At 39.1% G+C, this 288,358-nt stretch overlaps 1 protein-coding gene across 1 annotated transcript; it reads left to right on the top strand.

Moving 5' to 3' along the window:
• The first annotated feature begins 138,348 nt into the window (after positions 1 to 138,348).
• Positions 138,349 to 266,229, top strand: SEMA3C (semaphorin 3C). Its single transcript, XM_075081501.1, has 18 exons — positions 138,349 to 138,728; positions 141,795 to 141,935; positions 210,013 to 210,173; positions 212,621 to 212,683; positions 218,131 to 218,250; positions 222,039 to 222,129; positions 225,977 to 226,096; positions 227,337 to 227,479; positions 229,485 to 229,599; positions 232,416 to 232,485; positions 235,178 to 235,322; positions 240,373 to 240,595; positions 250,291 to 250,379; positions 252,548 to 252,589; positions 253,852 to 254,009; positions 256,951 to 257,018; positions 260,278 to 260,408; positions 262,330 to 266,229. The coding sequence occupies exons 2-18, from the start codon at positions 141,833 to 141,835 to the stop codon at positions 262,741 to 262,743; spliced, it is 2,256 nt and encodes a 751-aa protein (XP_074937602.1). The 5' UTR covers positions 138,349 to 138,728; positions 141,795 to 141,832; the 3' UTR covers positions 262,744 to 266,229.
• Positions 266,230 to 288,358: the final 22,129 nt, after the last annotated feature.

Below are 288,358 nucleotides of genomic sequence, written 5' to 3'. Positions count from 1 at the left end.
AACCCCCAAGAGTACGTTATATATTATATAACATCAAATAATATTGTATATTTAGTAATTTGTTGCCTTAAAAGATTCATATTGAGTAAAGATGTGCATATCATTCAACAAAACCTGGACCTAAGTAGCCGCTAGACAGCAGAGAATTTATTCCACTCTAATTTGCCTCAGCTTTTTCTTATCCTTGTTAGCATTGTATTAGGAATTCATTTCAGATGCAATGAGCTGTTTACTCTGACAAACTCTCTGCCAAAAAGTCTTAATCTAAAAATACAACTGGATCTATAGTGCCTATTAATAGGAAGCAAGTGTGATATGTAATGTAAAACATTTAGATTCTTCCTAATGCAACACAGATTTTAAACTTCATTGCCAGTACATTTTGGATGTACATGTGCCTAATCATGATAACCAAATATTTTTTAAAAGTCCATGGGCACTTGCCTTCAGTGAGGTTGCATGGGGCATAAGTTGGAACAGCACAGGCCCCAGGAGTCTTTATGAGGCATGACTTTCCATAAGTTGGACCTTTTTATATAATTCACTGTTTCTTACTAAGTGAAATAACAAAGAATTAGCTTCACAAGGGCCAATTCCCAGTTTTCAAGCAAAAATCTACAGTCAGAAATAAAATATTAGACTACTTTTTTCATGCTCACTCACCATGATTGATTTCTTCTGTACAAAATGGAGTTTAAAACACATTTTAGACATTAACAAAAGAAAAGATATAAAGATTTGAATGAATTTGTCATAAAAACATCCAGTTCTATAAAGCAATTACCAAGGCATTTTTTCCATGAATAACACATTTTTGGAAAATAGGAAATACTTCCATGCTTCTTGTTTGCATACCACTTATTTGTGGAAATTGGATTGGTATTTTTTGCTTATTTCAAATAAGCTTAGTTAGATTGATGGAAAAGATACAGAACTGAAAGAAATTGATTTCTATTCAAGCAATAATAGTCTTGACTACAGGGTTTTACACTGAAACCACTGTAGTTACACTGATTTACATCAGCCAGGGATCTTTATCTTATAAACAATTTGGGTCTTTTTCTTACTAATAGTATATATGTTCAGTTTCAAAAGGGACACTCATACACTTGACATGAAGCACATGTGGAAATATTTGAGATATAAAAATAGCAATAGAGAAAATCATTTTAGCATGTGATAGAAATGGTCAGATTCTGGAAGTGTGTTGGGATTCTTTGCATTTAATAAACAGAAAATAGACACTCTATGTTGTCACATAGGCTGTTTTATTCTCTTAAATTGGTAAACAAGAAATTGTTAGTCTTTCTGATGAAATAGGAGAATATCTCTGATGAGATAGAAGAAGTATTATAAAGGAGAGAATCTGAGAAGTGATAGCATTGCTGGAGTTGTGCTGGGAGATTCTACCCTGATTAAACAAACTGATGTTTTGAAGAATTATGTGCAAGCCTACGTAGAGTAACTGTGGTGGTCCTGAAAGATGAAACAATGATACAAACTTATATTTGAGTCTGTAGAAACCGGGAATGTGGGCTCTTAATACTTATCATATTGGTAATATCATATAATTGTATGTATAAACTAATATCAAACTTCAGCATAAACTTAATTACCTTATTTTGTCCACTGTAGAAATAATGTTCCTGGGTACATTCTTCTGACCTGTAGACTTTGTTTTCTGCTATTTAGCTAAATTTATTTACAGACAGGTTTTACTGAATTATACTCTTAGCCCTTTCATAAATCATGTCTTCACTCAGCTTTTGATTTTAGAAGGTGAATAGAATGTTTCAGCTTTACCTGACAGAACCAGATCTCCATTTCAAGACAGTAGTCTTTCCTGCATCTATTCCACTGTGAACTGCTTTCCTCCAGAGGGTGTCTTGCTAGCACTTTATGGAGTAGTCTATTCTGGATGCGACCTGGGGAGACCTCTGTAGAATGACTTCATGGGAATAGGGACACTGTAAGAAAGGATTCTTGTGGTCAGGTGGCAAGTTCCCTACTGTGGACAACCAGATGAACAGGACATCGGGTCCTACTTCACATCTTCCATGCAATTTAGATAGCACTTAAATCATGGGATTGTTTTTGTCCATGTGGCTATACTTACTTTAGTGAGTAGAGCAGTTCAACACAATAGTTTTACAGAGTATTGTCAGTGTTGATGATGCAGTGTCCGCACCACATGCAGCTGAAGGGTTATATTTCAGAATACCTCATCTGGTCTCAAGCACTCAACACACTGATTGGAGCACATTAGGCATCTTTAAGGAATTTCTCTTCTGGATTCATTTGCTCTGAAAGGAATCCAGTTTTCATGCTTTGAGGCCACTGTGTTGCCATCCACAGCACTGTGATTGAGACAGCCAGGAGATTTTCTTCAAAAATATGCTAGTGATTCTGATTAAAATGAGAGTAATAGATCCACCCTTTGTGTTCCTTTTCTACAGTAAACTATTGGAGTGCTGTTTATCCTGCCATTGATTCTTGGTAGTATCAGAATTTGTGTGACGGTATACAGTGTAGAATAAACCATATGGCACAATTCTGAAAAATAAAAGTCATGATGCTGAAACAGTAAGATATTGCTGATGGTTTGAATTAAAATGAGTAATGAATACTGTTTGAAGTAGAAGTATGTGAACAACAGTTTTTTCTTTGTTACTTACTAAGATGTGATACTTCCTTGATTTGCTTGTAAAAATAGCTCTTTGAATGTACTCTTTATTTCTCTCTTCATACTATCAACAGCTATTGGTCATCACAGCAGGGATGGAGGAATAGATAATAGAATGTTCTGTTCCAAAGGACATATGCAACTTCTTAAGAAATATTTAGGTTTACATTGTAGTATTTAGACACAACCCATATGTAGGGTGTGGTATGGATGTGGACAAGACTGAAACTTCTTGGCACCTAAAGTCCTTGGTTTACAGTGGCCCTATACAGCTTCCAGATTTCTTGGAATTTCTCCTGGAATTCATACTGATCTGGATGAGGGAGAACATATTGAGATTTTATTCCATGTCCTCCTATAAGCTTCATGACTGAAAATACAGCAACATGCCCACTTTCTCAGGGAAAAGTTGGTATATTTTGATGATTACTGGAAAGGCTAAAACCTGGTTCTTGATCTTTAATCATAAACTGTGTTGCTGGTCCTTTACAAATCTGCTGTGCAAGCACTGCTCTTCAGTGTTCCTTCTGACAGGGCACCATTAGGGCATACCTGTGTATTCAGTAGCCCACCAAGGTCATCCTTGCTCAAGAGAAGTCTTCAATGAAAAGCAGTGAAGCAGACAATACTGTGGGACCTTAAAACATTTTGTGTATTCATTTTCACACACTTTATTTCTCTTGTAGCTTCTGTTGAGGGAATTTTTAAAGTGCAGTAAGTACATTCAGCAAAATATCTTTATATGACACATGTATGCACTGTGTCTCACCTTGTTTAAATTTTTTAGCCTCTACTTTCAGCATGATACTGGAAATATCTGTAAAACATGGAGGGTAGTATGTGGCACTCTTTTACACATTCTGGGCTGGCATACAGTTTTCTTAGGAATGGGGAAACTCCTGCCAAATTATTTGGGAATTCCTAACTTATTTAACCTCAACATTTTATATCACTAATGAGGCCTTAAAAATAGCAATCAGTAAACAAGATTCTTCACTCAGTTACATTTATAATTAGGAGTAACTTCTTTAAAGTTAACTGATTAAAACCAATTACTTGAGCTGAACTCTGTGATCAATAGCCAGCATGCTCTGTATAAATCCAGAGCATATCTATCTAAATTTTTGCCTATATCTGTACATATATGCCCACCTGTCATGTATTATAATTAAATATTACCCTGTTATAGTCTATGACAGCAAAGGCTGTAAGTCCTACTGCAGTCCCAGCTAATGAAAATATTTTTGAGTACTGCTGATTTACAGGTTCTCTGATTTTGGTCTTGTGAGAGACACACAAAAGTATGACATTACCATTGCCTCAGGAATAAATGAAGGAGCCACCACGTTCCAGCTGAGGGGAGTCTGATTTGTGTGAAGATCTGCACCTACCTTCAAAAACTAAACACTGCAAATTGCAGCATCTTGGTTAATGAAGGGTCAATGTTAACCGTTTGAGCAATGATTGTGCCTAAATAAATGTGTAATTAACCATGGAACTCAGCGGAACAACATTATGTATAAAGTAGCTACAGTAGGTTTACTTATGCTAAGAGTTTTCCAGAACAAACAATGAAGTTAGTTATTACAATACTGTAAATGACAGAAGTCATCTTTCTTCACAAGAAATGAGAGCTAACTGTCATGCCTAAGAGGAATTTTCCAGCCAGCAGTGTTTTTTTGCCAGGAATTATGTATTGACTACTGTGCTAAATAGCTGAAACTTTAATTGATTTCTCCATATTTTATTTAATTAGACAACCTTCCAGTCAGCTATGACTCCACATCAACAAAATCAACTCTTGCCATTTACACACCCCTGGTGAATAAAAGTTTTAGAGAGAAAACCTATCATACACATCAGCCGGCTACCTTTTTTATGCATTACCCTTACTGCAAGATTTTTTCAAATTCCTTTTTAAGTACATCTATATATCAGTATTAATACAGCTCCATTTAAAAGATTCACGGAGTTTGAAGATGGGCTGCCTTCAGATCATCAAGTCTAAAAAAATCAATTAAAATTTTGTACATGATCTGTAAGTATACTCTGAGCTATTTATTAGGAAGACATCCAGTTTTAATCCTAGATGTTAAAGTGATGGAGAATCTTCAAAGTCCTGCAACACGCACTGTCAGTGGAAAACTGCCTTCACTGTTAAAAAATATTTTCCTTATTTTTAGTTCAGAATAGAATTTTTGATAAAGAGGAACTCCAGACATAATTTTCTGGATTAAAAAAAAAAAAACCAACCCACAAACACTTGTATTTCATTGCATAATACAGTTTTGGTTGCTTGATTTCCATCTTCTGTGACAAAATAAAAAGCATATGATACTGTCACAGCTCTCAGAACAGTATTTAACACAAAAAGATCATGCTTTTACCTCTGCTTCAATGCTTGAACCCACAGTTACTGGGCAAATGCACCTATGACATTTCCTTACTTCCTTGACTGCACCCCTCTCAAGTTTCCGGCCATTAGATATTACTTAGCTTAGTACAGAATCACACAATTCTTTGCTAAAGCTGGATCATGGTACTAAGGATCATTTTCTGAACAGATCTGGCTTAACTTCAAACCCTTCAGTCTTCTCCCTTTGGCCATACAGCTTCCTTTAAGTTAAATATCACATATTTAGAAGAAAGGCCTAACTCAAAACCCCGTAGGCAGACTGCACATTTTCAGACTGTATGATATTTACTGCCTTCCAAGGTGGTACCCAGTAAATCAGCTGCCTACAGGCTCTTCCAGTTTGTGCCGCTCTTTGAAAAAATGGTGTTTTCAACTACAAGGAAAAAGGAGGCAGAACCTGATTTGCTGCATTATCTTCTAAGTATGTTTTTGACAGGTCTTGGCAGTCAGTGGTATACCTTCCTTCCTTATGCTTTCATAAACTGTAGTTATAAAACAAATATTCTTCAACAATCATTATAAATTTGACTGTGAAGTCACACAGGAAAAACTAGCATGGTCTCATAACATTATGTTGCTGCCCTGGCCCATCTCACCTGCCATGCTCATAAAACTGTGCTTATCAATAGTCAGAATATTCTTCCAGCGTAGCTCCCACCTAATACTTGTTTGATACTAAGAAGCCTGTTGTTACCCTCATACCCAAAGCTGATGTGATCGTATTTTATGAAAAGGTTACCTTCCTAAAACTGTCAGGATCACGTAGCAATCTGTTCCTGCCTCAACTTGCTAGGGCAGGGATCTTGAGAAATTACAGTCTAAAGACTACTTCCAACATGCAAAGTTTTTGTTTTCTAATGGAACTTTAAAATCTTTCTGTTGAACATACAGGTATTCCGTTACATGTAAGTTTTGTGTAGTGGTCATAACCTGAAAGTTTGATCTTACTAAGTAGCTTGCAAAAGCAACTACTTTTGGAAAATGTGAAGACAATAATTCCCATGTAAAAAAAAAAAAATCTGTTTTAACATATGTAAAGAGGTAAATAACATGGTGTACATACAGGTTATACTGCAACAGTCACAGAAGCATAAGGGGGTAGAAGACCTAATTTCCAATATATAGGTACAAACAGCCTATACCAGCTGTGAAAAAAGGCTATTGTGTAGGCTGGAAGGAGGTCAGGATATTTGCTGCCAGATTAACTTATACAGAAAAACCTAGGGTCTAAACCAGAAACCAGACCAGTCTAGGAGAATACCTTCAGAAATAATGAAAGAATTTTTGGAGGTTGAATGCAGTGGACATGGTTATCTTAAAGAGCTGAAGTTTCTTGTTCTTGAAGTTGGATTATAGGTTGAGAAAGAAACACTCATAAAAGGTGTACCGAGGTTCTCAGTCATAAGTAAACTAATGTAATTTGTAATTTTTGCCTGGTGGTGACATATATATCATATATATATATATATGCGATCATAGTGGAAGTAATAGCTTGTGTTATTTGAAACTGGACTGTGTAACTTGCCATAAATATTCTCTAGCTTATTTGAACCTTACAAGTTTGGGATTTGGCTGGTTCATGAGCACTGCATATTTAGACTGTCCTATTCAGACTTGCCAAAATGTATGTTTATTTGCTGGCAATGCGTTTTACTTTCTGTCAAAATATGAGCTCTTCTAGAGGTAAGAAAGCACTTTCCTATCCGTTAGAAATCTCTTGCAGATTTTGAGAACTCCTGGGCCTGACTTCCCTTTTGCAAATAATGGAATAAAACAAGCAGAACTCCATGGTAACGGGTGGAGAAGAGGCGGCTCCATCTGGAGATCTGGAAACACGGATGTGATTGCAATAGCAAAGCAAAACTGCTGGACTTAACTAATGTCCAAAAGAAAGTGCTGCCAATAACATCTCAAAATTGATGACTCTCCATTACCATTCCTTCTCTTTCTATTTATTCTCTGCTATTCCTATCCCTGGAAAGGCTTGAGGGAGTACAAAATGGTCAAAATAATCCTAAGGCCAACAGTTCTTGTTCTGATGTACTCATAGAATAAAAAGCCGGCAGACAAATAATAAAACCCACCTCTGCAAGCACCTAAGTTCTACACCATTATGGTTTTATTGTACCTAACAACTTGTTAATGATGAATCTGTCATGATAATCACATCTATCTATAATTTGGGAGTCACTGCAACTCCAATAATGTGTGAGGTCGAGAGAGTGGCATAAGAGGCATTATCATATTGACTGCATTACAGTAATTCAGTCTCAAATGAAGGGAGTGGCTTCAAGATGCACCGAAACCACCAAAAGCTTTGAGCTTCTAGTTAAATGCAGATTATAAAAGGCATGCTTAATAACTGGAAATCCATGTGCTGCCATAGATCTGAAGGGGTATCAAAAATGCAAACAAGAATCCTTTTATGATAGTTTGTCACTTTCATAGAGGTGCTGTTAACACACAAATGTACACTGGCACTACAGCATTTTCTGTCTAAATGCAGTTACTACATTGCTACACTTCTTCAGCTGTTACTAAAGGTACCTTGTACAGCTTCCATAAAATTTCTTGTAAATGGTTTTTGTATGAGTGAATAATAATTATTTTAGCAAGTGTGAAACTGTAGTCTGTGAGATTTTCACTGATTGTGTACCTTCAACTGAATACGAAAAAGCTGATTTATGCTTGAGAATCAACATGCAAATAAAAAATAACATTTCACTACACACTTTCTATTGTGACAAGTATTGAAATTTATCAATCTGAAAATACCTCCGATTCCACTGCGTACCTCCTTCTTTCCAAGGGTTTGCATCCATAAATAAGAACCTTGGATTAACAAAATAAATAAATAAAAATGGTGATCGACCTCTTGTGTACTGTAAAATTTTTGAGAAGAAGGATTTTACATGGAAAGGTGACTATATATCTTAAGTGGCTGTTCATTAGCTAATCATTAAGGTAACTCTTAAGTATTTTATAAGATAAATCATTTGGCACTGCATTAAGTTCAATGGGTTTATTAAGTCAGTTGAGAAGACCATGTGAAGAGAAACCAGAAAGCAGAGTTTTAAAAGCCTGTCTTGAAAATTCATTATCATCAATGCTTGAGAAAAGAAGGGCGTCTGGAAAGACATCCCACAAAAATTATGTGGAAATTGCATTTCTGTAGGTCTGAATGATTTCTTCATCTAGTCTTATTTATCCTATTTACATCATGAGACAGAGATAAAACGTAGCGTTCAGTCCATCTAGCAGCACGTTCTGCGTAACAGGATCACTGCAGTTTCTTTCCAAATTAATGCTCTTGGACATCCTCCACTTCTTAACTAGCACTGAGGGTAGCCTGAAGACCAAAAGTATCAGGGCTATTATATGGAGTCATTAAAGGTGCTCGAAATGTCATTTAATAAAGTTATGGATTAAAGTTGTTAATCCAGTTATTAGTTGACAGTCTGGGCTTAACAGAGACGTAAATCTAATTTGAATATATTTACCTGATAATTAATTAGCTGAATTAGAGCATATTATATTTTAAAAATGCATAAACCTAGTCCAAACTGGGAGAAGCAATACTGAATTTCAAGCAGGTCCATGTTACAGCTATGCATGCTATAGCTGAGATCATAATAGGCCAAAGAAAAATAAGCAATAATATGCATATGAAGAATATTCCAACCATTTTTGAAAAATATTTTATGATACATGGCAGCATGTTAGTTGTTAGGGGACAGGGATTTCATTACTGTGACATCCATGTGTAGACCAGAAGGACAAAAAGCTGGGCATGAGCCTGCAATGTGCATGTGCAGCCCAGAAAGCCAACTGTACCCTGGAATGCATCACAAGCTGCATCACAAGAAATTTTTTACTATGAGGGGGGTGAAACACTGGCACAGGTTGCCCAGAGAGGTGGTAGATGCCCCGTGCCTGGAAACTTTCAAGGTGAGGCTGGACAGGGCTCTGAGCAACCTGATCTGGTTGAAGATGTCCCTGCTCACTCACTGCACAGGGGCTGGACTATTCTATGGTTCTATGATTCTATGGAAGACTGAAAAACAACACTACACACACATGCAAAATCAATGTGCTGTACACATGCAAAATCAATGATCTGCACAAAAGTGTGCTGCAATACCTATTAACAAGGCTTATTTAAAACAGTAATTGCTCAGTGTCACCTGTGAAGGACTATGATTCAATCCCAGGTGTCATCTCAGATGTCATTTATATTTGCATTCAGTTCATCTTTAGAAGATATTTTTTATTCCCAACAACTGCATTCACAGAATGTTTTGATAAAGCCTGATGTCTAGCCAGCAAATAATTTTTGCTGATCCTGTACATGGTGACTTGAAAAAGATGTTATTTTAAGCAAGTTCCGGAACACACATAATACTTCTGAGAAAATGGATTTTGCAGTCATCTCAGGGAATTGAGGTGCAGAAAATCTACTAAGCTGGATTTCACGCAAGGAGGAAAAATGTTTCTGAGGCACATACTATAATTCTGCTTTCTGTTTCCCCGCAGATACCTTTACAGATAAATAAAAACATATGCTACAGCTACAAGATAAATTCTTTGTTCACTAAATAAATGTAGTTTAATATACTTATTATATAAAGTATATGGTTTAGTATAGGAAATACAGGGTTTGTCACATAATTTATGGACACCTAAATTGCAAAGAATACTTTACACTGAATATGTTTCTAAATTAACTTCTTTGTCCTGGGACAGAATATTGGTCTACACACCAATGGCACTCTGATTGTTTTGATCCACCTTATCTTGTTAATTCCTTGTGCTCTGCAAACCAGATTCTGTCTTGGTATATGTCATAGCCCATAAATAAGGTAACAATTTTTCAGATTGCTTAACACTGTATATTAGGAAAGCAATTTTTAACGTCAACCACAGACCTGAAAAATGGGTCAAAAAGATCAGTACAATAAAATATGGAACTAAATATTTTGTTTTCATTCAATTAAACACTTCTTTCTTCCAGGTTTAAAAAAAAAAAAAAAGAAAAAAAACCCCAACCAAACACAAAAAACCCTTTTCAAAGAAAACCAGTAAAAATCAGAGAATTTCCTGTTATTCACGAAAATGGTGGGACTGTAATTGTCCTTTTCCTGTTTCCAGAGCAGCCCACCTGCAGAAAGTGTGAAAAGTAGAATTCAGTTCTCTTTCTTGGAAGAAGACATTCCACAGACATTCTCCAGACGCTATGAAAATGCAGTGAATCCTTCTTGCCACTGTTGCATCACATACTTAAATAGCTATTAACAGTTTGATTCAGATCCTTATTCTGAATCCAGCAGAGTATATTCCATTTGCTTGCCAAAAATGTGTTGGGTGTCAATACCAATAAGGAAGGAAAAATGCCCTTTTTTATATATGCATGTAAAATAATTACTTTGATATTTTAATCCAGAATCAGAAAGTAGGACTGATTTCCTTGCTCAGTGGTTAAGATATTCATGTGCAAAGTAGCATCCTGTCTTTTTCTGAGATAGCCTATCATGTAGAGCGTGAAGAACTTTTTTCCTGCACAGTGGAAGATAAATGGATATCACTTTCTTTAAACTAAGGAAAGAGTATGTATCTCCAACAGATGACGTACTGCTTTAATACAATGGTACAAGAACTCCTATTGAAGAATAGAGAAATGCTAATAGATAAATGCTAATGTTTTTTGCTCCTCCTGACAACAACAAAAAAAGTCCAACTACTGACAAATAAAGTGATCCCTGCCCTGTTATAAAGACAAAACCCCAGCATGCTTCTACTCAGAAACTGGCTCTGTAAAATCTGCATTATGCGGCTCTGCATTTATTGTCTCTCAGGATCTGCAGAGAAAGTTTTCTTAGGTATTTCCTAAGTGTGAGTTCTGGAAACTATGAGAGCTGCTTTGATTTCTTTCTGACTTATACATTAACACAAGTATTAAGGACTCTGTCAAACCAAGTCAACTGGGAATACCTTCTTGTCTTCAATTTCTGCCTCTAGTTTAATCTTCTCTAAGCAGAGAAAACTGAGGGCAGAATATAGTCCTGCCTATGGACTTTGTTCTGATCCACTGATGATGTGGGAGCTAAAACGAAATATGAGTCATTTTTCCATAGCCATTTGGCTCTGCAATGTTTCACCATGGACTAAAAGCTAATTTTGCCACTAGCATATTTAGCTGTAAATTTTTATAAACAGGTATATTAATTTTTAAAAGAAACATTATCTGATTGCTTCAGTGCGCAGATTGATAGATCAAATACTGACCTAAAAAAAAAAATTATCTGGAAACCTAGTGACACAAGAAGTAGAATATCAACACAAATATTTTTATTAATGTTTTATAGATCATAACTGCATCACATTTTTGAGTCATCTATGTATGCTATGATTTTATATTGAACTTTTCCCAGAAAACTCCAGTCCTTTAAGGCCCATTAGCTAGCCACAAGTACAATCTTAATCACAGTAGTGCTAAACAAAACATAGAGGCTACATCAGAGCACAGACATGACCCACGAGGAACATCTCATGTAAAGGATAATGCGGAGGCACCGAGGTGCCTGCCATGGTCTAGAACAGAAATGAGATGTTCTTCCTTCTACATCACACCACACAAAGAACTAAATCCTGAAACAAGAAAATGAGAAGGAGCTAAGGAAAGCAGAGAGGACAAGTGTGCAAGGGGATTACTGAGGTGACCAAAGGGTTGGAATGAAAATGAGAATTTTCCAATATGGAAGAGATATTATACCTGTACTGGAGAGGCAGAGCAAGCTATTGAAACTGAGGTGGAAAAAACACCCAACAAGTGTATAGTGGAAAAATGTGCTTTTACAACAAGAATATTTACATACCTCTATGCAGTAAGTATTCAAAAGTGGTCAGGCTTGAGGTTTAGCCAGACTGAAAAGCCCTGACATAAGTGGTTGAGCCGAAACTAAATATCACCATTAGAAGTGATACCTTGATAATGTCAGTTCAACTGAATAGTGATTTCCTTCTAAGTGATTTTATTATGGGAAAGAACATTGAATAACAGAAATGCCAGAGTCTAAGAAGTCTCATGTCATCCTACTTTTTTATATTTTAAGTCAACTGTACAGAATGTATGATGGACCCAGGGTCCACCGAAGTGTATGGTAAAATTTGCAAGCAGATTGACTTCTTTGAAGGGAATGTAAATACTCTCATGTTTGAATAAAAGCACCTGCTAAAGCACTCTGAGAAAAATCAGGTTTGCTTTTCTTTCTTTCTTTCTCCTCTGCATTTTCCAGTTTCCCAAAGTTATTACATTTGTTATCTGCATTCTCAACAGTTGTTAAAACAGACATAGAAGAATGGAATTTATCATGCTCTCTGTTCCCTACAAGAATTAAACAATGCATAATACTTTGCTTTATTCCAGGGACTTTGTCATTCTGATATCAACATTAAACCATCTGAATTAATAGATATCCAAGCTAAAACTAATTTGGATGATAAACACATCTTGTATGAAAGTTCAGATTTTGTATTAGGAACCCCTATATATAAATGATAAACAATTCTTTTGCATATGTTGGAAGTCAAAAGTGTAAACTTCATCTGTTTTCTTAAAGCATTCTGTGCTTTGACAAGGTCAAAGTAGAAAAAAACTGAGTATAGCAGATATTGGTATATATGATTTCTTCCATCTGTTTTTATGCAAATACCAACTCATCTTATAATTCTTTTCTTGTTTATGCCAGCTTCAGGAAAATGTGTTTCACAGAATTTAGTAAAACAAATTAATTGCATTGACATAAAGTCCTATAAATACAGTGAGCCATCTCTCTCTTTCCTGAGATCTTGATCATCCCCATTGGTCTAACTTCTTAAAACTTTCCTATTGCAGGTATTCCATAGCTTCCTAGAGAATATATTTCTATGCCTACCCATCTCACTACCAGAAAAGAAGTTTCATTAAGATACAGAATAATCACAGAATCACAGGATCACAGAATGGCAGGGGTTGGAAGAGATCATCTTGTCCAACCCCCCTGCTTGAGCAGGCACACCCAGAGCAGGGGGCACAGGACCACGTCCAGGCAGGGTTTGAATGTCTCCAGGGAAGGGACTCCACAGCCTCCCTGGGCAGCCTGTGCCACTGCTCTGGCACCCGCACAGGAAAGATGTTTTTTCTCATATTGAGGTGGAACTTCCTGTGTTCCACCTTGTGCCCATTGCCCCTTGGCCTGTCATTGGGCACCACTGAAAAGAGTCTGGCCCATCCTCTTGACACACACCCTTTAGATATTTATAAGCAATAAAACAAGCCCCCCTCAGTCTTCTCTTCTCCAGGCTGAACAAACCCAAGCCTCTCAGCCTTTCCTCCTAAGGGAGATGCTCCAGCCCCCTGATCATCTTGGTAGCTCTCCACTGGATTTGCTCAAGGAGTTCCACATCCTTCTTGAACTGGTGGACCCAGAACTGGACAGAGGACTCCAAATGTGTCTCACTAGGGCAGAGTAGAGGGAGAGGAAAACCTCCCTCGCCCTGCTGGCCACACTCCTTTTAATGCACCCCTCTATACCATTGGCCTTCTTGGCCACAAGGGCACATTGCTGGCTCATGGTCAGCCTGTTGTCCACCAGCACTCCCAGGTCCTTTCCAGTAGTTCAGGCCCCAGCCTGTCCTGGTGCATGGGGTTGTTCCTCCCCAGGCGCAGGACCTTGTACTTGCTTTTGTTGAATTTCATGAGGTTCCCCTCGGCCCAGCTCTCCAGCCCATCCAGGTCTCACTGGACGGCAGCACAGACTTCTGGCGTATCAGCCACTCCTCCCATGTTGGTATCATCAGCAAATTTGCTGAGGTTACACTCTATCCCATCATCCAGGTCATTGATGAATATGTTGAACAGGACTGGACCCAGCACAGACCCCTGGGGAACACCACTAGTGACAGGGTTGTAACATCCTTCCTTGTTATAGAATAAGTTATTATTTCTTGCCCTACTCAAAATTGGCATCGGGAATTACTGATGGTTGTCTTATTTGCTACTCTGGACTAAATAGTTTTCTATTCTTTCAGCTTTTTCTTATGAGTCAAGTTTCCATTTTTACTGCTCTTCTTGTCAATCTCCAATGGATTTTCTCCATTTATTGCAGACTAACCATGGTGTCTTCTGAGCTAAGGCTGGATGTCCCAGTGACAACTGGATGTGGCAAACCAGGAGGAGACAAGTAAGGTAGTTAGGAGGCGTGTGTCAAAAAACAGTTAAGGAGGGTCATAAACTGAGGGGTAACACGGGAGAAAGAAGGATGAAGATCATGAGTCTCTACAGCCAAGTATGCTCTTGGATCTTTAACCTGGGACTATGATCTGAATTATCATCTGAAGGTCTGGACTAATTTTCAGATTTTCTCATCTAATTCCTTGCTTTCAACATCCAAGAAAGGCAGGGCTTCTAGTGTGGGACATGGGTGAATCTCTCTGGGAGCAAATAGAAACTCAGGTCATCACCTGCTCAGGTTGACTTACCCACGATCATAAGAAATTTACTGATATTGATTCTGATATATGTATACAAATCTCAGAAAACAAAAACCAGAGTGTTATTTCTTAATATTATTATCACTTCCAAAGTTGCGTAGGTGCAGCCTTGTTACATAGTTGTAAGCCACTTTCACAGCCAATCAAGCAAAGACTTACAGTGCCCGGACACAAGACATCAAATAATTTATGTGAAGGCTAGCATAAGTGCAGAAATGAAAAACCACAGAGTCCTTCAAAGCAACTGGAAGCCAGGTTACTTTCAATATTTAATGTTTATTTTGGCACTGAAAAACTTTTCAAGTGAGGTTTTGAATTAAAACCAAACTAAATGACAAATAGAAAGCAGTTCTTTTCAGCTGAGGATGCCTGGGTTATGACTGAAATGATTTTTAATGTTCAGGTTTCAATTTTAGAAGATGGTATGGTAACAAAACTCCTGAAAGCCCTGATTCTGGTGTATGTGAGTTTCCACAATAGTAGAATTTCTAATAGTATTATATTACAAGTACCCAACTTTGCCTCTATAATAGAGTTCAGTTTTTATTTAGTATGGGGGTATTTTATCACAAGTAAAAGGGAAAATTGTTCTAATAATCAGAAGGCCAGGAATCAAAAAAAAAAAAAAAAAGAACCAGTTGTTTTAAGCTATGAAAGTTCCCTAGAAGTATGCTAATTCCAGAAAGTGTAACACCCTTTAAATCTTATGGGTACTATGAAAGTATACAGTCTGGCCTTACACATCATCAAATAGTACCTGAAGTTAATCTCATTTTGCATGTGTTGTACAGCTGGTTAAAAAAATAATTTAACAGTAATTAAGATTTTTTTTTAAAAAATTTCCTTGGGATTTTCTCAGAACTAGAATTCTAGAATAACCAAATAATAATTTTACATGGATATGCTTTTGTTGCTGGACATCGTGAATCTTTGTAGTATAGTCTCATGCATGGACTGTTTATGCTTATAGGCTTTCCAAATTGCCAAGTAAGACCCATTAACTTGAGCTAGTAATGAGCATAATTTAGATTAAATACACCTTATTTCAAACCTCAGGCAAGTGAAGTATATGCACAGTCAGCTCCTATTGCACAGCTGATGAGCGGTACTTCATTAAGATGCAATTACTTTTGACTGTGTGGCAAGACCTCAGGGACTTCTTTCAAGAGCTACCCAGAAGTAACCCTCTGCATACCTCTTTGGTTTCATAATAAGTTTGAAAGAAACTAAAAAGGTAGTACGACAAAGTTAAGTGTAAGGCAACTTGTAGGACCAATTCAGGAGTGGAAACAGAACATGACTATTTTTTCCAAAGAGAATGTATTTAGAGATTCATGAACTACAGCTGGTCTTTTCCCTTTTCCAGACAGCTCTCTACAAAAACATGCACTTGTTACAATATGTAGCATCGTACCACAGAGCTCAATGATCCACTAAGACTATCTCTTTGGAAGCAACAGAACACAACACTAGTACTGTATGTATTAATCTTTAAAGGGATTAATTTACAAAGCCATACCTTTATAATCTCAGTCTCTTACAATCCACATTAAATATTCTGTGGAATGCGGAGAGTGACTAGTACATTTATCTGTCCCTGACCCAAAGCTCAGATTGAAGCTTGTCAGATTGTCAGATTTTTCCAGTGAAATTCAGGTTTCTCATTTATGGTAAATGTGATGGTGTTTGAGGGTCTGATTGTTTCTTTAAGATTTCTGTGTTGCACCCTTACAAACTTACTTGTAATATGCTTTTTCTTGGCAGGATAACTCCCAGTTAAAAGGGTAAAATAGTCTTATATTAAGGAAAGCAAGAAGCTGAAAACAGCAGGGGCCATGATATCCACCTGGCAAAAAGCTGTGCCCTCAGTGTCTCTCACGGCCCCTGCAGCTGCAAGATCTGATGCAGCCATCTAAACAGAGCTTTCAAGGGAACACGCAGCCATCCAGGTCCCGGGCCACAGGGTGTGCTTGAGTTTTAGCTCAGTATCTGATGGCAGCAGTGGGCTCAACTCTGGGAGATGCACCCAAGTAAAGGAGCTGCTCAGCCTGGTGAAGAGCTTCAGGAGGAGATGTCCAGGCTGAGGAGTATCAGGGAGTCAGAAGAGATTGACTGGTGGAATAGTACTTTACCATCCCTGAGACAGATGTACCAGCCAGCCATTGCACAAGAGACAAAGGACCCCCTATCCCCTCACCACCAGGCAGAAGAAGGAGACCCAGGACATGGGGGAGAATGGAAGAATGTGGCTACTTGGGATGGCATGTGAATCCACTCTTAGCCTGCTTCACCTTCCCAGGTGCCCATACACAACAGGTATGAGACGCTGGAATTGAATGGGCAGACAACTGATGATGTGGATGTAGGTCCCCTTCTGAGGGGAATGGAGGGTCTAATATGATGACCAGAACCAACCAACAGGGAAGTCTGCTGCCTTCCTGGGGCCAGAGTAAGAGATGTCACTAGAAAACTCCCTAGTCTGGTAAGGTCATCAAACTATTATCCACTGTTCTTCATATCAGCAGAAAGGAGGTAGCAAAGAGAAGTCCAAAGGCAATCAAAAGGAATTTCAGAGCCTTCTGTTTCAACATGTGGGTTTCAACATAGCATCTGTGGGCTGCGTGCAAAGGATCCTCTAAACGTAACCTAGCAAAGGCGAGCCTGCCATCAGCAGGTTTTTAGTTTGCTGTGCAATAGTCTACAGCTCTCCATTGAATTTTTCAGGGTCCCGGGAGGCAGCAGATGAACCCAGCCACCGACACAGCACCCACAGAGCAAAATCCAGCCCTTCCAAGAAATATCAGCCTGCTGCCACGTGAGCTGGAGCAAAGTGAGGCAACATGGGAGGACTACAGAGGTGCTGCTTGCCACTGAAGGGAGGAAATTTGTGTGGCCAAAGCTCAATTAGAGTTGAAGTTGGCCAATACTGTGAGGGACAAAAAAGGGCTTTTTAAAATACATTAATGGAAAAAGGCAGGCCAGAAATAACATTGGCCCGTTCCTTGACAAGCATGGTCTCCTCACAAACAGGGACATAGACAAAGCAGAGACATTTAATGCTTTCTTTGCCTTGGTCTTCAACACTGATAATGGGCTCTGGGACCCCCAGAGCCCTGGGCTAGACAACCATGACTGTGGGAATGATAAACTCCCAATCAACTCCAAACTTGTGCAGAACTTGCTGCTTCAGCTGGATCACTGTAAGTTCATGCTGCCTGATGACATTCATCCAAGGGTACTTAAAGAGCTGGCTGATGTCATAGCAAGACCTCTCTCAATGACTTTTCAATGCTCGTGGGAATCTGGAGAGGTCCCAGTTGACTGGAAGCTGGCAAACATTGTCCCAGTCTTCAAGAAGGGCAACAGGGATGACCCCGGTAACTACAGGCTTGTCAATCTCACTTCTGTGCCGGGCAAAATTATGGAGATTATTATTCTGGGAGTTATTTAAAAACACCTGAAAGGCAGTGCAGTCATTGGTCCCAGCCAGAACGGGTTCGTGAGGGGAAAGTCCTACCTAACAAACTTAATTTCCTTCTATGTCAACGTTACCCACCTTGTTGACCAAGGGAAGCCAGTCAATGTAATCTTTTTTGGTTTTCAGTAAGGCTTTTGATACTGTCTCTCACAGTATCCTCCTGGACAAAATGTCCAGCACACAGCTGGATAAACACGTAATGCAGTGGGTGAGAAGCTGGGCTCATCGGGTCATAGTAAATGGGGTTACACTGGGCTGGCGGCCAGTCACTAGTGGGGTTCTGCAGCAATCCATCTTAGGGCCAGTACTCTTTAATGTCCTCATAAGTTATTTGGATGCAGGACTTGAATGAATACTAATTAAATTTGCTGATGACACAAGATTGGGAAGAGCTGTTGACACACTCAAAGGCAGCTAGGCCCTGCAGAGAGATCTAGACAAATTAGACAGCTAGGCAGTCACCAACCATATGAGGTTTAACAAGGGCAAGTGCCAGATTTTGCACCTGGAGCACGGGAACCCTGGATTGACATACAGACAGGGGAACAAGAGTCTGGAGAGTTGCCCTGTGGAGAGCGATCTGGGTGTTCTGGTTGATGGCAAGTTGAACATGAGCCAGCAGTGTGCCCTGGCAGCCAAGAGGGCCAACTGAGTCCTGGTTGCATCAAGTAGTACGTTGCAGACAGTCGAAGGAGGGGATTGTCCCGCTCTGCTCTGTGCTGGTTCGGCCTCACCTTGAGTGCTGTGTGCATTTTTGGGTGTCACAGTTCACTAAGGATATAAAGCTACTAGAGAGTGTCCAGAGTAGGACCATGAAGTTGGTGAAGGATCTAGAGGGGAAGCCATATGAGGAGAGAATAAAGTCACTTGGTTTGTTCAGCCTGGAAAAGAGGAGGCTGAGGGCAGACATCTTCACGGTCTGCAGCTTCCTCACAAGGTGAGGAGGAGGGGCAGGCACTGATCTCTTCTCTTTGGTGACCAATGACAGGACCCGAGGGAATGGCAGGAAGAAATGCCATTTTTGGTCATATGGAGGATGACCAGATGATTGATGGCAAGAACTAAGAAAATTCCCCATACTATTGACCTACTACATTGTATCTTGTGAGTTTAGTTTTGTTCTTATTGTGTAACTTAATTTTATGCAGCATTTCCTCACAATCCAAACAAAATGCAACAAGAATAAATTAAATATCATTTTTATTTACTAAGCTTCCTACAATAATATTAAAACAAGAGGTTGGATTTAGAATGAGAACTACAAGCATGTTTGATAATATTCAGGATTTAGAAAACAATGTCTTTCAAACTCCTTTTTTTGAATTAGTAACAAGAAAAAATAATACATTTTAGTAGAAGACAAATCCACTTTACTGAGCACAGATTATGTGAGCTTCCAGACCACACTCATACTTCAAATATCCTTTGCTATATGCATTGCACAAGTCCCATCGATATTATACATGAGGACCTCACATTCTTCCTGCTTACTTGACTTATTATCTAGATTACATGTAGGGTACTGACTTTCTAAAATATTACATTTTTCCATCCAGTTCACACTCTTCATATTATCATGCCAAATTTTATCTTTCATGCAGGTGAGTGATTTCAGCAGGAGATATCTGAATGACTTGAGGGATTTCCTCTCAAGCAAGCAAGTGCTTTTTTCTTAAACCTTCCCTCATGAAATAAATAATTAAATATAATTGACTTGTAGAACTGTCTTTATAAAATCATATTTGGAGACAAAAGTTTCTTCTAGCATAAGTTATCTTGAAGTGAAAATGCAATCATTTTATTTGATTCATTTTGATAAATCCTTCAGAACAGCCCTTTCCTGAAACCAAGTGCTCTGCTGAGACATACACATTTCAAAGCATGTCAGATAATGTTAGAAGTGTTACGACATGACACAAAAAAAAGACGACCTGATAAATTCATAGTTCTAAACAGACTCTCTGAGAGAGATTAAAATTAAGTCTACACATTCACAAAAATTTAGTTTCTCCATGTTTCCATTTAACAGCATTTCCCGTTAGTGAAGTCTTGTTTCTTCAGTAGGCAATCAAGACAAGAGAGTTCTCTTTCTCTAACTAATGAAAATGCACAGATGGGGAAAATACACAGTTGATGTATGCTCACCTGGTGTTTGAAATATGATAAAGTTTGTAACAGAAACCCTCAAACTTCCATCAAACAAGCTAAGGTAATAGATACACCAACTGTGTTGATACTAAAATGGCTGAAACATCATAATTCTTTTTATAGGCCTCATGGCTTGAAGTCTACCAAAAGTAAACACCACATCTATCCTGAGTAGATTACCTCAGCTGCCTTCCTGTAAAAGAGGAGCCATTAGATCTTCCTTTAATGTTTGCAGAACTTGAGAACATGTAACAGAATTCCCTCTTGTCTAACAACTAACCTCCACGATTTCTCCAATTTCTTCAAGAATTTTTAATAGGCTTTTTCTCTTCAGATGTTGAATGTGTTCACTGAGTTTGAAGGTTTGACCTATTCACCCTTGGCCATTTTAGGTGTAAGAAAACTTCTGTAGGCCAAACCTATAAAAGGATCTGAAGAAAAGTAACAGTTACATTTCTTTTGCAAACAACACTTTGCTGAAGATACTGGGCAAGAACTGTTGGAATTTTTCTTTCCAGTGTATGTCAAATTCAGATTATTAGAAACAAAAAAGCAATAGGGAAAAAAAAGAGAAACATCTGATTTTTTTGTTTGTTTTAGCTCATTGGTGTGTATACATATATATACAGTAAAAATGGCAAGATTTTAGTATTTGGACAGGGAAGGGCTGCAAGGCTTGCAGTGTTTAAATGTTTGTCGTCCTTCTTTTCCTATGTCTACATCAGTAATTAAATGTTTAGTTTATGTTAATTGGCAATAATTAACTTAAATTCTGCAAGTCGAGTCTCTTTTGCTTGTGATAGTAACTGGTGGATGGTTTCAGAGTCTTTATTTTGACCCACAAGTTTTCTCTCTATTGTTCTTATTTTCTCTCCCACACACTGAGGGGGTGGAGAGAGCAAGTGGCTCTGTGGGCACTCAGGTGCTTGCTGGGGCCATCTCACCACAGTCTTTTAAGTTATTTGGTTTTTTAACATTCAGGATCAATTTTCCATCTTAATTTGTATCAACCAGCTTGCTTTGTCTCCTCTGTCATAAAGCAGCATTCTTAGTGGACAAAAAGACAGAAAGGTTATTACTAGCTCTTATCAAAACTATTTTAAACTTTACTCATCCTTTGATCTATGGCCTTTTTTTGTTTGTTTTCTGGATCTAATTTAATATGACTAATATTAATGGAATAATAAGAAAAAGAAACACTTCCCATTAGTTTTTATTCCTCTGTAATGAATTGTTTCACTGCACTTCCTGATCTCTCATGTGTAGCATTTTTCACTCATTCCTGACATCCTTCTTGAGATGATTCATGGAGTTATGCCTGGAGCCCTCCCCTCAGTTCTGCCCAGCTTGTTTGCAGTGATAGCTCCACACCATTTGTGCAAGTTTACTTTAGAGAAATTGCAAACCTTCTCCACAGTTAATCTGTGAGCGTCTTCACCCAGTTTACTTACTTTACTGGCTTCCTAGTTTATTAGAGCTTTAAACTTTATCTGATAATCTTACCTTATTTTTTCTACTCTTTCCCTTACACTTAAGTTAGAATTACACCTGAAATACCTTATCAGTAAGTAAGGGGTTGATTATAAGCTATTATAACCGGAAATCAGTTTATGTTGTACATTATGTTTGGTTTTATTTTGAAAGACTCTCATGCTTCATGGAAAAAAAAAAAAAGAGAATCATTTGATGAAGCAATCTAAACGGTGAAATGAAGGGATACCAAGGAACACTGTATCAGTAACAGTTTCTTCTCCAACCCGTTTCTTGAATTAAGCCTCCATAATTAAGCAATTCCCTGTAGTACTAATTAATAATTGTATTGAAGAGCGTTCCACTAACCAGGCCATACTAGCAGTCAGCCCAGCAATCTCTCTCCCTGAAGTATCTACTTAAATATTGTGATTCAAATTCAGTGATCCAGATATCCTAGGTGACACTGAATTTTACATGGCTTTTTTAATTTTTTTTCATTTATCATTTTTCTATCTCTTCAGACACTTGAAGAAGTAAAATGTATAGAAAAATTGGAAAAGGTCTTCAAGGTTTGGGAAGTGTGCTCCTCCTCTATGTGAAAAGAACAACTGGAAGGTACCTTAGATTAAGTAAAAGAAGATGGAATTGATCAGTTATTTCCTTCTGATAAAGTGGTAACAAAAGTTTCACTTCTAGTAATCATTGTCTGAATTTTTCAGAAAGTTATTTTAGTGGGTAAAGAGCAAGAAACCTGCATTTTATTTCTTTGTGTCATCAGTTGAATTTCAGTTCTTATGAATATCAGATGTACCTTTTCATTCAGTTTTGGATGGTAATGCACTTAGACTGTCTGATTTTTTATATCTGCCCACAGTGTAGCTTAGTGCAGTGTACTATTGAACAGCAAGTAAGACAATTGTATCACAGTCTATACAACCTGTGGTAAAAGTAATGAGAGATACTGAATATACTAAATAGAATTTCTAGTCTTTTTTGTGGAAAAAAAAATCTGTAAATTATCAACATTTAATGTAAGAATTATTGCCCTGCTTGAATTGTCTACTCATTTTAACATCCTTGTCTCATGAAAAGAAGCAATACCCTACATCTGCAAAAAATAAAAGAGATTAATCAGTCACCACCTGAATATGTCTAATATGGAGCTTGGCAGTGATGTATATGAAAATCCAATGGCTGACTTCAAACAAGTATTCATTGAAACTTAACAGATACAGTTTTCCAAAAGAATCATCAAAATTCTGTAAACCATAGATGTTTTCAATAAACATTTGGAATGTAATTTTTCTACAATAAGTATCCTATTAGAGTTATACTTAATAATAGTTGCTGCATAGTTCATATAGACTAAAACAAATGGCTAGTATAAAAGATTTGCCAAAGATCAATGGCTATGAAGGAGATATGTATACTATATATATATAAATGCATATAATTACTTCATGTATGCATATATATATATATATATAGGCTGAATATTTCCCCCATGCTTTCATGCTTCCATCATTATATGTAAATATATTTACTTTATCATACATGCATACATTTAGATCATGCAATGTTTCAATAATTTTTTTTTAAATTACAGGATTTTTAAAATAAAATTTCTATATTGTCTTTAAAATCCAGATTTAATTCACTTTCAAGACATCATATCTTTAGTACAGATTCCACACTAAGACCAGTACATTAGAAACACAGGGTAAAATAATTTCCCTATAGACTGCAGAAGTTTATCTATAAACTACAGACATTACAGTTAAATTCATGTAAATGTCTGCTTTTGACCATAGTTTCCCTAAGATCTCTTTGAAGTCTGTGATGAAAAATAGATAACTTTAGGGCATTTCTGTTGAGCCATCTTAATATTCATCAGACTGCTTCCACAAACTTCCTATTGTTCTCCACTAACTAGAAAAGGAGCCTACAGTAATTAATTCAGATACAAATGTGTGCATTACAGGCCCGTGACTTAGGTTCTTTACTCCTACAGTCAGGAAATCATATATTTAATGTGCCTCTGTCTGCACTGCTAATCTATTTCTACAGAGTAGTCGTGAAATAAATTGAATTATTGAGTTCTGTAGGCAAAAAAAAATTGCTCTATACCAAAATATATACCAATCTATCTCTGAAATACACTCTGAAAACAGTGTATTTTGCATTCAGTTACAACATTTTTATAACCTGGACTATTTAATTCTGATAGTGAATTTACAGCAAATAGCTATATAGTAAAATATAAAAGAAATGTCAGTCATTTTGAAATAATGGGGAAAATAAATTGAAATATAAAGCAAATCATTATTAATCTTATTTTTTGTCAAGAGTATTTTTATCATATGGACATGCCTTGATAAGAGAAGGCATTACAAAAGCGGTTTTAGTTTTTTTCAATTAAAAAATCCTGGAAAATTTCCAGCCAGTGCTTTTCCAGAGTAAAACATTCCTTATTATTAAGGGGAAGATAGGTTAGACCTCATTTTGCATTACAAGGAATAGATTTATCATATTTTGAAATTTTATCACTTGAATAATGCAACTTTGATTTTATTTAATTTGTGCTCTAAATGCTGTATGCTGAACACTGGCGTGCTTAAATCTTACTTGATATGAAACTTTATTGTCATAATAGCCTCACTGTATTTAGTGACATTTCATGCAATGAGATGACAGGATTTGTCCACTAGAAAACACTGGGAGATGTCTTCATGTGGAATATTTATGCAACCACAGTGTGTTAAAAGTCTAGATGGAGTACCCTGGCTGAGACAGAATAATTTCCCTGAAGTGAACCCCGATCATAAATCTAGCAGACATACCAGTATCTTCTTACTCAACTCAAATTCCCAGCAGGACCTACGCTGAGTTTATCTGGCTCTACAGTTTCAGTCTGGCATGAAGTAGGCAGTGAAAGTCAGAAAGAATGCAAGAGCTGAATGCGATCTGACTGAATCAAGTTTAGAGCTACATATTACCAGCAGCCAAAAAAAAAAAAAAAAGACATTAATGACTGAAATCTGCTGTACAGCAGGGTCTACATGGAAGATTAATTAAGCCCCAGAACTTGGGAGAGTGTTACTGGAGGACCAAGATTCAGGACCAAGACAGGAACAAGATCAAAGGCAAAAAAAAAAAAAAATCTTGCTCAGGAAGAAAGGATTCTGATTTTTTTTCCCCCCACATTGAATCCAAAACTAGTTTCTCCTCAGTTTTAACCCTTTACCATTGCACAACTGCATACTTTAATGGGAAAAATGTAGAGAAACATAGAATCATAGCATGTCCTGAGTTGGAAGGGACCCACAAAGATTGAGTCCAACTCCTATCTCTACATAGGACAGCCTCAAAATTCACACCATGTCTCTGAGGGTGTTGTCCAAGTGCTTTTTGAATATCACCAGGCTTGGTGCCATGATGCCTCCCTGGGGAGCCTGTTCCAGTGCTCCACCATCCCCTGGGGGAAGAACCTTTCCTAATACCCAACCTAACCCTCCCCTGGCACATCTTCCTGCCATGCCCTCGGGTCCTGTCGTTGGTCACCAAAGAGAAGAGATCAGCTCCTGCCCCTCCTCCTCCCCTTGTGAAGAAGCTGCAGTCCGTGATGAGGTGACTTTACCTACTCATATGGCTTCCCCTCTAAATTCTTCACCAACTTCATGGCCCTCCTCTGGACACTCTCTAGTGAGACTAACAGGCCTGTAGTTGTTGGGGTCATCCCTGTTGCCCTTCTTGAAGACTGGGACAATGTTTGCCAGCTTCCAGTCAACTGGGACCTCTCCAGATTCCCACGAGCATTGAAAAGTCATTGAGAGAGGTCTTGCTATGACATCAGCCAGCTCTTTAAGTACCCTTGGATGAATGTCATCAGGCAGCATGAACTTACAGTGATCCAGCTGAAGCAGCAAGTTCTGCACAAGTTTGGAGTTGATTGGGAGTTTATCATTCCCACAGTCATGGTTGTCTAGCCCAGGGCTCTGGGGGTCCCAGAGCCCATTATCAGTGTTGAAGACCAAGGCAAAGAAAGCATTAAATGTCTCTGCTTTGTCTATGTCCCTGTTTGTGAGGAGACCATGCTTGTCAAGGAACAGGCCAATGTTATTTCTGGCCTGCCTTTTTCCATTAATGTATTTTAAAAAGCCCTTTTTTGTCCCTCACAGTATTGGCCAACTTCAACTCTAATTGAGCTTTGGCCACACAAATTTCCTCCCTTCAGTGGCAAGCAGCACCTCTGTAGTCCTCCCATGTTGCCTCACTTTGCTTCCACTGGCCATACACTTTCCTCTTTTTCCTTAATTCTAGGAAAAGATCCCTTCTCAGCAACTGGCTTTCTGCCTTACCTGCTTGACTTCCTACATTTTGGAATTGCCTGCTCCTGTGCTCTTAGAAGATGGTACTTCAAAAGTGACCAGCACTGATGGACCCCAACACTTTCAAAAGCTTTTCCCCAGGGGACCTTACTAAGTAGTTACCTGAGCAACTGTAAGTCTGCTCTCCTCATATTCAGAGCTGAGATCTTGCTGGCAGTTTTCCTCCTGTTACCATAGATTTTAAACTTGACTGCTTCATGGTCACTGCAGCCAAGGCCATCCCCGATCTCCGCTTCACCCACAAGACCCTCTTTGTTAATAAGCAACAACTCAAGGAAGGCACCTTTCCTGGTTAGTTCCCTTAGTATCTGTACCAAGAAGGAAACATCCATATGGTTTAGGAATCTTCTGAACCTTTTTGTCCCAGCTGTGTGGTATTCCCCATTGACATTTGGCAAGTTGAAGTCCCCTATAAGGACAAGGGCAGATGACTTAGAGGCATCCTTTAGTTCCTTAAAGAATAACTCATCAGTGTCATCATCCTTAGGCTTCTTCTGTTTGAATCTTTCTGCTCTCTTCCTTTTCCCTAATGCATCCAACATATACTGTAATGAACAATCAATCTTTGGCACATAGCTAGATTACCGGAGGCCTTCTCATTCTCTAATTATTGTCTCTGGTCCAGTAAATCTGTTAAAAACATCAGTTTCTGTGTCAAAACATTAGGCTATATTTTTAAATAGAAAATTAACTAATGATATCACATGTTTTGCAGTCCACCTGTTTACTTCAGAATGACAATAAAAACTGAGCTTCAAAGGAAGAGTAATTTTATTCATTGATCTTTCCTTTTATATTTACTACATATTGAGTCTATGAAATTTGGTATTTTGAAGTGCCTTTAAGGGAGTAAATACAAACAGAAGAAATTAATATTTCAATGCACAAGGGGTACAATTCTTTGCATGCTTTTCAGCAACTATTTCTTTTGAATTCATAAAATATTAATACAAAATTTGGTGAAGGCAAAGAAATCAAGCCAAGGACTGTTAATAATTGTGGAGTGAATTCTGTAATTTTTACTCATACAAAGTAAAATTTTTCTTAACTAATTAAATTGAAACTAAACATTGTTTCTACCTAGTTTGACCTCCACTTGAGGAAAGCAGGGCAAGTCCAGCCCTAGACAGAATGACTGTTCACTGCTCACATCAGTCTCTGGTACATCCCTTGAGACTTGGGTGGGATTACACAAGGGAAGGAGAGTTTCCCTTTGTGACTAACATTTATAATCTGGTCCAGTTCCACTTTGACTGAGCAAATGCAGTCACTGTATATTAATGAGGCCTAAAGGATCATTATTCAGGAAGTGTGTGCAAGCAGCATACAAATAGCTAATCCTGAATCATTTTCAGTGAATTGCTTAATGTGAGCTCAGTGACTCAATTTCTCCGCTCTTTATGTTCAGCCACATATGATTGACCTCAGATAAATTCCCTGCTCCTTCAATTATGCTATTACTACTGTTTACTTGCTGGTGTTGCCACAGACCTCTCTCCTAACATTTTTCCTTAGCATAAAGTAGTACTTTGAGAGTGGAACAAAGACATTGCCACTTCCATTTCTGGGCTTTGCTGGTTTGAGTGGAACATAGGTGACCTCACAGATCTAGCACAGAGATAGACCTTCTTTCTGGCCACTGCCAGATGCATCTGTGAACACCAAGCAAGTGAATCACAGGAGAGTCAGGAAAAAGTCAGAAGGTCAGTTCAATGCTATAGAAATGGTGGGAGTATGTTGACAAGAATAAAATAAAGCTTATTAGACTTAATTTAGTCAGCACAGACACCTGCAAAAATGTATACTTTAGTCTCATTTAAATCTCCAAAATAAAGCTTAAATAAGATTTGAATAACCCTTCTTTCTGGTAGTCGTTCTATGAATGGAGGAAAACTTTCTGCTGCATGAGGCACAGTAGTGTAAACTGTAATCCTGCATCTAAGCTGAGCTAAAAAACCTACATTCCTGTTATATATGTTATTGATGAAAAATAGAAGCTGTTTTTCTCTCAGTCTCTTGTAACAGTTACAGTTGTTTAAAGTGCAGCTTGTTAAAGTAAACATTTCCTAGCTGTTCTTTTATTTATAGAAGTTTCTCAGCCATTACTAATAATAAATAAAAAGGTGAATAGACCGAAAGTTGATCTACGCCCACCGGTTATGAATGCTGCTTTTAGGACCTTTTATTTTTTACACATTTGAAGAATGCCATTAAGGAAAACACATATGTCAGAGCTGAAAATGCTACATTTTGCAATTGTATTTCTACATATGCAGATAATAAAGCTGTTTTGTCAAGAACTGACAAAAAAATTTGGTTATGTAATCTTTTAAACCAAACATATTGAAACACAATTTGATGTGTTTCGATTCAGTCTCCGTGTCTTGTCTTGAATTCATGAGCAGGAGGCTGAATTAGGCTAGGTCTAATTCAGTTACAGACAAGTAAGCCAAGCCCCAAGTGACGTGCCACATTTACAATAATAAACGGATTTTGTGGAACTACAAAATATTTTCCAGACCTAGTTTTGGAGGTATTTATATTGCTTCCTCAGAAGGTCAACTCTGGAATGCCAATCTTATGGTCAGTGTTTTTGAAGTCATTGCTAATTATTTCAACATAATTTTCTCTTTTTGATTTTCTCCAGATTTTTTCATTCAAGATGAATTCTTATGGTATTTGGCTTCGTTCAGATTATTTCTTCACCTATCCCACTCATCTGTTTCAAGAAATATTCTGGATGATTTCTGCAATTTAATAATTAGAAGAAAAGCAGACCTATAGAGAATAGGTTGTAAAATGCTATGCAGTACCATAAAACCAGACAGTAGTATGTCTTTCAACTTCATAATTTTTTTTTGTATTTACAAGTGAAAAGGTTAAATATTTTATCTCCTATGAATAGATGACAGTCTGCAAACATTTAATAATATTTCTGGCTAACTGGCTTAGATAACTGAAGCCCATTAAAACTATTGCCAACAGTCCCATGCATGGTCAAGCTTTGTTGACGGGAGCAGATGAATCATTAATGATCTAAGGAATCCAACAAAAAACCAAAAGTGGAACCAGATGGTAAGTGATTCCTGTCTGATCTACAGTTTCTACTGAGTGGGCTTGATTTGCAGGTATAATCTACCTGCACCCTAACATATCGCAAGAATTAGGGGTATCGCTTGTACCTTGGTATCTCTGACCCAGACAGTATGCTTAAGGTCTGTGTTATGTACAACAAGTTATACTGAAAACTCACATTACTTTATACAAAGCCAACAATGTGGTTAACCTTACATAAAGTCCAGCTTTATATAACAGCACAGGTAATACATGCTATTTACTCTCTCAGTATATAATAGTACAATCTATGGAATCTGTAACATACATCTTCAAAGATCTGATGGTTCCTGACTTTTAGGGCATATCACATCATAATTCCTCCACAGGAAGTCCAGCTGCAACTAAAGCAACCCTTTACAGGATGTGTTGGAGACTTGGCCAAAGAGTAATGCTTGGAGCTAAAATAAACAAAGTTTTCACCTCTTTTAACAGAGTGAGTTTTTCTAGGTGTTTTTCATGATTTGTCCAGCTGCCAGATTCTGAGCCTTGGTCCCAGTCCAGTGTGATGGAGACCAAGGGAGGCACCTTTTCTCTCAGTCAGTAGAGATTCCTGTTGTTCTGTGAACTCACCAAAGCAAAGTAGTTACAAAATCAAAGTCAATGACAATCGTGACAAATACTGAATTTCCTGCTACTTGCTGTATACTCTAGTCTATGGCATCAGGATGGAGGTTTGTCCTTAAGAGATGCTGCTGAACTACTACAATAGCTACTTGTTCCTTCTCTTAACTTTTCTTATGAAAGTTTCATATCTAGTTCAGAGGTTATTCAATACGAGGATGCTATATGCAGTTCCCCCCCAAAATACCAAAATATCAATGCTGTATTCACTTTTGATCACCAGCATTTCATAAATGTTAGTTATTTGCTAAGGTATTTTTAGGGTAGACTAGCTAGCTCACTTTTTAACAAAATCAGGATACAGTTCTCAATGCAGTTCAGTCTCAGGTCTTCTTCCAATAGACTGCAACATTTAATCCTAGTCTCATGCAACAAAAACATAATCTGGGAAGATCTGATAGTATTTTTCATGATGTGGTTGGAACTAAATCAAACAAAAATTCCAAAATATACCTAAAAAGTAATAATATATAGGATAAATGGAGCAAATGGGATTGACACTGCCATTGTCTTTCTCTTATATGGCAAAGCTGCTTGTTAGAAAATTCACCAAGAAATGAGCAAACAAGAGTCTTGAGTTAAGGTCCCTGAATGAGTAATGGAAGGAAATGAAGAAGGAAAGGAATGCAAGATCCAATGGACCAAGAAGACAAGTTCAAAGATGACGTATGCTTGTCTAGCCTATTTACAATGTGATTTTGTAACTAACACACTGAGCCAAGTTCCATTACTGCTACTACAAACTGATTAGACAATAAAATGGAGTGGAAAGTGGAAATTGCCCTGGCTTTACTGTGATGGAACTCTTCCCCAGATCATATAATTTTTTCATCTTCATGGTCATTATCACCTTAACTATTCCATTCTCTTCCAGTTTCTGGAACTTGAATTTATTTCCATTCAAGGTAAAGTCTTAAAAGAAAGTAAGATAATGTCAACAGCTGTGATCCAAGAACAATGGCCACTGTTTGAAAAAAGATTTTTAGGCTCAGTAAAAAAAAAATATTTACTTGACTCTGATTATTTCATTTAAAAAATAACCCGGAACTTGGAATTAAGAAGAATCCTGGCTAATAAGTCTATGGCTATTTATAGACTATATTCCTCACATTTACCTGAATCTTGAGTCCAATTAATGTCAGTGATATAAAAAACAACTAACAAGTGGCATTTTCTGCTCTCTGGCTGCCCTATTTTCTTTTCATAGTGTGGTACACGTTCTGATACTTTAAAGCCAAAGCACAGTCTTTTTACTTAAGAAAATTAAGAAGTCAATAGTGTGAAGAGCTGTCCCTGAAGAATAACCATGAGCATGTTGAAAGATTATGGTAAGAACCAGAGACAGAGGCAACAAAGGGAACCTTGTGGTTGGTGGTTACTACAGGCCACCTGATCAAGGGGAGCATACAGACAAAGCCTCCTTCCTCTGACACCAGGAGGCTTAGCACTCGCAGGCTCTCGTCCTTCTGGGGGGCTTCAACCACCCTGACATCTGCTGGAAAAGTAGCACGGCAAGCTGAGGCAATCCAGGTGATTCCTAGAATGCACTGAGGATAACTTCTTGAGCCAGGTAACAGACAGCCCTACCCAAGGGGATGAAATACTGGACCTGATGGTCACCAGTGCAAGCAAGCTCACTGGTGACGTCAAGATTGGACGCAGCCTGGGCTGCAGTGACCACGCATTGGTGGAGTTCACATTCCTGAGGGGTGTTGGAAAAGCAAGGAGTATAGTCAGGACCCTGAATTTTAGGAAAGCAACTTCCAGCTCTTTAAGGAGTTAGTCAGCAGGACCCCCTGGTAAATGGTCCTCAGGGACAAGGGAACAGAAGAGAGCTGGCAGATCTTTAAGGAAGTGTTCCATACAGCACTAGAGCTCTCAGTCCCCAGGTGTAAGAAATTAGGCAAGGAAGGGAACAGACCGGCATGGCTGAGGCAAGACGTGCTGGTCAAACTAAAGAGCAAGAGGGAACTGCACAGGCATTGGAACCAGGGACAGGTATCCTAGAGAGAGTATAGGAACCCTGCCTGGTTGTGTAGGGATGGGGTCAGGAGGGCCTAGGTACAGCTGGAGCTGAATTTGTCAAGGGGTGCAAAGAATATTAAGAAGGGCTTCTACAGGTACGTCAACCAGAAAAGGAAGGTTAAAGAAAGCGTACGGCCCCCGATGAACAGGAATGGTGGCCTAGTATCAACAGACAAGGAGAAGACTGAGGTACTCAACAGCTTTTTTGCCTCAGTATTCACTGGTAACATCTCCTCACCCCTCCCAAGCTGATGGACCGCAGGATGGAGACCAGGGGGGTAAAGTCCCTCCCACCGTAAGAGAAGATCAGGTTCTTGACCATCTGAGGAACCTGGACATACACAAGTCTATGGAACCTGATGAGATGCATCACAGAGTCCTGAGGGAATTGGCTGATGTAGTTGCCAAGACACTCTCCAGGATATTTGAAAAGTCCTGGCAGTCAGGTGAAGTCTCTGGGGACTGGAAGAAGGCAAACATTGTGCCCATCTTTAAAAAGGGCAGATATAGGACCCGGGAACTACTGACCTGTCAGCCCCACCTCTGTGCCTGGGAAGATTATGGAACAGATCCTTTTAGAATCTATGCTAAGGCACATGGAGGACGGGGAGGTGATTTGGGACAGCCAGCATGGCTTCATGAAGGGAAAGTCCTGCCTGACCAACCTAGTGGCCTTCTATGATGGAGTGACTACATCAGTGGACAAGGGAAGGCCTCCGGATGTCATCTATCTGGACTTTTGTAAATCCTTCACCAAGTTTGTGGCCTTCAACACAGTCCACCACAGCATCCTGTCCAGAGGAGGGTCACATTTTTTACGATGAGGGTGGTGAATCACTGGTGCAGGTTGCCCAGAAAGGTTCTGGAGGCCCCATCTCTAGAAACACTCAAGGTCAGGCTGGAGAGGTCCCTAAGCAACCTGATCTAGTTGAAGATGTCCCTGCTCACTGCAGGGTGGTTGGACTAGATGACCTCTGAAGGTCTCTTTCTAACCTAAACTATTCTGTGATTCTATGATTCTATGAAAATGAGCAAAGGAAAGCCTAGTCTGAATATGAAGAAGCATTTTAGCAGTTAGGAGACCATGCTCTTCCCTGCCATATGGTGTACTTTTTAAGACCAGGCCTAAAAAGAATCCAGTATGTAAAGGCAAATAGAATATCAACCCCTGGGGGTGTTTCTTGTTCTAGGAATGTGTAATTGGTCAAGTGCTGCCCACTAACACACCATCACTTAGGGTTGAAAGATGTCAAGCATTTGGATGAACTTTGGAGAATATGCTCTCTATTCCCTGTTCCATATGCATATCTCTGGTGCAGTGCCACACAGCAGATACTGCTGGATGTTACCAAGCCTGAAATGTAGCCATTTCTTCTTGGAAAGTTAAGGAAACTACATGTGTTAGGTGTTGCACTTTATAAAAATGTCCAGCACTAGGAACTAAACAGCCCAATGTCCTACTTACAGGTGAGAGCTCTTGGTGAAGATGGTAGGAACCTAAGGGGCAGGACTAGGTGCCATAAGACAAGATCTGAAATAGTTTTGTTTCTGAGCTGGGAATACCCAAGGGAGCTGAAATATCCACTTTGTTTGAGCTTGAGATGCCTGATTAAAGTCTGCAGGAGCCAGTCCTTATCTATGCAGGATTATCATCTGCCAATCCTCCCCAAATGAATCAAGAATCTTCCCTTAAAAATATGGCTGATCAGAACTGTGTCACTTTCCAAATGTTATGTGCTACTTATGTCACTAACACTATCTAGAAATAGGAGACACATACCATCAACAAGCTAAAGGACTTCAAACACAGAGCACTCACTCACCCTCAAATTAAACCACACTGAGCTGAGCACCTACAATTACTCTAGTTCCACAGACAGCAAAAAAGGGTGTTGAATGACAAAAAAAAAAATATTGTATAATTTTATGCTCTACTGGAATCATAAACAGAGGATTTTTTCTGTAAAGAAAACATGTAGTCTATCAGAAGATCCACAAGGTGTCAATGCATTAATTTTAAGGATTTTGTTAACCAGATCATGTGCAAAGAAGAAAAAGGGATGCGGAGTCAGAGGTATATTTCTATATAGGATCTTTACAGTATTTTTTTCTAATGTTCAGATATTTCAACTTGCTAAGACTCAAACTGCCAATAATGTATTGATTCACTCAAATTATATTTAAAATCTTTTAGCAAAGCTTTGTGATTTGTGGTGGTTCTTTTTCTAAAGCAATTTCATTATAAAAGAAGTTCCCTGTTTGAGAATGGACCAGAAATTGTTTTGTTTTTCATTTGCTTTTATTTTGGCAGTCAGTGCATTTCAAAGTGTATCTCTACAGCCAAAAACTACAGCTGAGTATTTGTTACAACAAATTCTCATGCAAGAGGGTGACAAGCCTGTATGATATAAATCAAATTCCTCTTTCCTTCAAAGCCCAGGAAAACAACAAACAAACAAACAAACAAAATAGTTCTTTATTGTTCACATAGTTGTGAAATAGTCTTTATTAGAATATTTTAAATTTATCCAGATTCAAAACCATTGGCTTTAATGGTCTGATGATCAGTCTAGAAGACATAAATAATGAATGGCAATATCTTATGTATAAGAAATGGAATGTAATGGATACATGCTTCTGTACAAAAGAGGAATACAGTTATTTGGAGAAACCCTTCCATAAGACAATATTATGTCCTTGGTCTACCTGGCCACAGACAGTGATCAAAAAGTGTAAGTATTGTGCATGATCAGGCATATCAGGAAACAATCTTCTATTGAAAAAGATGTTTCTGTCCCCACCCCTGCCATACCAGACCATATCAGCTAAGCAAGCTGTGTTCAGTCATTTTGATGCTACATCACCACATAACTGTAAAATGCTATAGCAACATCTAACAACTCCAGTGCTCTATTAACATTTTTATAGTGGTATGGCACTAAATTTTATTTACCAATATAGCCTTGGAATATGTTGCAAGGTTTAGAGAGCTTGACATATAACAAGAGAAAGTGAGAAAGAAATGGCACTTTCCCAAGGATGCCAAGAGAACAAAGACAAATGTAAAGTGGCAGCAGAAGGTACAAAGTTAAGTTTATAGTATGGCTGCCTGCCTACTGCATGCTGTTATTTTTATTCTTAAGTACTTTGCCAGTACATAAACTTTTATGCATACTTTGACTCATTACAGCAGTGAAAACTGTGAACTAAACTGTTGCAACTGCAGGACTGGCACAGTGCTACCTACCAAGACACTCAAAACTCTGTGGTGAGAGAATTTGTAAGGTCATTGAAATACCAGAAACAACTCTAAGCCATAAAACAAGGGAATCACATGTTCTAGCACTGACACATCCAACATTTTTTCTTTCACATTGTTTTCTTATTTATAAGGAAGACCTATGATTTACCAGTGCAGTAATAGATCCTGAAGAAGCCAAATGTCTTATATAACTATCCAGTTTGGTGTCGCTGCTTGGGCAAGGCTGTGAGAAAGGGTTAAATAATTGAGAAACGAACAAAAATTCCTGCAAATTTACTCTTGGAGCAAGTATGGATTCAAATGCAAATTATCCTGCCCACAGACAGTTCTCATTTACCAGTGTAATCACAACACTTGTTTTTTTTCCCTATTGTAGGGATGGAAAGAGTTATTTCTTTCCAAGGGAGCTCAATGGAATTTTACCTTCAGGTCAGGAAATCAGCTGAAAGAATTATAAGGAAACAGAGCTGTCTGTCCCTACTTTTAAACATGCCCTGATTTTTATGAAGTACTAAATGCACTGAAATGGTTTACTTCATGGCCTGTATATGATGGCTCTATAACTTATTTCAAGGAGTCCTCTGTGTCACCAATTTCATACACTCACCTATACTCTACTATGCTTTTACATAGGAGCAGAACAGAAACTTCTGAAACGCAAACAAATGTCTGAAATTTTAAATATTGGAAAGATGTTAAATTGGAATATTATTTTTCCCTCTCACGGAGGTTCAGAAAAAAATAAGTGAGGTTTAGACTGTACAGTTAAGGAACAAAAATAGACACAGTAATTGATTTCGGTGGTAGGATGTGATTTCAGCTAGGGTGGATATCTTTCAAAATTTGTATTTCTTTTGAGGTTAGTGCCTGCTTTCTGCAACAACGGCTTTTCACCTGCCCCCATTCCTTTCCCACTGCTTTATCCATCGCACACTTTGTCCAATCAAGTTCCAATCCAAATACTCATTTTGCTGATATTCCGGTAAAAAATGGCTATGGATTTTGTTTCTAAAATCTCCCCCTTTTTTTTATTTTCTTGATTTTCCAGGGAGATTAGGCTAGAAAAGCACCCATTAAAATGAAGGGTATTTATATTCCCTGAACTGGAATGAATACAGCTCAGATTTGTCCTGATAGCTATAATCAGAATGTAGTCCAAATTCCATTGCTATCTGTAGTATTTTTGGCAGACCAAAGACTGAATCAGAGACAAAAAACAGGATGTCATCAAACACATAAATGTTTTTCTTTTTCTGAATGTGTTCATTTAGCCACAGATACCTAATCAGCACAATATAACTGGCTAAATGCAATGTTTACATAACAGAAATTACGAGAGTCACATTTTTTGTAGTGCATTTATGCAACAAAATGTATGCCCCCTGTATGAGCAATTCCAAGATGCTATTCCTGAATGTACCATTCACTGAGCACATTTTCTCTGGGCAAAAACTACATGTTTTTTCTGCCTACCCAGGAAAAGTACATTACATAAAAGTAGTTTGAATAAAAAATTCTACATGTTACAAATCTGCGTTTCTACAATGAGGGTTGAGATGGCACACCCATCTCAAAAAGTCTATCAGACTTGAACATTTGTTAAGGTACTTCATGTAAATCAGGGAAGTTTGTAAATTATTTTGGATTTTAAGTGTTATGCCATGTGAATAAATGCTGTTGAAATTAATAACCAAGCAAGATCACCGGCAGCTTTCAAGCAAAAATCTATAAATCTGTTATTTGAAAGAACACGTCATTTTTCTACACTTTGCATTTTCTGCACTAAATGTATTTGCTTCTAAGCATGGGTGAACAACAAATAAAGTCACACTCAAGATTGACTCATTCCAACAAAAACCTCATTGGCATCTGTAGCCAATGAAATTACTACTGTTATTACATTTGCATATGGCTTTAGAAAAAAAATCAAAATATGTATTCGCAAACAATTCTTGTGACAGAAGATACTTGTTTCACTATGGCTGCTCATCCTCTGAAACCTTAGTATGTGCAAAAGTCCTCAACTGATCAGTTGCACCCTCAGCACCTACAGGACTGAGGCAGACCACGCATACCTACAGGAGCCAGCCATACCCTTCTTTTGAGAAGCATTTTGTTATCAGAGAATATATCCATATCATATTGCTTGTTTATTCCAAATATGAATTAAAAACTCCAAAAACTAAATCAAATTGTTAGCTCTGGAGAGAAGACTTTAATTTTTCTTACTGTTTAAAGGGCAAACTTCCTTAAAATGTTTTGCAACACTAACAGGCAAACTGTAAATTGCTGTTCAGCATCTTCAATAACTGCTCGCTCCTTGACTTTTCCAATGGCATAACCGCCTTGGTGGCAATTGCCTCGATATTGATGGCAGCTTTGCAAAGTGTAAGGGAAAATTTTGTGCTACAGTGGGGACTGAAGCAGTCAACAGATTTCCAGTAAGTCTCCTGAACAGTCATTAGGGATTATTGAGTTTTTGGTTATTACCAACTTGGAACTGATTCAAACAAATAACCCATATTCAGTTAATAAACATCTGAAATATCCAGTGCTCAGACTCATTAATTTTTCCATGTGCAATCTAAAATATTGAGAACATATTTATAATTTAACACAGTTATTGTGATTCTGTGCCAACTATTAGCTCATGCATAAAACTTGAATGCAAGGTTATAGAACAACCAGAATCTACAGAAATGTAGATTTTTTTTTACCCACAAAATCTCTACAAATTACAACTTTGTGCTGTACTTTAAACAAATTAATTTCTGGTTTTACTCTTACTATAAAATGAGAGCAATAATATTTATGTTAAATTAGTACAAAATGCAAGAAACACTGCCATCATGTGAGTACATACAAACAAAATGTTTAGTGTAACATCAATCAACAGGCCTTTCCTGCCTGCAATGTAAAAAAAAAAAATACTAATCTATAAAGGACCTAAGGGGGTGGATGTGTTAGTTTGATAAAATGCACAGTGCACTTTGTGGATGTAATTAACAAAAACTAAAATGCTGAATCTAATGTGGATGTTCAAGTAAAACTGGATTCATTTTTTGCTCATCAGAGAAACCTGGGCCCATTTTAGGTCCATGGTAATTTTTATCTTTACTTGAATTTACTGAGGCCAAGATTTTATCCAATAGCTTTAAAAAGAAAACAAAGAATGTGGCCTGGCTTTCAGTACCATGGATTGTCATATAAGGATTATAGCAGCAGCAGTACCATTTTGTTGAGGACTATTCTAAAGAATCCCAACAATCTAGACATGCATAAAATGTCACAGCTGTTACATCTGTCTTTACCCAAATACTTTTTCACAACATAGAATACACACTGCATTGTGTGAATTGCCTTTAAATTAGCAGTTGGAAAAGGCACTGCAACTCATTTATAATGCATTTTTTGTTAAGTACAGATCTCACTAACACTTATTTTAGTTTCCATATCAACATAGTACTTGATCTAGCTTCAGCAAAACTACAGATTAGAAAGCTGGAGAAGGGAGCATTCACTCACTGGAATATTTTCTTTGTACTGTAAATGCAGTAGAGATTATAAAAAACCAGACAGATTTGTTTCAGTGTCTAATGTATTTAATTTAAAAAAATTTTTTGTACTTGCTTTTATTTCTAAATAAGGTCTTGCAATGTAGAAAGCAGCAGCTTCTCTGAAAACACATTTTTATACAGTAGAACAGAAGGGTCAAAAGTCATATTCATGTTTCAGAAGACAGTTTAACCTTGAATTGATGTTTTTTTTTCTAATAACACAGATAGTGCCTGCATTGCTGCTTTTTACTGTATATCATAATTTTTCATTTGTCAGCTAGAAACCACTGTCATATTCCATACAATCCAGTCATCACTCCCAAATTTACAGATTGCCCAAGTTTTGCTTCTGAGGAGAAATTACTTTCCTTATTTGAAATTGAATAGTAGATATACAGCAATTTCATTTATGTAGAACAGTAACTTTTTCTTAGTGCAGAGCTTTTTCCTCAATTCACCTCTTAGAAAGTCACTTTTAATAACATTTACAATTCAGCATAGGAGGTCGTGTGGCCTGATAGGAGAAAGGGATTTGCTGCCACTGAATACTTGAAAAGGATAATAAGCAGTAGTACGTGTAATTGGAATGGGTGATTTATTTTTCTCTTTTTTTGTGTGATTTTATTCAGGGATTATTGTAATCGTAAACCTTCTGATTATTGTGTTTTCATATGAAAAATAGTTGACAGCAGGCATCTCAAACCTTCCTGTCATGGCTTGAGTTTGGAGAACCTGTTTCTATTTCTAGAGTACTCATTTGCGAAGGAAAAGTAATGTCTCCTAGTCCACATTTGGAATCAGAGGGTTTTCTTTCCTCTTATATACAGCTGGTCTATAACATCTTTCCTGTCTTTCAGTGCTGAATTTTAAAAACAAAGCTTAATTTATTGACTTTTTTGGGGAAAAACTTGTGCTGTTGTACATCATGAGAGCATGTGATTTAGAAAAATTAATTATCATCTCAAACTCATACTGAAGGATGAAATCAGTGTAGCCTTTTAATTCCGCTTCTTTTTCCTGTCCTTAAAGAAAATAGTTTAATTTCATTTCAAGACCTCAACATGATCTGGAAGTGTATCATCTCATTAAACTTCACAGGTACTGCCATTTCAAATATCTCTTTAGGACTGAAGTAGTGCCTGGGCACTGGTAGCCAGTGAGCTTTTGCTCATTCTCAGCATCCAGTACAGCCGCAGAGGAGGGGCACACAGGAGCCCTACAGCAGCCCTTGCCTCTCTGCAGCAGCAACTGGAGGCCAGGCACAACAAGCCAGGCTTGGAGCATCTCTGCTAGCAGTAGCCATCTGTGCTCTGGCAACTGAGTCATCCCTGTAGCTATTCCTGCTATCTGTAATGGGAGCTGAGATGTCTAATTTCCATGAAAATACCTATACATAGGCATTTAAATTTAGGTATTTTTCTTTGCTTGGTGAATCCTGCCTGTGATGTTTCCCCTTTATTATTTGTCTGCATTGCAATTAAAGCTATCATGAAACCTGCTGTTAGCTAGGGTGAGCATAGGCTCCCACCAGGCTTCTTTTATTCTCTGTAGCTACTATCACCTGCTTGCATTGTGCTACCAGGGACTGCAATAACAGCAAGTATCATTTCAGATCCTCCTTAGAGGTAAACATAAAGAGTTCCCCTCTTGCTGAAAACTAGCTCTGACCCTGTGTACATTGGTGCCTGTTAGATGTAGGAAGGATAACACATCACAGCAGAGTATTGTGAAACAGAAAATGTCCGGTGTTGTTCATGTGTGGTTGCTCTTTTTCAATGAGTACAGTGCTATGTTCCTTTAAAAGTAATCTATACACTTATATGTACATCAGTGGGCAAATATATGTACAGAAATTTTAAAGAGCTTTACCTCCAGTTTGATTTATACTACTTTGAACTTCCACATTAATAGTTAGATTTGGATGTATAAGCTAAAAAAAAGTCTTCAAAAAATATTCAGATCTTGAGAAGCTGAACACTGTCATTGCTGCTTGTTCTTTTGTATAATATTCATAAGAAATTTTCACAAAGAGCTTTTTCTCCCTTTTGATACATGGAAAACTGGCATTTTTATTATTACAGAATCATAATTCTTGTGCGAAGAGGTAAATTGCTATGCATAACTAACACTGATTATTTTTGTTTAATAGACCAGGTTAAAAGATTTTAAAATGTTTCTGTTTCAGTGAAGGGAGAACTGAAGAGGTCACTGACTCCTTTTTTTTCTCCCCCCCATCCCCCAGCTATCAATTCTATTAATTATTCTTCGTTCAGAAAAAGCCTGGCAAGGAGAATAAGCAATGCCATGTGTCTTGGCTTGTCCTTTGCTGATGTCAACCCACATAATGAACTGTAACACTCTAAATAAATAGTTTGAAAACAACACTTCACCTCTGAAATATAAAACTCCTTTATGTATCATTAATTATTTGAGGGCTGCATTTACACTGAGGCCACCGAGGTGAAGGCCTCTGGAGCAGTGAATCACGCCAGGGGACACTTCCTAAAGCAGCAAAACCACAGCCAAACCATGAAGACAAAACCAGAGAGTCAGAGAGCAAAGACAGAAGGAGAGGGTGCACCAGCTCCCCCCAAGAGCGGGAAGGAGTTTCCTCCTGGCAAGCGGCAGCTCTGACTCAGCAACTCCCTCACATACAAGAGCAGTCCCCAGGGAGCGTGAGCAACCAGGAGCACGGCGAACAGGGCATGGGTGTTTTGCCAGTTTGCGTGGCAGTTTGTGCAGGCAGGGCATGCGGGCAGGGCGCACTCCCTTTCCTGGCTCTAAAGGGTAACTCTACTAGTGGTGATTGTCCCTCCAGGAGAGGCCCTAGCTGTGGTTTCCACTCACCACAAATCCATTGCCAGAAGAAAAGTGGTGACCCAGATGGAGACCCCACGCAAACGCGCTGCTGTCCAGGTCTCTGGCTGTAGGGAATGCCTGAGCCTGGCGCTCGTACCAGAGGGCAGCAGAGACAGCAGCTGCTTGCAGTGGGACCAGGTGGATGATCTGCTCTGCCTGGTGGCATAGCTGAGGGAGGAAGTGGGAAGGTTAAGGAGTATCAGGGAGTGTGAGAGGGAGACAGAGTGGTGGAGCTGCACCCTGCCGTCCCTGAGGTCAAGACAGTGGATGGAGGCTCCACAAGAAGCAGAGGGTTCCCTACCCTCTTGCCACCAAGCAGAAGGAGGGGACCTAAGAGACGGGGTGGAATGGAAACAGGTCCCTGCTTGGGGTGGCAGGTGAATCCCCTCCTGGCCTCCCTCACCTTCCCAGCTGCCCTTACACAACTGATATGGGGCTCTGGAACTTGAGGGCCAGGCAAAAGAGGATGTAGGTGAAGGTCTGTCCAGGGGGTTGCCTAGGGACAGTCAGTCAGCTCCATGCATTATGACAGCCTCAGTCAAGAAGAAAAGGAGGGTAACTGTAGGCGATTCCCTTCTGAGGGGGACAGAGGGGCCAATATGCCGTCCAGACCCATCCCACAGGGAAGTCTGCTGCCTCCCTGGGGCTCGGGTCAGAGATGTTACTAGGAAACTCCCTGGTCTGGCACGACCCTCTGATTACTACCTGCTACTGGTTGTGCAGGTGGGCAGTGTTGAGGTTGTGGAGAGAAGCCCAGGAGCGATCAGAAGGGACTTCAGGGCACTGGGCCGATTGGTTGAAGGATAGGGAGCGCAGGTAGGGTTTTCCTCAATCCCACCAGTGGCAGGGAAGAATAATACTGAAAGGAACAGGAAGTCTCATCTGATTAACACGTGGCTCAGAGGCAGGTGCCATTGGCAGAATTTTGGTGGTTTTGGTCACGGGGAGGTTTACATGGCACCCGGCCTGCTGGTGGCAGATGGAGTTCACCTACCTCAATGAGGCAAAAGGATTCTTGCATGAGTTGGAAGGGCTCATCATCAGGGCTTTAAACTAGGTTTAAAGGGGGAAGGGGATAAAGCCAGGCCCACTAGAGAGGAGACTAGGGGTAGGGTGCCAAGGTTGGGGGTGAAATCAATAGCCCAGCCCAAGTGTATCTACACCAATGCATGCAGCATGGGCAACAAACAGGAGGAGCTGGAAGCTATTGTGCAGTGGGATAACTATGACTTAGCTGCCATCACAGAGACATGGTGGGATGACTCTTATAACTGGAGTGCTGCAATGGATGGCTATAAGCTTTTCAGATGGGATAGGCAAGGAAGGAGAGGCAGTGGGGTAGCTCTGTATGTTAGGGAGTGTACTGATTGTACAGAGCTCAATGATTGTGATGATAGGGTAGAGTGCTTATGGGTAAGGATGAGCGGGAAGGCCAACAAGGCAGATATCTTGCTGGGGGTCTGTTATAGACCACCTAACCAGAATGAAGAGGTAGAGTTCTACAAGCAGCTGGCCGAGGTCTCACAATCAGAAGCCCTTGTCCTCATGGGGGACTTCAACTTATTGGACATCTGCTGGAAATACAACACGGCAGAGAACAGTCTAGGAGGTTCCTGGAGCGTATGAAACATAACTTCCTGACGCAGCTGGTGAGTGAGCCTACCAGGGGAGGTGCTTTTCTTGACGTCCTGTTTACAAACAGAGAAATAGTGGTGGGAGATGTGGTGGTCAGAGCTTTTGGGCTTAGTGACCATGAAATGATAGAGTTCCAGAGTCTTGGTGAAGTAAGGAGGGGAGTCAGCAAAACCACTACCATGGAACTTCAGAGAGCAGACTTTGGCCTGTTCAGGGCACTGGTTGGGAGAGTCCCTCAGGAGGCAGCCCTGAAGGGCAAAGGAGTCCAGGAAGGCTGGGCTTTCTTCAAGAAGGAAGTCTTGCACACGCAGGAGCAGGCTGTCCTCAAGTGCTGCAAGATGAACTGGTGGGAAAGACGACCAGCCTGGCTGAACAGGGAGCTTTTGCTGGGCCTCAGGAAAAAAAGAGAATTTACCACTCTTGGAAAAGGGGAAGCAACTCAGGAAGAGTACAAGGAACTCGTTAGGTCATGCAGAGAGAAAATTAGAAAGGCAAAAGCCCAGATAGAACTCAGTCTGGTCACTGTTGTAAGGGATAACAAAATATGTTTTTACAAATACATTAACAACAAAAAGAGATCCAAGGAGAATCTCCGTCCTCTGCTGGATGTTGTTGCATTAATGGTAGGAGTCTGAGGAGTGGCTAGGGGGAGACCCTACCATTGAGTCACAAGGTTCAGACAGGACCCCCTTGCTTTCTAAACTCTTCTACGAGAGGAGTCTAGGTGTGGCTAAGCCCAGTCTTAGTCTCAGGCTTGATCAGTGATTTATTTTCTAAGAGTTGTAGAAGTAACCACTTATCAGAGTATTTGTTGTTAGTAACCAGTTTGGCAGATGCCCAGGCCGGTCACGTTCAGTGAGAACGATCACAGCTAGATTAACGAATAGTGCAATTTATTAAAGCAACAGATACACAGGTTCTTTGGATTACCGGTGATAAGACTGCTGGTTACAAGACACACATAAATACCAAAGATATGAGTACACTGCTAGGCTACAAGTATGCTAAACAAATATGAAGAGACTCTAATATGAAGCAAAGCAACTCTGATACGTTAGGGATTTAAAGTAACTCTATAGAGGTTTCCAATCTTACCCAAAGGTGTCCCTGGTGGGGGGGATAGAGGCTCAGAAGTCAGAGTGGTACACGATGGTATCTTCCCTAACACCCTCTCTCTCTTCACACATTTTATACTGTTTTTTATCTTTCAGGTGGAGCTTGAGTGGCTCTAGTCATCCATACCTTTATTATGATTGGTGTAAAATTTCCTCGCTTTACTTTTAAAAGTGTTGACTAGAAGAAATTCAAAGCACACACCCAGTGAGGGGTGGTCGCACCTTAGAGGCGGGTAACTTTTGGGATGGAGGTGTGTTTTGGTATTATAATGATATTATAAAGAGCAAAGTTCACCAAAAGGACAGCATCTGGTCAAAAGTATGATGGACTGTTGGCCCAGGGTAGCAAATATGCAGCGCACCAGCTTCATGATACCTCGAGTTCCCATGTATCACAGAGCCTGGCCGCGATGCCTCCACACCACTCCACCCTCTGGACAACTCCTCTTAGAGTTCCTTGCCTCAGTCCTTAATAGCCAGACCAGTTATCCCCAGGGTATTTAGCACCCTGAGATGGAAGGCAGGGACGGATCACAGAATAAACCTCCCATAATCCAGGAGGAAGCAGTTTACAACACGCTGCTCCACCTGGACACTCACAAGTCTATGGGGCCGGATGGGATCCTCCCGAGAATACTGAGGGAACTGGCGTAGGAGCTTGCCAAGCCACTCTCCATCATTTATCACCAGTCCTGGTTAACAGGGTGTCGCAAATGCAGGTTTGTGGATACGGCCGACTACACCAAATTGTCACAAATAACACCTTGTGTATCCTGCCCACTGTACCAAATTGTCTGGAATATGATTTGTTACACAGCTTTAGTTAGCAATTTAAGATTTATTAATCTATTGGAGATAGATCACAATATTATGTTGTATAATTCTTAACAGCATTAGCCAATTTTAAATAGCAATGTGATGGAATTTTTCACAATCAACAGCACCATACTTAAAGTTTCGGGAATGGCAAGGTTCACTCTATTACTTACAAATAAGAAGTGCAGAAAGGAAAACTGAGGTATACTCAAGTTAGAATGGGATTTTGGATGCAGGGGATAAGGAGGACCCTCCTGTTGAGTCACAAGTTTCAGAATAGATCCCCTTGCTTTCTAAACTTCTTTCAGAGAGAAGTCTAGGTGCAGCTTAGTCAGTGGTTTATAAGAATAGGGATAATATATATATAGTCGACCTGCATATACACACATACACACCCCAAGATTAACCTGTGAATAAAATTTCCCTTTCTGTGAGTTTCACAAATTACTCACTTTTACATGCTGGCATTCGTCTGCGTATGGCCGGCAAACCTCGCGAAATCAGGCCTTTGAATCCTTGCAAAATCATCAGCAGATGATCTTTCAATCCTCACGAAACCTACCCTGAGAAGCATACCAGCTCAGGGGGAGATACAGGGCCACACAGTTCGCTGTGATCCCAGAAAGCTCAAAGCGTCTCCCTCTTGGATTGCTATTTATAGGACTGAGATGATTGGCTTTGGTCAATATTTTACATTCTGGCCCCAATTCTTGTACACAAGTAAGGGAGCAGATGGCCCAGGTATGCACAGAGATTCCCTGGCACCCAAGTCATTATGAACAAGAAAACAGCAAGATGGGTCTTATCCTGAGATCTCAGGGTGGTCCTGATGTGCCATTCAGGCAGGAGCAGGCCTAGGTGTGGACAGAGATTGCCTGGTGCCCAAGTCATTATGGCTAAAATAACAACACAATAGGGCACATTCTGGGATCCCAGAGAGGCCTAGGGGGCTGCACAACCACACAGGGGAGGTCCCAGACAGCTGGAGGCTTGTCAGTGTGACACCCACCTAAAAAAGGGCCAGAAGGAGGTTCCAGGGAACTACAGGCCAGTCAGCCTGACCTCAGTACCAAGGAAGATTATGGAGCGATTCATCTTGAGTGAGTTTACCAGGCATGTGCCGGACAACTAAGGGATCAGGCCCAGGCAGCATGGCTTCATGAAAGGCAGGTCCTGCCTGACCAAACTGATCTCCTTCTATGACCAGGTGACCCACTAGTGGATGAGGGAAAGACTCTGGATGTTGTCTACCTGGACTTTAGTAAAGCCTTTGACACTTTCTCCAAAGCATCCTCCTAGAGAAGCTGGTGGCTCACAGCTTAGACAGGTGTACTCTTTGCTGGGTATAAACTGGCTGTATGGCCAAGCCGAGAGAGTTGTGGTGAACAGAGCTAAATCCAGTTGGTGGCTGGTCACAAGCGGGGTTTGTCAGGGCTCTGTTTTGGGACCAGTCTTTTTTAATACCTTTATCAATGATCTAGATGAGGGTATTGAGTGTGCTTGCAGTAAGTTTGCAGATGACGCCAAGTTGAGTGGGAGTGTTGATCTGCTGGAGGGTAGGAAGGCTCTGCAGAGGGCCCTGGACAGGCTGGATCGATGGGCCAAGGCCAACTGTATGAGGTTTAACAAGGCCAAGTGCCAGTCCTGCACTTGGGTCACAACAACCCCATGCAACACTACAGGCTTGGGGAGCAGTGGCTGGAAAGCTGCCTGGTGGAGAAGGACCTGAGGGTGCTGGCTGACAGCTGCTGAACAGGAGCCAGCAGTGTGCCCGGGTGGCCAAGAAAGCCAACGGCATCCTGGCTTGTATCAGCAATAGTGTGACCAGCAGGAGCAGGGAGGTGATAGTGCCCTTGTACTCGGCACTGGTGAGGCCGCACCTCAAATACTGTGTTCAGTTTTGGGCCCCTCACTACAAAAAGGACATCAAGGTGCTGGAGCGTGTCCAGAGAAGGTCAACGAAGCTGGTGAAGGGTCTAGAGAGCAAGTCTTCTGAGGAGAGTTTGAGGGAACTGGGGTTGTTTAGCCTGGAGAAGAGGAGGCTGAGGGGAGACCTTATTGCTCTCTACAGCTACCTGAAAGAAGGTTGTAGTGAGGTGGATGTTGGCCTCTTCTCCCAAGTTACTAGTGATCGGATGAGAAGAAAGGACTTCAAGTTGCATCAGGGGAGGTTTAGATTGGATAGTAGGAAAAATTTCTTTACTGAAAGAGTGGTCAGGCATTGGAACAGGCTGCCCAGAGAGGTGGTAGAGTTGCCATCCCTGGACATGTTCAAAAAACTTGTAGATGTGGCACTTCAGGACATGGTTTAGGAGACATGGTGGTGTTGGGTGACGGTTGGACTTGAAGATCTTAAGGTTCTTTTCCAACCTTAATGATTCTAGATTCTATGAATAATAAAGTAAACACTGTAGGACTCTAGGTTCAAACACTGGTATGTGGTACTGTGTGCTGGTGAACATGCCCTCTGTCATTGTTTTGACTTCTGCCAACAGTTATTCTCCCAGCTAGTGCTGAGATCAAGGCTGCTCCCAACAGACAGCTTGTATAGGGGTGCTCTGTCTAGCAGAGGAAGAGAGTTTAGTGATACGAACATATAGTATGGATATTTGGTGCCTGAGGGCCAAAGAATTAACTCCAGACTATTTCATTTCCAAATACAGATGGAGTTTAAAGGAAAATCAGAGAGGCTAACTCAGGTTGCAAGTAATAAAAGTTTTACAAATAAAACTTTACAGAACCAATATTTGGATCTTTGTGTCAACTGCAAGTTTAAAAGAATTGTTTGAGGGAAACTCATGAACAAAGAGCTCCATTTATTCAGACAAACCTTTTCTGGTGCTAATTGAGCTAATTTTAAGTATGGTCTTTTTCTTCATTAGGAATTAGACTTGTTTATCTGAAGACAGAAAATTCTAAATGTTCTAAAGACTTTACTGAGGGAGAATTATACTGCAGAAATGTTAAACATTATATAATTCCATCATTATGACAAAGGAATGTTGTGTACAACAGTAAATTTTACATGAAAAAAGTGATTCTAGGGCTTAAAATGTCTTTTTCCTATAAAATCTAATATAAATACATAACTTACTTAAAGCAAGTTCTAGATAATTTGAGCATGATTTATTGTGGTATCTTCAAATATGTCAAATGCCTCAAGGACAAAAGGAAATGAAAATAAGAAATGTGTTTAAAAACTGAAACTCTTCAGCATATTTAAAATATTCATGGGTGGTGGATGCACTTTGGGCTGTAATAATCCTAACAGCTGGTTAAAACAGCTTCTTCCAAAACAGAGAATTTTTTTAGTCAGATGAGTTTTCTTTCAACTTTTAGCTGATAAAGTTCTTCCAAACTGCTGCCTAACCTTTAGGTAAATTGAATACATGCCAGTGGAATTAAAAAGAAAAAAAGGCTTAAATTTTATTCATGCTTCCTTGGAGCCTATTTATTATGATAACTGTGGTTAATCTTAATTGAAAGACAATTTTATGCATGGAAGTCAATGTTATGCATTTTTTTGAGTAACCACATATAGAACCAGAAAAATTTATTCCCTTTTTCTGAAAACATGACAGAAAGTGATAACAATAAAATTATCAGATGTCATAGTATCTCTTTAAAAGGTACATCTTACAAGAAAAGTAAATAAATCAGGCAGTTAACTGCCTTGGGTTATCATGAAGCGCAGATATATAGCTGGGTTCCAAGAGGTGTTAGACAAATTCACAGAGGAGCAAGGACTCTAGGGACTATTAGACATGGGGCAAATTTCATATGAGGAAGTGACCAAGCCAGCTCCTGTCAGAGGCTCCATGGCCAGGGGAAATGTCAGCCTATGCTTTCGCAGTTCTTTTATTCTTTCCATGAACACTGATAGTGGCACTGTTAAACACAATCCACTGGAAGAGGTGGGCCTTTCATTGAACAGAGTAAAGTTGATTTATGCTAGTGAAGACGCTCATTATCAATTCCTTGCATGCCATCTGTTAGAGGTTAAAATGTGTGTATGTATTCTTTTTGAGGGGTCAGAAAATATATACAAAATATGGTAGAGCAGGCTCATAAACCACTTCGTATTTGATATATCTCTGAGCTTATACATATATTTATAAATGAAAATTTAAAAATGAGATATTAAATTTAGAAAAGTAATATGTCTTACATTAGGATAATGCTGAAATGTATATCTACCTGACCACAAAAGGAAACAACAAGACATGGAAAAAATATTGAAGGAACACTAGCAAAAAAAAAAAAAATTGAAAACAAAAAATAAATCTTTTTTTCTAATTCATCAGAACCAGGAAGCCATCCAGAGAGTCTGTAGAGCCAGTGATGATTAGGCAAAATCACACAAGAAAAAAAATTGGGGATCACTGTGGAAGGAACTCGTTAAACCAGAACCTTTCATTGTGGGAGATTATTCATATTTATAAATAAATATAAATAAAATCAACAAGAAAATGCCAGAACCAGAGCTTGGTAATCACCCAAGAATTCTATGGGCGCTCTAAAAGATGACATAGCTGAAATGCTAATAGTAATGTGTAACCCTCTGTAAAAATTGCCATGATATATGATGACTGCAAAGCAGCAAAAACTTAAAGGGCTTCAGGGCACTTCTGAAGGATACAGTCCTCCAAGTCTGATATTTGCTCTTACCAAATTACTAGAAACACTAATAAAGAAAAGAATCTGTGGATACCTTTAAATATAGCCTGCTTAGGAAGTCTCAACATGGCTTCTACAGAAGGATGTACTGTCTTTAAAGCCTTATAGCGTACCTTAGAAGAGTCAACAAAAGCATGGGAACAAAGATGTGTTGCTGACACAGTTCTGCTTGGATTTCCAAAAGCTTTTGACAAAACCTCTCAGCATTAGCATCCCAAGAAACAAGAAGCAAAGCATAAGAAAGATCATCCCTGCATGGAGAAATCATTTGCTAAAAAGATAGAAAACATAAGGTTGAAATACACAGCCAGCTCTTGCAACAGAGGGACACCAGCATAGTTGTGGAGGGAGCTGTACTGATACCTGTGGTTTTTATCTTACAAATAACTGTCCTAAACTAGGGGGTGATCAGTAAGGTAGGAAAGTTTGCAAAGGTTGTTAAACTAATCACATAATAGAGATGAGCAATGGCTGTAAAGCCTTGCTAAAGGGCTTCATGAGACTAAGCTATAAGGTAATAAAATGAAAGATGGAATTCAAAATGGATAAAGATAAAATAATGCACCCAGGGATAAAGAATTCCAACATCACATATAAGAGGGTGGGCTCTGAGCTGATCATTGCAACACAGGTTATGAGAAGTTGGGGTTATGACCGATAGAGTCATGAAAACTTCAGCTTAATAGAAGTTAAAAAAAAAGAGCAGTATTAGGAATTATTGGGAAGGGACTAAAGAACAAAACAGAAAACACTGCACACATATCTAATCTCCATATCTCCAAAATGATTTTAATACAACTGGAGAAGGTGCAGAGAAGGGCAACAAGGGTGTTCAGCAGCGTGGAATGGTTCTTTAAGTATTCTAGGACCCTTGCTATCTGGAAAAGCAATGACTTGGAAGGTACAGCAGAAGTCTACTCAGTCATGAACGTGAGGGAAAAGGAGGTTAGGGCTAGACTGTTCATTCTCTTCCAGGATAAAAACAAGGCTGTACAGGCGAAGTCAGGAGGGATCAAGTGTAAAACAAACAAACAAAAAAGAAGGTGATACTTCATGCAGTGGATAGCAGATGTGTAGAACTCTAAGGATGGTGTGCATGCTAAAAATTTACAGGACTGACTGGAAAAGTTCATGGAAAAAACATTCACTGAAGATAACTAAACTACATCTATCTTAGAAGAAATCACTGAACTCAAAACAGCTACAAGCTGGGAGAGTACACAGAGAAGCTTTTATGTACGGTTGCCTTGCTCTTACTCTTGCCTAGGTTTCAGCTTATGTCCATCGCTGGAGGCAGAATAGACTAACAGTTCTGCTGACCTGATACCACCATTCTTATGTTTCCTTGCTCACACCTGTTTGCAAAAGGGAATAATATGGACCTAATCCATGAAGATGATGGGATACCCTCCATGAGAGGGTGATAGACAAAGATGCAGCCAAGCTATGAACGGAAGTGATGAGTATTCATGTTACTGCACAGAGAATAGTTTTTATGATGGGAGCTGCAGCCCTTTATCTCCCCCAGAAAGTTCTGCAGCTGAATGAGTTAAAATTTGGGACTTCCCTTCTGCAATTTTCTGACAGCTTTCTTTTAGTCATGTGACTTCTTAGAAGCAAATTCCTCAGTTGTCACTGTTGATATCTACTCATGACAAATTTCACATTAGGTCAGTTTAAACTGTGTTTTGCATGCACAAACCAAAGTTAAAATGATCGTTTTCTTTATTGCTTGTATATTGGATTTCATGTGTTTATTGGTTTAATGGTATTCTAATTCCATTAGCCAGCATTATAATTTTTGCTCTCTGATAAACAAACTATTTAGTAGCAGAGAACATAAAGAGACTTAATTGACTCAAACCTCACGAAGTTTTAATGTCTTGGATGGTTTTCTTCATTTTCCTTTCCTGACAATCTAGGCAGTCCAGCCACTTAAAATACAAGACAGCAAACAATAGATCAGACACTAAAACTTGACTAGTGCTTTGATAAGTTCAGAAAGAGCAGACATATAAGGTCTTACTTGAAAACCCTCCAAAATGTCGGGGGGGGAGAGACAAAAAGATTAAAAGGCAATGGAAATACATTTTTTTTTCATTATCTATTTTAATAAAAGCACAACAAACTTTAATTCTATACCAGAAATTGTTCCTATCTCTTTCAGAATGATACTTTACTTGTTTATTAAAAAGAAGTATGGAAGATGTTTATGTGCATGTATTCACACAAGTCACCTTTTTTAAAAAAAAATATGTGGGGGCCCTCGTCACCATTTTTATTACCTCTTCAGAAGTATATGGAAGTTGTAGGAAAAGGCAGGCTCAGTGATTTGTTGTTAACAAGGCATTACATTTGTGCTTTTCTTTTTCAACTTTATGTTACTTTTTTGGAGGTAGAGAACTACAAGAGGCAGTCTTACCAATGCCTTTTTAGTGGCCATAAAGTGTGCTTTTCTTGGCTACTTCATGTACTAGCAATATAAAGCTCTACCTATAGCCAAAGGTAACTCTAAATCTGATCAGAATTAACAGTTTATTTATTTCTTTGTTTGTTTATAACTGTGGTAATTGTACCTCTCCTATAAGAATTTGTTGTTATTTGACTCTAGTTTTGGATCACTTAGTGGATCCACTGGCCTAATGTTAACTGTCAGGAAACAGCTATGAAAGCTGTGGGGTGGATTTGATTTGTAACTACGTCTCTGGAGTATGAACCATTATGTCACATGAATGAGAAAAGAAATAACAGCAACCAAGACTCCCAAACAGCTGCTTTGTTACTCCCCTTGCTTCATCCATGAATTACAACCTGGACCATGTTATCAAGTCACTGAAGAGCATTTCTAAACCAGACTGTGTAACTTATCCTACTTCCACATGTGCGGCAAAAGGAGTAAAGGGTAGTGTTCCTTTACATTTTGTACCTCAGTGAATGATCATTATGGGTTCCTTCCAACTTGAGATATTCTATGATTCTATGTTTCTAATACTATCTTTTTCATTTGAAAAATTAATTTGAGAGTGGATCGTTTTCAAAAACATATACTTTGTTTCGGTAAAATATATATGAGTTTGATACAGAATTTGCAGGGAGAGATTCTGCAACCTGTATCATGCAAGATATGAGATTACAACGGTGTGAAAGGTACAGACCAACCAGTCAAGTTCTCCTGTCCCTGCTGTGATCACCTTCAGGCTGTATTGTGCAGCTAAAAAGCAGTGGGAGTTGAAAATACATCTTTTAAGATGGTGACATGTGATTATCTAATTTATGCAATTTAAGTCCTCTCAGCAGCACTGACTTTAAATAAAATTCAGAATTAATTGTAGCTACTAGCAAGGTAATCAAATGAGATAGCAATATATATGCTTGTAAGAATATACATTAATAGATTTTGTTTATTTATGAAATATTTCAGCTTTACTTTAAAGTGTCAAAGAATATCAATGAAGTTCAGTGTTTAAAACTAGCCTTTTTTCAGAAACTATTAATTGCATAAGGTCTGAGCAGTAAGGAAAGGAAAGGAAAACTGTTTAATAATAGAAGGCTTGTTATACTCGAAGCTATATGCAGACCTCCTTGGATTAAGTGCAGGGAGCTACTTAGAACAGGGTTCACAGCCATCAGCTCCTTCAGTCTCATCTGTTCTTCTCAGGTTATATAAAAATCAGAAACATTTAACTGTCTCATTCTTTTTATAGTTTTAGTTTTTTTATTATTATTTTGATTAAAAATAACCAGCTTTGTTTTTGAAGACCTGTTGGGATTACAACTGAGAAATCTGTTACACTTTTAAAGGTCTATCTGCATCTTGCTCTTGGTTTTTTGTACAAATTCTTCCTCATGAGGACAGCTTTTGAATTATTTGGTTGTACACACACACAGGGTTTTACAGTTTTTTCTGAATAATCTATTACATATTTACCTTTCTCCCATACACTGTCTCAAAGGATATCTGAGGATTTGAAAAAGTCTGTGTTTTGATTGATTCCTTGCAAATTTCATGTTATGTTACTTTTAGTTATAAGGAAAAAAAGCGCAAATAGAAAACCACTTGTCTACCGAAAAAAAACAACCCCAACAAATAAAACCAACAAATATTATATTAGGCTTAGGACTGAAACACAAAATCCATAAACTTTAACCTATTTATCAATACAAATATAGCAGAATATGTATTGGAGTCACAAGACAGACTGTCCTGTTCTAAAAGTTTGCAAGAAAAGCTCTATTACTAGAATCCAAGGACCTCTGGAAAACAGAAATCAATACCATTGAGTATGTATGGATTTAGATGCTTGCATTATTTCATAAAAAATGTGAATAAACATTGCAACAGTGTGCAACAGATGAGTTCTACACGTTACAGCTTTTTCTACACACTGTTAAACTGTGTCCATGCTTATTTGAATGGAACAGGTTCAAGAACGTAGTTATTAAACTCCATTATAAATTTCTCTAAAAAATGTAGGGTTTATTCTTTACCAGTTAGCTGGGTTCTTTCTATAGCAAATGATTAGAGAGACCGCAATGCGCTCCAGAAAGCAATTCACCCTCTCTCTAAAGCAAGGCGAATTTCTTTCTGGACGCAGTTGTCTTTTTCCATTGACTAAAGGAGGTCTACTCTGAAAATGCTAAAAAGTTCTACTGTTTTCTTTTTAAATGCCTCACTGCTACATTTTCCTTATTTTAATGATCATCCTGCACACAAAATGCAGCCAATCAGTATACATTAATATCTGCCTCTACTGTATTCACCATGCATAGCTTTTGTCAGCTAGTCTAATTATTGATTGGCATACGTTACCCTGAAAGACCTCACAAGCAGCTGAAATTAGAGTCTAAGTTTCCTTTCCTCATTTTGAATCCTTTTACTAAGCACACAGTATATGGCCAATTTACCAACTTCTCGGCAGCTATGTAAAGCTCAAGCACACACCAGTAATTCTTTGAAAATATGTTCACTGTTAAACAGATTAGTCTAATTTAGCTAACAGACCAATGTGATGTCTATAGTATTGCCTGTTTCTGAACTAAGCTACCTAAGCCTTGTGTCTTTTTGTGCTTGGAGCGTGCTTTTCACTCTGACTCAGCATGCCATTTTTTCTCCCTCTTTCAGCTCCCCCTTCCTGAAGCTATTGCTTCCCATTCACATTTTCAACAGTGCCTCTTTTTTTCCTGGGCCACCTATCTTAATTCATTCTACATAATAAGAAATGCACAGAAAGCAAATGTGTATTTTACAGAAACACGAATAATTACATCTTTACAGACTGCATCTTTCCTTCTTTTCTGGCATTTTTCTGTGTATACCTCGAAACACCTGAGTGAGTTCATAAAGGATTTTTGTGTGGAATGAGCATGTTAACTTTTTATTTATACTTGAGTTCAATACAGGATATGAAATAAAGGCTTTCAGGATGTATATTCGTATACTTACATTCGTATGCTCTCAGAGAGCTTCACTTTTTCTCTTCAGTACCTTTACCAATTCCAGCTTCATTTCATGCAGGCTTCCCTAAGTATCATAAAGAGAGTGGCTTTTTGGAGTTGGTTAGCTAAAACATATAAATCATACATGCTTCTGAGACTTCCCTCCAGACGTTCACCCAGGGAGCATTCAGTTTTGCCTGGGGAAGTAATTTGAATGGATAGCTGATCAGGTCAAAACGAGAGATCATTTCTGAGTGTGTGATGACATCATATTAAATCAGGAGACCTTGGAGAGATCCTGGCCTGAGTTTAAAGTCTGGGGGTCTTGTGAGGTTTTGGGGGAGAAGACAAGGATGAAGTCATCAGACAAGCTCTCATTTCAAACTTTTAGCCATGGAAAATTACTTTTAAAATACAGCTTATTTCTCAAGGTCTAATCCTGCTGCGGATGATGTTACAACTCTCAAAATGCAACAGCAAAACCAAAATTCACTAGAGAAATTATCCAGCATTACTGGCATTAAAGGACATACCTGAAGTGTCCGCTTTGGGCAAATTAGGTAGTTGCCCAAGATTTCAGAAAAAGAGGAAAGAAAAAGCCATCCATAGCCCCGACCTCTCTCCTGATATCCTCTGCCTCCTTCTGCCCTTTTCCCATCCCAAAGGAAGAGGACAGATTTGCCTCTATTGCTGAAAAGTTTCTAACCATGCTTCTCTGCCTTCAGCACGTAGCACGGTGCGTGTTGTGACCCTGAAGCCAGAGAGGAAATTCTGATCTGGCAACAGCACATTGATGTCGTGCAGCATCCTGACAGAGAAGACTGATACTAGCCTAGGGATAACAGTGTGGTATAGACACGCACATTTCCATATGTCTGACAGGAGCATGACTTTTTGTTTCGTTCTTGTATGAAATCATCTCTCTTCATAACCATTGAAATAAAATGCCAATATGTTTATAATTTTTAACTATTTTCCTCTTTTCATTGTATTAGGCAATGTCTAGACAAAAAAAAAAAAGACAAAAAAAAACCCACCCCACAACCCAACCAAACCCTGCTTTTTTACAGTGGTTAGTTTTGAAAGTTCAGTATTAGTTTCAGCAAAAGTATAAGATCTCATAGCTTTTTTTATGGGCAGCACTATAAACTTCCACTAACTGATAGCAAGTAAAGTCGTGCTATTGTAGCTTCTAAAGGCATTAATTTCTGAATCAATTTTAGTGATTTTCACTCAGCAAGTTTAAAATTAGGCACATAAATACACTTGCTACAACTGCTGTGTATTTAGATCTATAGGGCAGTTAAAAAAGCAGAGCAGCTGAGTGAAGCAATACTATAGGATCTTCTATATTGAGAGAGGGTGAAGAGATGGGATGATAAAAATGCATTTGAAATTTAATATTATATGGGAAATGTATATATAGCACATATTACTAATGCACACATACCAGTGCTGGAAAAACAAAACTTGAACTGAAAAGCAATCTCTGATAACTATGCTCTATTGGTGTTATGACTATGGGAAATTTGGGTTTCAAAGATGATGTAGACCAAGGAGGCAAATCCACTATATACTCAAAGCATATTGGCTCAGATGTTATTAATATTTAACTAGTGATGAGCCACTGGAAAAAAAAACCATAAAAATCTCAAATTTCTGATAGCCCAGGTTTCAACTTTTGATGCCTCTCTTCAAGAAAAGGGAAAATCTTTAGCAGAACAAGAGCATTAGCGAAATTAATCAGGCTTGTTTTAATGGAAGAGTGCTTCCATCTGCAACAGTGACATTTGTATCCATGCTACAAAGATTCAATATCTCATGGATTCACATTAAAGCCCAAACTAATGCAATGGAGGAAAGGAAAAAAAAAAAAAAAAAAAAAGAAAAGAATTTTTGGGTTTTCCCTGTGCAAAATTAAGTACCTGATGAAACATCTGATATTTGTTCATCAGTGAATGGTATGACAGAGAAGGAACAAATCCTTCATACCAAAATAAAAATGTTTGCTCTTTTTCTCCCTGAGCATCAAGATGTTTGAAAGAGGCTGGGATAAGTCAGGAGCTCCTTAGGGCCATCTGCTTTTCTGTTAGCACAGCCCAGAGGCTGCTCTTGCCCTACCCAGTCCTGTTCTCTAAGGAAGCATGCATCAGCTGTGAGATGACAAACAGGCCCATGTACACTCTCATCTATCCCAATATAGAGAATGAGGAATTGGCTGGCTGCCTAGGATATCTTCACAGAGAAAAGTACACAGAGAATTTTTGCTTGTAGATCTGGCCATGGTAAATAAACACTCTTTGAAAGAAGACAGTAGTAGAAGAAGACACCCTATGACACTGAGATTTAGACAGTACAGTCTGCACAATCTTCACTGGAATAGCATAAGACAGCCAAAATTCTTTACTTTCAACGACATGGAATAATAAAAAATGCATAGCCTACACCTTACTCAGTCAATACCACCCTCACTCTGTATTTGCTGATATTTGAAGAGATTTAGGATAAAACTGGAGATGTGTAAAAGCATCTTCAATTGGTTTTGAATGAGCATTTGGTTTAGATACCATTGAAAACTGGAAAGTTTTGTAGTGAGACAAAATCTTATAGATCAGGGATGGTATTGGTCCTCTTAATTTCTTCAAACTAAAGATGATTCTGAAACATTTACTTACGTTTATTACTGTTTTTCCCCATAAATGGTCCCTTTGAGCAATTACATTTCTTTAGCCTTTCCTGAGCACAGTATTACATGTGGCCATGTATAACGCAGCACTGTTTGCCTAACCTCTCCCTGTCTGCTTCTGTTGCATTTTTATTGGACAGCTTCCAAAAATCTTTGTTGAAAACCATTCGCAACAAGATCAACAGAACACTTGAGCTTTGTTGGAGTACTGGTTGGGAAACATGCATGAATAGCATTCCCTGTATAAAAACATGCTAAATCTGAAACTCAATAAAACAAAATTCATTATTATAGAAGAACGAAGTCACTCAGCTGCAATCTCAGAAGTTACAAAATCACAAAAGCAGTGAAGCTGCCTGTCCCCCAAATACAAAAGAAATTACAATGTGTTGTCAATGACTCTTGGGTCACAATTTTCCACAGAACATTCAGACAATAGATAGAAAATTGTGTATGGATTAAGATATTGAAGAAATGCAAGGAATAAGTCACTGATCATAGGAAAAACTGAAAATGAATATTGATTAATTATAATGTATGGCATGGATTCTGACTGATGACTCAATCAAATGCTGGAGAACAAAATATTGAGACAAAGGTTGGACTAGAATTATTGAATGTTATAATACATTTGATCAGGCTCAAACTGTAATTAAAAATAACAGATGATGGCTTATTAATCACTTAATGACCTGTTCAGCTACGGTAAAAATATCTATATTTACCATTCCACAGACAGTCACCACAGTTCTTGGACATCCTTGACAAGGTATCCAGCAGAGATAGGAAAGGTAGGATTCTTCCAATCTAATTTAGCTCTCTAAAAGTTAAGCATCTGATGTAGTCTTATTTAGGTTCAGAGGCCCTTCAGTACACTGAAGTTTCCTAAAAAGGCCATTTATGGTGTATTAAGGCAGGCATATGAGATAATTCAGATAAACAACTATCTGGAGATGCTGGCAGAGATGATATGGTAAATTTAGATGGGACAGTTAACCTTAACATGTTCAGAATAAAGTAGTGAATGAAACTCACCTGCGTATTTGACCTCTCAGTGTCTCTACTGAGTCACTGAATGGTGGGTGTTGTCAGCTTTCATCAGAGCGCAATAAATAGGATACTTCAGAGGCCACTGCTGTAAATTTGCCATTATCTAAAGGGGACTCTATTTTAGATTAACCCACAGAATCAGTTCCTGCCTGCTCATGTAAACACAATTCAAATGTAAATAAAGGATTGATTCTTCACCAGGGGTATAGTTCTCTAATACAACGAGCCAATAAAACCAGCCCATCATCTTCCTGAGAGCTTAGAAAAGTAAGAAACAAGCTATAGAGTTTTGTACATTTCATTTTGAAAACAACAATGGAAAAAGCAGGAAATATGTCCAAAAGACCAATATAGTAGTCTAGACAGGAAATATATAGGGCATGAACCATTATTTTGGCCCTTGATAAAGTAAGAAATCTGAATTGTTGCGATACTAAGGATATTTAATGTGAGCGATCTGGCAATTGTACCAGTAAGAGTAGCAACATTTAGACTAGTGTGAAATCACTGATTCTTAAAGATGAAACATGAACTAGGTGTGAAGAAATGAGTTCGAGAAACTCTCTTTGACGTTACTGGAGCCAGGATTTCCCCGGCGAGTGGAAGCCATACCACATTATAACAGAAGCATTATACATCTGCTTACACTCATTTCACGCAGGTGTGAACTGATTAGAGTCAGATGCATAAATCTTTTCTAGGAAGAAATGTAGACTCAGCATTATGGAACTGCTTTGTAAATATGTTCTCATCTTGTTATTGACATAAATTGATGTTTCAATATTTTAAAAATGGAACCATTTGAAATAATTTTCTATCTGAGAATTTCATTTTAGTTTCTTAGAAATTTTAGAACCTGGAAATTGAAAAAAAAAAATTTGGTTTTCACAAAGCAGAATGTTTTAACACATTTGAAGTTCAACTTTTACTCTTTTGCTTTGTTAGAAATCTCAAAAAAAGGGTTTTTTTCCAGAAAAAAAGTTTTAAAAGTTTGAAATTGATAATGAACCTCTCAAACTTTTTTTTCTTTTTTTTTTTCCTTTTTCCCAAAGTTATACCAGAAATAAAGAATGAAATTGCAGCTAGAAATATATAGATTCTTTTTTGTGGAAGTAGAAGTGGAACAGTAACCCTTTCAAAAATATTTTAGTTTAATATGGTGAGCATCATTATGCACTACTTATTTAACATTTAATGAATCCTACTTATATAGGACCAAAAAAAAACATTTTCTGATGAAAGGTCATGGTGAAAGAAGTTTCTAAATATAGATTTTGCAGTTAAGGATTAATTGGACATCGGCCAGAAAGTTCTAAGAAAACACCAGTGTCCTGTGTGCATGTGCATACATCTGTGCAAATAATAGCCTTGCAACAGCAACTGAAAGACCTCGCTTAACTGAAGGCCCAGAAAGTGGGTCTGCCTTTCATGGCAGCAGATGTGTAACCGTGACCACAGCTGAGCTGTCCCTTAGTTACGCGCTCCCTAACGCAGTGTGTCCCTCAGTGACTCTGCTACTCCTCCGCTCGCCAGCAGCTCGACAACCCCAGTTATATTAGATAGGAGAGGAGGACTCAGCATCTCCCAGCATTAAGCCCAATACTTGGTACTGATAGTGGGGTATTTCTTTTAAAACCATGGCAAATAATTAGTGGTTCCATATTCATTGATACTTGATCTATGCACTAAAAAGCAACAGAAATCTGATCTAGGTCTGGTGTGAGCGTGTGATCATGTTTCAGTTGTGGCATGCATGTGGTGCCAGAGCACACCATATGGTGCTTGGGCTGCTTTTGTGTAGCTGCAAAAGAACAGATGATACTTGATCTGATCCTGAGTCTGCCAGGACAAAATTACCCTATCAAAATATTTTGAACAAATTTGAAGCAGCAGTATGAACTCACACCAGTTCTGTACTTAGTGGTGTGTGGCTTCAGCTCTTTCAGTAGATTACTAGAAGCTTCGAAATGGTCTTAATCTTCTATGAGAGGCTATTTAATTCTTTGGAAGAGCAGATTTTCTGAATCTTAGTTTCATACAGCAAAAAGACAGAGTAATAAGATGTTTTCATTGTTGAAGTGGAAAAGGAGGGAGTACTTTTACTGATTCAGCTAAGCTACATTTTCATCCAAGGCAACAATCAAATGTAGGCTTCTGACTAGATCTATGTCCAAAATAAGAAATTCAGATTTGAAACATAGACCTCATTTCTTAAATGTAAAGCTTTCAGAACTATACTCAGATCTCCCAAATATTAAGGAGAAATTTAGATTTTTACTTGGGTTTATTTTCTTCTTGTAGACCTTTTAGCAATAAACCAGATTAGCCTTTTCTTCTTTGCCTGCTGTTTCTTCTTTTTTTTTCCACCTTTTTTTTTTTCTATGTCTTTGCATTTCTGTGTCTTTGCTTCAGTAAGGACTGGAGAACGAGAACATGGAGGGCTAGAATCACACCTGCAGCCTGCAGATGCAACGTCCTTCCCTGGGATTTCCAGACTAAAGAAAAATTCAGATTTCTTCTAACTGAGCCCTCAAACTCATTAAGCTTTTGCTTAATTTCAAAACATTTCAATCAGTGCTCAGAGGAGAATGAGAATTCATGTTGGATTTCAGATCTTGCATTGAGAAGCACTCAGGGACAGACCACACTGAGACAGAACCGGAAATTAAAGTAGATGAAAACTCTACTGAACACGTCTGTTTTAACCACAGCCCAAATCATTAAAGTTTTTTTATTTTCTAAGCATACATACTAATTCTTTTCACACCATTTCGTTCTTCTGCTGTTTGACTGTTTTATAGTAAAGCCATTTTTAAGAGATGGAAATATCCATATAATCAGTTTCTGAAGGGGATGTAGCTGCCGAGCCCAGCTTCTGTTGGCTGCTGCTTATTTGTCTCCACTTTTTCCTCGTCTTCTTTATTTAAATATTTTAATGAGCTTGGTTTTAGGATCTGTATATTGCTGTGTGTGACAGCAAGCTAGAATTACTCCTCAGGTCATGCAATGAAGAGTTTGGACCACTGAGCATGGGGGCTAATGTCTCTGAAATCTAATCCCACTTTTGTTCTGTCAAATCTTGCATGGCTGACAGCAATTCAGGAGTAACGAAAGGTCAACTTGGAAGTCAAAGACTTAAAACCTCTAAGTCTCATTTGTCTGGAGACCACAGAAGTCTTTTTTCTTTCCCCATATTTAAAAATCAGAAGGCTTATTCAAGAAACCACCTGCTTTACAAAAGACCCATATTCATTTCCCTGTAAAAATACAATTCTGGATTCAAATAGAAATAAATTAAATGGGCTCAAAACGTAAGTTATAACTAACAGCCAAAACTTTTGCCATTGGGAGCAGACACACTGTCTTCCAGGATAATGCTTAATGGAGTTAGGTCAGTGCTCAATAGTTTCCCCATGGCTTGAAGTAAAGTCCTTGACTCTGCACATATTGCACTGCACTAATGGTGGCCTGTGTGCTTATTTTGCCTTTGAGAAATAAACTTGCTGTATCATTCCTGAACTGCATTGACAGGAAATTACAGCACTTTTAGTCGTTGGCTCCATTTTGCCAGTGAGTGTCTTTTGAGATGGAGTTGAGAGTTGTCTTGTTCCCCATCTTTTTTGCCCATTGCTTGAAGAGAAATTGTAGGGTCAGAGAAACATGAAAAGCAATATCCTGGGATGGGTATGTGTGAGAAACAGGTGTAAAAGCTATTGTTCACATTATACCCATATAAGCACACACTTAATTCACTTCCCTATACAATTTAAGTCAATATTAGGTTCTCCAGGAACAAACCTGAAACCAGATGATATCCTAGTTTGCACCAGCAGGTATTCGGGGTGTTTTGACAGGTTTTAGACTTTGTTCTTTAATCCTGATAAGTTTTAAATCTATGTGGAGATCTGGTGAGATAAAAGAAGGGATGCACATGTTCCTTCTGCTGATTACCCTGGAAGTAGTATACACACCTGAGGACAGATATTGCACAGTGGTTGTTCCTATAAGTGTTTCACAACAGGTTTATTTTCTCTGCAGTATATGGAAGTTGCCTTTAATTCCCAAGATTTATTACAAAAGGTTTTTTACGTGCACTCCGGGTTTTGGCAGACCAACATATTTCTAAATAGCCTGAAATAAACAAATAGATAAAATAAATGGCCTTGTATTTTGCTGTTACTCTTTTGTTTGCACAGAATACTCAGAGCAATATATCCTTTCCCATTTTCTTTTCATTTCTATTTCTTCCACCTATATTTTAAACCATGAGGGAGGGAAAAAACTGAAGTTTGAAAACTGAAACAGCTGTACTAGAATCAGGATAATGCAATGGTTCATTTCAGTCTTCTTTCAGAAGAAAATGTAACACTATCTCCTCTTACGGCTGTTTAATTTGGAAATTATTTTATTTAATTATTATAAATGATCCTGACGAAGAGAGAAAATCACAGTGGCCCAAGAAAGTTATGACATTATTATGGCTTCTTAATTAGAACAAATCACTAATCTCAATTAAAAATTAATATCTGTATCAAGAATTAAACAAGGTTTTATTCCTCACTCATCTTTACATTTGGGAATACACCTGGTCTGTTTTTAATGCATTTTCAGTGCTAAAAAGGGTGGCATCGTGTTGCTAAGTTCTTACAGTTCTCAGTCTGACAGCCTTCTGCTACAAGGCTCTGAGACAAGCTATGATCCTTTAATGAACTTCATGTGGGGAGACTCCTACAGAGGTGCCATTGAAGGAATAGGCAAGAGGCAGATATCCACAGGGATGGTGCGAGGATATTACCAAAATAAGAACATGCTGTGTCCGTTACACTACTCTGCAATGAAGAGACTCTGCAGCTCTTCCTCACCTTACTAGACTTGGCTTCAGGTTTGCATGCTACAAGACCACGCACAAGGCAATTTGCTTCCAGTCAGTTCAGTGCAGAAGAGCCTTATGGTTTGCCAGGAGGGCACCTGAAGCAGATAGGATTTGGGTTTTTTTTCCCCACAGGACATAATTTGAATACAGGACTGAGGCAGAAGACTCTAAGGAAAATTAAAGCCTCAGAAAGACTCTTTTAACAGCTAAGAGACTTTAGGTAGTGAAGAGATGCAACACTATGGTATTAATAGGGATTTGGAGGCATCTGACAGGTGTGAACAATGAAGTTTTTTCCTGAAAAAGCAAGACTAAGCTGAAGAGAAGGTCACATGGAAAACAACCTGACATTGTGTGAAGTGTGTTTTATAAGGAGAATAAGAAAATTACTCTATGATAAAATATATTTATACCTCCTATAACAGTAAAAGAGTATTAAAAACTGAGGTAATTGGGACAGAGGAGTCCTGGCTGGGAATGAATAGCAACACACAGGGATGGTACATCTGTAGGAGAAAGAAAGAGTAGAAACAAGAAGAAGCAGCCAAAGTCATGTGGTGCAAGCTGACCAAATATAAAATTAAAGCAAAAGAAACCCAACCCAAACCGCCCACTTGGATGGGAAACTATTAGATAAAAGGCTTAAAAGTATGAGAACAGACAGGCTTGAAAGTGAGGATAGGAGGACACATATGTACATACATACACAGACATACAGGTAGGCAGATGGAATGACTCTGTTCTTTTTTTTTCAATCACTATGAATATTGCTTCAGTGACCAACTCATGGAGTCACATTTTCATGGAAAACTATATACATGTAAAATAGAACAGAATAATTTCATAGGATCACAGAATCATAGAATTGTTAAGGTTGGAAAGGACCCTTAAGGTCATTGAGTCCAATTGCTAAATTTAGATAAAAAAAGATCCAAGAATATGTATTTAACTAAAATAGATTAATCATGTCATTTTATTCCTTCTGCTAGTACTGAAATGTATGGACTTTCCTGAATAAAACTCCATGAAAACCTTCCCTTGGGGTAATCAGTGTCAACTATAAGTCCTCATATAAATACACAAATGTTTACCAGAAATTATTCTCCTTGAATATTTTAAACTAAATGGTTCTTCCACTAGAAACACTTATTCACCAATTCCTAGTTTGATCCTAAACTTCAGTAGTGAAGACTTTCTGGCTGAAAGCAAAGCTTGCTTAGTTAAATAGGAAAGAGGTATTACATCAATACCATATTCTGAGAAATCAGAAAAAATATTCTGTATAATGTAAACAACAGGCAAGAAATATGCAGGACCACACACATGAATAAAATGAACAGAATAATCCTTAATATTCTACATGGTATACCTTTGTTCTAGGCCACACAGCTTGATCATTCACCTTTTTATAGGTAGCTCTGATCACCCAAAGCAGCCTGGACCAAATACTTACAAGACTTATTGCAAGAAAGAAGGGAAGGTGGGAAGAAAGATATGCAAGGAATGCTGGTCCTGAAATATTATGTTACTCATTCAGAGCTTGCTTATACTCTTACAACCAAACATAATTCAAGAGTGAAAGCTATAGACTCTATCCAATTGAGTAACAAGATTGGATTGCGTCTTTTAGTGTTTTTTTTTTTAACGAGAGGTGAAAACTGGGAAGGCACCAGAAACTGGGGAAAAAAATTACAAAACTGCAAAATGAGAATTTAAAGTATTATGGGGGGTTTCTTACATTTTCCTGTATGTAAAGCTCTCCTGGAAAATAGAATCTCTAAAACTGTACTTTAACTAGTAGAAGTGCTATGTATCTATTGCATCTATAATTGTTATATTGATGGCTAAAATTTATCTTACCCTGAGGATAACAAGGTTTTGGGGAAGTTTTGAAAAGTGTATGACATTCAGTGGACCTCATTTGCCTTACCAAAGATGATGCGTGTATTTATAATTCTATTTACATTTCAGTGCAGAGCTATACTATGTCTATAAACCCCAAATGTTCAGTGACAAAGCAAATCACTGTATGTACTGCCTTCCTTATACAGACAATTTCGATCACTATTTTGTAGGCAACTGAGGACAATATATACCAGCTATGATAATTAAAAAAACATTTTTCTCATTGACTGACATATATTGGAAGTTATAATTTGATCCTGAATTAGAAATTATCAGCTTTGCTAAAGTCTGTAATTTTTTTTCTTACTGGAATACCTGGATCTTATTTTAACTAGTTTCCTTTCTGATATATTCTAGCATGAAAAATTAATCTCCTTTCAAATTATACACTCAGTCTCTACCATGAATAGGTCGATTTTCCTTAAACATTCAATGGGCTCATAGTTGAGGAAGGAACAAATTACTTTCTGTGCTTTGCTTCTCAACATGGAGGCTGAGAGAGACATACTCTGACCTCTTACTAAACTGTTAGTTAAGAAATGAATTAGCTGTTTTCCGGGGCTTTTGGGTCCAAGGTCCTTCTACCACGAAAGGAAGCTGAGTGGGGAGCTGTATTTGGACCGCAAACTGTCTGCGACTGAGCCCCCTCCATCTCCCAGAAGTTAGGCTCTGGAAGCCTTATGTAGCAGCTGATCTTAATCTGAAACACTCTCATATGCAGTGTCATTATATGTGAATATGACCCAAGGGACATTTAGCCTTGCATCTCACCTTTACAACCACTGCACACTAGAACACAGAGATTACCCTGGCAAATGTCTGCAGAACAGGCAGAAAACTGTGGGATAGGCATGACTGTGGGCAGAGCATCAGGCCCACTGGACAAGTTAAACCAGGCTGCACTGCATAAGGAAAGATGGCAGGAAAGTTCATGCAGTGGCCTTGAAACTGCAGGAGTTTCTTTGCCCTTTGACCGCTCACCGTGGTAAGTAATGATACCTGCTTTAATAAATGCCATGGCCAATTGCCACAACATCAAGCAGATCAAGTGGTACGTTGTAACTTTCTGTATCTTCTACAGATGTGCTCATAACCATTTGCAATACATTGCTTGCATTGTATCACAGATAATAATCAGCTGTTAACCCTTCATAAACAACACATGAAAATAATATAAAGCATGAGGGATTTTTTAATACTAAACATAATCTAAAACAGAACAAGATCAGAAGGCAACTGTGGAGATATGTGGTTTTTCCCATTCAGGGTAAGGATTCATGGGTATCTCTGAAGCTTTCAGATAGCTGAGCACTCCAATACGAACCACCAACAGAAGCAAACTAAGCACCATGGGTTTAGATGGTTGCTTTGATCCCATCAGCCTCTGTTATTTCACTGTCCTGAGCTTATCCCTCATCCTGAACTTCATTTGAAGTAACTGGTTGAGGCTTATTGATTTCTTGATATAAATACTTTAATTTAGGCAGATCGCAACATACCAATTTTCAGACACACTTAGATAAAATTCACATATCGTACTAAACCGGGGGTTGAGACCAGGGTTTGCTTTGGCACAACAATTCAGAGTCAGCGTTGCCATGTGCATGGTGAACCACAAAACTGAGCTGTGTTATGCTTGTCTTCTTTTCTCTGTTTGATTACACAGTGCAGGGCACATTGTGGTAGGCCTATGTGACAAAGACTGGCAATGTGGAAAGAATGAAAAAACCCCATCTTTACCCATGGTTTAGGATGTGTTCAGAAACCATTCCGAGGCATAACGGAGTGTAATCCAAAGGAATACAGCTACTATCAAGGAGGAAAAAAGGACATTTAAAAGTCAGTTAGAATCCTTAAACCCAGTGCATTCCAGTCCCTGGACCCCAGTCACATGGGTCAAGTCATGAGGACTTTTGGCCCTAGCCCAAGGGCTGAGGCTCCCAGAGTGGTGGTGCAGCACACAGAGTCCCTGCTGCCTTTGCAGCCCTGGAGCTCAGCTACAACTGTAAGGGAGACAGTTAAGTCTCATACATGGACTGTTTAAGCCTTTCCTCATGCTTCCTGGCAGTATAATACACTTTCATGGCAGGGTTAATCACTTTTCTGTCACTCATGAACCCACGTGTTATGTATGTTCGTGGTCTAACAACCACCCAGTCATACAGATGAGATACACAAGGTCAGGAAGTAAAATGGAGATGTAGCTTCCTCCAGCAAAGGCTCTGTATTTAGTTCCTCTGTGTATGGCTCCCAGCTGCATCCATCACATGAAGAGTCAAATTGCAAGTGTTGCCCAATTTATGGCCTTTTACTGGGAAAGTAGATACCTGTGAAAGACGTGTGTGCCTGAGTTGTTCCCAAAAGGCAGAAAGGCAAGAGGCAGACCTGCATCTGTCCTCTGGTGACTGCATAACCAGCTGAACTGGGGGGCACTGCTTTAGGAGTGGTGCCAGCATGTCCCAGGGCCACACACTCCCAAACATCATTGGCAGCTTTGAGGGGGAAGCTTTGCAGCAGCTTTGGAGAGGCACCCCCTGAAGTGAAGCCCAGAAGCTGAAGGCAGGTGTTTGGAAGCACAGCTTCTGGTAAACGAAATACCCACAGGTCTGGGGCTGGAGCGTGGAGGGGAAAAAGTTTCATTGAAGCTAAATCTCATTCTGGTTCTGGAAAGCAGTGAATTCTCTAGGGAATTTACACCTTTAAAGTCTGTTTTGAGGGAACAAGCAGAAAAAAATATTACACTGAAGATAATTTATCTGGAGGAAGAAAAGAACAATCAGTAGTGAAGAAATCCTTATGAAAGGTCATTTATTAGAGAGAGAGGGAAAGGCTGAGATCAGAATCATGATCTTAACAAGATGCAGTCCAGGGTGGTATTTCTTAATGGAAAACTTCTGACAGATCACAGGGGGAAACAATCTGAAAACTCTGCTTCCCAAAGGCCCTCATGTGATTTTGATTTCAGAGCATGAACAGTGCTGAACCCAAATGGCAGGACATCTGCTGACTAAAGCTTAAGAGAGTGCTTTCAGTTTCCAGTCATTTCTCAGTTGCAATTAATTTCTCCATAGTTTATAACATTTCTGTTAACTCCCTCTTCTCCATTATCTAAATATACATGTTAATGTAAAGTTTTAGGAAAAAGCTTCCTTTACTACAGGTGCCCATTTTTTTACTAAATAACTGAAGATTTTGCACCATCTCATATCCAGGTTAGCAGTGTTGTGAAGCAATGCTAGGTCCTGTTAACTTACACATAAAATTCTTCACATTTCTGTGACAAAATTTGATATTTCCTTACATTTTGTACAGCATAAAAATATCTGCTGACAGGTGACAAGGCAGTTAAATTTTATTCTGTATGGGGTTCCAAAAGTGATGAAATAAAGTGGACCTTCACATTCATTTCAGCATTTAACTTGTGCCGTAACCCAGGCATATGCATCTGCATACATTATATGTTAATATATTTATGCTGTAGATGACATGCATATGCCAAAGTTTGTAACAGGATTGTGAAGCATGCTGGCTATGTGTGCTAGCAGCATCTATGAGTTACTAGATGCATCTAATATCAGCTCAACAGTTGCTGTTTCATAGGATGTCGGTAGTAGCGACTTAAAGGAAAGAAACCCAGCATTAATCTCCACCTTTGGTAAATTCTGATAAGCTTAAAACTGAGCAACTGCAGCACTCCTGCTTGCTGCAAACTGGGACAGATCTGAGACTTCTACGAACAGGTGGCTTTGCTCTGCAAACCTGTGGTACTTTTACAGACCCCCTCTTCTGTTCCTATCCTGTCCCTCCCTGCCACTACACCCCCTGCTTTAATTATTTTGGGACCAGATGCCTACAGAAATGACAATTCACAAATGTATCATTTAACAAGAGAAACAACCAGTGTGTGTCTGTGAAGCCAACAGATGGATTTTATTTGCACTGTTATAAATCAGTGATATGCCACTAGGTGAGTGGAGAAAGTGGGAATATAGGAAGCGACAGGAGAATCCAGCTCGGTGTATCCATGGCTGTGTTTGCTTAACAGCCAACAACCAGCAGCTACCAGGGACTGTAAATCTTCTGAGACAATCTAATTAAGGCCAATAATAAGGTCCATGAAAAAACAAATCAAACAACAACTCCCCCACCCGCAGCCTCCTCCCCCTGCAAATAACAAGGTGTGAGGAGGCAGAAAGGGAATGAAAAAGAATAAGAATTGCTGCCCATCCATATCCATGTCCATACATGTACAGCTTCACCATCTTCCTGAAACAGTTTGGTACGTAGAGTTAAGCACCTGCTGAACTAAATGTTGAGATTCATTCTGAGTGATGAGGGCCCATTCTCTGTCTTTCCAGATGGGCAAAAGCAGCTTTTACAGCAGATATTGATATTTCCTTGCAAAAATTGCAAAAAATGTGTCTGTCTCGTAGTCAGAAACACATAAGCCCTGGTAGGAAGGAGTACCCCCAGGTCCTGCTTCATGCCTCAGGGAATTACTGCAACATAAATCAAAAAGGCCACTTTTCCCACAGGGTTGTTACAGAGACCCACAAAAATTACTACAGTAGTGATGATGAGGCGGTGTAGCACATTTTCAGTTACGATTTTATATGTTGTCACTTACTTATTAAGTATAATACTATATGTGTGCTGCCTAAAAGTTTCAAACACAAAAATAAAGAAAAGTACAAGGCTGTATTTATCAGATTTCTTGCATAAACCACAATCAAAGCATTTGGCCTAATTTATTCTAAACCATCAACTTATAAGAAAGCATCTGTTTACCAGCTGGCTCGGTAGCTGCCCAAACTAATCAGAATGACCTCAGCTGGAACAGGCTGACCTCCATCAAGTTGAAGAGTCGATTCCTCCCATGCATACAGATTCTGCAGTGGTTTTAAACTACAGCCTAGAAACCCATCTTCTGCCTCCTGTACCGTACTAGTTCCATACATTATTTAGGAACGTTGCTACTTTTCTTTCTTTTTAAACCTACCTTTTTAGGCAAAATAAAATTGGCCGATTTTCTTGTTGGGAAAGTCATGTTCCTATAACATGTTCCTCTGTGGAGGGAAAAAAATACCATCTAACCTTATCCTGCACTTACTATTGCCACAGTATATAGATCTTTTAATTATAGTAATAAATACGATACTAGTGGCAAGAGAGAGAGAAGCTTTCACAGCATCTGCCTTGGGATTTATAACAGTTGGTTTTTGTTCTGTCTAACTGCTCTTTGAGTAGCAGGGGAGGTTTGCATTCCAGGTGCAGGTTATTTCCTCCTTGACAGAGAAATGAATGGAAATGAAAACAGGACAATGTCCACCTTTGTGCTAATGTATAAATCCTTACATTCTTGTACAGCAATAATAAATGGGAAAGTAGTGACTGGTAAATTTAGAGTTTTAAGTATGTCTAAGACTCTAACTGCAGCTCCTATTTAGGCACCTTCTTCATGGTGGCTGCTTCCAGATACTAATCCAATTACTCACAGTTGTGAAAACTTTCAGTCTTAAAGACATATTAGCACAAGGCCCTTTATCCTGAAAACACTGCCCAAATATTTTATTAGGTTCTGGGGGCTGATCCAGTTATATAAGTAACCTCATAACTCCCTCTCTCTACCCCATTGCACATGCGATTGTAGGTTTTCCAGCGGTAAATGACCTCAAAAGTCACAGAGTCACAATTTCCCTTTATACACGTGAAGTACACATGAAGTTAAAGAATTGCAGATTTGCCTTCCAGTTGCTTTAGACACTTGTCTCAGTGGAAAAAATTGCAAAAGTGATTGCAAAAAAAGCTGGAAATCAGAATTACAACATTTCCAACCCATTTTAGACAGGCAACTCTTATTATACAAGGTGTAAAAGAGAGAAGAGGCCCACAGTGTGCTCATTTCAGTAACCACCATGATGTGGGAATTGCTGCAATATGTAAGACTGTCATATGCAGACTACTTGGGTTTGGTTTGGTTTTTTTCTTTTTTTTTTTTTTTTTGGTTGTTGTTTTTTTACATGGAAGAGTTAGAAGAAGGGAGGGAGGGAAAGAAGAGAGGAAAAGGAGGGAAGAAAGGAAGGGGGAGAGGGGCAAGGAAGGAGAGAGGAGAAAAGGAAAGGCAAGGCAAAGCTGGTTTCAAGGAATACGTCTTGTTTCTTAAAATTCCTACTTTTACAAACTGGAAACACACTACAGCAGTTAAAGTAACTCAAAATGCAGAAAATTAAAACCAGAAGAAAGTTCAACGTTAAAACCTTTGTTGGCTTTAGCTGGACATGAAGTGATCTCTTACATTTGTTCTTTCAGCTAATCCTGACTCCCCAAAGATTCAGTAGGCTTCACTGGATAGAGGTTCAGCCACTCAATGACTTTATACTGAATCCTGCAGTATGTTGTCATGGTTAGAAAATCTCCACTAGTGGAAAATGCTTCTAAACAAGGGCAACTCCTTTTTTATTTATTGTTTGAATCTAATCATATGGTTTCCTGCCTTGCACATCTGGTCTTAGATAGTCAGATCTGGAAACGATAGCTTTTTACATTGTTAACCCCACCCTGTAGTGTTAGTAAGGACTTGATCCAAATCCCAGTCAGAGTCTTTTCTACTGACTACAGTGGATCAGGCCCCCACTGAATTGCTGCCTCCAGTGAATTGGAGATTAAGAAGAAAAGATATGAAGAAAAAATATCCGTGCTTTCTTGTTCTGCTAAGAAACCAGGCATTCTTTAACTGAAACTCTAGTACTACTTCTGTGTCACAAAAATTTTCCCTTGGTATTCATTAACCTATCTTGGTATACTGAGGTTCTCAGATGCTGTTAAAATATTATTAATTTAGGATATAAAAAATAGACCTGATGCTTTTATTATGTGTCATTCCATGTTTAACTTGTCTCATGCACAGATTTATCTCATCAATTTATTCCCCTTTAAAAGACTCCCATGTGTCATTATAGTTAAGTAAAGCAAGTTTCTTGAAGGGAAAAAACCAAGAATCACGTTTCTTGATGCTACCAGATGTATAACATGACCGTAATAATACATTATTATTTCAGAATATATTTAGATTGAAACGCTAAGTCAGTCATGTTCACTCAGAAGAGTGAGAACTGGAGAGAGTGCTGCAGTTTTCACTTGTTCCTCTATCATAACATGACTTTTTGCAAGTAAGAGGTAGTCTACTTTTACAAACAAAATTTCAATATTATGCATACATAAAGAAGTACAAGCAGCATCCTGCTGTGGATAGCCAGGTTTGGCTGGCTTTCTGGGTAGTTTCTTTTCCTAGGACCAGTATTCAGGATTGAGGAAAGGAACAGGGAGAGAAAGTACTGCACCCCTCTGGAATTCGCCCATGAAGAACAGATACAGGCAATATCCCTGAATGAATATGCTGTGTGAAACAACAAGCATGGGGCTAGCACTATTCCCCAGTCACCTAAACAGAAAGAAAAAAAGAGGAAAAAAAACCTCAGATTTTCTTGTGCAAGAATTTGACCCAGTTTTAAAGAAAAATTCTGTGTGTCTATATTACATAGAACACATATGTCCCATTTGTAAACCATTCAGTATGGCAGTATCTGGTACTATGGAACAAAAATTATTTTTATGTTTACCTGGGCTGTAGTTCAACAAGACACAAAATATGGCTTTGGGGCTCTTTCTATCAGATCCAAAACTCCATGGCCACATGCCACGAAGCACTGATCCAGTATAAACCCATTCTGCTGGTTCAGATTTGTTCAAAACATTTTGAAGGATTAACCGTGGGGCTGTGCACTGGACCAGGGAGCATCTGTTCTCACACAGACAGTAAAAATCTGCCATAAAAGCACAAAATGCCAGCTAATGCAGTTCTAGCTAGTTTGGTTTGCACATGTTCTGTATTACATTTGTGTATGGAGTGCGCTGGTATTGTCCCACAGTGCAATCAGGGGCTGTGGCACTGTAATAGTGAACAGGCTGCTCACTATCACGGCACAGTTCTCTCTGAATATCTTTGCTTCTGCGCCACCACCACCAATTTATATTCTTTATTCCCTCCCTAATAAACACCCCATGCAGACAAAGTATATCAGAAGTGGGACAGCCAGCTCATAATGGCATTTGTCAAATGCTGTTTGGCTCCCCAAAGAGATATAGTGAGGGAAATGACAGCCCTAAGACTCCTGAGATTTGTGACTTCATAAATGTGTTTATTTTCAACCTGCAGGGTGTCTATCACTTGATCCCGATAACTGAATTGTAAATATTTGAAATAATTCATGTGCTTCTTTATCCTGCTCCATACTAAAAAGATCTAGTCTCATAATTTACCACGCATCCACCGTCCTATTATCTCTAGCTTGAATGAAGAGGTACAATTTTCTTCCACATTAAAAAGATCAGAAATATGGGATACTTTCCAAAACTCACTTAAATCATCAAACATCTTCCTACTCATGTCAGTGAGCCTATAGACTTTGGCAGCTAGTGAACAGAGTAGAGTACCCAATGCCTTCCACATACCTTAACAAACTCTGCCTGTGAGGGAGCAGTACAGGGAGAACTGGCTTTAATTTAATGAGATTAGTTTGTTTTGCTGAGCTTTTACTTTTTTCTTTTTTTTTCTTTTTTTTCTTTTTTTGAAAACTCTTCTGGATTATAAAGGGTTTGCTTGAAACTCCTTCTTGGGAACCCAGAAAGAACATTCAGCTGTTTTTGCAACAGTACTCAAGACTTCACAGAAACTACTGACTCACTTTTATACCCGTAAAATGTTTTTAAATATTTCACCAGGGGCTAAGTAGGAAAAATGTGTTGTAGTTCTGGTGATTCAACCTAGGATTTCATAGCTACACATCATTAACACCATAAAATGATCTGTTTCATTTATTTTTTTCATTTATTTTTCTCTCACGTCTCCTTTGTCAGGTCTCCAGAGATTTTTCTTACTATTCCCTTGTATTCTTAAAGCTGGAAAAAGATGATTTTGTAATTATTACTTATTCACCTGAATGTAAGTTTTAGTACTTTGAAAAGTGAAAAAGCTTAAGTGAGCTTTTCCCCCTCATGCTTATCTCGGTCTATTTTCTGGCAATTTTTTCACAGTTATTAAAAAAAAAAAAAAATCCTGTGCTGAAAACAAGATGGCTGCTGTGGAGGAAAACTAAGGAATTCTGAATCAACTAAGGAAAACATAAAACAGGTTGAAAATTATGTGGGTTGTTTAATATGCCAAAATTTAATTTCAGTACTCAAGTCTTGATAAATTACAGGATTTCCTTCATTCTCACAATTCATACATGTATTTGCAACATAAACTGGTGTGTTACAGAGAAAATAGTCCAGAAGTTCTTACAGCAGCTCTCAAATAAGGAGTAATATACATGTGACACTGTTTCTATGATAACAAGCGTCATTGTTTATTAACTCAGGAAAAGCATTGCTCTCATGTGGTACTACTGTTTTGGGACTAAGCTAACACTATTCTGGGATGCATAGTGTGGTGCTCTGTGCCTTCTGCCCTACTGCCTTGATTTGCTTGGGTGTTTCTGGAGCACACTACAGGTGTCCACAGCAGAAATTAGAAGTTATATTAGCAGGCAAACTGAAGTTCTTCAATATGCTTTACCCACAAGAAAAAACACTTGTGGTACGCAGAGCCCCTATGTAAACAATTGCCCCAGATTCCTATTCTCTTTCAAGAGAAAAAATTAGTTTTCCACATAATTTTTTCTGTGTAGGTCACACAGGTTCCTACTACCTCATCTGCTTTCATGCTCTGTTACAGTTCTCCCTTTACCATTTCCTTTGTGTTCTTCTCCAAGGAAATTATTGGAAACAGTGATTTCAGGTGATTCCTTTAGATTCACAGCTCTACTGATGATGCAGAAGTCTGTACTCTATTGAGTATCTGAAGTGTAAATAAAATCCATATAACACCACTGTCTTTGCAAAACAAAAAGTTTTACTGTTTTAATGTTAGCTACTACTGTCTTCTCTCTGAATATTTGTGCATTTGAGGATCGATCTTAAGGCAGCAAGCACCTCTGTGTGTGGAAGCTGCACTATGTAAATAGGAGTTGCAGGACAGTCCTATGACAAAATCATCCACTGTGGTCAATCTGCTCAAGAGTAATTTCCAAAAGACTGAACTATAACTGCTTTACAGTTTGGGAATGAGGCACTTCCTTTGAAGAGACTATTGAAGCTCTTTGTACTTAGTTGGAACACATCTGTCTTGCTCATTTTAGGTAAATAGAGATCCACTTAATAATCTGTGGGTTTTGGTCCATGATGGCTTTGGAGACAAAATCAATGTAAGCCCCTCTCTTTTCTACCTCCAGATGATTGTTCCCATTTTCATATCACGCCCTTCCAGTTGATCCAACTGGTGCAACTGTTTGTATGGCTGTGCTGTAATTTGGATTACTTAAATGATCCAGGTTAAAAATAACTCTAGCCTGAACAAAGAACTATTTTAAACTTGCTTGGTGGCTGAAGCCAGACTATTATGAAAATAAGTCTTTTGTGAGCAATAGCTTGACCTTCATGCTTTCCATAGAGGCCACATGAAGTCCTGCATGTTTCTGAATGACTTTTTTCTGCTTAGGGAAATACATTAATACCCACTTTTTTAAGATTCTGAACTTTAATATCCTCAGAGTCTTGGAAAGAAAAACAACAACCTTGTGGAGAAATAATTTGATTCACATTGATACACTGTAGACCAAATGAGAGTCAGAGGATCGTGAGGAATAAGCATATATCCAAAGTCCACCTTCCTTCAAAGGGTGGCTCATTGTCTACAAGCCCTCCATAAATCAGGATCAGAAAAAGACCCATTAGTGAATGGATTGCAAAACAAATATGCAGGGTAGGCTGCCTTTCATCATATGCCAGAGTGAACATGCCCTTTCGGGGACATACAGTGCTGAAGCTTCAATCTCTGCACGTGGTACTGTGAGGCTGGAAACCAGGATCTTGGTTAGCATGGCTGAGACTGCACAGGCCAAGAAGAGAGACCACAGACCTGTTACCCAGCTCCTAGGACAACAGAAGTATCATCAGGGATGTCATGCTGTTGTTCTGGCTGTTGAAAAGGTTAAAGTTGAAAAATCAGTGCTAGAAACCTTTAAGCACTGACTGACAAATGGAGACCAATGGGTCCTGATCACTGTGTTCCTCAAGTCTGCAATCTGCTGCTTGGATTCAGCCATATGACTGATTTTGTGCATGTTACATGCAGCACCTGCTGCTTTCTGTAGTGATTTGGAGAAAGCCAGGCAAACTGAATACACATTTTTTCCTCATGACTTCATATTAACTAAAAGCCTGTGACATACAAAACTTCATGTTGTTACAAGCGCTGCTTCTGAGTAATGACCTCTCCCTCTCTCTAGGGGGAATAAAATTTTGAGCTGGGAACCTGGGCTCGAAACATCTCCTAATCTGATTTTTTTTTCACAGACCCACGCAGAAAGTTATGTCTGTTTGCAATATATCAGAATTGCTACATTAACGTATGGGGATTTTTTTCATATCAGCAACTATATGTTGCTCAGCACTTAGGGTAAGATCTAGAAATAGTGGCTGGAAACACTCTTCATAACAGCAAACATTTTGACAATCCCTAAGCGTTTTGCAGATAATAATGATGTTTAATTTTTATTTTGTTTATATTGACAAAAATTGATAATAACAGGAAATAGATAAAGTAATAAACCATGCATTTGCTATATAGACAAGAAAGAACATTGTAGTTTTATTATCTGGTCTTTCAAAGACAAGCCTAATACTGTTTGCAATCAGAAACATGTGTCTCATCAGCATCTTTGCAATCAGATTAGAAAAATTGTGATGCCCAAATTGTAAGGCTACAAATCAGCATGCATAAAAATTCTAGTGCAAAAAAACAGCTGCAGTAGTAAAGCCTAAGGAAAAATTATCCTTTTGGATTCACAAAGCCTATGTGGACTTCTATTTTTCCTTTCTTTTTCTTATATGTACATAGGTTTCATCAGCAGAGGTTAAAGAAATCATCAGAAGGCTAAGCTGCTACAGTCTCATGGATAAAGAGAAAAAAGATTTTATTCCCATTCTCTCTCTTGCTGGCACGCATGTTTGGCTACTCCTGCTGAACTCTGCAGCTGTGTATGTACAGTTTTATATACATGCTCTCAAGTCTTGAAGTTGTGGAGTTTCAAATGAGTGTATGGGTATGAAGGGGGAGGAAGACAGATGATTAACTATCAAGTCACTACAAGTTCAATGTGAGAACTGGATGTAAAAGCATGCAGTAAACCTACTAAGTCAGAAACCAGAAAACACACAGTTTTTCCTTTTTGACAAAGACAAAAAGTAAATTTATTAAGTGACTAATTTATAGCTATGAGAAATGACGAAAACCCTGTTGTCTGTAAATGGGAATCAACACAGTAAACAACTTTCTAAAACAAACTCATATTGCGAAGAAAATAGGTTGGGTAAGGGTAATCCAGCTAGCCTTTTATATAACCTCATATGACTATGGAAGAGCAACTGTATAATATGGGGCCAAAGGTTTAACAAACAGTGGACACCTATAAACTTTTAAGAAAAAGGCATGCATGTAACAGTGCTCCAGTATACTGCCATGGACTGCATCTTTGTGTTTAATAATAAAAATATCACTGCATACCTAATCATTTTGAACTCATGTAGTTTTGTGTTCCTCTGCACTTTGCTTGCTAACATTAAACTATGTAAAATATGGAAAAGTAGCACTTACGGATTGCACCTCCATCAGCTTTCATAAGTTATGCCACTGATCAAGCTATGGGTTGAGTACCTTTCTCTCATGTGAAGTTTTGCTAAAATGTCCTTCCATCAGTGAGCTCAGAGCATGGCTGGAGCAGGGGTGCGATGGGGCCCCTGTCTAGCTAAAAGCAGTAGTCCACCCCCTCCCCTCCTTTGGGGCCAGGAGCCTGAGCTCCTCCAGTGCCAGGGCCCCAGGCAACCTGCATGCAGCATCATTGAAATGAGGCAGTATCCCTTCAGTCTGCATTAGTAACACTATTCCTTCTTGCATCAGATTTAGTAAGAAGTCTGAGTCTGGATTAACAGCAGGGTACATCACATAAATTGCAATATATGACTCCAAGAGATAACAGTCAAATGCATGATAAAATACAACAAAAGAGTACAACAGATGTTCAGGCATCACTAAGTAATTCCTCATGATAACGGATCTGGTGGCCAGAATGTCCTGCCTGGCTGTCAGCTGCTTCTCCCTCTTCTTAAATTCTGCACAGCATTTCTAATTGTACTGCACTACATCTCTGCATGCACAACAATCACCATTACAAAGTCAGCATTTCTCAGCAATGCCACCCAAGAATATCTGGTATACCATCTTCCTGTCTCTGAGAAGGATATAATTGCTGAATCTCTACACAAAAGGTTTTTTTATGGCAGCTACTGTAATTTGAGCTCTATTCTTGATGTGGTTTAAAAGGCCTAGTACAGACATATATTTTATTTGTTTAGCATGTTTTTTAATTTAGCAAGTTAATATTAAATCTGATTTATAGAAAAGATAAATGAAGTATTCCATCCAAGAGACTAATAAAATCTCTTAATTTTTTTTCTAACTCACAGTATTTTCTCCAAAATACCCTTCAATGGAAACAGACGACTAGATAAAAATGTGTTTCTGTGCTTATAGATGCCCAGCACCTCCCTTTGGAGTGCTGCTCCACACTGAACTGGCTGTAATGTAGGTTCTCTGAGCCTTCCACAGAAATATTTGTCTCATAAAGGATTTACCATACAGTTTTTTGCCTAGGCAGTTTTACTTTCAAAAAGGCAGTTCCTGTAACACAAAAATTTAATGCTTTTGAGTGAATAATCATGTCCAAAACTACATTCAAAGCTTATGTTTTATGAAAGACTCTGTGGAAAGATTGGAAATTCAGGTGTTATGTGCAACCACATTTTTCAAAAGTTTCTGTATTTTAATGATAGATTGGACTTCAAAATATTTAAGGAAGCAGTGTCTGATTGGTAAACCTTTTCTTTCTAGACGTTTCTGTCCTCCTCTGTTTATACAGTCTACATAAACAAGAAAACAACAGTTTTTTTAAAGTTCTTATTATATAGGCTGCAGTTTTGGTTTGTAGGAACAGATAACTTTAATGATATGGAAGCTGAAACCTTCAAGACATCCTTTGTCCACCTCTGTGTAATAAGCAAGACTTAGCTCTTAATGTGGTGTCAGCATCAGGAGAAGAAATCCAGGATAGTTACATGAAACCTACATAGAAAGCTCTATGCTTTCATGCAGAAAAGGCATCACAAATTGGTGCAGATGCCTCAGGATGAAATGATTAATTGCAGAATCACACACAAATATAGATTACAGGCAAATATCCTGATGGTTTACCCAAAACGGCCTGCTCCCCAGGGAAATAATTTTCTGTGTTCAGTGTCACTTTATATTACCCATCCATCATTTGGTCATAATTTCAGCTATTCAGTTGGTGCCAAGTCTATTTTCAAGTTTCCACATTCATTCTGTGTCACTGCATCTTCCCTTTCTTCTGTAACGTGCTGGGTCTCCATCTGCTGGCTTTCCAGGCTGGCTTGAATTTAAAGTGTGTTTGGCATCTTGAGAGGGTGTTTTGGTTTCTTGGGTTTTTCTTAATCCATATTTTTCTGCCTTTTGTGCTTGCATAGCTGCTCCATTAGTTCACCCAAGAGAAGCTGGTGTCATTGAACTGGGGGGTGGAGTAATAGCTGTGCAGACCTTGCGTTCTTGGATGAGATGGTACTAACTGATGTTACCTTCCTGGGGTGCTAATTTATCCCTATTTATTTCCTTACAGTAGGATACAAGGGTTGTTTCTTTTTTCTGTTAAAGGGGAATATTTTATCTCTTACACTGTCTGAGAACTTCGGGCCAAAATTGTGTTCCAGCTTACTGTCATATGAATCTGGAATTTTTCCACCAAGTTAAAATAAAATGTAACTTTCTTCTTTGCTTCCCTCAGGAAGCTCCTGTTCAAAATCCTGTGCAATATTATTATGGCTGGGGTGCTATTTGCTGGGAAAGTAATTTGTGTTGTGTTACGTGCAGTAGAAGTACAATGTAAAGTTACGTTTGAAAGATAACATTCAGAACTGAGTCTACATCTACTTCCCTGACCAATTATACCTATTTCACAGAGTTCTTCAAGGGCTTTTTCTTGTGAAACTGGGGAACACGCAGCACACTTTCTTTTCACTGAGTGCTGCTTTGACCATTTCTGTGCTCTTCTTTCTACTTTCTCGTGGTTTGGTATCCTAAGAAAACAAGTCTAGCCCAAACAGAAATGAAGCAGTATTGAAAATAATATCAAGATGTTGTCCCAGTCCAGTTGCCCTTGAAAACTGGACTGAGCTATGGAGGTTTTCCGTTGCTCAGATAAGTACCAGGGCATGCACCTAAATTTTGCATTCTTATCCCAGCTGAGGCTGCAGTAGATATCTTCATAGGTTCATCCATAAGTTTCAGTAATCTTGGTGGATAAAAGGTACATACGTAAATAAAACATGGATAAATAAAGACTGCTAGAGGGAAGAAAAGCTTTATTTTTATTTCATTTATTTGTTTGTTTCCTCTCTACTAAATCCAGCTCCTTATTAGCTTTATTCAGTGTACTGATCAATCTTTTAAAAATAGAATTATCCCCCATTAACTAATGTTCCCTTTAAAGAAGTATTATCAAACAGAACTGAGATGTAGAGACTGAGTAAGAAAACTGTGGTTGTGCCAAAAAAATAACTGTAAAAGTTAGAAAAAATTGAATCAATTGCTGCTTTATCACTTCTATGCCCATACACAAGTCATTGTCAGCAGGACAACCTCCAGCCACGGGAAAAGGCACCTTCTTTGCACTGCTCATCTAGTAGAACTATTTTAGCATGAAAGCACAGCTCAGTTGCATCATCATCTCTATTACTGACTTATTAGCATTATCCCTGACTTGGTTTTGGCCTGGACCAACTAGCATGATGACTGTAAGGGCAAGTTTTGGAGATTAATTATTACCAAAGACCATGCCTAAAAAGCAGTTTTGATGAAGCCACCATGGCTTTGGTAATAAGAGTTTAGCACATCAGCACAGCCTGTGTCATGACAATTGGAGCATGTCATTCATCCATTTAAGTTTTTAGTAGAGGAAGTGCCAAACCCAACTAGAACTTACCAGAAAACAACGAAGACTGCCCAATTTCTTGACACAGAATGTGGATATTTTTTCTTCATACTTTGATTACACAAAGAATACGCCACATCTTAGGAAAAGTTGTCTCTCAAACTCTGTTGGTGTCCTCCAAAAGTTCTGAAAATAAACACCAAGGTTCAAAACTCTTCTGGATGCCATCAGGCAGCAAACACGGACTGGGCGTCAGCCCTCCCTGGGAGGATAGTGCACCTTAGAGAAGTAAATTTGTCTGTGTGAATGCATGTAGCGCATGTGTGTATATGTGAGTATAGGTGGTTGGTGGAAGGTGGGCAAACTCTTTGATTTCTAGTTAAAAACATTATGACATCTGGGTCCTCAGTGTTATTTGCTGGCCAGGAAAGATATGTCCCTTTGCTTGATCATTGTTTTGCTAACTCATTTCTTCTAATGTCTTAGTTCTTCCATATTATCACATTTTTATAATATATAGCAAATATTCAGTAATAACACTTAAATGTTACTCTTTTAATAATATTATTGATACCCGTGTTTTAGTAAAACAGACTTCTCTTGGGTCAGAAAGAAGAAATCCTTTTAGTTTTAGTTGGCTAATTAGAATTTTTACTGGCTTTGTTCCCTGCAATGTTCCCTACAAACTCTGCTTCCAGATATAAACTCTTATCTTCCTTCTTTTAACTTGGATGAAAAAATAAATCAGACATAGCAAAGAACCAGCAATAGAAAAATATAAAGAAGGATCTCACAGAATTGGAAACACTGGAAGGCTTCATTGCTTCCCAGGCAAAGACCAGTCATCTTCACTTCTTGAAACTTGGATAATCGTCTTCCAGAGGTAGAGTCAATAAGAAGTGAAAGCAAATGCCTCCATTATCTAATTTCACTATATTTATATATAACAGAGAAGATCAGATATATACTGAATATCTCAAAAGGGTGGGTCTCTGCAATGGAATGCTGCTTCTTTACCCATCCAGGGGAAAAATGGATTCAGAACTTTTCCTCATGTGCCAAGACAGTCTTACACAGATCTTGACACACATTTTTTTGCTTTCTTCTGCACCAGCTGGATGGTTTGGTTTTTTGTTTGTTTTTTTTCTTAATCACATAGCAATTTATTTCTAAGCCCACTTTCTGGTGACTTTTAAAAGGATATACATTTGGGAATTGTGTTGACATTTTGTTATTATTAGCATTTGGAGGAAAAGAAACAAAATTCAAGTACTTCCCTCAATGAAACCAGCAATGATGATGTTTTCATTATTGTTTCCACTGACAGCAGTAACATAAAATTATAACTGTCGGATACAGTCCTGTCTCAGTGTTTCTCACCAGCATTGGTACAAATTTACTACTGTCACATAGGATTTTGTTTTAATCCTTAAGACATTCACATTCGATTTTGTGGCTTGGCAAAATGACCAAGAGAAGGTGTTGGCTGCAGAAACAAGCAGCTGAGATCATGTTGCCCATGTGCCTGGTTAAGCTCAGTGCTTGCCTTTGTCTCTTCCCTTCTTGCCAGAGCTGAAATGAAGCAACCAAATCTGTTATGATAACAGCCATAGGTATACCAGCATAGCTCTAGGTTCATTAGTCAGGAGAAAGGTGCTGAGAAGAAAACAGACAGCCTTCACTTTACCCACAAATTTTCCTTACACCTGGGATATTCCCAGATCACCTCTTCTCCCAGAAACAGGGAAACATAAAGCTTTGCTTTTCCCACCTCTACCTGTCTAAGGAACTGCCTTTCTTTTTGTCTGAAGGCTGCCCTGGAAATACATAACTCTCAGAATATGGAACCATAAAAACATGCAAACGTAACTGGTTTTGTTTTGTTTCTTTTTTATTTCCTTAAACTGAAGAAAAATAACATGGCTTCCTGTTAACCATGCCATTGATTTTTCTCCTGTGCCAATTATACTTTTGTAAATAAGTTGCGTTAATTGCTCTGTTACCAGCTTTCACACTTGCCCTTTTGACACGCCTTTTACCTTGTCTTAATTTAGGCCACAACCGGCTCTAGTCTCTGAGCTAAATCCTAACCTAGCTGATTTTAGTAAAAAAAAACTCATTCTGTTTTCAAAAGTAAATAATCAGAAGCAACCAACTTATAAATCCCATTGCTTGGGCTCATTCTCCCAATTCCAGTCATTGCTACCATCATCTGGTTCCTTTCACTTTTCTGACCTGTGTGTCTTTCTTTATAGGGCACTTGTTTCCTGACTCTTTTTTTTCGTCTTCTTCACTCATCACCTTTTCTCTACTACCTGTCGCTGCTTCTATGTTCAGAGATTTGCAACCATTTATTTCAATTTCTAACCATAATAAAATCAGTCCATCCAAATTAATCTGGATGCTTTCAAACAACTGCAACCCACAATGACAAACAACATTAATTAAGCCGTTAAGCTATCCTAGAACCTTACTACCCAAAGAAATTAATCTGCTATGAGCATTGATGCTCACCTCCCTAAATGTCAAAGCTATGTTTCTGGGGTTTTTCTTTCTTTTTTCTTTTTCTACCTTTTAATTGAGAGGATATTAGACACAAAAATACTCATTTCTCTGTCATGCTCTACTTGAGTCATTGTACAAAGACCCTTCACATGTTTGATATCTTCCATCCATCATTTGGACAGTGAGGAACAACCCCTCAACCCCTAAAGTGGTTGCTCCACACAACTGGAATTCACAACGTGGGAAATGTTCATTGTTTCAACTGGTCCTGGTCTGGTTTACAATATACCAACACTTTCTGCTATATTTATCAGGTGCATGTCAGAAGCAATTGATGGTCAACAAAAAGGAAGTCCCAGCAGCTGAGTATTGCTTTATGTTGTATACGGGCTGATTCAGCCCTCACTGACCTTATAGGAGAGAAGAAAACTTCTGTGTAGTCCCTTCTCCCTACCTGCACTAAGTACAACCACACTCCACAACTGCACTAATTTAGGCAAATATGAAGTTTAAAGTAGAGATTTAGTAATGCTCTGTAGCTTGAATACAACTCACTTTTGTTCTGACAGCTAAATTAAGAGAGCTCCAGTTCGAGCAGTGATTTTTCAAGTTCCATTCTTTCAAATGTCAAGAAACACAAACATCAGGATAGGCTGAATTCTAATTTGAAATTTATGGCCTATATAAATTCAGAGCTGAGCTTACAGCTCCTATTTTAATGCCCAAATACAAAGTCAGGTTTGGCAGGAATGAGAAAAACACCACTAAGGCAAGCTTGATGGAAATGGAGGAAAGATCCAACAATTTCAGACTTTACTTTCTGTCTTTCATTTTTGTTGGGTATTCATATTTTTAAAATATTTTTCAGTGTATCTCCTGAATTCGTCTATTCTATTCTTCTCACCTCTATTTCTCTAAGATCTGAAGATGAAGGAGACATATAAAGTGATTTAAATGTCTCCTTTTCTTTATTTTTGCAATGCTGGTCCAGAATTCATGTTACAACTGTAGGAAATTGTGTTGACGTTTCACAATCACTCTTTATTCATTTTTTTAAAACTGTGAAAACAATTTTTCCTCTGGATTGATGGTATAAAACTGAAAATTATGTATGCAAATATATTTTACAAGACAATTTGCATTAGAATTACATTTTGAGACATCCTCAAGTAAAACAATGGAGCAGAGGAGAGCATGGACCACTGAAGCAGCACAAAGAAAGAACAGTGAGGCAACAGTGAAAGCAGACAGCATATAGCCCACAGGCCCAAATCATGATTTGTTAACCTATAATTCAGGAAGAAGACAAAGAAAGAAACTAAATACATGGTTCATGTCTAGCACTCTACCCAGGTCAAGAGGTAACTGAGTATGTACTTATGCAATAAATACCCTATTTATCAATTCTGTGCAGGTAGAAGACTTTTTTTCTCCTTTATTTTTCCCCTCAGCAGGAAAATTGAATAAGCACAAGCAGATCATTGCTAGCGAGTCTGTTACCTCTTCTGAGTATTTATAAAGCTGCTAGTCTAATCTTCACAGTCATATTTATCGTTTAGTATAACATGATCCATACGCAGGGAAATATCACTTTCTCATATGTACGTCACTGGCAGACCTCATCCACCTAAAGCTGTTTCCAATGTAAATAAGGAAAATATTATATCGGAGATGCATTTGTTTTTAGTTTCTTTCAGAAGTACCTGAAGATTAAATTTGAAATCACACTGTTTATTTTCTATTTTGTAGTTTATAACAAACCATATTTTCAAATACTTTTGCAATGAAGAAGTCACCCTGGATATAAGAGTTTCTATGTGCCACAGCAGAAAGGGTAATGAAATTGATTTTAAGTGCAGGCTTAGGAATGGAACTTTAAAACATAACATTTTTTTCTCAAAGTAGGTTAATACGTCTCAATTTGATTGTAACGGCATACAAATATATCATATGAATTAGTTCCACTACCTGGGAGAACGTCCAAAGGCTTATTATCAGGACAGCAAATTCTTTCCTGGACCCACCCACACCTTGGGGAAAACGTTACTCAGCAATCATCTGTTTAAATACCATCTCTAGAGCTCCTTGAATCCTCTCTGTAAAAAGGTAGTTTCTGTGGCATTCACCCATCTCTGAAAAATCAGTATTGCAAAGATCATCTGCTACCAAGAGTAAAAGTAACAGTTTTTACCTATTTTCTGACTAAATCAGAGAAGCTCAGCCAGTCAAGGAACAAGAACTAATATTCACTTTAACCACAGACCCCTCAAATCAGGCACCAAAAAGAAGGTCCAAGAAAATGAGCTTTCTATACGCAAAAAGAAATATATAATAGCATCACAGTGAACTAATAAATTTTCACTGAAGACAGAGCAAATATCTTAATGCTTGTGATGATTTCTTTGCATTTTCAAGCTCAAATAAATTGAATCCCTACTTCTCTCTTTCATAATTTGTTCTTTTGATGCTTGTATTTTCACGTGGCACCGACAATAACCATTCTAAGTTTAAGGTCACTTAAGATATTTTTTATTGGTGTTGCAATTTTTTGAAACAACTGATTACATTAGGATGACTACTTCAATTTAATTTTTAAAAAATCTTTCATTTTTCCTGATTTTGAAAAGCATGGAAATATAAAAATTAATTTTAAAACCTGTAGATAAATAAAAGTATTTCAGAAGGGTGTTTGGGGTTTTTTCGTTGTTGTTTTTTTTGCATGCATTTATTGGCTAATGGGCAGATCATGATTTTAGAAAAGGATCATGATTTTTTTACAACTGAAAGTGATAATGCTGGTTAAACGCATAGGCATGAAATTGGGTCAGTCTGTGTGAATCTTCCTGCAGGATTATGCCCTAGCGTTTGTCTATGGACTCTTGAAGTAGAATACCTACTCCTTACTAACCCCGCTGTTGAGAGGCACACACTGATTCTGAGATAAAGCTGTTATATTTTGGACTAGCTTAATCTACCAAGATGGCCATTACAAGGAAATGTATAAACAAATCTCTTTTCTGGGACTATGAGACAGAGCTTTCTTCAATCCCTTGCCCAGAGTGGCGATCCAGTTTTCTGGGCTCAATATAAGCTAACGGAATGCATTCAGGTTTTGATTATTTGTTTGACTGAATGGCTTTTTTCTGGCCAGTAAACAAACAAAAGAAGTAGCAATGACAATTGTCATTACTTTTACTAGTCACTATGGTCATACTGTATATGAAATCTGTTTCTAATCCATGCTTAGGGATCTGGGAGACATAGTGAGGAGTGCTTAAAAAAAATTATTTATAAATAAGCATTCTCACTCTTCCAAGAAAATTCAGCGATTATAAAAAAAGAAATAAACCAATGCAGCAGGCAACCACAAGAATACTGCTCAAACTGCCTTTTTCAAAAATTTTGGGGCTTTTTGAGAATTCTTTTCCCAATTCCACTGACTAAACTTTCAGTAATATAAATTAATATTATTAAATATTTTATTTTTAAATGCATATATGAAAGAAACCGTACCATCTTTTAACAAAGACAATGTAAAGAATTTAAAACATATAGCACAAAATTAATATTTCAGCATTTTTCTATTTTAAATCTAATGTTTAAGCAAGACAGTTTACCTACTAAAGCTCTTCTTATTAAGCATATATTTCAGATAATGAAATCAGAAATTTCCTTTCCAAGATTCCAGAATAGAGCAAGTATTAGCATCTGATTTCTCACTTTTTCTACTAATATTATGCAGGTTTTGTCACTGAAGGACACATGCATTGGTGGGCCTAGGAGAATTACAGAAGAATCATTAAGGTCCCACAGAACCAAAAATGTGAGTCATTCCAAAGACTCTCCCAACATTATCTCCAAATATCAGTGGGTCCCTACTTGAGAAGTCAGAGGCAGCCAGATGTGATGCTTTCTTCACTCTCCCACTGGTGGAGTAAGGCTTGAGTGGCTCCTTGGCCCTTGCCTTGTTGGGCTTGAATCAGACCACAGATCAGGCGTAGCTGTTTGACATCCTTCCATTTACTGAGCAAATTTAATCAGCTTATTCCAAGTCACAAGCAAGCAAGCAGACTTGCTTTTGAAGATAATGCTAACCTGTTGTTAAATCATGGAAGAGGAGTTTTGACCTTAGGTCATATAGGTGTCCCCTGCTGAACTGGGACAGCCTACACTCGCTGTCCAACATTCATTTCAAGTACATATTTTACTTGCTACAGGGTATATTACATTATAGCTGTTACAGCTGTTCAGTGTTTTCCTACAGGCTATTATAATGGAAGAAAATATTTTAACTGAAAATACTTCTTTGCCTTTTAAAAACATTTTAAACAAAGAAACAATGTGGTAGTTTAAAGATAAAAATACTCTTCATTTATAGTTTATTTTTTTCCTCCCTTCCCTCCTTCTTGCTTTCCTTCCTCCCTACCTTCCTTCTTTCCTGCCTTCCTTCCTGTATTTTGCTAAGCATTTTTTTATTTTGATATAATAACCAATTATCATTACAGTCTCTAATTTTTCTGTTCCCTAAGCAATTAACCTTGGAAGTCCCTATGGAGAGACTGCTACAGGTCTTTTCCCTACTGAACTGCCTTACTTGCCCCTGCCTTCTGTGCACCTGTGATGCCATAAATTAGTCACAGATGTCCTGCTAAGATATAATCACTGTCATTTGTCATGAAGTTGATAGCTGTATCACTTTCTCTTGCACTGCCGAATCTGCTTCTTGACAAGTCAAAATTTCTAATTCTATAAGCTGTATTAGGGGGAAAAAAAAAAGATTCAAGGGTCAAGCCCAGACAGGACTCCAGCCCTTGACATGGAGTAACAAACCTCATTTTAGATGCCCAGAATCCCTCTTTGCTGGGTGTGGAGACTTCGGTGCCACACAGAGAGCGCTGTGAGGTTTCCAACTTAACACTGTCTTGTAGCTACCCGGAGCAATTGAAACACAAAAGATGGAGGCAGATGAGCATTTTTTAATTCGTAGAGCCACAGTGAGGTGCCTCTGTCCCTGCACTCTCCCTATTGGCAGGTGGTTTTTCTTTTCTTTTTTTTTTTCTTTTCCCTGAAGTCCTCTCCCAGGAACATGTCACAAGAAAATGATTTCTTTGTCCTTCTAATAATCCATTGATTATAGCATTTCCCTAGGAAGTCAATAAGGTAGCTGGTGTGTTTTCTTTTTTCTTCCCTTACTAACATACTGGAATGTCTGTTAGCTTTTCCAGGAGGACCTATGTAACTTTCTAGGAAGGGGCCACAAGCAGCCACCCACCCTCCAAAGTGCAGGCAGCTGCTCCTGCACTGCTGTGTGGGAAACAGCTCAGGACAAAGAGGGGAAAGGGCAGTCTGACTGTATGGCTGGTGGTGGGGATGCCAAACTTGGGAGATCCAGCCCTTGGTACCATTTCCGTTCACTGGGATGCCTCTGCCATTTGGATTGGACCACCACTGGCCTGTGGAGCAGGACAGGCAGGAAGTGAAACCTCAGACTAGATCTTAAAAAGGCTTTTTGTAAAAAAGGCTTCATCTGTCTGTCCTGAGACACTGCAAGACTTGTACAGACTCTCATATATGCTTCCTGGCTATGGCAGTCTTTTGTTCTTAGACTTTCTTGCAGGTGTTCCTGTTTCATAGTAAACCTAATTTTTATATCAGCTTAATTTTATTATAAATTTGGAAAATAGATAAATTATTAAGTTTGGTAGTTTGCTTCCACAGAAACAGCCATAGTAAAAGAAACTTTTTGTAAATAGCAATTCTCTAAGGGTTTCTTGGGCCGCTTCAATAATTTGCATTGGGGCAGTAGCAAATGACCAGGTTTTCAACTTTAACAGCAGCCAGATAAAGCTTGGAACCAGAAACCAGGGACAGGTCTTTCAGCAGTGAGACAGCTAACTTCTGAATGCTCACTTTTTAATATTTCCCAGGGAGGAATGTCTGAAAATCATAAACCTTTAAAATCTGAGCCTAGATGCCCTTGTTTTCAGCCTTTCACTGCTAGATCATGCTTGTGCTATTACCTTTGCCTCTCAATGCTGAATCCCAAATGATTTAGAAAAAAAGCTGTGAAAGATCTAGCTTATGAGCCCAGTCAAATGAACTGCATCCAAATACTCTAGAACTTCAGCAGTAAAAGGAAGACTGGGGATATAGGGGACCCACTGCTGAACAAGGAAGGGGGCCTGGTAACGCAGGATGCAGAGAAGGCAGAGTTACTGAATGCCTTCTTTGCCTCGGTCTTTACTGCTAAGGCTGACCCTCAGGCATCTCAGCCCCCAGAGAAAAGAGGAAAAATATGCAGAAAGGAGGACTTACCATTGGTTGAGAAAGACTGGGTCAGAGATCACCTAGGCAAACTGGATCCTCGCAAATCCATGGGCCCTGATGCGATGCACACACAAGTGCTGAAGGAGCTGGTGGATGTTCTTGCTGAGCCACTCTCCATCATCTTTGAAAGGTCGTGGACGACAGGAGAGGTGCCCGAGGACTGAAGGGTAGCCAATGTCACTCCAATCTTCAAAAAGGGCAAGAAGGAGGACCTGGGGAACGATGGGTCAGTCAGGCTCACCTCCATCCCTGGAAAACTGATGGAACAGTTCATTCTGGAGGTCATCTCCAAGCATGTAGAGGACAAAAGGGTTATCAGAAGTAGTCAACATGGATTCACCAAGGGAAGATCATGCTTGACCAATTTGATAGCCTTCTACAATGGCATGACTGGCTGGGTCGAAGAAGGGAGAGCAGTGGATGTTGTTTATCTCAACCTCAGTAAGGCATTCGACACTGTCTCCCATAGCATCCTCATAGACAAGCTAAGGAAGTGTGGGTTGGATGAGTGCACAGTGAGGTGGATAGAGAACTGGCTCAACAACAGAACTCAGAGGGTTGTGATCAATGGAGCAGAGTCTGGATGGAGGCCTGTCACTAGTGTTCCCCAGGGGCCTGTGCTGGGTCCAGTACTGTTTAACATATTCATCAATGACCTGGATGAAGGGATAGAGTGTAACCTCAGCAAGTTCGCTGATGATACCAAGCTGGGAGGAATGGCTGATACACCAGAAGGCTGTGCTGCCATGCAACAAGACCCAGACAGGCTGGAGAGCTGGGCCGAGGGGAACCCCATGAAATTCAACAAGAGCAAGTACAAGGTCCTGCACCCGGGGAGGAACAACTCCAGGCACCAGTACATGTTGGGGGTTGAACTACAGGAAGGCAGCTGTTGAGAAGGACCTGGTAATGCTGGTGGGCAGCAAGGTGACCCTGAGCCAGCGATGTGCCCTTGTGGCCAAGAAGGCCAACAATATCCTGGGCTACTTTAAAAGGAGTGTGGCCAGCAGGTCAAGGGAGGTTATCCTCCCCCTCTACTCTGCCACAGTAAGGCCACATTTGGAGCACTGTGTCCAGTTTTGGGCCCCCCAGTTTAAGAAGGATGTGGAACCACTTGAGCAAGTCCAGCAGAGAGCTACGAAGGTGATCAGGGGGCTGGAGCATCTCCCTTATGAGGAAAGGCTGAGAGACTTGGGTTTGTTCAGCCTGGAGAAGAGAAGACTGAGGGTGGATTTCATCAATACCTATAAATATCTAAAGGGTGGGTGTCAGGATGATGGGACTAGGCTGTTTTCAATAGTGCGCAAGGACAGGCCAAGGGGCAATGGGCACAAGGTGGAACACAGGAAGTTCGACCTCAATATGAGAAAAAACTCCTTTCCTGTGCGGGTGCCAGAGCAGGGGCACAGGCTGCCCAGGGAGGCTGTGGAGTCTCCTTCCTTGCCTGTCCATTCAAAACCTGCCTGGACGTGGTCCTGTGCCCCCTGCTCTGGGTTTGCCTGCTCAGGCAGGGGGGTTGGACAAGATGATCTCCAGAGGTCCCTTCCAACTCCTGCCATTCTGTGATTCTGTGATTCTGTGAACTTGACTTGAAACCAGCACAAAATTGACATAACAAGATTTTGGGACCTGATGATGTCACACTTTGTCTTTACAAAGTTTATCATTAATCTAAAAGGATAGATAGCAGCTGGTGCTTATTTACAGGACAGCCCGTTCTACAGGTGGTACTGTGCATTATGTAGCTGAAGAACAGTCACTTCATGATTCTCCTACAGTAACCTCTACTGAAACATTTTTGGTTTTTTCAGGAAAATTTTCATTGATTGAAAATGTTTTCCTTTGCTACAGTTATACTTTGTACAAACACACACATTTCCCTAAACTAAAGGAAGAAATCCAGATTCCTATGCACTATCAGCGTCCAAACTACTGTCAAGTAACAAAATCATTGTTAGGTATTTCTGTGTTCTACTGAGTAGTTAAATACTCAATGCAAAAAACTCTGTTAGCTCTATTGCTGTATACACTGTAACATGGTGAATAGATGCCTTTCTGTAAAAAACAGAAGCCATCTGTCCATGGAAATATTTTCAGACAAATTTAGGAATACAGTGACTGTTTTGAAGTGTCACTTACAGAATAAGGGGGATTTTCTTCCTTTGCTACCACTTCCTTTCCCTTTTCTCCTTCTCTCCATATTTTACTATACAAAACCTCCTGGAAACTTTAGGCAGTCTGTGAATAGAGCTGAACTGATTTAAATCATATTTTACAGCAAATTACCCTAATGGTGACCAAATTCACACAACTCTTAAGAATAATCTTGTCACATTTAAGTTTTTTGGTAACAAATGAAAATTCCATCCCAGCACATGGACACAATATCTGCCCAGCATTGTACTTCTCTTAGATTCTACCTTCATTTTGCATGTAGAAAGATTCTCGCCTATTATTTACATCTCACTGTAGCTTTGTTTTCTTAGGAGTTTATTGACGTGTCCAGAGCCACGACTTCAAACAAAATAGTGATGATTGATTTTGGTGTAGTTCCAAGTAGGGGAATTTAAATGTCATATATTTGCTCAACATAAATTAAAGCAGGACAGAGAGAAAGCTGAACATATTTAATCACAGAGCGTTGTCGTGCTGCTGAGGGAAGTCATAAACAGTCAATTCCAAGCTGGGAACACTGTGCCAAACATTTGTATCTGGGACAGGACTATACGTTCCACCAGTGTGCTCCAGCAGGGAGAGTATTAACACAGGGAGTTCAGTACAAGTAGAAAAACCTTTCAAAAATGAAGGAGGTCAGGGCAGAGGGGTGGAAAGTGCCTGGAGGGTGTTGTGTATCCAGAAAAGAAGAAAGGATTGTGTCTCCTAATCTGGGACAACACTGAGTAAAATTATTTCCTATACAATCCATTCAGAAAAGAGGCAAGGCAAAGAATTCCTGAGGGATGATTTTTTCCATCATCCTCAAAATAAGTAATTTTGAGTGACAGACAACTGAATTCACTACAATTAGCATACATCTTCCATACTGGCAGCAAGATCAGACTGAGGACTGTATGAGCACTGTATACCCATCATATTAGTATAAGTTTTGCTAAACATAGGAAGGAAATGATACTGCTTTGATGTTACTTTTGGCTTTCCACCCCAGGACTTGGATGAAAAAGAACTGTAAGAATATTTTAACATCCTTATAGGGATTCAAACCCATATCTCTCAGCAGAGTGCCCTAATCACTCTGCGGTTCAGGGAAGGAAGCACACTCCACATGCCTACTGCTGAAATTGCTCCAGGATTCACTGGTGGAGGAGAAGAGGTCAGAGAGGCAGATGGGAAACAGATTGTTTTCCTGTGGTAAGGCATTAACCTTGGAGAAACACAGCCCCTCTGCTAGTGCTTGCGCTATCGCAGGGCGCGGGTGGAATGCATGACTCCTTCCAGGCTGCAGTCCCAGCATCTGGGATCGCAGCCCAGATCAGCTCTGTGCCACAGCTATGAAAGTTTTGTACTAAGTTAAACTACTAAGTTCAGCACCTTAAACACCAAGTACAGAGTCACACTTTCTCGTATCCTGGCTTTGACTATGTTTTGATCTCTCACTTTCAGCAGGTAGGATGAAATCTGTTCTTTACCATACATTGCCTTCACCATATAAACTATCAGAGGATTTGGACCCATGTGTGCAGAGCAGACAAAGAAGCCTGGTTCTGGATCTCCCAGAGATGAAGCAAGAGTGTAGACGCAGCTCTGTGCTAAATATATGTCTGCTTAGGTGAAAGTTTTGGGTTATCTCCCTGATATTTCTAAATTCTCTCCATGCAGTGACTGGAGAGTCAGTGAGCTTCACTCAGAATTCTGGTTCATTTGCAGGCCAGGGTGACACTCTTCAGGGCACCATGCTACATTACTTGTAGATGCCTGCATCTGCACCCTATGCCTTAGGCTTTAATTCAGCACAGCACTTATGCATAATTCCTGATTAAACAGTTCCTGTGTCATGAACATAATTTTTCTTAATCTGCAGGTCTTCATGGGTTCATTTGTACTGCTGAAGTTCATCTTAATTCTAGATCCACAAACAGGACTTTCCCTCTCTTGAGCTGCTTCTGCTGATATTCTGGTCTTTGGCCAGCTCTTAGTCAAATATGCTCAAATTTATGCAGGTGGCTTAAAATCTATTTAAATTAGTAAATGAATCAAAAGTAAAGAAAATCAACAGACACTTCCCCTTAGCATATGGTATGTTGTCTGTTATCAGAATGTTTAAATTATAGACTGTCTGGTCTATGTCTTCTTCTATTTCTTGAGCAGCACTTAGCTCAAGTAAACAGGGGCATTCAGCAAAAACTAATCCAAACAGAGCACTCCTTGATTTACTCCAAAACTAAAAATTAGAATAAAGGCAAGTCTATATTTTCTTAAATCTCTGTTTTGACTGATAAACAATGACTCTGTGGGCCAAATTCCCCTTCTTTCAATTAGAGCTGCATACTGTTTTTTCATTCAGATGACCACACACAAATTGGTCTGGTCTAGTGCCCAGACAGTACACAGATTTCTTGTATTTTTTTAAGAAATTTGATTTCTGCATTTTCTATCTTGCTTGTTATTTCAGAAGTTATCTATGTCTTTTTTTTTCTATGTAAACTGCATTCTTCTAAAGGGATATTCATACTCCAAACTTCTACATAACAAGATCTTTCTTTTGTTTTTGTTTCCCTTAAGGGGTACTTAATATTGCCTTATCCTTTCATTAGCTTAGATTAAGGTTTTTGATTATTGGATTTTCTTTTCATCCAAACTTTGTCCTTTTATGACACCAAGCTTCTGGGTAGGTGAAAAACATCATTCATCAACTTGAGCAGGAATAGGTATCCTAAAATTAATGTCAATTGAGGTATCTTTTGTGATCATTTCAAATGTGCCGATTCAGAAAACTGCCTGCTAAATATCTGCCAGTACACTCAAAATCCAATTTATTTTAACTTCAGCCAATCTATGTTGTTTGAATTTAAAAGTCTAATAGTTTTGCTTTGGTAAAATGGGATCACTTCATAGGTAATGTATAGGTCAATGTGCAGTAGTGTAAGACTTCAATTTCTTTATATGTTGACATCTGCATATGCTCTAGGACACAACACCCTTAATCCTCAGCCCTGGTTCAGTTTTGTCCCTAACTGTCTGTATAGTGCTGACCTAGACACCCCATGACCTTGAGTCACATTCTTTTGTCTCTATTTCCTCCTTCTTTGCTTGGTTACTCCCTAGCTGTTTCAGCAGCCAACACAGTTAGAATCTCCATTCTACTTTAGTGCAAATTATAGTGTAAAAGGTAATTTTTCCATCCAAATAAATGAGAAAAAAACCCTTACAACTTATAGGTACATGCTTATAATACATGTTTACATGTCATCTTGCTACTATTTGATTTTTGCCTTGTTAGTTCTGAGAAATCCTGCACCACTCACATATAACTCTGAAAAATGGGGGCTGTTGCCTAGGATTTGCAGGGTAAACAATTTTTAATCTACACAGTGTTTTTCCCTGCTGTACACACCCTGTAGCTTAACTGTATCCCAAACATGCTACAGTCATTTAAAGAACATGTGTCTCGGCTTTCATTCAACAACTTTTTGGGCTTGAAGATTATACATCTGTAAATCTGAGTTAGAACTATTTTTTACCTATTCTGTTGAGACAATAGGGAAGAGAGCATTGAGGCAATTACGTATTGTTACCCTTCCTGACCTCAGCAGAGTCAGTGGGAGTTTTCTCACTGACTTCATAGAGCCAAAATTTTGACCTGGGTTAAGTCCAACCTTTGAAGAGAACAGGGTGAGCAGCACCTGCAGTCTCTTTTACATGACTGTGTTTATTAGGATATGGGGAAAATAAATATTTTTGCCAAAATCAAAGCTCATCTCTGACATCTTTCTTTAGGCACCCTTATGATTCAGCTGGAAAATGATACCGGAATTACACCCAAAACAATGAAAGTCATATCAGTTTGGTGTTTTTAACTTCATTTCATGTCACTCACAACTGAACCAGAATGAGAAATGCCACTCATCATCCTGTGGAATTATGAGCTCCCAAAATAATGTGATATAGAGCACCTTTTCTGCAATATTTTCTGTGTTCATCTTTCTTCCTGAAAGAAGCTACCATGACATAGACAACAAAATGATATAATTGTGCCCACAAAGCTCACTGAAATTGGTGGCTGTGATTTCAGCTCATTACCACAGGGTGTAGTACACCCTGCTATAAATGGTGGTTAATGACCAAGACCAAATTTTAGAGGATGAAATGCAAAATAAAATCACACTGATTTTTAAAAAATACTTTCTTCTCCCTCACCCTTCCTGCTCTCTCCTTCTGTACCACAAGGCAAGTCTAATGCCTTTATTATCTTTCCCTTCTGCTCCACAGGTACCGACTGCTTTTCCATCACATTGAATAAAATAATGAAATAAAACCCAGAGCAATCTTTCTCAACTTTTTTTTTTCCCCAGTGATGACACCTCCTCTAGTTAAAACTTGTTGCCGACTGCAAACTTTGCCCTGCTTAGTAGTGTATTTCTATGTATTCAAAGGCAACTCATTTTACACAAACATCAGCACTTGACTTTAAATTTGTAATTTAAGTAGGTGTTTAAAAATGCAAGTGTTTCTCTCAGTTTCAGTATTTTGTTACTGCTCTCTTTTTTTCTCTCCAAGAAAACTTGGCATAATAAAAAATTATTTAATACCATTGCTGTATTTCACCTATTGAGAAAGCAATAATCTGCAAATTACTGAACCATCAAGGTTGCCTTTGTAATGTTTCACCCTTCTTGTCACCCTGGAATGAGTAAGTCCAAAGCAAATCTTCATATGTTCTGACCACTTGGCTATATAACACTATGTTTATTTACATATGCTAATACAAAAGATTTGTTGCCTCAATTGATCAAACTGTTTTAATACGATGAATGAAGGCTACTAAAGTAGTCTGGTTTTGCCTGTAAGGAAAGCAATTCATCACCAGATATAGAGTTAAATTCTATAGTTTATAAAGTTAAACTGCAGTTATTGGCATAACCTGATGGTTTTGTAGGAAAGGACCTGAAGTGCCTAATTCAACACCTAAGACAGAATTTCAGTAAAAGGTATACTCTTTAGTTCAGTACCATAACCCACAAAACCCGTATTCTAGCTCTGCACTCTATGCTTATCAAACACTTTCCAATTAATCTTCCACATTTCCTACCCACCCTTGCAGCACAGAAGCATCCTGGGCTATGGAGCTCTTGCTTAAAGTCCAGCTGAAGTTCAGAGATGCCTTAGTCTCAGCCACATTGGCTATTCTTAATTTCCCTGCTGGTTTACAACCTAGGTGCCTAGTTTCAAGAATTGTCGCTATTAATTGTATCACTTGGGCAATTACTCTAGACTTTGATCTCAGAGTTTTCCACTGAAATTATTTAAAAAGCCTAGCTTTCAACATTGTGTCATATTTTTTGGCTACAGCTCTAGTAAATAGCAAGTGATCTCTAAAGCCTTGCTTTCGTTTTAAAATAAAAAAGCCTTTTCTTGCAGGAGGATGAAGACACATTGACTTTCTCTTGTTCTCTTAAATGACACATATGCCTTATTTTATAATTTTATATCTCAGTGACTTGTAGTAAATGATGGCATTCAAACCTCTGTGGACTGAGTTTTGCCAAGACAGAGACAGAAGATAGACAATAAGGATATGCTGTTTTGAAGCATCGTATGTAGGACAGCCTCTAGATTTGTCAAGCTGCATATATTTAATAAAAAAGCTACATGTACTAGTTAACATGATATATGTCAGGTACCATAATTATAAACCATTACGTCAGATACAAAGCTAGTAGTCAAACAGTAGAGCCTTGTTCAGAAATAAACTGAGGCATTTGTCAAATTTTGGGAGGGAAAACATTCCCTTAATAAAATACTCATTAGATTTTACAGTTATGTCATAAGAAAATGAATAGCAAGGGAATGAAGCCTTGCATAAAAAGTTATGGTTCTGTTACAAATTGCAGTTTAGCTATTAACTGATGCAAACATGTACCACATGCATTAATCAGTAACATAAAAATGAACAGAATTTATGAAAAAACTCTTTGGGAAAAGACATGGTTCAAAACACTGCCACTGATAAGTAATTTCAAAAGAATCTAATAGAAATGAATATGCACTAGGACCAAATTTTGGCAGTAATTATGTTTATTTGACAATTCCTACAAATATCCACATTAAGTAAAGCAGGAATAATAGTGTTACTAATAATAACTATATCGATAACAACAACTACTACTACTACCATAATAATAACAATAACAACAACAACAATAACAACAACAATAAAGCCTACAGTCCCAAACTCAGACAAGAAGCCTCAGCTGCCTAACATGGGAATTTCATTTCTATAAGTCTCTGACTTTCCACCTTTGGTCTGCATTATCAAGTTCTGACACAGGAAGAGAATGAAAAGTTGTAAAATAATGAAAATAAAGCTGTTTTTGAATGATTTCCAAACTGGATTGAGGACTAGTGTTGGAAAGCTCAAGAGAGCCTGTTCTCATAATATTTGCAGTTCAAATTTTAGATGAAAGTGATTCAAATAGGCATGAAGACAAGCCACCAAACCTTTGTTTTTGTGACTTCTCAGGTTGAGAATTACAGTTAAGTCATAAATGTATTGGCCTTGGAAAGTTCATTATCAAATGTTTATGGGTGCTGAAAAAAAAAAGGCATTGAGGCTAGCCTGTCATTTTGCTGAAGCCAAAATATGAAAATGGCAGCAATGTGCTTTAGTTCAATGCATTCTGGCAAAAGGTAAACACGTAAGAATTTAGCAACATCAATCTAGCACTACCAAGTTCAAGCACCATATAGTTCAAATCAGTGGGATATACCATATGTATGTAATTCCTAAGTTAATTATGCTGCTGACCTATGACCAGTTTTTAATAGTGTGGATGAGTATGTTTAAAAAATGAGTAAAGCTACAAACACTGAAAAATTGTATGATATTTCTTGGCTATTTTCAGAATGGCCATTCTGATATATATAAGAACAAATCTGAAAAATAGCTGCCACTAAAACTACCATTTACTGGATGCTTCTCATTGATTAATTCTGATCGTTTTATTCTAACTAGAATAATTGTTTGGAACAGCTGATCTTGCCTTCTACCTCTGTCTGAAGGCAGAATTTTAAGAAATCTCAACCAGCCCATCCATTTTTAAGCCCCAGAAGTAGAGCTGACTGAAGATTTTAAAAACTTTTGTCTCTCTAAGAATTACAACATAAACAACAGTTAGAGATAAACTTTGAGAAACAGACCAAAGGCACCAAATCCAGTCTACTGTTACCACTTGCAACAATATCATATAATCTCCTTAGTAAGTTTCTCCAGCACCATCCTAAAACCACTTATAATCCTAATTTGTCTATGTACTGGATGCTTCAAAACATCTTTTTAGTGCATAGAAACCTTTTGCTTTCCAGACGATTTGAACTCATTTGCAGTTTATAGCCATATATTTTGTATCTAAAAATACTTTTATTTACTGCAAGCAATCCATGTCCATTCAAGTCCGTCTAATGCAACACTTATTTTCATCAATTTCTTTGGACCTTCAATGAGACTTTAGTGTCCACCCTTTTCACACATAAAGTCAGTGGCAAAAGGGAATCAGTTAAAACAGGACTGGATCTAGAAAGAAATAAATAAGTAAATAACCTTAATCAATTAGCTTAGTTACAGCAATCTGTTTTCTCCAAATATAGTAGCTTCACACACTGTGAAACAGATTTCTCATTATAGAAATACAGAAGAGCAAGAAATGGTTTAAGTGTTTGTGTGCATATGTCTATACACATATAAAAATATATTTGCATGTAAGCATGTGTGTGTATGTACATACATATATACACATACACAAATATACGTATATGTACACATTCACATACATATATATGTGCACATATATATGTGTATATATACATAAACATACATATTTGAAACTATTTTTACATCCATATTTGCATGCTTATGCAGAAAAGTGCCACTACTGTTACATAAAACAACACATAAGACATAAGTACTCTGTTGTTGATCAGAAAACCATTTTCTGCAAAGGAGAACACAAAGGCCTGGGCACATTGTCTTTCTCTCATTAGCACACGTTACATACAAGTGAATCTGTTTACAAATACAAATTTGTGGCTTGACCTCAGAATGTCATTGGAAGTTTGACAGACTAGTCAAGCCACAGGCAGGAGATACAATAATATTTTCTAAACACACTCTCACAAACCCAAGTAATTTCGGTTTGGTGGTTTTTTTTAAATTTATTTAAATTCCCCTTTCAATGCTTAACATTGACTTATCTGTACTCTGACCTATGAAACCCTGTACCTTTTAGTCGTGCAGTGTGAATGAGACAGACACAGCAGCTCAAAATTTCAAATTGAAACACCTCATGGTACAAAACCACTTCAACCATATTGGTGATGCTTTATTTCTCCCTTATGTTGTTAAAGACATAGCATGCATGTCCATTACTTAACATCATTATAAGGAGTCTATAGCCAACCTTGTCTATCTTCTAGCTGTGTGAACCAACCACCTTCCTACTCCCTGGAATTTTACAATCCTACTGTTGTTGAAAGTATTTCCCTTTCCTCTTTTCTCACTTACAGTGTCCATCCATATGTTATTTTCACAGGGAAAAAAAACATGAAATGTTTCTATTTGTATTCCAGATTTGTATCTCAAGTGGACAACGAAACCCTTCATAAAAGGTGTCTGTATGGTTTACAATAATCTACTGTGGATGTGAATTACATTATTCTGCCAAAAAGCATTCTGACTGCAAAATTGCAGTGTCCATACATGGCAGGCTGGAAAAGAGATGCTGTTTCACAATAAGATTCCATATAATCTTGAAAACACTGAACCCTTGAACAGTGTTCTAGTGATGAGGTCCTCCAGCCTGAGGTCAGGACTGAGCATAGTTTCAAACAGGTTTTCCATATCATACTGGCATGGATTAAAACCCTGCTACTCTTCTTGAGCTGCACCAAATATTATTTCACAACCTGGCACTTGGTTATCTGGAGGAATTTTTTATTTTTAATGTCTCTATTGTTTCCTCTCCTCTGAGCATAACACAGAACTCATATTAGCTTCCTCTTCTGCTGCCAAGTCTATAGGCAGCTTCTGAGGTGTTGTATGGACCACTAAACAAAGAATGTGTAGTGTAAAATGATCATTTTTCCTGTTACAACTGACTTTTTTACTCCTCTTCACCTTCTTAACTCTGTCATCCCTTGGTACATAAATACGCATTTTGAGGCCTGGAGATCCCATATCTGTCTCAAACTCTAGTTGCTCAGACAGAATTTGGAAGATCTTTCAGCTGGCATTGAGCCTATAGGCTTCCCAACTGCTTTCATATTTAACTCAGCATGAATACTCTTCTCCTTTAACATATTTTCATATGTCTTTCATTAATTTTATTGGAAGAGAAAAATCTAAGAATTTGGAATTGAGATTCAGTTAAAAAATAGAGTTTGGATTCAGTTTGGTTTTATATCCAAAGTTCCCTGTATTTGAATCTAAACTGAGAATGACAATCTACCATGGCTTTTAGTTATAACAGTAAAATTAGTATATCCATTCAAATGAATTCCTATATTTAAGGGGAAAAAGGAAAATTAGGTTTTGCTTCCTGAACGCTTTGAGTAAAGCAGATATCCTGTAACTATGTTCAGACTAAAAAACCTGAAAATCTGTAAATCAAACTTCAAGGTTGTATTCTTTATTCCACCACTTAAACGTTGAATGCAAAACTCATAGTTGTAATCTTTAATTGCTTCAGAGGTTTAGGAAGCCCCAGGAGTAAAGTATTTTACATGAGACTCTTCAAGCTGTAGTATGAGAGACAGCCTAGGTTGGTTTCACTACACCACGTAGTTCTGGGATACTGCTCATCATGCCAGGTTTTTCAGGAGACAACTGCACAACTATGTTCTCCATTTTTTGTACCAAGTAGAAGTGCTTCAGAATCCTTTGATGTAGGATTTCCTCACATCTGGATTCAAATTTGGATCTAAACTTGAACTGTATGGGAACCATTGGTGCAAGGGAACATAGCTGTTAAGGTTTTTTAAATACCAAATACAGTAAATACCTTCAAAGTGAAAGCAAAAAGTAGTCACTGGAAATCCAACAGAATAATAAATAGAGTAATGAAAAATTAATAATTTAAAAGACACTCCTCTTATTGGCCAATCTGACCTAAAACTAAATTTTAAAAAATTAATGTAGTTTTTATTTTTTATTTTAATGCATTTTTAATTGTTAGCTAGAAATTGCAGTATAGTTAACATTTCTAAGTCTTGGAAACTACATGATACAGTCCTCTACTGGGAAATTTCTATGAGGTTTTTGCAGACACAGAAGGCCCAAAGAATTCTTATAAAGTGCTAAAAGCTATCTTAATTTTTAGTTTGGTTTTTGTTTTTTTAAATTAAAAAACTTTGAATTTTTGTTTCCTAACAATCATACTGGAAAGAACAGTACCAACTACAAGGAAACACTATTAATCTTATTTATTCTTTTAAAGAATGAAGATGCAATCAGAAATTAAAACCTTTCCCTTTTGGCATTGCACTGCCTTTCTTGCAATCCCCATTTATTAAAATTAATGAAGGTTTGCAGCCTTATGATTTCTAATAACAATTACAGAGAGGTGTGTCACTGTGCTGCACTCCAGTTCATTCAGAGTGGTGAAGCATCCGGAAAAAAACAGTTAAGGGTCCATTCCCCAACCATTTCCCTTCCTTCTCTATTTCCAAACCAGACCCATGAAACTTCATAAAAGCTTGGATTTGCCTATTTCTACCTCTGACAGATCCATAAGAAAACAATTCAAGAAAGACCCTGAAGAAAGACATGGCTCAAGGTATTTTTGGCACAGCTGTAAGCAACAAAGAGATAAAAATCTCGCAGATGCATAGGAGACAAAGACAAGGTCAAGGACAAGGACAGTGCTATTCACCCACATATCTATGCAGGTATATAATAGTTTTGTATATCTGATCTAGTCACCATTTCTACAAAGTCAATAGAAATAAACAGGTGGGGTGCAGGTCATCTGACTTACATTAGCTTTTTACTTTACAAGGAGATTAATTGTTCCCTAAGTTTCTGTTCTTCAAAGATTACAAACAGACCTTAGATAACTATCTAGGTATTGGGTAGGAAGGTGCAGCTGTTAAGATAAATCTAATTCACGCTATCTGCATCACTTGCTTAGACACCAACATATGTGTTGGCTTCTGTGTTGCTGTAGCAAGACTGAACCTACTAATTTAATGACAGCTTTGAAATCTCCACATTGCTCTGCAATGTATAATATGTATAAACAATTTCCGGCCAAGCTGTATGGTTTAAATCAGCTTCAGTCTGAGTATTTTGTCTTTATCGGATTAAACTTATCCCAATGATATATTTCCATTGACATTACCGAAGTGAGGATGCCACCCATATCTCTCCTAAGTAATTTTTTAATAATTTCCAATTGAACAATAGCTTGCAAATGTAATTAAGAAAAAAATATCAGTAAGTTGCAGCAAGCTGTGAGCAAGTATCAAAATCAATCATCCCAATTTTTAGATCAGTTAAATCTAAACAGACCAATGTTTATATTTCCACCCTCTCTCAATAAGGTCTTTCCCTTCAGATGGACTGTGCAATTGTTGCTTTTTTTCTGTCAACTGACAAGCCAGTCCTCTCCCCCCTTTAAAATTACGCCTGACACAAGATTACTTTTGTTTAAAAGGCTGGGGTGGGAGGGAAAGCTTGGGTTGAAATAAAGATTTCACTTGGATATCCATTACATTTATAAGGGTGACTCAGGCTAATTTTTCCTTTTGAGTGTTGAACTACATTTCCTACTTTCCAGGGAAGTGCCACAACTGCTAGATCCCAGGGATTCTGTCATTCAGCGTTATTAATGTCTTCTTCTGTCATGTTTTATCTTGTAAAAATTATGAAACATTTAGAAAGATAAACCATTCTGAGGGAATGTGGCAATGTTTAAGCCAACAAAAAATTCTCCTTGGTTTTGCATTCTACTCAAAATGAGACAGCTGAAACGTGAAAGGCAGAAGAATAACCAGCTCAAGAAAGTCAGCAGCATAAAGGATAAGGGATTTTTTCTGAAAGACTGAAAATCCCTGTTCATATTTCTGTAGGAGAGTGGAAGTACCTGGGAGTGGTGAGTGAATGGCTTGTCCAGACTATAAAGGAGAAAGCATGCAACACATTGCCTCCATCACCCCGCTTCCAAATCTGACCCTGACTTTTTCCAGAAGAAAGCAGTTAGTAAACTTGTGGTCTGAATAGCTTTGGGACTAATGGCATTACATTTCTCAGGGAATGAAGTATTTACAGATCCACAGATGTGTGTTCACACTTCTACATACTGTTTCCATCTTCCGTTGGACATTCAGCTGCTGAAATGTGCTACTTCTTAGGCAGATCCTTGACATCCAAAGCTTCCCTTGAGACCTATATTTCATACTACATCAGTTTTTGGCTGGGCCAAATGATATTTCAGAGATTCAGTTCTGAAGTTCAGAGTTCCCTTTGTAAATACAGGTAGCCAGAATGGAGTAACCTGAATTAAAGGTGTTTTTTACAACCTCATCTTAAATATATTACTGCTGCACTTACTGTTGTAAATGCTTCTGCCAGGCAGCAGTCCCTGATTCTCCAAGCCAAATAATGCAGAGTGGCTTGTGAACATGCTAATACTTTCCTTAAAGCACACTGGTGAAACCACACTACAAGCACTGGAGAGACACTCAAACCCCTGGCTGCATGCGTTCCTTCTGTTCTCTCAATACAGAGCTACTATATGTATAGCTTTTTTCAGTGAAGTGTGTGTGAAATGACATTAGAGTTGTGTTGCTGGAAGCAGGTAGGGATGGAGGCTTGCTGGTGTAGTATGAAAGGGGCATGTAGCATAAGGGAACTGAATCTGGTGCAGTTTCATCTGTGTTGTTTATTGGAGCAGCCATGGAGCATCTTCTCTTCAGAATAAAGGAAGAAAATTAACAGGCAGCCTTACAGGCATAAATAATTTTCATGTCCCAAATCACAACTTTGGGGGAATAATTTTGTTCTTGTCTGGTACTGTGGCTCAAGATAGTTCATTCTTTCAACTTAAGTTTATTTAGGATTATATATAGAGGATGAACATGTTTGTTGGGGTTTTTTGTGACACAAAATGACTACATGGCTTCATGAATCTTATACAAATTCACATTCTTCCCCATATTTCCCCACATATGTCTTTGAACAAGATGTCACCTGACTGTTATCTGGCACTCCTAAGTGCTATTGATATAATTACAGTACAATTAGTTCCCCTTTCTAACAGTATGCTTTTGTCTGACATCTATTCTTTATAGGTTTATTAATCTCAGAAGGAAGAGGGCTTAATTACAGCATTAGATACCAGAGTAGACACCCACCTAAAGCATAGGTCTTGACATCTGCACTAAATATCTAAATATATCCATGAGACACATCCTGAATAATCTAAAGGAGCTTGATTAAATTGTCTGTTCTAAGCTATTACCAATTAAAGACAAAAGCAATGTAAAATGAAACCAAACACAATTTTCCATTGATTAAATAAGCACAAATGGTCCTTAATTTCTCTCATAGCTATTTTAGGGCTAGCTTGACCCCCTACTGCTTGAAGTTTAAATAGCAAGGAAATGGAAGTATGTATAGGAGGCTTCCCTTCATTTCTGTTTTTTTTCCCCTTGTGCAACAGTGGGATAAAGATGTAGACACAAATTGGGAGTACATCTATACTTACTCTATTGAGATTTTGATTTGGCCAGGCCCAACCCTTATCCAATCTCTTAAACTATGAAGATGCATGAGCGTGTCATTGCACATCAGCGATAACTGCAGAGTCTCAGCAGAGCTCAGCAGGTTCAGTACAGTGCTATGCTAACGTAGCCAGCTCACTGACAGACTGGAGCTGGCTTACATCCACCTACCCTGAAGTATAGACAAAACAAGTTCAAGTCTATCTGCACGTGTTCATAAAAGCAAACGCACAGCCGCATGGCCTAAAAAAGGAAGGGAGTGGCTCAGGCTAGAAGCTCACCCCACTTCCTACATATTCACTGCCTAAAAAAGGAAAGGAAGCTGAATATTCTGGAGACCAAAAAAAAAAAACCAAAACAAAAGCTCTGGCTTGGCATGTTTGATGACACAATACACAGAGAGCTGTGCTAGAAGTTTACCTTTTAGAGAGGTATGGAGCTGTGCTTCCCTGTGCAGAGAGCCAGCGCTAAATGGCACAGCTAATCCTTCAGGGTACGATTCCTGCATTAGCCTTTGAGCCTCCATTAGGTCAGCCAGCTGTGAAAGGAGAAAATACTTGGCTGGAGGGGAATGAAAAGCAAGGCAATGTGCATATGTATTTGGCTACATATTTCTCCCACATGAACACTGTAATTTTATTTCTTTCAGGTAGGAAGAAAAATCTGGTAACAATTTAGTCTTGTGTGTCCCAACTTTGTGAATTCATTTTCATTCCCTGTACTGGCAGAATTTATAATAAACAGATTATATATACTTTTAATGAATTTCAGGTCAACTTCTTGGTTTCAGCTTTAATTTTCCAGCCAATTTAAACTAAATTCACAGAAAAAAAAATGCTATTGATATTAGCAAGACAAAGAAAAAATCATATCTTTGGAAGAAACACATACCAAATTTATTCTTACTTGGCTCATGCAAAAGCTGTGTTAGCTTTAGTAAGTGTGAATGCATAGAAATTTTATTAAGATCATCTTCTGAAGGACAGAAAAAGACTAGAAGAGCCTAATGTTTATCAAAGCATCTAAAAGCTTGTCAGACATCTTTGCAGTTAAAAAATAATGACATTGGAAGACAGAACTATTAGAATAGCAGACAGATGATATGGAACAAATCTTTATGTTTTCACTCTGATTTCATATTTAGCATTTCTTACCTTATGTTCTCATAACATTGGTACACATAAACATTAATCCCCTCCAAAACTTGCCCAAGCCAAATGCCAAACCCATGCTAGGAACCACATACATTTCTAATGGTACAGTAACTCTCCTGAAGTCAGCTGAGATATAGGGTACATGTATGGGAGAAGAGAAACAAGACTTATCTTGCTGGAAAGATTAAAGCAAACCGTTTCTCATCTAGGCAAATGTATCAAAATGCACATGATGTTATTAGTTGCCCCTTGCCTTACTTACCATGTTACTTTACAACACTAAAATTTTCATTTTGGAGAACAAAAATTGTATTTAAGAACAGTACTAAGGACTAATTTCTCCCGCATGTGCATTTACAATTTTTCAGTAATACAATTTAGATCTGCATTAGTCTGCTGGATTAAAATTAATAAAATTTAAAATTACAGGAATTCCTTTTTCCTCAGAGTTTTCTTTCAACATAAAAATGTGTCCACTGTCAAACCCCTTTAATCTGTTTTTAAGTAAAAAATGTAATGGAAAAAATGGTTTTGAAACTCTTGTGTCATTGTTTCACAAAGACTAAAAACAAATTAAACCACCACCAAAAAATTTCTGTAAATAAGAAAAGTTGCACAGTCCATAAAATTGTAACTAAAACCATTTCACGTTTTTTCCAAGTTCAGAATTTAAGAAAAGCTGTGTGAAAATCCCAGGACTGGCAAAGTCAGAAGTCACCTGCAGGTGCTCAGAAAGCACCTGTTTTCAAAGGTAGAGAGGCTAAATATAAAACTGATGTTTCCCTTCTGCTCTATATGGTGGAGGTAGGATGAAAAATACATTCTTGACTAAAAACAGGAACTTAAAACTCTCCTAAATTAACTAGTTGGCTTTCCATTACCTTTTGGAAGTGCCACTGGACAAAAATGCCACCTGGGCTGGTTGAAAAAGATGGATTCATCTTTGCATTGAGCCAGCAGGTTTGGAAAACATTTAGAAGAGAATTCTCTATTTAGCTCAGAGGCAAATGTAACTTCATCCATTACTTCAAAAGGGTAGTAAGGATGACCCTGGGAACTAATGACCAGTCGGCCTTACTTCAGTGCCCAGTAAGATCATGGAACAGATCCTCATGGAAGTTATGTTGAAGCATGTGGAACACAGGGAAGTGATTAGAGACAGCCAACATAGCTTCATAAAGGGCAAATCATGCCTGACAAATTTAGCGGCCTTCTACAATGGACTCGCTACATCAATGGACAAGGGAAGAGCAACTGACATCTACCTGGACTTCTGTAAGGCCTTTGATATGGTACCCCACAACATTCTTACTTCTAAATTGGAGAGATATGGGTTTGTTGTATGGACTATTAGATCATAAGGAATTGGCTGGATGGCCACATCGAAAGAGTTGTAGTCAATGGCTCCATTGTCAAATGGAGATCAGTAGCAAGTGGTGTCCCTCAAGGGCCCATACTGGGACCAAAACTATTTAATACCTTCATCAATGGCATAGACAGTGGGATTGAGTTCACCCTCAGCAAATTTGCAGATGATTCTGAGCTGACTGATGCAGCTGATAGGCTTCAGGGAAGGGATGCCACCCAGGGGATGGGAGTGGGCCCATGCGAGCCTCATGAAGTTCAACAAGGCCAAGTACAAGGTCCTGAACCTGGGTCAGGACAATCCCCGGTATCAGTACAAAAAGGGGGATGAAGAGATTGAGAACAGCCCCGCTGAGAAGGACTTGGGGATACTGGTGGATGAAAAAATTAGAGATGAGCCAGCAATGTGCACTTGCAACCCAGAAAGCCAATCATATCATGGGCTGCATAAAGAAAAACCATGGCCAGCAGGTTAAGTGAAGTGATTTTCCCCCTCAGTCTATTCTCATGAGACCCCACCTGGAGCACTGCATCCAGCTCTTGGGTCCCCAGTACAAGAAAGACAAGACATGTTAGAGCAGTTCCAGAGAACGGCCACAAAAAAATGATCAGAGGGCTGGAACACTGCTATGAAAAAAAGCTAAGAGTTGGTGTTGCTCAGACTGAAGAAGGGAAGGCTCTTGGGACACCTTAATGCAGCCTTTTAATATATAAAGGGGGCTTATAAGAAAGATGGAGAGAGACTTTTAACCAAAGTTAGTAGTGCCAGGACAAGGCGTAATGGTTTTAAACTGATTTAGACTGGACATAAGGAAGAAATTTTTTATGATGAGGGTGGTGAGACAGTGGATCAGGTCACCCAGAGAGGCTGTGGACGTCCCATCCCTGGCAGTGTTGAAGGTCAGCTTGGATGGGGCTTTGGGCAGCCTGATCTAGTGCAAGATGTCCCTGACCATGGCAGGGGCGATGGACTAGATGATCTTTAAGGGTCCTCTCCAACCTAAACCATTCTATGCTTCTATGATAAATGTAGCTCACTGTAACTGCAGCTATTGCTCAGCAGTGCAGGTTTTGCTCTCATGAAAAGGTAATTAAAATCAGTGCAATAGCTGAGTACAAAAGATTTACTGCAAGAATTAGTCATTATATTCTTTATGTCCTTGCATCAATTAAAAAGCTTATTATGGGTTCAGAAGTTAGTAATTTGATTCGCTCATAAGATAATAAAGTTGTTTAATATAGCAATTTAATGTCAAATAATAAGGGTTCTATTTTCTGATCAAGTTGAAAGGATTTGAAGTTGTAACGCCTTACAAATAATCTTTCCAAATTTCTAGAAATTATATCAAGATTTATCACTAATAGTTTCAAGCAAATTGGAATTCTGTCCGCAGCTGGGTATAATTTATTATCCACAGAGATCTGCAAATACTGAGGAAAACTCTTGAAAATAAAAATGTACTTTTTAAACCTCATGAATTGCAGGAGTAGGGTAACACCTAAAACAACTAGTGGGATGTAAAATGTTTTATCAACTTTCTTTACCCACACTTTCTTAAATTGTCCTCTCTCAGTTCTTGTTAAAACTTATTTTTAACATTTTTTTTAATAAACCTGAGAATTTGGACCATGTTTTATAAATGCTTTGTCTTAGTTGTCTTGCCAGGTCTGCAAGTGTGCATCATTAGAACTATATATACTACACATTGTATAAAGGTACATTTATAAAAAGTGGAATCAACACTATTTCTCTTTTGCCACTCCTGGAGGAAAAAGGTTAAATATCCAACAAAGGCACAGAGCATGTCTGAAAGACTTCTTTGTCAGAACAGTGGCTGTTTCTAAAGGCAGTTTCTTAAGAAAAAAAATTAGCAACTCATAACCTTGTGTAAAAGGGCGATGATAAATCTAAAAAGTCATTTTCAAAGACACTGGTTACACAAAGAGTTGCCTGTTATTTCTTGTTATGTCTATGATCATCAAGGCAGTTTTTGCTTCTTGTTTTTGGTTAAGATTTCAATCAGCTATTTTTTATTGTATATATGACACACAGTTATAGTAAGCTCCAGACCTCTGACTTGGCAATAGTTTTCTAAACAACCCAAAAGACAACACCACTGCAAGATACTTAGTAAGTCTGGAGTTATTTAGATCCAGATGATTTACTCTACTGAACTATTATGGGTTGTCTTTATAACCTAGCTGTAGAGTAACTACTTTATTTTCTACCATGAATTCTTCACAATCAGGAGTCCTTGCTTGGACACTTCTGTACTTTTACACTAGCTGTCCTCTGTAACAGATTCTAACAACAGTTCTACATGTTAATGTTCAGAGGCTTTGATTAGTGCTCTTCTTCGAAACTAGGCCAACTTGTACTTAGTATAATTCTAAAGAAAATTAGCATATCATTGACAAATCACACTGATGTAAATACTTCAAACAAGAATGCTGAAGAGCATTTACACCGCTGCTAAAACGTAAAAACCAGTCAGAAATGACATTAACAAAAGAATTATCAGATGAAAAAGACCTACACTTTTGTTTTTATTTCCAACCGTAAGGGCTTTTCCTTTCTGCCAGCATGCATTACAGCTTGCATACATCTCAGTGCTATTTTTTTATTCTTCTTGTAGCTTCCTCCACTTAAGTAATAACACAGAAGGAAAGACAGCTTGTCTTAATGTTTAACCCTATAGGATACTGAGCTTGCTTCTGAAGATGTTGGGAAGCAGACACATCTTTTCTAGTATTTATCAACAATGAGCTGAAGAAAGGCTTTAGATATTGAATAGCCATGAAAAATCAGGGTCCTGGGCATATTAGTAAAGGTATGGAGAATCTTCAGGATTTAGTCCCAAAGTTATGTTTTGAAATTACTTCTTGTAAGAAAACATGAATTGTAGCAGAGGGCTTTTTTTTTTTTTCCTTTCTATGGTACATTGGTGCCATGAAGTAGCTCAAAGCAGCCTAGCAACAGTTAGTACACATTGTATGTGTGACAGAAACCACATTCCAGTTCTTATGATCCTGGGACATGGCCATGAGAAAGAAAATATGCCCAGATCACTGCTGAGTGAATCTGAACTGGCTGCTCACAGCTGGGTATTTCCAAAGAGCCAGAAGAACCTCTACTGTCTTGTCAGCTGCTTTACAGTAAGAGAAAAAATTCCATATCAGCACCCTTTCCTCACCCTTAATCACTCTACCATCAACTTCTATGAAGAAGGCAGCACAGTAATTCACGCAAACTTTGTAGACTTTAGCATATATTTGCATATGATGAATTAGAAATTGGAAAGATTAAGGATTAGCTTTGATTGGAGCAATTGGTATGGCTGCAGGAGCACAACTCCAAGGGCAAATAAAAACAAAATTCCTCTACCACAAGAATGGCATTACACATCTATGGTAGCACTTCCCCAACAAAGCTGCAGGTGGTGGGAAGCACAGCATACCTCCATGGGAGAAGAAGCCCTCATACAGGCTTTGAGAGGGCAGAGGCAAAGAGTTACTGAGCACATCCCCAACTAGCAGAACTGCAGTGAGGAGAGGAGGCAGAAGTTCATGCCTCTCTTTTAAAGAAGACCCTTTCTCTTTTGCAATCTGTCAAGTAGGTGGAGGGGGTCTGTGGGCAGAGAGGCAGCAAGACCCTATCTTTGTCACCTACACAGTATATGATCAACAGATGTAGGTGCAATTCCTCAGATGCCAGAGCATTTCTTGACTTGGTTCTCTGGAAAATGCCCAGATGAGCTCTTCTGCCTATTCCTTGATGAGGTTAAGGTGACTTGACATGTTAGCTTTTGGTCTTCCTCTGCTGGGAAGGGCCTGAGGGGTCACTCTTATCACCTTCCCTTATCACTTATCTGGAAAGGGTGAGGCAAAAGGGCAATTAAGAGTCGGAGAGAAAAAGAAGGTACTTTTATGGGATTCTCCCTAGTCTGGATAGCAGGTTTAGTAGTCACTAACAACCAAGGAAAAAGCACATGGAAGAAAAATATAGAAATATGAAGACTAAATACTAAGTTCCCGAGAGAGATTTCGTCCAGACTCCATGTGCAATAGTGTATAAATATAATGAGATTAGATACTTACAGTAGTAAGGATCAAAGGCCAGGTTTATAACACATTTTTGGCAGGGTTATGAAGAAACAAATCAATGCCTGGTGGCCTAGTAGGATGGTCCTATCTCCCAGTGAAACAAGGTAGATCAGAAACTTCTGAAAAGATCCCATTAAGTGCTTTAGTGGCAGCCCTGTGTGTCTACATACCTTTTGAAAAATCTCTCAGATAAATCATCAATCCAAAAGTAGAAGATGGCAGTCGACAAAGGATTACAGTTCTCATCACAGTTTCCATCTCACACAGGAAAAAGGAAAAAGGAGAAATATGAAAAATAAAACGTTACAATTAAAGAGTTTGTAATGACGCTAAGAATTTCACATCTGTGTTTTGGATAGAAATTGATGTACTATATCCCCCAAAAGCAGACAAAACCCAAAATGGGAATACCAAAACATTGAAGCACTTTTAATTTTTTTACAAGTTGCATTAATATTCATTAAACTTAGCTGACATGACAAAGTTCAACACAGTAACAGAAACCTATTGTGAATCTATATACTATTAGAAAAAGCAGCATGACATTCTTCCAGTTTCAATTATCAGTGGGAAGTTTCAGAATAGATGTCATTGGTCTTGCCTATGTATGTCACGGCAAGTATCCCCACGTGTTTACTGGATACACAGTTTGATGCTGTGCTCACTCATTTACCCTTCAAACTTCCCAGCACAAACAAAAAGACACCACTTGCATCATAAGCTCAGTGACTCATACCATAAAATCAGTCTTCCTCTTTATTTGGGTCTTGAACAACTGGCTTGACCCAAGATGTAACAACTGTTTGCAGAGGAAAAAAAGCAGCAATTTCCCCTAACCATAAGCAGAACTGGTAATAATAGACGTCAGCTTAAGTGGGTTAACAGGGTCGTGGAACCATTTACATTTTGTTTGGTGTGTGAGTTACTGAAGTTCTGTGCAGCTTTTAAACAAATGTAATTATTTTACTAGGAAAGCAAGGGGAGACAACCCCAGCAACCTTTATACAAACAATGGAACTCTAGCTAAAAGATTCAAAAATCTCACTCCTTGATGTTGCAAACTGTTTTACTGACTACAAATAAATACACTGTCACAAGCACAGGGAGCAAACGATTTAGAATACACTGCAGGCATAACAATCAGTACTCTTTTTAACCTGAGCAGGTACCAATGCTTCATATATCCAATTTTATTTTTAATTGCTATTTTTATTTAAAAATTCAATTTTATTTTAACTTGTGAAGGTCTTCATTATTGCTAAAGCAAACTTCCAAGCTATTTTTCCCTCTCTTGTCCCCAGACGCAGCTAACGGCCTGCATGTTTAATCTTTGTTTTTCATCATTTGTGCATTACCAATATTCATAAATATTCTGCAGACACATTTCTTTTCCTCTATTACCCTTATATTTTTCCTTTGTTTACACATGTACAACCCCATCGCCTTCATAGTACATCCTCAAGTACACCTGTGCAATGTTACTGAGAATAACGGCCATTAATAAAAAAAATCAAAACATTTTATTTACCATCTCAAAAACATAAAATCGTAAAAATCTAATGCCAACAAAAGAACATCAGGTATTACATAGTTTATTCATATCAACCCAACACAATCAAACTATGCTCATGATCATAAAATGCTGCAGAAGTACCGTATAACGAGATAACCTTTTGTTCTCTATTAATCAGACATAAGCACAGGTTACCTACTTGGGGTTTCACTAGAATTACTAATCAATCTCTGGTATAGAAGGGCATTCAGTGAGAATTAAATCCTTAGCAAAATAAAACACAGGAACTATCAGTGGCGTTTATGCTTCAAAATATTGTTGTGATTTGTTATAGTGAACCAAACACAACTCCCAGCAGAAACAGGGTTTAGGCAACCCAGAGCTTGCTGCCAAACATTTTGGAGAATTTACAAGGTCAAGTGCACAACGTATGAAAAAACTTGTTGAAATCTTTTGCTTCTCTGCCAGGGAGGTGAGAACTGACTATGTAGAATTATAATTTTTTTTTTTTTTTCTTTTCTCCCACCCTAAGAGCTGCCTGGTACAGAGAACTCTCTGTTAATAAAAATAATTCAAGCTTGAAAGTTCAAATCTATATCAATACTTGCTGCCAACACACAGAAGTGAGGAATGTAAAAGTCACAGCAGTGGAGTAAAGGGGTAATGTAAAACTGGCCCTTCTTGTTCACCCCACAGCATTCCCCACATTGGGGCCCAGACTGTCATGGAAACGCGTGCTGAGTCAGACAGGGGAAAGCTGCTGGGCTGTTCTCGCAGCCTGCACAGGCAAGCCCTCTTCTGCTGCACCACCAGAAATCCACATTCATCCCTCTGTCTTTGATGCAATGACTAGGCCCATATCTGGGCTTGCTGAGAGATTTTGGCCTGAAAGATCTTAGATCTTATTTTGGTAGTCAAAAGGTTCCAGAGATGGCTTCTAAAAAAGGCTACATTTTTTTTATAACTGCAGTCATCTCCTAATATTTTACTATATCATGGCAGTGTTTAATCCAGAAGAGCTTTTTAAATTATCCAGATGTCATGTGAAATATATGTCTGTGTCCATGGTCCAGACAGATTATGAAGGCTCCAAAAATCATACCCAGACTTCATCAGGAGTAAACTGACATCATCCTATTGAATTTGCTGACTGCATTGTCTACAGTCAAGATGCTCAGAGCTGCCAATATGGGAAATATATTGTATCATCTGCAAATTTTATATATCCTTTTATAAGCGTATAGAAAAATATGTGAGTAGATGGGGAAAGAAATGATTTAATTATTTTTCTCCTTGAATTTTAGGGAAGTTCAATAAGTGACCTTCTTATGCTGTGAGGATTCCTTCCCCTTAAGTGCTCTTCGTTCTGCCATTCCCTCACCAAAAGCTCATGAAGCATTTTAATGAGCTGTATAGGAAAAGCTTGTTCTTATTTTTCCATACTCAGAATACACAATATCTATTGTCACAGGCTATGATTTTAAGCCATTCAGTAGAGTCTGTTTATCTGTCATATATTAGACAGATGACAAAAAATTGCTTTATGTTTGGGTCCCTTATACAAAGCCAGTGCATTACACTTAATATTTATCTAGTAGAGCTCAGTTCTGCAGTACTTCCATTCAATCCTTCTCAGGATTTCTGTTTTATTGGAATACATCCACACATAGGGTATGAAACATGAATCACTCTGACTTAGTCAGCACATTACTTCTCTGGGAGGAGGTTTGAATAATATTGTATCCCTATAACACCAGAGGGAAAATGTAGGCACTACCATAAACAGTACTTTCACTTTGTTATAATTTGCCAAGGACCATAGGGCTAACATCTCTGTACTTGCTAATCACCAATTTGGATAAGTGCTAAGCCCTGCAATTGTGCAAGTCTTTAGATGTTACAGGGGTGTTTTCACTTTCCAAGATCAGAATTTAAAATATTATGGGGCACTAAATAATGGCAAATGATCAGCTTTATGTCTTGCCCAGATTTATGGATCACCATCAAACTACCAGAAGAGAGTAAGATCAATTTAATTACAAAGTTTGAAGACGACTTATTTATTGTTCGTCATTTTCAAAGCTCCTATATGTCCATCTGCTGTATGAGTCAATATCCCCAGGCACATTATGCTAGAATTCTACACTAAATTGGTCCTCTTAAGACAACAAAATGAAATGCAAGATAAGTGATTTCCATGTGGAAAACTTTCTGGTCATGCATGTTTAAACACAAAATATTATCCTCAATTTGCCCTCCTCTTTTTCTTTAAATTCCAGACAACTGGGAAACCCACATTCTTTGATGGCAGCATCACTGCAGGTAAGTACTTCTAAGACACATCTTTTGTCATAGTTTTCATCACAAATAACACCAGCCACACTGCTTTGAGAGTCCATCTAGACCAGTACTGCCTCAAGAAATGTCCACCTGTGGACATATAAGGAAAAAGAGCATCAGAGCAAGCATGTATGATATTTCACTCATAATATTCTGTTTGCCTCCAGCTACTTTCAGATTTACTTCCTAAGTGCTCATCCAATCTGTCTGTTGACCTATATAAATGTTTTGCAAATGAAGAATCTTTTGGCAGAAAACTCCACAGTCATAAAACATGTGGCATAAAGAACCACTTTTTTTGTTTTGAAATTCTCTGCTACTAGATGATAATAGAGAGGGACCATCTGATGGATGGATGGATGGATAGATCCCTATTTACCTTCTCTATGGCACTCATTATTTTGCAGATCTTTATCATACTCCTAAACTTTCTCTTTTGTAGGCTGAGGAGGTCCACCATACTCAGTTATTTCTTGTATGAAAGCTGCTCTGTATCTTCGTTCAGCCTTATTGCCCACGTTCCTTTCTTTCGAGATAGCAAAGTACATAGATTATGAAACAAGGAATCATGTACTAGCTTAATTACAGGTTTTTACTTCTCTTTCTATTCCTTTCCTAACAATTCCTTATATTTTATTTGCTTTTTTGACCACTGCAACACTCTGAGCTCATGTTTCCATAGAACTACTGTATCAGGGAGGTTAAAAGATTACAGAACTAGTTCATTGTATTTTAAACCTGTGAGACGTTACTCAAAGTAGTGATGTGCTAAGCAGTTCTGATAATAACTATATGACTACATAGTAGAGCTTTCATTGTTGAATTTAGCTGTCATGTTTCAGTGATGAGACAGAGACGTTCAGCTGACAAAGAAGTTACCATCTACAGCAGATCTGGTACTGGAGTAATTATGCCTGGCTATATCGAGGTGTGGTATTATGAAGAGGATAAGGCAGCATTAGACTTCCCTATAAATAAGGGCTGGTAAATGGTAGGTTTCTAAGATACATTTGTACAGTTATGTGGCATCCACATTTACAACACATTTACAGCTGTATTTTCTCAAAAAAGTCCCAAGAGCTAATTTCTACCTTTGTCTTGAGACATCTGAGGAAAACAACAGCACTCCCAGCATTTTGAAATTCTTACAGGTTCATTGTCTGCTGAAACAAAAGCTCAGCCAAAAACTGGGACAGAGGCTTAGGAATTCAATCAAAAAGTTTCAAGTGCTTGCTTTTGTGTTAGAAAATGATAGTAAAACAGCCACACCGCCACATTAACAAGGCTCTGGGTGCTTTGATTTGACTAATTTTCTGGGTGTTGCAGAACCACTTTGTGGTCACTGGCTTCCTACACGCTGCAAATGTTGGTTTCTTTTTTAGTTAAAATATGTACTATTCCAGCAATTTTCTAACCCACCGCTGAAACACTACACCTGAACTCAACACTACATTGCACCAAACAGCAACCACAGTGCCAGTATCTCACATTTTGTGCTCAGTTTGGTTTTTTTTTTCCAGATAATGAAGTTGTAATTTTATGCTGCTTCCCACAGACATTGGTCTTTTTGTTTGATAATGGCATGACCTACACTGCACCAGGCTTGCTGGCCTACACTGCACCAGGCTTGCTGGCACCTGATGGGATTCATCTTTCGCAAAGGAGAAAGTGGGTCTTTGCTCATGAGCTTGCAGGACTCATCATTGGCAGCTTTAAACAAACTTGAAGGGGGAGGGGTTTAATATCAGGCTTGTACAAGACAAGCTGAGGGATGACACACCAAGGTTAGAGGGAGGGCGTGCTAGCGAGGGCACTCAGCCTGTGTCTCTGAGATGCACTGGGTTCACTGGAGCACAGCTGAAGTTGTTTGGAGATGAGCTGGGGCTGCTGAGGAAATAGGAGCCAAGAGGGGAACACCAGTGAAACACCTCAAAGGAATCAGGGGGTGTTCCTCTAAGGAGGTGACACGGACAACAGCCCAGCTGAAGTGCCTCTACACCAATGCACACAGCATGGGCAACAAACAGGAGGAACATTGTACAGCAGGAAAACTGTGATATAGTTGCCATCACGGAAACATGGTGGGATGACTTGCGCAACTGGAGTGCTGCAACAGATGTCTATAAACTCTTCAGCAGGGACAGGCAAGGCAGAGAGGCAGTGAGGTAGCTCTGCGTGTTAGGGAGTGTTTGGATTGTCTAGAGATTAATGATGGTGACAATAGGGTTGAGTGTTTATGGGTCAGAACCAGGGGGAAGGCCAACGAGAGAGATATCATGGTGCGAGTCTGTTACAGACCACACAACCAGGATGAAGAGGCAGATTCTACAAGCAGCTGGGAGAAGCGTCACAACTGCCAGACCTGGTCCTCATGGGGGACTTCATTCTACCAGATGTATGCTGGAAATGTAATACAGAGGAGAGGAAACACTCTAAGAGGTTTCTGGAGTGTGTGGAAGAAAATTTCCTAACACAGCTGGTGAATGAGCTGACTAGGGAAGGCACCCCACTGGACCTGTTGTTAACGAAGAGAAGGACTTGTGGATGATGTGATGGCTGGAGGCCATCTTGGGCATAACAATCATGAAATGATAGAATTTTCAATTCTTGGAGAAGCAAGGAGAGGGGTCAGCAGAACTGTCACCTTGGACTTCCAGAGGGCAGATTTTGGCCTGTTTAGGAGACTGACTGACAGAATCCCCTGGGAGGCAGCCCTGAAGGGCAAAGGAGTCCAGGAAGGCTGGACATTCTTCAAGGAGGAAGTCTTAAAGGCGCAAGAGCAGGATGCCCCCATGTGATGAAAGATGAGCTGGTGAGGAAGAAGACTAACCTGGCTGAACAGAGCTTTGGCTGGAACTCAGGGAAAAAAAGGAGACCTTTGGAACTCTTGGAAGAAGGCAAGTCATGAGGATTACAAAGGTGTAGTGAGGTTATGCAGGAAGAAAATTAGAAGGGCCAAAACTCAGCTAGAGCTTATTCTGGCTACTGCTGTAGAAGACAATACGAAATACTTCTCTAAATACATTAGCAGCAAAAGGAGGGCTAAGGAGAATCTCCAGCCTATATTAGATGTGGGAGGAAACATAGCGACAAAGGATGAGGGAAAGGATGACGTACTTAATGCCTTCTTTCCCTCAGTCTTTAATAGCAAGACCAGTTGTTCTCCGGGTACCCAGCCCCCTGGGCTGGAGGACAGGGACAGGGAGCAGAATGGAACCCCCATAATCCAAGGGGAAATGGTTAGTGACCTGCTACACCACCTAGACACACACAAGTCTATGGGGCCAGATGGGATTCACCCAAAGGTACTGAAGGAGCTGGCGGAAGTGCTCACCAAACCGCTTCCCATCATTTATCGCCAGTGCTGGCTAACTGGGGAGGTCCCAGTTGACTGGAGTTAGCAAATATGATGCCCACCTACGGAAAGGCCCAGAAGGAGGATCTGGGGAACTACAGGCCTGTCACTCTGACCTCAGTGCCAGGGAAGGTTATGGAGCAGATCATCTTGAGTGCCATCACGTGGCACATGTAAGATAACCAAGTGATCAGGCCCAGTCAGCATGGGTTTAGGAAAGGCAGGTCCTGCTTAAGTAAGCTTAAGTAAGTTGATCACCTTCTATGCCAAGATGACCCGCTTAGCAGATGAGGGATAGCCTGTGGATGTTGTCTACTTCGATATAGTAAAGCCTTTGACACCAATTCCCAAGGCATTCCCCTGAAGAAAATGGCAGCTCATGGCTTGGACAGGTGCACCCTTCGCTGCGTAAAAAACTGGCTGGCTGGCTGAAGCCAAAGAGTTGTGGTGAATGGAGTTAAATCTAGTTGGTGGCTGGTCACAAGCACTGTTCCTCAGGGCTCAGTGTTGGGGCCAGTCTTTTTTAATATCTTTATCAATAATGTGGATGAGGGGATTGAATGCGCCCTCAGTAAGTTTGCAGATGACACCAAGTTGGGCAGGAGTGTTGATTTGCTTGAGAGTAGATCTAGACAGGCTGGATCGATGGGCCAAGGTCAACTGTATGAGGTTTAACAAGGCCAAGTGCCAGGTCCTGCACTCAGGTCACAACAACCCCAGGAAACGCTACAGGCTTGGGGAGGAGTGGCTGGAGAGCTGACTGGCAGAAAAGGACCTGGGGGTGTTGGCTGACATCTGCTGATCATGAGCCAGCAGTGTGCCCGGGTGGCCAAGAAGGCAACAGCATCCTGGCTTGTATCAGGAATAGTGTGGCCAGCAGGAGCAGGGAGGTGATGGTGCCCCTGTACTCGGCACTGGTGAGGCCGCACCTCGAATACTGTGTTCAGTTTTGGGCCTCACTACAAGGACATCGAGGTGTTGGAGTGTGTCCAGAGAAGGGCAATGAATCTGGTGAAGGCTCTGGAGAGCAGGTCTTATGAGGAGTGCCTGAGGGAACTGGGGTGGTTTAGCCTGGAGAAGAGGAGGCTGAGGGGAGACCTTATTGCTCTCTTACAACTACCTGAAAGGATGTTGTAGTGAGGTGGGTGTTGGTCTCTTCTCTCAAGTAATGAGTGACAGGATGAGAGGAAATGGCCTCAAGCTGCACCAGGGGAGGTTTAAATTGGATATTAGGAAATATTACTTCACTGAAAGGGTTGTCAGGGATTGGAACAGGCTGCCCAGGGAAGTGGTTGAGTCACCATCCCTGGATGTATTTGAAAGATGTGTAGATGTGGGACTTCGGGACATGGTTTAGTGGCAAACTGGCAGTGTTAGTCTGACGGTTGAGCTCAATGATCTTTAAGGTCTTTTCCAACCTATACCATTCTGTGTGTCTGTCTTCTTCTTTCTTATATGAATTAGAATTGAGGAGAAAGGGTAAATGCTTGCTTTTCCTGTAAGATAGAATGGAGATGAGACCTGAATTATCTGAATATTTCACCACCCTGCTTTTAGTTCCTCTTTATATAGCTTCTCCAAAGCCCCAACAAGAGCTTTTGGCAGGGATTCCTGTTCCCATGCATAGTGTATGAAATGTTATCACTCCTCTTTAGGTCCTGTTGATTCACTGGCTTCTTAAAGGGAGATCAGTGATACACTTTCTACTTTTACAAGTAATTGTGTAAGTATTATAATACATAGTGTAAAGACTTTTACTCAGGGACAAAGAATATAGTCCTGAGAATATGAAATGAAAAGAAGCAAAATACATATGAAGGAGGAAAAGCTTCTGAGTACTGTAAAAATAAAACAGCTGCAAAGAAGAATTGACATGTTCTTTGTTAAAGCCAGCATTTCAGTTGGGGGTGACTGCTTTTGAAGTACTTTAAGAAAGAGCAAGGACGCCATGTTGGATAGCTAGCTTTAGATAGAAAGCCAGAATAAGGTGTAGTTTGAGCTGAAGATCAAAGAGAGGGACTTATACCAATTGCATGGTGTTCTGGCTACCAGCACAGGAAGCTACAGTCAAGGCAACCAAGTCAAAGACACAGTGCAATTATTTAAAGACACAAATGAATACAGCATGTCCCTGCCTGGCATTCAGATCTGTCTGTAACCTTGTAACTCAGGCTGGAAGCGAACTCCTATTTGCAGGGAAAGTAGAGAGAGAAACCATAAAGTGCTTTGCAGATCTGGTTATCTTTATCTTAGTGAATCTCGCCAACCAGTGAATTTATTCCAGTGCGTAAAGGTTGAGCAAACCTTCCAGAAAACAGAGGACAAAGCGGGAAGAAAAGCACATGATATTGTGGAAAAATCTGTTGACTGCTTGACAGTTTAAGAGATTTTTTTTTCCCCAGCGAAGTTAACATGTCAGTGGCAAGGTCTCTCACATTGTGGAATAATTATTTTCTCCACAAAAAAACTTTTAGATCAGTACATTCAAGGAAGAAAAGGCCTGGAGGATTCACCCTGCCAAGCTACTCTAACATTCTGCAGGATATGGGCCTTAGGATTTTTCTAAACTGACCTTTATTTAATCAAGGTATGCAGACTCATAAGGCCAGAATGACAATTTTAATCTCACAGTATATTGAAACAAAACTGGATTTTGTGAGCTTTATGATTGAGTTGATTGCATATACAGATATTCCTGATAAACATGAGAAACAGCAATCAGCCAGCAGAGAATGAGTCATACAATCTTCAAGTAATGATACCATTGTGATCAGCATATACATGATAGTAAAGATACAGGCGGTATATTCACCTACTTTCCCTTGAAGTTACAATGAGCCTTGGATCCTGATCCATCAGTCATTCAAGCTGGCACACAACCAGACATACGCTGTCTGCCTTTTATGCCAAGTACCCAACTATCCTTTGCATGGAAATAGGAAACCATTCGTGGGTGCTACAGTATAGGTGTAGCAACAGTGAATTTTGTACGTGTCAGTTTGTACCAAAAGATGTTTGCCTGGTTAGATTGCTGTCAGCAGTATCATTCATCTTCTGTTTATCCCAGAAGATTTGTTTGCAAACACTGCTGAAAAAGTCAGCCAAGTCTAATACACTGTATATTCTCCTAATGAAATAAAATACATCATCACGACAAATATTTCTCTCAGGCCTAACGAGCATGCCCTCATGGGCTTTAAAATCTTGCCAGTGCTGTTAAGTAACTAAAGGTTTGGTCCTTGCAACTCTTCTTGCTGTGCGGCGCTCAGATTATGTGAGCCCTCCCATTGACTTCAGGGAGTCATTCATCACAAATCATGATTTTATCATGAGCATCTGTTATTAGATAATGTCAGTATCTGCAGGAAGCCTAGTATTTTCTGTGATGGGCGTAAATACACTGAACACAAACTTGAAAAAAGCTCAAATTTCTTTTGGTAAACTAGTGCATTCTTAAGATACCAGTGCTGTAGGTGATGCGGTTACCCGTGCACTTTGGCAAAAGGAGGGTGTGCAGGGTGCGAGGTTTCAGGTACTCACATTATTCGGTCATATCTCACTGATTCAGGTTCCATACATCCTTCTTTTCATCTTCTTATTTTCTCTGTCTTGAAAGACTTCTTGTACAGTTTGGATATATGAACATTTGTTTTTTCCAAAGTCTCAGAAATGCCACGTTCACTTCCAAACCTATGTCTCTTCTGAGACAGCAGTGCAGCACAATGCTGCCAAATGTAAACTTGTGGGCTAGATGCCTTGTTTAACAAAAGTAATCTGAAACTCTGTAAGCTTTGTATAATGCTAACATCTGCATTTATTCAGCTGCAAATTATATACACGAGGCTAGATCCTAGCTGGTGTAAACAAGGACAGCTTCTCTGAAGTCACTGAGGATTGCCTCCACTTAAGACAATCTAAACATATGGTATATATTCATCAGTTCACTTCCCTTACACAAAGTTGGTCAGATTGCCAGTGAGGTATTCATTCAGAGACTACTCATACATACTCTTCTGATATAAATTACAGCCCTCAATTATAAATTCAAATATATATCATTGCTTAGATCAAGGATGTGCTGAGGCAGCTTCATCTGGTACAAACAGTTCTTGAAACCAATGTTGATTCTTAAATTTTCCATTTAACTCTCTACGGCAACTGTCCTTTTGTGCACAGATTGGGCAACTGTGTTGGCTCTTTCTCTCCTGTTCCATGCCCACTTAGTTGTGGATGCAGTAATACCCATTTGCTGTGTGTATATGGAAGAGAAAACCTTGTTTTCTCCCTATGCCACAGCCATATCCTCAGCTTTACCTCCTGGCCACTAGCCCATGACCAGAATCAACTGAAGACCAAACAGAACTAGAAAATAGGACAGGCAAAAGTGGATCAAATAGCACTCTTGACTACATAAAAGGGAATTGCAAAGGCAGAGGCAGATTCTTGCAGGAGCACAGTGAAAGGACAGGGGCTGATCAAGGAAAGGATGGGCCAGAATCAATGTAAGGAAACTCCATTTAGACAGGAGGAAAAATTCTTTGCTATGAAAGTGCCTATGCGCAGGAGCAGGCTGCTCAGGGAGGTCGTAGAGCATCTGTCCTTGGAGATTTTCAAGACGTGATGGGATAAGTGATCTCACTTTGAGGATGGATTTAACTCCAGTGTTAGTGCTGCTTTGAGAAGAGATTAAAAGAGATCACATCCCTGCGAACCTAAATTGTTCTGTGATTCTGTGGTTTAGTTCAATTAATTTTGCAGCTGACAAAAGTGTCAACAAGAGACAGTTCCAGTGACTGCAGGTGAGTAACACTGCGCTAACATGATTATACAATGAAACCCATGCACTCCTTTATGACTGGGATTATTTTATACATTATATATTTTAATATGATATGATGATATAATATATAGTATTACTTTTTCATTTAAGCCCCCCCTCCCCAACAGATGATAAACTAATTTTTCTGAGATGCGCTGATAAAATCCACAATTTAGGCAGACATAAGAATGAGAAAACACTTTCAGCTCTTTGCTACAGGATACACATTTCCTGACCTAGCGCCCCAGCTTTGATAGCTTGGAAGATTTTGTTTCATCCTCATAGAGAAATTTCTAAGGAAAATGTAGGCTTTAAAGAACATGGACATGAAAGGGTATTATAAGAATGGAATATTTTAGTGTCTGTGATTTTCTGTATACATTAAATACCAAAGGATTTAAATTTGTTTTGAACTAAAGATTAAAAAATGAAGGCTTTATTGGTCACTTTATCTTGATGTGTTTTTTAAATGTGTAAATGCTAGGAAAACATACTTTATTTCTAACTTCTATAGAGCTTATAACTAGATGTTGTATTTGTGATTTTTTTCAGAAAGTGAACTTTTTACTCTGAATTCCCTTCGATGGTACTATTTTCAGTTTATTTTTTACTAATATAAGCTACAATGATATAAACCCCAAAAGGAATCTAAGTGATAAAAAATAATCCAAAATGAATTTTTCTTTGTTTCCCCCATATTAGTACATCCTATATAAAAATTACCTTTATTTAGACTGTGTGCACAGGGACATCTGCTTACTGAAAGCAGCTGATCCGTATACAGATTCTGTGTTCTTTTGTCATAAGAAATTACGAACCCCATATATGGAAATGACATGTTTTTCACTTATTGCAATTGTGTGGAGGGAACAAAAAAATAAAATTAAAAATTAAATCATTCTCTTTTGATTGCAGTTTACCTTACACCTGTGTAAACCACCAAACAACATGTGAAGTAGTCAGCAGTGAGGGCCAAAATACCTCTTCACTAACGAAGATGATTTTAAAAGATTATTGTCAAAAATTAGTTTCCATGATAGCAAAAGAAAATTAGCATCTTTAAATATTTACAAAGTGAATGTGGATTTTAAAACCAACTAGGAAATCAACATCATCTCTAAAATGTAAATAAAGTCTGACAAACTATTCAGAATGAAAAATGTATTCAACAACTTGAGCCCCATTTTCTTTTCGTGCATCATTTGTGAATAGACTTGATTTTTGATAATGCCCTCATTATTCAAAAATATTTTAACCAGTCATTACCCAAAGATGAAGATAAGCAGGAGTAAGTCCCGAGGCTGTTTGAGGTGGCTCACAGATATTCATTTGCACTTTAAAAGATTTTTTTTTTTACATATCAGAATCGTTCTTTGAATGCTCACAGACAGTTTGAAAGATGATAAAAAATACTTTTGGTAAATGTTCTTTTTTCTGCAGTGACTCAGATCTAGCTAGGTTGCTAACTACATGCCTTTTTTTTTTATTTGAAAGGATGTTTCATAGAAATACAGCAAGTGTGTGACGCTATCTCAGACAAAGTAGATTTGTACACCATCAAACACATAGGTATGTTTTGGCATTACTTCTTAAAAGCTCTTCAGTGTTTGCTTTGAGTCATAATGGATTAGTTTTAAGAACCTACCTAAAGGCATATAGCATTAAGTGAAGAACGGATTGAGAAACAGATCCTTTCTGAAAAGGTTCCTATTCAAATAGAGAAGCCAGAGGAAAAAATCTGGTGAGGGAGTCCTTGTGCCTCCCGTTCTGTGGGAGGTGAACTTAAGGCACCTAGGAATAGAGGTGAAGTTGTGACACACAGGAATTAACCATCAAGATCATGGAAGAAACTTTAAGTTCTGCATTTACTTCAGGTTTTAGCTGGGGTGGGAGGGAAGTTTGGTTGGTTGGTTGATTTTACTCCAAAACCTACAGCAGTGAATAGAAAATACTTCTTTATAGTCCAATTTGGTTTTTGACGAGGCGCAACCTGAACAAATATTGCCCCATAACCCAGGCAGAAATAGGAGAATGGAACATCTAAGTACGAGTTTGAAGCATGTAGAAGGCTGTAGCTTTCCTTCAGAGCATTGCCACAAGAGACGGAAGGAAAGCATGTCTGCTGGCCTATGGAAGCCAATGACTCTTGAAGTGATAACAGATAATTTCTTCTAAGAGAGGAAAAGTAATAGGCCTTTCATACCTGACTACCCTGCCTGTTTTCAAAACAGTTCTAATGAACTGCCTAAAATAACATTTCATGAAGCAGTTGTGTGTTTAAAGTTACTGGAAAAATACTGAAAATACCTTGAAACCTGTACCTTATATGTGGTCCCAGGATGCATAATCTTTGTGCTACAGAGAGAACTAAAATAACAGAGGGGGTACACTGTCTTTTTATTATTACTATTATTATTAAAAGATAACCTAAGCCTGCTTGTAATATAAAGGAGAAAATTGCCTGGCAGAAGGCTCCCAAATAAGTACAGACACTATTTCATGCCCATCTCCAGCTGAGTCTTAAGGATGTGTTAGATGACCTGGATGGAAGAGCCTGCCTTCCCAGCAGCCATAAGACTTTGCTGCACCAAGAAGGCCCAACAGTCATCAGTATAATTCTCTGTTAGTTACTGTAATTTTCCAATTTACATGTAACTCCAAATTTCTATGGCTTCAGATCACCAAGCATGTAGGTAATAATTATAATCACAGCAATAACAAAGACCAAAAAAATTTACAGAAAAACAGGAAGAATTTTGGAGAAGCAGTAGCCAGTATGTTTCCTAAATAAATACTGTATGATTTTGTTCAGGCATATATGTGAATCTATACAAGTTGTTCCACAAATAGAGCAAACGCAGCACTCCCAAAAGCTGCCAGTCATGGAGCTGTCTGATTTTAACCTGTTCCCAATAAAGACACCAGTTTGTATAGTGGAATTCAGCCTGGCTGTAGTCCGCCATTTTAAGTATTTGTTGCTTGATGCATTTAACAAAAATCCTGGCATTCTTCCTAAAGCAGCACGAAGGTGAAAAACCTGCAGTTGCAGATGCAGAATTTCAATTATATGATTTCCATTTCTAATGGCAGGGATTCCAATACGGATACTGAGGTATCATTGCCTTAGGGAACGTACCTAGTTCTTATAAAGACATGCAGGTGCTAACAGAAATTATTTGTCAGTTCATAACCGAGTGGACTTACTGGCTTTACCAGAACAATATCTTTTTTTTTGTGCCAGCTGCAGCATTGGCTTTTCAACGCTTAATGTAATGTCCATACAATTAAGTGGGTTGAAATTCAAAGACTACAAATCTTTCTCCTACAGAATCCATTTAATATTAATTAATAATTCTTCATAAAACTACCCAGATGACAAAATTAACAAATTCAGCTCTTCATTTCAGCTACCGATTTCTGCAAATAACAGATTACTGCTGGTTCTCTGCACTTTTCTGGTATATGCCAATGGAAAAAAAGATCTGACAAGCTGGAGAACATCCAAAACATATCTGAAAGCAATCTGTATTCTGTTTGTCAAATTGTTTTTCCCTACAGTTGTTAGTGAAAGTGACTTAGAGGTAGAGATCAGAGGACAATAAAATACATCCTTGGTATATGTTAAATAATACTAAGTCAGAAAATGATGTCCTGAGATACCCAGAATTAAAAGAATCCACAATTAAGTAAGGAAGACATAGACAATCACTGCCCAAGACACTGAATATGTGTGGTTCTGAATCTGTATCTGTTCATGTTCAAGCTGAACTGCAGCTTACGTGGTAACAGTCTTACAGGGCTCTGAAAGCCCCACATAGTGCAGATTTTTTTGTTAACAACTTTTCTTGTTCCAGAATGAAGAATTTTCTGTCTTTCTGGGAAACAATCCAACATTCACCACCATTAACAGAAGTCATTACAGCATGTTTTGATATCTAACTTCTCCGAATTTTTTGGTGGAGAGTGGAGAAGAGACAACTCTTTTCCATCCCAAAGGTTTTTCAGGTCCATATTTTGGCATGGCACATCTCTGTATTCCTCCCATTCTCAGAACCTACATCACTCATAAAAAATGTTAGAGGCTCAGCTTTAAGCTTTTTTTCTTTTTTTTTTTTTTTTTTTTTGATTCACGGCAGGAGCTTAAGAATTCACGCCCTTTGTCCCACACAGGCTCTACTTTTTCTTCAGTCCTTTTTTAATAACAAAGCTTCAAGGGTCTCATTTTTGCTGCCTTGCTGCTTGTTTCAAGGCAAGCACTCGAATGTAGCTTTAACTTCATTCACATGGAGAGAATAAGCAAGTGCCTAATGTTAATTCTGCCTAGGCATACTTTGTGAATTGCATCCATAGGTCAAACCACCAATTTCTGGCTTTGTCTTCCTCTGTGGTAATTTCTGAACTGCAAAAGTACTACTTTGCCTCTCTTCAGTCTTTCCTTTTATTTTCAGACTATCCAGTAAGAAAACCCAAGACAGTGAACTATGTCTGTCCCAGTAACTCTTTAGAAGTATTCCTAATTACAGAAATATTCATATTTTTTACTCCTTTGGTGCAGGAGTGTAGAGAATTGTCATTTCTTAAAGCATTTGTCCTTATGTTGAGATGCGTTTTCTATTCTAAGTGCATGAATAATGCCCTCTTATGGCAAAATTTAGGGATTCTCCAAAATGTATCTGGTCTAAGATGATTTACATTATCAATTTATGTTCAGAAAAAAACCACTTATCCTGGAAGGAAAAATAATGAAAAAGAAAAATATGCTGTGCATGATATTACAGTCATAACGAGTTATACTAACTATATTTTCTTTATACTTCCTCCACTTCTTGGATATTTGAGAGGAAAATCCAGTCCTAGAAGCACTTGTTTAACAATTAGGATAAGGAACTAATTTCTAGAACATTTTGACGAGTGTTCTTTGCCAATTGCTAAATTAAAATGAGGGTATATAAAGCAAAGAGCAAGTGTATACTACATTTACTGATATTGACAACAGGATTTAACTGATCTCTGGAAGTGTTTGTAATATAAGTAAACTGTAAGGTATAAACAGGCAAGTCTGTGGTGAAATATTACTAAAAATGTTTACCCAGAATTTCACAATACTTTGGAAGTACATTAAGATAAATTTAAATGAATTAGTACAAGTTAAGTGTTTTAAATGTTTGCAGTAGCAAAATATCAATTAATAAAGCTCTTAAGAAACATTTTGTATCTATTGTTTGTCTTTCATCTTTTCTTCCTCCTAAATGACTTTGAATAATTGACAATTAATAAAGTGATTTTATGTTATAAAGGCGTAATTTTGGAGAAGATACTGTGTTCTGGCTGCCATCCAAACTATAGAGTTTTTTGCCTTCTTGGCTTAAAACAATCTACTGCTAATAGATTCAAATAAAGATTCAATTAGATGTTCTGGAGAGAGCCAGATTAAAAAAAAGATAAATACTCAGTGGAATGTTTATGTTGTTCGAGAAAAAAATTAAATGTAGACTCACTTTAAATTGTGGTTCTTTCAATAAGAAAGCAAGAAGCAAGCTAAAGCAATGGAAACTTTTCAGTATGACAGAAAATTCTGAGACTTAATTCACAATGTTAGATTACATGATGCTGTATTTCTCATGCTTCAGGTACTTCCATGAAGCTTGTGCTAGCTTTGGGTGGGCAATTAATAAAATAATAGGCATAAAGCATATTTTTAATCCATAATAGCCAATAAATATGCAGGTCAGATTCTATGACTGCTTCTCAATCCTTTTTTAATAAAAAAAATTTGATTTTAAGCTGATGACAATGTTATTTGAAATTAAACCATATCCTGATTGTCCTGAAGCCCAAAAAATGTACAAAGAAGTCAACAGCCTCTCTTAAATCCCACTGAACATACGTTGACTTCATAGGCTTTTGCTATCTGGGCCAAGTGTTTGCTCATCCTTCTTTTCGCAACACATTCTAATGAATACAACAGGGTAGCTTTCAAGAAGGGTTTTGGTGATTGTAATATATTAACTTAAAATAGTCCAAAAAGCATTTTTAAGAGCCTTTCAAAACATCCATTGCACCGACAGTGAAAAAAAGGAAAGCAGAGGCTCCTATCCCCATGAATCACAAGCATTGGGAGGCACTGTATGAGCACCTGTGACAAAGGAAGAAGAGAGTTCACACGATCAAGAATACAGCATAGAACACAATGAAGACCAGAGCCCCAGTTTTACCTTCTTTAGGACCTTAGAAGAATGCAGTGATACCTATGTAACAAAGCACTGAAATGATCAGTATGACAGCTAAAACATCAGTACAACACCATCTGTTCCATGCTGGTTCCAGAGACAAACCTTGGTTCATAGCAGACAACATGACGGCCTCTTTAAGAAATGGTAAAGAATGCTTTGCTGGAAGCAGTAATCTCTTCCTTAATACTGAGATAATACTGTGGTAAAGAATTAGTACTTGAATCCTATAGCATCTCAATGTTTTCCACCTTGGGGAATTATAGGGTACTTTGGATTTACATTAAAATTGCCACTGCTACTTCAGTTTCCTAAAGAAAACATAAGAATGGTCAGAGTGGGTCACTTGAGAGATCTAGTTTAAAATCCCAACTGCAGTGATAGCTAGGATGTAATGCAAAAGGATCAGGTTTGATGAGTAGGAGAGGAGACATCTCTGCGGCCTGTTCCATTTCTCAGTGTCCCCTGGTCCACACGCACAGGTACGTGACACCTCCAGGGGAGAGTGAGCATTATTCAGATTGTTTCAGTCAATGCTCTGCTTGGCATGCATAGTTTAAATTATGACCTTTCTCATTAGTTTTTTTTCTTCTTTCATCTGGAGACACAAGTTCTTTAACTGTTATTTCTTCTGCAGGAGTGAAACTTCCTTGGGGAAAGTTATAGGGACCCTGGCCAACAGGACGTCTTTAGGGAAAGAGAAGGCATATGTAGAATGGTCCTTCTGCTCCTCTTTTAAAGTAACAGCTTGCAGAATGCAAACAATATGCAGTGAGCAATTAGCTGACACACACCATCAGTGAAGCTTAGTCTGTACTTATAGAGAACAAAAACAATCAAAGACTGCAAGGTATGCAGTCATTACTCTTCATTTGAAGATGAAGGATAGTGGGAAACAGTGTATTATCTGGGACCAGACTGGGGGTGGATAGTTTTATATAACCGAGCTTCTAGGAGTGTGTTTCAAACCTAAGATGAACAGGGGAAAAAGAAAAAAAAGCTTTTTTTTTTCCAAAGCAGTGATTCACGTAATGCTCTACAAACACTGGGGTAGCTGAATCAATGGCAAAAAGTTATCTCTCCAACACCTCCTTCCAACAGAGAGGACTCCCTTGAATGCTATGGGCCCTGTAGCATGTAGCAATGGATCGAGCACCAGGCTAGAGAGTAGCATGTCAGGCTGGAAACTGCCATGACGCCCAGGGACACGTCGCTGCCCCCCTCTACCTGCAGTAGTCTTCTCACCTACCCTCTTATCTCTATTTGTTTGGATAAAAATCTTCTCCACAACCACTCCTGCTTTACTTCCCTGTGTGTCTGTAGAGCTCCTTGCGCCATAGGACCTTCATGACAAGTACTTCCAATACACTAAACTACACTTTGTTGCATCCTCTACGTACTTCTTGTATTTATAGCTTGCTTGGCCTGAAGACATCCTTGGTGTGCCAACAACCCATCCCTTTTCATTCAAATCTTCCTAATACATATTCTTATTTATCAACTTGCAAAATAATGATGACTTTTCTGATTAGTTAAAAACTCAAACCCAGCTTTGTGCAAGCACAGTGATTCTGGTTGTATCACTGACCTCATTTAGTCAGAGTGGCTAAAAGGTGGAAAATCTGTCCAAAACAGTATTTTTTCTCCTAAAAACATCAATAATGTGGTTGCCTCACAGAAAAGGGGAAGCATGAAGTCCTGGTAGCATACCAGGAACCAGCTTGAATTTTCTGTACAGACACAGGAGTACTTATTTGATGATGACCTTACAGAAATCACAGTCTGTTCAATGACGGAGGTCACTATGAAGTGCTGCTTCACTGATTTCCAGGGAAGACATTCAGTGCTGGGTCTATTTGACTGGAGACAACTGGAGTTTTATCAAACTACTAGCACAATGTTTTCTTCTGTTTCCATACAGGTAATAGTGCTTCATTAATGTGGTTATACTGATCCTGCTCCTAAGCATCTGATTTTTCTTAAGCTGTGAAAAGACAAATTGTCTCCTGCAAATGGATTTTCACAGAACCTTAATTAACAAAAAGAAAACTGATTAATACAGCTTGACAACTCATTGTTAGTTACATGCCAGCAGTTTTAAAGGCTTTGACCTTGGTGATGAAGCCTCACTCTTCATGAGCAGTCCTTATGTGACCCACTGGAATAAGGCCATTCACAAGGTAGGGCACACTATGTCCAAGGACCTTATGCCATCTCCAGTGACACAGCGGTATCACCAGTAGTGTTATCTTTACTATCTCTTGAATCTTTGGACTATCTGTTGTGAAAAAGAATATAAATTGCTGTTCATATTAGCACACCCTCAAAACAAACACCTAATAGCTTTCCCACAATAAACTGCTGACGTATTTCACATTTCTCCCAGTTCTTGTAACTGTTCGATAGAAAATAAAAAACAATGAACTAATTGGATTACCTAATGACCTTGCTTTTCTATAAGGTGATTTGACACTCATAAATGAGGACAGAGGAAATAGAAGTTAATAGCATTTTCTCTCATCACTTGGAATCTGGACACTTACTGTACACACAATTCCTTTGATTTGTAAGGAAGGAATGGATTACATTTGATGGTCACTTTGTCATGCATTTACTCATTTTTCTGTATAATAGTTAGCATTTGATCTTGTCTGAATTCTAAGTCTGTGCTTGTGTTCAAAGCAGAAACTGATTATTGAGCCTGTTGATTTAATGGCTAGCTGTTGCCAATCCAGTGAAATTATTTGATTATCTTCCACTATTCTGTCTTTAAAAATCCAACTGTTTCTCAGGAGGCTCCTGTCTTCCTTCTCTGCCATCTTCATCTATCTTAGCTTCGTTTCTCCATCTTCCCTCTTTTAAACCTGTGTTCCTTCTGGTTCTACTGCCTTATGAGGAGCAGCTGAGGGAACTGGGGTTGTTTAGCCTGGAGAAGAGGAGGCTGAAGGGAGACCTTATCACTCTCTACAGCTACCTGAAAGGAGGCTGTATTGAGGTGGGTGTTGGTCTCTTCTCTCAAGTAACGAGTGACAGGATGAGAGGAAAAGGCCTCAAGCTGTGCCAGGGGAGGTTTAGATTGGATATTAGGGAAAATTTCTTTACTGGAAGAGTGGTCGGGCTTTGGAAGGGGCTGCCCGGAGAGGTGGTGGAGTCATCATCCCTGGAGGTGTTCAAAAAACACATAAACATGGCACTTTGGGACATGGTTTAGGAGACATGGTGGTGTTGAGTTGGCAGTTGGAGTTGATCATCTTAGAGGTCTTTTCCAACCTTAATGATTCTGATTCTTCCATAATCTGTTCACTTTTTTCAGGAGCTTAAAATCTAAGTGGGGAGAAATAAAACAAAAAAAAAAAAAAGCCAAACCCCAAAACAAAACGTTAAGTAAATGTCCAAATCCACTCTTCTTTCTAGTTCCTGGCGTCAGTTAGTGTGTCAGTCTAAAGCTAGCCCTGGGTCCATTAGGATGATTTGTTTGGGTAAGAAGCAAACACCACGCACAGATACAACAAATTCAGTGTCTGTGTGTTTTGGCCATGCGGTTTTGCCTGCTCGGACCACACTGCAAGAGTCAGAACTGCTCCAACTCCGAAGCTGAGAGCGAGGGCCTGACTGTCCTGACACATGATGCAACCTGGAGTAAATGCACTTAGTTATAAATCTTACATGCACCAAATCAGAACTAGCAGCAAATTGTACAACACCTTGTATGCTTTGTGTAGTACAGGAATGATTAAAAATCAGCTGCAAAGCTGAGTCGAACTTGTTTGTCCTCACCCCTGTGTTAGCCTGTAAAATACACAGCCTGGAAAGCAAGTGTCTTGCATACTTTTCATTTCACTCACAGGGCTGATTCATGCCAGTAAATATTGAAACTCCACCTCGTAGTTTGGAGAAGTAATTTCCATTCCACGAGTTTCGCTTGAAGCTAATACATGCTATTACAAAACATCTGAAGTAAAAGTTTAACCATTTCACTCAGCCCAGCTGTGAAGTTCAAACTACTTTTTAAAGTTAATTCTCATGCTCTGACCTGCACATATGCACATGTTAAATACAAATAAATCAATATGGCATGCTTATTCTTGCTTCAATTTACTTTTTGTTTTCAAAATTAGAATACTCTTGCTTTGCCTAACAGATATACGAGTGCGATGGTATCTCAAAGATTAAAGTTTTGCATTTGTCTCTTTGTAGTTCATTTGTTATTTTATAAACCCAAAGTCCTTGAAGGAGTGTCGGAAAGCCCCATAATTTTTCTCAATGTTCCATTTTACCTTATCTCTGATGCAGCCAGCACATGTGAAAAAGAAATGCAGATAGCCAGATGGCTCCCCAGTGTCCATACATACAAAAGCACTGACAAACACAAGTGACTTTAACTAATGCTGGTGTTGATTCATGCTTGAGCATATTCTTTTGGTTGCTTTTTTCTAATGCTATATTATTAGGAGCATGTGTTTGTGGTCTTACCCAGAAGAGTATTATTCTGAATTTTAGGAAGAAAAAGTACTGTCTTAATATTTGTTTTTTCCTAAGCAAAAATATTTTGGGCAGACAGTTAGAATCATCATAAATTTTAGTGTTGGTACTTCATGGTATCATTCTTTTTCTTTGACTGGTATTGGCACCCATTACACATCTCTCAAAAATCTCCTAAAAGAGAGGTTGTTTCATATTTACTTTGTGGTTTTCTGTGCACTCTCCTCTGAATCACCCTGCACAGACCACAGCAAGAGAGAGAATACTGAATTAGCTGATTCACTTCTGTTGCTTGGTGCGGTAATCTCTAATTGCACTTAGTTGTGGGGATTTTCCGAAGCAGACAAGTGATTTCTCCTTTTGCCAGGGTGCTGCTGTCAGACTGAGGCATTTGAACATCACCACATTTCAAGGATGAGCAGCATCATGTTCACAGCCACGCTGCCTCCCCATCGAGAGAACAAGCTCTCCGATGCCTTAGTTTAACTGCTCTCTAGAACAGCGAAAGTTAACGCATTTCTGCATAGTTTGTGTTAAGGAGGAGAACTGGAAGAGGATCAATATTTTTAAGGACTCATGATCTGAGAGTTTAGTTCATGTGACAGCATCAGCTAATTCATCCTCAAGATATGATCTGAAATGGGTCAAGCTTTTCAAAATCCTGGACCCAATCCTTTTCTGGCATCAGTTGCAACTCTGATGTTTCATTTCAAAGGAAGGAACATTGCATACTTTCATGTTTTCTGGGGCTATAAGTGCCTTATTATACTGGAATTCCTCGCTTGAAGAAAGCACCAACTTTGCTAGGCTGGCACTGAAGCCCTGGGGAGAAGCTGTCTTTGAAATATGTGTGACCCTAACACATGCAGATGAGCTTCTACACCAAGTAGCCTATAGACACTGGCCATAGACATCCACACATACAGACAAAATTTGTTTAGTAAGGGCACTGTATTCAGGCTACTCCCTGCTCTCCAGCTATAGTGCATTAGTATTATTGACTGCTTTGGTTAGTATGGCCAGAGTGTGTAATAGCTGGAAAGAAAATTGTAACTTGAGCATATGCACTGATTCATTGTGGGTACTTGTTTACTTGTTAACATACTTCTGCTTGTGGGATACAGCTGCAAGAGGATCATGAGAAGCTGTCCTCTGACGTACTGCTGTGACGGTACCCTGCCACGCAACCTGCACTGCCTCAGCTGGAGCAGATGCCACCTCCTCCTGCAAAAGTGGAAATCTTGATTCAATAGAAGTTTGCACCTAGCAGGCCAGACTAGAACAGAATACATTTGCAAGACAACTTAGGAAAACCTAACCCAGAACACAAATACTGTTGTTTGGAAAATCCTAGGGGCTTCAATGGAGCTATGCTGCAGTTCACATTTTCAAGACACCTTGGGTAAAATTTTTCAAAGCTATCCGACTGCAATGAGAGCACAAATCTCACCAAAAGAGGAACATCTACAACAACTAATAGCTCAGTGTCTCGGGGGAAAAAAAAAACAATCTTGAGCAAATGCAGCTCCTAGCCTCCTGAACTGTGAAAGAGCTTCTGAACGCTTGTGGTGAAACTCCTGCAGCAATCAGGAGGCTGAATTACAAAGCTAATGCTCTAGTGCTCGTTTCTTACTCTTCTTCGTTCATTTTCTTTTAAAGGTTCAAATCGAGGAACTAGTTGGGAGCGGGGCGGGGGGGGAGGGGGGCAAGGAGCAAGAGAAGAAACCCCTCTGACCGGGGCCTGGGTGCGACCTGTTTTACTCCTCACCACAACCCTGCCTCTTTCCGTCTCTTCACAGTGACATCTACCGGCCTCCCCCGAAAGCTCCCCGCTCCCCCGGAACCCCTCCAGCCGCGGCCGCTCCCGGGGCCCCGCTCCCCGCCCGGGACGGCCCCCCGCCCCCGGGCTGGGCCGCAGCCCCGGCGCTGCCGTCGGGCGCGCTCGGAGCCGCGGGACGCCCCGCACAGAGCGGTAGAAACTTTCCTGGCGAGTTTCCCTCCTCCAGCGAGCCCCGCGGGCGCGCAAGCTGCGCGGAGCGGGTGGGAGACTCCCTGCCGCTGAACCCCCCTCGGGGCCAAGCCGAGGGAAGGGGGGGGGATGTTCCCCTAAATAGTCCTTAATTGCATCACGGTCCCCTAGCCCGCGGGCAGGCTGCGCCCTGGGCGCCCGCTCCGCGCTGCCTGGGCCGGGCCGGGCTGGGCCGGGCCGGGCCGGGCCGGGCCGGGCCGCCGCCGCCGCCGCGCTCGGCGGGGTGTGGCCTCGCCATTATTTACGAGCTCCAGCCCCTATTTGCTCAGCTAATGATGCACCGGGGGCCGCGGAGCCTCGCCTCGCTAGTGAGGCGGCGGCGAGGGCAGGGCAGCGCCTGTAACTGGAAACCAAAGCCTTCACCGGCACCGCCCGGCCACTTTCCATTCACTCCTAGGTGCTTAATTGAGGGCTGGCGAGAAGCGCTCCTGGTGCCTTAGGAGTCCGGCCATAAGGATTATTTTACAAAGGAACCGGGAGTACCTTTGCAACCACCGGGAAGAGAGACTTTTCTTTATTTTTTTATTTCCCGCCCTCCCCGCAATGGCCCAGGTTTGGAATTAAAATGCTCTGGTAACACGAGTGGAGTCCATAAACTGATAGAAACCAGATAGAAGTCTGTATTGCTGGTTCCTCCAATAGCTGGGTAAGCATAATTGAAAGTTCTCTATCTTTGCTGTAGTAGATATGAAATGTGTTTGATGGTTGGTTTTTTTTTTTTCCTCCTGTTCACAGATAGTTAAAGCAATATTTTTCAGATTAGCAGAGCCTGTGTCTGGTGGATTTTTTTCCCCTTTCTTTCTTTCCTTTCTTCTGCTGAATAATTTTTCCTTACAGGATTTAAGGGTAGGACTCAGCCTGTAGCAGGTGACACCTGCACAGTACTTCACTGCAAAGCTATATAATACTTTCTGAAAGCAATACAGCATGGTGAAAGCGACCTCCGTGGCAGGAAAACTTCACCACTTCACTTCAGTAGCGGTTTGCCACTTTGTTTACAGTTAGAATAGGTTATAAGAGCAGAACTGTAATTACATATTGCTTTTTGTCTGTCCTAAAAAATTCTTTAAAAGTTCTTGCAAGGTTTTAGGTCTGTGGGTTGTCAGCAGAGATCATGTGCGCAGGACATGCTCAATATAGTATCATGACTTACTGAGATAAATTCAGAACTGCGTTATAAGCCCAAACCAAGGTTCAAACCTGTAGTGAGTTTGCGTTCAGTTACCAGGTATGTAAATCTCTGGAATGAAACCTATTTCCATTAGGTAACTCACATGTCAGACACCCTGAGGTACCTTTTTGGCACCATATGTATTTATTATTTATGTGCCTAACAGCTGGGTAGGAGCCATGCAGCTCAGAACTTGAATCTTATATTTGCCTGTCACTTCTGTGTTAATGGTGAAGGTCTGCAATTTGAGCAATGAATTGTAGCAATGTTTTACTCCTGTACCTGACTGCACTGGAATTGGCAGGAGGTAGGAGAGTGGGAGGGAAGGAGCACTGAAAGGGTTTTTTTTTTTAATTATTATTATTTCCTACAGTATCATTTAAGGGAAGAGAGAAAGCCACACACTTGTTCCTCTCTGACTTTTTATCTCTATTGCAAAGAAAGCATAGTGCTACTGCTGTAAAATGCTAATCCCATTGCATCTGTTAAATCACATGTTCAGTATGATTGGCTATTTGTTTTGGCCTGACAAAGAAATTTTATCAGGCTTTAATGGCATTTCTCTCTTAGAAGAGCGGTAGGTTAAAGGATATCCCATGGGCTGGTCACAGGGTTTTAAATTTAAAGCCTACAAAGCAGCATTAATACTAGAGTTCATGCAGCCCATTTAAAAATTATTCTTGGCGAAAGCTCTGCAACTATCATTTAATTAGTTAACAGACCCTTAGAGATAATTTGGACCTGGGCCAGAGTGGATATGTTTCTCCTGTAGACCAGATCTGTAGCTGGCAAATTTCTGACACTGGTGTTTTTCTCAGTTAGCAGAGTTGTAGCATTGCTTGATCTTTCTTCTTGCATTTCTCAGTACCCCAGATCAAATTTTGGAGAGTTTAAAGTGTGGGCTAGAGAGCTTGTGCACTCACTCGTATGCTCTCCATCCCACCCCCAACTTAGTATGAAGTTCTCATGCGGAGAGAAGCCTTTCAAAAGGATTTACAGTGAGTGGGTGGGAAATGACAGAGGTAGTAATGAGATATGGGGCTTTTACCACTAACTCAGTGGAGTGGATCCAGCCCATATTGGTGTTGACCTGAAGTCATCCCTGTCTGACAGCTGGTTCCTGCCATGCTGTGGTGGTTACAGCCGGTTCTTTTAGGACAGGTGTGGATCTCAGAGAGACTGAAGGAACAAGCGTGTAGAAATACTGTCTTCCACTGGAGGGACTGTACTGCTAGAGCAGAGCTGAGGTAAAGAAGTGTAAGGCAGGCAACAAAACTCTGAATTAAATAAATGTATAGCCTTTAATGTTTTCTTCTAGCGGTAGGGGTTGTATCCTTCAAAGTGCATTAACCAATAAGTGGTGTCTAGTAGAAGGACTGTTGATGCCGAAAAGAAAAAATATAAACAGGGAAGTAAAATGGGCCTAAAATGAGGGGGTGTTTTATTCTCACTTTTGCAGCTGAGCTGAAGAACCAAGTAGTTACCACAGGTGAAATTAAATTTGAACTTACCAATTTTTGGAGAGATGCAGTTTAGGAGCACTTATAGGTATGCAATATTCAGCTTCTAATGTCTGCTGGGTTTTATGGGTCTGATCCAAAGTCCATTGGAATTGATAGGAAAGTGCCATTGATTCCAGTGAGCTCAAGCACTTCTTGAGCTAAGAAAAGATGCAGATTTGTTTTGGGGTGTTTCCTGATTGTCTGAGGAACTCAGCATTCTCAGCAGCTAAACCCTATAAAACGAATGTAGATTCAGCAGATGTGCAGGAGGAGTAGCAGAAGTATAAAGTGTAATGCACTGTCCAACACTGGCTACTCTTAGCGCTCAGTAGAAGAGTATGAGAGCAAGTAGGTATCCTGAAAGGAGCTAGCCCAAAAAGTAAATGTTGACTAATAGTTTCAAGCATGTTGAAATGCTTTTGGTTTCAATGGTTTTGAAAGTGGTAACATAGTCAGGATTTCATCTTAAGAGATCTAGAGGGCTATTAGAGAACTCAACTTACTGAAACTTAAAGCTCATTTCCAAGCACCTTTGATTTTAAATATTAAAAGAAAGAAAAAACCCAACCAACCAACAACCCAAACCTGCTTCCCCCCCCCCCCCCCCCCAACATGAGAGGGAGATCAAATATGATGTAAAGTAAGGAGAGATGTCTAAAAATATCAGCCAGCTTTTTATTAGTGAAACTTTATCTCCTGTCCTTGCTTTGCTCTGCCTTGACATTTAGCATAATTATTTTTCCAGCAGGTGGAATTGTCCTTATTTAAATAAACTGAGTCTAATACTGTAGTCTGCCTTAGCCAAAACTCAGGCTCTGTTGGTTCATACTAACAGGCAGAGAGCTCCTTTTGTGCCATCACAGAAGACTGCTGGAGAAAACCATTTTCAGATGTACAAAGGAAAAACAGAAGTGCTGTACCTCCTTCACATTATCATATATTATGGCTTCAGCTGGAAGAGCTTTCTAACACAGATCTTTCTGTAATGTTTTTCCTCCACAAAATTGTATAACAGTAATGTGATCTCTCTGTCTTTCAGGTTTTGTTTCTTGGATATTAAGTTGCAAATCTGAAGAGATGGCATTTCTTGCACTGCACGTGTTGCTTGGGATATTTATTTACTTTAGCAGTGTAAAAGGATCTTCCCAGCCTCAAGCAAGGGTGTTTTTAACATTCAATGGTAAGAAAGAAGATAAACATTCTTAAGCAAATGTTATGATTGAACATTTTCTTCTTCCCTTTAAATTCAGTAACTGAGTAGAAATTGGCTTTTTGATCTGCATCCATAATTATTATTTTTGGTTTGTGTTGCTGAGGTACCTGTCAGCCTAAATTCGATTATTTTTTATCTGAAGTTCATTGCTACTACAGCTATAGGTACATAATTAATAATACCTTCTCTTTATTTGGAAAGTTATTATGTAAAGGTTTTATTTCTCATCCTTAACTTTGTTTTGGAAATATGATAGCACATGAGGCACGTGGCATGTAGTGGAAGTTATTAATGATTTGAGTTGCTTTCATTCAGTGCCCAACTGAGACACTTTATACTCTGAAAATCAGGCTGCCTGAAGGTTTACCAAAATAGTTAGCAAGACAGAGTCCTTTGACAAAATATCATTCCTTGTGCACTTTCTTGTACAGAGCATGTAACAATCACTGATACCTGCATACTGTAAACAAGCAACCAAAATTATTACCTTTCAAAAGAAAGGTGCGTTTACTTCTGAAGTGATGAGCAGTACCTTATTACTGCAATTACCTCAGTATTACTTTAATAGTAAGGGAGGTTATTCTTCCAGTATTAATCCCTGTCCAAAAAGCTGATTTTAGCCACTACTTCAGAGTATGTGTGTTCTTTGGGCTTACTGGTTCTGTAAAATTTGAACAAAAAAAATCTGTCACTAATAATAGGGGCATTGGCTTTCTTCAGCCCTCTGCTTTTTCCGCAGTTGTCTTTGAGGACTTGCTACTCCCTGCACTGATATTGTCTGTTTTAGGGTGGTTTGTATGGCTCGCAAATGTAGGGATGCCCTGCAACTGCCATGTCCTGCCATGGGAATATCCTGTGTGCTCTGAATAGTCTTTAAAGAATCACTTTAAAAATTATCATAGCTAGTAAGTATCTCAAGCTGCTATTCGTCCCAGTCATCATAACTAAATACTCTTGAGTCTGAGAGACATCTGGAAGGAGACCTGCTAAGTTAGACCTTCCACAAATACCAGCCAGAGGACTGAACAAAATCAAGATATTGTATATTGTAGAGTATAGGGCCCTAAACTTACGATCACAACACATAATAGGTGTAAATTGGCATGGTTCCAGTGAAAGCAATAGTAGAGATTGCATTCCAAGAGGGAACCGCCAAATGAAGAAGTAGGTGGGAGTTTCTTTTCCTTGCTTAAGCAACACTGACTTGATGTAGATGGTACTAATTCAGCACAGCTCAACACAGAAGCAAGTTTGGTTGCGGTTGTGTATTACACCTGCAGGTTTGTCACAGGTACTCAAAACAGGCTGATTCAGATTTCCACATTGTGTCCATGGTGGCCTTGAAAGTAATAAATCTAGGCTTCCCCTGATCTCTGGTATGAGCATGAAGTAGGAAAAGTTCAGGTTTTTCAGTATTTAACCTTGTGAATGGGAAAGAATCATAATGAGGGGCAAATGGTTTTAACCTGGACTCAGAGATTTGTGGTTTGTTCCTTGGCTCATCACAGGTATCCTTCAAGTCTGAAACACAGGACCACCCATAGGGCAAAAACCCCCAAACCTAGGGATTTAGGAAAGATAATGACTGGGTGAATTGAAACCTTAGTTTCTCTGTCCCTCTCTGAAAGGAGTTTGTCCCTCCTTCCTTTAAGAGGGGTTACGACAGCTTTATGTCACAGCAACCCCTTCCTCTGGTGAAGCTCTTGGCCCCCAAGAGCTCTGCCACTCCATGCCTGGCCTAGGGACATACCCTCAGCTCTCCAGTTCCTGACTGTAACCGTGCTGGGCTGCCTCAATTACAGCTCACTTCTGCAATATCAAGTACAGTAGTTGTTTGTCTTGTGTCTTCTCCCTGATTTTTAAAGTGTTGCTTTGAATGGGTAAAATTGAGAGTGTCTAGCTTCAGTGAAAGTTAGGGGAAAGTAAGTGTCAGCAGAGCCTTGCAATACTATCTGATTGTCTTAAAATGGACATTTTACTTTCTCTAAAATATCTCAACATTCAACCTTAAAAAAAAATAAAATTGCTTCTTAAAGTCCTTGGTTTTTAATTGGTCTTTCAAAGTCATAAAAGTAAGAAATTAATTATGCGTTTTCTAATATGACAAATGATGTCTGAAATAAAGGGCTGAGCTTTTCATACAATATAAAACCAGTAATTTTATTTTTAAGCTCTATTTCCAGATGGTAAGAAACAGCTTTCATTATGTGAAATGGGTTTGCAGGTTGTTGTGTATAACAAGGTAATGGCCCCACCTGTAGGATGAATGTCTGTTCTCTAAATCTTTATTTATTTACATGGGTACTGATGTAAGAGAAAAATGTGAAACTTTGCATTGTTCTCTTGCCAAGTGTGATAACATGCTCTTTCTGCATAAGTTGTTTCGTAGCTTATTGGCTTTAACTCATGTAGAAATATCAAGTTATTGGCTGTCTCCATGCCCTGAGAAGCTGTCAGTTTTTACGGAGAATTGTCACGCTTTTGAAGTGCATCATTTGAAAATAAAACTATAATTAGGACTCCTTATGTTTTAAATTACATTGGACAATAAAGACAAGTCATTCAAGCTTAGGATACTTACATGATATTTTTCAAGTTCTGAATTGGATTTGGCTTGGTGTCTGTAATTACCTTGCATAAGTTTGGGGGATAGAATGTATACAGGAGAAAATGAGTGATGCTTTTCAAAGCTAACCTGCTCCTTCAGGAGCAAGTCAATTGAGCTTATTCACATCGCGGCATTTCTCATGGGAAAATCCAGCAAGTATCTTGACCTATTCTGTTGTTCATCAGGAAAGATAAAAATGCGAATCGTTTGAATCATGGGCTGCTTTTCTCTTTGCCATCTAATTCATTAAGAATCAAATGTAATTAAAAAGTAAGCCTGGTTAATACCTCAAGAGCCTGATAATAGGGATTTTGCAATTAACTTCAATGGATGAAGGACTGCAACCCTAATTTCTATTTTTGAAATCAAAAGCCTGGCCCCTTGTCTAATTAAAATGTAGTTCATGACTTAGCTGAGACTGTTAAATGTGCACCTAACATGATTGTGGACTTACTGCTGTCTGCACCCTGAGTGACTTGAAAGCTACAGTGCTGTACAGAACCCCAAGGCCCAGTTTCTATTGCTTGTATAGCCATTTACTCAGATGAAAGAAAAGGCCAGGCTGGAGCTGAACTGCATGTTTTGCACAGGTATACGTGGTTATACATGGCACTAGGCATACGGAGAATCAGGCAAAGAGGGTCTCAGTTTGCTTGGGATGATTGTGATAACCTAATTGTCCTGTTCAACTGTGATGGCTTGGACCATCAGTATTCGTACAACATCTGCACTTGAAGAGCTGCTGCAGATGATGAAAGAAAGCTGCCTCCGTTTTTTCTGATTCTGAAATTGCAAAGATTCAAAGTCTGTAGTGTAGCAGCTGCAGTAGTGTTGGGGAATCATCCTGTTTTAGCATGGAGCATGTGAGAGTAAGGGAACCTGGGATCAGGGAAGCAAAGGACTTGACACATCTCCCTACACTATTTGGATACCACCCCACCCCACTCCCCACCCACTTACCTCTTCTGGCTCCTTGTCCCCAGAATAGATCTTCCTTAATCTAGTTAAATCACCCATCATAATTTAAAGCACTGTAGTTTATTTTCTCCCCATAGCAAAAGCCTTACCTTATCTGTTTATGGATTATCAAGTATAGTGCCTGCTGTTTCTCAAGCTGCATGCATTCCTCCTTGTTACTGCACGTTCCTGAACAGATAATTGGGAGCTGTATCCTTCAGTCTTTACAGGGGCGAAACCTTTCTCAAATCCAGTGGGAGTGTTATCAAAATAATAAAGGAGTTATTAGACTCCAGGGTCAAGTCAGACTTCCATTTCATTCCAACTCACATTTACGTTTTGGGTTTTATTGCAACCCGAAAATGTTGGGCCATACCATTTTAACATCAGATTCTGAATCAAAGCAGTTCCAGTACTTATTTTTGAAAATACACTCAAACAAATGTTCTTTGAGCTTTGAATTTATTTAGAGATGCACAACCAAGTGATAATTTCACAATTCACTGTGAACATTTCATGCATTCCTACCTAAAATGTCTGGTCAAGCAAATATTTCCCATGCAGATTCTCCCATTGTCTCCAGTAAAAATTCCATATGAGAAGTGGATCAAGGCTAATTTGCAGACAGTTTTGTTCCTCTTTTTGTCATAAAATTACTAGAACACGTAAAGCACTTTTAAGAAAGTATCAGTCGGCTTCATTAATGACAATTAAAAAGCATAAAATGTCACCAGAGCAACAGCAGCACTTATTCAACTGTCAACATATTTTAAAAGATTTAATGCAACCCCTGTGGTTACCCTCAAGGAAAAATAAAGGAACTGAGAACCATTTTCTTTGAGCTCTTGAGCAACAGCAGTACAACTTGTTTTTAAACAATCCCTCATTGTAATGTTAATGTTACCACAGTTAATAAAAAGTTCATTTATTATTTGGGGGACTTTGTGCTGATGACAGTCTAGTAGGCAATGGTTTATGCTCAAATAGTTGATTAGATCTTTGGTAGTGTCCATGCAATGAAAGCTACTTGCAAAATGAAGTAGAGGTAAAGCATTTAAAAAAAAAAATAGAGAGAGAAAAGGAAAAGAGAGAAAAAAGAACCATGGTTTTATTTTTGTTTATATGCAGAGCTCATACAGAAATCTTTTGAGTGCTTACATGGTTGCATAATTTTCAGCAAATTATTGGTCAGATTTTCTCAAAAATAACTGATGTGTGGCTTTCACAGCCGTGTGAAATCATGCCACATGGATCCTAAATAATTCTAATTTATAAAGTGCTGAACACCAACCATGTGAAAATTCTTTCCCTTCAATTGTCTCGCACTGGAGATTGAAAAAATTAACTCACATTTGAGTACTGTCAACTAAAAATAAAATTCTTATCTTTAGTAGTGAGGTTGGTATTTTTACATTTGTTTAAGTTGACAACTTTGGTTGTTCTTAAAGACAAATACCTACTTTACAAATAGAAGTCTTTGGGGGTCATTTTTAGACTTTACCTTCCCTGTATATGTTTTTTTTTTTTTCTTGCTTTGTCTTCGCCACCCATCCCCCTCCCCCTTGTTAAAAAAGCCCAGAGACATAATGCAATAAATCTCACTTGTATAGAAATGGAATTACTTGAATAGGCTATGAGTTAAAGGTAAAAAAATATTCAAACATATTAAAGGAAGCATTATGTCAAAAGCTCAGTATTCTTCTAGAGTTCTGTGGGCAGAGGTCCCACATGCCAAATGACTTTGAATCTGCTTATTTTCACACTCGCTCCTGTTCAGTGGCAGTGTCACTGACTTGGCTTCACTGTCGTTGACATGAGTAAATGGGAGAGGACAATTTCATGTATTGCTTCTGTATTTGAAGTTAGATTGTGCCATGTGCTGTGGCTTCAGTTATGAAAACGATCATGCAATAAAGCTGAAGTCACAGGCAATGTTTTGTCCAGTTCTTTGTTCTCTGAAGTTACTACAAGAGATACCCTCATAGGACAGCACAAATGAGTACATGGTCTTCAAGGTAGTTAATTATCAGACCCCAAATTTAGGGGAAAAGCTTATATATTTAATCCTACTCCTGGATGAAGAAATTATCCAAATTTTATGAAGTTTGAGAAGACTTGAGTGTTTCTTGCACGATAAAAGGTAGATCTGTTATCTATGAGATGGCTTACTACCTTTGATATCTTTATGTTCCCCAACTCAGTCAGTTTGACCTGTACCTGAACCACCAGGGTTTTTTTATTTTGGTATGGAAAAATTAAACTTTATCTTAGAACATTTTGACAGATTCGACACATCTTAGCTCTCTCTACTTGTCATAGAAGAAAGCTGCTTATCTTGGCCAATTCCAGTGCTCTCTCGTTACAATTCTCTCTTGTGTTGCCTGTCCAAGACAAATGCTGAAGTCCCTACATAGGCACTTATATTTCCCTTACTGTACAAAAATCTCTCTTATGTTTGAAAAAATGCAATGAGAGAAAAATGGCATAGACATTTCTCATACCCTATCTTCTTCAGGACTGTTCAAGTACCAGTAACAAGAGCTCCTCTGTGAGCCATTTCCATGCTGGATGAGTTCACAGTGCACTTTGATATGTGCTGCTGCACAAGCCTTTATGTGTATCAGATGTAATTAGTGACATGACTCACAATAATTGCTCATTTTATTGAAGTGCATTGACTGAGATCCTGCCATGAATAAATACATAGACCAAGACCATATCCTGTCATTTGAGCTGGCTGTTTACTCAACATGTGTATTTTGTTCTGTTTGGTGTTGACTTTTCAGTGTTCTCAATAACACTCCTTAATAAAAAGACTAGGCACTCTTTCTCAGGGAAAGGCCTTTGTCATAGGGACACAGTTTGCAGATTCACAGTGTGCCTTCTCATCTCATTTTACATTCAGACAGCAATGGCTGCGGCAGACACCAGGTTAGAAGAAGGCTGTGTGTTTTCCCCTGTTCATCCGATTACAGAGTTGGGGTCTCAGGGATGCAACTGAGGAGTGAAAACTACTCCGTTACCTGCGTGAATCAGTGTGATGTTGGATCTTCTGTCTTACTGTGAAGCATGCAAATCAAGATAAGTGCATGTTTCCAGTAATGAAGTGAATGACGGTGATTAATGGAGGGTTTACGCCATCTGCCCTTCTCCCCTTCCCTTCATATCTCCATCCTTATTCAGTGCAAACTTGGTGCAATTGCATTTGCATCCTTATTTCATCTGCCATTGATATGGCTTCTTCCTGGAAGCAAAAATCCTGCTTACTGGTTTACCGGAGCTAAGACTCTGGTATCACAGCAGAAGGAAGATAAGGAGTCATAGCTTTGCCCCTCTCGTTAAACCACTCCAAGTCTGGGACCACCATGCCCTTTAGAGAATCTAGTTTTTCTTCTTATCCTTGGGAATATAAGGCTAACTGTCGCTCCTTGAGGAAAAGTCTTTTTGTTTCTTATGTGGGTGAGGTTGATGGAGGTTATGTTTCCTGTCCCTTTGTACAGCAGCTAGTGTTTGGGATATTCTCATCTGCTACTAACCCAGCATTATGCAAATGTGAGGGCTCCAAAGGCTCATCAATTATCACAGTTAATCCCCAGATCACACCTAGGTTATTTTCAGAAATACAGTATAAATATTTTTAACTAATGATTTTAAAAGAATCCTTTTATATTCCAAGACAGTGATGCAAATAGGAGACGTTTTGAAGAAATGTCCTGCTACCATCTTCCGTTTTATCTACTAGAAACTGTAGCCTATGGTATCTCGTCATTATCTGAAAAAAACCTGTTTTTCTGGAACGCCCTATCAAAACTCCTGATAGAAAAATCTCTGGAACAGCATTTCACCAGTGCACAGCTCCAGTGAGTTCAATGAGGGAGTGCCAAGAAATGCAGGGTCTGTTAGGAACTCTGTGTGTTGTTAGGGAAAGAAAGTGAATTCCAGACTGGTGTGTGGATGCCCTCAAATCACCATGAGCTCAGGTTTGGTCTATGAGCACCTTTCAGGTCTGAGCTCCTAATTTGGCCACCATCTCAGGAGTGTGGTATGACAATTTTAACAACATCACTTAAATTACATCAGTTTTAACGACATTTAATGAAGAATGGTTTTGCTTTGGTGTTTTTTTTTATTTTTTATGTGGGTGCTATAAGTAAATACTTTATATAAAATACACCTTATTTAATGAGAAGTTTTTACTTGTAGTACAAATTTCAAATGCAGATGTGATTTCACGAAATGCATAATTTTGAAATAGTTTGGAATGAATACCCAGACTTCTGAACTGTTGTGCTTAATCTTACTCACTGCCCTGGGATAAATGCCCTCAGCAAGATTATCTTCTAGAATGTGGATGAGGAGACATCACAATCACCCTGGCTTGCCAAGTTGCTTAATGGGAAAAAATGTGTTTTGGCAGTTAATTTTATTAAAAATAAAAACAACCCCCCCAAAATTAAGCTGAAGCCAAATTCTTTAATTAAGGGCATCACTTTCAGCCATTAAGAGGGTCAGACTGGCATTCCGTAGTGATGAAAAAGGACTTTGCTTTGGAGTTATATGATAAATGCGTAGTGTATTAAAATTCACTTCCAACTACCTATTTTTTCAACTATCGTCTCCTTTTACGACTTCCTTTGCAGTTTCATAGTTCCTATATTGCTTTGCAAATGCAGCTGAAAAAAAGGTCATATAAATCCTTCCCTGAGAGTAATAGGCTTTCTCAGTCACCTGTTTTTCTGATAATTTGTTGTTGTTTCTTAGGATTTTTTTTTTGCTTAATACCATTTCCCTTTACTATTCTTAATGAAAAATACATTTGCTTTTAAAAGCTTTGAGTTATGCAGAATAAATCAATTTCTGTCAGCTCAGAATCAATTAAATTGGGCAAATATTTCAATTCTTTTAACATCTGTATAAATCAGGCTATATCTCTCAGTCTCCCAGCTTAAAGGAGCTTCAGAGTTAGATTTACAGGGATAAGGGAAATATGTGAGGCAAGTGTCTGATCACTCATTCAGTTCAATGGCTGGGAATGGTGAGGTTCATTTTCTTTCCTTCTCATGTAACACACTAAGAATGCAAAGTTTTGAACAGCAGAAGGAAAAGTTAAATATCATGGCATTAATGCACACAGAAATTAATAGCGTAAAAAGAAACAAAGAGGGAAAAATAGTAGGATAGATGTATTCATAATCCTGCAGTAATTTATTTTTAATGCAAAAAGGCATGTGTATTCAAAACACTGTATCATACATACATCAATATGTATGCCTGCATTTTCTGCTTTCTGAGCCCAAACATTTTACCAGGTGTGAACCTGAAACTGATACAGAAACTTCTTGAAAACAACTACTGATCTTGGAAGACAAGAAGAGTGGAATTTCCTCATCCACTACTGAGCAAAGCCAGCCGGGGAATGAAACAGTGCTTTCCTTGGGACAAACACTGCCACACACTTCTTTGGCCTTTCTAGAGTGTTTCAGCACCACAGGGTAGTTCGTAACACCTTTGGTTTCTACAGTTCTTAGAAATTCCTCCTTGTCTGAAATACCCAGCCTGCATGCTTGTCATTGCAGTTTTCTGAGACAGTCTCTGTGTCAATACATCGAGTGCTCTTAGAAGGCACGATATCAAATTAGTGTACAAAAATGTGGCCACTTTCATCGTCAGAATGGCACTTTTTGTTTTTTTAATATCAACCAATTAAGGTGTTATTTTCAAGGAGAGGCTTGGCATTTTTTCAAAAATTTACTTTTGAGACCTGAAAAGGATTTAGTTGGCATGGAGAGCTGATCCTGGGCTTAGACTTTTTGATAGCTTCAACGTGAACACAGCTGGAATTTTTTAAGCTGATTCGGCTAAAAACCCACTTCCTGCCACTGTTGAAAATAATGCACTGTCATTTTTTTTTTTTTTCCTAAAGCAGACAAAGCTACAGCAAAGACAAAGGAGTTTAAAGCCCTCATGAGGTGTTTTATTGTGGTTTGCATTAGGGAAATAAAGCTGTGCCTACGTGGCTATAAAATATGAAAATGAATGTGCCTGTAAAGCCATTACCTCTGATTTAATAACTTATCATCATTGTAGCTTTGATAAGTCCCTTTAAAATGACAAGGGTGTCAGCCCTTCATCTCTCCAGTAGAAACCTTGTTTTTCTTATGCATACTTGCAAACATAAGACTTTTTCAAACATAATCTTCAAAAGCAGAGTAGGAAAAGAATCAGATGTCAGTGATTTTAATTTCATTGATATTTCTTCAGACTCCCTCTCTACTATTTCGTGGTCTCAGGTAAACATGTTCTTAAGCTCCAACAGACATTTGAAAAAGTCTGTTTCTAAAGTGGCAAAACAGCATAAAATTGCAAAAATAATTTGAACTTTCGGATGCAGTCAGGTATACCACTATCTGCACTAACAGTGTTCAGAAAGTGATGCAAGGGGAAGACTTACAAACTCGGCCAGCATGGTTTGGCCCACCAGCCAGGTCCAACAAACAATGGGCTTTTATCTGGTCCGTCTTTTCCTTCGAGACATGGGAGAATCTTTGCTTGCACAGTGTGTGTTTCCTCAGCTGATGAATTCTTCCTCCCACCCCAGCACCCTGAAGATGAGCAGTGAGTTCATAAAGCACTATCACAGTACTTACAGAAAGAAGGAGCATGAGTCTTGCTGCATTTGTGTGTATATATGTGACTAGGCTCATTAAAGCTGGTGCTGTGTCCACTTCAGTAAAAGCAGGTGCTGGGGGAGAGGGGCAAGCACAGGAATTCAGCATCTCCCCAGCAGCTGGGGAGAGCAGACCACCCTGATGCAGGAGCTCTGAAGAGGGTTAATAGAGGAAGGTTGTGCCAGCTGAATCAATACCAGGGCAGGTTTTATGCCTACTGTGGTAATTTACAAAGAAGTGTCTGGGGTGGTGATGATCTAATAGAATTAAATATCTAATAGAATTAAATATTTTCATCTTTAAAAAAGTTTGCAAAAGAGTTGGATTTGTTTGCAGATACAGGAACCTGCCACAGATGATGACTTAATTTCCATTTGCTATTTCAAAAAAGAGATAAATTTCATTCCAGGTTCTCAGGGTGTCGTTGCTAAATAACTTTCCCTCATAAGACCACTCTAGATACATCCAGCACTGCAGTACAGTGATGACATCCCGCTCCATCATTATTTTTTATTATTATTATTGTGCCTCTGTTGAGTGCATTTTTGTTGATATTAGTATTGGTACTCTGGTACCGGTATTGGTATTAGTATTGGTATTGGAGTCAGGCATTGAATGCTGGTTATGACGCAACCTGTCCTGCTCAGTTCCCCTCTTTTCTTCCTTAAAGAGGTGAAAGAAGTCTGCCTGGACTTATCCAGCAGGCAAGCAGCTGAGTTTTTTCTTCTCACTCTGTGTGGTGACTGTGAAGGACCTTTGCTTTAAGGTGATTCTCTTTCTATATATGAGGGGACAATGGCATTGGGAGGGGTTTATGGCTTGCTTATGGGTGTTGAAAGCTTCCTTAGCCAGCTGGAGGAAACTCCATTCCAGATCAGGTTGGATGTGAGAGAAAACATCTAACATCTAAGATCAGCTAAACCTGAGATTGTGTGTAACATCAATAAACCCCAGCACTCTGAATAAACAAGATGGCCACTCACTGTTGACTCTTCCTTTTGCTTATTTTTTCTGTTCTGTGTCCATGACAGCCCCAAACTGTTTGTTGAGCAGATGAAAATGAGTTTTGTTCGAAGTGGGTCTAATACTTGTTTGATAGGTATGAGTCCTATGTGGAAATGTGTGAGAGAGAAATAGCAGATTGTGGGAGATATTTTTCTTTAAAAGGCCCTTTCAAGAAAGCAGCTGTTTCTCTGTGGAGAGTGAGGGGGTGATGAAGCAGTCACCAAGAGGTGAAAGGGTCTTGTAGAGATTATTCACAGGCGCAAGGAGTTGGGATGAAGTTACGCCACTCCAGCTCACCTTGTATGAAAACATTCAGCCTTAACATCTGCTCTAGAGTTCATCTCCAAGCTGACTTCAGATCTGATACAAGATCTTCTTATGCTGAAGAAACTACACGTGTGTATTCTGTTTAGGCTCAGTTAGGAGGCAAAATTTTAATTTTCTGCTCAGGAATTGAGCATGGTTCTGGCCTACTGTGTGATTTATACGTTAAAGTTTTCTGCAATCATGCCAATTTATTTGGTCTAATTCGTGGAGAGGAGAGATCAGGCGAAGAGATTGCTGTGTCCAGTTTTGGGCCCTCCCAGCGTAAGAGGTGCTGGCAAAATGGAAGAAGCCCAGTGAGGGGCCACTAAGCTGTTTTGGGTGCTAGAGCACATGGCGGACAAGGAGAGGCTGAGACAGCTGAGTATCTCTAGCCTGGAGAAGAGAAGGCTAAGGGGCACCTCATGGCTGTCTTCAACTGTCTTATGGGGAGAGTATGGAGAGGACAGAGACAGACTCTTCTCAGAAGTGCACAGTGACAGAACAAAAGGCAAAAGTCTTAAGTTTTAGCAAAAGAAAATCTGTTTAGATGGTAGGACCTTTTTTTTTTTTTTTTTTTTTTTACCATAAGCATAGTGAGACCTTAAAACAGGTTGTACAGGGAGGCAACGGACTCTCCATCGCTCCAAGTTTCTGAAATTCAGCTAGACAAGGTCTTGTGCAAACCCATCTCACTTCGGCAGCTGGCTCTGTTTTGAGCAGGACTTTGGCTGACATAACCTTCAGATGTCCTTTGTGTCCTGGGTGCTTTGTGGTTCTGTGATTTTATCAGCGATCAGCAGGTGTGAGTATTAAGACGTTGGTATCTATTTTGGCAGGGTTTCCAGCACAGCTTATCTACTAAAGCAGTTCTGAAGAAGAAAGTTAGCTTTTCTCAAAAAGGTCAGAAATCTGACCTAAATGACCTGCAGCCTGTGTTCACGATGGATTCTATAAACACTCAACACCAGGAACTTTTATTTAGATGCCTACTGCAAATTATTGTGCCTAAAGTGTGGATTTCCAAGCTTGAAACCTTACAGTTGTGTGAACTCTTTTCGTACAGTTTAATACAATTGATTTCCCTGATGTGGAAGGGAAAAACATGGTCTGTCTGTAGCTGCACAGAAAAACCTAAAAATTCCTTTTCTAAGGAACGGCAGAAATCCTAGATATGCAGCATTACATGAAACGTTATGAAAGCAATGTCCGGTGATTCTACCTGTATTTTCTGTACATAATCTCCTTTATTCTCTGTTTAAGAAAAAGATACTGTCTTCTTGTTAAACTGAGCTCATTCATAATACGGTGAGTAAATCACTACACATTATGATGGAGTGTGCAGAATGTAACTAAATTTACAGGTGCAGAATTTATTTATTTTTAAAATTCTATTGAACTCCATTAATACCAACTTAAAATTAAAAAGTGACATTTCTGGCCAAATTTCACAGTATACATTTAGTCTCAGTACAGACATTATATCTTTACTTATGGTGACGTCTGGTTCTAGTTTTTTTTTTCAAAGTTTGTATCTGTACATGTGAATAATGTTACATAGAACAGATAAAGCAGACTTCTACAATACATACTGTGTTTGTGGATGTCTATGTGTCTACTTCCAGGCAAGTTTTATGTTATCTGATGTATGGCAGATGTATAGCAAAAGAAGTTTGCAAAAATGATATTAAAATAGCAAAGTCCAGAGTAAAAAATTCTAAACTACCTGCCCACATCCTGTTTCATATGCATAACATCCTAAATTTGCCCAAGCTATGGTATTTTGTTTCTTCTCAGTGGCTCAGTTTGCAAGCTTGAGCTCTGTTTTTTAATGATAAATGCACACACGCACGCACGCGCACACACACACACACATATACACACACAAGCGTGCACAGCCAGCATATAAAAAACTAGTAATATATGTGCTTCTGAGCTTATTCTTTTCATGTATAACACACACACACACACACACACGTGTGCACAACCAGCATATAAAAAACTAGTAATATATGTGCTCCTCAGCTTAGTCTTTTCATGTGATTGATACTGTATTATTTAAAATATTTGAAAAAAAATCATTAAAAGTGTATTGATTGTTAGGCTGTCCAGACTTAGGGAAACTTTCTTTAACCTCCCTGAAAAGCTCTAATGGTCTCTACTGACATTATTTAACAAAACCACTATATTTTTCCTGTCTTCTGTAGAATCACAGGACCTCCAGCCAACATCCTGCGCAAAGCAGGTCTGATTAGATCAGGTTGCTCTGAGACATGCCCACTTCAGTCTTGAATAACTCCAAGGGTGGAAATCCCACCCTTCAATGTCAGTGTTCCAGTAGTCTACAGTAGGTCATTGTACACAGTAATAAAGTTTCCCCTTTTCCTTTGCTTCTTAAAACTGAACAAACCTAATTCTCTCATGTCTCCATGTATGTCATGCGCTCCAGAAACCTTATTTGTTCTTTGGCTTATTTTTATTCTTGGATGATTCTTCCATTGCAATGGTGAGCTGCTCACTTCCATAACTGCTCACCTCTTCAATAACTTCACCCCTGTCCAGACTTGTCTCCTCATATAATATGAAGTGTCTGACTCCATTTGTATTACAATAGTTCATCTGTCAGCCACTTTAAAACTGAGTAAGATCAGAATCAGGACCATATATCTGTCTGTGTATGTACTTAGTGACTATTAAGTTGTTCTGGTGTCCAGTTTGGGAATAGAAAGGAGGATTTCATTGGCTCCAGTGAGGTTAAAGTCAACCATTGAGGTTTTTTTCCAGAGCATGAACAAATGTGAGTGTTGTGTCCCATTGCGGTTGTTGAGTATTTCTTGAGGCTGGGTATCATGATGTCATGAGGAACTTACCTGCCAGCCATTTCTTATGGAAGTTTTCCTATGACTTTCTGAGGATATCTTTTGATTCCTGCCTGTAACTAAATTCACACAAGCAGCTTAAAAGGAAAAGCCTGTGCGTCCATTACCAGTTCCCTACTAATTTACATTTTGTGCATTAATTCTTGTCACTGGGGGAAGCCAGAGCATTGTGTCATTTTCGTTATACCAAAACAGGAGCAAAATAGCTTGTATATGAATAATAAAATGGAAAAGATCTCACTTCACTGCTTTAGACTCTACTTTGTGCTGACAAGTTAATTCTCTGTGTCGTAAAGGATAGGTGGATTTTGTCTGTAAAGAGGTATTCATTTTCATTTGATCTGCCTTAATCCTGAGGATATGGGTTCAGATCTCAGAGCCATTGAAAATATTAGCTTGATGCTTCCATCAGCCTTCAAAAGCTCTGTGCTTGAAGGCTCTCAGCAGCTGTTATCTACTATAATAAATGCCAATGATAAAGAAGACTAGGCGAGATGAAGATATTTTTTGAAGAACAAATAAAACTATTTTCCTTCTAAATAAAGTTAGGAAAAAAATCCTTTGATGATTTCTGTATTGATAGAAAATGCCAACATGATTGTTTTTGGGATAAAGCAATTGTTCTTCTTCACAAATATTACTTAGGATTTGGGGGTCACAGTTCATAGCAAAATATGCCGCCTCTGTTTGCCCAGCTGCCACACCTTCTCTGCCTTGTCTCCTCATGCACGTAAAAAAAAAGGCTGAAAGCAAGGTAAAGGGAATAACAGATTTAGTGCTGCTGTGCTTGTAGACTATAATTAATGTAAATGGTGTCACAGGACTAAAAATTTTTGCTTCCATGTATGTATCCCACCCAACAGGAATTCTGCCCTACTATTTAGCACAGGGAAGAGGGCATAGTCTCTTGGTGTGGTTTTGGCTAGATAGCAGAATGCAATGGTGATCCAGAATGCAAGAATAAGTCCTGCAAGTTTTTTTACTATGATTTTTTTTCTTTGCTGTTTAAGTCAGAGTTAAAACAACTGCAAACTGCTGCTCCAGCACAACGAGGGCATTCTGGATAGAATGGGACCTCAGAAAGGAGCAAGCCAAAATGTCAAAAACAAAGGAAGCTCTTAAGGAGAAAAAGGACATAGAAAGGCTGTTCCTTCCAGCTTCCATTCCAAGTTCAGTTTTACGGATGTTACACAGAAAGTAAAGTAAGATTGTGTTACAGAACTTCGTGTTACAAAACAAAACAAAAAAATTCGTGTTCATGGCTGTGTCTCCATACACTTCGAACAGATGCATTTTAATTTTAAAATGGTCTGCAGAGGTTTATCCACAGCATATAGCTTGCACTGCAGCAGTCTTTCTCTGCCTTACATGTTTCCATTTGGTTTTGGCAAAACAAAGGGAAGCAACAACTAAAAAGACATTTCATTTTCTGGGGGAAAAAAGCCAGAACAAAACATAAAGCCTTCTGAAGTCCACTGATGTTACTGAGCTTTGGATCATGATCATATTTTTCCAATGGGTTCAGTATTTCAATTAGAAATCTACATTTAGTCACTCTCCACCCTAAAAGAAGGTGTGTAGTTATGAACACAGCGATACATGACAGTGTTCAGTGATTTTTTCCTAATGAAAGTTAGAATGAAACCAAAAAAGATTAGAATGAGTTTCTCTGTTTTTAATTTTTTTTTTACAATTTTTTCTTACATCCCAACTTCAGCACAAAGCGTTTACCCAGTTCGGAAGTTTCAAAGTCCGTGGAAGTGGGGATGCATTAACAGGGTGCACTTAACACATCTCAGGACAGGCCTGACTACTCCCTTGGCAATGATGGACAGGGTACACATCTGCTGCTGTCCCTTCGTCACTGCCTATGCCAGTAATTGCCACTTTGTATTATTTATAGAGACAGAGTTGGTTTGCAGGTTTATTTTTTCCTTCTTTTCTCTTCAGCCACTACCCCACAGAACTGCACCCAAGCTTTTTGTTGAGGTTTGTCTGGTGGAAGCAGAATGAAAAATTTTTCTGTACTTTGCCATCTTATGACAGTTGGCAGCAACTGAAATGAGGCATGTCAAGCAACTACCGCAAAAAGTAATCAGTAATTTACAAGTTCAGACAAAGGTTAAATAAACAGACCTTCTCTGTAATTATGCTGTCTCATTACAGTTAGTTAATATTTTCACATTTGAGAATATTTAATTTTCCTACTTGTGAGAATGTTACACTACAGTTCAGAAGAGAAGGTGAAATCAAAAGCAAAATACTTTTTCAGCAGAGCAGTGCTAATGCTTGTGTTAGGCAGTGGGAATAATATGGGGGTGGATGGGAAGCAATAATTCATTACTGTCTCTCCTGCAGTCAATTAAATATGTCTCATACCTAACTGATTAAAGCTGCCTTTTTTTCCATTATGATAATAATAAGATTCTTCTGAAACAAACTGGAGTAGGACCATTTCTCCCATCATCTCAAATCTTTAAAGAAAGGGAAAAAAAGTAAAATCCAAATGCCAGCCGTACCAGTTTGAGTTTGATTATGCAGAGTCAAAAAAGGAAAGATTTTTCAAAATGAAAAGAACAAAGCACTCAGCTGCAGACTGGCTTTAATGAAAATAATCTCAACAAGGTTTCATAAGAAACATGAGATACCTAGGAATGTTTATAATCGTTTTAATACTGATAGTACATATGGGGCCATTTGTGCTAATGCTGCCTCTTTAGTCACAGGGGTGTTGGAAAAACAAAATTTATTAGAGACACTGAGACTTGCAAATACCTGAGTTATGAGGACCATGTAAGTACTGAGGGGTAATTGCATTCTCTACAAATACAAATTTGAATTTCTGTAGCTACAAAGTTTTTCTTCCTACTCTGATATTGGCTCCTGTTAATAGCTAGACCTGTTGAATCTTAAACAATGCAACACATTTGAGAAATTTTCACACATTATAAAACCTTGGGTCAGAAAGCTGATGATCCAATGTGTTTGATAGACGAATAGAATAGATGAAGATCCGATGTGAAATCATAGATCGTCTCACGTAGCGAAGGAGTTCCTGCTTTCTGCACCCTTCCCCCATCCCCAATTTGGCTGATTTTCAAATAGTATAATTATAGAAGGATTTCATAAAGCTGATCTCTTTAATGTCCTCCTCCTTCTGTAAAATCTATTGTTATATATTTCTGAGCTCCTTAAGAGACTGCGTACTATTTTGCCAGGCTAAAATGTGTATTGCTCTGACAAGTCTTCACACTTACTGTCTCCTCCAATTTGATTCACATTCTGTATCTAGTCTTCTGCACAAGTTAAAAAGTAAAATCAAGTAGAAGAGATGTTTGGGCCTCTGAACACGTTGCTAAAAGGTTCTTTTTTCTGCACACAAGAGTTCAGAGTATTTCTCACAGAAGAATAGAATAAATTATGGAGACTGTGTTCACAAAACAGTGAATGATATTGTCAGTTTGCTTAGGAAAAACTAATGGGGTTGTAAAGAAATACTATCTACTTTATTAGAGTAAAATTTGACAGCTGGAAAAACAATGGCAATAGGCTGGCTTCCATTTTCCATTGATTTTAGACCCTAACGTTCAGAAGACTTCCTTTTCTGTGAAACCACATTCACACTGCCTGCACACAAACACACAATGCTCTTTTGCTTCAAGCCAGAGGCAGATTAAACTTCATTAGGAGAGTAAAGCTTAAGGAAAGTTCAAACTGTAACAGATAGTAATTTGGCAAATAAAGAATTAGGGTTTGTTTTACTAAAGCCAAAAATAAAGGCTAGAGCAAGGTTCCTATGGTTCTTTTGTGCCTTTAACCATCGTGTAGGAATACAGTCACTTTTCACCATATGGTTTACAAACTGTATAGCGTGGTAGCCACGTACCATGGTTTTTTTTAATGCACTCTAAGCACCCAGTGGAAGCACACATCTCTCTCATTAAATGAACAAAAATATGCCTATAAAGTATTTTCCCTTAGTGCAAGAAATAAGAACTGGAACAAGAATATGTGTTCAGAGTATTCTTAGGTAGATGCACTGGTAGCTCAGCTTAATAGCAACAGGAATTAATGCATTTTATGTCTGGATAGATTGGATTAGCTTTCTGTAGCAACACTAAATTCTCACCCAAGCACCCTCATAGTGACACACTTTCCCAGGCCTTGCTAGCTCTAGGATAAAGGACAGATCACTGCAGTTGAGTGACAGATACCTGTGGTAACTGATGAGCTGTGATTTGAGAGCTTAAGTTGTTCTCACTCCACTAGCAAAGTGTATAGTGGCTAACACGCAGTGGCACAATCATGTACAAAGGTCTCTAACGTCAGCACCTGAAAACTTTTTATTAATTTATATTGGATGAGCTTCAACAGTTAGTTTACCAATGAATGATGCTGCTTGCTGTATGTTATATGCTGGAACACACAACAATATTACAAAGTGAGGGCTGATACAACAAATGAATTATGTGCTGAAATGTCTGGCAAAAGCAGTATGTGCCTGGTTCCTGGATTGTATTCAAAGCCTGTGTCAGGTGTCTGTGCTTGTTCTTGAGCCCATGGGGAGTATTAGGCGCCTCAGAGTGGGAGCTGAAGCAACCCTGTCAAATAAATAAATGCTGCCAGAAGTCATCATGCTTCTTTAAAGATTACTCAGAAGTAGCTAGGGGAGAATCTTTGAGGACAGGAATAGGACACAAATCTCGGTATTTAGTTGCCTTATTCAGGTCTGCAGGAAGGTATCTCCATCAGCCTGGAATCCACACAAAGGGTCATTGCCTGAAGAGAAATGTTTGCATAGTTTACGTTCAAAGAACTGGGCAGAGATTACTTTCTTTTCAGCATCATATATAATAAAAAGCAAGAAAAAATGTTTTATTTTTCATCTTAATTTGGAAGCAGAGAGGCAAGAGTTCTGTACTTAGTTTCCTAAGTAGTGAGGAAGTAAGTTCGAGGATGATAGTAGTTAGGAAACTAATATCTAGTTTCCCAAATAGCTGTCGTAATTCGGAGGTTTAAGGTAAGGTAATCAATGAAGTGTATTTTTCACTCTTCTCTTTAAGCTCTGCTACTATACACAAAAAATAATGCAGAATGAACTGAACTAGACTGAGAGGCATAAAGAGCAGATTAGATCTGAGTCCTAGCTGCAGTTTCTTCTTTTCATAATTGCAACTTTATTTTATACTAACTGGTAGCTCTGTAAAACAGAGAAACTGTCCGTTAGGAGCAGCCTTTGGGATGGTGGAAGACCGGAGCTGTAGCCAGGCACTGTTCCATTCTTCACATCCACCAGATGATTCCTGTAGCCCACTGAAGGGGGACATCAGCCATCTGCCCCCAGAATCTTCTCTTTGACTGTCTTCTGCACAGATTAGGCCTCAGAGATTAACTGTTGGCTTGCATCTCCAAGGCTGGCTGTAGGGAAACATCTAATTTTGAAAGGCTGCTAACACTTTGGCCTGACTTCAGGCTGGCTCACAGGTGCCAAAACTGGGTTAATTTTGTGTATGTCATCATAAGATACTCCTGTGCTTGGAGTTTTTAAGTTCTTGCTGTTATGAGCAAACAAATCTGTCATATATGTTGGTGATCCCCAAATGCTGCATTCAGGCACACAGAGGTGCCTATATTCTGGAATGGATTTAAGCCCTGGTGAATATCCTTTAAAACTTCAATAAGGTTAATTAAATTGTTGTTTGGTGCTTTGTAAGAACAATTTACTTTATGACTTGAAGGAAACTACTGCACTGAAAGCAGCTATAAAATGATGAAGACTGAATTTAGTTGTTTTATAAATTATTTTTACAGAAGCAAAGGGAAAAAGAGATCAAACAAGAGTTAGGGTGAAAATAGTACATTTCTTTGCTATGAGGCATACTTCCTACTCAATACATGTATCAGAACAATCCTGAAGGTGCTAATTTAAAACCTGTGAAATGCAAGGCAATACATACTTATAAGCTAATTGTGAAGTAAGTAATTAATAAAAATTGCCCTATGTTGCAATTACAGTTTGTGCTGACAGTGAAAAATACAATTTGAAACCACACATTTAGGCTGACTCCCTCTTCTCTCTTCGTCATTCAAGTAGCCTTCTTAGCTATGTATGTGGGGGCAGCTGCATTTACCTCTAATGAAATTTGCCAGCAGAGAATTTGGCACAGTTTATTAACTTTGCTTGTTTCTTAGAGCTTTTATGTCCCATTCCCTCAAGCAACAGGATAGATATCTATTCAAGATACTTGTGAATTCAGAACACTTGATAATTTTTTGCCTCAGGTAAGAAAGATAACTGAATACCTCTTTTTTCCTAATATGTGCACACACTTCCCTACCCCATGTCTACGTGTGCTCACACATATACATAGTCACTAAACATCATTGTGAGACCTCTGTCTTAAGAAATAGACCAATCAATATTTAAATCCAGTCTTAATGAAAAGACATGTCTTATAAAAGTAAGAATCTTGAAAATCAGAAATATTAGAAATCTTTAACTCCTCTAATCCTCCTCATTTTATTGAAAAAGTGTTTGCTCCAGCACATTTTTGTAGTGCTTTCTCTTGTTCAGTAATGAAAGTCCTAAGAGAGAAACTTTTTTCTGAGCTGCTGTTTCAGGAAGAAGTATTATTTTCTAACTATAAGCCTTTGTTTTGTATTTTGTAACAGTGAATTATACTTTTGTGCACCATCCTAATCCTATGCCATCTGAGCACAGAGCGCGCACACAAAACTGTTGTTATGTTGCTTCACAATCATTTTTAGGCCTTGCTGGCCATGCTTTGGTTTGTTTGTTTGTTCATGTTTTCTTGATCTTCCTTTATAATTCAGTCTCTTCATTCTCTTGAATACTTACGAGTTTCCAAACTCATGCCAGTTTTCCTTCACATTACTAATACTGAAGAGGTTAGCAAGGGAGGTCATTACTCCATGGATAATCTCAGGGTGGTAAAGGGCTGTTCTATGATGGGATTCCTTCAGGTAGAGTTCAAAGTAATGCTAAATACAATTCAGTGCATTTTAAATTTATTTCTTGCAGGTGCATATGCTTCTGTTGTTCTAATGGTAATTTAATGCGTGCAAATCCAGACTAACTCTCTTGAAGTCAGTGATTATGCATCACCTTCCTAACTGTGTATTAAGGTATTAGATTTGAAATAGTAAAAATACAGTGAGCCAAGTCTGTAGGCACCCTAACATATCACCAGTGACACCGTACTAGTGAAGTAATAGAGCCAAGACTTTGGACAACTCTATTTACATGCTTATGTGCACATCATTTCCTGAAGCTTGTCATTTTGCCATTGACTCACCAGCTGTACAAATGCGTAGGGCTGCACTCTCAGCTTTTTAATGTATTCAGGCACATGTTTATTCTTGCCCTCTAAACACATGTGCAGTAGGACAGAAGTGTGAATTAGAGAGCACATCATTCCAGAGGTTTTCAGACTAATTAATCTTAGATTTTGTCATTCAGTTTGACTTGGAGATGGAAATCTCAGGTTTTACCTACAAAAGTAAATAATTCCTGAAGTCGTGTACCTTAAGGTCACTCAAAGAATTTCCTTACTGATGCCTGAGACAGGATTACCTTGGCAGGTGTGATGAAGGAGACCCATACTAAGTTGAGTTGCCGGTAAGAGCAGGTGGTGATATTGGATTCATCTCAGGGATTTGCCTCCCTGCTTCTCCCCATAGCACTTCGTGACCCTGCTTTTAGAGGCTGAGCAGTCTGCTGTGCTTGGTGTATGCAGACAAGAAGCAGAGAGGTCCAGATACGGTGCTGTGATAGTGGAGTAGGGACCTCATGCTGTAGGAACCAGTTACGCGTTTCTCACTGTGTGACTAATACTGTCAGTATTGTTACTAGTGTTGGAATGCTCCAGTGAAAGCAGATTTTATCAGATTTGTTCATAACAGAAACTTGCTGCCAACTCTGAATCCTTTCTCTATATATTCCTCATGCATATGGGTATGTCTGTTCTGCTGAGGGCTTCCTTCAAAAGCAGGGTTTTGACTTAGCCCTGCAGACTTCTGCTCTGAGCAGCCTCATACTTAACCAACAAGGGTATTTAGGTCTGAAGTTTGGTGTAAGCCTCAGGCTTGGTGCAATATTGTTTACTCAGGCAATTGTCACTGGTGCCAGCACTCCTTATTACACAACACAGAAATCTGCTGCCTCCTTGGCCCCTTTTATGGCATCAAGGCATATTCCGCAGAAAGCAGCCTCCACATTTACTCATTATCTTTCACATGCCCCGAAAGAAGATAGTGATGGAAAGGAGATGAAAATGTAGTTCGTCAGTGGAGTCTTTATTGCTGTTGTGCAATATGCGTGTAAAATCATCTCCTTATGCCTGTTGTTTACTATGTAACAAAAAAAGAAGTTGCACTGCTGAGGAATTTGCACTCTTAGAAGAAAAAGTTTAGCTGATCCATCAGTTATTTGAGCTGGAGTTAAAAGGGTTAGAGAGAAACAAGCGCTTGCAGGGAGTGAATGGGCTTTTTTTAAAGAAGTATAGAAACCAAGTAAGGCTCACCATGATGCTCAGGAAAACCTTGTGTATTCTCTAATGCTTAAGATATTTTTTTCTTAGCAAATGTATCCTTGCAGAATAGGACCCAGGTAAATCAAAATAACAAAATTAATTAGACTTATATGGTTGGTTGGGTTGGTTTGTTGTTGTTTTTTTAATTTTAGGTGCTTAAGATGCCTGAAGGCAGTTATAGCTTGCATAGATTTCAAAGGATTGTGCAATCAGTTATATAGTATATGCAAAATAGGAAGAATTTCTGGTTTGTTCATTTGCTTTCTTTATGGTTAAATGTCTGTGTGCCATGCAGCAGGCAGGTTTAAAGTGCAGAAATGTTTAGGTATGCAATAGGGAATGGTGTTTAATTAACGATGTTTAATTAATTTGATGCTGCTGTCCTTTGAGTAAATGGATGTAGGCTGTACATTTTGAGCCCATTAGCTTTATCACTTCCTTGAAGGTATGAAAAAACTTGGAAGAAGCATTAGTATTGAATAAAATCCAAAATGCTTATGTTTTCATTGGAATAATTAGACTTTGTTCTTGGACTTCAAAGCAGTTTTTCATTACCTACTGTGAAAAGTTTTTGCATAAAACCCCAAACCCCTGGATGAGAACATTGTGCAATACCTGGCATATCAGGAGGCTCTATGTGGGAGAGCCTCTGCGTAAGTTACAGAAATGGCATCAAGATCTGTAAGATTTGTAGGAAAACAAGACTCTACTATTACATTCCAATGTGGATTAGACATCAGAACTGAAAATAAAATGGGGAAATCAAACATTCTATCTTCAGTTGCATTTTATGTAATTTTGTCTCCTGCCTTTTTCCCTTATTACTTTCCAAAATGAAATACAGAGTTTTGTCTAATAATGCTACAACAGCTGTAATGATCATTCTTCCAGAAGCTGGTTTGATCATTTCCTTCTCACACTCTACGCATACCCATGTCTGAACAGGCAATTTGATTTTTCTGGGCCAGTGAATGTGGGGGTAAATCTGACCATCCCAGCCCACTCTCCGTGTCCCCGTGAGAGCAGCGCGGCATCCCGCAGGCTGCTGCGGCAGGGCAGGACTCCCGGTGCTGCTGCCCATGCCAGGGCTGAGCTCTCTTGACTTTTTGCCCAGACGGCAGAGCTGCCCTGTAAGCCGGCCTGGGGTCACGGCCATCCCCCCATGCCCACGGTGCAGTGCAAGGCAGCCTTCCTGGCCAGAGATATCACTGCCAGTGGGCAGCTGCATCTCACGCGGTGTATTTTTGGAAGTCTCTGAGCTTTACAGTTAAAGATGTGTCAGGAGCAGTTAGGAAAAGTTCAGGAGGCAGTGAGCACTTGACTGCTTGCTTTCTAACCCACTGGTCTGACAGTGTTAATAAAACCTAGTTTGACAGTCCTTAGCTGAATGAAGTGGATCAAGCTTACAACTGCAGGTTAGTTTGATTCAGTTGCCTCATGTCCAGAAATTACTTCTGCCCAGTAGAAGCTCTCACCATTTGTTAAAAGTGATTAAAATACAGTTTCAAGTCTCTAACAAAGGAAAGCTTTTAAGAATACCATTTTTCCCGGGATTAGAGGCTTGTGATATGTCCTGGAACAATGTGGGCTGAGCAAGCATTTAGCACCACTGGTGAGTGTGCTGCAGTGGCAGGCTCTGCTTGCTCGGCAGTGGTGGCAGAGGGGTGAGAGGAGGCTGGAGTGGTGCTGGGTGATGGCTGGAATGACGGCAGGTGGAAGACAGAAGCCGACTCTGCTTCAGAATAAGCAGGCCAGTCAGGAAAGTGCTGAGCTGAATTAAAGTGGGAAAGAATTTTTATTTATTTATTTATTTATTTATTTATTTTTAGAAAAGGAGTAATGAAAACCTTTGGTTAGTCTGTCATGGAGTCTAATGTAGTTAACCTCAGTGCTCCACTTACTGACTTCCAAGGAAGGAAGAACTGTATCTATTAGATCATGCTCAAGATGAATAAAAATTTCCTGTTGCTTCAAGTGTTCAACCTTTTCCTTCTGTAATGCTCCTAAGTATTTCCCACAGGAGACTCATTTATTTCTCAGGGGATTTAGCATTCATGTAACAGTCCAGAAACATAATTGTCTTATGGTTTGGTATTACAGGAGTATTTTGAAGGGATTTATGGGGGCAGAGAGTTGTTAGGAACAACACAGTGCCTGGTGTGTTCTCACAACAGGTTTTTGCCTCTCCTCCCATGCACTTTGGCAGCCACAAAGTACTGTTCCTGCCCTCCTCCCACAATTTGATGCCTACCCTCTAGTACTGGGTACTGCTTTTGCTGCCTTCGCTTTGCTGTGCCCATGAAGAGGAAGCTCAGAAATCATTAAACCACTAAAATAATGCAATACGATGTTTTGCTTCTGCCGCTGTTGAACACTTGTAATGAATGCTGCCTGGAGCAGAACTTAAAAAGTATCCTGGAGTATGATTTGTGATCTGTCCCCCCATACAAACCCCAAGCAATATATGTATTTTTATTTTGTAGTTAAAATTTGGCTCTCTAAAGAATAAATGACTGCAGTTTTAATTTTTTTGCATTTATGCTGTTTTCCAGTATAACCAAGTCTTTGTCTAGAAAAGACAAATAAAAAGATTTGGGGGGGTAAAATGATTTTCAGTCTAAATTTTAGAAGTATCAGTAGGACCAGATTGGATTGCAGTTGGTCCAGGCTTCTACTAGGCTAATTCCTGAAGAAAAAATCAGTATGGGAGCAAAATAGTTTACTGTGAGAATCTCCTGTGCTGCAAATCTAAATTGAGGGATGAAAAAAGAAGCCCACTAGGTAGTAAAGCTCCAATATGTTTATAGCGGAGAAGACTAGAGTTTGCGAGTGCATGGCTTGACGGCATGAATGAGAAAACCTTTGCCTGAAGGCTACAATTTGTAAATATTGTTTCCTGAGCATTCACCTAATTCTTTTAAGTTTTTATTTTCTTTACATATTCTGCATATCTGCCATGAACAGGAGGCTACTTACTGTTCAGCAGAGAGCAAAGTTTATGAGTATATTCGGGGGGGAGTTTTGTCTTGTCAGTGTGTCAAAAGTTGTGAGGTTAAAAGAGTTTTACACAGCTCTTGTGAGTGCCTCAGCTGAAATCTCTTCGAAATGTTTAACTTTGCCACTTAATATAATTTATTTTATGTGTCCAGCCTAAAAAGTTTCAATAAATTTTACTTGTTATACTGCTAAACAAAAAATTTATATGCATCAAATATTGACCTATACATGTGTGGAGGCATTTTATGGGGAAAAGATGGAATCTCATTTGAAAAATAATTTCTATTATATTCTATATAATATATATTTTGGGGTAGCTATTTTGGGGTAGACACTATGTAGACCGTTGGTGTGCGCTAAAAGAGCTTTCTTTATGTTCTAACATAGTCCATTAAGCATTTCACAGAGAGATTCCTACAGATTGCATGGCTCTCTGGCTGTCTAGCCAGGCTCTGTACAACAGGTGTTTAATTATGATCTCAGACACATGTATACCGATAGACCCCGGTGCTGCTTTTCAATACCTGTTTTAGCTCAAAATCAAATAGTTTCAACCTGATATCACTATCGATTGTAACTCCAGTGCTCATTAATTTCTATGCGTGTAATGAACACAGCGGAAGACCCAGTCTGAAGTTCATTTGATCTAAAAAAAGGCAGTTACTCAGACTGAATTATTATTATTTTAAGAATTGTAATAATTTAAAAAAATCACAAAGACTCACACCTACTTTCTCCATCTTTTTCCTTTTAGCCATCACATGTTTTACCCAGCAGGTCTAACAAACAGCCATATGCTCTCTAGTCTCAAGGGAAGTAGTTCCAGCTTGAAAATCAATATGTCACTACCAGGCTGTGGTAATGGATGCTTACAGCAGCAGGTTTATATAAGCTAATGGTATACCGTGCAACAGCTACTCATTTAGATGAAAGGGTTGCCTAGTCTCATTCAAATGTTTGGGGCAGCAAAAGATGAATGTTTGTAAAAGCTAATCAACATGGTAATTTGTTCACTGACGGGCAGGCTGTCTGTAGTTGCTACACTGGGGATACTACCAAGGAACCCATTCAGTACACTCGCCCGAGGGGTTTTTTTCTGCAAGGTAATTTCGTATTTGTAGAGTGGATTGGCACTACCCTATGAGATGGCATAAAACAGGATAGCTTAAATCAGGGCTTTTTCTTGCACAAGCATCAACCCCTGTGGACTTGGATAAGCTGGAAGAAATCTGCAGAAAACCAAAGTTGTAAGTGTGTGTATGAAATTTGGATAGATTTTTATAAAAATACTCAAAAATCATCAAGACCTGGATTTCCATATGCTTTGAAAGGAGGAAGCTTAAGTGAAAGGCCTAAAATAAAGGGGATTTTTAAAAGAATCCTACCTTGATATTTTTTGTGGTTTGTTGTGGAGAGCAAATGATAACATATCACATGGATCAAAATCTGTTGAAGCAAACTATTTTTATGCTGTGTGCCATTGGAAAGCCATCCACAGTGCTGCTTGTGACATCCTGCTTGCTTCCACAGAAGGGTTATTTCAACCACTGCTGCTAATACATTGTACCCTAGTGTCTTCCAGTGGAGTTAAAAAACTCTTCCAGTACAGTGAGTCACTACCTCTTTCAGAACAGCAGAAAGCAGTCTTCAGTACCAAGTACAAAAGAAGCTGCAGACATGTACATTGTTAAAGGCATGTTCGGTTTTTCTTTCTCTTCATATGCTATATGGTAATGCTCAGGGTCTTGTTCCTTTCTGTTGCCTGGGACAACCATAATGTATTTTTTCGCCTAAAGTATGTGTTCTGGTTAGCAAGGACAAGAGGGGGCTTTTGGCTAGAAAATACACATTCATCAAGTGAAGCAAAATTTCTGTCCTTTAATGATGAATAGTGACCAACAAGATATCCAGACTTCCAGGTTAAGCTGGCATCTATTTAGATTCTGACTTAGTGTGTAGTACATAGCCCATTTCCCTTAATACCTTGTCAGGGTAAGTTGCCTCTCTACGTTATCTTCTATCTGTTACAACAAGAGGTCTTGAAACAGTCCTTTCCACTCCTTTTCCATTATTTAGAATAAAATAACATGTCTGAATATTTCAGATCCACACATTAAATTTTGTTTGAGTTCACCTCTAGAAATGAGTGAAATTGCATGCAGGAGAAAGGATCATCATTCCTAATTGTGTCTGTTTAATTCTAATGTTCATAGCTTGTGGGGGTTTGTTTAAAAAGTGCTGAAACGCATAGCCAGTGTATATCTTAATCTCCTGTTCAGACATGGTGTTCTTAGTTTAAATAACTAGTTAAAAGGAGCTATTTAAACAACCCTTTATAACTTGTGGGAGCCAAAGCTTGCCTTGTTGAGCTTTTAAAATGTAACTAAGCTGTGTTTTGGTGATGTATGTGCAGCTCTTTCTGTTTGTTTATTTCAAACTCTTCCAAACTCTTCCAGCAGCTTATTTTACATATATTTACAACTGAAGTTTCATCGAAAGGACATGTGGCCTCTTGTTTGCAGATTTGCAGGGAGCATCAAAGGACATTATAAATTCACTGAAAATTTCCTCTAGCAAGAAACAAAACCACCAGGTTATTTGTGCACACTGTATGTTTATAGTCTACTTCAAAGCTTTTCATTACCTTAGCTCTGAGCCATGGAATCTCTCTTGCAATGTATGAGTAGGTCAAGAGCTCCTATGTCTACACATCAGCCTGACAGACTAAGACCCATGCTGTCACGATTCAATGTACACAACTTGTGTGTTGCCTGTTGTCTGAACAGTGATCTGAAGCATTCATAGCCTTGTGAAATTCAGAGAAACACCCACTTTTGGCATCTTTTTAAAATCTCATCCACTGTCCGTTCAAGTCAGTTGAAAGATTCCCATGACCTAAATGTTACTGTGGAGGCTCTTGTCCCAAAGGGAGCCTGCCCGCATTTTCTGATAGGATCCCAGGTTGGATAAAAAATGAAAAACTGACAAACTATATTATCAAAGATCAGAAAGCGTAAGAGCTTTGAAATGTGAAGCCTTTTGGTATATTAGGTCAGCTATTCACAGAGCTCCCCCTTCACATCAGCCTGGAAATAGAACTGATGAGTGATCACGGGTGAGAATTAGACTCATTACAAAACTCTTCCAAAACCCAGCCATGTGAAGAGAGCATTACTGAAGGATCAAGTCAGTCACTAGAAGGCTAGAAAACAGCCAGTTTAAATTCAACTCAACTGCTTTGTGATCATGTATTGTGAAATTATCATGCCATTTTTTTGTAGGCTACCTCCATCTTTGGAGTTAATCAGGGCCTGAGATATAATTCCTGGCTATGGATCTCCACTGTCATTTATTTGCAGAAAGTAAAAAGTGGAAGAGAAAATTTTCAACTCAAAGTTTCTGAGGAAATTGAGTGCTCTTCTTGTCTATTTCACAGTTTTCATTGACAATGAAAACTGACCAGCCAATGAAGTAGTGATTTCAGCTGGTCACAAAGTGCTTTCAGCAGGCATGAGATTCCTGTTTGATTGCAGAAGTGACAAATATTTACACCTGAGGCTTGATAATAAGCAACACGCAACTGGACATATAAAGTGCTACATATTGAAGGCTACAAAGAAATATACCTTTGTGTCTTCAGTTGCATACCCCAATTTTTCTTAAATTCAATTCTCCATCTATAAATTAATAGACATCTAATAGTAATTTAGTTAACATTTCTAAAGGCACTCAGTTACTGCACTAAGCAGCATTGAAAACCCCAGAGGAATGAAAAATATTGTCTTAAAAAAGGTTGAATATTTCCCATCCCTGAGGAATGAAGATGAAAAAATATTGAATTACTTCAAGGTTATTCAATATTCCATGCACTGAATGAGTTAATTGAGTACTAAGGAAAAATGTGCTGATGTAATTAAGAAATATGTTATAATTCATAATATTATAATTCACAATAACATAGAGGTCGAATTAGATTTTCTTTAGGCAGTTTCCATCTTCTGAGTGCTTGAATTTGCAGCATTAGTTTTCTTTCAAAGTAGAATGAATGAATAAAAGAACTTCACAACAGTGTTTTAAACAATCCGAGTGCCTCCTTCCTCTCCTGCTGAAATTCTACCATCATTCTAATGCTCATAAAAATCATAAGCTATATTCAGTTTTTGAGGTAATTCAATCCTCTGCCATTTAAGTGGCAAACGTCCCTCCTGGTGTTACCCATTGTATTTGGTTGAAGGGGTTACCTCCATATCCTGCCTGACTTCGTGTTGGAAGGGCAGAAGGGGTGTAAGACTGAGGTCATGGAAAGGGTTCACCTGAGGTAAGTTTCTCTTTGGTCTGGCGTCTTGGCCTGACATGCAGTGGTTGGCCCAGGCTGCAACATGTCTCTGCTGGGCACACGTGAAGTGTCATTTCTCAAAGGTGCACGTTTTGGGCGTACATCAGTGCTTTCTCCGCAAGACAGAAGAGGACACTTCCATGTAAAATTTCAGAATAGTCACTGAAGGGATGCTCAAGCCTTTTATATGAAAAGTTATTTACACTACCATGAACAAGATGATATATTATCCCTAGCCTCCTTTTTTAGAAGTGCAGAAATGTGGAGCTGAAAATTTCCAGGGTTTCAGCCCAAGGCAGACAGCCAAAATGGAAAAATGTAGCCTAAACAATTTCTGTTAAGCAACTGAAAACAAAAGTGTTGTGTAACCTTTGTAAAATCTACAAACCCTATAAGACTCTGATAGAATGGTCATTTCTAGCCATTAAACTGCTAGAAAAATCTGATTAACCACGTAATTTGGAAAGTTCTACAAGTAAATTGACCAAGAGTGCAAATTAATGCTAGTATCAGAGATCCGTGCTTTCTTTTCGTGTTGCGGTGCTTTTCAGCCAACTGAAAGAGAAGTTTCTATAATGATACAAGACTGTTTTGAAATGTGTGTTGTAATAATAAATCCACTAAAACCTGACTTTGTCGTAGAAACACTGCATGTTAATTGACAACTCAGTGAAGAATGGAGGAGCTGCTCTTATTCAAAAGTGTTACTTTAGAGCAGGTTGATGATTTACTGTAAGCCTGATTCTGAATTATGCCAGTGCTGCAAATATTTTTATCCTGCAGGTCTTGATATGAGTAGGAAATGCAAGAGGAAAGTACAAATCTACCTGACTGAAAAGAGAGAAAATAAAAACATTGTAGTTACAAGTTTAGCAGTTTATTGTAGTGGAGGGGAAGAGAGAAACACTGATCATAATACAAGAAGAACAAGTTAAAGAATATTTAGACCAGCTAGATATTTTCAAGTGTGAGAGGATGATTAAGTTTATCCTAGACAAATTTAAGGAAAGCATAAGGAATCCTTCCATTCCAAGGTTATGTTTGTATTATTAAATATGACTTTCTAGGACTTTCCTGGGTGCTGATGTCATGGGGCATGAAACAGCCCAGGTCTCCAATAAAAATTGTATTTGCCTCCAAAAGAGATTGTCTGCATCCAATGCATTTGCTGAGAATCATCCGGGGCTATTTCCACACCGCACCCAACCTTGATATTTAGTTGGGAAGGTGATACCTGGCACCATCCCAAACAACCCAGGCTCCTCTTATCACAGTTTAACACTACAGACTTGTGCCTTCATTTTTAATCACATAATAGGGGACTCTCTTGCTAAGTACAGCATTAGTGAGTCTTTTCAAGAGTCCTTGGAGGATGATAATGTCCGAGTGGATCAGAGCATGGTGCGTCAGCAAAGGTGAGGCTGCTCTTTGTAAAGATGTCAACAGAGGGTTTAAAAAAGTACAGACCTGTCAATAATACCGGAACCAAAAAACCTCCCAAATTAACCAAAATGTTGTGACATCAGTTTAAGTGCATTGGCAGGATAATGAGGTGAATAGAATCAGACAAAGTAGATTTTAGTCTGATCCAAATTCCTTCTTTGATAGAGTGTCTGCTTTTATGGATGTGAGGAAGTGCATCTGTCACAGCTTGATTTTACATTGCCCCATTTCAAATTCATTAAAGGAAACTACGGAATTAAGGTCTGGATTAATTTAATACATAGTGGGTGGAAGATAATTTAAGAATACTGTTTTGCTGTCAAACTGGAAAGACCTTCTTGAGGGTGATCGTAAAGTGTCTGTCTGGAACCTATTTCTATTACACATTTGCAGCAGCAGCTTGGATGATAGGCTAGAATTTCCACATTTGAACATGATACCAAGCTGAGAATAGTTTCAATATTTTTAGAGGATAAGGTCAGAGCTCAAAATAATCTCTCTGAATTGAAAAATGGTCTGAAATCAATAAATTGAAATTCAATAAGGAGAACTGCAAAGTCTGTGTGTGCAATTAGGGAGAAGAAATTAAATGGTCAAGTGAAAAACGGAAGAAAATTGGGCAGCAACATCACAGAACTGGAGTTAGGCATACTGCCTTGCAAACTGAGTGAGTAATAAGTGTGTCAGGTAATGGAAGCGTCCATTTCAGGCACAAGAGGCAATTATTACACTGCTCACCGACAAGTGCAGTTTTGGTCACCACACTTAGCAGAGGTGTAGGCAAAGTGAAGGGAGTCTGGAGGACAGCAACAGGACTGATAAGAGGTATAAAAGGTATGACCTGCAAGGCAAGCTTGAAATAACTGTATTTGTTTAGTCTGGAGAGGAGAAGACTTGTAGTGTCGGAGAAGAGAACTTGATAAGAGTCTTCAAAACTCTTATAGCCATAGGGGTTATCAGTTGTTCCCCACATCCATGGAGGACAAGGCAGGGAGTTATTGACTTAATTTGCAGTAGGGATTCATAGGAGAAGCTTTACTTATGCAGAATTAAGCAGCTTGTGTTGGAAGAATGGGAGTGATGGCCCCCAGAGAATTACACATTTATCAGAAAAAATCATTGTAATCATATCTACATATATTGATCCTTCTTCAACTTAGCAGGATGGTATAATAGCATTCTGATCCTTCTCAACTCTGCTTCTCCAGTTTGATTTGGTCCATTACATTAGCTTCCATTTGAGTGGTATAATAAATAAAACATGTATTTCTTGCCTTTGCTGAAATATAAATTAGTCAAGTAATTGGCAGCAATCCATAACCTCTAAGATTTTTTCAATTAAAACTGTAATTTCTACAGTAGTTTTGTAGGAGGACAAGTGGTTGGCATTTGATGGTGTTGAATTATATATTTTACATATATTGGAAATAAATAATACCAACATATTCCATACATTTCCATATATTCCATGTATTCCATATATTTCCATAATATATGTATTATAAAAGTTATCTCATTTTCATGGTCTCACCACCACAGGCTGTGCTAGGGCTGTATGGACTGCTCATTAAAAAGTGAAATGTCTAGCAGAGAGCATTTACGCAAACTTAAAAATGAAACCTTTCCTCCAAAAATGTGTTAGTGGTCATAATTCATGGCTCTAATATAGATCCCTTTTTAAAGTGAAAATGGGCAAATCTAAACCTGCTACGTGAGATCCATAAAATCAGACAATATTTCACCACCAACTTCAGTGGAAATAAGACAGAGAATTTTAATGAGCTAAAGGTGGCTCCAAAATTAATTTTTCAGTCGCTTTTGCAAAATTGCTTATTTCCGGATGCAGGTCTGGGATGACTGCCATCTATGAGTGATGCCCATGTTTTGCGTTGTGGTGCATAGTATTACAAGCCTGGCATTTCCCACATTTTTCATTCAGCTTTCGTAATTTTTCCCTTCTTTTTTTCCATGTCATACTGTGCTGAGTTGAGATTCCTCTACTGAAGATATCTATTAACGTTTCTGGAATCCCTCTAGGGATGTCCCGTGCTTTTACCCTGACTTTAACTGAGCCAGAAATTTAAACAGAGCAGTACAGTATGCCCAAAGAAAATACAACTTGAGCTATTGGAATGAACCATATATACCAGAAAGGAAAAATGTAAATTTTGTTACTGACAGTAAGTTTTACCATGACAATTCTATTGGTTTGGGGGGTTTGTAACTTGATTTTGTGCTTTAGAGCATTCTTTGTGATCTCAACTGTTTTCTCACCTTTAATCGCAGCTTGCTGCTTCTGGAGTGGCTTCGGTCATCAATATTAAATGAACATGAATATTGAACTCCTGCACACGCATTTGTGAAAGTGTGTCAGTCCCCCTTCAATACTGGAAGCGAGGCATAGTGTGCAGCAGAGTCTAGACTTGTAAGCTCTCTGGGCACATTAGGCAAAGGCTTTGGTATGGCTGCAGCAGACACCAGCACCTTGAGGGAAAAGGAAGAAAGCAAAGGCTGGTGAGGATGCAGCAGCAGGGTTTTGAGGGTGAATCAAGATGCGGTGACACAAGGCAGAAGAGAAAGAGGGGGCAGTATATTTAAAGACCAGCTGCTAAAACGTTAAAAAGCAATGTACTAAAGAAAGAAATAGAAATTTTGCACCCTGGTTTAAGCTGAAGTTCATGAAATCCTGTGGTTTCTGCCATCCTTCCTAAACTGAATAAGATTATCAGATTTTGTATCCCACCCAGGGTACTTTCAGTGTTCTGCAAATGAGTAAATAAGTAGCCTCACTTTGCTTCATAATGAATGTGCTCTTCTCTAAAGTGTACAATAAATTAAGTGGATTGATCACATTTTCAGTCTGGGAAGTACAAAGAGATATAGCTTGATTTTGTGTTATTCCTCCCTTTCAACCTTAAAGTTGGTTATTGCAATAGCTAGTTAGCTAGAACTACAGCAGAAAACTCTTCCACTGCCGGTGTGGTCTATATGTGTGAAAGTAAGTTTCTGCCTCCATGTACTAGGCCCTCCAACAAACAAACAAACAAACAGTGAATAATGAAATCCAGGAAAATAATTCTTTCTTACTATAACAGCTGTAGTGGCATTTTTGTAGTATCTCAAAGGGACTGACCTCTACCAAAGTCAGTAATAACTGTAAGCGATGTTACTATACAACAAGTTTCTGGAATAGGCTATATCTAATATTTACCATTTGTGAAATGAGACTACATATTTGCACCAAACTTATGCACATACGATAAAAAATTAATTACTTGATTTGGTGAATTTGTCTTGAAGGGGCATGGAAGTTGGGCTGGTATTTACTATCTGCTGGAATATGATTTCTTTACCTCTGCAAATAGTGCCTAAGGGACCTCCCTGCCAAAAACTGAGCCAGCCTAGATACCTGCCTGGATTTGAAGATAAATACTACAAGAGGCATTTAGCCAACCTAATTCACATACACAAAAAATATATTTGTATGGAAGGAAGTAGTACTGCACCTGTATGCAATTTTTTAGGCCAGGATTTGTCTGAATTAGTGATATCATGGGCAGAGATGCAGAGGAGTGAATAAATAACCGATTATGCTGATTTTGAAAGAATGAGCCAAGATGAGCCACCATCCCTCATTAAGCAGCGATAGGTTTTTTCAAGGAAGGACAAGAAGGATGTGAGAGCTTCTGGCTGAGGTCAGGACTTGGTGTTTTGATGGTTTGTAGTTGGGTTTTATTTTTCATTTGAGGTTCAACAAGAATATTTTACTTGGATTGACCCCCCTCCATGCTGCCACAGCTGTGAGGCAAGCGCAGCAGAACTGGAAGCTAGATGCATTTGTCATGTTGGATTGATGTCATTCATTATGCTGATAAAGAATAATAAAGGCTACAGGGAACTAATAACAATGAGGTGGGTTTGGCTAGTAGAAGTGTAAGCTAAATGCTGTGTCTGGTTAAAAAATTAGTGATGCAAAAGCACTGCTGGCTCTGCAGAAATGGGAGGCATCCCTAACTTAAGGTGTAAATGCATCAGGTTGTGAGGTGTTTTTTTTCCCATCAAGCACATTCTTGTGAAGGTCAGCCTTTCCCTCACATGTACGCCAAATCCACTTGCCTGTTAGCATTTCTTATCAGGTACTCCCACAAGGAATGATGAATAGTTAATATGCTGAATGTATACAGAATCTACTTTCTGGTGGGATTCCATCTGTAAAATCACTTAATAGTTCCACAATTGATATTAGGGACTAGGGGGAACATATTTATTTCACTGTCTGAAACTGCTGTAGCTACTCTAAAAGCCTTAGTTCAGATAGCATTATGAGTCTTATGTACAATTTGGTTCCAGGATATGTCCCTGGAACTGAGAAGCGAATGCACCTCTAAAAAGCACTGAAATGTAGGGAAGCTCCAAACTAGGTTTGCAGTTCTGAATGTAGGTGCTAGACTGAAGTTACCCATATGGAGGCAAAGGGAGAGTCTACAATGCAGGGGCTTCTATACTGAGAGTGTTCAGCTATTTAAGCAATATCATTTTTGATATCTCAGCCCTCTCCAGTGCCCCAAGAAAACACCACGTTTTCCAATCAATAGTTAAAGATTTCTAGATTCTATCAGAAATTGTTGTGGCACCAGAAATGCAACAGGGTACAGGCCTTGCCTGCCCAGATGGGTTAACGCTTTTAAACACAGCATCGACACATAATGGCATACCACACACTGTACTCTTAGGGAGAGGAGATGTCTTCTACCTGTTGACTTTTAAGCACAGAGAGATGTACAAAAGTCTATCAACATAGTATTTAAAATATCAACATAATATTTTGGAGGGGAAAATTACCTGGCAGTAATGCAGAATGTGGAAGGAGAAGGTACAACGGGCACGTACTGACACAGAGCTGATCTTCTGGTTGTGCAGGTATTTGAAGCTGATTTACTGGGTGGCAGCAATGGCCTTAAGGTTTCATAATTGTTTTAATTATGGTGGGTTTGAATCAGATATGTCTTCAACATCTGTATACATAGCTTTCTGTTCTACAGCTATATGAGGAGATCTTCCTAAGATATACTTGTGACTGCAGGTGCGCTCCTGGTCTGCGACAGCAATCCCGCTGCTCTCTCAGTGGCTTGATATGGCTCTGTATAACTGTACAGAACGCTTTTCATACCATTTAACAAAAAATCGACTCTCTAAAAAACAATGTACTTTGTTTGGCTTGTAATTGAAAACGTTATTATCTGCGAGGTATGTAACCCCCACCTGCTGAGACAATAAAATCTTCGATGACACAATGTCTCAGTAGACTGGTGGGGGGGGAGAAATGTTAGCTGCACTTGAGAGACTATGGTTTTCTTCACAGCCTGCTGGTTTGGATGAGAATCAGAGATGAGTTTCCAAGTCAGCATGTACAGCACCCTGCCAGAGAGTTGTTCTTGGAGCTGCTGCTTCTTTGTAAAATGCAGAGGGAAAAAAAAAAAAAAGGACGGCTACTGGCAGCTCTTCACTCCTGCATTTAGGATGTTGCAGAGACAACCAACGCTGTCTGGACTTTGCTGCAGCGAATGCTGGGTGGCCAGTGTGGTTTCTCACTTGGTAGATTTTGTTGTTAGTGCAGCAGTGTTATAAAAGAGAGGAGAGCTTTCACTGAGACTAGCAGCACTAGCAGCATGCATTTAGTATTTGAATGAAGCAATAGTTATAGCTTTTATGAAAAACATAGTGGAAAGTTTATTATATGTTTTACAATTTCATATTTAGCCTCAAAAGCAAAACACTGTTTTGGAAAATATAAGATATATTTTCTCCCTAGTAGCTGAAAAATTCTAGTTTTGTAAAGAAGGGTGAAGCAAACCATTACGTTTATAGGGATTTATCCAGTCTACACTACAAAAGTATGTAAAGAATTTCAACACAGTGGTTGTTTGCAAGATATTCAGACCTGTACTGCTGACTCAAAAACTTGAATGGTAACAACAATAACAATAATCGGCATTTTAGTAATGTTTTTAGAGAAAGAAGCATCAGAAGCTTTGCAGGGGATGTTATCTGGTAGGTAAAATGAAGCACAAAGACATCTCAATTGTCCACGTTCAAGAGAGCGTACCTCACTCCTTTAGACATAGAAACGAGCGTGAAACAATAACCCCTCTGCTTCTCTGAATGTGTTACATACCCTGATCAAGATTTTAAAGTTAAAGGATGCACAGTTACATTTCTGCCAATTTTGCCTCGATATGCTTTGGTGGAAGGCTGACAGAGCAGCTGTAGTGCCTCCCGCAGACGGAGGTTCACCTCCCTGCAGCCTCACAGCTTTACTCTGATGCTTTGAGCAAGTGCCTGTGATTTCCCATCAGTGGATCCATATAGATGCTACATCACAGATAGGCTGTGAGAATAAAGACACACATTTGACAGGTATTATGGTAACTATAGGCATATAAAACAGAACAAGACCAGCATTTATTATTGTGTATGAGCCACCTCAAAAGGGATTCAGTAATGCAAAGTCTGGGTCAGTGCAGTCCACAGAGAGTTCATAATCAAGACTTAATTTCCATTATTTACTTTCATCCTAAGGTGTATCTAGTTATGATTTACATGAACATCTAAAGGGAATTCTAGCTCCTAAATCTTTACTTTGCTTATCACTAATCATGCAAGTTCTTGTATACTCATGCACAAGTTTTTAGAGAACTTGCACAGAGTGTATTGGAAGAGAGGGATGATTTAAAGTTTATTTAGTTAGTTAGTATTTCATATAATCTTACCAAAATAGCATGTAGAGAAAGCATTCTAAAACATTACTAGCTGTAGAGCAACTCGTTTGATACTGTCCCTGCCTTCCTTGTTATTTAAAATCTCTTCCGTAAAAAATGAAAAAGCATGAAGACATTACTCATCCAGCTTCTTTACTAGCTGTGCTCTTTATGAGTTCTGTATCCACAGTTTGTAACCTTAAATGGAATTACTGCGTTTGCTAATTGTAAACTAAGTACGTGATTAAAACAAAGTTCCTTTTCTGCATTTGGCATTGCTTCCTATCTTTTTTATTTTATGATTTTTGGCAGAGACTACAGGCCCATACATATTTGTGAAATACAGTGTACTATATGCCTGTGTTATGAAATGGCATTATCTTTTTTACTAAAAGTAATAGAGGGTGGGGTTTTCACAAGCAATTATGGCCTGACAGGACAAATCTTACTGAAAGTGAGTGGTACTGCTAAACCTTTTAGATGGAAAATTCCTCTCATACTTTTCACATTGCAGCAATGAAATCTGTATAATTTATTCCAATCAGCAGGCATGCAGTATGAATCACAAAGAAAACAACATCATAGTAATGTAAAACTATAAACATATCGAAAGGGGTACTTTAGCATCTTTTTGCTTACAACAAACATTTTTTTCTTGGAAGCAGCAGAAAGAAAAGCAGTGGGCTTGTTAATGTCAGCTAACTGTGCTCTTTGAAGTCCTTGGAGGTGCTACCAATTTCCTTAAAAGGCAAAGCAATGAAGAAAATTAAATCCAATTTGATAGTAAGAGGGATAAAGCTGATGTTCCAGAAAACAAACGCTTTTTCCTTTCTCACCTGTGTCACGAAGCTACCTCTGGGAATGTTCTTTCTTGCATTTTGGGTGAGATCTGTTCTCCCACAGGATTAACTTTGCACTGTGGGCCAAAGCCAGAGGTGCCTGCTGGAAGCTACCTAGGCAAGGGGACCTGCTAGTTTCCTTGGTCAGAGGTCCATGGTATGTGCCTATGTCATGGGGGAACTTAAAGGAGGACAGATGTGATTTCTTTATAAGAACAAATTATCCTGGCAGAGAGTGTTAGCAGCCTTACAGTGGGGGCTGTCAGATCTTTTAGTATCTTGATAGCTTTCATCCTCTGTCTGGTGGATTGTAGTGCCTTCTGCTGTGCCATGGCGTGAACACCATTTTCTTCAGGCCTCATTGCTATAGCTGTAGAAAGGCTTTTGCTATTGTAATATTGGATTTTTTGACTTGGTTAACTAACCTGGTAATGAAGCTTTTCATGCCATCTGCATCATGTCAGCAAAGTAATCTTCAGATTAGACAGCAGCTGGGCATGGTTTTTCCTGACAGATGGTATCCTGTCATCTCTTTAGCAGCTGTTTGGACATGGCTGCATGTCAACGCCACCATGATATAATCATTGTAGTCCAGTGAAGCAAGCCCAGTGTGACCCTTAAGGCACTTGGCATCGTGCTGTTGGTGGCATATTTTGCAAGAATATTTTGAAGAAAGGGTACGGAAACAAGAAATCTGAGCACGTGTCGCATATGTCCTTCCTTTGCACACTTTTATGAGGAGCGACAAATGTGTTCCAGCATTTTAACAGTAAGTCTTTTGCTGGTTGCAAACCTCAATTTTGGATCTAGAAAGCTATATAGAGTTACTGTGAAACCGTGCCAGCTTTGCAGTAATGTTACATTGTTCTGGCTTTATTCCACTGATATTGAAGACACAGTCTTTTATATTTAGCATTTAATTAAAGTTCTAGCTTTGTCAACCAGAAAATTTTAAAATCAGTGAGAGAATGTTACTGTAAATGGTGGAAAGCTGCTTTGAGAACATACTAAAATCACTTCTCTCTCTTGATATATGCAGTCCTGGCAATTCTGAGTCAGGATGAGGATACAGGAGTTAACAGAAGTCAAAGCTCTGAAGAAAACTAGCAACAGAATAATTTTCCATCTTGGAATTTAGATGTTTAACCTGGCTGGTATAATGAGATTCTTTACATTTTTAAACTCTTGTATTGTAAGTTACAAGCTTTAGCCATGTGTTTTACATCTGAAAGCTTAGTACTCTCCACTGTTCAATGTGCCCTTGAAGATGACAGTATCCTTTTTTCCTTTTTTTTTTCCCCCCACGTATGCATCCTCCACTTGACCACTTACGTGCTTTTTCTCTGCCTGTGGTTGAAGTACCAGGTGTAACATGAACAGATGTGGCACAGATTTTCATATGTGTTGGTGGCTGGCCCTACAGAAAACTTGGTTGGCAGTCTGAGTCGTGTGCGTCTGTGTTTATATATACACACATACATATATTTGCACCCAAGCAACTTTGGCCAGTATCTCGGAGTTCAAAGAATCTGCAGTATGAGTGCTAATTTTGTCCAGATGTAAGTTGTTTTGGTCAAACCAAGTTGTACGTAGGACCTCACCACAGGAATCTCATTTCCGATGCCTCCTTCCTTGACCTTTTCTATGTAGTTAATTAGCAAGTATTGTGACTATCAGTGAGGATTGGCAGGTGATGATTAGATTCACTATTTCTGTGGGGGATATTATACTTGATTTTACCACCAGGCAACACAGCTTTGGTCAGTAGTACGCACATGAGAGAAAAAACTCACGTGGCCGTGAATTCATTCAATATTCCGCAGTGCTGGTTAAGTTTTAAAGAAGTTCAACACACAAATACAGAACATGTTCACAGTGCAGTCAATTGTAGAACAATACTTCTTAGCTTCTCTGGGGAGTTTTTTTGCTTTGTTTGTTTGCTTGTCTTTTTTTGCTGACACTGAGAAATAACAAAAATATTCCCAAGATTATTGTGGGTTTTCTGTGCTCAGTAGCTATGGAGGTTTAACACGCTATTTTTCGTCAAATTTTCCCTTACAAAGGAACAGTGAATAATAACAAATATGCTACTTCTCTGTTACCATTGTTTCCAAGGGATGATTTAAAAAGGTTTTCAAGGACATGACATTTTTCAAGGGTGACGAGTGGGCTTTGTTTTACTGAACTACAACATGAAAAGACCAAAAAACTTTTCCAAATATCCAAGCCTCTGATTTTCTGAGGATTTCGCTTTTATTTTGAGCGTGACAAGCAGCAGATATTTGTTAATGGTTACAGATCATGCCAATGAAATAGAAATCTGTGTCCACGTGCCCCGGTTATACCACCAAATCTTTTCCACCCAAAGCTATGCTTGCTGGTAGTCTGCTGTGCTGTTAGCATATATGCATTTTGGCCTGAATGCTATGTGCCCAATGTACCTCTTACAAATCCAAGCAGCAGACAAGAACAAATGAAGAAAAATCTGGATGTCCAGAGCATTAGCATGTTAAAATTGATCCATTGACATGGAAAGCATTTTCCTTTTAACATGTTTTTTTTTCTTGTGGGGAAAAAAGCTCCTTTTGCTTATTTGTAGTGTTCATGTTTTCCGAAGTATTTTGCCAGCTAATAAGTGTTCATCATGAAGACTTATCTCTGTAATGCTTATTTTCAATCTTGGCAACTACTGTTGAGAGCACTAGCTAAGGTTTTCCAAGTCTTTATACCTGGATATCTTTATATATCTAGATCTGGATGGGTGAAGGCTGACACGAACAATAAACCAGTATTACTGACAAGTTTCCGAGTAGAAACTCAAAAGCCACAGAACTCTGTCTTCAGTGTCAAAACATAGCTTTGTAGTTTTTTAACTATAAATACTGCACAGTATATTTTTCCACACTTAGCAAATTAATGTGCATTACAGACAGCTTAGGACATCACTCCACCTATGTTTTGCAGCTGCTCTGGTTCGCACAAGGATCCTGCCAGCTCTCAAGGCTATGGAGTTAATTGGAGCTTGATCCACACCCAGGCACACCCAGCTGCTGCTGCAGTTTGGCTGGTGATTCAGGGGTTGACCATCTCCTAAATCAGAAAAGCCAGAATAAAGTTTGATGGCTTTGTGCTGTTGGAGGTGCTATCCTTTAGGTGAAATGTTAAACAGATGTCAGGTTACTAGAGTTTGAAGACTCAGACATAGAGTGTGAGCCCATACATACCTGTGTAAAATCTAAGCCTCTGACTTTTGTGTTTGAGCTACCATCTGCATCTTAGTTTGGCTTCAGTACTCACTTTTATTTTTATCCCCAAACTTGAGTGTTGTTTCCTATATGGTGTGAAACAGCTATTCTCTTTAACCTGGAGCTGGTTGTTGAGAGATGTGTTCTCTATATTGTATTCATTCTTCTGCAGGCTATTCCAAACCACTTAATTAAAGTGGTTTGGAATCCTTGGGGCAGTGTTACTGTATGTTATTGGTTTATTACCTGCTGCAACATTAATGCTGTTTACTATTTTTTAAATTGCTTTGTATACATGACCTAAATTTGTAAACCTAATACTCAAAATGGCATGTAAGAAGGTAGAGAACACTAACCTGATTCTTTGGAGACAATGGTCCAATTTCTTGCCTTCCACAACATTTCCTTATGGAACCTACTAAAAATAAATTAATAGTATCCATATGAATACTTCACATCCTATTCCCCTCTTAAGTGAAATTCAAAAGAAAGGATATTAAGTTTCATGCCAAAGCAGCTGATCTGGTCACAGAGAGGCACTTTGTCCTGGTGAAGTAGGCCATTCCTGCTCAAGATGAAAACTTCCAAAAATTAAGCAAGTCACTTCTATTCCTTTTTCCCTGGATGTATGTAGCAAGCAGGGTTAGAGCTCTTCCTGGACACTGGCTGTGAGGCTGTGTGCTTCTCTGGGGGGAGAAGGAAATAATTTTTGAGAGGCAAAGTATTTATTTACCAAGTGCAATAATACATTCATTTTATTATTTTTATATACTACCTTCTATCACTTTTTTTTGTGCTATGAACACTTGCTTTATTAGTTTTACCATATTAACTAATTGCTACATGTAATTTTTTCTAGCTGAATGCTTGCATTGTCTCATAGCTAGATTTGCTGTTAGGCAATTAACTGGTATTCAGTCAGCCTGGATGAATAGAATTGTTGTACTTAGCTGAATACTTTATATGGCTTTAACAAATTAATTAAACCTGCTATTATTTAGCCTGCAGGTCTAGCTGTATACAGCTTTCTCCTAGTTGTAACAGATACAAATGTATTATGAGTCCATAAAGACCTATATATTTCTAACTAGTATTTATGATTTCCCTATGCAGTGTTAGGCAACAAATGAAGCTTCTGTGAAACATTTGTGCTGGGAAACGTTATCAAAGACCTCATTATTATGTGGCCTATTTTTACAGCTCAGTCAGCCTCAATAAAGTCAAGATTTGGTTTGCTGCTGATAAACACAAGAAGTTTGAAGGCCAACTTTCATTCCATCTGTACTCAGTCCTTTTCTCGGACTTAATTCTTCTGCCTGGCTTTAGGGACACCTTGTCTGACAGCGTGCATTAGTTCACTGTCTCCCTGACCTATTGAAAACAATGTTTTCTACTGCATTTCTACTTCATCTATAAAGTATTTGTATTGCCACTAATACTATACCTGATAAGTGCTTTACACAGAAGATTGGCTCGTATGATCACCCTCACATAAATTCCTTCCTTGTCATGGCTTTCTTCTGCCTCTGGAGTGACATGTATGCCAGGACCTGCTGACTCTCCTGCTGCATCAGGAAAATGAGCTTGCAAATCAGAGAGACCAGGGTATTGCACCCCAGGAACAGCTCAGGAGCACTTTCTGGAAAGCACACTCCCTTGCAGAAGTCCTTGGCTTCAGCCCCTGGCCAAGCATGCCCTGCCCGCCCTCTGCAAGTGCCCTGATGTGGGGGATGTAACTGTTCACATGACCCTGCGTGTGGAGCCTGGGATGTTCAGGAACAAAAACTTGGGAGGTCTCTAATGGGCTTGGACCAAGCCCTGTGTAAGACTCAGCGCTGATAATTGACTATCTCTTTGTCTGAAATCATGCCTCAGTTCGTGTCAGAGGAAAGACTCTGAAAAAGTAACTCTGAAAATTACAGAACTTCAGGAAATACCAAACCACTCCTGTTCTGAACAAGCTGGAGGTGCTACCACATTTCCCATGGGAGTTCGGCTCTTCTTCTTCTAGCTGAGCCATAGAAGAATAGTGGGAATGAACACTCACAATAGGACTTCAGGGAAGATATTACCAAATTTCTTTGAATCTTAGTAACTGGCCTCATTTTGGAGGAATAGAGAAAGTTTTATTGTTTTATTTCACAGAGATTGAGTCATCTTCTGCTATTCTGTTTTCATTATAAGACAGAAATAATTCATGAGTTTCCATGATTGCTTTATGATCTTTGCAGTACCAGTAACTTTGTTTTCTTAAATCTTCAACTCCTGATCTCCTTTAGCAGAAGTGGGCTTGAATTAGATTTAGTCATGCTTCTGCTCATCGCTATCAATGCAGGCCAATTTCTGGCAAAAAAAAAAATTGTATTTGTCTCACTATTCAGGTTGCTCAGAACACTTTCTTTGCCAAGTGTTTTTGTTTGTTTGTTAAAAAATACTTTCCCTGAACTTTTGACTTGTGTAATATTCCTCAAGGCAGTGATATTTATGAGAGTAATGAAAATTTACACCTTTCTTTGATGATGTGAAAGAGGATGGCAGGGTTAACTGGAGACCAGCGTAGCCTGTTGCTTCCTTCTGAGCACACAAGGGCAATCTTACATTCTTCTTTGCTCTCTGAATTTTCTTTGAAGCACATCTCTGCTGTTGGACATGTCAGGGGCTGTTTCAAAAATTCTTCTACTTTTTGGGCCAAAGCCCTTACATTTTGCATTTGGGACACTGACTTGCCAAGATATACATCCATGGCCAAAATATACATTTTTTTTAGAGAACTTTAGAACTTTTTTCTCTCCGGATGTGCATCTGGGTTTTCTTTTTCCTTTCTTCCTATTCTCCCTGTTGTTTTTGTTTTCTGGGTGGTGATGAGTTTATTCATTGTAATGGCATTCTAATGCAGTGACATAAATCCTCTGCTAATAGGAAACAGAAATAACAAATAGCTTTGTATACATTCAGTGCAAAGCACATTAAGTATAGCAAGAGTAACAAATGTCAAATAAGACAAGACAGAAAACCAAAGGGTTGTCAGCGGACTTCGATGTCTGTGACAAGGTGTGGAAGTAACAAGTCTGCGATTTCATATGCTGTACTTAGAAGCTATTGTGTGCTGAAAATCGGGTTGCTTGATAGCATGCTTATTTCTCTCGAGAATACCTATGTTTGGGTGGGTTTTTTTCTTTAAGTTTACAAGAGAAAAGATACTTTTTTTTGCCCACATCAGACTCCCTTGTTCCTCAAGCATTATTATTAGTAGCTGTTAACCAAGTGAAATATAAACCGTTAAAACACAAGGGAAGCATGTTTAGGAGGTAGGAGAGGCAGATGGGCTCAGTGATGTCTTAGCTGTAATTTTCTGTAATGTGGGAGGCTGGGAGTGAAGTGAATTAGCATGAGCTTTGTAAAAGCCAACTTCCTTCTGACAGGTTTCCAGGGAATATTCAACCAACCTATCCTCACAGGACAGTAAAATGTAAACCTCTTTGGACTGAATCTCCTGAAATGTCTTGGTCACTGCACAGCATAATTTGAACCCATACAGAAAAAACAAATTCAGATTGTGTTTCCAGCCATTGTTATTTTTAGTTAAGCCACAAACCATTAATGGCTGTTTAAAGTAGGGGGTTCTGCATTTTTCCCCTCAAGCATGTGCTGTTTATTTCCTACCCATGCAAGTACTCAGCCAGAGTATTTGGTCCCTCCAAGGACATTGGAAAGGCTTCAGAGGAGCCAACTTGCACTGGGGCTCTGAGAAGGGATCCTGGCTCTGCCACATACAGCCTCCTTGGGGACGACTGTTCCCAAATGATTTCTCCCTTCACTTAAGAAGAGGCCAAGATGCTACCCTTGATCTTACAGGACATGAAAGTGGGCCTTGGCAGTAAGTACTCCTCTCAGTTATGGTCTTTGATGACTTTTGGCAGGTCACTTTCACTCTTTATATTTCTGATTTCTCTTCTTTGACTTGTTTACAAAGGTGCGACTGTTTCTGACAGAGATTGCCTTATGTCTGTGTTGCACAAAGAATTGCAATTTTGCTTTGAATCTGAAGTAAATTAGCACCATCTGACAAATAAATTGCCAAGTAGATGTGTTAGCATCTTGGGCTTATGAGGACTATCCTTCCACCACCCTTCTTTGTTTCCTTAACCCAGAAGAACTCTTGAAAATGGCTGTTCGTAAATGCATCCAACCAAGATTGAATAGAGGCAGGAGGAAGAAAACAGCATGCAAACCAATTTTCAGCTGTATTGGCAATCTTATTTCTACAACGGTATTTTCTCCTCTTACTCTCTCTCTCCCCCCACCCCCCAACCCATAACCCTCTTATTTCTTGTTGATTATTTCCTCTACTGGGATAGCAATGCATAATTGTGGCAGCCCAGTGTTTATCTACAACTTCCAGCTAAAATTTAGCTTCCTATCTTTCTGTAAGACACTGATGTGTATTTTAAAACACTGACATCACCATTCCCATTTGTAATAACCAACACAGGATTGTAATTTCTTTGTGTGTTTTCTTTCTTTTCCCTCATATATGAGTATCTTTCTTCACTTTCGTTTTTACCTGAAATGAAAGACTCGTCCAACAGAGCATTTAAAGTTGCTTAGCTTGCATTTCTGAAAAGTCTTAGTGGAACTTCTTGTATGTTTTCAGTTAAACTCTAAATGCTTAAATTCTTTATTGGAGTAGACCATATTACAGCTGTAGCAGATGAAAATCTGCCCCTATTTTCTTCTTGTACACTGTTCGAAGTCTTTAAAAGTTCCTGGCATATTTCAGCCTTTTAGCCCTGTCCTACCGAAAATACAGCTACCAATATTTCAGTGGAATCTTGTGAATCCATTCACTGCAAAAGGAGTGAGCACAGGGGTAAAGATCTACAGAGGCTGGATCAGCTCTGAAAGTGTAATCTCTTTGGAAGGTCATAAAAGAAAGAGGGAAGTTTTATTAATTAAAGTTACAATTTGTTACTCTCATGTTGCTAATGATTCCTGTAAGAGCTATGCATGGGACTGCAGCATTTTAAAATACTTCACACCACTAGATGTGCCCTTATGCAGATCAAGTAAAGTGAGAATTATTTGTAAACTGGAGTTAGAGCCTCATCTCTTTAGGCCCTGTTTCAACTCAATAAATCAAGGCAGGTTCCTTCAGAAGGAGCTTCAGAGAATCTGAGCTACTCCCGTAATCGGTTTAACCCTCTAATTTTTCTCTCTCAGTGAGAACATACAGAGCTTCTAGAAACTGGGCTCCTAAACTCAGTATTTCAAACTAGGTGCTTGCAGCAAACTGGATGACTTTCTACAGCCTGCCCAATCAGTGTAAGGACAAACTCCCATATGCCTAGGATTTGGATTTATTAATGGAAAAGAAAGACTAATGCAGGCCATGTCCCTACCCTCAGATAACCTGGACCTGCTGAGCCCCCTTTTAACTCCTTATGTATTCTTTGAGTCAGAAAGGGTGATGGTTTTTGGAAGAATGCCGCTGCGTTTGCTCCGTCTATAATGTTTGCTGGTCTGTTGTAACTTAACGGCAAACCTAACTTCGGGTCTGTGGTTTGTGCTGCCACACAAAATATTTTTGACCTTCTACTGACCTGCCTTGTTTAATATTCAAAGCCAATAGTTGCATATCACTTTCCTGTGTGTTTCTTGCCTGTTTATTTGCTCCATAAAATGACGCTTAGATTGTTTGTAATCCTAATGGCCACAGAGGATTTGGCTTTGGTTTGAGTTGTTAATGTGGTTGAGTGACTCAATAGCAATGATAACATATTTATCCTGGATCTCCCAACAGAATGAAGCAGACAGAATGCAACCTGAAGGAAAGTTTCCAATAAAAATACTGCTCTGACACAGTTCAGAGTTCAAATTGGGAACCTAAAATCTTTCAGTCAAAAGAACTGTTTAAAAACTAATTAAAAAAGAGCAAGCATTTGTATGAACCCCCTTGCAAATTATTTAAGCCACTATAAAACTTTTTTTGCATTGATATTGCAATGAACTGAAATTATGTAATATGCCTTGCCCTTCTGCACAGAGGTTCAGAAGCAGTCTGTGGCCCCATCTTGACGAGTTTATAATCTAAATAAACAAGACAGACCAAAGCTAGAAGGAGAAATAGACAAATGAAACGATGCACTCACAGTTTTGTAGCTGGCCAGTAGCAGAGCTCAGGTTAATCTAAAAGGTCCTTGACACCAGAAATACGTGGGTTTTCAATAAGAAAAGGCTGTGTAATGGTAGCCAAAAGCCAAGTCAATTGGCTTTCAACAACTACTCACTATAATTTTAGATGCAAGACATAGGTAAAAATGTGTCAACTTAATGAATTCATAAATGAGACAAAAGAAGTAAAAGCATTGTCTCCCATGTCATGAAATGGAATCAGAAATAACATGTCCCTTATCACAGTGTGGTATTCTGACATACACACCCACAGTAATTAAGTGCTTTTTACCTTGATTTATAGCAAAAGAGATGAGAATCTGGGAATATTTTAGTACTTTTTCTATTTTAGAATGGTAATTCATATTTTTTATGTCCTCTTATCTGAATCATCAGCAGTTATTTTATGCCTTTTCTACTTTTTTTTTTTTTCAGTACAGAGGCAAGCTTGTTTAAATACTTACACATTTCTGATTAGAATGTTTTTCCCAAGGCTATTGACATAGTTTCCTTTTTTCAATTAAATTTAGCCAAGTCTCCTGAGTCACAGGATCACTACAGTAGAAAAAACAGTTCAAAAAAATTACACTCTGTATTCACTTGTTAGGCACACATCCGCACACTACCACTATTAATTAATGTAATTGATAGCTTATTTTAATTAAAATAATACAATAGATATAAATAACCTTGTCAGATATTTAAGATATCATATTTGAAAACTGAATGGATTTTTGGTGTCAGCTACTTGAAGCAGAATTGTTGCAGGATATGAATAATTTGGGGGCCAAGGCACAGCACAAAAATCGCCAATTTATGTAACTGCATTTTATAATTTTAGAAAAGAAACATTAACCAACGTTTGTAAGGGCGCTGTCATTCATGCTTGGACCTCAACTATCTGTCATTTCAATTGATGCGCACAAGCTCATACCAGCTAAAAGCACAGTCCTTTGCCTTATTAGAGAGCTGGAGAAAGGAAAGCAGAACTGAAGGAGAAAAACTGTATTTATTATAATATCTGCAGAATGCTCTTTGTGAGCAGCATCTAAATATTGCTAACACACAGCCTGACCTGACTTGCAAACATTTATTCATGTGATATTTTTTTTCATCTTTGAAGAGTCACATTCTGATTGCTTCTATAAATAGTGTTTTTAGTACCTCTGGTTTGCATTGGCTTAATATGTGAGGGGCAGGGGGATATCAGGTGACATTTAATGTTATCAGTAAATGAATGTAAATGTATTCAAATTGCAGATACTTTTTTGTTTTCCCTTCCTTCCTCTCCTCATGTGTCACTTGCTTTCTAAGATGGTAAATCCAAAAAGTTAATTTACCACACTTCTGTTTGTGTGATCTTTGTCCTGCTTGGAGGTTTTTGGTGCAAATGCATTTGAGTTCCATATATTTGTAAAGAATTAGATCTTTTTTATTTCAGTGGCCCAAAGTCAACCATTGAAACAAACAAACAAAAAACCTTAGTTAACTGTTTTCAGATTATTTTTGGTTACTGTTACTGTTATACTTGTTCCTTGAGATACGAGGTGAGCCAAAGTTGTATTTTTATCATATTGAGGAAGTTCACCTACTTCTGGTATTGTCATGTAAATGTTAGATGTCTAGTCTGAGTTAATCATCCAAGCTTCTTTTCTTATCTTCAGAAGAAAAATGAACAAACAAACCAAACCAAAAAACACCAAAGCGGAACCTGCAGGAGAATGTTGAAATCAATGACAAAAGACAAAATTATGTCAGTGTGGATGAGTTAGGTTCTTGTGTCACTGTCATTCGTTTCACAAAACACCTAAAAATGATGACTTTATTTCCCCCTCCTTCAGCAGAATGTTTCTCCCCAGAATAGTCATCGATTGTTAAGACTTCCCTTTTCTGACATCCAAGCCTAAAATACTCTGCTCTCATTGTCTTTTTATGTTTTAAGCCTGAAGAAGATGATGTATTTTCTGGCAGTGCAGGTTTTGTGACCATTTAATTCAATATGAGGAACACTGATGGAGGAACTTGTGTGCACTTTATCTTACAAGTTGTATATCATTCATTGTTGTGTTTCTGGACTACTGTGCATTGATTTGATGTGATAAAGAGACAGATCATCTGACAAGCAGTGACAAGTCTGGAACAGCCCACTTTGCCTGCTGTGGTTCAGCTCAGGAATTAGACTTTTGAGCATAGCAATATCATATCTAATGATTATTTGAGTATGGGGCAATGCAGTGGAAAATCAGGTGAGTGGCTGACTTTCACATCAGACAGACCACAGGCTACTGGTCAGTGATGATAAAACCCAGGGTTGTGTAAAATGTTGTAATTCTCAGGCTAATGATATCCCCATAGAAAGAGTAGGTTTGATAACTTTTGTAGCACAAATGATAAAGATTGTTATCTCTAGATTGTAGTGTCTTCAGTGGATAATATTTAGGCTTTATAACAGATTGCCACCAAAAATACATAAAAATAAGTTGAAAGTATTTCTTTTACGCTCAGTAGGTATCTGATGCAAGAGACCCCTGCTTCTATGAACTTTCAGTGCCAGTAAACCGCCCAATAACCCAGCATTGAATAGTAAACAGAGCCAAGGAAGAGGAGCAGCTGTGAGACATCAGTTTAATAAAGTTAAAAATTATTAGAATTGCTTTTAGTTTATCGTAACTGATAAACATTTGAAGTATACCCTGAACTGCTATGAAGGTGGAGCTATTTAAGGGAACTAGTCAAAATATATCTTATATAATAGTGAAAGCACTATTAAATAAACACCAGCTAAAAGACTTAAACCTGTTAAAAATACTTTGCATTTGAGCTAAGAGTTCAAAAGGTCACTGTTTGGCATTCCTCCTCATGGGCAAATCTAAAGAATTTAACATGCCTTTAGTAAACAAATTCTGATTAAAGCTATTCAGAGTTGTCTCTATTTACTCTGTCACAGTCACGTGGTAGACATCTCCTAACTACTACAATAGAATTCATGGCATTATCTATTTAATGGAGCTGAAATGGATTGTGTATTAAGCAGCATTAGTTTATATGACACAGAAACACTAAAGCATGTGTACCTATAAAATCGAGTGATTTAAATGTATTTTGCAATAAGCCTAAATGGTTAGCAGGAACATGAATTAGAGTACCTTGAACATAAAAATGCCATTCATTTGTTGGTGTTTTGTGGGGTTTTTTTAGCAAACATACATTAGTTGAACTTGATAGTAATTCTGAAAGACAGGTAAGCATTGTTATGAACGTATAGCAGATGGTTAAACTGACAGAAATAGAGGGTGAGAGATTTGTTCAAGGTCAGAGAGCAAGTGCCCAGGAGTTCTGACGTATGGTTCCCTGTTCTGATCATGAAACAAATCTCCTTTGTTCTAGATATCTGTACGTTATGCTTTAAATGAATAGCCACTTTATTTTGCTTGTACTTCCAAAATATGAGTACAGGGTGTAAAAAAAGGGCACAATCTGCGAATTTTGCCTTTGAAGTTACTGCAATTTTTATTTTGTTTCAGGATCAAGGACACAGAGCCATATACTGAGGGCACTTGCATTGTTCTCTGCTACAATTAGAGTTTGCTACAGTGATAAGTGTTTGACAGTGGTTGACTTCTATCCCATACTGCCCACTACCACTTCCTGTCCTATACCTGCAGTGTGCCAATTTTAATCTGTCAGGAATCCAAATACCCTTTGAGTATTTGGATCGCTCTGTGAGTACTTCCTTCCTTGAACCTGCTGTTTCTATGCTGAACCTGTAAGAGGTTTAGCGGTATACGTTACTCTTCTTGACTCTTCTGTGTTCTAGTATTGTACCTGGAAGCAATGATTTATCTTCCTTTTTCTATTTGCTTATGTTCAGCATTCCCAAATGAACTAACATCTCACTCCTTTTAGAGCCTACCATTATCTAAAAGTGGTACTGTGTTAATCATGAGATGCTTCACAACTGAGAGGTGAATATAAACAAGTAGGATTTATATAAATCTTTTTTTTATATCAGTGCACAGGCAAGAGGGGGAATTCTTATTTTTTTTTTTTCCTTCTTCCGGCCAAATACTAGCTGGTCATCCTGCTGAATAAATACGACAAATCTAGTTTAAACATGGAATGAGTGACTGCAGAAGGTTTATTTATTTAAATGGCTTCCCGTTCAGATGAAATCTAAACAGAAAAGCATAAAAGTTATCTCTTAAATCCAAACCAGAGTTTTGGCTGAGCTTATTAAGGCTGAAGAGTCTGGAATTAAAACAAACAAACAAACAAACAAATATCTCTTTTTGCATGAGAAATACACTTGAAATACCTTCCTCCAGCTATTAAATTTTCATTGCAAAGGCTTTTTTGTACATTACCAAATGCAATCCAAAAACAACCCAGTCAAATAAATACCAAACTGTTACTTCCACTTTACGTACGTAACTCAGAGAGTTTATGTGACATGTCTTAAGTCAAAAAGCAAAATACCAGCAGAATAGGATTTGGAGTTGAGTGGACTCTAATCCACCAGGCTATGCTCAGCCCACTAAACATGACTTTTATTGTGCACCCAAATACCAGCTGGTGATCACTTGAAGATTGATGGTAGTATACAGCTCTGGAATGTGCTCTTAAATTAATTCTTTGTGTCAGTCTTCATGGTGCGAAAAAGAGTGAAATACAGTTAAGTTCTGTGTGTTTAAACAGCAAGCATGCTACCCACTGAACACATTTCCCTATGGGGCTTGAACATAGCGTTCCTGCTCCCACTGAGCCACATCTCAAAACTGACACCTAACAGTGACAGACCCACTTCCAGCTTCCAAATCGATAAAGAAATAAAGGAAGCTTAAATAAAATAATAATCAATGTACACATGCTTGGAAGTATTTTGTTTTTGAAGTTGACATTAAAAAAAAAACCTAAGTCTTAATTAATTTAATATTACACAGAATGCACAGAATCATATAGATTGGAAAAGACCTTTAAGGTCATCGAGTCAAACTGTAAAACGAACACAGCCAGTTCACCACTAAACCTTGTCCCTAAAAAGCACATCCAAATGTCTTTGAAATACCTCCAAGGATGGTGACTCCACCACTTCCCTAGGCAGCCTGTTCCAATTTCTGACAATCTTTTTGGTGAAATAATATTTCCTAACAACCAGTCTAAACCTCCCCTGGTGCAGCTTGAGGCAATTTCCTCTCATCTGATCACGCGTTACTTTGGACCAACACCCAATTCACTGCAACCTCCTTTCAGGTAGTTGTAGAGAGCAATAAGGTCTCCCCTCAGCTTCCTTTTCTCCAGGCTAAAAAAATCCAAGATCCCTCAGCTGCTCCTCATAAGACTCTTGCAGCCACTTGAGACCCTTCACCATCTTCGTTGCCCTTCTCTGGACACGCTCCAGCACCTCGATGTCCTTGTAGTGAGGCCCAAAACTGAACACAGGATTCGAGTTGCTGCCTCACCAGTGCCGAGTACAGGGGCACCATCCATCACCTCCCTGCTCCTGGTACCCACACTATTGCTGATACAAGCCAGGATGCTGTTGGCCTTCTTGGCCATCTGGGCACACTGCTGGCTCATGTTCAGTCGCCTGTCAACCAACACCCCAAGGTCCTTTATCGCCAGGCATCTTTCCAGCCACTCTTCCCCAAGCCTGTAGCATTTCATGGAGTTGTTGTGCCCCAAGTGCAGGACCTGGCACTTGGCCTTGTTAAACCTCATGCAATTGGCCTCATCCCATCGATCCAGCCTCTCCACATCCCTCTGAAGAGCCTTCCTACCATTGAGTAGATCAACACTCCCACCCAATTTGGTGTCTGCAAACTTACTGAGGGCGCACTCAATCCCCTCATCCAGATTATTGATAAAGGTATTAAAAAAGACTGGCCCCAACACTGAGCCCTGAGGAACAGTGCTTGTGACCAGATGCAAATCAAATTTAGCTCTGTTCACCACAACTCTCTGAAGTTGGCCATCCAGGCAGTTTTTTACGCAGCGAAGAGTGCACCTGTCCAAGCCATGAGCAGCCATTTTCTCCAGGGGAATGCCTTGGGAATTGGTGTCAAAGGCTTTACTATATCGAAGTAGACAACATCCACAGGCTTTCCCTCATCTGCTAAGCGGGTCATCTTGGCATAGAAGGTGATCAACTTACTTAAGCTTACTTAAGCAGGACCTGCCTTTCCTAAACCCATGCTGACTGGGCCTGATCACTTAGTTATCTTACATGTGCCACGTGATGGCACTCAAGATGATCTGCTCCATAACCTTCCCTGGCACTGAGGTCAGACTGACAGGCCTGTAGTTCCCCAGATCCTCCTTCTGGGCCTTTCCATAGATGGGCATCATATTTGCTAACCTCCAGTCAACTGGGACCTCCCCAGTTAGCCAGGACTGGCGATAAATGATGGGAAGCGGTTTGGTGAGCACTTCCGCCAGCTCCTTCAGTACCTTTGGGTGAATCCCATCTGGCCCCATAGACTTGTATGTGTCTAGGTGGTGTAGCAGGTCGCTAACCATTTCCCCTTGGATTATGTGGGTTCCATTCTGCTCCCTGTCCCTGTCCTCCAGCCCAGGGGGCTGGGTACCCGGAGAAAAACTGGTCTTGCTATTAAAGACTGAGGGAAAGAAGGCATTAAGTACGTCATCCTTTCCCTCATCCTTTGTCGCTATGTTTCCTCCCACATCTAATATAGGCTGGAGATTCTCCTTAGCCCTCCTTTTGCTGCTAATGTATTTAGAGAAGTATTTCGTATTGTCTTCTACAGCAGTAGCCAGAATAAGCTCTAGCTGAGTTTTGGCCCTTCTAATTTTCTTCCTGCATAACCTCACTACACCTTTGTAATCCTCATGACTTGCCTTCTTCCAAGAGTTCCAAAGGTCTCCTTTTTTTCCCTGAGTTCCAGCCAAAGCTCTCTGTTCAGCCAGGCCGGGCTTCTTCCCTGCCGGCTTGTCTTTCATCACATGGGGACAGCCTGCTCTTGCGCCTTTAAGACTTCCTCCTTGAAGAATGTCCAGCCTTCCTGGACTCCTTTGCCTTTCAGGGCTGCCTCCCAGGGGGCTCTGTGAAAATAATATTTGAAAATACTATTGAAAATACTTAAAACAATCATAAGTGTTCAGCAACACAAACAGTGTGCAATGATGATTAAATTAATAATTTCCAGTTGCTTCCAAACTCTGAAGTCCTTTGGGGGACAGAGACAAACCCTCTGTCCAGTGAAGCAGGTTGTGGCATTACAGTAATATGAAAAAAAAATCTTAATGCGCAATCTGTTGAAACCACATTGCTATTCCTCTGATGGGAGTGAATGCATTTAATATATCAAAAAAATGTGTTTCAGGGGAAAAAAAAAAAAACAACAGGAAAACATTTAAGGATAGGCTTGGCCTTTGCTTTTCTCACAAACCACAATTTCCTTGGCTTCAGGAGGCATCCCAAACACCCACACCCAGAAAGCAGCTTACTTCCTGTCAATGCAAAAGGCTGGGTGGCCTCTTAGATGCAAAATCAAATTTAATCAAAGAGCCCAATTTGGATTCCAAGGGGTAATTTAACCATAGAGATCAACAAAGAAATATAGAAAAAAGAATGAAGAATATTGTGGAGAAGTATTCTACTATTCTAATATTTCCATTCTAGAAGTAGAAATACCAAAAGTTGATTTGAATAAATACGTTGTGAAAGAACTGTGAAATCGAGTGCAGCTGTCTCTTTTGGTATAGTTTGTTATCTCCAATGTAATGACCCTTCTGGCATCATGTTGGACTAGGGGTTCATTGAAGGTTCACTGAAGGGGGATGCCGTTTGTTGACCTTTAGCTGCTTTGTTTTCTCATGTAGTGGAGCGAAAATAAGTGTTTCTTTTATCCTTCTCAGATGTAAAGCAGAGCTTGTTGACTTTCTAGACTTGGTATATAAAGATGATTATCTGATATATAGGCAAGAGTGTATAGACACCAGGTGTCTGCATACCATTGGCTGACATACTGATATTGATAGAAAACAAGAAAACACACTAAAAAAGGAAGCAGTAATTTACAAAGTTGTATGTGATACACACCAGTCTACATACCTGTTTCCTTATTTTTGCTGTAGACAACTTGGCTTCTTTTATGAGCATCCTTCTGTATTCAAAATTGTCTGTGTCTAAAAATACCTCCCCTTAATTCACCAATCCATTGATATGAATTTATTAATGAAATTCTTTTGAATGTGAAATACTGCTCTCCAAGCTTTCTTCAGCTCATGGCTGAGTAATTTTTACATTATTTTGCTGAAGAATGAATAAAAGCTAAGCACTTGGGCTTTAGTTTGATCTCATTATGCCTGATGCTTGCCTGATAGCTAATCCTAATTTGATTAAAATAATAATAATCAAACTGTAACCAAGCCTGCATATACTAAGTTGCCCTTTTTATACGGCATAGGGATGAGAAGTGACTGCTAAAGAAAGGACCAGTATGTTTTAAGGATGTCTGTGGATAAAGTGGCATGGCTAAAATTGCAGCTGAAGTTGGTAACATCAATGAAGGCAAGGATTACTGCAGCAAGGGTAGTAATGCCAATCCCGGATATACAGAGATTCACTGAATCTCTGGGGAGCTTGCTCTTTGAAGGAGAGAAGGGAATATAATGGAAAGGGTTCCTTTGCCTTACCACAGTGCAGTGACTTCTTACTTTATTGCAGAAACCATAATGAAATATTTCAGTGGTTGAGCTGTGTTTTCTCAATGAGGTTTTATTAGTTCTGGCAACAAGAGTAATTCTGCAGCTTAGTGACAGTATGCTTGGAGAGAAAAAGAAAGTCTATGCATGTGAGTTGATGTGAAGAGCTTTCTCGGTTAAAAAAGAAGTTTAGAGACTACTGTCATACCTTCATTATTTAAAGTGTTGAATGTCTTGCAACATTTGTTAGTTCTTCGCTACACTTCAGAGGCACAGTTGACGGTACATCAATGAAAATGTGTTAACGCCTCAAAACCTCACATTTGGGGAGTAGCTGCCTCTGTCAGTTTTGCAAGGGGCAAATTATGTCTTCACTGTCTATGGGCTACCTCAGTAAGCCTGTAAACTATACTCTTACACTGAAACAGAAAGGTAAACTTGCAAAGAAAGGCAATTCTAGCAGTAAACCAACGTACCTTTCATTCAACCTTACTTACGCTCTCCCTGCTCCTCTCTCTCCCTCCCCAATACTCAAAAACCTCCCAGCTGACATCATCTTGCCACATCAGTTCGTGGGGAGTAACTAGTCAGGTACTCAAACCTAACCTATAAGGGTTTGCTGTTGTCACAAAAATAACAGCCTGAATGAGACGCAAAACTAACGAGAAGGCCACTAAGACCTCATTCTCCTCCCAAAGGTCAACCTACTGCAGCAAATAAGGTGAAGATTAATGAATTGGGAGAACAGTTCACACACCTCATGTTGTTGCCCAGTTCTGACTTGGAGAATAGCCAATGGAAATTTCCAGAAATGGAAAATTAATTTTTAATTAATTTTTTTTGACAGACAATTACAATAATTCACTTCCTTCCATTTCTCATGTCTTTCTTTAAATTTGGGTCAAAGTGTTTTGGTGTCTGCACACAGTCAGTTCTTCAACTGGCCAGTTAGTCTGATAGCTACTTGGAACATTTCTCTGTGTAACTGAGCATCACAGGAGGAAGCACAGCTGTTCCTCCAATGATGTGATTGCTGGTCCACTAGAAAAAAAGCAAGAGAGAAAATGCAAGAGATTACAATGAAAAGATATACTGCTCCCAGAAGTGAAATAATATAGAATTTGTCTGACTTTTTCATGGGTGTGGCTTTTTTCCTTCCTCCATTTAAAAAAAAAAAAAGGTCATATTTGGCAACTGAAAGCTTCTAATTCCTGCATCTGCAAAACAAAAATATCTTGGGCATCAATGGCAAAGCCACTGTGTGCATCCAGGCTAGTGAGATGTGTTGAGCTTGTGCGGCCTTAGGCAACGTGGCACAGACCATCTCCATGTTTCTTGGAAAGAAACAAAAGGGTAAACTCTGTATAACTGTGCAGACTTTGAAGTATGCAGCTTACAACTCTTGGAGAGCAGTTTGCACACTGCAGAGCTGTTATACACAAGCTGTCTATACACAAGGCACGGAGAAGACTGGCTCCCATCTAAGATGGCTAACTCAGCTGCAGTAATCTTAAACCTAGTTGGCCCATCTTTATGGCTCTCCACTTTTGCCAAAGCTGTCTCTTTGGTTTTGGGACCAAAAATGAGAATAAAGCCTGGACAGGTTAATAATGGGCAGAAATGAACAAGGTAATATTTGAAAAATCAGATATCTTCTGGAAAGTTCTGTAGAGTGGCAGTACTTGTGACATCTTCTGAAATAAACCCCACAAATTGCAATTATATAAAGGGATAACATTGATGACCAGTAAAAATATAACTGCACACTGTTTATTGAAAAATAAGAAGCCCACTTTTCAATGTTTATATTGAAATACCTATACAGACTTCAGAGGAGTTATTTCAGGTTTGCAGCGAGGTAAGTGGAGGAATAATCTGAAAATTATGCCAAGAAGTGTCTACAGCCTAGTGAGACTGGCTGGTTGGAGCGTATGGGTGGTCTTGCATAATTTTCAGTGAAGGAATCACAGTACTGGAATATTTGGCAAGACTTGGAATAGCTATGCAACTGCAGTTTGGAAGAAGTTGACATATTTTTCCTCTTTGTTTTGGAATGGGGTTTCTGTTGTGGAATGTGGTATGATTTCATCATGGCAATATCTATGTAAGTCAGCAAAAATCAGCATTTTAAGAGTGTCTGTTCTTCACAATGTAAAGCTTCCATAAAAATGCACTTAACTTTGTAGGGTATGTTGGCTTGATGAATGTGCCATAGGGCCATGTTAATACATTTTGCCACAGGCAAGTAAGTGACTTTCTCCCATCATGCATTTGCTTTTGCTTAGAAAGCACATTCCTCCCGCACAAACCTGGCAGCTGCCCACACCTCAGTGGATCTGCCCCTCCTTCTTCATTATTCAAAGCAGCAAATCAAAGATGAAAAATTCTCTGATAGTTTTTGATAGGTTTAATAAAACATCATTGTCATGAGTGATTCCCCTTTCAGTACAACTTTTAAAAAGTCCCAACATTAAAAGCCCGTTAATACTCCATTATGATCTTTTTAAAGTCTACGAGTTACGAGGATTTTAAGATGTCTGTGTGTCTTGTGAATTGTAAAAAAAGGACTCATTTACTGACATATGTGAACACTCTGCTTAAGGTCAACTATTAACTGGTATGTCTTTTCCTATCAACACATGGTCCCTTTCACAAAGAGCCATTGAGTGTTTTACTGCTCCTAATGTGTGTGTTGATCTGCTCAAGGTGACAGATTGTTCTTCAGACATGCCAGAGCTGCCTCTGGGCCTGATTTTCCAAAGCCTTCACCTTGGTGCTATTATTTCTTTTTATAAAGACTGCGCTATCTCAGTCCAGTAATGTTTAAATTCCATTTTCCAATCATTTAGCAAATACACAAACAAGCATTCAAGGTGTATATTTAACCCAGATCATATTTAGATATAATTGACATTTCCATGTTATTTACTTTCGTTCCAAATACAGCAAGTAAGTTTCCTTCTAGCAAATTGTACAATTTTTCTGTGGGCAAAGAGGGCTCCTGTTGCGGCCTGTATTGTCTGAACACCCTTCCTTCCTATCCTTCAAGTGATCTCATTAATTACTTAGCCTGTGATTTTATGAGCACTTGTAAATCCATTTTCTCCCCTCTCACTTGCTTTTTTTTAATTTTTAATAAAAATGCAATTAAAACCCTTTCAGACAGATTCAGAAGCTAGCAAGTGTGCACATCTGTGATTTCCAATCCTTATAAACCTATTACCTCCATATATAAAAAGCCAAATTTCATTCTAACAGCATTTAAAAAAAAAGTGCAAAGACTTCTCATGCGTGAAGAAGAGATAACGAGGTAAAGAAAAGGTCAAAGGTCCACCTGAGCTTTTTGGGCCCCGTGTGGTTAAGGCACACAAGGGACTGACTAGTAGCACATCTGGCTGCTTATGGCTCTTTGGCCAAATGACTGCATACCCATTTATAATCAGCTTCTCTTGAGAGCTGGCTGAGGGCTGGGTTTTAGTTTGAACACTGCATGAGCAGTAGCAAAATGCTTTAACAGCTCTCTTATCTCACCCCCTTAAGTAGAAGGAATCAATACAGGTTTCTTCAAAGAAAAGGAATATTGACAGTGCAAAGGTGACTTGTTCTGAAGTTTTGAAAGGAAATATTTCAGACTTTCCTTGTTCTCTTTCCATACATAAGATTAAACAAATAGTCACACTGTATCCTCACAGAGTTGAAAAGCAATATTATAGATAGCATACTTTTTCCACGGGTACTGTGTAAACTGTAAAAATAATACCTTTATTTCTTTCATATCATTACACTAAAAAAATCAGAAATAAGGCCGAGAAAGGAATAGTTAAAATTATTAGATTCTTATGAAATCTGGTACCTTTTAACTAGATGTTTTCCAGTCATTTCCTCTAATAAGGTACAAAACAGAGAAGTTAGTCAATACAAAATAGAAAGGAAAATATTTAAACTAAAATAAAACAGATATTTTCTTCTGGCTGAAGCATTTTTTGAAATGATCTTTTGTAACTTTTCAGCTATCTCTGATTCCACTCACATTTTTAAAATATGTAACCATTTCTTCAATGCTAGCAACATTATGTACAGTCTCTCTCTAAATTTATATGTGCATATTTCTTTTTCACCTGTTCTAAAGTGACCTGTGAGTAAAAGGGTGCCATTTCCATATGATGCTATAAGCAAAATCATTATTCCACTGAAATATTTATTTCTAGGGGGGAAAAAAAGGAAAACAGAAAGAGGGGGGGAAAAAAAGAAAATTCGTTTCATTCCAGTTCCTAGAAGGTGAGATTTTACATTGCAGTTTCACGTTTGGCATGGGCTGGCATATTTGTTGGCACAAACTGAAAGTTTAATGAGGCTTAAGAGAGTCCTACAGTCTCCATAACTAGAAGTTAATGTTGTCAAGCCTACTTCTAGATGTACACAAGCCCTGTCATTCATGGACCCCATACCCCATGAGGGAATAAAAGAATTTTATCGCTGACTTCCGAATCACTAAGGCTACATAAAATCCATGCCACACTGAGCAGCAGAGGTTCCCTGGGGAGATGTAGCCCGTCTTTCCGGAAAGCTGTTTCTCCCCTTCGCTGTGGTGCTCTTTGTGAAACTGGGTTACTATGCTTTACTCGCTGCTTTTTCTGAGGCACACATACCAAATCTCTGCCTCTGCTCTGAACTTCCCCATAAACAACCTTCTGAGACTGAATCCTTATGCCAGCAGGAAAGAGGAGGAAAACATATTATTTCTTGTACATTGCCTCAGGGGATCCTAAATTAAAAGCTTGACAGAGCATCCTAGATTTGCTCAAAGAAGTCCTGCTAGGCTGGAAAGCCAGGGATGGTATAGTGCAGAGACAACTGCACGTACTCTTTCACGTATCATAGTTTATCCACAGATAAGCTGTGGATAAACTCAGTGCTTTGAACTTGGGCTGGGGATGCTTGCATACCATGGCTGTAGCTTACCAAACTCTGTGATATATTTTCTTGAATATATTGAACTTTTCAGTAACAAGTGATTGCATGGGTCTGTGAACAGGAATGAGAACTAAATCTGGCAAAAGATGTCAAGGATAACAAGAAAGGCTTCTTTAAATACATCAGCAGTAAAAGGAAGATTGGGCATACGATGGGCCCACTGCTGAACTGCAGAGAAGGCAGAGTTACTGAATGCCTTCTTTGCCTCAGTCTTTACTGGTGAGGCTGGCTCTAAAGCATCTCAGCCCCCAGAGAAGAGAGGAAAAATCTGCAGAAAGGAGGACTTCCCCTTGGTTGAGGAGCATTGTGTCAGAGATCACCTATGCAAAATGGAGTCTCGCAAATCCATGGGCCCTATTGGATTGCACCCGCGAGTGCTGAGGGAGCTGGTGGATGTTCTTGCTGAGCCACTCTCCATCATCTTTGAAAGGTCATGGAGGACAGGAGAGGTGTCTGAGGACTGAAGGAAAGCAAATGTCACTCCAATCTTCAAAAAGGGCAAGAAGGAGGACCTGAGGAACGATGGGTCAGTCAGGCTCACCTCCAAATCCATAAGGGTGATGGAGCAGTTTGTCCTGGAGGTCATCTCCAGGCATGTAGAGAAAAAGAAGGTTATCAGAAACAGTTAACATGGATTCACCAAGGGAAGATCACGCTTAACCAACCTGATAGCCTTCTATGATGGCGTGACTGGCTGGGTTGACGAAGGGAGAGCAGTGGATGTTGTCTGTCTTGACTTCAGTAAGGCATTCGACACTGTGTCCCATAGCATCCTCTTAGACAAGCTAAGGAAGTGTGGGTTGGATGAGTGGACACCGAGGTGGACAGATCACTGGCTGAATGGCAGAACTCGGGGTTGTGATTGATGGGGCAGATTCTGGATGGAGGCCTGTCACCAGTGGTGTTCCCCAGGGGCCTGTGCTGGGTCCCGTCCTGTTCAACATATTCATCAATGACGTGGACGATGGGACAGACTATAACCTCGGCAAGTTCGCTGAAGATACCGAGCTGGGAGGAGTGGCTGATACACCAGAAGGCTGCGCTGCCATGCAACAAGACCCAGACAGGCTGGAGAGCTGGGCCGAGGGGAACCTCATGAAATTCAACAAGAGCAAGTACAAGGTCCTGCGCCTGGGAAGGAACAACTGGTACATGTTGGGGGCTGACCTGTTGGAAAGTGGCTCTGTTGAGAAGGACCTGGGAGTGCTGGTGGACAACAAGCTGACCCTGAGCCAGCGATGTGCCCTTGTGGCCAAGAAGGTCAATGGTGTCCTGGGCTACATTAAAAGGAGTGTGGCCAGCAGATCGAGGGAGGTTATCCTTCCCCTCTACTCTGCCCTAGTGAGACCACATCTGGAGTACTGTGTCCAGTTCTGGGCCCCCAGGTTCAAGAAAGATGTGGAACTGCTCGAGCAAGTCCAGTGGAGACCTACCAAGATGATCAGGGGGCTGGAGCATCTCCCTTATGAGGAAAGGCTGAGAGACCTGGGTTTGATCAGCCTGGAGAAGGGAAGACTGAGGGAGGATTTTATCAATGCTTACAAATATCTGAAGGGTGGGTGTGAAGAGGATGGGACTGGACTCTTTTCAGTGGTGCCAATGACAGGCCAAGGGGCAATGGGCTCAAGTTGGAACACAGGACGTTCCACCTCAATATGAGAAAAAACTTGTTTCCTGTGAGGGTGCCAGAACAGAGGAACGGGCTTCCCAGGGAGGCTGTGGAGTCCCTTCCCTGGAGACATTCAAAACCCACCTGGGCATGGTCCTGTGCCCCCTGCTCTGGGTGTGCCTGCTCAAGCAGGGGGGTTGGACAAGATGGTCTCCAGAAATCACGGAATTACAGAATGACAGAATGGTAGCAGTTGGAAGGGACCTCTGGGATTGGGGTCCCTTCTAACCCCCACTATTGTGTGATTCTGTGAAATAATCTTTTTTTGGGAATGTCCTGCTAAAAATTATATTACTTTCAGTAACATATATATCAAACATCTGTATTAGTACAAGATGTCACATATTTATAGAAGTCACTTATATTAGGGTCTTATCTTTCATATTAGAAATTATTATACCCCTTATATTTCGAAAGTCAGGCTGTGTTTTCAGTATTGTGACACTGCACAATTTGAATTAAGGAGTGATTAAAGTTTGGTGCTGAGTGATTAAATAAGACTTTCAGAGAACAACCTAGTAAGTGGGTCTAGCTCATATACCTGCATAAGGTTGGACAATTTGGGTATAACATTCTGTCAGCGGGGAAGAGATCTCCACCTTCCTGGATTTCCAGTGTCTGATAGCTGTAACTGGTTTTGTTCTGGCCAACACAATAAGTTTTGAGTATTACAAAAGCTTTTGTGACATTGATGATGGAAATTACACAAATATTATGTTGTTTCTCCTGCTAGAGCACAACTTTTTAAAAAACAATACTTGTATTAACTTTTGTGGTGGATTAGAAAGATAATTAAAGAGTTGCCATTAAAGTGTCACTAAGCTGTATGTGTGTACAAAGAAAACACCCATTTTTTGGGATCTCTAAAATGTGCAGTTCAATAACAATAATAGTTCGGGGGAGAGAGTTCACTGAAGCTTTTTTTTTTTTTCCTTTCATTAAAAGGAACAAGAGCTATATAACCTGTCATCTAAGATCAGATTTCTAACACTAGGAATCAAGCAGGTATTGGCTTTATCATTGACAAAAGCCAAAACTAAATTCACTGGCTGATGAAAAAAGGGTGGACGAAGATTATTCTTGTATCATTAAGGATGACAGTATTGCACATGGAATATATTATAATTTTTTATTTTTATTTGCCAAACAAAATTATTAATGTTCACAGAGAGCTGTCCACAGCATCATTCTCCATACAGGGTTTATTGCCTTTAATGTTTGGTTAAATTCCCAAAGCATGGAATAGGATTTGATTTGAAGGTCAGTTAATGTTTCCATCATTTCTTTACAAAAACTTTTGGAGATGAAAAGTGTCTTTCCAGACAGACCACTTTCCATGTAACAACACTCAGATAGTAAATTTTAAAAAATCAAATTTTCTTGGGTGATTGTGTGGTAAATTTTGTTAAATGGAAAGGAAATTTGATTAATTATAAATTCCTTCTCCATAGCCCTAAGGGACTAACGAACTGTAAGCTTCAGCACTAACAGAAATAAAACTAATAAATCTGTATAAGAGTATTTGTTTCAGGGTTTTCCTTCCCTCTTATGAATGGCATTGAGTTTCGTAGTCTAGTGACATATCATAAGGTATTCTCCTCATCAGCAGCTTGATGGAGATGGATTACCCTTCAGGTGCCCTAGAAAGAATAACACCATGGCAAAGAGGTTAAAAATCCAGGAAAATAATGGATTTTAATACATGAAAGTTGTAGAAATCAAATATCTGTTTTTGTCTTTTGCATAAAAACGACAATCGTTATTTGATCATCTTTTATGTCAATCATGGCTTATTCTTTGTCAATCGTTGTCAGTCACTGAAGCAATAAGGAGAGGCTTTATAATGTGCACTGTGCTCACTTTTACCTAGTGGTGTGCGGGACACTGCTGCGTCTCCCAGTTTATATGTGCTCTCCTAGGGTATCAAATACACAGTTATGAGAAGGTTAAGTTTCACCTTACAGCTGCCAAATATTACAGTAAACTTAATAAGGCCACCAGGAAAAGGGATGAGTGCTAGCTTCTCACCCTTGTTATGAAAGGTCAGTGTGAGAATTTCAGAGAGGGCAAAGGGACTGCATTTTAATGGCAGAATGCTGGTGAATCTCCCAGGTGCCTTTGAAAATCCTATCTAAAAGCTTACAGCAAGGATATTTTTTAAATAAAGTAAAACAATTGACTATTCAAGTACTGAAGAAAGACTTCCAAAAATTATGTGGATAATTTTCGTATTTATTTTATGAGTATTGTTTCATTTTAAGCTTTTAGGCGCAGACTATAAATCGTGATTGTATGTTTATATTTTGTTGAGGGACTTATCAAATAGAAATATTATTTGGGGATTTTTGTATTACCATAATAAATGCATGTAGGCAACCCTTAGCTCCTGAAAGCTGACACACATCTAAGTGAATCAAAACATCGTGTCTTCCAGTAAATGAAGATATTTTTCGTCTTCCTATGAAACTGTTTAACAATCATGATAAAAATTAAGTGGAAATATGTATTATATTTGTCAATGCAGATCACATTCTGATAAATGTTCTTTCAATCATTACATCTCTAGTAGACAAAGTCCTAATACTGCAGCCTTTGCCTGTATGTTGTCTACAGCTCATCAAAAATTGCTCCCCAAGTAATTTTCAAAGAAAAAAATTATGTTTCCGGCTAAATATGTGCTTTACAGAGAGTGCATACTTCAGGCACACTTTTTTTGTTTAAACAGAGCAAATATCCCAAAATATTTTTGTTCTGAGAGTTTTGTTTTCCAAAATATCATTAGCCCATGTTAATCTAGCCATTTAAGAGGCATAGATGATTAATTTTGGATAAGACGTCTACTGTTTTGTGTAGGGTACTAATGAGCAAAAAGCTTGCTTTTAGCAAAAACTAGGCTTTAGCAACAATAACAAGACGTATTGTCCCAGACAAACGGTTTGCAAAAAGTGATGTGGACTCAGTTCTTCGACTTATGAATAAACATTTTAGGAGGGCTTAATTTTCATATGTACTGTGTATTTGCCACCCTTTTAGAGTCACAGGGAACACAATCCAATAATAATGCTCATGAGATAAGAAAGCATAATTATATGTTAAATATTTGAATAAGGAGAAATTGATATTTAAAGATTTGTTCTTCCATTCTCATCTCTTGAGAAAATCCCTTCTGTTATTACTGAAAAGAAAAATAATCTGAGTGGATGTCAAAACATATTGGCCAAGTAAAGACAGGTAGGATGAGCTTTCTCAAGGGCAGCAAGTAATACTTACATTGCAGATGCGTGTGCTATTCCTGCAGCATGCCTGATCCTGCATTACGAAGATCAAAGGATGTTTTTCACTTCACTTAATTGAATAGTTTTATATAGAAAAAAAAGTTAGTTCTATAGTTTTGACAGTTTGATCCAAATCCCATAAATAAATTAATAAATGGACACATCTAGGCTTGACCGAATAATTTTTTTTTCTTTTAAATAAGCTGTGCATGGTGATGAAGAACTAAAAAAAAATTTCACCTTGAAAATTATAAAAACCTTTTCTTAGTGAAGTCTCCTATCAGGAAAAGAAAGTAAACTGTTCTTATGTAGTTTTCATTGATCTTGTGGATCTTCTGCTGTCATAAACTTCAAAATTAATTGAACACATTAATTTAATATATGAACTTCCTTAAAAGCCAATGCTGTAAATAATCATATCCATTAAAATAAGAATTAATTAGATGAATGAATAACAGCAATGCCTGATTTTTATGAGATATGTCTAGCTACTTAATGAATAAAAAAATTGCATTCAATCTGGGAAAGGGAAATTTGTTTTAATTCAACCATTACATTATTATGAAGTGGCTGATGAGGGTTCTTCTTCTTTTATTGACCCCACTTGTGTTTAAAGATACCTTTATTTAGAAAGAATTGCAGTTGTGAAGTGAGAAAGGCAACCGAACCACTTTAATAACTTGCTGTCTTTACTATTTCAGAGCTGCAAGAAACTAAGACCTCCGAATATCACAGAATATCCCACAGTCCCCTGGATTACAGGATATTATTAATGGATGAAGATCAGGATCGGATCTATGTGGGCAGCAAAGATCATATTCTGTCTTTGAATATTAATAATATAAGCCAGGACCCTCTCAGTGTAAGTTCAAGGTTTACTTTGAAATTCAAAGTTGCTTTACTATATGCTTTTCTTTTTAAGACAAAAGATGTGTATTTCACTATTTTGCAGCAGGCAAACGTCCAGGCATGCACCTCATTGAACTGTTAGTCCTTGGTTTATGTGTGATACAAGATGAACAAACTATTACCGTGGCTGCTCCTCAAACACTGTTTAAAAACTGACCTATTTACTCATTTTGAAGCGACATTCAAAATGGTTTGGCCGCATAAGGAAAATTTGTATGGGTCAATGGTTTCCACTCCTCTCCAAAATTTAAGATCATTCAGAGATCCACTTATAAAAGAAGCCTGTAAGGAAGAATAAGATACATGTTATCATTTTCAGGCCATAAGGAAAAAAACAACAGGGACAGAGTTGCCTTTAACCTTCAACTATTTTTTTTTTTTGTACTCTGAAGCCTAATCACCAAACTATTTTCCAATCTTTTGTTATGTCTGTGTCAGCCCTTGCCCTTCAGTTCCATAGCTGAGACACCTCCTGTTTGGGGTTTTTTGGACACTATGATCCTCATCTCCGTCTTGATGCTACATCTCTTCTGGCTACTTCTCTCACTTATCAAGATGCCATTTTCTAAGGACTCTTTGTGTCCCACGTCCCCAGACTGTAGTGGACAACCCGTATATGAAAAGAATCAATTTATCATATGTTTAAACCACCTTCACAGATTCCTCTTTTGTTCCCAGAGCTAGTCCAAATCCAGCTTCTCTGCTTTTAAAGTAGGTGGCCTGCAGAAGTACTTGTGTGCCCAGAAGCCTGACTGTTATTACCTCTCTACAGACTTTGCCTTGCCTATCTTTAGATTATCACAGCTACAACACTACCTTAAAGTGTACCGTATGGGCCTTGTTCTAACAGATTCATCTGATCCTTTAATCTATGGGCTTTATTACTGTACCTCAGGAATATCGAGGGGCTGGGATATCCAGCCTGCAGCAGAAAAGTTAAATGCCTTCCTTAAGAGGCAAGGCTTTTAATGTGTCAGGAGAGAGAGAGGCCCTGCTGGAGGGTGATTAAGAGCGCTTAAATTAGGCTTTGCTCTGAATCGCCCTCTGGATATGCCTGTCTACCTGAATTGATTGTGCAGAGAGTCCGGGGAGGCTAACTCTAACTTACACATTTAAATTAAATGCCTCTTGTGTGATGGTGTGAACACGTCCTTCCTCCTCATAATGGTACGGAAATCTTCCTCTGAAATGGGGCTGTCTTCTTTGATCTGAAATAGCTTGTGTGACCTTTTTGCTAATTCCCATCTCACCAGTGATCTGGCCACCCTTGTCAGGGAGCTGCTGTGTTCCCACAGGGAACGCTTCAGCCTTCCCTTAGCAAGTTGCTTTTAATTCTGTGCAGAGTTCAGTTAGATAGGAAGGCCTCTGTTGCATGAAACATATTCTGCAGTATAAAGCTGTGAGGCATTTACACAGTCAATTTAGGTCTGAAAAAACAGGAGTAAAAAAAATCAATGGAAAGCAAAAACACCCAAAATTTTCTGGCAGCGAATGTGATCACCGAGTATTAGGCTAGATATCAATCTCTGCAATTCCACACGTTCTTTTGTTTGTTTATTCATTTTTATAATGGATTCACTTTGCTAATCTTATGCCTCTATATAAGCCCTATATATGTATGCATACATACCTACGACTCTCTGCATATATATGCATGTCTATATATAGACAGAGATCTTTTAATGCTAGTATTTATGTTATCTTGAGGCTAAATGTTATCAGGCTCTGACACCTACTAAATTTCTAGGGAGAGATTTCTAATGGATGTCTTTTCTATTTCAAAATCAAAATAAATAATGGAAGAAGCTCAAAAACTTTAGAGTTTGAGTATAGATCAGATAATCATTCAGATATTAAGGTGTTTGTTGGAAAACTGCCTGTAGTGCAAGATATCCTGGAAGGAAATAAAAAAAAAGTCTGAAATCTTAAGATTTTCAGCAGGTTTTATCAAAAGATATCCAAACCTTTACGGCTAAAACTGAAAAAGTTTTACAAGAACTCTTCTTTCAATATTTTAGTCCTCTAGCTCCTAGTGTGAACAATTGCTAGAAGTTCAGTAGAAGCAAAAAAGTAAAGATGGACAGTAAATTAGACGATGATGAGAGTATCTCTTATTTAGAAGACAGAAGTTTAAATAAATTGATTAACGTATCTTAAAAATATTTAATAAAATTAATTTATATCAGCTGAACACCTGGTCCTTTATTTTGTTTACTGCATGCTAGACAGAAGGTTGTTTTCACTTATCAGTGAAAATCCTTTTTTGCCTTACAGTCAAGGTATAAAAGATATCAAAAAATTAACTTATTATTGTAAGTTAGGCAGTGAAATGCTTTTTGTTTTAATTAAAAAATATTATGTAATATATACATTACTTAAAATCTATTTCTTTCCTTACAGATTTTCTGGCCAGCATCAGCAAATAAGGTTGAGGAGTGCAAAATGGCTGGCAAAGATCCTACAGTAAGTTATATTTCACAATGCACATGCACACACATACACAAATTACATACTTGGCAGTAAAGGAAGAGCACCTTGACTGCAGCCAAAAACAAAATTTCTGAAAGAAGTGCTTGTTTTGCCTTTTAAATGCTCTGCAGGCCAAATGATAAAGTGCAATTATGAAAGAACAAGCTATGTAAACAGAATGCACCTTCAGACATTGACAGGTGGAAAAAGATATGCATTGTCCGCATCCTTGCCTTCATGACTCGTTACTAGTCAAACTAGGTAACAGTAGTTTTCCATGTATGTCCTGGGGATGATGCCGAACAGTCTGTTCAGTGTGGGGAAGCGCTCTGGCTGTCTGCTTTCCCCAGGAACAGACTGTACAGGTGGGTGGTACCCACTGTCTGCAGCCTGAAGACCCCAGACTCAGGAACACCCCAAACACCTCTTTCCCTTACTTCCACAAAACAAAGCCCAAATAAGTATGTGGAAATCAGTATGCTTTCCTGGAATCATGGCAAACACAGACCATGGAGTGGTTATTTTGAGTCATTTTGCACCAGAGCTGATTATTCTCCTCTCTAAATGCAGACGCCTTCCAAAGGACCTAAATCAGATGGTAATTTCCCTATACACTCTTAATAGATAGAAATGAGGTATTTTGAAAGAGTAGTACAATACAACAGATACTGTCTTTGGCAGAGTTGTATATTAATACAGTTATCTTCCTAAAGTAATACAGTCTGTGTATGCCTAGATTTTATTAACAGAGGACAGCTAAATTGTAAAACAAAAAGAAGAAAGTCACTTTCAGTTACCTTTTGACTTTTCACCTGTTCAGCAGCACCTAAATGTCTTTATCCTGGTTTTCTTTTTAGCTCTTTAGATATAGGTGTTTTCCAACGGATATTTTAGTGTTAGAATTCAGAATCTAATCTGAGCTAGAAAATTGCAATTTCTCACTACTAAATAAGAAAAAACAATAAAATTTTGCTTATATTTTTATTATAGAAAAAAATCCCTATGGAAATCAGAAGCCTTCACATTAGGTATAATTGTCTTTGGAACATACTCAGCGTATATCTAGGATCATAATTAATGAAGTGACTGAAGGACAAAAGTAGACATGTGTATAACTGACACTTTTAATTTCAGAAATAATAGAATTAATTCAAAAGTCCACTGAATTTAGTATAAAATATGGTTTTTATTTCAAAAGATCTCCATATCACACCTAATATTGAGATTTATTTTAGCTATACATTTTGTATTGTTAACTAAGCCTACAGATGATGTGCAATTCAGTTACTGTAATGTTACAATAATTCACCCGAGCCCATTCTGTAAGAAAAATATGTGTGGGTTTTATTTCACAAATCTATTGCAAATGCTGATGAATGTAAGGAAAACAGAAGGTTGGCATACTGGAGTGTTACTGTAATATTGCTTTTTCAAAATGGGGGAGAGTTATTCACTATATTGCTGCAGAGCAACGGAACAATTCTTTATTTTAATAACTGTATTGTGGTTGGTATGGCAGCTTGTCTGCTTTCTTTCCTGATAGCTAGGTTAGCAAAAAACAAGTGTTTTTCCTGTTGAATACCCTATTTTTCTGTAGATCTTTACATTGTTCTGGTTACTGCGGTGTGCAGTAAATTCTACAGCTGGTAGTCTGTTAAGTTGCAATAAATGGTAAAATAAAACATATAACTTTTAATATTGATGTGGACTAATGTTGATGTTGATTAAAGTTGATGCTGTCGTCTGCATCATCAACTTGTGGTAGACTAGTTAAGGAATTTTCTTTTCTTTGAAATACAGAAGTTCATTAGCCTTAGTCATGTTTACAATACGTGTTGATAATTTTCTAGGGCAAAAGTAGGAAAAACATAGATGATACTCTAAGCAGAAAGTAGTACGCAAAATATGTGATCCATGTAAAAAAAAACCTAAGACACTACTAAGTACTGGACTCTCTGGAGAACTTTTAATCTTAGATATTTAGTTGTGAGACTTTCCTAGCTTTTAATCATATTGAAGTACCCAAATCTTGGTATGAGGAGTGTTCCAGATCAGGGCAGCGATCGTGCCCCTGTACTCGGCACTGGTGAGGCTGCACCTCGAGTACTGTGTTCAGTTTTGGGCCCCTCACTAAAAGAAGGACATTTGAGTCACTGGAGTGTCTCCAGAGAAGGGCAACGAAGTTGGTGAAGGGTGTGGAGCACAAGTCTTATGAGGAGCAGCTGAGAGAACTGGGGTTGTTTAGCCTGGAGAAGAGGAGGCTGAGGGGAGACCTTACTGCTCTCTACAGCTACCTGAAAGGAGGTTGTAGTGAGGTGGGTGTTGGTCTCTTCTCCCAAGTAAAAAGTGATAGGATGAGAGGAAAAGGCCCCAAGCTGCATCAGGGAAGGTCTAGATTGGATATTAGGTAAAGTGTCTTTACTGAAAGAGTGGTCGGGCATTGGAAGAGGCTGCCTGGAGAGGCGGTGAAGTCACCATCCTTGGAGGTGTTCAAAACATGTGTAGACATGGAGGCATGGTGGTGTTGGTTGGTGGTTGGACTTGATGATCGTAGAGGACTTTTCAACCTTAATAATTCTATGCTTCTATTTATGAAATGTTGCTGCAGTAGTGGACACATTTCTGGATAGGACCTCTGATTTTACAACACTTTAATTGTGGGTGCAGCTAATATCCTGTAATGTAGTTAATCCAGAATGTCCATGTGCTTCAACTTTAACTGATTTTTTTTAGTATCAGCTGTGCATTGCAGAAGAAAAGTTAAGTGCCAAAAATAGAGGTTTACATTATGTTCCTTAGTATTTGTCCTCAAGAGTTTAAAAGGAAAAAGAAAGTTACTGAACAACAGCTGCTACTCCCACTAAAATTAATGATGTTACATATTGAAAACTCTCTGAAATAACGAGAAAAAGAAAACCCAATGCTAAATCACTGTTTGCAACTTAAATTTTATAGTTCTATTTTAATAGTATTCTTGGGAGTTTCATTCTGGATAATAATCAAAGATGCAGAGAATGAATTCAGAAGAATTAAGAATTTCAAATTAAAAAAAAAAAGGGGGGGGAGGCAAATGCATGACAACATTTGGCCTATCAGAGAATAGTAATTATCAGAAGGTAGAAGAAGAATAGATAGATTTGAAGCAGCCAGTAAAGGCCTTTATGCAATCAGCAAATTACTTTCCAAGGAGATTTGGGGCAGGTGTCTTCGCCCTACCATTAGACGAGCATTGGTGTCTGAATTTATCATGTTTGGCTACCTTTTTTGTTACTGAAGATAAATTGTTAAGTCTAAATAGTATGTTCACCAGGCTAATTTGAATGCTTACATTAGTATGACATCTATTTCTCTCCATTTACTGTATCAATATCCTAGGGCATAGATGTCTGACTTTCAGATGTCTACAGCTTATGGTAGTTCCCCAGACACTGCTACTGAGTGACTTTTGATATCATTTCCAAGAGAAGCACCACTAGTATGTGAATAACTAGTTTAGCCATTACGTTTGACAAACATCCATCCTAAAGACAACTATCTCGTATCACCTCAGAGCAGACTGATTTAAAAGCACAAAGTACTCTACTATCAAGGAAAGGTAGCATAGGTGCTCTTGAATGGCAGTCCTACAGAGTATATTCTGAAATAAAAAATTCTTGCTTTGCTGGGTTGTGGAGTCACAGTGCAGTACCCAGATTAATCATGTAGCAAATTGCAAATTAAGTTCAGTGGGTCAACACTAGAGAGATGGGCAAAGGCTCAGAGAAGATCATAAAATGTTCTTTCTGATGGACAGCATTAACATATGAGATTGTCAGTATTGAGCCAACTTGTGTTACTTGTCTGTAAATCACCAGTGAAGAGACATGAAGACACAGTCATGTGCTGGAGGGCTACCCAAGAAGGCTGTGTTAAAGAAAAGAGCCGTTCATCTAACCACCACTGTGTTCTTGCCATAGTCACTTTGGAAAGCACATGGCACGGTACTGAAGCAGAGTGGCAAGTGCCACGTACCATCATGGTCCATGTAGGCATTGTTTCCTAGTCCTGATCCCTGAAGACTTTCATTATGAGATTTCTCAGCATGTAATCCTTTATCCAGGAGTCTTCTAGAAAAGTTTTCTGCCGTTTACACCCTGGCATATATAAGCTAGTGGTACACCTTCACCTGTCCTTCTTTCCCTTCCACTGCTGTAATGTGGATTGGTAGTACTGCTGAGAAAAACACAATTTTGATAGCAAGACATTACTAAAGCCATCTTTGATCCAAACTAAGGTAGCTGGATATGAGAAAATGGAAACATTTAGGAACAGCCCTCAGCTTCAAAGAAACAATATATTTTGACTGGGTTAAAGGTGTTTTTCTGATATAGCTAGAGCTAACACTTAACTGAGGACATGCAGTGTTCCCTGTAGAGAAAATCCCTCTGTAGAGGGATTTCTCTGTAGAGAAAATGAACTCTGAACTACCTACAAGTATGCACCTGTTTTCAGATGTTGTAGTATGGTACCAGCTCCTGCTGAACCAAAAATGTGCGTGCCTTTGAATATAAATACACTGTGGGATCTGCTGAACAAGGATTAACTCTACTGATTTTCATGAATATGACTGATGACACAGTTTCCAATCCTGTAGTTACAAAACACGTGCAGTTCTCACTGTCTTTGGTGAAGGTTTGGATGCTTCAATATGAAGACAGTTTTGGGATCTCAGTAAGAAAAGTATTCAGGAAAAAATTCTATTTTCAACCTGAAATGCATTAACAGCTGATCATAGTCAAAAAAGGAAAGAACAAGAGGAAAAAGTGGTATGCTGGCAGGAGAAAACTGTAAATCCAATGGTGTGAAATTATGTGGCATTTAACAGTCTGTTTTAATGTTCATGCTGATTTGAAGATGTTACCATTGATCTTCAATATGAAGTAACAATTCACTGCAAACTTACTTTGTGTTGTTCAGAGTTTTAATGTTTTGGAAAGAAATGTTTTACACAAATAATGGGATCTCAGATTTGGGCTTGCCTTGGTTTTTAATTATCTCCAGCTATGATGAAAGAATTTGGAGAAAAAAGAGACTGTTTTGGATGCATCCTTAAGGAAATTCTGTAAGGTTACCTCTTGTCTTCCTGCAGAGGCCCTGCCTCTTCCCATGCAAGGTGCAGAGGAGTCTGTGGATGAAAATTTGATTGCTGTGTGGAGATGGGAAAGTTACACGCACTCCTCTGTAACCCCTCTCTAGCACCCTATCAATGCCCAGTTCCCAGACTAGGCAAAATGGCATGAAAAGAAAACAGAAGTCTACAGCTGTTCAAATTCAGAGATTACCAAAATCAGTAGCAGTTTTCATTATACTATTAAAGTTATAATCCATGTCTATTCTCTAGAGTTCCCAACCTCTAAAAACATTTGCCAATGTGAAATTATTTTTTTCCTTTTTCCCTGCAGCATGGCTGTGGAAATTTTGTGCGTGTGATACAGTCGTACAATCGCACACACCTGTATGTCTGCGGCAGTGGTGCCTTCAGCCCCGTGTGTGTGTATGTCAACAGAGGACGCAGGTCTGAGGTAAGTTTCTTTTCATTTTATCCGCTCATTTTGTGGTGGATCTTACTTGTGTTATGCAAAACTCAAAATTTTGAAAATGCAAAAATCAATCATCCAAATAGGTTCCTTCATCCATGTTAAATAGAAAAAGAACCAAGATCTGTAGTTTTCTGGCCTGTTATCAGCAAGAAGCAAAGCCATGATCCAAAGCCATGCCTCAAATACAATGTTTTTCCAAATTTCCACAGCCATAATAAATGCTGGGCTACATTTGATACTACTTTTTATTTTATGTTGTCTGGTCATTCATTCGTGCTATTTGTTGAAAAAAAAATGCCAATAAATACTTAAAAGGGAATAGCCAGTTAGATAAAAAGTAAAATATGCAGTCCAGTTTGTATAACTTCCATGTGTTACTGATTCCTGGGAGAAGCCCTTAAGTGGGCTAACTATTCAGGTGTGTGAATGTTTGCTGGACCTCAGCTAAATACCCACTGCATGCAATCCCAGTACAGGTAATATTCATCTGCAGGACAAGTTTTGCCCAAGTAGATTCTGCTGGGATGAAGCTGATAAGTTTTCTCATCACTGTGGGATCTTCCAGGGTGTAAATTTTATTCTCTCTAGATAGGTGTTGAGTTTTGCATATTCAGTTTCACTGTATATTTTCAATATACAAAGTACCAGATGTTTCATAAGTATATTGTCCACCTTTCCTGATTTCAAAGTGAAATGTTTGTTTATGTGCAAATGTAATAGGTAATAAATTAAGCAACCAGGAGAAAGAAAAGCATTTAACTGAGACCAAGCACCTCAGTAGCTTTTGGGTCAGATTCATGTCTGCAGGCACAGTGGTGCACAGTACATTTTCCTGTACAGTGTGGAAGCAGATGTACTGGGAGGGAAGATCAGAGCATGCTACCTGGAGTTTTGCCATGTGAGGGCGGATTTAAAAGCTGGGCTGGCTACTAGGGAAGAGGCTGGGAAGTTCATCACTGGTTTCATTGGGAGAGGGGTGGGAATTCTGGCCAAGACCCAAGACTACTGCAGAGATTGCCAGGGAGGTGACAAATCATTGTTTCTCCAGGTAGGTTTGCATGGGATTATCTCAGTGACTTTTGGTAGATCCCTGCCTGGCTCCAACCTCCTTAACAGAGTATGTAGTCTGAATCAGTGCACCTTCAGTCCTAATGAATTATCTAAAAGGAGAGGTTCATAGGCCTGGATTTAAAAGCACAAGCAAGCAGAACTGAATAAGTAAATCCATCCCACTTAATAGCGGAGTCTGCATTAATTTATTTTAATGTATTTTGAAACTGAGGTCAGCCTTCCTCAGCATTGTCCTATTTCTTGACAAATTATTTAAAACATGGAAAGTGATCTCATTTGTCTGTAATTAATGCAATATTCCTTTATCAGCTTAAGTAGTAGTACTGTACCCCAGAGAACTCTAAATCTCAATATTTTAGGGTTTTTGTAAATGAGATTGGGGGATAAGGGGGAGGGCAGGAAATGACATGTCCAGATGATGCAAGATGTTAACTTTCTTAAGTTAAAAATAAAGATACATGTCTCAGAAGAGCAGAACTGACTTCACTTAGGGTGTCTGTAAAGCTGCATGCCTATGATCGATTGACTAAACTGCTGTTTCAGACATCTGGAGTCTGTCAGACACTTGACTGTACGCATTGCATGCTCAAAGCCATTACTGTACAGGCCAACAATAGCATAACAGTTTAAAACCAAGCATTTCCTTCTGAACTCATTGCATATATCGGTGCATGACTAATCAATAGAGCAGAATGAAGAACTATGTAGTGCTGATGGGCATAGTGAGAACTTACTTTTTTCTCTGCTTTTATCATTTCACCTATAATTTAGTACAGTTTTCCATGCACAGAAGGCTGTTTTTGCATGTGCAAAAATGGATATTTTAGAAAGTACATATGTTTTTCTCTAGAAGCTACAAAGCCTGACAGTAAGAGTCACATCCAGCAATCGTAAGAACTGGGCCTGTGTTGCTCTTTTGTTGCCAGGATTCCACATAATCTCACAAAAAAAAAAGGCAGTTTAATTGATGAGGCAAAGTGTTGTCCTTTTCCCTGAAACAAAGGTTAAAAACTAATTAATTTTCTTGCTTGGCACACTTGATACTTGGGTCTTTGATAATGACTCTCTTAGTCACCCAAATATATTCTAATGTCAAAGTAAAGGCAAAGAGAAGAAAATTTAATCACTATGTGAAATAATTATAAACTAAAAAGTAGTTTAATATATATGAAAATGAAGTGTAATCCTGGGGCTAGTTTAGTAGTGCAGTAATGGGCATTTTGAAATGGTAAACAGTGGTATAATATAGTAAATATGGATTAACATCAAGCTGCAGCTGCATATTAATCTAGAAGTAAAACAACAAAAAAAACCCACGATCATATTAGAGACTTCATACTTATGTTTTAACATTGTTTAGAGAGGTTATTACTGAAACAGTAGATAAGATCTCTGTCATTAAAATAGGCAAAACAGAAAAGGGGGGAAAGAGATAGGGGACAATGGATATGAAAACTTCCTGATGTGGCTGAGTGTTTCAGGTTGGTCGAGTCTCCAGTTCACTGTCGCCAAATAACTGCTCAGTGATCTGTGTGGCATCCCCATTCCCCTGTGATTTACATTAATTGTTAAAGGAAATATAAAGAGTTGCTGCCCTCAGTTGAATAACTAATACATTGGCATCTACATCACAGAAGCCTTTCTTCGGAATTTTTGTCAACTACCTTTTTCTGTTGAAACAGAAATGTTTTAAGTTTGGGTGGTTTTTTCCGTGCAGTTGTACCTTTTGGCCTTAAAGATGAGAAGTTTGTTACAGGAGGCTAGGAACGAGTTGTTTGCTTGGTAAACAATGGTATGCAAGTGGATGTGCTATGGATTGAAGCCTTTACCATTACTGACTGCAGTTTTTAGGGAAGGGAGTTGGACCCAAGAGTCTCTTCTTGCTCAGCATACTGTGCTCTTCAGTATTGCTGGGAACCAAGAAGTGAAGACGTGCACCAAGATGTGCGAATTTTCTAAAGACATTCAGATTGTTTATACTTCAATCTGTAGTCCAGGTTGCTTCTACTTTGCCCAATGTATTTCCTATTTATAAATCACATAAAATATAAACAAAGACCCATATCAAGATTCCTAAACAGCAAATAAAAATTCCAAGAGATTTCAGGCTATGGCAAGAGATACTGATAAATCATCTATTGCTATGGAATTGGAACTCTACATGTAATCCAAGAGATGGTAATGAAGAAAATAAGTGTGATTTAGGGGATTTTTGGAGGTCTGATAGCTCATTAAAGAGCAAATGTTTTATACTGTCACCAAATGACAGTTGTCGTAAGAGATTTTTATTTAGTATGTATTATTGTTCTAGTAGCTTTATTATAATGTTCTAGACTAGTATAAGTATCACAATGGATTCAGCAAATAAAGGATAAATTACTTCAAAAATACAGAACTAATCTCCACAGATGTTATTGCAGAGATCACTCAACCTCTCCAAAGTTTAACTGAGCTAGAAGAAAAAACTCTTTGTTTCAGTGTCGTAAATTTATAACGAGTCTTGAAAATAACTGGGTACCAATGACAAAGTTGCCTAAAAAGATGATGATATTCTGAATAGGAAAGCTAAAGTGCTGATAGTACAGCAAAAGTGCCCAGCAGTGCTGAGCATTGTTAATGATGGAAACAGCCAAGCGTAAAAATCACTTTACGTCTGATGGTTTCTGAAATGAGAAGTGACACACAAATCTACATTGCAGGAACAAATCTTCAAGATCGACTCAAAGTGTGAATCAGGAAAGGGGCGCTGTTCTTTCAACCCTAATGTGAACACGGTGTCTGTTATGATCAGTAAGTAAAAATGCTTAGGTCTAAACACATATGATCATGTGTGGTGTGGATTGACAAGATGCCCGAAATGAGCTGGACACAGAATTCAGCCTCCAAGGAGCAGTATCTTGTGTCTGGCTGATGGGCACAAGGGTTGGGTCTATCCTTGTTACAAGGTTTACACGAAGCTAAAGGTGGGTGTACAAATGAAATGCACAAACAAGCTGTTGAAATAGAGAGAGAGAAACTGAAAACAAAAGATTGTCCTTTTTCCAGCTTACACATTTTTTCCCAGGGTTAGTTTCAACTTTGCATTACCCTGTCTAGCATTTTGTGTTTGAACAGTTTCTGACCTTGTTCTCCTAGACAGCACTTGTGTCTCATTTAATTATTCATAAAATCTCAGAGTAGCCAGGGAAAGAAAGCCTGAAGACTTTAATTATTTTGAATTTCATTTTTGTTGTCATCTCTGCTGTAGAGCCCACCAGCTATTGCAAGGCTCTTCATTCTTCAGTTAGCTTTATACCCAACCAATTTTGCAATTTTCTTCCATCTGAAGGGCCAGAAAGTGATACAACTGATACACCTGAAATATTTTTGTGAATTGGTGGTGACTGTACTCACTGGCTGTGAGGTATACCCCATACACAGAATTACTGCAGTGACCATTGCAAACCTAAGTGAAAACTCAAAAAGGGGGCATATGCTTTGTGCAATCTAAGTCATCAGTAAAATAAACTTTTTTGTTCCCTAACCAGGAGACACATGATATATACTTAGTGTAGCCCGACCTTTCATGTTTGCAGCATGTTCACAGACTTCTAGTGCCAAATCCTTGATTTTTCAACATGTGCCTACTCCTTGCTATATTTTTGGCTATGAAGGGGACAGCAGTCGCACAGATTTTTCAGGCTTTCTTAGCAAATAAAACTTAGTGCACACAGGTACTGCCTATTTCACCCAAGGTTGATAGGGGGAAAATATGCAGTGTTTCTGCCATTCAGCTATTGCCATTCAATGGCAATATTGTGCCAGATATTTCCTTTAAAGTTTGAGTCTCATGGAGCTTAAGGGAAGTGTCACATAGTCTCCTCCATGGTCTGTTCAAAATATAAATTAATTTTTTTTTGATTCCTCATTACAAATATATTTAGTACAAAGGACAAGTGATTTCATTCACAGAGGTATGAACTGAAGCACCTTTAAGAAGACAGGCAAATGCTACGTACATACCTCTCCGAACCTTGGCTGCTCTTATATCTCATCAGTGATCTATGGTCAGTGTTTACAGATACTCACTGTGTAAAGAAAATGTTTGTTCAAAGTCAGTGATGGATTAATCCACTGCTATCTGTTGCTGTTCTGGTATTATTAAGTGAATCAACTGTCATTAAAAACCAAAGTTTCCTTTCCTTGTTCCTTCTGGATTTTATGAAACACCATTAAAGTACATTGCTTCTGAATTACTTTGTACACAGCAAGCTGATTTTTTCTACATAGGTCTATAGCAGCTTTGTTCATCTTAGTAGACTTTATGTTATCTTCCTTGATCTCTCAGTTATGTGACTGAAGAGACCTTCCCTAGTGTTTGACTTATCTTTCATAACACAGTTCACCTACAAAGTCTAAATTATTCTGCAAAGGTCATATTCTTTTTCAACAGAGTCCCACAGATTGAGTTTTATACTTTCTCCGTGTTACTACTAAGTCTAGTCACTTCAAAACATTAAGCTTAAATGAATTTAGCCTCAATATCCATGCTGGAAAAAGGAAGATTTTGTAAATCACAGCTTGAGTTAAAGTGCGAGGACTGAGCTCATGTACTGGACTCTCCTTTGAGCGTTCTTCTGCAGGAGGAATTCCTTCCCCTCACTTCAGAAGATATGAAATACTGCCAGACCGGGTAACTCTTCCACAACAGAAGAACAATTTTTAAATATAGCTGCAATTTCTTGACAATTTTGGGCACCACCAGCCTAGAATAGAACAGGAAAGATGATTCACCCCTCAGAGGAAAGTGATGTTATGAAAACAAATTTGAACTTGGTACAATTTGCCATTATACAAAGACACTGTTTCATCAAAGCAATGAAAAATGTCCTTTGAAGAAGCTTGGCATAACATTGAGGATGCATGTCTCTCTCCCCACCAAGACTCCGAGATATTTATAAAAGCAGACATACCTCATCAATTCAGTAATTCCCTGATAACAAAGAGAAGTAGTGTGAACTAGTTGTGCTGTGCAGACCAAGCGCTATGCGGAATTTAAGAATTTAACCAAAAGGAAGTGGAGCTGACGGATATCATCTGATACACGATTAGCAAGTAGACGCTAGGAATGCTTAAGACATAACTAATAGCGTTGTTATGTAATAGGATTAAAATTACATAGTGTAGTACTATTGTTAAAGTGTGTGTATATGCATAGGACTGCACATAATGTTTAGTGAGAGCCATAAGCCTGATCTTTTTCAGCTAATTGCTTTCATAATAAGAATAAAGTTCTGATGGATTGAGGCAATGAGGCAAATAGACTAAGTTATAAATTAGTATAGATCTAACATTGTTCTGTCAATACATGCTCAGGAAGTAAATGCTTTACAAGCATGCAGCGAATGCATTGTTTCAACCCCCTGCATATGAATCTTGTCATCACTGGGAGACATGAGAGCAGAAGAGTGGCTGCTGGCTGCTCTGCAGGGGTTCAGTTCAGGCTCTAGCCAGCAGCAGAAAAACAAAATCTCCAGAGCTTTAATGCCCTCATGAGCCAATAGTCTTCCATATTGATGCACACACACACACACACACAAAAAGCATAAAAAATAGCCTCAAGCGCTTCTGAACCTGTGACTCTTGCCAGTTTGACCACACTCTCTGGGTAGTCCAGGAATTCAGACAAAAACATCAATCAAAGGACCCAGCTGTACTGGAATGTATTCAGCCACCACTCCCACTCTGAGAGTTAGAGTTTATTTTAGCTACTGTTTTCTACTCTGGGGTTTCATTGTCATTAGTCAGTGGAAATTGCTTGGTTATTCATGGAGTAGAAAATGATAGTATATGTAATTAGAATTAGAATTATATATATGTATATTTATGCACACACACAGACTCACACAAACGCAGATTATACATCCTGACTGATGGACTGAGTTTTCAGCCCTGCAAAGAGGGCAGAAGTTCATAGTTCTGTTAATGTAAGAGTTGCGTGTCTAATTCTTTTGAAGCATAATGACCCTATACTTAGAATCAAGTACATAAAAGGGACAATTGTTGCTCCGTATTACCCTGCGCAAAGTTCAATAATATGATTGTCTGGCCTCTGCGATACTGAAGTCAGCCTGAGGATGCCTGGGGCAGCCTTGACAAAGTGTTAGCAAAAATTGGCACTGTTCCATTGACTGCAGTAGATGTTGTGCCAGTTTACACCAGCAACAAATTCAGCCCAGTCATTTTGCCTACTCCCATAACAAAAAAAGATTTTTGAAGTGCGTACTTAAACATTTGAATGTGATTCTTTTTGAGCACACTAGCCCGGTTTTCCAGTGAATCCTAGCAGTGAAAGCTGAACAACTAGACTCATACTAAAGGAAAGTTCACTACATATGCAGTTCTGCTGTTACATTTAATTATGCAGTTCCCTAAAGTCTTTAAGAAAAATCCGATGGTTCTCGATTGTGCATTGCATTCTAGATTGTGTCTTTGTAAATCAGAGGGAGACCCCATTCCCATGACCCAGTATTTATCTGTATAGCTTCCTGTGTAAATAAAGAGCTGGCAAGTTCAAAATAAAAAGGGATCAGTAAATACAAATTTCCCAAAAGCCATAACAACACATTTGCTTTTTCTTCTTTTCAAATCTTTGCAGATGAAGAGCTTTTTTCAGGAATGTATATAGATTTCATGGGGACAGATGCAGCCATTTTTCGGAGTCTGACCAGGAGGAATGCAGTGCGAACCGACCAGCACAACTCCAAGTGGCTGAGTGGTGAGATGCCTTTGTTTTACCACAGTTGTTAATTGGTTTCACAGTGATTCTGCTTTGTTTTGTTTAAAAAACAGAACTTGTCTCCTTCCAATTAAACTATTTTGAATTAAAATTGTGGTCAACCCTCTGAGCAGAGATAGATGTCCAAGGTTATAAAGCAACTAATATAGCAGTTCCAATTTAAAAAAGCCTTCAGGTATGTTAAAGTAAAGTTACTGTGGTTTTATCTTGACTATCTTTAGGGTGACTTTTGTTATACCTGTGTGGCAGTGACTACAGTGAAACCACAGGATTGCAATCAGAATAAATTCAATTCACTATGAATGAGAAGCTATGTCTGCTTTCTAAATATTTTCTTCTGTTTGCTTTACATTCTTACCTGCACACCCTGAAGTGTGCACCCTAAAGTGAACTAGGGAAAAAAGAACCATTAAAATACCTAATTTCTGGAAAATCTACGTATTACATATGCTCAGAACAGGTACTTCAGACAAAGGAGAAGGTCTTCTGAGGACTCCCTCCACTGTCCGTTATATTTTATCATAGGAAATTGCCAAAAACATGCATTCTGCAGGTACCACCACCAATAGAGGCGGTTGCCTAATAAAGGGTTGCAAGAAACTAGTACCCAGTCACCTGTATGTCATAATGTACATTTTAAGTTTCATTACAATTTACAGGACACTAGTGCTCCTTTACAGTGTTTTGTATGTTTATCAACCTCTGATATGAACTCAAATGCTGTTCAAACATTTGCGTATTCCGCTTTCCTTTTTCAGTGTTCCAACATCTATTTTCCCCTTATTTATGCATTTTTCAAGTACCTTATTCATTCTTTTCCTAAAGAGTCTTTTAGCAGCCTACTTTTATGTTTTGCCTCAATAAGTCTTTCCTTAAGTGACTCTGTTAATACACTGATTCTTCCCTCTTTCTCCAAGTCTTTGAATCTCTGCAGTAATCTAATACTATTGCTTCTGTATTTGAATCACTTTTCTAAAAATCTGCTGTGGGATAAAATGCCAGGACACAGAAAATCAAGGCTGCCAGCAAGAAGACATTACCTGGTAATCTCTGGTATATCCACACATGAGGCTAGCGCATATAACCTAACCTGCCACAGCAGTACCTCTATATGCATTATATAGCATTTCCTTGAAGAAATCAGTAACTGTCAAATCATTATTTGCTTATATTGATACATCTTATGGTTTCATCTTTTTGGTATACTGTTTCATTTCAGAGCCTGTTTTTGTGGATGCTCATGTTATCCCAGATGGCACTGACCCCAACGATGCCAAAATCTACTTCTTCTTCAAAGAGAGACTCACAGACAACAGTGGCAGCACAAAGCAAATTCATTCAATGATTGCAAGAATATGCCCAGTAAGAACTATTTTGTTTGCCAGGTTGTTAGGACAAGCTGCTAGTGTGACCTGATAAGCTAAAAGACTAAATGATTGAAAAACCTTTGTTTTATATTTTAAATAAATACCCTGTTTCAGGTTCCACATTCATAATTAAGAAGAGCTGTTCCTGAACACACAGCTAGGGTATGAACATGTTATGTATACCTGGCTATACTTACAATGATATGAAAATTTAGAGATTCACAAATTTGTGTCTTTCTCTGACTGACTCAGACAAGTTACCAGTGTTAAATTTCCGGACTTGCTGTCCTTTGCACAAATGAGGTACATTCTTTGCTTAGAAAACCTGAATTACAAGGCAACAAAGTCTTTCGCACACACTCAAAATCTTTGAAACACATTGGAAATATCACAGCCAAACTTTTAAATGGGTTGATTTGACTTTCAAATGTTGTTTTCATTTTTACAATATCTCTCCTTCTGACTTTTTGCACTGATGTATGTGTAAGCCTAACTTTAAAATTGTGCGCAGGAAAATTAAATTCAGGAGTTATGGCTACTCCTGTGCAGTAATGAATTTATGATCACAGCACTCCTCATTGTCTCCATTCCTTTTTTGTATCTATAATCAACTGTAGATTAAAAATGATTGAAGGAGCTGTAAATATCTCTGGTGAAATGGATTTTTTAAAAATGAGAGCAAAATTATAAATGCACAATTACTGCTAGCTTTTTCATTCCTTCTTTTGGAAGGATTCAGGAAGATAATTGTGACCGTTCGTGTATTCCTTGTCTTTAATCTGGTTCTTCTTTAGAATTTGATGCTTTGTGATGTTTTTGTACATGGGTGTGAGGTCATATTGTGTTAAATTCCTTCTCTAGTGATATGATGAGGCATGTGATCTCTTTTATAATCTCAGTTTTCTTCATTTTTTGTGAGGGTGCCCAAAGGCCTTTCTGGGTATTTTGCAAGAAGACATTTCACACGACTATAGCTGTATTTGTTATTGTTACTGTTATAATGAAGCCCTGATGATTTCTGAAAGGCCTCAGCCTATTTAGACTTACACTGAAGTCAGTGGCTGAGTCCCAAGGCCAATGAAAATTAATATGAGCCAGTCATAGTTCTATACTTGTATACCATCAAATTCATATATCACCACCTTTCAGATTGGCCAAATATATTAATACCATAGTGCGAAGAAAGACCCCTCCCAAAAGACCCCTTATGGGTCACCCAAAAAGTCTGATTACCAGCTCCAGGAGCACCAGTGAAACATGCACAGCATTTCATCAAAATCACATTTGCCTAGCTTCTATATTTACTTTTTTCCTTTCCTTGGGTGGCATTGTGCTTTGCAGTTTGGAAGCTACTGCTCTTGTCCAAGGCATTCTCCAGGAGAATGAGGCAGGAGCTGCACCATCAGATTCAGCAGTTACTGTTTTCACCTTGTGCTGGAGAGAGGTGGAGAGATCCTTGAGCGAGCCATGACCAAGCCAGCTCTGGACCAAGCTAGGAGGACTGCCAACAGTGCAAAACTAGCTTGACCCGTGCTACCCATAATTTCTGAATTTAGTTCAGAGCATCCATCTCATGGGTCAACATGGCTTACTAGGTCAGATGTAGCTATACCACTGTTAGGATTAGAAGAAACATCCCTCCATAGGCCTATTAGATCTTTTAGAGATATCATGGACTTCTCCACACTAGGTGTCAGTGAGTGATACAAACCTCTGCAGTCCTTTCCAATCATACCTACACACACTGCTTCTGCGTAAAATCTACTGCCCAAACCAGCTAGCCCAGCACCGAAAGTCTGCTCAGAAAACTAGTTCTTGTTTTTCTGTATCTGGAGTCTTTAGATGAGGGGATTTAGTTTAGGCTTATCTATATTTATACTAAATATACCAGCATAACTTTCTAGATGATGAGTCAAATTAACCCGATGAAAATGTAGGAAAGCCCAGGAAAATGTTAGCTGTGCTGTGTTTTTTTTTCTGAAAAAAATATTTCTTTCCAGAATGACACAGGTGGTCAGCGTAGTCTTGTGAACAAGTGGACAACATTCCTGAAAGCAAGACTTGTATGCTCAGTAATGGATGAAGATGGAACAGAAACATACTTTGATGAATTAGGTATGGCAAGAAAATCCCTTAAGAGATTTATTTAAATCCAGCACCCTGTGCATATTTAATTATTGATGTTCATACAGCTCCATATTCAAGTTGTTGACAGTAAAATCTTGGCCCTGTAGAAATTAATGACAAAATTGCCTTTGCAGTTTTTTGTCAGGAAATGAAAAAAATATTCATAAATCTCTCTGGGTAATTATAATTATCTTTGAAATAAACGTAATTAATCTTGACTGGGTAAAGGAATTATATATGTAAAGAATTAATATTTGGAAGGGAACACATAAGTGAAGTCTATTGTTATTTTGCTCCTAGTTAGGATTATAATAGAGGTTGTTTAACTTACATCTCTTTGAAACTGTTTCTTATAGCACTGTGTAACATACAGCTTTTCTGCAATACACTTTTTCATTTTGATCACTGGGTAGAGACCTCAATTTGATAGCTCAGGATAATACTAACAAATCCTGTTACAGGCACCAGCAATAATACTGGGAATAAATACTCCGTGAATAACCTATACAGCACTCACAAACTGTATAAGGAATTAGTAGATGTATATCTTGATATGTAAGTGCCAAATAATGTTATCAGAAAGTTTTGAATTCTGTATTGTCCACAGCTGTGACATACAACGTCATAATTCTGAATTCAGGTATTGGGAGATCTGGTATGTGCATTAGTATGAATAAATATAAATAGTATAAATAGCTAATGGGCCCCACACCGGGGCTGCATCTGAGTCTGACCATTCTCACCATTGTAATCTCCCTCTCTTTTCTCTGTCATTGTTCTTGATTCCTATCGTAGCAAATGGGGTTTGACTTTGTCTTTACGAATATTTTGTGTACTTACTTTGCTTCAAAGTTTCGATGGGACCTGATGGGCCTAGGAGCAGATCCTAACTTGCAGTAACTCAGGATATGCAAGGTGCTTGGAGGACTTTCAGAAGTTCCCAGCCCCTCTAGCACTGCCACAGCAACTAATCTTTCAGAGCTGTCATTTACCAGCCCACTCCTCTTCAACAAAGCAGTAGCATAACTGCTTTTAGTTTCCTGTATGAGAAAATGGAGGTCCCTACCAAATAGGAGACAATCATAGAATCATAGAATTATTAAGGTTGAAAAGTCCTCTAGGATCGTCAGTCGTCAACCCAACACCACCATGTCTCCTAAATCTTGTTCCAGAGTGCCATGCCTACACATTTTTTAACACCTCTAGGGATGGTGATTCTACCACCTCTCTGGGCAGCCTGTTCCAACACCTGACCACTCTTTCAGTAAAGACACTTTACCTAATATCCAATCTAAACCTCCCCTGATGCAGTTTGAGGCCATTTTTCCTCTCATCCTATCACTTTTTACTTGGGAGAAGAGGCTGACACCCACCTCGCTACAACCTCCTTTCAGGTAGTTGTAGAGAGCAATAAGGTCTCCCCTCAGCCTCCTCTTCTCCAGGCTAAACAACCCCAGTTCCCTCAGTCACTCCTCATGGGACTCATGCTCCAGAGCCTTCACCAGCTTCGTTGCCCTTCTCTGGACACGCTCCAGCACCTCAATGTCCTTCTTGTAGTGAGGGGCCCAAAACTGAACACAGTACTCGAGGTGTGGCCTCACCAGTGCCGAGTACAGGGCACCATCACCTCCCTGCTCCTGCTGGCCACGCTATTGCTGATACAAGCCAGGATGCTGTTGGCCTCTTTGGCCACCCGGGCACACGGCTGGCTCCTGTTCAGCAGCTGTCAAACAACACCCCCAGGTCCTTCTCCGCCAAGCAGCTTTCCAGCCACTCTTCCCCAGACACTTGTGAGTGTCCAGGTGGTGCACCAGGTAGTAAACGGCTTCTTCCTCGATTATGGGGGTTTATTCTGCTCCCTGCCCCTGCCTTCCGGCTCAGGAGGCTGAATACCTGGAGTTAACTGATCTGACAGTTAAAGACTGAGGCAAAGGCAGCATTTAGTAACTCACAGTAACTCTGTCAGTCCTGCATGGTGGTCTTTTGCTTTTGACATAGTTAACAGAATGTTTATTAATTTCAGAGGGTTGATGAGAGCCACATAAATTAATAAAAAGCTAAAGAACTTATTGCATGATAAAAAGCTCAAACAGTTCAGTCTTTCTGTGTGTTGTAAAATCAGTTTAAGAGGTAGTTTGATAAAAGTGCTATTACAAACATTTCTAAGAAGAAACTGTCAGAGATTAAAGTATTTTTCGCTGAAGTGTAAATAAAAATCAGCAGATCAAAGGTAAAGGTGGGCAAATTCAGTTCAGTGAGTAGGTAAAGTTTTGCATAGTGCTGTCAATAAATCCCTACACAACCGCAGCTAGGAGGTTTACATTTCTGTGTCTTCAGTACAAAAGTGTGTCATTCATATCATGTTGAAAATGAGCTAGTGAGGGCATCTAGAGTGTGTACTGGATGATAAAATGCCTAATTGTCCTGCTTTGGATTTCATCAGTCTGTGGGAACTCTTTGCCTTTGACCTACCACACGGGAATGTTTGCCTACTGTTGAACAACCTGCTGAAATGAGATCCAGCTGAGAGAAATGGGCGACGTGGATCCTGAACATATTTGAAAACCTTTGCCTTTTGTCTTCATAAGGCTAGATGGCTTGGAGTTAATTTCCGAAACTATTTCTGAATGTTCAAATGCTAGATTTATGCATATGGTCCACTCATACGATGTCTGCTTTTTCCCATTCAAGTCTGAGACAAAATTACTGTTGACTTTAGCAGGAATAAAGTAATAAATTAAGCTGGAAAATAGAGTTTTTATTAGTATTCAAAATGCTTTATCTTTTCCTTTTCTTTCTTACAGAGGATGTGTTTCTTTTAGAGACAGATAACCCCAGGACAACGCTTGTTTATGGAATTTTCACAACATCAAGGTAAATGGGGAGATATGAAAGAAATTACCTTTCTGAACTGCCCAATTTTCGGTCTGGAAGCTGAAAGGGGTGGTTTGTGGCCAAGGCTGTTCTGTGCAATTTTGTGTTTCTGCTGTGGCCATTGCTTGCATGCAGGAGTAACAGTCTCAGTATCATTACTGTTGGTATCCATGTTAGAGCTGCATTGCTTGGACCAAACTGCTCCCTGACATACTGTCAGCTGGCACTGGGAAAACATTTCTGTGGAGGGCCACTTGTTACTGTTCAGCAATGGGAAGCTATATGACTTCAGTGCAGTGAACTCATGTGGCATCTGAGAGCACTTAACACCTCATGAAGGACGTGCAGCATCCTGAAGGATCAAACCAGGAATTCTTTCATGAATTCATATAAATAATTTCCAGTCTCTCAGCTGGCCGATGATTGCACAGACAGCAAATAAACTACGTCGGCTTCAGTTGGCTACAAAAAGACAAGCTTATACGGCATTTAATCACCTCCTTGCAGCCTTAGATTCCCTGTTATCAGTCATGATATTCACTTACTGTCCAGTTTAGAAAGCATTCAATGAGATCCCAAGGGCAGTGGAAGTACTACACATGGCTTACTATGCTGAAACTCTCCACAAAGATAGACTGACAGTGGATCAACAGATTCTGCCATCTCTACCTTTATTTTTTTCACTTTTCTCTTGCCCTCACCACATAGTGCTAGTATGGAGAGCAGAGTTACTGCTTACCAATTTCTGATATGCTATCCTGTATTAGTAAACTGTTATTACTTAACTTCAGAGAGGTTTTTTGCCTTTTTTTAATCTAATCGATTTGCTGAAATTAGCAAAGTATTTAACGTATTACTAGTGATTCCTTTAATGAAAATTTATAGTAAAAAAAACCTTTGCATGAAAAAATATTTTTTCCCGATACACTTTTTTGTCTTTTTTCATGCAGATCCTGGGATCTGCTTTCTCAAATGAGTGAACCAGCCAAGAAATATGACTTTATTATATTTAATTGGGAAAAAAAGAATCCCATAACTTGTAAATGTCTGATGCTGTCTACATTTTATGATTCCTACTGCACAAAAAGAGAATATGCTGAGGTTATGTTTAACAGTAAAACCACACTTACGATTAGGTTGTGGATGCAACATGCCTGAACTGGAAACAGTTTTACCTAATTCTCCTGGTATTCCTGCAGTGGAAATGAGGTTTGAATCACAGGACCATATAAGGTGACAACAAAGAGAAAACTTCACTTTTTCCTGGCTCTCAAGCTGTTTTCTCTCTCTGTTGAAGTCTCTACGCTCATACATTTCTGTTATCATGAACCACATGGTCTATGCTTTTTTTCTTTTTGTTTCATTATAGATTGGATGTGTTACCTAGTTAAATACAGCATTCATAATGATTTTCACTCCTTAGCAGTTCCTTTATCTTCACCTGTAGGCTTACAACTCATAACAGTAGCAAGAGAGAAACATCCCACCAATTAATAATTATTAATTATCTAAACCATACAGAAAGAAAACAAGTAATATTAAAGTAAATTATTTTGGTGGCATAATCTGCTGTAAATCTAACATAAAACGTCTGGAAGAATTAAATTTCTTAAAACCTTTTAATGCCTACTAAAATTTCCACAAATACCATAATCCAACTAAAAGGTTCCTCCTGCTGACTCATATATAGTTGAGAGCAAGGTGGATTGTACTTTCCTTGTTTAGACACTATGTGTAATGTTGTCTCTTTTTTTCCAGAGTGGTTTTTTTTTTTCTTTTTCAATTGAAAACAGAGGGTTTCTTGGATTATCTTCATACTACAGTTAACATCAGGAAGATTTCAGACTGTCTGGAGTTTCCACTTTGTTAAGATAAATATCACAAACCTTATATGCAGTGAGAGAAAAAATTACTCCCCTACTGCCCTCCATCATCATGGGGTGATGGAGGCGATTCAGGGCTTGTGCTGGCTAAGAAGACATCTGAGATGACTTCTGAACCCAGAGCAGTGGAAAAACATGCCCTTCTCATAGATGACCCCCTACATTCTCCTCAGAAAGCATCAAACCTCAACCCTTTTGAAGCGGTCTTTCTAAAACCAATTTTGTGGGTGGATTTGGGGACTGTATAGGAGTAATTCTTGTACAGACACAGCCTGTCCCCATTTTGCTTAGAAAAGCTGGCAACTGGTTGTAATAATCTAACTAACTGTAATTGTGCTAGGTATTTTGATTAATATTTCAGCCATGTATTTTAGGAGGATCATGGAGGTCTTGTGGTTAATATACTGGTAGGGAGTTCTAGAAACCTGTGCTGAGCTTGGCAGTACAAGTCTGTAAAACTCTTGTCCCGCTCAAGTCAGCAATATTTTTGCCATTGATTTAACTGGGGCCAGATTGTATTTCTTTTATATTCAACATTAGGGAATTTTCTTATTTTTACCAGTAGGGTAGTACCGTCCTCTTTTTCAGTTCACTGTTCAAAAAGGTGCTAGGTCTTAAGGAGTGATGGTGTATATCAGGACGCTAAATTAGTTTATTTTAAATGTATTGAACCCATGCTATAGAAGCATTAAATTGTATTAAATATATTCTTTTAAGGGTATCTTTCATTATTGGACCATGCAGTATTGTGGAAAAGCTGTACAAAAGTTGGTGGATTTCAATACTAATTTTTTCCTACTGTCTTCCAGCTCCATATTTAAAGGCTCAGCCGTGTGTGTGTATCATCTATCAGACATCCAGACAGTGTTCAACGGGCCATTTGCACACAAGGAGGGCCCAAACCACCAGCTGATTCCATATCAGGGCAGAATTCCGTACCCACGACCTGGCACCGTAAGTACAAAGATGTTTATGCAGGCTTGCCAATTACTTGTCTTTGTTTAATACATAAATAAACATTATTTATTCCAAGGGAATGGACTGTATGTGACTATGACACAGTTACAATTCAGAACAATATTATTTGCTTCTCAGCTTGCCATACAAATCAGGCAGTATCTGGAAATCTACAGAATTAGAAGTTGTGCCAAATGTTAATCATTCCTGTTCTTTCTGCTCAAAAGGTGGTAAGAGTTATTTCATTACATGGCAGCCATGCTGTTTACATGTACATTTACCTTTTGTGTGTATATTTGAGCAAAAGATAGTGTGCAAAGACAGTGCTGTGAGTGTGTTCTGCAGTCTGGATTTACGCATCTGTACGTCCGTCTTCAGTCTGCAGGAATCTTCCGTAGTTCTCTAAAATTTTGCAGCTCTAATGGGATGCTTGGGAGATGTAGTAGAAGAACATGTCTTCTGGGACTTGTCATTTGACTAGGTCTAATATCCTGTCAGGTACTGAATCTTAGACGAGAAACCTAGAAATAGATAAGTTTTCGTGTCAATCAGTTCATAGTAGTCTTCCTTGCTAAGAATGCTTTTTGCATGCCTTGAAACTTTTTCAGGACTTTCTTTCTCTCTGCCAGGGTAGTAATAATCTTCCAAAAATTTTGTACACCATTAGAACTAGCTCTATTTCCAAGTTTTACAAAAATGTCCCATGAAAGGTTTGAAACAAAATTTTTATTTTTTTCCTTTTCACCTTTACAGTGTGTAAAAATGATGTTGATGCAGTTTTGTCTTTTTTTATTTGTTTATTTATTTGTACTACTCTTAATTTAGATTTAGCAGAGTTATGATGTCTAATATTTCCAACTTTAATGAAGAATATATGAACTTTCTCTAGAATCTTCCCTAAATCCATATTTGCTAAATGAAGGATGGTAGTGTGGACTTCGTTAACTCCTACGAAGTCTTACAATTCCTTAAGTATCAGAATTAAAGCAGTATGCACAGAATCATAAATCATCTCTCAATGATGTAGTTGGGTTTTTTTAGATGAACACTGTTGCTTTTACATTTATCACAGGGAATTAAATATATTTTAGTTTTGCAAGTCACTGCAAGAACCTTTAACCATATCATTGTTTCATTCATATTTGTCTTTGTGCTGTAGATCTTGTTCTTTCTCTTCCTCTCTTGTACACTAATGCACAGATGCTTGGAATAGCTGTCCCTGTTCACACAATTCTTCATGACATTTTAGTGCAGCTGTAAGATTTAGGACTTCATGTTCCCAGATGTCTAGAATTAGCTAATCAATACCTGATATTCCACTAAGATACTAAGATCCAGTTCTAGCATTATTCTTTATTTGCAATTAATTCATACAGCTCTAATCTTATGAGTTCACTGAGGCTTTACACTTAAACTTTACCAAATAAAAAAGACTCATTTAAAAAGGAAGTTTCACACTCTTGTGACTAGTCACATTTCAGTTTCTTGCTGCTTCAGAATATTGTAGCTGTGCGTGTTTCCACAACCACTGCCAGGTTTTTCTTGGTCTGCCTCATGGAAGCTTATGAGGTATTTAAGACTGGCCTAAAGAAATTGGGCAGCACAACGGAAAGGGAAGAGAAAATTCAGATTTGGATTTAACATGGTGACAGAAATTATATACATTTTTCAGATGTGCTGCTGAGCCTGAATTTGAAGATACATTCTTAGATCATAGCTCACACAAAAAATAAAGCCAATAGAGATGCTTTTAAGATGATCGTTGCTGGTTTTCTAATCACTGGCTTTTCTGTGCTTCCTCACAACTCAGCCACAACACAGTATCTTAAAGGTGTATTTTCTAAGCTGGAGTTTTTCACTTATGTCAAAGCATCTGTAAAAATTAGGACATGGGGATTTTTTGCTGCTCAGAATTTGTGTTCAGAGGGTTAACTTTGAATAGCCACACTTGCAGACTATGGGGCATGAGGCTTTTTCCTCTGGAACACAGTTTTTTTGCAATTTCTGGGATGCTGGACTGACAGGGATGCCTTTTATATGACATGGAAAATCCTACTTTACAGTTGCCTAAAGAGATATTAATACTAAACCAATGGACAGAAATGAATGTTCATTGTGTCACAGGACATCGGATAAACAATGAAAAGACTTCGGCATAGCTTCACTAGGATTAAATAAAGCAGTACGTTCATTTGGCCATAATCACCTCCGCAGCGTTTGGCTGCCCTTCACTAAATACCAATGGTTTCTTATTTCTCCACAAGCAAAACTTACTTATGGAAAAAGAAAGGGAAAAAACTACATAATTGGCATCTTGCTACTAAATTCAGTGGTGTTTGAGGATAGTTTCCATTTTTCAGAGTTTACAGAAATAGTTTTCGTACCTACAGCAGTTTTGTACCTACAGGGGACTATGCTGTAAAGTAAAAAATTCTGTTTCTCTCTGCAATCTGACTGCATGGTGATCAACTGTGGACGTAATTATCATGTATGCAACTCCTTGAATGAGGTGTGAAGGATGCACATTCAATCCCTTCAGGAAAGGGAGAGCTTATAGCATTCCTCAGTAACATCTTCTGCTTGTCATTGGTTTATATGGGGGATAGCAAAAGAATTAATTGATTAAAGATGTTTGCTAAGGCTTTGTTCAGAACGATATAATGTTGTTTTTAGGGTCATACTGGGGTGAACCATAGCACAGATATTTTTGCAGTAAGTCACAGGCAAAGGTCTTCTGATCTCCAAGTCAAGAATGGAAGGATAGAAAGTATCAGAGAAAGTCTTTTAACCCAGCTGTGTGGGACAGGAAAGTTTAATTTGAACTGCTCGTGAAACAGAATCCCTCTGGAGAGAAACTGGGCTCTGCCAGATCACTGCCAAGTAGAATAATCTTGCTGATAGCCTACAAGTTTATGAAGACAGTTCTTTTTTCAGCATTTGTTGCTAATCTTAACAGATAGCTTCATACATTTCCTGGAAGACTCTGGATGGAAGTGCCACAGAGGGAAGGAGTAAAGCAAACAAGATAATCAGAATTCAGTTTTGTGAGGACTTAGACAGCTAGCATGTAGTGTCATTTCTAATGAGAACCAAACCAAAACCCTCAGCATAAATAAGAGTCCAGAAGAATCAATTGTCAAGGATGTCAGATGGGAAAAGAGGCCCATATCTGAACTGAGTTCTGATTCTTCTTTTTGAAAGTAACTGATCATAGAATCACAGAATGCCCTGAGTTGGAAGGGACCCACAAGGATCATCAAGTCCAACTCCTGTCCCTGCACAGGACAACCCCAAATTCACACCATGTCTCTGAGGGTACTGTCCAAGTGCTTCTTGAATATCGCCAGGCTTGGTGCCGTGACGCCTCCCTGGGGAGCCTGTTCCAGGGCTCCACCACCCTCTGGGGGAGGAACCTTTTCCTAATATCCAACATAAACCTCCCCTGGCATATCTTCGGGCTATTCCCTTGGGTCCTAATCCATCATCCCTCCTGATGCCAGAGCAGTTTCTTTTAAAGAATTCCTACTAGAGCTGTTACACTTTGTATAAATAATTAAACCCTAACTGAGCCAGAAGATTATTCTAAAGCCTAGGATTAGGCTGCAGTCCCCTCTCTACTTTGTTCCTGGTATTGCCCAATGAATAGTTTATTATGTGCACAAGATGGAACAGCTTTTAGCAGTGAGGGTAGAATGGGCACTCCTGCCTGGTGATTAGAGGGATCCCCTGGGAGGTGAAGACCCAGATTCTAACGTTTGCTCACTTCAGGTAGGTTGGACACATGAGTCATATATCCCCAGTGAGTTTCCGAGTCTCTCACAGTATGATTCATTGTATGTAATTTTAGCCATCTAAAAGCAGGGCATCTAGTCTGAATTACTGACTACAGAGGAAACCTAGATGGCTAACTAAGAGTAACTGCCTGAGTCTGAGACAGTAGAAGTCAGGTGAGGTAAATCTCTCCCTAAGCTACTAGCTATTTTTGTGTCTGTGGTTTTGACCAGAAATTCCATCCTAAACGTAAGAATGGTCCTCATCAAAATAAACACTTTTCCATGAAATGCTTCGTACTGAACAAATCAACATTTTCCAACTGGAAAAATATTGTGTTGAAATATTTCTGAATAGCTCCAATATTCTGAGAAGAGTTTCATAGCTCAAAAATCTGGTAAGGGATAAAATGAAAGTTCAAGGGCAGCATTCAGAAGTGAGGTAATGGTGGATGAAAAAAGCCATGTAAATTAACATAGGTACATCCAGAACATTGTACCAGTTACTGACAGAGCTCCTGATTTCTCACCACAGTCGTCTTTTAGTTTCACTCTTAGTAAACACTTGAGATTTCTGAGATTGCTTTTATTTCCTCATGAGACCCAATACGCCTCAGGGCTGATTACTTGGATGGTTCTTCATTACATATAAGGAAGCATCCAGAGTATTTGTGGACCTCTGTTATTTCTGGGGCATAGGGGAAGGTGTAGACAAGTTTCTGTGAATGGTCAGTTCTCAGACATAAATGAGTTGTCATGGGTCCCACTCATCAACTCCATGTTATTGTTTGTTCAAATGAAGATGAGTCGAAGGTCCTTTCACCATCTCATGATCAACATAATGACTACAGGGATATTGGCCGGATTAGAGTTAATACCAGATTTTACCTTTTTACTAAATCTATAACATACCAGCTGTGGAAGTTTAGTATCTTCCCACACCAATCGCTTGGATTTTTTTTCTCAACGGGCAGTTTGGAAGCATAAAGAATGTGAAAATAAGTCCAGAAGTATGTATCTTTGCTATCAAGCTGGGTTTTGAAAGTCCAAAAATATGTCTGTGTTTGCTTTATCTGAACTGATGAGAGTTCAAATCTTAGCTATTCAAGCACCTCATTCCCATTCCTGGAAAATAATTACTTCCAGTCAGAGTCTGAAGTGCTCTTTCAGGAACTTAATTTGTCAACTATCTGTCAATATTTGTAAATGACTTGGAGATGAAAACTCTCTGAAAGATGGTAAGTATTGTTAAGCATTGCTGTGCATGTTTCTTACAGTGTCCAGGAGGAGCCTTCACACCTAATATGCGGACAACCAAAGAGTTTCCAGATGATGTTGTGACCTTCATCAGGAATCACCCTTTGATGTTTAATCCCATTTACCCAATACACAAGAGGCCATTAATCATCAGGATAGGAGCCGACTACAAGTATACAAAGATTGCTGTGGACCGAGTGAATGCTGCTGACGGAAGATATCATGTCTTATTTCTTGGAACAGGTAAGACAAACTTAGCAAGTCTTTTTCCTTGACTGCATTATAAATTGCAATCAGCTCCACTCTGTACAAATTACAGCTTCCAGAAATATTTGTTTAAACATATTTACTGTCTACAAAAATGTCTATAGAAATCCATAAATTATGCTTTTTTTACCTTCTATGCACTTATATGTTTCCTGTAGACGTTAATTATGTGCAAGAGATACAATGTATTGATATGAATTTTGAGACAGAAATCAACAGTAGTGTATATTGTATTTGATCAAAATTATAATATTTCTCATTAATATGGTTTGTCTGCAGCATGATTCCACATTAGAATTTGATGCTCTCTAACATGAGTAAACATACCAAAATCTGGCTTTGTATTGTTTTGTGTACTCTCATCATCATTATTTAATATATGCTGTGTAAGCTACTTCTGAAGAAAAACACAGTCTGATCAGGATGTTACAAAGGCAGAAATAACAAGTCCACCAAAAAAAGTAAAAATATGGAAGTATTTAGCAAAGAAAAAGAAACAAATGGTTGGAGTCCTAGCAGTACTAGACACAGAGAATTGGATCCAAGTATTTTAAAATAATTTCTATCTAATGTAACCTACATTTTGTTCTTAGTTACATCAAATTTCAATCTGGTGTTATGCTTCTGAAGTCTGCAGGAAACAGGTCAAGTGATTCTTGTACTGATCAATTTTGAGTTTTTTAAAATATTCAGCTATGAATCACACTCTTCTGATTGAAGCAGACAAGCACAGTCGTACTCTGGCTATACCCTAGGATTGATTCACATCTGAAACTCCTGCTGGCTTAACAGGGCATTATAGGTTGGTAGGCACAAAGGCTAATCTTTTTTACTACAGATGGTTTCAAGTAGAACAAAGGAAAAGTACTCCAGGAGAACAAATATACCTCTGAATACCTGAAAATAATTACAGAGGTGGCTTACATTGCTTTTATAGTTCACATATTATTGGGGTCCTGGTTGTTTTCTGTTTGTAGAATAACTCTGTCTGCCAGCAAACTCACATAGGGCTGGGATTAACCATCCTGTTATAACAGATTTAGGAAGCTGGTGCTAAAACATCTCTCAAGAATGTCAGGCTTCTATAGGGGCAGGATTTAAAGGAACTCTCTTCACTCTTCTTAGAAAAACCTCCTCAGCTATCAAAATCAGCAGGGTGCCCTTGTGCCAAAGGAGGCCAGCTGCACACTGTGCTGTATTAGCAGAGGTGCATCCAGCCAGCAGGTTGCTGGAAGGGTTTCTTCCCCTGTGTTCAGCTCGTGTCAGGAGTACCATGTCCAGTTGCGGGCTCCCCAGTGCAAGGAAAACATTGACCTAATGGAACAAGATCAGCTGAGAGACTGTAGCATGTGATGTATGAGAAGAGGCAGAGAATTGAGTTTATGCAGAGAAAGCTAAGGGGAGACCTTATTGCTGTTGAAAACTATCTAATGGGAGGGTACAACTATCTAACAGGAAAAACCAGATCTGGACTCTTCTCAAGGTGCTCGGTGTCAGGGTGAGAGGCAATAGACACAAGTTGCAATGTGGGATATTGCAATTAGATATAAAGGAAAAGGTTTTCACCGTCAGCGTGATCAAACATCGGAACACAGGCACAGAGAGGTTGTGAATTCTCCATCCCCGAGACTCAAAGGATTCAAAATGCAACATGACACAGCCCCAAGCAACCTGCTTTAATTGGACCTGCTTTGAGTAGGGGATTGGACTAGATGACTTCTAGAGGCCTCTTCCAGCCTACAGGGTTCTGCAGTTCAATGAAAGGAAATAGGAAAACAGAAACACCTCGTTCATGTTCTTGTGTCAAACCTTTGCCAGGTCACCATCTACTGTACTGTGAACGCTTAGTGTACTATAAGGCATAGTCAGGGCAGAAGCAGCTCCATGTAATGAATTACATTAGAAATTTCATCAGTTTTTTATCTTGGTATTTTTGTTTTCTTGGTTGGCAGCTGATAAATGAGTTTTAAGGTGTTCTTGAAGATCTCTTTGATCCTACTTGCAGAGTCATTGGAAACTACCAAATTAAGCTAATTAAGACAGGGCTTTCTTCTTGAGCTGGGTTTTGTTGTTGTTGTTGTTTTTTTGTTGGGTTTTTTCCCCTCCCTAGCATGTAACCACATTTTCTTTTTAGTTTAATTAATGCAGCTACAGTTCTTGACTTTGGGGCCCTTTAGGGTGATTTTCCTCCTTTTCCTCAGAAGTAAATAAAAGTCTTTGTACACTATTGTAGAAATATCAGAAGTGTTAATAGATATTGTCCCTACTACTGTTATACAACTCCACCAGAACTCTTAGTAAAAGGGAAGGTTTGGTTTTCTATTAGCTTTATTCCTTGCCAAATCACTATGTTTAGCCAGAGTCTTAGCTTGGTAGGATAGTATAGATCTTTCAAATTAACACTTTATGCATTTTTTCATATAGTGGTGCCATTGTTTTAAAATGCTGTATACACATCTAATGTTAATTGGAGGAAAATTCTAAGAATTAGTGGAAAATACAAGACATATAGGTTTCCAACCAATACAGGATCCCAACCAATATAGGATTCATATTGTATCAGTGGTAGTTAATACTGCAAATGTATTGAAAATTTGACATGTGCATGAAAATGCACAATACTGATATTTAGCATTTCTGTAATTCTCCAAGAGATAAATACAGTTCATTTCATTTTATACTCTGATTAGCTTCTGTCTGGTTTTAGGTGACCAGTGTGGCCTCACACATACACCTGCGATTCGTTAAAAACATCAGCGTACCTTGGCCTGTTCTTACGTTTTGTTAATCCTTTTCTGTGTATCAACACAGTGTCCATTATAGGACAAATATGTAAAATGCAGCTCTTGATACTTTTATATTCATTGCTTTATCTTCTGTATCACACTGGAGATGAGGATCATTGTCTGCTTTCTAGTGAGTTGGGGGGGAGGCATTATTCTTCCTGAGCAGGGTACAGGACACTAACAGCTTCCAAGTCTTCCTCAGAAGAAACTGGTGCAATATGTGAGTTCCTGCATTTCTCAGCCATTTTAAATAAAAGTGATCAAGTTTCAGCCACTGAGAGGAGAAACTTGTTTTCTTTATCCTCTGCTTTCTGTGACACTCAGGAGGATTCGATAGAGATATTAACTGTCAAAAGGAATGCAGAGGGGATTTGCTTTGGTGTCAGTTCATCCCAGCAAAGGCAAAAACCACATTGTATAGGAGAATTTCATGTGATAATTTCCTTGGGAGCCTGGAGCCCCACAGCCCAAGACAATGGGACTTGACACCTGGTGACAATTACACTCAGCTTGGATGATGAGTTACTGCTGCTGAACTGAGATGTTGCCAGCCATGTCTGTCACTGTCAGTGACCTGTCTCATGCTTGAAATTGGAATGTTTTATGTCTTGCCAGATGCAGAGCACACAAAATGTTTAGCTTTTCCTCTCTTCCTCCTCTATAGCCTCAGTAATAAATCAGTTCCTGAATGCAAGTGAAGAATAACAGAAGTATAAAGCTCCAAGAACCCCAGTGGTTTTCATCATGTAGCCATGGCATGGGAGGGTATAGGCAGCTGTGTCATTTTTTCACATTCATGTGAACTAAATGTAGTGTTTCCTTTGCACGCCCAGACAAAAGTGGTCAGCTCACAGGGGCTGGTCCATGCCCAGAGTTAATACGTTGCTTTCCTCCCTTTCTCCCTTGCTTGCCTACATAGCTGACAAAATAAATCCCAGGGACAGACATTGTTCTCACAGCATTCCACCCGCTTTTCAAATGATAACGATCTCCTATTTTCCCTATACTTTTCAACCTGAGGACTCCCAAAGCACTTAACAAAAGTTTTAAGTCCACCCAAAGGGATCTCTTCACCCGCCCCACCCCCTGAAATGAGCTGATTTAGAGTAAGGAGCAAGTCTTTAATGGTAGAGAGCAGTGCTACAAGGGAAGAGTGCTGTATACCTCATCTCCCAAACAGAAACCCGAGGGATAATTTACTTGGATATAATGTAGTCACTCATTTGCATATTTGACAAGGGTAATTCTGATGATACTTTTTCCCTATGCCGTATTCAGTTCAGCAATTTAGAATTAGAGTTCTGCGTTGATTATCTCATTTCTGTGGTGGGCCAGGTCTCAGTCCTGAAGTTTTTGATTCACCCTAGAGTTTTACTGTAATTACTTTACTCATTTCAGTTATTTCTAAAGAACCTGAGCTTTCAATATTTTCTGTTTATCTTTTGGTAGATTGTTTTCCATGTGAGTTTTAAGAGCAGCAGTAAAACAGCATGAGCACATTTTCTTGAGATTAATATTTATTTTTTAAGCATGCCACCTAATGCTTGCAGTACGAAAGCCTTCGGTCAAAGTACACACAGATTGCACAACCATAAGATTACACATGGGGTTTTTTATTGCTTTTGATCTTATGACAATATTTAAATGTCTGGGTCAAACTTAGGTACATTAAACAGCCATGGGCACCAATTGGATTTTTTTCAGCTCCATGCTATCAAAATAGGATATGGTTTTGTGTAAAAAGATCTAAATATCATGAAAAGGCACTTCAGACTTTAGTGTGGCTTATTGAGATGATTAATGTGGGCCACATGCATCAGATGTGGCATGAGGTTGATCAATGTTTCTTATTATCTTTTCTGGTGCAACACTTGTTTTCAAAGTCTGGATGCAGTAAGTGTCTTCAGAGCATAAGGTTGTAATACTCTTTTTCATGGTGTTACATGATGGCTGTCTTTTTGGAAAACTAACCCTTGCTGACAACAGTAGCCTCCAGTAACGCAATAGCCAAAATCATGTAATGAGCTACAGATTCTAACGGAGAGAGATAATCTGGTCAGAAGAGCAAGCTTGCCTCCCACAGACTTGCTGGCTGCAGCTTCGTGTCTGTGAGCTTGGGAAGATGGTGTTGCACAACCGTGGCACAACAGGCGGCAGACAGTTTCCTTCTTCCTCTCGGTCATACTGCCGGCGTCATTCAAAACCTTTCATTGACCAACTCACCCAGTGCTTTTTCACAGCCTTTTAAGAATATATGTAAGTTAAGAGGGCATTCCTCCACCTGTTTTATTTTCCCTGTTCACTTTTTTTCCAAACAAGATCACAGTGTGTCCCAGAAGATTGTCAGAGCTGGGGCTATGTGAAAGTTTTGTCCTGAAGTGTGAGCTCAGTAGACATTCATATCTGCCTTTTTGTTCTTTGATGCAGCTTGAAATGACTTCACAAAGTTTCACAGCGATACTACGAGCTGGAAAAAAAATTACACCCGTTTGACAGATGAGTGAACGAAAGCACAAAGAAGTTAGGTGGCTGTGGTGGGAGCCCTGACTTACAGCAGATACCTAAGGACAGCAGACAGCATGGGGACCTTGCTTTCTGCCCTGACTGCTAGCCGGCCACCACCTCAGGTGCTCTGCTGAGCCTGCACATTTTCTCAAGCAGAGAGATTTTAAGCTCTGTGCAAACTCTGTGCTTTTTTTCCCTGTGTAATATTAATTGTTTGCATCAGGTTCAACTCAGATCAGAGACCAAAAATAATTAAGGTGCCATCAGGCTGACAGGTACAACATGGAGAAGAGTTTTCAGAGGTTCTCCAGCAGTGTCAGGCACATCAGAGAGGGGGATTACTGCGGGAGGCTTCTCAGTGAAAATGCTGGCAGGATAGCAGCTGGTGCCCATTGGACTAATTTTTTTATAGTGTGGAAAAGTCAGGTTTTTTATTTGTTCAATTTGTGCATGTGATGTGGCTCAGGGGTGGATTGGTCCTAACTCTTTGAGGCTCACAGTACTGACAACTGCAGTGTTCACTTAGGGCTGGGGAAGGGAAAGCTAGTAGAAATTCTGACAATGAGATTTAAATTCAGACCTGCAGATTCAGCTTCTGGAATACAGGTTCCAGCCAAACACCTGTGTATTCCTCATTGCTGTACATTAAGCTTTGCCTTTTCCATTGCCCATGGTCAGCCAGACCAGGAGAATTAATGTAATCAGGGATAGTCCAACCGGTATCATTGAAGCTTAGCTGATTAATACCAGACTGAATCATGTCCTGCATTTCAGGGAAGGTTGTGGTATTATACTGTTAGTAGTAATATTAGTATTAGTATTAATATTAGTATTTTGTCTCCCTTCTTGGACCATTTATTGGACTCCCTGCCTTCTCCATTTATTTCCCACTCTGCATACTCCCTACACCATTTTTTAGCCTGCAGGATGTTAGCACTTTCCTCCCTTGCTGTTCCCTCTTTCTCCAGTCCTCTCAGAAGGAGCACAATCTCAGTAGCATTGTCTTCCTTGACAAGCTGGAAGACTGCAGTTATTCAAGCAGGTTTGAAACAGAAAAGCAGTCATTATGAGTCACCCTTGTCCTCTTGCCGTCAGCTTCGGGGAGATTCCTTCTCACTTGTCCGTCTGCTCTCAGCTCACAGGCTGCTGGGCTAATGCAGGCTTCAGACAGCTCTGGGTGAAAAGTCAGGGAGGTGGTGAGCATAAATCTGCCTCTTCACTTTGTGTATTCTAGTGGTGGATTGATATTCTGGAGACACAATAGCTTTTTTCATGACTGTGAAATCTTAACAGTGCAGAACTATTTGCAAGTGGATTTCTGGAAGTAACGAGTAAATGGTAAAGGAAACCATCCTGTTCACTTCCCTGATTTGTACAGAATTAGCCTATAATTTTGTATGTTGACCTAAACATGAAAAAATTTTATTTATACTTGTTTGATGATGTCTTATGTCTGGCTTACAACACAAAAGATTATGTATTATGAAATACACTGGGAAACAGCTCCGGCCCTGCTACTTTGTGTGTATCTCCTGCAATGCACAGTGCTGCATCGTTTCCAGCCTTCTTTCTGACCCAGGGAGTTTAGTTTGCTGTCTTGCCATTAAAGGAAATAAGCAAAACTCCGATGTACCATAAGCTTTCTGACACAAACACATCTAAGTGCTTAATCTGTCAGCTACTGTGTTTGCAGTGGAGATATCAGTACGACTGAGAAATGAATAATAAGTGTTTTCTGGGCATTTCATTTATTAAGGAACAGGCTGAGAAACAGTAGAAAATCTCTCTGTAGTTTGGAAAAACTGTCTTTAGGTGGAGGGCTATAGCCAACAAGCCATGTGTTGTTGGAATTATGTGTGTGTGTATATATATATGCAGACTATTGGACTTCCTTGCTTTAAGTGTTTTCACTTAATGAATAGCTTTTTATTGCCTACTTTCCCTAACATGAATATTTATTTTAAATGTTGTATTAAGTTTACTAATTCCTTTAAAACAATGGAACATTCCTTTCTGCAATGATCTGACCCTCGTGGTACAATACCAAGTCAAAACGAATGGTAAAATATTGAGTCAAAGGGAATGAATACCAAGGTAAACAGTCCTTAACTCTGTGTATTTTGCCAGGGTGCGACAAAAGGCAGATAGGAAGCTAGTTTTTAAATAGGAAAGTTTATTAGGACACAAGGGCTTGGCATCAGACATTATCAGTATTTTCTGTGCCAATGCCCAGGATAAAATCTCCCCTCAGATTCAGTTTTCAGTTTGGGGCAATGTTTGGGGACCAAAGGCAATTTAGGAATTTAAAATGTGTGCTAATGGATCATTGAAATAAACCGGTTCTTCAGCACCCTCACATTCCTTTGCAGGTAAGGTCACTGACAACATGCTTAGTGCCTTGTATGTCAGTGTTACAGGTAGTTGACACTTTGCAGGCAGCTAAAAAAGCCACGAAAGGCTGCAACTCCTTCCTGCACTTCTGATACAGTATTTTGTATGGTGTAGTTTAATGTTAGAGGGAAGGACATTGATAAAAGGATGCAAAGAGACAGAGGTACACTGGACCTAAGCTGTGTATATCTGTGAGCGGGTTATTCACTTTAGGAGGAGCAGAAATACACACACACACACACACACACACTCGCTTCTCCTTAGCTCCAATGAGGGGTGCATCTGCAGCAGTTTAAAGCTTCAGTGGGTCCTGGCAGTTAGTAAATCTCTCTCAGGTTCTCATAGCTTTGCTAATACTGGCACCCAGTCTAGACCACAGCTGTGCTATCACAAGATTTAGTTTCAGTAAAGTTTCTTCAGAAGGAACTGGTTTATCATGCCATTGTATAATTAGAATGAATGTTCTCCATAGAAAATTCTTATGAAAAATTCATGCCTAACATGCCCTGAGCATGTACAATTGATAGCTGCACATTTTTAAGTCTTGTCAGCTTTAAATGTCTCTTTTCCTTTTTTTTGTTTTTAAATGACAAAATTCCGCAATGTGGTCTCTGTGTGTGGTCAGGTCATTACATATGAATATTCTGGCTTTAAACATTTTTTAAATGAAATATATTCTTGTTTACTGGCTTTCTCCAGGGAAATAAGAAGATGTAAATTATTTACTGTAACCAACTTGCCCTGCAGCTCCAGCTATGGAATTTAGTCACTGACCTTAAAAGCAAAAGCAAAATTGCCCTTTTTGAGTTTACATTATCTACTTCATGAATTGCCAAGCAGGAAGCTGAGATTTCCTTTCCTCGGTTACAAATCCATAAAAATACACTAGATACTTACCTATATTGCACTATACTAATGTTTTACTAACAGCACAAGTCTATATTGCTCATAAAACTTTTGAAGGTCGAACAGAATCTATACTATGTGGTCTCATTTCTCAGAATCAATATTGAGCAAATAAATTTATTCTACTCAGACTAATTTCCAGGCTTTTCAGGCAGGAGGAAATCTATGTGCTGTGATTTTTCCAAGTAAAAATGCTTGTCTCTTCCACTGTCTGCGTTTTCTGCCACATCAGAAATACTTTGGTGGCTGTCTCAGCCTTTAAGAGCCTTCACAGATGGACCCCTCCACCTCAGATATTCTTTCTGCATAGCAAATTTGGAAAATGGATCACAAATATCCCTTTGGTCTCACTCATCACATCTACCCTACAAAAACACTGCCATTGCCCCATCCTTCTTACTTCTTACTCCTTTGATCTGCGTGGGTTTGGGAGGCTTGGAATGGTATTTTGAGAGGGCAGCCATGATACAGTAGCTACAATATCTTCACCTTGCTCTTCCTTTTTCCCTGATGGACCAAAATATTAACTCCTATAAATATATAACAGACTTCATTATTGTTTGACTTTCCTGGAAAAAAAAAAAAACACAAACCTTTCACCTTACTTTGTATAGCTGTGGATAGAGTTATTCTTTGGAAGGTTTACCTTTCATATCATCAGTTGTTGTTGTTTTATTAATTAATATGAATATCTATTAAATTCTGCAGTGGCTCCCTTTTACCTGTTTATATTGCTGTGGTTTTACTTTAAGATCATTAGGATAGATACTGCCTCTGTCTGTGTGCCTGTACACGATTGATCTTTGTGGGTAGAATGGTAACAGTAATGGCAGCAACTCCCATCTTACCATGACTTCTTCAGGCTCATATATGAGATTAATACTATATATAGTATTCCTATATGAGGAATCATCTCATGATTCTTTCTGACCACAAACCTTAGAAATTACTGCGCATTTCTTACCTTTCTCTGTGGCATAGTGCTTGCTTTGATGGTTTCTTTTCCTAATTGGTAATGATTCGTCTGCTTTTTATTTTCTGTATCTCTCTCTGTCACATGGTCTCACTTCTCATCTTTTCCAGATCAAGGAACCGTCCAAAAAGTTGTTGTCCTACCCACCAACTTCTCTGCAAGTGGAGAACTCATTTTAGAAGAGCTGGAGGTTTTTCAGGTTTGGCTTGCTCCTACTTTTACTCTTCAATGTGTGTGTTCACACACTTTGTTCTAAGAAAGTTTGGCAAGGGCAACTGTGACTTGATAAAAGATCAAGTAAATGTGCATACTGTCAGCTTGATACCCACCCAAAGAGGAATATAAAATGTCCACTGTTATGAAGACTGTAGCTAGCTTAAGTTCTTTCTTCCCCTATATTTAAGGCCCTTTTTTAAAAAATGTTTTTATACTGGCTAGAATGTTTTCGACGGTCACGTTATCACAAGGTCATGTGGTAGTGGCTGCCAGAAGGCAACATTTATCATTGGCATCATGAATTGAGAATGTCGGTATTTACAGATTGAATCTAAGATTTTTGTACTTCTTTGATTATCTGATAATTTTCCTGATTCTGAGCAGCAGAATGGAAGCAAACTAGTATTGGTTTTGCTTAACTCCAGTTCTTCAAAGCCACATGCCTCTGGAGTCAAGAAAGCTAGAAGCTTAACACAACATAAGCCGAAAAGAAACACAAACAACTACAGGCAGAAATAAGGGAATAGCCTCTGTCAATCACTCTGGCATGTAGCAGCTTGTAATAACCTAAAGAAAATATTCCCCCTGTGTTGAAAAATCCCTTTCAAATTTTTGAATGGGCTATTCTTTAAAAATGTAGTCTCGGGGCAAGTGGTAGTATGCATCTATAAACTTAGTTAAGGGTTTTGTCATGGGTATTTTTCTATTTCATTGAGGGGAATCGAAAAGGAAAATTTAAGCTTTTTTATCTAGACAGGCAGCTTTAACAATGTCTTTAAGAAACCTCTGTGTTAACCCTCATAAAGACATAATTAGTCTTCCTAGGCTTTTGTTGAAGACTTCCCTTTAAAAAAGTTGTATGTGAGTAATATTACCTAAAAAGTACCCTTCACCCAAATATTACTAATTCCGTTTACTGAAAGGTAAGTTAATAAAGTAAGCAGATAGGTGGGCTGAGAGGAATCCTGACCCTAAACTTAGTTTCTGGGCCTCTGTACATAGACTTTTTTTTATCCTGAACCATCAAAATCGTGATATTGTAACCTCTGCCATTGCAGTTTGTGTGGGCAACATGGCAGCATTTTGACAAGTCTCTCCAAGAGGGTGGGAATGAGATCACTGGCTGTGTGCTAGTAAATATCAAGAGTAAGCAAAGCTCTGATTCCTTTCCAGAGTATAAGCAAGGAAAGGAAAATGTGCCATCAGATCCAATGTTGTATTTGACCTTGAGTCTCCAGACAGTTCATTAAACACTACAGCAGCTCTAAACTCCTTCAAATCTTTGCCAATTCACATGATTCGCAGCCAGATTTCCTAGTCCTGGCCTCCCTGCTCTGCTTGTAGTCCACTGCAATTAATCCTGACCCACCATTATGGCTTTCTTTTGTGACTGATCAAATGCTACATTTTCAAAAAATGCTGAACATTTTTATTGCCATCAATGTTATCATTTGTTTGGATATGAATAATGAATTGCTTCACTTGCTTAAGGCAATGAATGTGATAATTCCTTTTCCATCTCTTTAACGTTTGGTTTAGACACAGGCAATAACAGAGTACAGTGATGACACACAGTAGTATACAGTACTGTCTCTGGGAAAGAAACATTCAATAACACACATGCCATTTTTAATATTCTAGTCAGTGATAATCTGAAAGTATATGTTGGATGGTAACCAAACTGTATGCATTGTAAATAATGTGTAGAAGAAATATGACTTATTCTTATCTGGATCATGTGGTAAATATGCATGAGCTATTGTATGATTTTTCTTTATCATCATCGTTGAAGAACAAACATTGTTTCTTATTACAAAGTGAGAGTAACGGCTTCAAAACACATTGCTCCTGGATTGCTGAGGTAACGCAGATGCAGGCTAACTAGAAGTGTACAAAAACTTGTTGATGCACATGAGTAATAATAATGCAGTTGAGTTGAGCCAATACATTTAGTGAGACATTGCTTGTATTTATGTCATTTGTTTAATTCTGAAAATAGCAAAAAATTAGTAGGAGTGATGCCTTTCCAAGTTACGAGAAGTGATAGTTTTCTTAGATATGACGTAGGTTTTATTGAATTTTAAATTTTAATGTTGGGACAGTATTAACAAGAGAGTCCTTGTAAATGTGGTTTGGAATTTTGTCTTTCAGAGTAATTCTCCTATAACAACAATGAAGATTTCATCTAAAAAGGTAATGAAAAATGGGGTACTTTTTTAGTGCTTATTAACTGAGAAATAAATTGGCTTAAAGATGTTAGAATAGCAGTTGTTGTGTAGCATACTAAATATAGGCAAGAGTTTTTCCGTAATGGATATGGAGAAACTTGACTGAAGTTTGCATGAGCTGTTTATGTGCCCCAGAGCCACTAAGATAAACCATTTCTATTCATTGCGTATCATTTCTAATTTAGTGAAAGTGTATTTTTTTTGTTTTGTTTGAAAAGTAAGGGAAAAAACGTACAAAAAGAGGAAATTTGTCCTCCCCTTTTTTTCTATAAGTCCTAAATAGAATTTTTTCCTTGGAAGTCTGGTCCATGCAAAAAGGCAGTGTTGGGGCGTTGGGTCCATGGTGCATTTGTGCATGTTTGTTTATTAGTAATAAAGATGGCAATAAGAATAATGAAAACAGCTGAGAGGATTTCTGCTGAAATGTCAAACACCCTAACTAGAAATATGTATTCCATGATTTTGCAAGCAGCATGTTGCTCAATATTTTACAAAACTACTGATAAGTAAATGTTATTCAACAAATTGAATTCAGTGTAATTTTTTGGTTTTATGACAAAAAGATCAAAGGAGTTTCAAGGTTTTTGTTCTATATTAATTTATATTATAAAAATAATTGATTAATTATTTCTGAGTAAAACAGACATTTTGGCCCCGATTTTGGTGATGACCTATTCACTTTGAACTCCTTTTGCAAAAGCTCTCATTTATTATAAAAGTTCTGTTCGCTTATTTTTCCAGGTATATAAGGCTATCGGAATCTGGCCCTAAGTCTCAGCATAATCTCTAGGTTTTATGTCTTGGAAGTCTATGTGCTGGAGAATCCAACTAGGAACTCTGCATAATATTTATTAAAGTGACTATATGCAGAGAAAATACTTAGTTCAAAGGCTTGAGCCAATAATCCTCACTGAATAAAAACCAAGTCCTCAAATCTGAGTGATATTAACTCAGCCTGTCTGCCCCAGAACAGAACAATGACACTCAATGTCCAAAAAACGTTAACAATCCCCAGTGTTTCTAAGTGTTTTCTAACAGGAAGGTGGAAATATTATAGGCCTGTTCACCTGGGAGACTTCTGTTTATCTTGGCTTTATACATATTAGTGGTTCCCCTCTTGGTCTTGAGTTAATTCCAAAATTAATTGAAATGCTTTTAGGTGTGTTAGCCAAGTCTCGGGTGAAGCCCTTCCACATCTGAAATAAATCTTTCCATTTCCTTCTACAGCAACAGTTGTATGTGAGCTCAGATGAAGGGGTCACCCAGGTATCCTTGCATCGCTGCCACATCTATGGCACTGCCTGCGCTGACTGCTGCCTAGCGCGAGATCCATACTGCGCCTGGGATGGCAGCTCCTGCTCCAGGTTCTATCCCACAGGGAAAAGGTTAGAAGTATTAAGCAGCCCAGTGAAGTCTGCAAGGAAGGCAGGCTTTTGTTCTGCTATGTAGCCTGGGGTGTTGTAATGTGATGGAGAAGTGGGATGTCATTGCTTTCAGGATTATGTACAAACAATACCTCCCTCCGTAGCTATTGTGCTTGGCATTGTTCATCACCTGGGAGTGTGTGCTGCAAGAGCCTATGCTAAAGAGCTTGCCTTTTCATATTTAAAGTAATGGTCTTAAAAAAGAAAAAAAAAAATTCTGAATCATAAATATTAAACCTTCTGTCTCATGCACACAAAATCAATGAAACATTTGTTCCCTTTGTTTAAATTCACTTGCTTACTATGGATGTAATTATGATAGCCCTAAATACAGCAAAATATCTCTCTGGCTGCCTGAGGAATAAAGTAATTTTTTTTGTTGTTCCTCATTTACTCCTAAATGAAAAGAATTATTTCCAGGGAAACTTTAGGCAAATGTGATTTCCATGTAATGCCTGCAGATTTGGGGTTTTTGACATGAGATTTATTAAAGTAGACAGGGAAGGCAATTTCTCTTTAATTTACAACAGAGCTAATAGCCCGTCTCATAATTCTTATGCAAAACAGGAGCCTCTTTCCTCCTCCCAAGGGAAATATTTAATAGCAGGAGGCTGTAGTGAGCTCTTGTATTACTAAGATTTCACTTCATATACAAAAAAAGCTACCAAATATGCAACGACATATTACTGTAGAGGAGACAAACCTTTCAGACGTATGCCAGAGCTTCACCCACTATGTGCCACTGTTCTCACTCCCTGCACCTGAACTGTTACAGGTACAGTTAATGGGCTTTACTCCTTTACCTGCATGGAAGGAGACAGCAGACAGAAATAGGCAAAGCTTGGCTCTGCTCCAGTGACCCAGCCAGTAGATGGCAATGTCAACCTCTAGGATTAAAGACAATTACTTTTGTTATTGCAAAATTTTCTTGATTAATTCCTTATTTCAGTTTAAAAGGTAAAGCCTGACGTGGCCATGTAGCAATTGGTAAAGTACGTAGGTTTTTTACTGCTTTCCCTCAGCATATTCAGCCTCCAGTCTGCACACTGAGTGTTTTCTTCCATGAAACAAAGGTCAGAAGATGGGGGGAGGAAAGAAAAGAAAAATCCCCAAGTCTCAGACCACCTAAATCCTACATTAAAGTAATTGCTGAAAGATAGAATGAGCAGTCAGGTATACCCAGTCTGTGCAGTTTCCAGTGGATTCCTTGGCATCCCCATTATATACACTCAGGGTTATTTCCACTGCGGCTCCCTTTCATGCTGACATTTTGTTTGCAAGTTTCTTTTTATATCAAACCAAAATAAACACTCAAAACTCTATGGAAAAAAATCTGGTTTTCATATGCAAAGGAAATGAGTTGTTCCTTTATCTAACAAGAGAGATTATGAAGCATAAAACATTGGTAATTAGAGCCAAATCCCATAGTCTAGACAGTAGTATCTGCTGGACACATTTGCTTATTTGCTTCTTTTGACACTTCTGTCTCCCATGGATTACTGCAGTTCCCCATCCAACATTGATTTACCTCAAAACACCTGACAGTATTATCTTGATTTTCTAAACACCATCCTCTCAACTTTTTTTTATAAATATCAAGCTGTAAGTTTACATTCTCAGAACTGCTTAATGCAAGCAGCGTGCCATTTCTGACAGCGTGGACAGCTCTAGTAGCACAGGAATCCTATAATTCACTCAGAAATCCTTCATTGTCTCCTTTGACTCACATAAATAGTTCACAAAGGTTAAGATCCCAAGGCATAAGATGAAATATTTTTGATGGTAAACATCAAAAATATACTTGGAATGTCAGAAATTACTCCTTTGAAACATCACCTTTCAAATGTTCCCTTTTAAAACAATGCAGTGAAGGATCAAGTGACACAAGATTATAAACTCTGTCTCTGGGTGTTTGTGCTGTACCTGGTATAATGTGACCACAGAGGCATCACCCTTCACTCAGAAGTACTGGAGCTCCAGGGGCTTTTTATGGTTTCTGATCTCACAAGTGCATAGTTCAGAGTACAGCTGTTACATACCTCAGCAACATCCATTTGCAACAGTCTATCACCAATATATTTTTTTGTCAAACTTGATAAATATTGAACTAACTTAGAGAAAATTAAGTAAACAAAATAATATATCTTAAGAATAAAAAATTCAGGTACCAGATTTTCGTGCACTGAATTCTGTGAGCTATGAACTGCTAGCCGAGGAGGACTGAAATGCCAGTATTCCCAATCCCAGTAAGCTCCCTAGCTAGTTTGCTACAGGATCGTGATTTTGTATCTGTCATCCAAATGATATAACAAAGTCTCATTTAGAAGTATTCTGAGACTTGGTGAGTTTGGAAAATGGTCACATACAAGTAGAGAAAAGAACTGTGTCTTAGCTCTCCACCATTCTGGATGAATGCTTCAGTCACTCTGCTACCAAGGTGGCTATAGTCACCAAAAATAAGGTGGCTGCCAAAATCAAGGAGCGAAAATCATAATTTTCTGTCATTAGATATGAGCACTGTGATTCTTATGCATCTCATTCGTAGGTGCTAGCCTTGATGAGGAGTTCCAGCTGGGGGTTCTGGCTTTGAATATTAGGTCTTGCAACAGTGAATATTTCTGTTTTATGCATCACCTGTAGCCCTTCCATCTATATGCCTCCATTGCAAAACTACCTACCAAAAGTACAACCACCTTATAAACTTCAGCAAACAGATTATTCACTTAGACAGTATTTTCCCTCTAGGAAGCCTGCCAAAAGTAAAGCACACTCACAGTAGGTCATGAACTATCCCTAACAGTTGATCTAGTAAAAAAAAAAAACCCAAACCTGCAAATAAAAAAGTGTTTATTTGCAATGTAGTTATCTTGGAATAACACTTTGTTTTTACAAAATATTTCAGGAGGAGTCGTAGGCAAGACGTGAGACATGGAAACCCTCTGACTCAGTGCCGAGGTTTCAACCTGAAAGGTACCGTAATTTAGAGATCCTCATGCTATATAAAGAATACATGGCTTTCCTTTATGTGATTCATCATAACTCACATTATCTGTGTGGTTTACGGGTAAAGCATAATTATTTTCCAAGTCTGAGTTTTGTTTTGATTCGATTTTAACATCTTCCCTTGCAATTACATGAAACTATATATATGATAAAATGATGAAATAAATATTTCATCATAAATGAAATGAAAAGCTGACAGTGTTAACTAGAAACAGGTACAGTTGATTAGAGGGCTGTTCTACTTCTAAGTCCATTCAGTCTTTATTAATTCATTGTCATGCATTTAAGTCTTGGACCTCAGAATTATTCTGTATAATTGAGGCCGTATTGTGTTTTAGAGCACATCTTTCACCAAACAGCAGGTGCTTGACCTGTCTTTTGAGTTATGATTATTTCTTTCTCCCTTTACACGCGAAGATAAACCATTCCAACTCTCTTTATGAAGCCCGTTATTTCCAGTTGTGCAACAGTTAATCAGCCTGGCATGGTGCAGGTGGACAGGAAGCCAATGCTCTGCCCTCCCAGCTACCACTTTCTCCAGGTTGATGAACATCAGTGCCAAAGTCACAGTAAGAGTAGACACGTACATAAAGGCAGGTTAATCCTCTTCAACCCCATGCATGTCTGAGCTAGGCTGTGGCAATGTGTGCATTCAAACCAAGGGCACGTGTTAGACAATTATGCTTCTTTCCTGTTTCTGAGCCTGCATTTTGAAGAGCATTCTCAACTGTACCATCTGGAGATAAAATAATAGACCTGATTGTAAATTTTTGATTGAATTTTTTGAGTAAAAGAACAATGCTTTAGGAGTTGTATGTGGAATGTTCAATTAATAGTAATTCCGCTGAAATGGTCTCCACTGGGTCTCAGAAGAATCTCCTGGATCAAAACAAACCACAACATCCAGTTGGGTGTAGATCCCTCAGCCCAAATGTGGCTAATCCTACTCTAGATGCCAATCTACAGCGCCAGCGGGTCTTCTCCCATGACTTAGTATTAGGTAATTTATATGAAGCTGAATAGCTTGAACAGATAATTACAAAAGATGACCCCACCATTAAAGTACGCACCTGAGCTCTGAGAGAGCTATATTAAAGCTTAGGCTCCAAATCATGAAGTACTTTGAGCTGCATGTCCTACCTTGCAGGCTTGTGCTGTGACCACCCACCCATTTTCTGTCCCAAGGGTGGGTGTCTCCTCTTTCGATGTGATGTGGAAAATGTGAGAATGTCAACTGTCTGCTTTCTGGGCTGAGGAGAAACATATGTTTAAACCTTGACAATCTTGGGAAACAGGTTTCTTGTTTTCCAACCATTTTTTTAAAATGTGGATGTATTTATAGGTTTATGTGTTTTAACAACTTTAAAGGATGTTTTGGTGACAGCAGTGGGATACAGCACAGGTAGATGGCAGTTGTTTCCCCAGCGGGAAAAAAAAACAACAAACAGTAACTCAGACTCTTGCAAAATATAATTAAAGCCATTTATAGCAAAACTACTATGTCTGGGGGGAAAATGAAATCTACCTGAAGGAAAAAACAGCAGAGAGTAAGGCAATAGCAAGAAATCTTCCAAGTTCATAGGGAACCATAATCTTGAAACAAAGTCTTTAAACATGATAGGTTGCATGTCTTACACCTCTCAGCATGTATAAACTCAACATTTCTGGCATATTGCAATTTTTAAATAGATCATCAAGAACTAAGGGGCTTGTATGATTGCTTTTCAAATGTTCTGTTTAATATTATTATTATTATTATTAATTATGTTATAGTATTAATATTGTTACACTTGTATTAGCCCTTATGGCCATTAGAGAAATACCTTTGTATTCTCTAAATCTTTTTCTTAGCATGTATAAGTTATAGTATTATGGGCTAGGTAAGAAGTTAGATATATATTGATCAATTAAACAGAAAAAAATACATTTCTCTCGTACACCTAGTTCCAGTGTACATAAACACAGAAGTGTATTACAGCTCTGATTCTCACTGTTCCACAGCTACAGATAGGTCAGCCCACAGACGAACTCTTTCCTAGCTTGTGGCCTTTGAATGTAAAATATTTCCACGTCGTTCTCCTAAAAGTTAAAATTGATTTTGGTACAACCTCATAAATGTGCTAAAAACTTTGAAGGGCTAAACCCAAGAAAAGTCTTCTTCCTGTAGTGGAATAGATTCCAGTTTCACGTATCAGTTGATGAAAGAAGCTGAAAAGAATGGGAGATAAAGTAGAGTCTGAGGAAAACCCATCTTAGGACTGTGCAAAAACGGAGTCTGATTTTAGACATGTTGACCTCTAGGTATTTGCATTTCTCATACTATTTTGTATCCATTGCAACTCTTAAAAAAAAAAAAGAAAGAAAAAAGAAAAAAGAAAAAGTAATGTATTTTATATATGATGTAAGCTTTTAAATCTGGGGTTGTGTTGTTTTCAGGACAAGTGTTATGATCTGGGCCAAGCAATGAGCATCTAAAAGTTCCTATCGGTAACTGCCAATTTTTCATCTATCAAGACAATAAAGGGGCACAACAAGCCTAAGCGATGACATACACTCAGCACTTGCCCCGGTGTTGCTGGAGTGCTATAAATCTGTCCTGCTCTTCGTTGCTGGCCTGTCTGCGTATTCACTGCTTTTCAGATTTAGAGCCAAGTCCCTTCCTTGCTCCGTAAGAGGAGCGGAGGAGTGGGAGCCAAGTCTGCCCTCTCTCGCCTCGCTGTGGTACTGCACGCAGCTGGAGTCGGAGCCTGCTGCAGGGCGTGCCGCTCTCTGTTGAGTCGTACAACCATATTCCCCCAACTTATAAACTGTGAGGTGTGAAGAAATATATTAAATGCTTCATTCTCCTTTGAACAGCTGTAGACAGGTGTTCTTGTAGTAGTAGAGAATGAGATCATTTCAGGGAACAATATCCCCGAGCTCAGTCATCCCATCAGCAGAATTCACCAGTCCACAGGTATCTACTCTCTCAGAACAGAGCATGTCAGGCTGAAAACACTGATATTTGGAACTGGATGTGCTTCTTCACACTTCATTTCATCTCTTTGAAAATTTTGTGCCCTAAATTACTTATTATTGGCCAATATCAGGATCAGATATACTTCATTTTATCTGTATTGCAAACATTTTACTTGTATTGCAAACATTTTACCTGTATTGCAGTTAGTTGCTTTCTATATCAAATCACCTTACACAGTAGCCTGACCTGTTTTCTTTTTCTTTCTAGCATACAGAAATGCTGCAGAAATAGTTCAGTATGGAGTAAAAAACAACACCACCTTTCTTGAATGCACACCCAAATCTCCTCAGGCTTCTATTAAATGGCTGCTACAGAAGGACAATGACAGGAGGAAAGAGGTGAGTAATGTAAGCAGTAGCCCTGGAAGGGACCCCAGTCAGCATCTAATGCACTCCCCAGACCAAGGTGAGGGAGCATTTGTGTTTTAATCAGACAGTCTGCCTGCAGTGAAGCTGGAGAATTTGTGTGGATGCAGGACAGTGACCAGCACTTTACTCATATAAATAAGGGCAGACTCTTCCGTATAGCTGGGACTTCTCTCCTCAGCCCCAGCGATTTCTATCAGACCAGAACAGCTATCAGAGAATTCCTGTCAGCCCCTAAAGTCGAAGTAGTTAATGAATTTTCCCTTCACACCTTACTAATTGCAAACTGAAGGTTTGCAGCACTCAGGACTTCTTATTTATCTGAGGAAACAGGGATAAAAGCAGTAACCTGTGTACAGCTCAGGAAGAGTCAGCATGCAGTAGCCCTTCTGTGCTGTTGAAGAGATAAAAGGCAAAAGTGGGAGAAATGTGAAAGGTTTCTTTAGCAAGAAACTAGTCCAGGCTAAGAACACGTATTGACAAAAGCATTTCCCCACCATGGTGCAATCACATTTTCCATTACTGCACTCTCTGAGGCTCTCAAGTTTCAGCACGGTAATATACAGTGTGATTGTTTACGGGGAGTGTGCCTTCCTTAAGTAATATAAAAGGGGAAAAAATCAATTTCAAACCCCAGGCAGCTACAATATGAATAAAAAGGAACATCTTTTGAAAGGAAATATTAAGTAATATAGTGTCTGTTGATAGATTATAAATACTGAAAAGCTTTATTCTCATATCAGACCATTTTCCAAAACCATAGGGACTTACAAGCCTTTCACTCTGTTTTTCTCATGTACTCTTCAAAGACTCAAGCAATCTAGGTGTAATTCTTTAACCCTCTGCAGAGTATCTGCCTTTTTTTTTCTTATGTTCAATAACTGTATTAGAATCAAAGCAGTTTCAAATATCAACAAACTAAACCAATCAAAGGGTTAATTACATTTCCAGCACTCAGATTTCTGAAAATCTTACCTCCACAATGTCTACAAAAGCTTACAATAACAGAATAGCATAATAAATAAATGAATTCCCAAGAGAATCAGATATAATGCAAAGTGCAGTGGTGAAATAGAAAAAGAATTCATAAAAATATCAGCACTGATGTTCTTTCATAATGGGTTAAATTAGCAATTTTTACTTCACAGCTGATATGCAAAGGGACATATGCACAGTCATTTATAATCAGACAATAACTCAACAAGCTGTGGTACCTTGCTTTGTTCAGATGATGTGACCATTTCCCAGGACTCTCCAGAGTCTGAAGCCAGAAAGGAGATAGGAGAGTAGAAAAATTGGTCTTCGTTTCCGATAAGCCAAGTCCCAGCTGAGGCCACTGCGATGAAAACTTTTATACCAGGCTACAGACTCTGCACTGCAGGCAGAGTTCTTCAGGAACCAGGAACCTACTCAAAGTGAAAATATTTAACTAGAAGTCACCTTGTGTTCAATGACAGCTCAACCCCCAGTTCTGCACCTTTCTTCCATTGAGTCTCAGCAGCACTTTCTGATGCTGGAAGAGACATTCTCAGGGTGGGGGAGGGGGTAACCCCAGCAAATCCTCAGCTCTGCTATTTGAACATCATGAAAACTCGTCTTTCCCGTAGTGCCCAGATTTGCATCTTTGTCCTCATCCTGATCAAATCTGTTGTAACATGACTAATAGAAATATTGCAGTAATTTTCTTTAGTGACACTTACCTACCTTGAGGTAAGTTCTCTCCTAACAGTAGCAATAACAGTGGTCTCTGGGAGATGTGATAAAGCAAAACATAGCACCTTTAAGAAACCCTTTAAGAAAGAAAGGTGTTTGAAATGAGACTTACCAAGAGGTCCAATATAGTGTTTTTCCACAAGATTCCCTAAAAAGTTCTGTCTGCCTTTTTGCCCTTTAGGTCAAGCTGAATGAGAGGATCATAGCTACTGAGCAAGGACTCCTCATTCGCTCTGTCCAAGACAGCGACCGGGGGCTTTACCACTGCATCGCAACAGAGAACAGCTTCAAGCAGACCTTAGCAAAGATCAATTTCAAAGTGTTGGATTCAGAGATGGTGGCCTTCATGACTGACAAGTGGTCCCCTTGGACCTGGGCCAGCTCGGTGCGAGCGCTGCAGTTCCACCCGAAGGACTTTGTGGGAACTTTCAGCCACTCAGAAATGCAGATGATTAACCAGTACTGCAAAGACAGTAGACAGCAAGGTCAGCAGAGGGAAGAATCCCAGAAGATGAGGGGGGACTACAGCAAGCTAAAGGCCCTTATCAATAGCAGGAAAAGTAGAAATAGAAGGAATCAATTACCTGGATCTTAATTTTATTTTGTAGCAATAGATTTATTTGTCCTTATGTAGGGGGCTTATATTTGTTGAGAAAAAATTTGAGCAAACTGATGAAAAATGAAATGAGAATCCAACAAGCCTCAGAAAAAATCCTCCTCCCGGTAAAACGCAGTGTAACTTAACTAAAGAAATTAATGCCGAGCATTTTCTTTCCTAGATGCTTACTGACACTAAGTTGGGCTCTGTCCTAGAAGCGGAACTGAGTATTCATCTTAAACCAGATTCACATTTAACATCTCAGTATTTAATTACCGTTGAATAGAAATTTTTACAAAATCAATGCATTATCTGGCAACTCTGGAATTGTACCATCCAGACCAGTGGTGAAAGAACCTGGGTTAAGATGCATGCTCAAAGTAGGATGGTACTAAGATTTCCTTGCACTGTATTTAAGAACATGAGTTTCTTCTTGTTTACTGTTCAATATGGGGTTTACAGCTTTCGCTCATTGTTCAAACCATGTGAATGCGTGCTGATAGGAAGCAAGTAAAATATAGTAGAAATGTTTCATTCATTCAGAGGCCAAATGAAGGAACGAGTAGAAGAAAAACAAAAAAAAAATTATAGTTTATCAGAGGAAACACTGATTATTGTGCATAGTATGAGTTGTAATAAATTCATGAGTTCTGGAATGTAACTTAAAATATCTCTGCTCATATTGATGTTTATTAAAATAGGGTGTCCTATAACACTACATAGCTTTATAAGTGGCACAAAGCTAACAGCAGAATGTTCATTATACATACAGTTTTGAAAAACACCTAAGTGACTTAGGTATTTTAGCTATTTTTCAAAGAAGTACACTCCATGTTTTTTCAAAGGACGGAATGGGGGTATGCTGTATGGTGTTTACCCAGAAATGAAAAACATAGATTATCTTTAATATGTTCCATGATTAAGTTGGAGATGGTCTGCAATGTGGAAAAAAGTCATGAGTGTCTTCGAAAATTTTAAAATTATTTTTTCAACTGTTTTCTCAAAGTTGCAAATATTTTACCTAGAATTTTAAAATTAAACCATTTCCATTTTCCAGTCTTTGTACCCTTTTTCTTTTCTATGTTGTTTTCACAATTTCCTCTTACTTTCAGTTTTCTGCTGAAAAGATCAGGAAAAGAAAAGGAAAAAAAAAAAAGAGAATAAGGGAAAAATAAAACTGAAAAATGGGTTTAGGTCAAAAAGCAAAAAGTTTAACAACAATGTTTAAACAGAAATAATTTTTGTTTAAGAAGCAGCTGTCAGGTCTAATGAAGTATGTTTAGTTTGAAATTGGGTAAATGTGCATCAAGCCATTGTGGGAAAAATGATCACTCTTTCTTTTTTGAGCAACACTAATGCCAAAAAATAGGGAGAAATCTTCTTTATTTTACTATGTAAGAGTGTTCTGGAAGGCACCGAGTCTGTTCAAAGGAGACAGATAATAAGGATTAAAAATATATGCGTACCTTAGAAAACTTTTGGTTTATTCCCTGATATTTTATGATAGTATACAAAAATATAAATTATTGTTCAGCTCAAAACTGAGCTATATTCTGGAAAAAAAACATGAGGGAAAATTATTTCTGAACCCAGAGAAGGCATGAAAAAATATTGTTAAAAAGTTGTTAGTTCCAGCCAGTAGAAGATGGGTGCTGTATTTTAAAACATTGTTTTATGCATTTTAATGGATCTTTGTTTAGACTCCTTGGGCATTACTTTGATTCTGCTTCTATTCGAATACTCTGGGAGTAACTCTACAGGGTGTAGGAGAGCACCTCTGGGTTTGTGCCAGTGTGAATTAAGATCTTAATTCACTAGATGTAGTGCAATGGAGGTAGCTCTGGTGTTGCTTTGTTGCCACCTGATGCAGAATAGCTGGGAAACGGGCCCTGATTAATCAAACCACTTAAACACTGTCTCTAAGTCCCTTTGACACTGGTGGGAACTCTTTGAATTTAATTTGTGTGCTTACTGCTTGCTTCAAAGGGGATGGCAGTGCCAGCCTGCTCATATATTGTCGTCTCATTAAGTGCTTTCCTTAATCAAGGCCTAAATGCATATTTCTGCAATATGTAACCACTGGTATCTAAGGTCCTTCTTAAGAAAACCATCAGGAAACTTTCTCATTGATTTTAGTGAGCTTGGATCTGTACCCAAGAGCTGGCAAAGCAGACTCAAAAAAGAAAAAAAACCAAAACCACAAAACCAAAACCAAGAACCAAAAGAAAATGAGGTGGGTAAGGGAAAAATAAGATTTTTTTTTTCCCCAGCTGTCTTTCAGTGCAGCAAACAACATCTTTTTTTCTGAGGATGACTGACTTCTGAAGTGTGTAAGTGACAAACCAAAATTCGAGTGCCACAAGATAAAACTACCTCCTGGAATGACGTTAGTGCATATACCTTGTATGCTGCCGTGCTCTTCCTATTTTCCCAGCAGATCCACTGTGGAGTTAGTGTGATATTAATGTCTATTGTGAGGATCCTAGTTGCTTCCAGATGGAATACAGTGATTAATAGGTATTTAAGGGTACAATTTACCCTTTAAGTGGTTAGGTACAGTGATATTTTAATAGGCCCCCATTAGGCCTCAGAAATTATAGTTACACTGTTTTCTAATAGAATATTGGCAATAAGGGATTCCGTTAAAACAATCAGCATAGCTTAGAGTTTCATACGATTATAAAATAATATTTTTAAAGCTGCTTCATATACCATTATTATGGTATGACTGTTTAAGGGATTATACTTAAACTAACATTTTTCCTGCTGCATGAAAACTTCACCATATATATAATAAGCTTCTGTCAGTGCGTAACCGGTCCAAGCTTCCATGCTCTAGCAGCCTTCCCCCATGTACAGAGTAGCCAGGAGCCAGATGCTCAGCTGGTATAATCTAATGTAACTTCCTTGCTGTCCATTTAGCTACTGTGGTTTATACCAGCTGAGGACTTGGCCCTAAATGTACAGAACAGACAAACTGCAATTTTTATTTGTTTAAAGTAGCCCCTCTACTGTAGGTAACACCAAAACTTAAGACTGTAATATTGTTTGTGCTATTTAATACTTCCTATTTTGAGGATTACTAAATAATGTATATAATTTTATTCCTTAAAAAATACAAAAGCAAAATGACTTCTAGGCATAACTTCACCAAATGTAAAGATATGTTCTCTGCTAAGAACTTCACCGTGTACTGATTTTTTTTTTTGCTATTTTTATTTTGTGTAGTTTGTAAAGTTTGCTGAAATCTTGACCTAACAATGTGTTCTTTGCAGCTGTTGTTACTGTAGATATGCGTGTTTTATTAAGAAAGTCTTGTTTTTAAAAGTGTAGGTATGTTCCTAGCATGATGAAACTGTCATTACAGTGAATATACATTATATAGTGTGTAAGAAAGAACAAAATGTAGTTTAACATAGTACTATTTAATTGAATATCTAAAATACTATTTGCCTGATGAAATAAAGTGTGTTGCAACAACTTAAAATTTGTTGTTTTCCCCTTTATGTATGTGTGTTAAAAATAAGGAACTTTTTTTTATCTGAAAAGCAATCCCATAGACAAGTCTGAGAAAATACTCGCAGTATCAGGTATTACAGCTCCTCAGTCCTGAGCCCTGCTCTGTGCTGAGCACACAGTCACAGAGATTTCCAGGAGTACATGAAGAGTCAGAGATTAATTCTTTCAGAAATGACCCCATGTAAAAACTCTGCATATAAACAGCTTAACATTTATTGTTTGTAAAAAAGAAAAAAAGAAAACTTGGTTTTCTACTAGAAGTATAAAGTCAATCAGAAATATCCAGCTTTAAAAAGGGAGAGTGAAGTGTAAATGCTTTCTGCTTTTATTTCACTGGGAAAAAAATCCACAGAAAACCCCAAACAAACAAAAAACCAAGCACATTCTGTGAAATTCTGCAGATGAAACAAATTTTGTTGTTCAGCTTTTTCTTTCAGCTGGGACTCGAGGCATTCACTGAGCAGCTCTGCGGGGAAGGCAGGCTGGTGGGGCTGTGCCACAGGGAGCCACAGCTCTCTCCCGTTTCCTAGCTTGTCCTTGGAGTGAAATAACCTGCCTGACACCTACAGTATGCTCCTTTTTCCTGCATCTATCATCCAAGCAGTGTTATTATTGCTTTTCTTATCGTCTGTTTTTTCAGATGGGTTTTAACAAGAAAGCGTAGGGCCTCCTCAGTTTTTTGGGATAATGATTAAAAATTAGATGTCACAAATACTGACCTTCACAACAAGGTTCTGGGTCATTAAACCTGGATTTTGATTTCCCAGATAGATATGTTCCTCCAAGGCTTTATGAGGTGTGAGTGGATAAGATTACCTCACTCCAGGATTTCCGTACTGGCTGGTTCCTAGATGGGCTGACACTGGATAGTTACCTGCTCAGCACTCAGGTCGGTTTGGGTCATAAGCTGAGGTTTTGAGCACTCCCACATGCTGTAGGAAATGTTTGGATTAGGCTCCAAAAAAATTGGACATTTACAGAGTTTTATACTCTGAGAAATCTTCCCCAGATCTGACCCTCCGTCTTTAAATCCTGCTCAGTTGTCTTTTGCTGATCCGCTCCCCCTTCTTTTTCTTTCCTCCTCCTGCAGAGTTACAGCATGGTTCAACACATTGCTTAGATTCCTTGTCTCTGAGCAGTGGCAAAACAAGACATGGGACTTCCTCAGGACATCAGATTGAGATCTTCAAAGATCTGAGCTTTCTCCTTTGTCTTTCAGATGTCTTATGGAATTTTTTTACCCCCAATCTAGGAGCTACTGCTTTTTTTAAGGTCTCTCTTCTGGTCACAAGACCTTTCTAAGGTCTCCCTTCAAGTGAAAGCAAGATGCAAAACCCACATACTTACACAGTCTGTGGCAAGACATGTGCCCTTGCAGGAGCCCTAAGGGGCAGAGCAGTGTCAGGCGCAGCCTCCTATAAGCAGCCAGAGAAGCCCAGAGGGAACCAGGGAAAAGTGTTGCCTGTGCAGGAGGCACCGCTATCAACAGGGTGACCCCCAACACTACAGGACGATTGTTGCCTCTGGAATCAATTGTTGCCTCCAGAATTAAGTCAGCAGCTGTAATTCTGTGGGGCAGGCCGTAAAAGCAGGTTGAGGCATTGTGGCTTTGCCTAAAGCAATGGACTAGGTCTTGGGAGACCAATACTTCTTTATCCTTTGCACTGCAGCTGGCTTGCAAAGCCCTTCCCATGCACCCCAAGGTGGTCTGGGGAGAAGTGACCTCATGTGATATGAGCCCAAGTAAAACTTCACACAGATACTCACCAGCAGGTTCCAGATAGATACGTACGCTACCTGCATACAGAGGAGCTTTTCTTTCCATACCGTACTGGCTGATCCACTGAGCTTCCTTTGACATTAATGTATATCCTTTTCCTGTTTCAACATGGGCAAGATCAGACCTCACGGTCCCAAGACATCAATAGCTGGTGGGTAGAGCAGTAACCATCTCTGAGAGCATTTTGAAAGACAAGTACTTGGCTGATAAAAGGCCTTTCTTCTAATCACTCCCCTTTCTAACTTACCTTCTTCTGCACTATCTCAACAAGAATTTCCTTTTAGAATCAGGAGACTAGCACAGTATAAGAAATAAAAAATGTGCAATCCTTTAACACTTCTAATCTAAACTGAAGACTGAGATATAGAGATACTTTGGCATTCTGAATGCTCCAAGACACAAATTCAACACAGCTGGCTCAGCAGTCAACAAATAATTACTTTACAGTGATAGACTGTCCTGTATCCCAAGACTCATTATTGGATTCTATATACATCTTTACAGAGCAAACAGCATTCACGTATTCTTAGCACTGTATCAGCTTCATTACTCCTGATTTGAATGCCAGCCTTGTAAGCGAACCCAAATGTTTGCCGAGCTCCATATTCAAGACAATTTAGGCCAAGGGATTTCAAAATATCCAACATTTTAAAAAGCCCTACAACTTTTTCAAAGGATTTTAGAAAAAAAAAAAAAACCACGAATAAAAAAATGGCTAGTATTGTGGTCCGTGGGAAATGAGAGTCAATAAGAAAGACTGTCTTCTAGCTGCACAATTTGTACAGCAACATGTAGCATGGGGAAAGAGTAAAGAAAAACACATTTACTTAACCTTAGGTTCACAACTCTTTTGGATAGTTGTTGTTCCTTGGCTCTTTGCAGTAGTTCTTTTTCCAGTATCTGCTTTCTCTGTCTCCATTTCAAAGGTCCCTAAGAGACATACAGTTTATATTTGCTTTCAAGCTGACATCTTAGGACATGATGTCTAGAACATCCTTTCAGGCCTTTTGTCTAATAAGACCTCAGTAAAAATAGTGTTACATATAGTATTATCTGTGATGTCTGCCTGAATCATTTCAGCAATTGATACAATATTTGGAAAAAACCCAACATTTTAAAGACTTTGCTCAAAATGACAGACAGAGAGGAACAGGACCTCAGAAAAAAAACAGAGCGCTGCAACATGCCATGGTCCTTACATGAACACTGTGAGCATTGACTTGCTACTGCATGTTGTTATATGATGGAAAAATATGATTATTTCAGCCTTCGAGGTCCAATTCTCCCATAAGTCAAACCTCACCAAGATTAATGTCCTTTCACTGCTAACAACAAAGATTCAGTTGGACCCTCTTAAGAGCTTTTATGCCCCTCTCAATTTTTGTTAAAAATTCAAGAATTTCCTCTTTCAAAAGCTCTTCATCCTTTAGGGTTTTACTCCTCCTTTTCTGTATGGACTCTTCTTTATTTCCTTTCCTTTCCTTAGCTGAACTCAGGCTAGTGGTCCCTGAGGGGCTACTTTAATTTAGATGTTTTAATTACAAACCCCATTCAATCCAATACTTTGAAATAAATTACCCATTATAACCTTGAAAAGATGCTGCACATTATTGGCTTCATCAAGCTTGTCTGCTTTGTAGTGTCAGTTAACAAACAAATCATAAAGAAGTACTTCCAACGTGTTAGCAGCCTTTTGACCTTAAGAACAAACGTCAGAACCAGACTACTTAGTTGAATGTCTACGTTCACATTCAGAAGATGTTTGGGCAGTATTTTGCTGTGTTTTTTTCAGCACTATGTTCACATTCTTTATTTCACGCCTGACAATACAAGTACCATAGATCAAGGTTTTTGTTTTGAGGAACTTGAGATAAAATAGAGGATGGAGAGAAAAAAATCAATAGATTATATTATACAGATATATTTCACAGAATGACAGTCGCAAATACATTCAGTCAAATTACCTGTAGGATAAATTACTCTGTAACTCAGAAAGGTCAATAATCAAAAGAATCCAAATGCTATCCAAAACAATGAGCACAAAAAAGTGTTCCTAAGACTGTTTTCTTTGGGGGGAAAGATCAAAGGTCTTTGCCATAGAAGAGAAAGATCACCTTTATTATCACAGCAACAAATCCAGATACCTCCTTCACATGTATGGGACAAAAGGAGCTCATAGGCTTTCCTCCCTTTCCAAGATTTCTAAGGAATAGAAAAATTTATGATATTTGCCTATATATGGATTTGTCCTATGTATAGATCTGTCCTGTGCCGCATCCTCCACCTAGTGACGTCTACAGCTGTCTATTAGGAAATGGTTAAGGCACAGGGTAACATGCCTGGTGGATTATCCAGGGCTCCAGCAGTAGGGAATATTGTTTCCTGACATTTGGTAACCACCTGGCCCTCTGGAGAATGCTAGCTGTCTCCTGGCATGGCGGCTGTTGTGGTGCTGTACACACTGGCCAAGGAGCCCTAAATGGAGTTAGAGACGGTTCGTTTTCTAGTGTTGCTGGAGATCAGTTAGAGATTAACAAAGAAAGAATTTCCTTGCCAGTTTATTTGTTCCTGTCAAGAAGGCAAGCTGTTATTTTGAAAGGAGCTAACGACATGATGGCGAAAACCATATAAGCTGAACAGAAACTTCCCCTGCATCCTCCAGCCAACGGTAAAGTCAGCCAGCAGAAATCTTGGAAATGGTACAAGTCTTCCTGCATTGAGAGCACTCAGGTTTGGATGCCAAGAATAAATCTCACTCTGAGGGAAACCTCTGAAGTAACTGCTGTTGACTGAGCTGTTACTGGCTGTGAAGGCAGAACTGACTGCAGCAGACAATGTCATGCCATACCAGATGCTGCATCCCCCTGATCCCACTTTTGCCTTACTTGTCAGCATGAGAAGAGGAGATGGTGCGGTTCCCCTTCCTTTGCCTCAGACTAGCAACTCTGGGCCTCTTCTTCGGTTCGCTCCAGCATCAGAGTGCTGTTGCAGAAAGCTGCAACAGTCATAAACACTATTTAACCGGTTGATTAAGTCAGTTCACTGCTGCTTTTCATCACTAGAATTTTGCAAAGCAATCATTGGGTCTAGGCTATTATTTTAAGTCCCTTTACCTGGACAAAGCATTAAGTTGCACAAAGACAGGTTTGGGACTTACTGGCATTCTAAAGAAGGAGACAGCACTGGGAAGGTTGGTGCAATAACCAGGAAAGCTCTGACTTGCAAGTAATGCTTGGTAGTGACCTCTTTCAGCGTAAGATGGGAGAATAGTTTCTGTAATGCTTTCCGCACATGTGTATTTCACTAAACAAGACAGTCCTTGAGATAGATCATACCCTGGACTTGAAATTCAGCTACTGGAAAAGAGCAGGAAATATATTTTTCATGGAAGAAGCAGAATTCAAGAAAGAGAGTTCATGCTAAAATACCCTGAGCCTTGTGCAATGTCATAAACTCCTTGGCTAATGCACACATCATCTAGCAATTCCTGCCCCCAGATCCTAGGAAAGATCCAGCAAGTATTTCCTTGAAGACACATTAAATTGCAGCCCAATCCAATGTACTCCCTTTCTCGGTTCCTTAAGCCAGGTTCCTAGTGAAAACTCTGCTCACATTAGTTACTCAGCTTGGATGAGTGAGGGCTGAATAAGGCCTGTGGGATTTGGCTTTCTAAGAATCATGCGCAGCCTCCTTTTTCATGTGTCCAGGGTCTTCTGCATTTGAAATCTTTTTCACCACCTGATTGTGGGTGCTCCATATCCTCTCTTCACCAATTCATTCCAAGTTACTGAGAAAAACATTCTATTTTCTGTGTGATTTATTTTAGGGTACTATGGCCATAGTAACCATACACAAAGTCAGGATATTGCAAACATAAAGTAATGAGAAATTATTCGGAACATATATTTTAAAAAAAAGAAAATAACCAGAGGAAAATGGGCTCCATAGTATTTAGAAAAAAATAAAAACCAAAATCAGAATTAAATAATCTCCTACAGATTCTTCCATTATGCAGTAAAAGAGAAATTAAAATGCACCCCACTGTTGCCTTTATTGACAAATCTCAATCATAACTATGACAATTTCATTTTTCTCCATCATCTCCATACCCAAAACCACTCATATCCCCAAATAACTGGTTTATTTCCTCCACACTGGGTAATAACCAAGACAGCTAAACAGTTTCTTCCCTGGATGTTCTCTCTTACAGAAAGAACCGCATCTTTTCAGGAGTGGATACAGCCTTGAACCAAACTGGGAGACATGCATGATTTTGCAACCCTGACTGTCCTGTAACTGTTAGTTGCTGGTTCGGTGGTATGTGACAGTCAGGGCCTGTTTGCTGGCTCTAAATGGCCTTTGAAGTTGGCTAGATGGTGCAAGAATATGTTTCTGTATTGCATTAACAAGCCTATGACTCATATTGTCCTTACTGTTGATCAGAGAGTACTTAAAACTTGGTTTTGCCATGTGCCTCCACACTTAAAAATTATGAGTCAGTTCTACAGTCCATCCCTGAACCAGACAATACTAACAGTGCCTCATTAACTAAATATTGAGCTGATTTTAAGCATAGAAATTTTAAAAAATTTAAATTTTAAAAATCTCCTTCATTGCTATAGGGTAGAGTTGTCAGTACCCCAGTGCTTTATATCCTTTTAAGTCTGTGTGCGGTTGCAGGGCCATGATCTGACTGCAATTACAGAGACATGGTGGGACAGCTCGTATGACTGGAATGTGGTCATGGATGGCTACAGGCTTGTCAGGAAAGACAGACCAGCAAGGCAACGTGGGAGAGTTGCTCTTTATATGAGGGAGCAACTGGAATGTATCGAGCTCTGCCTGGGGGTGGAAGGAGAACAAGCTGAGAGCTTGTGGGTAAAACTTAAGGGGCAGGCAAATATGGGTGACACTGTTGTGGGTGTTTGCTACAGGCCACCTAATCAGGAACAGGAAGTTGATGAAGCCTTCTACAGACAGCTGGAAGTAGCCTCACAATCACAGAATCTGGTCCTCATGGGGGAGTTTAACCACCCAGATATTTGCTGGAAAAGCAACACATTCCAGGACGTTGCTGCAGAGCATCAAGGATAAATTTTTGATGCAGATGGTGGAGGAGCCAATGAGGCAAAATATGCTGTTGACCTTATACTAATGAACAAGGACGGGCTGTTTAAGGACGTGAGAGCTGAGGGTAGCCTTGGCTGCAGTGACCATGAGATGGTGGAGTTCAGGATTCTGCATGGTAGAAACAGGATTACAACCCTGGACTTCAAGAGGGCCAACTCTGGCCTCTTCAAAGACCTGCTAGGAGGAATCCCATGGGCTCGAGCTCTGGAAGGCAGGGGGGTCCAAGAGAGCTGGACAGTATTCAAGGACCACTTCCTCCGAACTCAAGATCAGTGCATCCCCAGGAGGAAGAAATCAGGCAGAGGAGCCAGGAGACCTGCATGGATAAGCAAAGAGCTTCTAGAGAAATTCATATGGAAGCGGGAGGTTCACAGTATGTGGGAAAAGGGAGTGGCCACTTGGGAGGAATATAGGAATGTTGTCAGGGTGGGCAGAGATGTGACAAGGAAGGCCGAGGCCCATGTGGAATTAAATCTGGCAAGGGATGTCAAAGATAACAAGAAGGGCTTCTTCAAATACATCAGCAGCAAAAGGAAGACTGGGGATACAGGGGGTCAACACTGAAAAAGGAAGGGGCTGTGGTGAATCAGGATGCAGAGAAGGCAGAGTTACTGAATGCCTTCTTCACCTCGGTCTCTACTGCTAAGGTTGGCTCTAAGGCATCTCAGCCCCTAGAGAAGAGAGGAAAAATCTGCAGAAAGGAGGACTTCCCCTTGGGTGAGGAGCATTGCGTCAGAGATCACCTATGCAAAATGGATCCTGGCAAATTTGGGCCCCTATGGGATGCACTCGTGAGTGCTGAGGGAGTTGGCGGATGTTCTTGCTGAGCCACTCTCCATCATCTTTGAAAGGTCTGAACTATAGGTCTGAACTATAGGAGAACTATAGGGGAACTATAGGCCAGTCAGCCTCACCTCCATCCCCAGGAAGGAGATGGAGCAGTTCACCCTGGAGGTCATCTCCAGGCATGTAGAGGAAAAGAAGGTTATCAGAAACAGTCAACATGGATTCACCAAGGCAAGATCATGCTTGACCAACCTGATAGCCTTCTACGATGGCATGACTGGCTGGGTCGATGAAGGGAGAGCAGTGGATGTTGTTTATCTTGACTCCAGAAAGGCATTCGACACTGTCTCCCATAGCATCCTCACAGACAAGCTAAGGAAGTGTGGGTTGGATGAGCGGACAGTGAGGTGGATAGAGAACTGGCTCAGCAACAGAACTCAGAGGGTCATGATCAATGGAGGAGAGTCTGGATAGAGGCCTGTCACCAGTGGTGTTGCCCAGGGGCCTGTGCTGGCTCCAGTCCTGTTTAACATATTCATCAATGACCTGGATGAAGGGACAGAGTGTAACCTCAGCAAGTTCGCTGATGATACCGAGCTGGGAGGAATGGCTGATACACCAGAAGGCTGTGCTGCCATCCAATGAGACCTGGACAGGCTGGAGAGCTGGGCTGAGGGGAACCTCATGAAATTCAACAAGAGCAAGTGCAAGGTCCTGCACCTGGCGGGGAACAACCCCATGCAGTGGTACACGTTGGGGGCTGAACTACTGGAAAGCAGCTCTGTTGAGAAGGACCTGGTAGTGCTGGTGGGCAGCAAGGTGACCCTGAGCCAGCGATGTGCCCTTGTGGCCAAGAAGGCCAATGGTGTCCTGGGGTGTATTAAAAGGAGTGTGGCCAGCAGGTCAAGGGAGGTTATCCTCCTCTCTACTATGCCATGGTAAGGCCATATTTGGAGCCCTGTGTCCAGTTTTGGGCCCCCCAGTTTAAGAAGGACGTGGAACTGCTTGAGCAAGTCCAGCGGAGAGCTACCAAGATGATCAGGGGACTGGAGCATCTCCCTTATGAGGAAAGGCTGAGAGACCTGGATTTGTTCAGCCTGGAGAAGGGAAGACTGAGAGGGGATCTTGTCAATATTTATAAATATCTGAAGGGTAGATGTGAAGAGGATGGGACTAGGCTGTTTTCAATAGTGCGCAAGGACAGGCCAAGGGGCAATGGGCTCAAGTTGGAACACAGGAACTTTCACCTCAATATGAGAAAAAACTTGTTTCCTGTGAGGGTGCCAGAGCAGGGGCACAGGCTGCCCAGGGAGGCTGTGGGGTCCCTTCCCTGGAGACATTCAAACCCTGCCTGGACGCGTTCCTGTGCCCCCTGCTCTGGGTGTGCCTGCTCAAGCAGGGGGGTTGGACGAGATGATCTCTAGGGGTCCCTTCCAACCCCTTCTGTGATTCTGTGATTCTGTATCTCTGAAGGTTATTTTGTCTTCCTTGGTCTAGTAATTTGTACCATTTGTGAAGTTTAGTTTTTCTTGCTGCCACAAATCTTGACCCGTGGGTCTCCCTAGCTGTCTTTGCAGGGTGGTTCTGTGTTTTTCTGTGTTTGTTTGTTTTTAACTCAGTTGGGTCAGCCAACTCAAAGAAACATGTGATGTAATTAGCATGGGAGAGCTGCAGAGACAGCCTGATTTTATATTTTCATTTGGCTGGTCAGAAAATTGGTTGTAATTCAAAATGAATATGTCAGCCCAGATCTCACACTCTATTCTGTGGACAGCTACACGCGCACAGCAACAGCTGAAATACAAAATGTAAGCCTCCAAAGATATTTAACTTCCAATATTTTCAATTTCTTTTATCACCACTGACCCCAAATGGCATACTGGCCCTTTCACAAAGATAAAAGTAGGGTCTGAACTGCTGAAAAATGAATTATAGCAAATAAATGCAATGTGTACCAATACAGTCCTCATATTCTGCTTGTAAGCAAACAGCTGCTGGTATTTTATAACTAATCTTGGGAAGATGAATTGGACCTTTGCTGATATATGCTAGCTGACTGCTGTAAAGCATGCAGGAGCGACATGCCTACCACCGCACAGCAACATAAGAAAGCTGATTACAGCTCAGCCATTGCCATGAATGTGGCTGCATGTTTGCAAAATAGCAGGAAGTTCCTTTTTCCATCCAGTCTGAAAAAACGAAGAAACAAAGAGATGGTTTTTTGCCCAGAGGTGGGAAAAGAACACACAAAAATTAGAGAACAGATATAGAGAAAATACTTTTCTGTTAACGTAAATATTGACGCAGCTGTTTATTGCCCTGTCTGCTGAGAAAAACAATACCTTTATAAGGTCAAAGAGTTTTCAAATAAACATTAACAGACTTTCTGGAGGAATAAGCTTCAAATTATATCAGGACCTGTGACGTGAATGCAGAACTCATTGATTCATTCATGTAGGGTTTGCTTATGTCAGTCCTCCCTCTTGAACAAGGGAGGTGTTGAGCAAGTCTGTGGTGAATGGAGATAAATCCAGTTGGTGGCTGGTCAAAAGTGGTGTTTCCAGGGCTCAGTTTTGGGGCCAGTCCCGTTTAATATCTTTATCAATGATCTCGATGAGGGAATTGAGTGTGCCCTCAGTAAGTTTGCAGATGACACCAAATTGTGTGGTGTCCTACCTTTAATATGCTTGAGGGTGGGAAGGCTCTACAGAGGGATCTGGACAGGCTGGATCAATGGGATGAGGCCAATTGTATGAGGTTTAACAAGGCCAAATGCTGGGGCCTGCACTTGGGTCACAACAACCCCATGAAATACTATAGGCTTGGGGAGGAGTGACTGGAAAGCTGCCTGGAGGAAAAGGACCTGGGGGTGCTGACTGACAGCTGGCTGAACACGAGCCGGCAGCGTGCCCGGGTGGCCAAGGAGGCCAACAGCATCCTGGCTTGTATCAGCAATAGTGTGGCCAGCAGGAGCAGGGAGGTGATGGTGCCCCTGTACTCGGCACTGGTGAGGCCGCACCTCGAATACTGTGTTCAGTTTTGGGCCGATCACTGCAAGAGGGACACTGAGGTGCTGGAGCGTGTCCAGAGAAGGGCAGCGAAGCTGGTGAAGGCTCTGCAGCACGTGTCTTATGAGGCTTATGAGTAACCTCAGCAAGAGAGATTTAGGTATCCCCGCCCAATATGCGACACGAGAGTTAGCCTCAAGCTGGTTGAGAAAAGCAGATTAAAATATCTTCTGGTTGGGGAGGGATTGGCATTTGAGTTAGCCCCATGACCTGTGACTGAAAAGGGAGTAGGGCTTCTCCTCCCTTTAAACACATCTCTGGATGTGTTTAACTGGTGTTTCACATAGTCTGAGAACAACTACAGGCTCGTGCTTTATAATCAGAATAGTATCTGCTGTGGAAGTACTCAAAAACCCCAAGAGCTTAGGTAACTGGTGTGCTCATATGTGGGCAGATGAAATTTAGCAGGCTGTGACCAAGAAGTGTATTGTAGTTTAGCTTCAGTCAGCAACTAAGCCCCACACAGCTCACTCACACACTACCCCCTGCTCCTGCCCCACCTGGTGTGTTGGGGGAAAGAATCAGAAGGGTAACAGTGATAAAACTCATGGGTTGAGATAAAGACAGTTTAATAGGCAACGCAAAAGCCATGCACACAAGCAGATCAAAACAAGGAATCCATTCACTCCTTCCCATGGGCAGGCAGGTGCTCAGCCATCTCCAGGAAAGCAGGGCTCCATCACACGTAACGGCTACTTGGAAAGACAAAGACCATCACTCCAAATGTCCCTGCCTTCCTTCTTCTTTTCCCAGCTTTATATGTTGAGCATGGCATCATATGGTGTGGGGTATCCCTTGGGTCGGTTGGGGTCAGCTGTCCCAGCTGTGTCCCCTCCCAGCTTCTTGTGCACCCGGCAAAGCATGGGGACCTGCAAAAGTCCTTGACTAGTGTAAGTACTACTTAGCAACAACAAAAACATTTCTGCATTATCAACACTGTTTTTAGCACAAATCCAACATATATCCCCTGGGCAGCTACTCTGAAGAAAATTAATTCTATCCCAGCCAAAACCAGGACAAAATGTCACTTAGATCATGTGCAAGTTTTGATTTAGACATCCAGAGCTAGACGCAACATATTTAAGAGACCGTTCTCCTGAAGCTAGATCCCATGGCACACATAGCAACTTGAAAGATTAATTCCAAACCAATACCCAAAACCTCCTCTGTAGTGCTGGGCAGCTTTAAACACACCAAACATCAAGAGAGGTGTTATTCATATGACCTGCTTCTTTGAATTCCTTGGTCAAAAGAAATAAGCCTTTCTCATTTCTGTTATATCTCATCACAAGTCTTATGCTTAGGGAAATAATAGAATCATAGAATCATTTAAATGGGAAAAGACCCTTAAGATTATCAAGTCCAACCATTAACCTAGCACTTCCAAGCCCACCATTTAACAATATCCCCAAGCACCACATCTACACATCTTTTAAATACCTCCAGGGATGGTGACTCCACCACTTCCCTGGGCAGCCTGTTCCAATGCCTGACAACCGTCTGGGGAAGACATTTTTCCTAATATCCAGTCTAAACCTCCCTTGGTGCAACTTGAAATAATTTTCTCTTATCCTATTGTTTGTTACTTGGGAGAACAGACCAACCCCCACCTCACTACAGCCTCCTTTCAGGTAGTTGTAGAGAGCTATAAGGTCTCCCCTCAGCCTCCTCTTCTCCAGGCTAAACGACCCCAGTTCCCTCAGTCGCTCCTCATAACATCTGCAATCCAGACCCTTCACCAACTTTGTTGCCCTTCTCTGGACACGCTCCAGCACCTCAGTGTCCCTCTTGCAGTGATCGGCCCAAAACTGAACACAGTATTCGAGGTGCGGCCTCACCAGTGCCGAGTACAGGGGCACCATCACCGCCCTGCTCCTGCTGGCCACACTATTGCTGATACAAGCCAGGATGCCATTGGCCTTCTTGGCCACCTGGGCACACTGCTGGCTCCTGTTCAGCCAGCTGTCAGCCAGCACCCTCGGGTCCTTTTCCTCCAGGCAGTTCTCCAATCACTCCTCCCCAAGCCTGTAGCATTTCATGGGGTTGTTGTGACCCAGGTGCAGGACCTGGCACTTGGCCTTGTTAAACCTCATACAATTGGCCTCATCCCATTGATCCAGCCTGTCCAGATCCCTCTGTAGAGCCTTCCTACCCTTGAGCAGATCAACATTCCTGTCCAACTTGGTGTGACCTGCAAATTTCCTGAGGGTGACTCTGTTAACTAGAAACAGGGTGTAACATCTGGTATAATGCCTGTGGTAAGGACATGTAACACTACATGAGATAAGCCTCAGCATAGATGCATCCTGGGATGACTGAAAAGTCAGGCACTGAAAGGGAGGAAAAGCAGGAACACCAACACCATGGATCAGCTGCAAGACTTCATACATACTAGCTCACTCAGGGGCAAGAACTGGGACATGTGCGCCGTGAGTCCCCTGTTTCTCTCTTCCCTTGGCTTTGGGTGAAAGGCATAGTACTCTAACTGAAGAGTATCAGCCTCCTCCATATTGCAGTGTAACAGTACTTACAGGTCCCAGGCCAGAGCAGCAGTCCTTTGCTCTTGGCCTTGGTCAAATACACAAGTGACTGCTTCTGTCTAGGTCAGCAAACCAGATAAGAGTCAGAATGAGTCACAGGGCAGGACAGTTGAAAGGCTGCAGTGAGGACTGAGTTGCTTGACTCTGGTGGATATACCTGGGTAATCGTTGACCTCTCTATGCTGCTGGGGAGCTGCTCCCAGGAACTGCCTTCTCCACCCTTTCCAACTTCCAGGACACTACAAGCAGAAGAGATGTACAACACCAATGTTCTTTCTGACAGAGTAACTCAGATTCCCCAGCATACCTCTACGACCACAGCAACCCACCTGATCCAACTTGATTTTAAATTATCTAATTTAATTGTAGGAAATAGACTTTGGCCTTATGTTTCTGCTTTTAATAGGATTGTTTCAGATCCAGCCATTATATTTATGCATGAACCACCTACTTTGGTATGGAAATTGTTGCAGCCCAAGGGAATTTCATTAAGTAATTAGGGAGGAGGGCATGTAATGTCATTTGCTGTAACTGGATCTACAGAGCCAATCAATAAGTCACCATATGTGTATAAGCCAGGACCATTTCAATACCCTTAGCATCCCTATGATAAAAAGACAGTGCAAGCAGGAGCTCCTTTATCTGTGACACAATCTTGTGGTTTCAGGAATATTTTCATTGCTTAAAAGAATCGCACGAGCCATGCTGTCATATCAAACTGCACAAAGCAGGCAGATTTATCGTCTGCCTAGAAAAGCATGGCAACCAAAGAGCTTTGCAGTTCCAAGCTGTGGGCTTGACAAGCTCTGTAAGAATAAAACCTGACTTATATCAGAGCTTTCATAATCAGGCCATGTTTTGCATTTATATTCCAAGTTTGCTATTCTTAAAGGTCAGTTTTGTTCTGAGTCTGAAAGAAATTCGTGGTATTAAGTGCTAAAGCAGCTGTAAATACAGCTCTCTGGATTTTTTTTTAATTTTATTTTTCCTCTGCTTCTGTTGGCTAAAACCCTAAACAGCTGGTGTTTACTGGATCACATTCTTAGGGTGAAGAGTTTGTCCTACACACAGAGAATGTGTTCATTCCTCAGGAATCAAGTGACTACACCAGAGCTAAACAATATGTAAAGCATACAATTTATTTTGGACTATGATTTCTCCAGATGCTGAAAGCTGGTACATTTGTTAACTTTTGATTACAAATCACTGATTTTCAGTAGAAAAATATATACAAGAAAGAGTATGAACTTTTACTAGGAGACATTATCTGGAAATTCGCTAAATGCTTCCCTGCTTTTGTACCTTCTGGTTTGCAACACAGAAATAAGACAAAGCAGAGAAGTTATTATTTGCAAGAAACCTTTCATTAAGGCAAAATATCTTGAACTGACACTGATTGCACTAAGGCACAGCTTTCCAATGAATATGTGGAAGCTGGGGTGGGCCACCTATTTGAAGGCAGACCAGGTCATCATTCGCAGCAGCTTATACATGGTTTGTAATCCAAACCTGTACTGTTTAAATGGCATCTGGTATAGTCTAGCTTTGGGTTATATTTATCAGTTGCTTGTTTTTGGTTAGGTGAGTATTGGTAGGCCTCATGATTGATCACCCTGGGGTCACATTTTCAGGGCTCTTTACAACCAGAGAAACCTGAGCTTTGGGTCCAAGAACCAGGGGTAGCTAACTGTTATTTAAGACCCACTGAAATTAATAGGAGTCATAGGTGTAAGCAGTACTTCAGTGACCAGATGGCTTTGAACTTTTAGGTTTTAAATGCCCTGTATGTGAAGGTTTAAGCTCTGGAAGACAGGACTGCTGCCTGAGGGAAATGCAGGTGTAAAGCCCTTCTGTGACCGCCGAGAGCTGGGACTATGACCTGGAAAATGAGTAAAAGGTTTTTAACCTGTGATACTATGGTTATTAAAATGCCTCAATCCTGCCATACCTCTTTTCAAATCCTTTTCCTAATCCCATAAAGCTCAGAAATCAGTGGCACCTGAAAAAGCCTGTTCCCTTCTCTAATGGAGGGCTGGGCGGTCAGGCTGGGAGTGCATTGAGGCCACATGGCCTCAGGCTCTGTGGCTCTTTGCACCAACATGTTATCCTATGCTCTGAGCAAACCATTGGCACACAGAGTAAATCACTAATAGCCTGTGCAGAAAAGCCCTGGACATGCACTTTTTTGCACTGAAGTATGAATTTCTTCAAGCAAAGGGACTGGTGGTACTTAGGTACATTATCAGTCTTGTATGCAGGGCTGAGTTATACAGGAAGAAAAGATAGAGTATGTCCAAAACATGTTTGTACATATTTTCCTGTATTGTGCTCACCTTCACTTCACTGAGTTATGATGGGAAAGTGTGGAGCGGTGTACAGCTGAAGGGCCATGGTACATGTTTCTTCTAAAATACATTTCTGTTGCTTCCCTGCCAGTTACCTGATTTTACCACCCCAAGTAGTTTAAGGTTTCAGATACGGTTTCATGATGTTGGAAAACAGTCATCATCAAAGCAATGGGTGGTTATCAGGGCAGAAGAAGTAGGTGAGGAGGATGTGACGCAGTATACAATGTAATGGGTGTATTTGCAGAGGGAGAGTTCCAGCCTTATCAGGTGGTGCAATTTTATCGTTCGTTCTTATTTATGTGGGTATGTGGTAATGATGTCATGTGTGCAGCAACTGCCTGCTTCACAGTATGGCTTTTTGCATGTTTGCTAGTTGAGAAAGCCTGTCTGGAGGAACCATCAGCGGCCACTGGCAAGGCTGGAAGAAGCAGACCAACAAGGATGGAATAGAGAAAGGCAGTATTTTATGTATCAGCAGCTGCATGTGCTCCCTGGTGAGTCAGCAGCTGGAGATGAATTCATGCGATGGCAGCTGCTTGTGAAATCTTTGGCAAGGCAGTAATGGAGAAAGTTTAATGCACATTACATATCTGTCATTTTAACACTGCTCCACCACCTCCTCAGACCTAGAAATGCTGTCCCTGCCCTTCAGGCACTCAGCATGAAGGCTTAATCTTCAGCAGAGACTCCAAGCGACCACGTGCCGAGCTTCAATCAGGCAACACTTGCTGCAAAGTTCATTTGCAGAGCTAATTTGAATAATGGATGCAAGTTGCTAAATCAACACTCAAACCGTAACAAACCAAAAACCTTCACTACAGTACCAGCCCCCCGCAGGATCATTTCTATGCCAAGTTCAGTTTGTTTGGGTACAGATATTTAAAACATATTTTAGTTCAGCAAAGGGCAGGTGTGCCAAAAAATAACTCCAGGCAGTAGTCAAGATTTCTTATTTAAAATATATGAAAAGACCAATTTGGTAATTATATATATGAGAAGGCCAGAAGAGAAATTTTATATCAAATGACTGTAAAATCCTAAAATTGTTACCAGAAACTTCTATAACATACAGTGATGGCTGGACACACCCACACCAAATATCCTCCTTATACCAGATGTAGGCCAGTCAACAGAAACCATATCTTCAGGACATCCGCACACGCATGTTGCAAAGCGAAACAGAGGGGGAAATGTGAACAAGCCTAACATTTGGCACCTTGTCTGTTTAGCAACACAAATAACCTCTGATATAACATCTTGGTCCTTATTCTCTGAGGAATAACTTAGAGTCTAGTTTTGACTCTCTGTCCATATAATTCAAGCTGTTTGATTTTGAAAAATAAACTGATCCTCCATCATTGTAAAAGGTCTCTTGAGTATTATGAGAATTGCTTTCACCTAGCTATTAGGATGTCAACTCACTGGGATGAGAGATCATAGACTCATCAGGCCCAGACTCCAACATGTCTGTTTTGGTCAGTAACTGTATATGAAAACATACATACATATATACATGTCACTCCTATGGCACATCCACAAATAATCAGTCCTGGAAAAAGATGTGAGCAAATCCAACAAAACCTTGTTTTTCCTTCTTTGATGGTATACTCAATTTTAATGTGATTGAATTTCAGGGGGGACTCAAAATTTCTCATCTCTTCCCTGAATTATATCAAGAGTAAAAAGTTATTTCAATAAATTATTAAAAACATTTTTTTGAGGAAAACCTATTTTTGATAAATCATTCCAAAAGTCTTCTCAAGTGCCTTTTATATTTTAAATATTTTTACCTTTAAAAACATGATCATGTAAGGAAAAACATACAACACATTTTTATAAGTTTGATTTTCTAAATAAAAGATAGACTGCTATCCGATCTTCATAAATCCAGGAAGTATACATATATTATGATTAAAGATAATGAATGCACATAGGTGGATAAAGATTTCCATAAATAATGGCCACAGGTGAATAGTGGTCTAACCATAATTTCAGCTAGACCTGACCTACCTGTCATCTAACTTTTAAAACCAGCTTGCCGAGGTGCTGATACTCAGCAGGGCTTGCACTATTAGCCTGGCAATAGGGATCAGAAATGGCTTATATCCTGCTCACTCAGTAAACTCTACAGAACACTCTATAGAAACATTTTTGAAGGTAAGCTACAAAGTCAAGTTTGCAGTTTACATTATTTTTTTAGTTCCTGTTACTTAGGGCTGCTATCATGGGCACCCTATTGATTGGATATTAGTGCAAATATGGTATCTCAGTACATCACCGTGCTATGATCTTGACTGGGATGGAGTTAATTTTCTTCATGGAAGATAGTATGGGGCTATATTTTGGATTTGTGCTAACCACAGTGTTGAGAATGAAGAGATGTTTTAGTTGTTGCTAAGTAGTTCTTACACTAGTCAAGGTCACAAGTCAGCTCCCCATGCTCTGCCGGGTGCACAAGAAGCTGGGAGGGGACACAACCAGGACAGCTGACCCCAGTGGACCGAAGGGATATTCCATACCATATGACATCAATCTCAGTCCATAAAGCTGGGGAAAAAGGAAGGAAAGGTGGGATGTTCAGAGTGATGCCGTTTAAGACAAAGTAACCGTTACGCATGATGGAGCCCTGCTTTCCTGGAGATGGCTGAACACCCACCTGCCCATGGGAAGGAGTGAAAAAATTCCTTGTTTTGATTTTCTTGTGTGCACGGATTTTACTTTACCTATTAAACTATCTTTATCTCAACCCATGAGTTTTATCACTTTTACTCTTCATTTCTCTCCCCCATCCCACTGGGCTGTGTAGGACTGAGTTGCTGGCTGGGGCTAAACCATGACATTAGCCACTTTTCCTTTAATATGTATGCTCCTCCCAGACACAAAAACATAACCTTCTTTCTCAACAAGCAAAACATGTTCTGAAATAAAGGCAGTGTATCAGTTAATGGTTAGAGCCTTGATTTTCAACAGAAAATCTGGGAGGAATGCTATGCAAATATTTTAAATACAAAATTACATAAATACATATCAGAGGTCAGCAGCTTGGGGGATGGTGGGCAACAAACTCACTAGTGAGATCATGTTCCTAGTGCCCCAACCTGTGCAATGCCCAGAGCCTACAGTGTTCAGCCCTGTAGTTGTTCCTGTGGAGTACTGCAGCCTGCCTTTCCCTTTATAGCCATCCTCCTGCACACCCCTACCTGCATCTGCAGTTGTTCTCCATGTCCTGATCTTCCAGAGTGCTCTCATCCTCATTGCCTTGCATGGGGGCACTCAGAAATTGCTGTTATGTCTGTTCAGTTGGGTTTGTCAAAAGTCATTTCCATCACTGTGGGAGTTGACCTTCCTTCCTCCCTCTACATTTCATTCCCCACTTCGTAATTTTTACTTTAAAGCCATATATTAGGGAGCAAGTAGACCATAGCAGATAAGAGTTTTTCAGATAGACAAATATAATTTCCCAGTAATGTACACATGCAAGGCTCAGCAGCCTACTTGAGCTCCAAAATCTCTTCCTGATTGAAGCATGTGTCAGTCAACTCTATTAGCACAACGAGGGAGGAAAAGCAACAGTGAGATCAAGGTGTAACTGCAGTTACTTTGAAAATGGGATTAGCAGGCAGTGCTTCACTGGAGAGGATGCCCTGAAGAGGATGCTCATCTGAAGAAACACCTGTCACATTTCATCCAGGCTGGCCCCTTGGAAGCACATTCCCTTCCTCCTCCTTGTATATTCATTTGTTTTTTGTTTTGCCCAAATGGAAGAGTTACTGTTATAGTTGCTATATACTATGAGTTAAAGACCCCACAAATAAACCTATTTCACCATCCTTAGTGCAATACTGAGAACCGTTTAACAGGTCTGATTGATCAGAGATAGTTGCTTAAACCCTCTCCTGTGTGTGCTACATCAGACAGTTTGAAATGCAAAGTCAAACATATCAGTTTTTGGTAGTACCAACATGATTGCTTTAAACTCATCTGTTTGACTTATTCTGCCTCAGTCAAATGCGTGAATTTTAATAAGGTTCAATTTTCAGTTGTTCATGAATAAAAATATATTAGATATTACTGAATAACAGCTAGCACCTGTTATCTGGGTGGCTTGATGTGCTGTGATCTGACCTCCACCACTGCAGCCAGGGCTGCTGACCACTCTCATGTCTGTGTAACCATGAAGCACAGATTGCAGGACTGGCACTCTTAGCAGGTGACTTTGAGCTAAATGCTCTCTTGAAAGTGTTCTGCAGATGTATGAGGCATTGCCATGCTAAACCATCTCTGCATTCTTGCCTTTCTTTATCATTGTGTAAAACTTGACCAGACTTGAGAGACCTCTAGCCTCTTCACTCAGGTACTCCAGTGAGAGCAGCCCCTTTGAGGTCAAAGCAGCATTAAACAGAAGTACTTCAATGTTTCGATAGATGGTGCTGCAATGCCTATGGGGTGCTTGACCCCAGGAAGGCATTCAGGTGAAACACAGGGTAAAATCTGGCTCTTTATATGGATTGGTAAAAGTTGGTGTTCTAAGAAATAGATCATCTAAACTCCAAGAAGTGATCCATCTTTCTCCTTCCTTAAGGAGAAGATGCATTTAGCACTTATGTTATAGTTCCTGTACCTGGCTAGAAAGCGAGAAGGAGAGTTTCTAGTCCTCGATTTTTTGACTCTTTCTGGTTTTAACCCAGTAAGAATTAAAACCAGCACAAAAGGAGTCCTCCATCTCTCAACCTGCATCCAAAGTAGAGCCAAGATCCCCTTCATCTTTGTGGATTAGCAACCATCTTCCTCTAGGACTTTGGCTTCATTTGAAGGAATAACCTGAATCATAGTGCACTCTCTTAGTCTGAATTAGTACAATCTAAATGGATTAACATAAAAATAGGAGCTTTTGGAACCCACGTATTTCACACTCTGGCTGCTGCCTTTAGTCAATAACTTGTTTTTACTGCTAGAAGCATTGTGCACATCTATCAGATGTGGCTCCTTCAGGATTGTACTAAGTGCCAAATTATCTTATGCAGGAGACGTGTATGTACATTCATTCAGCAAAACAGGTGATGCTCCTGGGTGCTCAGGGAAGTCTCTGCTGCCTGAAAGATTAGATGGCGGTTGGAATAGATTTCCTGAATTAACTTCTTAACTGCACTGACATGTCACTAAATTAAAGTATATGCTTTGCCAAAAGATCTTTCTTAGTGCTTTATCCCATTGCTCATAGGAAAAATAGAAATAATTAGAGAGTCCTGGTTCCCCTTTTGTCCTTGTTTTCTGTTACTGTAAGTCCATGAATGTCAACAGTGTTCTTCAATTTATCCTGCTGAAGACAACCAGGCTGAGGTTGTCAAGACTACAGAATAAAATGCCGCTGTTGCCACATCAGTCAGTGTGTGCGTGAGCGTGCGTGCATACATTAATTTTAGTGATAACTTCTGTTTCGCAAAGCAGATCCAGTGCTTGACCAGTGCAAAGATAAATAATTATACCTGTAGAGTAAATGCACAAAGAAGTATATGCTTCCACATTTGTGGTAAAAACACAGGAAATGTCTGGCTTTATATGTCAGTACCCAAAAGCACCTGCACCTCCAGCAAGCTTTTACCTTCTGCTGCTGTTCTGAGGTGCCAATCAATTTTTAGTTCCTATCATGAAAGAAAGTATCAGTAGAGAAATTTATGTTTAGAAGCATTCATGTATGTGGGCTTTCCATTTGGGAAAATTCCGAGGAAAATGCAAGGGCAAAAATGCAACTTTCCCCATTCTACATGCAAATATTCTAGCGGGGCTGAAACTGCAAATGTGTTTAAGGTGCATAAAAAACCTCAGTCACATAAAAGGACCCACACATAAGTCCTGATTTGTCTACAAATCCTTGGTGTTGTACAAGTCATGCTGGGCAAGAAAGAGAGTCCCGAAAAATATGGGTGCATCTGGTCACGTCAAGGATGTGTTTCGTAAAAGACCAAGTCACGGAACTCAAGGGAGACCCTGGCCTTAGCAAAACACTCTAGGATATTAATAGGCACCAAAATTTCTGTCTTAGTGCTGCATCTCACAATCTATCATTCAGCAGATACTTACGATGTGTTTTTTCCTATACTGCTTTCAAAGTGATGTAATTATTTTTGTTGATGTCACCTGGCAGAGGAAAGAACAATGATTTTTAGCCAGTATTATTTTTGACAACCTATGCTGAAATGAAGCAGGAGAACTTGTGAAAAACTGTATGCCCTTTGGGTGGCGCCTACTGCAAAGCATTTGGTTTCTTTTCTTACACAGTAGAGCTGAGAAAGGTCCCAGCCTGGCGCTGTCTGGGTGAGCTTTAAGTCTCTGACTCCTTTAGGTGCTGCTAGGAGAGAGTGCGACCACAAAGCATCAGGGACACCTGGTATGCAAAGAGTGGACAGAGAACAGAAAATGAATAGCAGAAAATTTTTAGAG

This window comes from Phalacrocorax aristotelis, chromosome 1 (assembly GCF_949628215.1).
Source record: "Phalacrocorax aristotelis chromosome 1, bGulAri2.1, whole genome shotgun sequence".
Taxonomy (NCBI): domain Eukaryota; kingdom Metazoa; phylum Chordata; class Aves; order Suliformes; family Phalacrocoracidae; genus Phalacrocorax; species Phalacrocorax aristotelis.
This window is presented reverse-complemented; position numbering and strand designations above follow the sequence as displayed.

Excerpts from the sequence above, each read along its gene's own strand:
- SEMA3C (XM_075081501.1), top strand. The coding sequence starts at position 141,833 with ATGGCATTTCTTGCACTGCACGTGTTGCTTGGGATATTTATTTACTTT. Across the intron at positions 141,936-210,012 it reads GGTGTTTTTAACATTCAATG|AGCTGCAAGAAACTAAGACC; the intron begins GTAAGAAAGAAG and ends TTACTATTTCAG. Across the intron at positions 229,600-232,415 it reads AACATACTTTGATGAATTAG|AGGATGTGTTTCTTTTAGAG; the intron begins GTATGGCAAGAA and ends TCTTTCTTACAG.